Source organism: Pleurodeles waltl, chromosome 8 (genome assembly GCF_031143425.1).
Source record: "Pleurodeles waltl isolate 20211129_DDA chromosome 8, aPleWal1.hap1.20221129, whole genome shotgun sequence".
NCBI lineage: Eukaryota > Metazoa > Chordata > Amphibia > Caudata > Salamandridae > Pleurodeles > Pleurodeles waltl.
The window spans coordinates 718,702,362-718,990,719 of NC_090447.1; the positions used below are offsets into that span (position 1 = coordinate 718,702,362).

General features: G+C 44.6%; 1 long non-coding RNA gene across 1 annotated transcript; it reads right to left on the bottom strand.

Annotated features, from left to right (window-relative positions):
- Positions 1-42,764: 42,764 nt before the first annotated feature.
- Positions 42,765-149,589, bottom strand: LOC138249149 (uncharacterized). Its single transcript, XR_011194751.1, has 4 exons — positions 149,526-149,589; positions 144,187-144,249; positions 107,037-107,207; positions 42,765-43,027 (listed from the first exon to the last, which is right to left on the bottom strand). It is a non-coding gene; the product is annotated as an uncharacterized lncRNA (long non-coding RNA).
- Between the last annotated feature and the right edge of the window lie 138,769 nt (positions 149,590-288,358).

Below are 288,358 nucleotides of genomic sequence, written 5' to 3' on the forward strand. Positions count from 1 at the left end.
AGTGGATGCCTACAAGCTAGGTAGGAGGAATATCAAATCAGAACCCTGCCCAACATAGGACCTACTCTGCAGTGTCAGGCCTGGCCTAGGGGCACCCACAGACACACATCCCCCACCCAGATACCACCCCACCAGGCATAAGTAGTAATGATGGGCACTGTACTCACCACGTTGTGGCTGCTGTGATGCCCTCAAGCGCCCATCCAGCTCCGGATGGCCCACCGTCAGTATGTGGACCATCAGGGGGTCAGAGTTTCGAAGGGCACCCCTTCCTTGTTGGGAGGCCATCCCCAACTGGGCCTCCACGGTCTTCTGTGCCCAGCGTCTCAGGTTTTCCCACCGTTTCCGACAGTGGGTGCTCCGCCTGCTGTAGTCCCCCAGGATCCGCACGTCCTTGGTGATGGCATGCCATATACCCTTCTTTTGATGGGCGCTGACCTACAGAGGAAATACACACAGGGAAAGGAATTAGTCAGACCATCCTCCCTGTTACACTCATGGCCCACCATACCCCTTCCCATTTGCACAGACATGGACCAGCACACAAGCTGCACGCCTCCCAGGGGACATCCACCAACCCCCCCTACACAAGCCCTTCACACACACCACTCCATGCATTCATGCCTCATGCATCATGCCCAATGTGTACTCACCTGTTGGTCTGGAGGCCCATACAGCAGTCCGTACTGGGGTCGGACCCCATCCACCAGTCGCTCCAACTCTGCTGAGGTGAAGGCAGGGGCCATTTCCCCAGTCACACGGGCCATGGTAGGTTCCAGACACAGGTCACAGCAGCACATGCAGTGTAGGTCCTCACCTGTTGAAGGTCAGGTAGCAAGTGAGTGAACAGATAGAAAATATTATCCAATGAGAAGTTGCACAGTGGTTCCCGACCGCCTCCAGCAATGGCGCACAATGTCACCAGAATTACCTCACTTCCACCTGTCCCTCCACACAGGACAGGCGGATGCCATTTCGGGGTCGGGGCAGGCCCTGGATTATAGCTGCGTCACAGTTCACAATTGTACATACAGGACAAATGGCACTTATACATGTCAAATTAACAACATGCATTATAGTGTTGTGGCTACTATGTACAGTTTATGACCGGTTCCTCACTCTTTTGCCCCATAGATTGCTACTGCTGCGGATGAATAGGAGATGGAGACATACCCCATGTACAGACCCCTGGTAGACTTGGCAACAATGGAGGAAAGGCACATTCCCTCACCTACAGACTTGACAGGGCCACAATCACGGAGCTGTGTGCCCAACTGGAGCCTGACCTAATATCTGGTATCCGTCACCCCACTGGGATCCCCCCGCTTGTGCAGGTCCTATCAGTGCTCCATTTCTTGGCAACTGGTTCTTTCCAAGTGACAGTGGGCTTGGCAGCAGGAATGTCACAGCCAATGTTTTCAATAGTGCTAACAAGAGTGTTGTCTGCCCTAATTAAACACATGTGCAGCTACATTGTTTTCCCCAGGTGGAGGATTTGGCCACAGTGAACGCTGACTTCTATGCAATGGGACATATCCCCAACATCATTGGGGCAATTGATGGCACACGTATTGCATTTGTCCCCCCCCCGGGCAAAATGAACAGGTGTTCAGAAATCTAAAGAGTTTTCACTCAATGAATGTCCAGTTGGTGTGCCTGACGGACCAGTACATCTCCCATGTCAATGCGAAGTATCCTGGGTCTGTGCATGATGCCTTTATCCTGAGGAATAGCAGCATCCCAAATGTGATGGGCCAACTACAGAGACACAGGGTGTGGCTAATAGGTGAGCCCTGGTTCCTAACCAGTGGATGTTGGTGTATAGGTATTGTAGGAAGTTGGCTCTGTATGTGCTATTTCAAAGTAAGAAATAGCATGCACAGAGTCCAAGGATTCCCCTTAGAAGTAAGATAGTGGCAAAAAGAGATAATTTGAATGCTCTATTTTGTGGTAGTGGTGTCGAGCAGTAGGCTTATCAGAGGGTAGTGTTAAGCATTTGTTGTACACACACAGGCAATAAATGGGGAACACACACTCAAAGACAATTCCAGGCCAATAGGTTTTTATATTGAAAAATATATTTTCTTAGTTTATTTTAAGAACCACAGGTTCAAGATTTACAAACAATACTTTAAATGAAAGGTATTTCACTTAGGAACTTTGAATTAGCAAAATAGCATATACAGTTTTCACACAATTGGCAATAAGCTCTTTTAAAACTAGACACTGCAATTTTCAACAGTTCCTGGGGGAGGTAAGTGTTTGTTAGTTTTGCAGGTAAGTAAACCACCTACAGGGTTCAAAGTTGGGTCCAAGGTAGCCCACCGTTGGGGTTTCAGGGCAACCCCAAAGTTACCACACCAGCAGCTCAGGGCCGGTCAGGTGCAGAGGTCAAAGTGCTGCCCAAAACCTACAGGCTTCAATGGAGAAGGGGGTGTCCTGGTTCTAGTCTGCCAGCAGGTAAGTACCCGTGTCTTCGGAGGGCAGACCAGGGGGGTTTTGTAGGGCACCGGGGGGGACACAAGTCAGCAAAAAAAGTACACCCTCAGCGGCACGGGGGCAGCCGGGTTCAGAGTGCAAACAGGCGTCGGGTTTGCAATGGAGTTCAATGGGGACCCAGGGGTCTCTTCAGCGAATCAGGCAGGCAAGGGGGGGGCTCCTCAGGGTAGCCACCACCTGGGCAAGGGAGAGGGCCACCTGGGGGTCGCTTCTGCACTGGAGGTCGGATCTTTCAGGTCCTGGGGGCTGCGGGTGCAGTGTCTTTACCAGGCGTCGGGTTCTTTGAAGCAGGCAGTCGCGGTCAGGGGGAGCCTCTGGATTCCCTCTGCAGGCGTCGCTGTGGGGGCTCAGGGGGGTCAACTCTGGCTACTCACGGGCTCGCAGTCGCCTGGGAGTCCTCCCTGTAGTGTTGTTTCTCCGCAGGTCGAGCCGGGGGCGTCGTGTGCAGAGTGCAAAGTCTCACGCTTCCAGCGGGAAACGTGTTGTTTTTAAAAGTTGCTTCTTTGTTGCAAAGTTGCAGTCTTTGTGGAATAGGGCCGCTGTCCTCGGGAGTTCTTGGTCCTTTTAGATGCAGGGTAGTCCTCTGAGGCTTCAGAGGTCGCTGGACCCTGTGGAACGCGTCGCTGTTGCAGTTTTTCTTGAAGTGGGGAGACAGGCCGGTAGAGCTGGGGCCAAAGCAGTTGGTGTCTCCGTCTTCTCTGCAGGGCTTTCAGGTCAGTAGTCCTTCTTCGTCTTAGGTTGATGGAATCTATCTTGCTAGGTTCTGGGAGCCCCTAAATACTCAATTTAGGGGTGTGTTTAGGTCTGGGGGGTTAGTAGCCAATGGCTACTAGCCCTGAGGGTGGCTACACCCTCTTTGTGCCTCCTCCCTGAGGGGAGGGGGCACATCCCTATTCCTATTGGGGGAATCCTCCATCTGCAAGATGGAGGATTTCTAAAAGTCAGAGTCACCTCAGCTCAGGACACCTTAGGGGCTGTCCTGACAGGCCAGTGACTCCTCCTTGTTTTTCTCATTATCTCCTCCGGCCTTCCCGCCAAAAGTGGGGCCGTGGCCGAAGGGGGCGGGCAACTCCACTAGCTGGAGTGCCCTGGGGTGCTGTAACAAAGGGGGTGAGCCTTTGAGGCTCACCGCCAGGTGTTACAGTTCCTGCAGGGGGAGGTGAGAAGCACCTCCACCCAGTACAGGCTTTGTTACTAGCCACAGAGTGACAAAGGAACTCTCCCCATGTGGCCAGCAACATGTCTGGTGTGTGGCAGGCTGCTAAAACTAGTCAGCCCACACTGGTAGTCGGGTATAGTTTCAGGGGGAATCTCTAACATGCCCTCTGGGGTGTATTTCACAATAAAATGTACACTGGCATCAGTGTGCATTTATTGTGCTGAGAAGTTTGATACCAAACTTCCCAGTTTTCAGTGTAGCCATTATGGTGCTGTGGAGTTCGTGTTTGACAGACTCTCAGACCATATACTGTTATGGCTACCCTGCACTTACAATGTCTAAGGTTTTGCTTAGACACTGTAGGGGCATAGTGCTCATGCACTTATGCCCTCACCTATGGTATAGTGCACCCTGCCTTAGGGCTGTAAGGCCTGCTAGAGGGGTGACTTATCTATGCCATAGGCAGTGTGAGGTTGGCATGGCACCCTGAGGGGAGTGCCATGTCGACTTAGTCATTTTCTCCCCACCAGCACACACAAGCTGGCAAGCAGTGTGTCTGTGCTGAGTGAGGGGTCTCCAGGGTGGCATAAGACATGCTGCAGCCCTTAGAGACCTTCCCTGGCATCAGGGCCCTTGGTACCAGGGGTACCAGTTACAAGGGACTTACCTGGATGCCAGGGTGTGCCAATTGTGGAAACAAAGGTACAGGTTAGGGAAAGAACACTGGTGCTGGGGCCTGGTTAGCAGGCCTCAGCACACTTTCAAATCATAACTTGGCATCAGCAAAGGCAAAAGGTCAGGGGGTAACCATGCCAAGGAGGCATTTCCTTACAGGTATGGTGTGGGCCATAAAGGATAGTGTGTGGCTAAATGTTGTCCCTCGATATTTGCAGGTGACTCTGGTTACCCAACCTATCATGGCTACTGGCCCCTGTGAGGAATCCCAGGACAAGGGCAGAGGAAAGTTACAATGAGGCACATGGGCGAACAAGAAGGATCATTGAACGTACCTTTTTTCTCCTGAAGGCCAGGTTTTGGTGCCTCCATCTAACAGTGGATCCCTGTGCTACTCACCCAAGAAGGTCTGCCATATAATCGTGGCATGCTGCATGTTGCATACCATTGCCTTGAAACACCATGTGCCGTTTCTGCAGGAGGAAGAGGCTGGAGATTGCTGTGTGGCATCAGTGGACCCTGAGGACAGTGAAGATGAGGAGGCAGAGGATGAGGACAACAGAACTGCAGTGATTAGACAATACTTCCACTGACAAACCGGTACAACAGTGTAACATCACATTTCATTGTCATTTTTTGATTAACATTGTCACTGGCAGGCAGTGAATTCCCACTTCTCTGCCACTCGCTGTACCCTTTGGCTACTCTTTTTGCAGATTTTGGTGCCCCACTTTCACTCCTGGTGTGTTCACTGCAGCCAACTACAGGTCTATCCTATGTGCACATTACTGTACAATTAATTTGCAATGTTTGAACCTTGTTAAACAAATACATACTTAAATCATTTGACATACTCTATTCTTGTATTTTTTCAAAGTGTGTTTATTGCAGTGCTAAGAAGAAAAGGGGCAAGTGCAATGGGCTGGGGTGATGATGGAGGAAAGTCCAGGGTATTGTTCCAGTCTATTTGTAGCACATGTGCATTGTTCAAGGTGACATAGGAAGGGGAGCAATGGCAATTCAAGGTGGGCAGGGTGACTGAGTGGGACACTAGGGTGACAATCAGGAGAGTCTTATTTCCTGGTGGGGGTCTTGGCAATAGTCTCTGGCTTCTGGCTGGATCGCAGGGAACTTTTGTAGGGTGGTTCTCCTTCTGCAGGGAGAGGGGTGCTGGTGGTCCTGTGGCTGGGCCTCCTGCCCACTAGCGGCAGCGGAGGTGGAAGGCAGTTCAGATGTCTGGCTAGTGGCAGGGGCCCACTGTTGTGAGGCCGCCTCCCTCATAATGTTGGCCATGTCTGCCAGCACCCCTGCAATGGAGACCCGGGTGGTGTTAATGGCGTTCAAGTCCTCCCTGATCCCCTGGTACTGTCCCTCCTGCAACCGCCTGTTCTCCTGCACGTTGTCCAGGATCTGTCCCAACGTATCCTGGGAATGTTGGTATGCTCCCAGGATCTCAGTGAGGGCCTCCTGTAGAGTCGGTTCCCTGGGTCTGTCCTCTCCCTGACGCAAAGCTGCCCTTCCAGTTTCCCAGTTGTCCTGTGCCTCTATCCCCTGAACCGTGTGCCCACTGCCACTGACCCCAGGTCCCTGATTGTCTTTGGAGCGAGGTGTGACCTGGGGTCCCTGTAGAGGTGGACACACTGCTGATTGACGTGTCCTGGGGACAGAGGTATGGGTACGCTGGGTGGGTGCTGTGGTGATGTTTCCTGAGGGGGTAGGCTCTGTGGTGGTGTGTGACTGTGCACGGGTAACCGACTGTCTTGAGGTCCCTGATGGGCCAGGTTGGTCATCCTGATCCAGGCGACCAGAGTCACTGTCATCACTGTGGGCCTCTTCTGTGGGGGGACTGGATAGTGCTGGCACCTCTTCTCCGGTGGCAGTGGCTGGGATGTGGGGATGTAAATGCAGTGTTATTGTTTCTGTGTGTGACATATTGGGCATGGGTGGGTTGACCTCTTTGTTTTTATTTGCCCCGGCAGCTTTAACTTGTGTGAGTTGGTATGTGGTGGGCTAGCTGATTCTCTCTAGTGTGCATGCTTTAGTGATAGGTGCCCATGCAGGTCTGTGAGTGGTGTCCATGCATTGGTATGGCATGCAGGGCTTGGCATTGGGATGAGTGAGTTGTGATGGTGTGGTGTGTGGGAAGTGGTGGAGTGATGGGAGCAAGGGTGAGGGTGGGGGTATGTGATGGCAGAGGGGGGTGATAGTAGTATAGAATTGACTTACTAGAGTCCAGTCCTCCTCCTACTCCTGCCAGGCCCTCAGGATGCATGATTGCCAAGACTTGCTCCTCCCATATTGTTAGTCGTGGGGGGAGGAGATAGGGGTTCACCGTCAGTCCTCTGTACAGCGAGCTGGTATCTTGCTGCAATGGAACGTACCTTCCCCTGTTGGTCGTTCCACCTCTTCCTGATTTCATCCCTTGTTCTGGGGTGCTGTCATATGGCATAGACCCTGTCCACGATCCTCCGCCATAGCTCCATCTTCCTGGCAATGGATATCTGCCGTACCTTTGCTCCAAATAGCTGTGGCTCTACCCGGATGATTTCCTCCACAATGACCCTTAGCTCCTCCTCAGAGAATCTGGGGTGTCTTTGTGGTGCTGTGGGTGTTGTGTGAGTTGTGTAGGTGAGGGTGTGTAGGGTGATGTGTTGGGGTGCATGGTGTAAGGTACGTGGGTGGTGTATAGGTGATGGTGGTGTGTGTCTCTGGTCTTGTCTGTGGTCGTGGTGTTTATCTTGTGGCAATTGTTTGTTGTGCTAAAGGGTTGTGGGTAGTGTTGGTATGTGTTTTATAGTGGTGTGGATGTGGTGTGTGTATGTGTGTCAGGTGTGTGCAGTTTGAATTGTCCAATGTGGTGCTGTTTTGTTTGAGTAGGTGTATTTTGAGCATGGCGGTATGTACCGCCAGTGGTTTACTGCCATTGAATGTCCGCCGTGATAATTCGTGGGTCATAATTTGATGGACGTAGTTCTGTTGGCGTAACGGTGTGGGTTTTGTTTCCACCAGTTTATCACTGCCCTTTGGTGTGGCGGACTTGTGTATGTGGCTGAATAATGACGGATTGGTGTGTGTGTGTCATGATATGGTGAACGGATATCCGCAGAGGTATGTTGGCGGCAGTCAGCATGGCGGTAAGTGGGATTTAACGCCAATGTCATAATGAGGGCCTAAATGATTTGCCAACAATCACAAGATGGTGAGCTGATGCCAAGACTAGAATCTGGTTTCCCAGCTCTAAGGGTGGCAGCTCTGACTGTTACTCCACATCCTCTCCAATAATGGAGTAATAGACAATAGCATAATGTCTAGTCAGCAGGAGCTACATCATCATCTTCAATTAAGGTGTCAGCTAATTTGTCCATGCCACATTCCTTTTTGGTAAAATTCTTGTTAACCCTTCCAATCAGGCCAGCCAAAGGCCATAAAAGATCCTCCCTCTCCAGTGAAAACACTCACATATCTCAGTGGAACTATTGATAGAAGAAATTGGAGCTTCATGACCTTATATGGAAGAAACAATCACTAGATATGAAAGTCGTGAAGACAGATGGTCACAAATGGATGAGAAAATGCTAGAAAAATCCATAAGTTTCTAATATACAGGACCCCACACTTAAAGTATATCGTCTTTGGTCAGAAATGTCCTCTCTTCAAAAGCAAGTCGAGGACCTTGAAAATCGAAAAACGAGGAATAACCTAAGAAATTATGGCTTATCGGAAGGAACAGAGGGCAATGATCAAATCTCATTTTTTGTTAATTTTTACCTAAAATGTTGGATTGTCACAATCTTCACTTCTCAATATTCAAGAGGACATAGGTTAGGTCATAGACTTATCCTTGCTTCTTCATCCAATAAACCTACCAGAGTCATCCTATACTTTTTAGAGTACACAGACTTGCTTAAAGACGTCTGAGCAGCTAAAACTAAGAAACACATTTCCTTATCAAGAAATATCCTATACATTTCATAAGACTTTGCTTAAAAGTACTGTGGACAAGCACAATGAATTTCTCAGTATGAGATTGGCTCTTCTCCCACTCGATGCAAGGTTTTGTCTTTTCCATACTTTATCTCTTTGGGGCAAGCTATAAAAGCAAAACAACAATGTTGAACCTAGTCCTTTCTGCATAGACACCCACAAACCTTTTGCTTTCACCCTTCCTGTTTTCTGAATTATTTTTCATTGGAATTAGGACCCGCTGCACTTTACCACTGCAAACCAGTGCTACAGTGTGTGTGCTCTCTCCCTAAAACATGATGAAATTGGGCTACTCCTGATTGACACAATTAATTTATATTGTGTTAGACTTGTTAGCCCTAGGGTGGTCTTCCCCCAACTTTTTGCCTTCCTCCTCCGCTTTGTTTGACCTTGTTTTTGCTGGAATTAGGACTCTGCACACTTTACCACTGTTAACCAGTACTAAAGTGCTTTTACTCTCTCCTCTAAAAATGGTAATATTGGTCTATCCCCACTTTGCACATTTAATTTACATATTAATCCCCAGTAAGGTGGCACTAACTGTGCCCAGGGCCTGTAAATTAAATGCTGCTAGTGGAACTGCAGCTTTTAACTACCATTTTGACTGGCAAATTAAACCTTTTGGCAAAATAATCATTTTTAATAGCTATGTCACCCCTAGGGTAGGCAGAAATTAGGTCTAAGGCATGGGAAGACCTATTGGCTGCTACTTTCCTAAAGGACACCTCAAAATTTTGGAAGGTGGTAAACCACTCATATTTCTCGGATAGTAACAGTAAGGACGATGATTGTCTTATTGCAGAGGATGTATGGTTAAGCCACTTTAGGAAGGTTTTCTGCCCAGATAATGATATTATGACTAAGGAGGATAATTCTATTAAACAGGAAAACATAGGCCCTAATTCAAATGTCTTAGATATTTCATTTAATCTTTACGAGATTCTTGGAGTCATTAAACGCTCTAAGCAAGGGAAGGCTCCAGGCCCTGATGGAGTTCCGAATGACATTTTTAAATCTATGCCCAATTTTTGGGGCCCCCTAGTCACAAATGTGCTAAGAAGTGTTGTTAAAAGTAATATACCCTCCTCATGGAAATTGGCAACCATTATCCCTATATTTAAAAAGGGCAATAGACAAGATCCTTCTTGTTATAGACCAATATCTCTTATTGATTCTACGGCCAAGATTTTGGGCAGTGTGATTTTATCACGCCTGGAGGGCTGGGAGACAGAGGCACAGATTTTATCCCCAATCCAATTTGGTTTTAGACCCGGCCTAGGCACAGATGAGCAAGTTTTAAACGTGCATCTCATACTTAGTAAATATGTAATTGCCAAAAAGGAGTCCATTCATATGGCCTTTATTGATTTAACTAGCGCTTTTGATTTGGTTAATAGGGAGAAGCTATGGCAAATTATGGGAACTTTGGGGTGTGATGCGACCCTACTAGAGCTTATAAAGCGCCTATACACGGATTTAAAGGTGTCAGTTCAGTTTGGTCCATCGGGTCAGTGGACCTCCCCCATTCCTTCAACTACGGAAGTAAGATAGGGCTGTATTTTAGCCCCTTTTCTTTTTTTGATATATATAAATGGGCTTTATGGTTTTTTCAATAAAATACGGGAAGGATGTACCTAAGATGGGCCTGAGATTGCTCCCAGTTTTATTATATGCAGACGATGCCGTATTAATCGCTCGCACTGCTAATGGCTTACAACGCCTGTTGGGCCTGTTTTCATCTTTTATGCTGGATCTTGATCTGAAAGTTAATTATTCTAAGACATTTGTTATGACATGTGGCCCTCGAAATACCAAGTCTAAACAATTTACTATGGGGGGTAATATTATTAATAAGGTTAAGAACTTTTGCTATTTTGGTATGCATGCGAGCTCTTCTATGTTATGGAATACCCATTTTAATTTTAAGACCCAGCAACTGGCAAGGAATATCGAAGCGATTTTCTGTTTTACTCGCAAATTGGGCCACAGACCACTGTCACAGATTATAACGCTCTACAAAACCAAGTGTGTTTCAGCAGCCCTTTATGGGGCAGGTGTTTGGGGCTATATTAAAGTACCCACTCTCCACCGTGTTGAGAATAAATTCATGCGTAGGCTTTTGATGGTACCTAAATGCATAGCAAACATCATCAGTCACGAGGAGGTGGGCCAATGCTTTTTAGAGGACTTGGTTTCCATCGCCCCTCTCTTGCTGTGGATTAGATGTTGGATGAATCCAGCGGCAAGTCTTGTGCAGGAATGTATTACCGAATGTTTACAGTTAGCCAATTCAAACAGGATCCCTTGGCTTTCGTATTTGCAAACATCTTTTGAAAAGTTGGGGCTTAGGTATATGTTTGAAGAACCACAATTGTTAACCATAAATGCTAAGACTTTATTGAAACTACGTCACTCTGAGCACATATTAGATTTAAGACTTCATAGTTCTTTGAAACTGAAAACTTTTGATTCTTATGTCCAGATTGTTACGGTTTCTCATATGGAACCTTCTCTGACTTGGTTTTCATGTCCAAAAATATATTCTCTTTTAACTTTATTTAGATTAAATCTGATTAATTTTAAGGTGGCCTTTCCTAAACAGTGCACTTGGCAAAAAAATCTACCTCCTTGCCCTTGTGATGCTAGATCAAAGCAGAGAACTTCTCATTTTTTTCTTTTTTGTTCTCTTTATGCTTCCCCTAGAAATGTTTGTATCTTACCTCTTTTACGTAAGCTAAGACCTATTAACTGTAAGGAAGCTCTGACATATTTTCAGAAATTGTCAGAAATTCAAATTTGTTATTATGTACTAAATTTTATTAGATCTTCTATTGCTATTACGAATTGGTACTAATATCTTATAAGCTATTTAGGTGAACCTTTAAATTTAATATCTTTTGTTGTTTAAATTTTATGAATTTTATAGTTTTTGCGAGCTTATATGGAGTGAGGTTTTTAAAAATATTTTAGGTTATTTAAAATTGTGGTACTGCATTCTATTGTTTTATGATATTTGGTAACTGTTTTGATGAGAACTACTAGAAAATTGTAAATTTTTAAGTGGTTTTAAATTATACCTAGTAAATCTTTTCCCTATTTGTGAAATGGGGAAATTGGCGCAGATGAATTTGGGTTGTTAAGGTAACTTATTTATGTTATGGCACTTGGATTGTTTTACATTGTCTTTGTTGCTTGTTTTTAACATATGTGATCCTGTTTGTACTTTTATGGCAACTGCCAAATAAAGATCTTGTGACTGACTGACTGACTGACTGACTGACTGGCACATTAAACCTTTTGGCAAAAAAATCATTTTTAATAGATATGTCACCCCTAGGGTAGGCCCTGAACAGCTCAGAGGGCAGGGTGCAATACATTCAAAGAATTCAAGAAGTAGGGCATAAATGTTTAAGTTTTACATGTCCTAGTTATGAAAAACTCTTTAATTTGTTTTTTCACTACTGCAAGGCCTATCTCTGCCATTGGATAACATTATAGTTGCTTTATTGCCCAGCAGAAACAACACATCTCCTCTGCTGCATTGCACAAACCCGAGCAGAACTGATGCATGGCTACTGCTGCATGGATTGAATCAGTCACCAAGACTCTCATCACCGCTGCAGCCGCATCACCTTTGGAAACACTAGGGCACGACTCATGTTTGATGCGGGCCCTCGTATCTCCCATGGGTGGAAGCCTCAACAATGATGCAAGACTTTGCATCGCAGCCTCGCAGATCTTCAGAAACTGACATATTGCCCTGACTGTGCTTCGCATCTCCAACATATGACTTCGCATCGCAAGCCCCATTGATGGGATCTTTGACATTCACGCAACAGGACCTCACACCACAGCCTGACCACATCTCGGAACTGACGTATTGCCTCAACTGCATGAAGCATTTTCGATGAGGATCCACTCAGAACCCCGCAAACCAGATTTAAAGGTACTTTTGTTCAGCGGGCGTAACTGGATCCCTGTATTTGCCATGCACTTCATCACGGTTTCCCTGAACTTGTGATTTTGTTCCGGTCTTGCCTGAACAGATATCCGCAGTGGGTGCTTTACGCCTTTTGGGGCTATTTTCTTTGAAAATTTTAAAATTGAGTATCTCTGGTTCTACAGTTTGGATTTGTGTAGTTTTTGCTTTGTTTTATTTATTAAAAACGACTCTATGTTTCTAACATGTTTGTGGGCCTTTTGTGGTGTGTTTTCACAGTGTTACTGTTTGAAGTGTTGCACAAATACTTTACATATTGCCTTTAAGTTAGGCCTGACTGCTTGGTGCCATGCTACCAGAGAGATGAGCACAGGTTAGTTTGGGGTTTGCTTGTGCCTTAGCCTGATAAGGACTGTGGTTTCTGCTAGACCAGGGTTCACATCCCAGTCAACCAACAACCCAATTCCTTACAACTTGTAAGTTTCTAGCATATGGTACTACATGATTTGAGGGATTAAGTGCTACTATTGGGTCTGCAACAATCATTGCGCCACCCACTAAAGCAACAGTTTAAAATGTGTGTCAGGCCTGCCATTGTAGCCTGTGGCGCAGTTTTAAACTTACATTATGACATGGCAAACTAAACCTTTTGCCAGGCCTATTGCCCTTCAGCATAGACAAAGGAATCAGCCTATTGTCACCACAGACAGTTGTTAGCCCTGGCAGTGGAAGGGATAGAACCTTCCAGAACAAGACGAGGGAGTAGGAAAGAAATCCCTGCACACAAAGGCTGGCATCAGTATATAGGATGGACCTCCAGGGCCATTCTTCAGAACACTCTTAGAACTGTGGAAGTTACAGAAAAAGGACTGTCCTATTGGGAGAGGACTGCTTTGCTGTCTGAGAAGGAAGACTGCACCCACTTACCTTCATCCCAGGCTTACCCAGAGTGACTCCAACTGTCATTTGGCTGGCCTTCTGTGAAAGCTACAGGAACATAACAAGCTCCAGAGGTCTCTCTGCAACTACCCAGCTGACCTGCTGGAACTGGACCTGCCTGGACCTAAAACTGGACCTGCCCGAGCCCTGGAGCTGGCCTCTGCGTAGAGTGACTCCTGATACCCCAGAAATGATTCCCCCCACGTCCTGGACCCTTGAGTTCCATTAGAGTATACTCCTCCCTCCCTTACTGTAGGCTCAATCAAATCTGATGCAGTTTGATGCAGGACCTTGCATTGCAGCCCTGGTAGCTCCTGAATGGCGGGCTCTTAGGACATGACACAGAGTCACCTAGCTTGATGCAGGCCTCATCTTAAACAATGCAGCATACACAACTGGACGCAAGACCTCACATCACAGCCCTTGCAACACCTGATTAGAACCTATGCAGTGTGATGCAACCCAATGCAAGATTTTGCCTGACAGCACCACGCATCTCCTGATCGGAACCGATGCTGAATGGCACGAAGCCTCACTGCAAGAACATAAGGTACAACTCTCAGCTGGACTCATCTGGTCCCTGTATCAAGCCTGTGTTCCACCCCAGTCTGCCTGAACTTGTGACTGTGTCCTGGTCTGGCACAACCAGATAACCATAGTTGACGCTTTGTGCTTTAAGGTGCTATTTTCACTCAAAACTCTAAAATGCAATATTTATGGCTCTATTGACAGGATTTTTGTCAGTCTGATATCAGTTTATTTATGGAAAGAATATTCTATTTTTCTAAATTGGTTTGGGATTTGTCTTGTGTTGTGCTGTCACTTTATTACTGTTTGTGTGCTGCATAAATTCTTTACATAGTACCTCTAAGTTAAGCCTACCGTCTTGTGTTAAACTACCATAGGGTTAAGCACAGGATAATTTCATTACTTTTGTGGTTCTCCTTGACAAGGATCGTGGTTGTTGCCTGAACGGGGCTTACACCACATTCCCCTCTCCCCCAACCAGTAACCCCGTTTCTTACAAATTACCTAAAAAAGACCCAGCAATATTGAAGCACTTTCAATAAAATGCAAAGTTGAAAAAGTGGAGAAATCTAAATCTGCCGAATGTTAAATTGGTTTGAAAATTTGGTGTTTTGTTTGCTACTTGTTATTATCTTTCTCTGCTCCATTTTGTACTTTGTATTGTATTTGTTGCCATGTGGGGCATAAAATGGTTTAGTACATTTTCCTTGCAAATTATTGTTCTACTTAAACCTTTTTACATTGTTTTCCAAAGGTTTCCCCTGTTTTTTATGTCTTTACCTATGCATGGTCCACCTTTTGTTGCCTACATTATCTCCTGAATACCCTCTGAGCCAAGATGTGCTGTCTTCAGTATGTGACTTCAACCTCCCTCCTTTATTTATGTATTTTCTGTTTCTCTCCTTTGTATCTTTATTAGTTGTTTTGTTCTCTCCCTTTTTACCTGTCCTATAGCCTTCCTTATATTGCTCCTCTTTGTGTTCTCTTAGGCAACTTCTTGTCTTTCTTTTTGATACCTTTGTAGAATTACCTGCTTATTTAAGTACTCCTTCACTTTGCATTTATCTTGTCACACTTGTTATATATACAGTTTGATATGAAGACATCCACTTCTCTGATATGTCTTGAAAATAATATCCTGGAATGTCAAGGGATTAGGCTCTCCATTAAGAGAGAGAGAGTACTAACACACCTATCTAAACTTAATCCTGATGTGGCTCTTAAACAGGAATCACATCTCACAGAATCTGAGTCTTTAAAGCTCAAAAAGGATGGGTTGGTTAAGTTGTTTTTCTCCAGGAAATGGTAAACATGGTGTTGTAACTCTCTGTAATAAATCCCTTAAAATTCAGTTAACATCTGAAGAGACAGACACTGAAGAGAGATTGATAATTACTATATTAATTGTTAATGATGCTCTTTTTTCCATCTTTAACTTTTATGGTCAACCTCAAACAGACTGTCCTTTTTTGTCTAATGACACTTATAAACGTAAGGATTAACCTGAGAACAATTTTACATTTGAAGGTGATTGTAAACAAATTGTTGATTCTTTTACTGACAGATGTCCCAATTCAGTGATATCACCATTAAATCGCAATAGCTTTTCTTCAACGCAATCAGTCAAAGAGTGTTCAACGCAATCAGTCAAAGAGTGTTGGTTGGTGCTTGGATGACTTGTAATCCTACATTATGAGAATTCATATATTTCTCTGCAGTATGTCAGATTCAATTAAGAATAGTTTACATTTTTGTTTCTCACAATTTATCTCAGAATTTAAATTATGTAGAAATTGGGTATATTTTAATTTCAGATCATGTACCTGGTATTGTATATCAATATTTATTAGCTATTCTCCAAGGAAACAGACAGTGGCATTTTAATAACCTTTTATTATGAGATGCCCATTTTACTTCTTCTTTCAAATCTTTTTTCAGTGATTTGTTTCAAGACAATCTTATATAAGAACTTGTTTCCACACGGTGTAGGATTCCCTTAAGACAGCCTATAGAGATTTTAGTATTCATTATGAGTCTAAAAAGACAAGAATAATGAGAAACCTAATTACGTTTCCAAAAACCGAAATAGAGCATAAATATTTACTTCTAAATCCAAAGCTTGTTTACAAGAAATACTCAATGGAAAATTTCAAATTATTACATTACCCACGCAAATGCAATAGCTTTCCTTCTCAAATCTAGCGCTAAATACCATGTGGACAAATAAGTCTAGCAAACATTTGGCAAATGATATCTAAATTTAAAAACAACTTGTTAAAATTGATTAGATCTTAAATTCTGAAAACGGTATTCAACATAATGGGTCGGACATTTTACATTAATTTGATCCCTAATATGAAACTATACACGCCTGAAATTGCTCCTACTTAAAACCACTGTGCACAGTATCCTTCTACTATAGATAAGTCTTTGGATATACATTCACACTTTTCACCCCAAGAGTTAGAAGTTTCAGTGAATTACCTGATTACAGCTGTAAAATATTTCTCATAATCAGACATATCTAATTGCTGTTTCCTTTATGCCTTAATATGTCTTAATATGATTTATTCAAAAGAAGGTGAATATTTGCAACTTTGTAAAACCTATAGACCTATCTCTTTCGTCAACATAGATTACAAAATGTTTTCAAAAGTCTTAGCTATATGATTTGAATCTTTTCACCAAAATTATTAGAGAAAGAATAATCTGGCTTTGTGAAGAGATGCTATATTTCAGTCACAGCTGCGGTTCCTGGCTTGTCGCTTATGACACCTAACACTGCATTTGCAGCCACTAGCCTCAGAGGTGACAAAAGCAGTGTCAAGAGCTGAAAGTAAACAGTGCTGTGATGAGCACTGTTTACTTTCGGTGGCTCCCAGCGGGTCATTAAAATGAACGCAATCAACAGTGCAGTCCGCATTAGAATATATAATAAAAGAAATACATTAAACAAATATTTTTTAGACTTGTTGCCATCCTTAATTTTTGTAAATATATCAACTAGAAGTATTGGCAAAGTAAATGCGTCTGGAATGTGCAAGCCGTGGCATGTTTGTTTCGATTTATTTCAAGAATGTGACTTAAAAAGCAAAAATCAAAGACACATGCTGCTATATGCTTGCAGTAACAGTTTTAAATAAAATCAATTTGACAATCACATGCAATTTTAATAGAACTGTAGGGGTCCTGTTTAACAAACAGTAGCGCTTGAATAATTATAGAAACCATTTCAGATTTAGTTCATGTCAGGAAAATATGAACTTTGGTGATGCAAAGAAAATGTGCAATACGCTTAATTGTATTCTGAAGGCGTAGTTTAAACAGAAAGGAAGGACTAACACAAACAAGAAGAAAGAATGGACAGAAAAAGCATTAGAAAAGTACAGTATTGGCCCACCATCCCTAGCACTAATGTGCACTTCTTTTTACGAAAATATGCTTTTGTGATCAGGCAAAATGTATCCACTCACAGTGCAAGTAAGCCAGCGGATGAAATGTGCTGACCCATTCCTCCATGTTGCATGCTGCAGTGGGCAAAAGCAAAATGTGAATACATGTTGACTACACCAATGGATGAAGAAAGCTGACCCAAAGTCCTTCAATGTATATATTTGTGTTTTTATGATTTGCTTCGTTTCATAAGGATGGCAGAACAGCTATAGATATCTCTAGGCCACATCTGTGTTGTGGTTGTACAAAACAGTTATCTCTATACTTTGCAAACGTGATGATGCTTTATAAGTGATCATAAATTTAAATGTATTAACAATGATAAAGGGTAAATCAATGATAAGGGGTGAATCAAGCCAGTAGCATAGTTCATATTCATTATACGTTTCATTCTGGTTAATATATAGTAGGCATACCCACTATTAGTTTTTAAATCACGTTTTTGTGAATCTGCCATTTATCAGTAAATGTACTATTTGAGCTATATACCAGACTTCAGTGACATCATTTATTGTGATTTTATCAGAATCACAGGCATATTGCATGGCTTCCTAGGATTCAGGGTCAAGGTAATATGTAATGTCAATGAGATCAAAGGGTGTCTGGTGTCACTTTGAACCAATGTCTATGGAAACACTTAAAGAGAGAACAGAAACTATAAACAAACGAGTAAGGGACATGGTGTGCCAGAAGAGGAGCGGCAGAATTATCAGTCTATCCACGGAAGTGGCAGATTCAGCACACAGATGTGATGTTCAGACATGCTTCCCAGTGGCCACACATGCAAGTCATACGTAGCCCTAGCGTGCTGTCTTACTTGGGGTTATACAAGGAAAGAAACTGTAACAAATAGCCCGCAAACATATTTTACTGTAGAAACTGCACTGCAGAAGGTATTAACAGTTACAAAGAATGAAACTTGACATACAACTCATTCTAGGTTGGTAAAGAATGCCATTGCCCCTAGAGCATGCAATCTTCCTTACATTCACTAGGGGCAATGGCTTGCTTGCCATGTTAGTGGGCGGAACAGGATCTCGGGCAGGGGTAGACTACAGACGTTTTTGTCGGGTGGAGCAGCACAGATTCCGAGAGCACAGAAGTACAATTCCCAGGGATGAAGTTGCACAGGGTTTGGGGTGGAGCAACAAGAATCGAAGGGTAGTGATGCAGAAGCTCAGAGGGTGTGGAAAAGTGCTAGGTCTAAAATGGTGGAGCAGTTCAAGTTCCAGGATGAATGACACAAGGTGAGGGGGTACAGGGTAGTGTCAAAGCACCAGTAGTGCAGTGTAGAGTTGAGTGGAAGTGTGGTGAAACTGTGTTGCGCCCAGGATGCATGGCGCAGTTGTGAAGGATATAGGGATGCAGTAGGACAGTGCTGGGTCTGAGGGTACAGCAGCATGGGATCTGGGACGTGGAACAGAACAGCAGTCAGTGAGTGGAGCAGCATAGGGCCTATGAGCTGATGCAGTGCAGACTGAAGATATTCCAGGAGGTAGCACAGCGCAGAATCTCAGGAGGGCATAACTCAAGATCTGCGGTGGAGCACAGCAGGGTACAAGGAGCAGCCACAGTTTATGGCCAAGGGACGGTATAGCACAGAGTCTGGCAGTGGGTGTGAAACAGTGGAGGGGAGCTGTGCCTTTTCAAGGGAATAAAGCAGTAATGTCCAGGGAGACTGGAGCAGTGCAGAGTCCACGGAATAGAGAAACAGGATGATCATGGATGGGCAGGTGCAGGTCTGGCTGAAGTGCAGCAACACAGGTTTCAGAAGAGCAGAGCAGCACATGGTTTGGGGTGGAGCTTCACAGTGCTGCTGGGGAAGCAGAGAAGGATCCAGGTTGAGATATTAAACGTATAGGGCCGGCTTTTCATCATGGACTCTTCTATTTCACTCAAAACTATTTTGCATTTACGTATTTATGTTTCCTACTTTTAACGATGTTCCCTCAAATGAACAATTCCTGTAAAAGCTCTGCCTTTCGAAGTCGAAATGTACAACACAATATGCACATTGGGCACACATTTAAGGGATTATGGTGGCAAATGCCATTTTAACCGTTTTTGTTCCATTTTTGCTATTTATCTTTTCCAATTGTTTGGTTTGTGTAGGAGGCTGGCCTGGCTTATAGTGGGTACCTAGTGGTACTTACACCTTGTGCCAGGTCCAGTTATCCCTTATTAGTAGAATAGAGGTTTCCTAGCAGCTTAGGCTGTTAGAGGTAGCTATAGCTGAGCAGCTTAAGCTGAACTAGGAGACATGGAAAGCTCCTACTATACCACTTATATCATATAGCACTATATCACATGACAATACAATACTCAGAGTTACTAAAAATAAAGGTCCTTTATTTTGGTGACAATATGCCAAAAATATCTCAGAGGATACCCTCACTTAGGGGGTATGTATTATACACAAATTATGTGTACACAAACCAAAATCATGTAAGTAACAGTAAGAAAAGTAGTGCAAATAATGTAGAATCACAATAGGATGCAATAGGTAACCAGAGGTCTAGGGGCAACACAAACCATATACTCCAAAAGTGGAATGCGACCCACGAATGGACCCCAGGCCTAGTGTATGTTGTAGAGGGTCACTGGGACTGTGATAAAACACTAAGGGTGTCCAAGATACCCCACCCCAAGACCCTGAAAAGTAGGAGTAGATTTACCCTACTATCCCAGAAAGACAGTATAGTCGAGATAGGGGATTCTGCAAGAACAACAACTGCCAGCAAAACACTGAAGACGGATTCATGGACCTGAGGACCTGTAAAGGAAGGGGACCAAGTCCAAGAGTCACGCAAGTGTCCAAGGGGGGCAGGAGCCCACTAAACCCCAGATGAAGGTGCAAAAGGGCTGCCTCCAGGTGGAAGAAGCCAAAGATTCTGCAACAGCGAAAGGTGCCAGGAACTTCTTCTTTGGTCAGATGTCCCATGGTGTGCTGGAGGATGCAGAGTTGTTTCCACGCAGAAAGAACGCAAACAAGCCTTGCTAGCTGCAAGAGTTGTGGTTGAGGATTTTGGGTGCTGTTGGGGCCCAGGAAGGACCAGGAGGTCGCCCCTTGGAGGAGGAGACAGAGGGGGCGCTCAGCAACTCAGAGAGTCCCCACAGAAGCAGGCTGCACCCGCAGAAATACCAAAAATATAATAATAGAAAATCTGAGGACAGCGGTCAACTAAGAGTCACAAAGGAGGGTCCCATGACGTCGGAGTCCAACTCAACAAGTTGGGCAATGCAGGACGGAGTGCTGGGGACCCAGGCTAGGCTGTGCACAAAGGAAGTCTTGGAAAAGTGCACAGAAGCCCGAGCAGCTGCAGATCACGCAGTCCACAGGATTACTGTCTGGTGTGGGGAGGCAAGAACTTACCTCCACCAAATTTGGACAGAAGGGCCACGGGACTGTTGGAGACACTTGGACCCAGCTCCTGTGTTCCAGGGACCATGCTCGTCAGGATGGAAGGGGACCCAGAGGACTGTGATGCAGAAGTTTGGTGCCTGCATTAGCAGGGGGAAGTTTTCGTCGACCCACAGGAGATTTCTTCTTGGCTTCCAGTGCAGGGTGAAGGCAGACAGCCCTCAGAGCATGCACCACCAGGGAACAGTCGAGAAAAACGGCAGGATGCAGCACTACAATGTTGCTGGTAGTCGTCTTGCTACTTTGTTGCGGTTTTGCAGGCATCCTGGAGCAGTCAGCAGTCGATCCTTGGCAGAAGTCGAAGAGGGAAGTGCAGAGGAACTCTGGTGAGCTCTTGCATTTGTTATCTGAGGAATAGCCCAGAGGAGAGACCCTAAATATCCCTCAGAGGAGGATTGGCTACTGAGAAAGGTAAGCACCTATCAGGAGGGGCTCTGATGTCACCTGCTGGCACTGGCCACTCAGAGCTGTCCATTCTGCTCCAACACCTCTGTATCCAAGATGGCAGAGGTCTGGGACACACTGGAGGAGCTCTGGGCACCTCCCCTGGTAGAGACCCAGGGATGCATGGAATTGTCCCCCCAATACCAGAATGGTATTGGGGTGACAATTCCATGATCCTAGGCATGTTACATGGCCATGTTCGGAGTTACCATGGTGACGCTACATATAGGTAGTGCACACGTGTAATGGTGTCCCCGCACCCACAAAGTCCGAGGAATTTGCCCTGAACAATGTGGGGGCACCTTGGCTAGTGCCAGGGTACCCACACACTAAGTAACTTTGCACCTAACCTTCACCAAGTGAGGGTTAGACATATAGGTGACTTATAAGTTACTTAAGTGCAGTGTAAAATGGCTGTGAAATAACGTGGACATTATTTCACTCAGGCTGCAGTGGCAGTCCTGTGTAAGAATTGTCTGAGCTCCCTATGGGTGGTAAAAGAAATGCTGCAGCCCATAGGGATCTGCTGGAACCCCAATACCCTGGGTACCTAGGTACCATATACAAGGGAATTATAAGGGTGTTCCAGTGTGCCAATGAGAATTGGTAAAATTAGTCACTAGCCTGCAGTGACAATTTTAAAAACAGAGAGAGCATAAACACTGAGGTTCTGGTTAGCAGAGCCTCAGTGATACAGTTAGGCACCATACAGGGAACACATATAGGCCACAAACTTATGAGCACTGGGGTCCTGGCTAGCAGGATCCCAGTGAAACATATCAAACATACTGACAACATAGGGTTTTCACTATGAGCATTGGCCCTGGCTAGCAGGATCCCAGTGAGACAGTAAAAACACCTTGATATATACTCACAAACAGGCCAAAAGTGGGGGTAACAAGTCTAGAAAGAGGCTACCTTCCTACAGTTTGTTTACGTATTTATCGGTCACTTTTAGTTCAGTGGATAAATGCAACTGCTGGAGAAAAATTAATGCGAGTCACTGATGAAAGGCTCAAATTTCGAGTCAGTCTGTCATTCTTGTGGAGTGAATGTACTGATTCGAGCAATACTATAAGATCTTGGAGTGTCACTTTACCATTCTTCGTCCCATTCTTACCAAGGCCCTGTTACCTACTTCTGGTTTGATCTTGGTGCGTCACTTTACTGCTCTCAAATCCTTTCCCACTTTGTCATTGATACTGACTATTGTGGTCTAGTCAAGCCATGCTGCTTCTTTTCAGGTCAATATAACTCTAGTGCTACTACTCACTCTTTGTATGATCTTGGTATGACCTTCGTAAAGGACTTTGCTTCGTCTGCTCCCATTCCTTCTGTGCCCTTACTAGGGACTCCTGGCTTTGCCTTGGTGAGCCACTTTACTCTCCTGAATTTGGTGAGCCATGCTGTTTCTCTTCAATTCTAAACTTAGGTCCACCGCCACCACTTGTGTGTCCTTGGTGAGACACTTTATTTCCCTCACTCCCATACATTAGAAGCCGTGTTAATCTGTCTTATTGTTTCTTTTCAGTACTACTAAGCACCGTTAGAATGATCTTGCTGAGTCATTTCACTCCTCTTAATCTCATTGGAATCCTGGAGCATAAACAAAGCTAGTTTTGTGTGATCGATGGTCTTCAAATTCATTTTTAGTTATTGTCTTGGACAGTGGTCGCTGTCCATTGGAAGACATTTTGTTTACTTACAGAGTGATTAGAACCCACCTTTTGCTTACCACCATTGGTTTGCTTCACCTTCACCCTCATTTCCTTGAATCTCTTTGGTCATCGCTTACCTGTTTCACTTCATCTTTGTGTGTGGCCCCTCTCCTGGAGCATGGCCCAATTAATACTTACTTGCCCAGTGTCTGTCCTTCCACTGCTCGTCAGACTTCGGAGATAGTTTTTTACTTTTAGTTGCAGAAGTGAATGTGTTTGATGGCCATCTGTGTTGTTGCTTACACAGTCACTGCTTTGCCCTGTCCGTCCCTCCTCACCTACATTGCTGCATGCCCCATTGTTGTTTTGCCGTATCCCTTCTGGGGTGATGCTTTGCTCAGTTGTTACTTTGCTCTGTTCCTCCATCTCCATTATAGCTTCGCCCCACGCCCTCATGTTCTTTCTGTGCCCTATCCCTCCACCCCTAATTGCATTGTTTATTTGCCCCGTCCCCCACACAATCTCCCCTGTTGTTGCTTAACCCTGTTCCCACCCCCTCCTGGTCTGCCAGTGAACGAGCGCTAGGGTGCCGCAAATCATGCCTAAAAGACACTGACTGGTGAGATCTATTGGCTTTGCCAATGCTAGTTTCTTTTATTGTTCTCCAGGTTAATTACAGCAACAAAAAGGAATCTGTACTCCATAGCATACGTTTCTAAGTGATTTATCTGTACTTGCTCAGCGAGAGTTGCCCCTGTTGAATAAGTACCACACTTTAACGTTCACTGTTAGCATAATTAAATATTCGTTGGTATTTGTAAAGGGTACATATTCTGCCTGACTTGGGACTGCACAAAAATGTTGGTTTCCGGAAACGATAAGGGAATCTAGATATTCCTGGGATGAAATATTCTTATACTGCTTATGAAGACAAATTTATAAAAATGGTCTCAAATAAGATTCGAAGGCCATTTTGTTGTTTTATAACTTTTTTGAGTTTCTGACAAACAATAAAGGAACCAGACCACTTAAGTTTGTTATTGCGAACATATATTGCACTGACATACTTGAATCCATACTGTATACACCCTTATTTAATCAGTTGTTCTTGGTTGTATCCTGAACATTAGTTGCCTAACACACAAATGTGCTTCCCCAGTGTTACATTGTTTTAGATATACATTACATCAGTGTTTCATGTACATTTGGAACGAGACTCTCTTAGTGCACCAGATTTCAATCATGCTATGTTACTGTTTATAGGTCTAAATGTGACTTCAACATTATTCACCAGGTCACTATTCGGCGTGATCACTTTATGAGCAAAATACTGTCTAAGTGGACCCGATATATGATGATTTGAGAGAAAAAGAATCTGCTGCATGGTTACTGATCACAGGACAAATATTTAAATCAAAGCAAAGGTTCCACAGGCAAAGGGTCCCAAATAAAACAAAGGCTGTCTCGGTTAAGAAAAGTCGTTTCACCCAAAGCAAATGTTAACTCCACATACAGATTCTCGTCAAAGGCAAATCCTTCCATAACCAACAAATGTTCCCAGCACAAGATCGTCATGCAGCTGTGCACCATACATAAAAAGGTATTAGCAAACGGTTTTGTCTTCTCAACAGACAGAAAGATGGCCAGGTGCAGATGTCCACAAGTGACATTTGTGGTGATGTGTAAACTGTCACCCGGATGACTGTGAGTGAGTAATCAAGCCGGGCTTCTCGACCACCCGCAACCCACAGAGTACATTAAAACATAGGAACTCATTTAGCAGTTTCATTAGTGTCTCTTCAGGATCTCTGGATTTTTTTGGGCGAAATATGTGAAATTGTGCTGTAAAATTCACAATTTGGTACGATTTTTCAAAACGTTTCTTGAGAGACACATAAGCCCTCGTAAAAAGTGTCACTAATGTGTATGACTTTTCGAGGTAGCTCTTGATGCCCCACAATTCTATGGTCTTATCTGCCTTCACCATGTGCTGACAGGTCTAATGCTAGCGCCGAAGACAGTGAGCACTGCCCATGTTGAACTGGTTGGGATCACTGGTGTATGTGGACCTCGTAGTGGATGGCAACTTCTTAAAAAACAAAACAAAGTTGCCACCAGCATTTATTTATTCATTACACAATGTACTACTGTCTGCTCAGTCATCCATACCCATTTAAAATGTATAATTTATGTATATATTGTCCATGATTGATATAGCATAGTTAGCTACAAGAATCTTTTACCATTTTTCCTTTTTCTGTATTTCTAAAAAAAAATGAACACAAGTAATATGAATCATACACTATACCAGTTACTAGCAGATTTCCTCGAAAAGGTTTCTTATCCTTAGTAAATGTCACTATAAAACATCTCAAGGGGTACAAAAAGAAAATGAGTATCAATAACAGTGAAGCAGAAGACTGAACATGTAAAGTCTAGTGGAAGCTAGGTACACAAACACCCCATTTCATTCTTTGTTATTTTTTCTTTTTTGAGAATTGAGTTAAAATGCATGCACAGTGCTATGGGTTTATATTTAGAATGTGTGCAAGGCGGAAATCAAAATATACAGCATCTGTGTGAAGAATGTGTGTCGGTTCCTGGATGGCATGTCTCGACACAGGCTCTGTCAGTGTAATACCAGACAAGCCAACAACCTGTGGTTTGTTTGGTCTTGAATTGTGTACTTTTCCTGAGTGGGTCTATTCTCCCGTCTATTTTTGTTTAAAATAAAGCATGAACTTTTTATATTAAGGCTTCTATATCTTATGCTAAATTTGTGGAATGAGACAGAATAAGTTGTCTCCATTTAAATGTAACATTTATTCATATAATGTGTACTTGTGAATCTGAGGATTTTAGAGCACGAGTACAGTGCTATGCAGCACTTAGAAGTATGGGTGACGCTGCCTGTTCTGGCCATGGGAAACAAACAATGAGAGAACATCTAGGTAGATGGCAATCAACGACTATACATATAAAACAGCAGGTTAGAACAACACTTATAACTTCTCAGATGAGATTGTCACCATACAGTGCAATGTAGAGTGGCGAGCTATAGTTAGTGTTGCTTGGTTAGCGAGCTGAATAGAGTGTGTAACTAGGTCTGCTACTAATAATAATTTGAAGATGATGGATACATTTTAAATGAAAGTTATAACTATAAGTTTAGAATGTGTGATTTAAACATGGTTTGTAGAGGAAAAATATGTTTTCCCAACTATTACTAAGCTCTAAACTTAGTTTTTTAAATTGAATTTCATGTTTCCGTTTTTAATATTAACGCATTTGAAATCATAGAGTCCAGTGTCACAGGTGGAGAGCTGCTATGAGAAGTGTACTACAGTACAATGGAGGGGTGTTGTAAAGCTATTGTCATAGAGAGCAGCATTGTAGTTTGTAATAAAGTGGAGTGGGGTAAATTGTAGTAGCATATCGTACAGTGCAGTAAAGCGTTATATATTGTAGTGGCATGGTGTCTCATATAGTGGAGTCAAGTATCATAGATTGGAGAAGCATGTTGTACAGTGAAATGGCATGTCGAACAGTAGAGTAGGGTGCTTAGTCTGTCATAGAGTGGAGTAGAGTGTCATGGAGTGGGGTATCATCAAGTAGAGTGTTGCAGAGTACAGTGGAGGAGAGTGCCATAGAGTGGAGTGCTGTGTCATATAGTGGAGTGGCATCTCATAGAGAGAAGTTGAGTGGTTTGTTGTCAACTGTCATACAGTGTAGTACAGCTGAGTAGAGTGGGTGGACATGGAGTGGAGTAGAATGTCATTGAGTGGCATAGAGTGTAATACAGTGTTGTAGGGTGGAGTTGCATACAGTGGAGTGGAGTGTTGGACAGTGAAGCAGCAGAGTGGAGTATAGTACCGTCGCATAGAGTGGGAAAAAAGTGTAGTAGAGTGTAGTGTAGTGGAGTAGAGTACACTAGAGTGGGGTAGTGTGGAGTGGAGTAAAGTGTCATAAAGTGGAGTGGAGTGGCGTGTTATAGACTATAGTGGCATGGATTGGAGTAGAGTGGAGTGGAATGCAGTAGATTGAAGTGTCTGAAATTGGAGTACCATGTTGTACAGTAGAATGTAGTTTGGTGTTGTACAGTACTGGAAAGTGATGTAGACTATAATAGAGTAGAATGGCACACAATCTAGTTGATTTTTGTAGAGTGGAGTGGTGTACAGTACAGTTCTGTAGAGTGCGGTAGAGTGGAGTGGAGTGACTTTATACTGTTATAGAGTACAATGGCATAGAGTGGTGTAGAATGGAGTGTACAGTGAAATAGTGGGGTAGAGTGGAGTAATGTGTCAGAGTACGGTACAATAAAGTGGGGTGCAGTGGCATACAAAGAGTTTGCGTAGAGTGTGGTATAGTGAACTAGAGTATCGTAGAGTAGAATGGAGTAGAGTGTTATACTGTGGCATACCGTATAATACAGTGTTGTACAGTGGAGTGAAGGAGTATAGACAGGAGTAAAGTGTCAGAGAGTAGCATACAGTGAAGTAGAGTGTTGTAGAGAGGAGTTGCATAGAGAAGAGTAGTGTGTGAAACAGTGGAGCTGTGTAGAGTGGATTGTTGTATAGTAGTGTAGAATAAGGCAAACTCTTTCACAGTGGAGCATAGTCAAGCAGATTGGTGTAACCTAGTGTGGAGTAAAGTACAATAGAGTGTATTGGTGTGTCATAGATTAGATTAGAGTGGAGTGACATTGAGTGGAGTGGATTGTCATAGTGTAGGTAGTAAACAGGAGTGGGGTCTCGTACAGTAGAGTGAGTGCTGTGTCGTGTAGTAAAGTGTCGGATAATGGACTAGAGTGTTGTACATTGGAGTATATGGCCATAGAGTAGAGTATAGAGTTGGACTGTGGAGTGTATGGGCATAGAGTGGAGTAGAATGTTGTAGAGTGCCTTAAAGTGTGGTAGACTTCTGTCGAGTGGAGTTATATAGATTGGAAGAGAGTGTCATACAATGGAGTGGCGTGGAGTGGATTGGCATACACTGTAGAGGTGTAGAGTGGATTACGGTAGGTTGAGTAGCATACAGTGGAATAGTGTACAGTGGAATACTGTACAGTGGAGTGTATAATAGTGGAATGGCATATAGTGTAATTGTAATTTTACTTATATAGCGCTTACTACCCCTGATGGGGCGTTGAAGCGCTTTTTGGCGAGTATCACGCTACTCCGGAACCCAAGAGGAATTCGTGGTGGATTAGTATAGAGAAATATGAATACAGTATTAGTATTATTATGAGTTAATTTGGGCAGAGGATATGTGAGTTTGTTAGTTGGAGTGACTAGAGTAATGGAGGGATAGAAGAGGGATGAATCTAGAAGTGTTAATTGGGAGTTTATAGTAATAGGTTGAGGCTTGGGATGAGTGAAGGAGAGACTGAGGAGAGAAGAGTCTGTGGAAAGGGGTTAGGGAGATCAAAGTAGCAGGAGGGGTTTTGGATGAGTTAAAGGTGAGAACAATGAGGAATAATTTAGTAGGGTTGTTTGGGAGATCATGGTAGCAAACTGAGGTTTGGGCTGAGCTAGATACAGTAGCGGAGGGAAGAGCTTGGGCAGGGTTATTTTAGAGATGAAAGTAGTAGAATGGGTTTGGGATTAGTCAGAATGGGAATGGAGGATAGATTGATAGAGACATAGGGTGATGCGGAGACAGAGTAAAACTTACAAGAGAGTAACATTTGTATTTTTTTATTTATTTATTATTTTATTTATATATATTTTATTTTTTATTTAATCTAATTGTTTGTATTTGTAATTTTATTTATAGATTTAATTTTATTTATTTTTTCTCTTGTAGAGTAGGACTAGAGTAACTAATAAATAGATATGTAAATACATAGTAAGGGAATGTATTTGCAAGGATATAATAATGGGTATAATAATAGGAGAAGAAAAGTAGTATTGTATAAACACAGACCTTCAAGATTTGTAATATCTGAAGTTAATGAATAAGTGTACTTTTCTAACATTCATTTACCTATCCTCAATGCTTGCTGTTAAATAGTTAAGATAACATTTGCACATTGTGATATAAAAAGAAAGAAGGGATTCATAAGTATCTAATATAACAACTTATCTAGGAGCTATGCAATGACCTATGAACATGTTAAGCAAAGATTAATATACACATATATATGTATCTACACACACACACACATATATATGTATCTACACACACACACACATATATATATATATATTTAACCATGAGTAAATATACATTTGTTAAACAGTCTTAAAGATAATGTGAATATTTTTTTTATTATGAAATAGTAACAATACATATTTGTTAAAGAACTATATATACCTAAAAGATACACAGAATCAGATTATAAATATTCATCAACACAGGCATATGCAGTCCATTGCTGTTTGAATATGGTGAAAGAGCCAACTCTTGAGTAGTCTTCTGAAGGCAAGATAGTTATCCGTGGATCTTACATTTGGGGGTAATGAATTCCATAGTTTGGCTGCTTGAATAGAGAAGGATGTACCACCTATTGTCTTTTTCTTGTATGGTAGTGTTTTAAGGCAGGGTGCCAATCTTGAGTGGAGGTTTCTTTGTTGTATGTATTTGGTTATTTTGTTTCAGATGAAAAGCGGTCCTGCTCCATGTATAGCTTTGTAGGTGATACAAAGCAGCTTGAAGGTGGATCCTCTGGCAATGGGTAACAATTATAGTGCTCTCAAGGCAGGAGAGAGGTGGGCTTGTGGCTTTATATGTAATAGTAGCCTGAGTTCTGAATACGTTGTAGTTTTTTCATAATAGATAGAGATAATCCATGGTAGAGGCCATAGACTTAATCCAGTTTGGATAGTACAAGAGAGATTGTAGCCTGTACCTTGTCTGGAAATCTGAGGTGGGGGAAAATGCGTTGCAGAGTCTTCAAGGCGATTAAGCTTGATCGTGCTAATTTGTCCTCTTGTGCATTCATTGTTATCTTGGAATGCATGGTAATTACAAGGTTTTTAACTTCCTTCGATACTTGAGGAGGTGGTCCCAGATCTTCAGGCCAGGCACATAGTGGTTCATAATTTTTCCAGTTGTCACAAGTGAATATTTCCGTTTTGGAAACATTCAGTTTGAGCTAGATCCAAGTCATTCACTGATCAACAGCTCTAAGGAAACTGAAGATTTGTGAGTTTCCACTGTCTTTGAGGCTTTCCAATTTAAGTAGTATTTGTGTGTCATCTGCTTAGTTGTAGAATGTGAGTTTAAAATCATTGATCAATTATGGTAATGACATCATGTAGATGTTGAAAAGCATAGGTGAGATGATTGATCCTTGGGGGACCCCTGCTTTTGTGAGGTAAGGTTTGGACGAGAATGGGGGAGAATAGATATTAGTTCTGTTTTGAAGGTAGGATGTAATCCAGTTGAGAGCAGTCCCTTCTATGCCAGCTTTGTGGAATCTTTGAATTAGGGTGTCATGGTCAACAGTATCAAAGGCAACTGAGAGGTCCAAGAGGAGTAGTGCAGCAACTCCATTGCAGTCAACTGTGTTTTTAAGATCATCCCAGATTGCTATGAGTGCTGGTTCAGTACTTCTTCCTGGGCAGAATCTAGTTTGGTAGTCTGAAAATATGGAATTAGCTTCAATGAATTGTGACATTTGGGTGAATGCTGCTCTTTCTATCAGTTTGCCCAGGAAAGGTCAATTCGTGATTGGTCTGTAGTTGTTGGGGTCCTGTGGGTCTAGGTTTGTTTTCTTTAATAATGGACGTATAAGTGTTTTTTTTAGGTCTTCAGGAAACGTTCCTGTAGTTAAAGAGTTATTGATGATTCTTCTTACAGGTGTGGCAGCAGACGTAGGTAAAAGAATGTTCTTGAAGATGTGTGGTGGACAAGAGTCAGAAGGCTGGGTTGGTTTACTCTTGGAGGGGAGTTTAGGAAATGGATTGGTGCTGATGGTTTTCTTCTGTTTTACATAGGAGTCCAATGTGTCTGCCTAGGTTGTGTAATGAGTTGTCAGTTTGTTTGTAAAATCTTGAGTAGTGGGATGACACCCTTCCATGCATTTAGGTTTTCAAAATTCAATGAGAATTTTGTAAAATCCTTTCGTTGCAGATTTAGCATTTAGAATTCCGTCTGAGTAATACCTTTTATTCAGCTTTTTTGATTGATGATTTGTATGTTCTGTTAAGTTTTTGTAGCTGAAGTTTGTCTTGAATGTTGTTTGTTTGAGGCAGGTTCATTGCAACCTTCTGATTTGTTGCTTTATCTTTCTAAGTTCTGTGTTTCTCCACGGTATTGGTTTTCTTTTGTCCTGTTTAGTTTTTCTGAGTGGTTTTAGGAGATCAAAAGCTTGCTTTAGCCACTCATAAAGTTTTGGAACAGAAATAATTGTGTCTAGATCTGTGGTGGCTGTTAGTTGTGTTTCTAAGTCTTAAAAATTGAGTTTGATCCATGGTCGATCGATGCATGTTTGTAAGTTGCTATAGGGTGTGTTGATTTGTGGTGTTTTTGTTGTGGTTCCCAAGGAAAGGAGAAGGCATCACATCAAGGTAGGAAATAGCTCTAGCTTTATTTTTATAAGTTAGTTACAAACTGCGTGTCCCACTGCGACCAGCTTGAGCTCTCGGCTAAACCACTGGATCACAACGCTCAAGAATCCTCCCCTCAAACCAAACATAAACATTCTACTTGGAGTCCTCGTGCAGCACCTTAGCAACATGGCTCGTGGGTGCTCACGAGAACACCAAGGGTAGGAATATAACAGTTTTAAGTTGAACAGCTATCAAATGGTGGTCTGACCATGTGAGTGATGTGATTTTTTGAAAGGTAACTAGTTCAGGCTTCACACAAATGACATCTAAGATGTGTCAAGTGATGTGTGTGGGATTGTGTTCAATCTGATGTAGGTTCAATGTGACTAGACCAGTGGTGATAGCTTTAGGATGGGGCATATTGGGTTTGTCAAACCAAGGGCCTGATTTTTGAAAAGTTAACACCACCTTTACGTCCTTTTTTGATGCAATAGCTTCGCAAATTTACAAAATATAATTATATTTTGTACGCTTGCAATGCTTTTACGACAAAAAAGGACGTAAAGGCGGTGCTAACTTTTCATAAATCAGGCCCCAAATGTTTAGGTCACCAAGAATGCATAGGTTTGAGTATAATGTTATAAGGTTTGAGACTGTACCTAGAAAAGTGTCTGGGAATGTTGAGTTGTTAGGTTGAGGTCTGTAAACTATGAGAAAGTTACAGGAGGAAGCTGGTGTAGTGTTGCATCTGGTGAGGAGGGCATCACAACGTTGTATGGAAATAATGTCAGCTTTATGGAGACTTATTGCTTGTTTAAATATAATATCTAGTACACCTCCTCTCTTGCCTATACAGTTTTGTGTGATGGTTTGATGGCCTGGAGGAATGGCTTCATGCAACACTGGGGGCATGTCATCTCCCAACCATGATTCTGTTACGAATAGTAGGTCAGGTTGTGTGTCCGTGAACAGGTCGTAGATGTGGTGCTTGTTTTTTTAGAGTGATTGAGCATCTATGAGCAGGCAGTTTAGAAAATTTGTGTTTGTGGTGGTGTTATTTTGTTTTGGACAAGGGTGAGCAGTATATTTTGAACTTGTAGCAGGTGTGTTGTTAGTTGTGATAACCATGTGAGAGTCACAACAGTCCTGTTTTTCAATATAGTGTTCCTCTTCCAGGAGGCTTAGGAGGCATTTGTTGGGTCTGTGTGTGTTGGTGGTGGACTTGGTGGCTGAGAGTGATATGATGAGTGTAGTTTTGTTTGTAGGATAGCCTTATTGTGTCATAGACAAGTGGATGCAAAGTTGTTAAGAGTGGCATGTTGTTTATTTTATTTGCCTCAGTTTAGTGTGGTAGGAGTATGGGTTAAGGGTGGTGGATGAGCATGTGGATCAGAATGTAAAGCTCTAAATTGTGCAATTGATGAGAGGCGGGTGATTGAATGTTGCTATGTTGAGGTGCTTGTGATAGATGTTTATGAAGAGCAAGAATTTAGGACTAAAGATTGGGTGGGATTTGTATTATTTGTGTAGTCATGAGGGTGGGTGTGACAGAAAGTATTATGAAAGTCGGTGTTATTTTGATGTGCTGATGTGTGTTTTCTGTTTTGTTTTTGTGGAATAGTGAGGAGATATTGATGTAGTGGTTTTCTGTGAAGGATGTGTATGTGTGTTAGTACTGGTGAGTGGTATTAGAATATTACAGGGGGTATTGATGTGTTTTGGAGAAGTGTATGAAGTATGTGAGAAGGGATGGATGTGGGTTAGGGGTGTTTGTGTTAGTTTTGATCACTGGAAGAGGTAATATGTGGAGTGGAGTGTAACACTTGTATAGTTGTGTGTAATTGATGACGAGAGAGGAAGGGTGTTTGTAGATGGTGTGTTGGAAGGTTAGGTCTAGGTATTGTCATGATAAAAGGGGGTATGGCAGGAGCAAATACAGGATAGTTCTGTTGGTTTGTATGAACAGGGATTGTGTATCTGGATGGCTGAAAGTAATGTATAATGTGTTTTTTTGTTGTATGAACGAGGGCAGATTGTGTTATTGGAAATTGACAGAGTAGTGTTTGGTGTGAGAATGAAGGTGCGTTACTGTTGTAGTTGTGGTGGATATGTGTAGAGGTGTGGCATGTGGGGTTTTGTGTTGGTTGGTGCAACATTACAATCTGTATAAGGTCAGTTTGTAGTGCAAGAGTTGGATGTCCTTGCTGATAATGTGTTTGCATGTTGAATGAGATGTAGGGAGCAAGGTCCTTTCTGATAAATGGTGAGTTGGACAGCATTTCTGGCCCTAGGCCTGATCAGTCCAGAACAGGCAACTGACCTTGTCCTCTCGGCCCTTAGCCTCAACACCAGGGCAGATACCCCCAGAGCCCTAGGCTTAAATAGCCATATTGGCAAATAGAAACATAGGCCTAAACCTAACCAATCAGATTTGTAACCCTAAACCCCACAACCAATGGGAGACCCAGCCCTATTAACAAATCAGACCACTAGTCCTGACAACCAATCACAACACTAACCCTAAAACCACAAACCAATAGGAATCCCAACCCTAGTACCAATCACAACACCAACCCTAAAATCATGAACCAATAGCAATCTCAACCCTAGTACCAATCACCACGCCAACCCTAAAATAATGAACCAATAGGAACCTCAGCCCTAGTACTAATCACAAGACCAACCTTATAATCATGAACAATTAGGAATCTCAACCTGACTACCAATCACAACACCAACCCTAATTCTTAAACCAATAGAAATGATAATCCAGGCAACCAATCACAATAACATATGCAACAACCAATAGAAAGTTATATAAGGGCCAAGTTAACTGAAGCCCAAGCCTCTGTCAAAGGGAGGAGGGAGCTGCTCCTGTATTCAGAATCTCCTTGGATACACACAGGCTGAATTCCCACATCCAAGTTAACATAGTCTACATTCCAGGTATGGGAGTGATTGAAAAACACTGAAATACTGCTTGTCGCGCTCTCAGATAACTGGCTTTTTCAAGGCAAAAACAAGTGATGTAGACACTTTCTAAACACAATTTAAATAACAGAAACAGTTTAAGCAGCCTCCTAAACACACTCTTGTTAGCCACTGAGGTGTATGTAGCCTTTTTTGTTTAAAAAAGAGGGTGTTGAGTTGGCAGTTGGCCTTATGCAGTCTTTTGCCCCCAACTAGGACGACAATTTCAAACAGTAATGGCCAAAAAACAGCAGTTTAAAAAGGCCAAGCTGCCTGGAACACAGGGAGCCTACAGTGAACAGGCATAGGTAGGAATACAAACACTTTTTCACAAATAACAAGATTTCCCAGAAAGTTTCAGGCTCTTACCAGACTCCTAAGATTTCTTGATCACTGGGCTGTATCAGGGCACAGGGAAAACGCTGGGCTCACAAAATGGATGTGGCTATCTTGTGGTTCCATCCACAAACTTAAACACCCAGAGGAGGGCTCGGGTTGCCTGGTAGTTAGAGATTCAATCAGCAATCACAAGCCCCTGTGGAAGGGAGGAGGGAGCTGATGCTATATTCAGAATCTCCTCTGATACAGACAGGCTGAACCACACTTCCAAAGCTAGCAGAGCTGACTTTCCAGGTAAGGGAGAGATTGAAAAACACTGAAATACTGCTTGTCGCGCACTCAGATATTTGGCTTTTTCAAGGCAAAAGCAAGTGATGCAAACACTTTCTAAACACAATTTACATCAAAGAAACAGATTAAGGAGTCTCCTAAACACACTCTGGTTAGCCACTGAGGTGTATGTAGCCGTTTTTGTTAAAAAAAGAGGGGTGTGTGGTTGGCGGATGGCCTTATGCAGTCTTTTGCCCCAAACTTGGAGGGAAATTTCAAACAGTCAGAGCTAAAAAACAGCAGTTTAAAAAGGCCAAGTTGGTTGAAACACACAAAGCCTACAGTAAACACGTACGGGTAGCAATATAAAGACTTTTAAACAAATAACAAGATTTCCCAGAAAGTCTGGGGCTCTTACCAGTCTCCTAGGATTTCTTGATCACTGGGGTTTATTAGGGTGCAGGGAAAAAGCTGGGCTCATAAATAAAGGTGGCTGTCTTTGGGTTCCCTCCACAAACCTAGAGGCGTGGTGCAGGTGCTGGAGGAGGGCTCATGCTGCCTGGGAGTTAGAGAGCTAATCAGCACTGCAAGCCCCTGTGGAAGGAAAGAGGGAACTTCTGCTCTATTCAGAATCTCCTTGGATAGAGATAGGCTGAATCCACACTTCCAAGCTAGCAGAGTCTACTTTCCAGGTAAGGGAGAGATTGAAAAACACTGAAATGCTGCTTGTCGCGCATTCAGTTATTTGGCTTTTTCAAGGCAAAAACATGTCATGCAGGCACTTTCTAAACATAATTGAAATCACAGAAACAGATAAAGAAGTCTCCTAAAGACACTCGGGTTAGCCAATAAGGTGTATGTAGCCATTTTTCTTAAAAAAGAAGTGGGGGTTGGTGGTTGGCCTTATGCAATCTTTTGCCACAAACTAGGAGGGAAATTTCAACAGTCTAAAAAACTGGATTTTTCAATGCAAACACAAGGGATGCAGACACTTTCTAAACACAACTTAAATCACAGAAACAGATTCAGCAGTCTCCTAATCACACTCTGTTTAGCCACTGAGGTTTATGTAGCCTTTTGTCTGAAAAAAGAGGGGGGTTGAGGTTGGCGCTTGGCCTCATCCAGTCTTTTGCCTCAACTAGGAGGGAAATTTAAAACAGTCACAGCTAAAAAACAGCAGTTTAAAAAGGCTCAGCCGGCTGAAACACAGGGAGCCTACAGTAAACAGGCGCGGGAAGCAGTACGAGCACATTTTAACAAAAAACAAGATTTCCCAGAACGTCTGGAGCTCTTACCAGTCTCCTAGGATTTCTTGATCATTAGGGTGTATTAGGGCACAGGGAAAAAGCTGGGCTCATAAATAAAGGTGGCTGTCTTTGGGTTCCCTCCACAAACCTAGAGGCGTGGTGCAGGTGCTAGAGGAGGGCTCATGTTGCCTGGGAGTTAGAGAGCCAATCAGCACTCCAAGCCCCTGTGGAAGGGAAGAGGGACCTTCTGCTCTTTCTGATCACTGGGGTGTATTAGGGCACTGGTAAAAGTCTGGGCTCACAAAATGGATGTAGTGGATGTAGAGTGGAGTGGTGTACAGTGGACTGGCATAGAGTGGAGTAGGATACAATGGATTAGTGTAGCGAGGGGTAGCACACATTGAAGTGGCAAAGATTGAGTAGAGTAGAACCTAGTACAGTGTCATAGAGTGAAGTAGAGTTTTGTAGAGTAGAGTTATATAGAGTGGAGCAGAGTAGACTGTTGAGACGTAGTATGGCATAATGTACAGTGGAGTGGGATATAGTGGAATAGCATAGAGTGAAGTAGTGTAGGCCAGAGTGGCATACAGTGGAGTGGCGTAGAGTTTAATATGATATAGTGTAATAGCATAAAGTGGAGTACCGTAAAGTGTAATAGCGTATAGTGTACTAATGTACCGTGGAGTGGCATACAGTGACGTGGTGTAGACTTGCAGGGTGTAATGTGGGGTAGGGTAGAGTGTAATAACATACAGTGGAGTGGGTTAGAATGGAATACCATACAGTAGAGGGGCAAAGACTGAAGTTGCTAACAGTGAAATAGAGTAGAGTGGAGTGGTTTACAGAGGAATAGCCTAGAATGGAGTACAGTGGAGTGGCATAGAGTAGAATAAATAGTGTTGAGTGGAGTAGCATAGAGTAGAATAGCTTAGAGTGGAGTAGCATACAGTGGGGAGGTGAAGACTGAAGGGGTGTAGAGGGCAATAAGATATAGTGGGAGTGGAATGGCGTCCAGTGGATTATTGAAGGATGGAGTTGCATATATTTGAGTGGTGTACATTGGAGTGGCGGAGGGTGGAGTAGTGTATAGTGGAGTGGCATACATTGGAAAAGCGTGGAGTGTAGTGGTGTACAGTAATGTGGCATAGATTGGAATACCGTGTAATGGAGTAGCTTACTGTATGGTGGCATTCAGTGAAGTGGTGCAGACTCGAGTGGTGTACACTGGAATGGTAGAATGTAATAGCATACAGTGGAGTGGTATAAATTGGAGTGGTGTCCAATCGAATAATGTAGAATGGAGAGTGTGGAGATGAGTGCCGTACACTAAAGTGGCGTAGTGGAATAGCATACAGTGGAGTGTTGTAGAGTGGAGAGACATACAATGGAATAGAGTAGAATGTAGTGGCATACAGTAGTCTAATAGTGTAGCATTCAGTGGAGTGGGATACTGTGGAGTGACACAGACTGGAGTGGTGTAGAGTGGAGGTGTGTACAGTGAAAGAGCATAGAGTGTGGTGACATACAGTGCCATTAGATCTTGTGTAATAGCGTACAGTGGAGTAGGGTAGAATGGAATCTCATGCAGTTGAGAGGCATAGATTGGGGTGGCATACAGCAGAATAGCATATAGTGGATAGCTACAGTGGTGTGATATAGGCTTGTATGTGAAATGTATCAGAAATGTAATTATGGTGTGCAGAGTAATGCAAAACAAGGAATTGGGCTGACTTGCGTTTCTCCAGATTTACCAATCAACGCAAGTCCATGCATGGTGACCTTACATTGCTTTGTAAGTCTGGCTTAAGTATTGATTGCCCTTGTAGCAGCATGCATGATGCAAGGGCACCGCAACCTAATAATACAGCTAGGCCCTAATTGCATTTGGGGCCATGGTATACTATGATACCTTTGCAGTATATAGTGGTACATGACAATGACAAGCCAATATGTAATTGGTTAGTGGCTGTTTTTAGAGAAGGAAAAGGCAGCCATATTAATTTTACTACACTTTGGCTGTGTTGTTAGGGCCTTAGATATAGGTAAGTAGTAGGCTCCTAGCTGTCATCACTTTACTAAAGCGGCAATAGGCAGGGAAACGTATTAATTTATTTAATACATTTTTAATAAGTTTATGGCCATGTACCGTGATAGTTTCACAACATTTTGTGAAATTTCATGAAAGTACTGCTATGGCAGATGTCACTAAGTTTAAATGCATCACATCAAGTACAATAGTCTATTGAAAATGTATTAGTGGAGAAACGCATTCTGGGGCCCCCTTTCATCTTTGTACTTACCCCCTCAACAATTCACCACAAAAAAATTACATCATCTCAAAATGCAGAAAATGCTATTGATCTAGGAAGTGTTGTGGTGATTCATCAAATGGGTGGACAGCTGTCTTGGAGTTAATATCCAAGGAATTCCTACCTTTGCGAATACTAACTATAACTACAGAGTGGCAATCAGATTTAATGTGATTTCTTTCTTTTTATCTGGTGTATTTGTTATGTCTTGGTTTACAAATCATGTGACCATAAATGTGCCTTTTGGTTGTTCATGCAGACATTCTGAAACTTTACGTATGTTGTCTAATTTATTTTTTGAGAATCCTTGCCACTTTCAGTAGGAGTGTGCTATATTTGAAGCCCAAAGTGAATGAACTCCACTCATTGTTGTAAAAATTAAGATTTTTTTTTTTTCCTAATGGCCAATAATCTTGTCCTTCATATAGTAGTTTGTGTAGCTCACTGCGAGGGCACCGTTCTATTTTTTCACACAGGTGTACATAAGAGAGATGCCTTTTGTTTGGCTTGTTGATCCAGTTTTATTTTGTGAGCCAGAGAGCAAGCAAAGAAACTTATGTAGATTAAAAAGAAAATCTGGTGAGGAAGGTCGGCAGGAGTTAACATTGAAGGCACAGACCTGGGGAAGGCACTTTACCTATCTAGCCTTTCAGCTTAGCCCACATAAAAGAACTTAGGAGGCTGAGAAGTGGACTAACCCCTTTAAAAGCTTACAAATTTAGGCACCTGAAGGGATCAGTTTCTCACAAGAGCAGACTGTGTGACTGCAAACAAGAATTTTATTGTATATTGTGTGTCTTTGCACTAGCCTAAAAGGCTTAAGGTGTTTCTGACTAAAACCAGTATTTATCACCTAGGTTTAAAGCAATGCAAAATAGCATTAACAACGTGCTTGAGTGGGATTAATCTAAAGCGCTCAGATCGGTTTTTGAAGTTTCTCAGGCAAGCCTATAAGATGATGAATATAAGCTCTGTTTCTGGATAAAGTTGGAACATTCCTTGGTTTTAATATTCAAGAATAGTCCTTGCTGCTTATTCTATAGTGCACTTCACTCATTTCTTTTAGTCTTGTTGTTCCAATCCTAGGTCAAGAGTAATCCCTGCTGCTTACTGAATAGCACACATTACTAAACTAACCTATTTTAAGGCTTATTGTTCGCTAGCTAAGTTTTATCTATTGTTAATTTTTTTAGAAGTGTTGAATTTCAATGGATGCAGGATGACTGAAGCACTATTTATTAGATTACCATTGCTTTGTTGATACTGTAATTGAAGAAATCTGCAAATATTTAAAGTACAATGTATTTTGTCTAGCTGCCAATTGCAATGGCTGAGTTATTAGACCAACACACTATTCTTCAAATGTTTTGCCTAAATTGTGATTTTAGAAGTGATTAAATATGCTCAAAACACAGTGCATTTTACTTGTGTATGTTATTAAGCATGCAATGTTAATATTTTTAGAAATACTTTCTTGATGACCAGAGACTGAGCCAGTTAAATATCACGCCATGCCAAAACTGTATTGCTCATGAGGGTTGTAGTAGATGTCAGTAAGAATAGTTCAATTGTAGGAACTGGGCAAATGTGATTTTTATGGTTGTTTTTCTTGCTCATGGTGATATTTTACATTGGATTACTTACTATGTAGATTAAGATGTATTGTATTTGTTAAGTATTCTTTTATAGTTTTTCCTTAGCATGTGATCTTAAATGGGTCTTTCAGTTGTTTGCGTAGTAAATGTGAAACTTTACATATGCAGTCTAGTTTATTTTTTGGACTTCTTTGCTACTTTTAGTACTATTGTGCTACAACATATCAATTAGTACTATTGTCCTATAACTTCATAACACCGCGTGCAATGGCAAAAAAATAATCTACATAGTCTAATGTACCGTTCTGTGAAATTTCATTATAATCCGTTCAGCAGTTTTACCGCTGCGTGAAATACAAAAGTCTATGGAAAATGCATTGGATTTCATGCATATTTTGGGACCCCCTTTTTTCTTTGCACCACATTGACCAAATGCTATGAAACGTTCAAACCTCATGAGGGCCAGGAAACAGCCTTCTTCAAGACTGTCATATGCTGCATGGCACCCTTGCTACCTATCTTTATCTAAACCTATATATTGGAGTAAAGGAGTAAAGGGACTGAATGATATTTTTCAGTGACCTGGGGATGTTCCATTTATTCAATATGCAGTTTCTGAGGGACTTTATTGAATGCAGCTCTGTAATCAAGAAAGAGTACAATAGTGTCTTTGTTGATACTGCCTTAGACTAAGGTTGGTTTGTGTTAAAATGTTGAGCTCAGTGCCAGTGCCTGGGCGAAAGCCTGTTTGTACAAATGGTATTCACTGTGTTCTTCAGCTAGTTTTTCACAGTCCTGTAAAATACATTTGGAAAAATAATTTGCCTTGAATATCTAACAATGCTACTAAGTGATAATTGGCAGGATTTTCACTGTCCCTTTTTTGATAAATTGGTGGAATTATGGATCCTTGCCATGATTTTGAAATAGTTTTGGAGGATAAGCAAAGCAGATGTGAAAGAATGGCGTGAGCACCTTGGTAGAGAATTTGTGGTCTAGCACCCAGTCTTCACTTTCTCTTACATGTACTTCCTGGCATTTCCTTCACTTAACTATTTCCATCTGCTATAGAGTTTCCCTCAAATGTGTTTGTGCCTTTGTAGTAGACTTCATGGACTTTATGCTCTGAGTAAATTGTTTTGTATCTTCCCTTCCAGTGCAGTCTGATATTCTGCGAATCACACAACAATTTGACAGGACACTAGGCTGACACAGGTATTTATCAAACATTAATATCTAGCTAGAGTACTCCATGTCCAGTTGCCCCAAGTTTCTGGCTGTGGTGTAGGTTTTATCCCCAATAAACAGACAAGTCTTTTGTGGTGTTTTGTGCATCACAAAGGCCACACACAAACCTGTCTGCGGCTGCAATTTTTCCTAATTTATATTTTTGGATTAAATTAACACTCAGATATCTAATATGATAATTGAAATGATCTCCCTGATACTTGACAACAATGTCTTTGTCCATAATGGTTTGTGGTTCCTGCAATGTCAAGGCGTGGCAATTGGCTCCAGATTTTCATCATCTTTTTAAAATTTTACATTGGTTGGCCCAAGAAGTTTTATATTTGGTCTGAATGCCCACCTAGGCTTATAGACCATGTGGTTTATTGGGGTAGATACATTGACAATGTACTGATGATCTAGACAGGCAGCACATAACAGTTGTCAGAATTTGTTGTTTTTCTTAAAAGTAACTCATACAACATTTAATTTACACACCATTTAAGTCAGAAAATGATAGCCTATTTGGACCTTACTCTTTACAGCAAAGACTCCAAGATTCTTTCCATGCTGTACAGAAAGCCTACTGCATGCAATTCGCTTCTTCTCCCTTCCAGTTCACATCCCAGATCTCAGGTTCATGCTTTCCCCTACAGGGAAATTATCATGCTCAAACGCAACTGTAGTTAGAAATCCACTTTACTTTACGAACATTCAAACTTGGAATGGAGGTTGTTATCTAGAGGGTACCCAACGTCAGTCATTTCCAAAGCTAGGAACAGAAGTATCTAGGATTTCACGTCACAGTCTTTTTAAGAATAAGCCAAAACATTTTAAAAAACAACAGTCAGCTTGCATTAATTATGCCTTTCCATACTTCTGATCATCTGCTATACAGAATCCTTCGCAGACATTGGCATATTCTACATCTAAATACATCACTGAGTAAACTTGTCCCCAATAAACCCAGTATTACTTACAGCAGGGTCAAACCTTTATGCAACATTTTATGTCCAAGTTTTTTTACTCAACCCCAGGCCCCAACCACATCAGGTTGGCTGCCTTTCGAACTGCGGGAACACTGGGCCAGGGGAAGATTTTTTCCCCAGTTCTAGGTTCAATAACCACTATCGCTCAGGCGAGGCACACTCTCCAGTTCCATCTATAGAGGTTGTCTGAATATTTGGACTTGGCTAAGAGTGGAGTAGTCAGAATCTTTCAATCACAAATCAATGACATTATACCATAAACAATACTAGACATCATGATCAATTTAACACTAAATCAAACTCCAAACTGAATAAAGTTTATAAAGTTTCAAAGCATTCTTACAATCCCAGGATCAATGTTACATATATGGTGCGCAAAACTAAATTATAAACATACATGAAAAGCATAGTCTGGCTAAAACATCTGAAAATATTTAACTTACTAAACATCCATACTGATAGACACTCCAAAAGGATAATATAGATTAACAACAACACAATATGGACATTATTGTTAGAAATCAAAGCAGATGATGGTGACATCACTAAATCATCAAAATACAGGTTTTCACAATCAATTTCAGATTTCAAAGCTGAGCCATTCCTACCACTAACACAAATTTGGACTTGCATGTGTGGGAAGGGGCTACCACATGTGGGCAAAAGCAAAATTAAAATAGAGGCAACAAAATTTGGTAAACGTGTAACTAGCACATCTCACTATAAAAATACGCTGGCATAAGCGCCTAACTGAAAATAAAATAAAAAAACACATTTAGTCATACCTCTTCTCATGGAGCAGCATACAATAGTTTGCCAGGCAGGACGATCACCTTCTTAAAGCATCAGTTGTCAACATCATCACAACAGTGCAGAACATGTGCTGCACATAAAACAAATCAGCATTTCAGGATTAGTTGGCCATATTAGTACTGAATCACATAACAGAATAGGGCAATTACGACTAAGATAAGAAACCTCATCTGGATACTTAGAGAATAGGAGAGTAACAGCAGACGCACACAGTTCTGAACAACTTTAAGACAGGAAAAAACGAACTCAAGACTTTCTCAGGACAGATTGACTTCAGTTTCAAACTTCCAATTAAAAGTATGCACAATCCATTCATTGGTCTTTCAGGAGTGCGCACTATGGACGTCTCATTCAGCATCCAATGGCTGGAGATGGCACCATTGAATTTGCAGCTTTTATGAATCTTCTCGCCAAAAGTTCATGTAATTGGATGATTTCACATGTTTCCAACAAAATATTACATTCTTTGGGTATTTGTTACTTGAGATCCTTTCTCACAACACACAATAAATTAAACTGAAACATTTCAAATGAGAACTACAAGTTTCCTGTCCCGTTTGATGGCCAGAACAAATAATGTAACATTGTTATTCTTAAAACATGTTTCTCGCCTTCAATACAATAGGACATTCAACATTACAAAAACAGCCTAGGGATATGATTCAGATTAGTGGGGACAGAATAAACAAGTGATTTTCCATTATTACTGCAAAATGAATCTTTCAAGCCTAATCAAGCTAATAAAGTCTTAATACCCATTAATACATTAAACAACCTATTGCACACCTTTCAATTTATATACGCAAAGCAAATTATTTAATTGCAAACATTATTCATGACGTTAGAACTAATTTTAAACATGCATTTATTTTTCTGCACACATGTAATTCACATTAATGAAAACATTTATTCAAATATAAGTATGATTAATTCATTTTCACTTAATACTTTTGAATTCTTAATTTACATTTTAAGAAAACATTCTTAAAAAAATAGAATTCACATTAGTACTCCATTTAATTTAAATGCATAACTTTCATGTTAAAACGTGGTGTTTAATACGAATGGTGGCCACAACGTTCATTATATTTCAAACATGCACATTTTACAACTCATGTTATTTTCTATGCAAGGCCTTTAAATGCAGGTTAATTCATCACTGTGTGCTAACATCTATGCCACTAATATATTAATAAAATTTGATCTCTTTCAGTCCTTGCTCTGACAATGATCTATGGCATAACAAAATAACTATTCTCATTTACAATGAGACAAGTTGAAACCTTGTAGTTTGAAAACACATAGTTCTAGGCTTGCAATAATTGCCAATTCTCTTCATCGTCTGATAATATCTGTTTCTTAAATTCTCCATTTCCATTTCTTCCCTCCTCTGTTTATTCTTTGCTATTTGTTTTCTCCAGAAATTGTAAGCTTTGTGAAATCTAAGCGCATAAATTTAAGTAGACTGTCACAATCAATAAAGGTTTCTGGATCATTTTCACAAAACCATTTCCCAAGTTTCCAAACCAAGATCCTACCTTAGAGAATTCTTCACCTATTTTCTCCCAAACATTTGTCTCTTAAATCTTTTAAGTAATTTTTCAGCCTTGTCAGATTACATGAGTATCTCCTTATCTCCTTACCGTAAGTACAGAGGTACTGTGATTTTAAAACTCGGCAGACTCTGCCTTCTTTTGCTAAAAGGATGCCTAAAGCAAGAAGATTCTGAAGAGTCATAGACCTTGTGGCAACCATTTCTATATCCATTAGGAGCATTGCACCTGAAAAATCAGTTGGCATCTTATGTACAATAGTAGATGATTTTTTTCATTTTTCTATCATTCAAGATCACACCCTCTGATGGAATAAAGGCTTCATAAGTATCTCCAGTAATTTCTGCAGTACCTGCTCTTCATTTAAATCCCATTTTAGGTCTCTCAGTCCCTTCTGGATTGTCAATGTTGTTCACTTGATTGATTTTCAGGAAAATCACTCCCAAATAGCATGTACCATACCTGCCTTTTGGCAACTTGTAATAAGTGTCCTTACCACAGATGTAATAAACACAAGGTGCGGCAGTGTCTTGTCTATTTAGCATAAAATCCCACACACTCTTGAACAGGTACACATGTCTGCATTCACTTATTCCTGCACACTTATTGTCAGCTTTCGATTGTGGCCTATATATGCAAACCTTTCCTACATGTTGCCAATCTAAAGCTAAGCATCCTTGCGTATCAGTTGTGTTGTGAACTGTTTTCTTCTTGCTAACTATACCCTTATCCATCTTTTGTTTCACTGCCTTCCTTCTATTATGTTCTTGATTAATTAGCTTCTTTTCTACCTGTGTAGGAAGACATGTTAAGTTATTCCGGTGTGCATATGCTGTGACAAAAGTCAGTGTAGGCTCAAAGATCCTCCAACTATGTCTATGTTCCTAGGTTTTGCAATGCAGCTCAAATGAGTATTAATGGGAACAAAAGAGAAAACGAAATCATAGTTAGAACAAAAATATTCAATGTACTCTTTATTGTACAAACATGTTAATAGTAGACTGTAACTAATACTGTAAGTTAGTGGTAAACTATGAAAAGTGATTTCCCTTTGCACTGACCAAGGAATATGTGTACACACATAACAATCATGCACATTCATTGGGTCCACGTACTCATACAGCAAACTGTAATATACATTTGCGTCATCTAAATAAAGCAATCCCTCATCTTTGTAAAACGTATGCTGCCTGGATGTTGTCATTCTCAGCACGAGAGTTGCTGTACTTTGCATCTCTCCTTTCATTGAAACACTTATTCCAGCAATTAATAAAATGCAGGCAATCATACATACTATTATGAAACCAATGCACACATTTTTACATCTACTGTGTTTGTCCTGTCCAGGATTCATGAGGAGAGAGAGAAAAAGTAAAAAAAATAAAGCAAAAGCGACCAAAAATCAAAAATAAAACAGCTTTCAAAGTCTTTGTACTATTTACAGCAGTTTTCGGTCTTCAAGAAAGTAAGTCAAGATTCATCTAAAAGTTCTCAAAAATAGTTCAATGCTCATTTTCAAAAGAATACAGTCTGATTATCGCTTATTATGACTTCCAGAGTGTAATGCCTTTGTTGATCAATCGGCAAGGTTATTTCAAAGCTCAGTTCAAATGCAATTTCAAGTTCCAGAATGTTCAACTGAATTCTCATGGTCAAAACGGAAGGCCATAAACTTGCTCTCCCATTCATTTGTGACAAGGTAAATCCATTTGCATGAAGTGTAACTACGACTTGACAATCTTTTCCTTTTCATTCTCCTTACAGCACCATCTTCATCTTCACTCTGATTTGACTTTTCAACTGCTTCTTTTATTAATGGGAGTAAATCAGCAACCAATTCACGTGCAACTGCAGGCTATTTATCTCTTTTCACAGTTCTCTTTTTGGGTGCAACTGCTTTCACAATGTTTGCTGTGCTGGCAGGGATCATTTGACTTAGCTCTCCTGCACTTTTGTTTGTAACTTTATCTGCACTTTTATCTGCATGCAGACTACTTGCACCTTCACCACTTTGCACATCTTCTGCTTCAGCCACTGGCTCCATCCTCACAGCTTGGGCAAGTAGAATCCCTTCTTCATCAGCATTCGCTCTTGCAGGATCAGACTCTGTGTTTTCAAATGGACACATAACTGCGTGTATGGCTTGCATGAATCCAGTTCGGAAGAGCAGCACACTTCACAGCTGTTGTCGTCACCAAGATAACCTGAAACATTTCTTTCCACCTTGGCTCTAAGCACGTCTTCTATATTACAACCCAATCTCCAGCTTTGAAGCTGTGACACTGTTCTTGGGCTGTTTGAACAGTTCCTGCTTCACCCTGATGAGAAAAAGAGCAAACCACATCAGCTAAACTTTTGCAATAATCCACCACTAAGGCCCTCATTATGAACACGTATGGTCCAGACGGCCATGCTGGCGGTGGCAGAAATTACCGCCACCCGCATGGCAGTCCGGACCGCCATATAATATACACGGGGAGACTGCAACAGGCAGAACTCCGCCACCGCCGTGCTTCCGCCGCCAGGCAGCCTGACGATGGCGGAGTTCCTTAGCCGACAGGGCAGCGCTGCAAGCAGTGCTGCCTGCCGGATAATGAACCTGTTTTCCCCCAGCCTTTCCCTGGTGGTTTACCCCGCTAGGGAAAGGATGGCAGAGTGGGTGTCCCGGGGCCACCTGGGGGCCCCTGCACTGCCCATGCACTTGGCATGGGCAGTGCAGGGGCCCCATGCACAGTCCAGTTGCGCATGTCACTGCCCAATTTACGGGCAGTGATATGCGTGACAGGTGCTGCTGCACCCACGCACTGCTACATTGCTGACGGCTCATTGTGGAGCCGTGTGCAATGTACAGGCCCAGCATTCCGCTGGGCCGGCTGGCAGAAACACTGTTTCCGCCTGCCGGCCCAGAGGAATTCTGTTTATTGGGCCGGCGGGATCTTCAACGTGCTGGCGGTCGTTGTGGCGCCAGCAAACAATTCGGTGGGATTTCCTGCCGAGCTCGTAATGAGGGCCTAGGTAATCAGTTATGGTCACAAGTGCATTTGCAGGTACTGCTGGTAGTCTTATTGCACGACCCATCAGAATCTCATGGGGAGACAGTCCTGTCTTCCTGTCAGGGGTGCTATGCATGTTCATCAGGACAAGTGGAAATGCTTCAGGCCATTTCAACGCAGTAGAGGCACAAACCTTTGCCAACAGAGCTTTCGGTGTTCCATTAATTTGCTTCACCAATCCAGATGCCTCTGGTCTGTATTTGCAGTGCAATTTGTGTTCAATATTCAGTGCTACACACAACTTTGTGATCTCATTATTACAATGAGTTCCTCGATCTGATTCAAAGCAGTCGGGAATCCATACCTTGGTATACGTTTCCTGAGCAGCAGCTTAGCTACAGTGAGACTATCATTCCCATGTGTTTGATAAGCATCAACCCAATGGGAGAATACACACACAATGACCAATACATACTTTAATCCATTACAGGAAGGCATGTAAATGAAATCAGGTTGCATTCTGTTAAATTGACCTCATGATCTGCCTATCTGGCTCAAATTAACCACAGTGTTTTTCTCTACATTCATTTGCTGGCATGGAACGCATCTGTGACAAACCGCTTCTGTAACCAATCTAAATCTAGGGTTGTACCATGTCTGTTTAAATGTGTGAATAATTGTATCTCTGCCGAGATGAACCTGACCATGATAATATCTAGCCATCGATTTCAACAAACAATCTGGCAGCACAACCTTATTTGAAATTCAGACATCATCTCCCTCTCTTTGAGCACAACCTGATTTTATCCAACCTCTGTGTTCTTCCTCTGTAGCTTCTTCCTGCAACCTCTTGGTCTCATCCCAGGTATCAACCACTGACATCAAGAAATTTTGATTTGTCTCAATGGTGTTACTTTCATTACTCCACTCTTCATAGAAGGTGACACAATGGAATCCATAATATCTGGAAATTTGGTCAGCATAGTCATGAGACTTCTGGTGGACTATGCATTTTACAAGATCAATCTTCTCAGATAACTGTAAAGCATTCAACAAATTATGAATTTTCTCACCATTTCGAATGGGTGATCCAGACAAGGTCATGAAACCTTGCTGGTGCCATAACTGCCAAAGTCGTGGACAACACCAATTCTAGATTGACTATATGTGAATATTGTCACTTTGAGCTGCTCTGATATGCAGCATGCTCTTGAAAAAGCAACCAATTTGGCTACTTGGGCAGTAACAACTCTTTGAAGCAATAAGGCTTCAACAACTCCTGAGAGAGTGTAAACTCCTCTGAAGGAGTATCCTGAAAATCAGGTCCGGGTGTCATGCACAGATCAGTGACATTGAGGCAGTCAAGTTACATTTCAATAACATAATTTGAATCATCAACATTTACAGGCATTAATGTGTGGGGTTTAAGACAGCACACTTCTTGGCTAGAACATTTGGGAATCCAAGAATCAATACCTCATAACGGGTAAGATGGCCATTGGTCAAATATTGGGTCTTGGACCGGGTTAAAAGTACTTCAAATGAATGTGGACATAAACAGTTAAAGGGTATCCAATCACAATACCTTTGCATTGACTGATTCTCACACCAGCACTGGCCACTGCCTTTAAACTGCTTGGCAAAGCAACAGCAACAGGATCCAATGTGGTAGAAATATATGCCACTGGCCTGTTTGTTCCTCCATGTGACTGTGTCAAAACAGAAAGAGCACAACCACCACATTCTTGACAAAGCAGTGCAAAACCTTTTGAATAATCTGGCATTCCCAAATCTGGAGCTCTACACAAACTCTCTCTCACCTCATTGAAAGCTATCATTCATTCTTTCTTGAAGGGGACTGGATCAGTGACTTCCTTGTTTGTCATTTTCTGCAGCGGTTTGGAAATTACTAAAAAAATAATAATAGCTCACCATGCCCAAAAACATTCTGACATCTTTCTGTGTGACTGGGGGATTCATTTGCATAACTGCTTCAACTCTTTCACAGACACTTTCCTTGCACCTTTTTCAGGTTGGTAACCCAAATACTTTACTACTTTCTGGCAATACTGTAACTTAATAGCAACTTAGCAGGAGAAACCTTGTGTCCGTTTTCACCCAAATGATTCAAAACGCTATGGTATCTTGTCTACAAGCTTCACGTATATTGGACGCAATCATTAGGTCAGCAATGTACTGCACTAATGCAGACTGAAATGCCATGTTTAAAGACTCCAAGTTCTTCTTCAGGATCTGATTAAAAATGGACGAAGATTCAGAAAACCACTGTGGAGCACAGCACCATGAACACACACGGTTGCCAAATTGGAAAGAAAAGGGGAATTGACTATCCTTGTGTAAGGGCCCTGAGAAACATGCCTGTGTCAAATCCATAACTGAAAACCATTCTGCTTCACATGAAGTCTTGTATAAAATCACTGCTAGATTTGGCTCTATGGGACAACATGATACCACAATTTAGTTCACTTTTCTCAAATCCTGTATTATGCGATTTTTCCCAGTTGACTTTCGCAAACCCACAATTGGTGAATCACATGGGCTGCCCATCATTTCTTTTAACACTCCCTGCTCAACAAAGTCATGCAATTACTGGGGTGAGATCTTTAATCAACTTCATGGTCATGTTATACTATGGAGTTCTGGGGAAAACTGCATTGAGCTTAACTGTCACTTTTTCAACACCTCGAATAAGTCCAATATCTTTTCCAGAGAGATCCCAAACTCTTAGCATTACTGTTTCTTGTAATTCAACAGTCAAGTTTTTAACTGTCATGGGAGGGAACAAAGTAATGAGAGGACACATCTTATCAGTTTGACTGGAAGCTCCATCATTACTATTGGTCTGAATTGCTATCCTTTCATGTGTACAAGTGATGGAATATTTTAATTTGCATAGCAGGTCTCTACTAACAGACTAACAAGACTTGAATCGCAAACTACACATTGGTGTAGACCTCAAAGGTTCCTGTCTTAACTGGCATGGGCACTGTAATCAGATTTCTTGTTTGCTATTCCTACAACCTGAACTGTTCTTCCTGAAAGGGGCACATTAGGGACTTATGCAGAACAAGTTCCTCCAGTGTGAACCAGAAATGAAACATCATGACTCATAACACTTGCAATTACATAAGGACCACTGTGATCTACTTCCAATGAGGCGACCAACATACATCCCTCCTCTTCTGAACTCTTGTTCATGTATTCTTCAATCATTTCGTCATTGCTGAAAATAATCAATGGGTATTGTGTGATTAACTGATTTGCATTTGCATTTCTACTTTGATTCACGTTCTGCTGAGGAACCATTACCTGTTGCTGTGCCATCGGAGCTTGTGGTATCTGCATTAGCTGCGGGACATGAATTTGCTGTTGGGGAAATTGTACTTGTTGCTGGGGAACCTGCATTTGGACTGCTCCAATAGGAACATTCATGTTTGGATGTCGGGCCTTTGAACTCTCTGATTTAGAAATTTACTATTGTCAACCATCTGCGTAACACCATCACCTTGCACCAAATTATTTACATTACTAAAGGGAGACTCCCATATCCAATGTCCGACGTTACCGCACGCTTGCACGGAAGCATTTTCTTCATGCTCTGAACATCAGCCACATTCGCATTTGGATCTACTCGAATTCCGCGACCTCTAACTCTGAACTGAGGCACCATATTGCCTTGCTGTTACTTTCCCTGCGTACCTCCTATGTTCACTATTCCATGCATACCTGCTGCTTGGCACTCTTGATTTGCATCACCATTGCCTTTTCCTTCAAACTTTTCTGCTTCAAATCAATCTCATCACTACAGTATTTTGAGCATTGCAACACTTCATCAATCAACAAATCAAATGATTCCAAATATTATTGCTAATTTCAGGAATTAATCCTTGCATGAATCTAAACACAAAATGAATCATGTCTTTCGGCTCAATAATTTCTGTGCCACTGTATTCTCTTATAAGCATGAACATGCTCCTGTTTCTTGTGATCTCCTGTCATGTCTTTGCCAATCAATATATTTAGGTGAAACACTAGTTTTCAAAAACTCAATCAGCTTGTATTAATTCTTCATCAACTCTTCAGATGGAGCACCTGTTACTGCATCCCTTAGCAGCTCACTTGTTAGCCAATTAACACTCTGCTTGTACTCGAACCACAAATCTGCTGGAACCACAATCTCAAATAAAGTGTTCAAATCTTCCCACAGACACTTTGCAAGCTTAACAAACCTCTCTGTTTGCTGGTACCATTCCACCGGTTTCTCCCTCAACTTTGGGCAATCATTTGTAAATGACAGTATGTCACTTCTGCTCCAAGAAACATGAACAAAATTCCCTTCAGGAATTTCTCTCATTGACATCATTTTTACAGCTCCCTCAGCCTGTTGTACACAAATTGAAGATGAGGTTGGCTTTTTCTTCTAATCTCTATTCTTTGCCCATCTGCCTTCCTGTTTATCTAATGCTCCCCATGTTTGAATGTTTTGAATCAACTCCTTAACATGCTTTTTCATTCCAGGTGATCTCTTGTTCGCAATCTCTTGCCTCAAGTTCAAATCTGTAACTCTGCTTCAACTGTTTGGATTTATTAATCTCATTTTCATTTTTCTCAGTCAAACTAGCTAATTTCTCATAAACTTGTCCTGCTCAGAGGGTAACATCTTTGCACATGAAGCGCAATTCATTTTCATTGTAAGACCATAATCTGTTTAATTCAAGGGTCCTCTTGATTATTTCATTTCATTCCAATTTTAATCTAGCCATGTTCAATGTCTTTTCTCCCTTTGGTGTGTTTCCTGGAACTGATGCTTCGCTGAAATGGTCTAACCATTCAGTCAATTGTTGTGCTGATAACCCTTGCAAACTAATGCTATTGCCTCTGTCTCAGGGCATAAGCTGTGGTGAATTGCACGGAGCTCTCATAGCCAGTTCGTGAGTTATCACGGATGATCTGATTGAACACTGGGGACATGTCACATCAATCCGTGGACCAACTCCATTATGTGTCTGGTTCGAACCAAAGTAATTTATAGGGGTCATGACTGGCACAGTAGTGCTCAGTCTTTCCATGTCTGCTTTAGTTCTAAAAGGTAAATTCATTGTTGTAACTGGATTTGAAATCTGGGGACCACTCTTGTTCTTACTCTGGGCATACAACGGGACAAGTGGATCTATGGTTACGGGAACTGTTAATGCTTCTGGTCCTGTCAAATTCAACTTTGGGAACATTAATCCTTTACTCTGTCCTGTCAATACTGTACCAAACGTTTGATTTGACTGAATCAGGGCAACATTATGTGGTGTCATTACTGGAGAATACATTGGCATTGTCTGTCTCTGGTTCACAATCTGTGCAGGTGTCTGTACATTTGGTGTGGACTCAAACTGAGTAATTCCTGAATTCTGAATTGGCTGTGACATAACTGGAACATTCTGAACTGTATTAACATTTGGAACTGTCGGACAAACAACATTAGCAGTAGGTACATTTGAAATGATCTGAAATTGGCTTTAAACAGCTCGGGCTGTGGCAACACTTGGGAATACATTATATGGTGGGGGACGATTCTGCAACAACTGAGTTACACTTATGTTTATGGGACGCCACATGCCAATTTTAAAGAAGTGACCAGTCTTTACAATCTATCTTTTTTGCAGGATCTTTTAACTTCTTTTGCAAATTCCCTAATCTCTTTCTCAAAGGTACCATATTCAGTAAAGGGCCTCTTCCTACCCTATTTAGTTAGTCCCATCCACTGTTTCAGACACTTACATGTAACTTTATCGTATTTGTGGTTAATAGTGTGGACAGAAGTCCATTTTGGTGGAAAATGCTATGCTGAGATTTCTCTGCCCCATTATTGTTTATTTGCTCAAACACATGGAAGACAGGAAAAGGGGTTTGCAAGGGCTTGTGTTTGCAGCTCATAGCATGGAAAAGGGCACAGAGGAAGCAGAAAACAGGTTAGAAGTTCCTTCAGTAATTCCTCTAGCTGCTTTTTTTAGTGAGGGAAGGGTGTCATACACTTTCATCAAAAGATGTTCGGCCAGCCTTCTGGCTGTGCATGCAGAGGGGCTGGTGAAGGAGCTGGGGCAGTCGGATTCGAGGGTCCCTTCATCTCACATATGCATCCTTAAAGGGCCTGTGCTTTGGGTAGTGGCACTCCTGCTTATCTTCCCTTTTTACACACTATTTCCACAGTCTTTGTCTCTAGATTCCTACCATTTACAGCTATCCAATCAGTCTATTATCTTGTTATCTCGCACCCGGACAACAAATTTCTGTGCACTTTTAACACTTTACATTGCAAGACAATACAAACAATGCAAGCAAGTGAAAAAATGGTAGGCACAGTTATACGTCACCTAAATATGGTTCAACATGCTTTTTCTGTTTGGCCGAATCATCGGAAGCAGCACTGGGCCATGCTCCATTCTAGTCACCCTTGAAAAATCTCTCCCTTACTTATGGTGTCTTGGGTTGTCATTGGAGACTGGTCCAGCACTCCCCTGTTTGCCTACCAAAAATGATTCCCAGCATACAATGCACCGGAATCAGTAAAAGAAAACACAAACACTTAGGATAGTGGTTCCCCTAACGTGTTTAATGCAAAGACAACCAACAAGCATAGGAAGAAAATTGCTGTTTCAACAGATCAGAGCTTCACCTTCGATCAGTTGATGCGTGTAATGGTAAAAGTCATACATTTTGGTGCTAAATTTGTTCACTTTTTATTAAAGCATATGAATGGATGCAAGAACACATAATAAAATGAAACTAACGGATGGGCACTAACATGAAGGTTTACATGAAAGTGAACAGTGGTCTCCATCTGATGGATCTTGCAGTAGACTGGAAGGCAAAAGAGGTAGCAAAAAGTTCAAAATTTTAAGGATTGTGAAGCCAATTTAGCACACAATGAGGACCAAGAATCAAACTAGAAAGTTTAGTACGTTTATTACAAATGAGTTATAACTCCAATATAAGTGCACATTAAAATCAAATTATAAAGTTACAGAATCATATCCGGCAAGGTGAAACACCAGAATAAATTCTATCTCAATAGCATAGGACATATAGAAATTACAGTCACAGCATTACAGATACTAAGAAACAAGAATTGACATTCCTTGAAGGAATTTGAATTGCTACTTATAAACATGAACGGATTAAAGGTCATCTAGCTTAGGCTCTAACTAAATGAGGTAATGCTGACAAAAGGGATCTCAAGGGATTCTGGAATGAAGCAAGGTAGGTGTCAGCATCAGAAGAACCCCAGTAAATGTCTCCAAAAATAAAGAAACCAGTGTTAGCGTGAAGCTATGCACTGTAAGGGCAAAGGGGTGCTGAGAGGTCTCAAGTCTAAAGGAATCTGCTGAAACTCTAACAATATGAACACCAACTTAAGGTCGAAAGTTCCAGAACCATCTGTATCTTCCAACATGTCACCAAAAACCCAATTATTTATCTTTCTCACGGAGCATACTTGCAAGGTTGGATGAATCTCCCATCCCACAGAGCTCCAACAACTAGGTTAACCTCGAATCTCTTAATTCCCGATATGCAATGAATAGCTGCCTTGTTCTGCTCATTAAATCATCCAATCCATGCCAAAATTTCTCTTCTCAGGCATCTCTATCTCTAATACACAATATTCCTTTCTTTAACTAAGAAATCATGAATGCTCACCTGCAGAAGAAAAACATACAGAGCACGAAAAAATACTTCTTACATTAAAATGAGGGCCTAGTTAAGCTAACTTAATGAATCATTGTAAACTGCACTTCTAATACAGTTATTATTAGAAGTATAATGTCAAAATAAATGCAAATGTAACTAAATGAATTCATGATTACACATCCAATGTGCTATCAGTGAATGCAATGTTTCAAAATGCAATTGTAAATATGAATGAGATCTACAAATCTTCATGTTAAAGTCAAACATTAGAATCACACGCATATATGAAACTTTAAACTTTACAGTGAATGCAATAATACTTCTTGATGCTTCACTTTACATTAATAATGTTAAGGCACACAGAATATATGTCAGTTACAATTTTATGCTACTTCTGTAAGATGTAGGGGTGAAGCCACAATCATGCTGCTCTAATCACGAGCAGCTCTTCTAATGGCAAAAATACCAAAAACCATGATGAAAGTGATACACATTAATTCAGCTAGGAATGAGTCTACAGCTTTCTAAACTATACTCATTTTGATGTGCCAACTTCAGATCGCTGTGCTTTACTAGAATGGTTCAGCAGAAGTATGTCCACCACACAGGATAACACAATGAAGAATCATTTAAAATGTGAGTACGTGTGCAATAATACTAAGGCTTTAATGGTTTTCAAACAGACACAACAACAAAATAGCAACTGAATAATAAAATGTAACCACATATTAGTGCACACTTGAGCAGTTGCATTTTTATAGAATACAGGTAAACATGAAAACACACGAATGAAAATTAAGTCACCTTTGGTGAAACCCTTTAATAAGAGGCACCAGAGAAAGGGAGTGATTGGGTCTTCAGCACCACCATTAGGAGCTCTGTCTCTACCTTCTTTGAGACACTTTACAGGTTTTTTGAAGGACATTGGAGGGTGGAGATTTGACAAGACATCCTCTCAGTTCTAGATAACTAGGAGGAGAAGTGCTAGGTCTACTTTTGCCATGATAGCTTTGTGTTTGGCCTCTAATCATCTCCCCATCTAAACTGTTTTACATAGTGGATGGGTATTGGCACTGGTGCCTGCTGTGCTTTATTCGAAAGAAGTGCAGCAGCTCAATGTTTTTCTTAAAAAACTGCCTCCAATTGCAGGGCTGCAGAATGCTCGAGCTGCCAAATACCAAGCCTGTCTAGGTTTCAGTTCACCACATGCCTCTTCATCCCATCTCACACTTTCTGTCACTTTATCTTACATTTGAAGGCTTTTTTTCATCCCTATTTCTCCTATTCAAGCACCTTGGGCCTGATTACAACTTTGGAGGAGGTGTTAATCCGTCCCAAAAGGGACGGTAAAGTGACGGATATACCACCAGCCGTATTACGACTCCATTATATCCTATGGAACTCGTAATACGGCTGGTGGTATATCCGTCACTTTACCGTCACTTTTGGGACGGATTAACACCTCCTCCAAAGTTGTAATCAGACCCTTTGTCTGTTACTCAATCATTCTCCTTTTTATGACTTTCTCTTTCTTGTTGTGGGTTTAAGTTTAATGATGAAAAATAAGTTCCTGTCCCCACTAATCACCTGCAACCACCTGCAGCATTTAAGCCCTGATGCCTGCCCCCTCTCTGCTTAGGTGTCGAAGGGTGGTGTATTGTTGGCACTATACATATGAAAATTGTATAATATGTTATCCTTTCATGGCATCTGGTATTTGTGAATGTGACATTTACACTCTCCCCGCATCTCCCCTCATGTCCATTGTAGCTGGCTAACCCAATTCCATTTCGCCACACAAGAAGTGCAAAAACAAATTAACATGGAGAAAACACCACAACCTAGTCGAATGATTACCTTTAATTAATGGCATCTTTATATTCCATGTCTACATATAAGAAGTGATTCAACCAATTGTATTTGTTCACTGAAAAATGAGGTGCAGAGCCAAGACAGGAAATCTTTCCAGTTCCTGCAGCAGAGTAAAATATAAGCTTCAAGTTTTTTATTGCTTTGACCTCTGGGTCACTACCACAAACTACAATTTGCTTCTCCATGTAATACATAACACATTTTGAAGTCACTGGTGAGGAGTTAAAATCCTTAGATGAATTCCAAAAATAACAATAACTGGAAACCAAAGTTGTTACTACCTCCCAGATCATTGCTTCTTACTTTGTACTTCTCCTTCTGCCAAAATAGCTAAGTCAGTTATTATTAAGGTTAGGTATCTTTAAGGGCAGATTTTAAGAAACAATTTTTGTAAGCGCATTATATTTAAATATTGTGTAATTTAGATTTTGTAGGACAGAACAACATTCCTGTAGCTAAACCTTGTGGAAGGCATTGCAATTGCTGTGTGCTGGAGGTAATGGCAGAATTTGTTCTGTTACAATCTCCAGTTCAAAGCTACTGTGCTGCAAAAATATTGAATACTGACTACCATAATGTTGTGAAAGTAAGTAAAGTTTGTGTCCGTAATTCCACATGTATGTTTCTTTCACACTGTGAAAATACATTTTTCTCATCCATGGGCAATCAACCTCAAAGAAGGCCGATCCCAGGGCAATCGTGAAAACAGAACCTAATACTTTCATGCTCTGTTGCAATGTGAGTTTTGTGCTGTGAAAACTATTTTTTTTCCTATATAGCACACTACAAACCAGATTATTTAAACGCTTTGCAGTTAACAGATGAATTACATAAAACAAACAAAACGAGAGATAAAAAGGTCAGAGCTAACTAACGGTAGAACAGCATATCAAGCAGGAGAACTGAGCTGTGGTCCATAGAGGAAATGGACACGTAAGATGGCCACTGCTCTCTAGAGCCCTGCGCAACTGCGGTGCCTCACCAATAGAACAAGATGTTTAACTTTCTCATTAACACGCCTCTCCTACATATTTGGGCACCGGCCTTTCGCTGCTGCAACAGCACGCCTGAATTTACTACTTATGAGGGGTTTTGACACCACTATGAAGCTTTGGCGTCACACGTGTTTTTGAAAGCATTGCGCACCTGAGGTAATTTCATATCTGGGTTTTCTGTGGTCATCTTCAAATGCTTCCACATAACCTCACAATTCATGGTGCCACTTCATTCAAGGTTTTTGCACTCTCGATGCTCGTCTGTTAGACTAATATTTTTCGCCAATTAAGTGTTTATTAATTTGAGACAGCTGTCTTCACTCTAGACCACTCTCTCCACGTATAGTTATCTGAGATCCTCCACATTACATGCTTACCTGCAGCTCTGGTTGTCATGGAGTTTCACAACACTTTTCCATATCATAGCAAGTGCTTTGGAGGATATTTTTCTAAAAGCCAGGCGCACTTGAGGTAAATTATTTTTTCATTCAATGACAAGCAGCTTCTTTTTCACTTGCCTGACCCACAACATCCTGTAACTTACAAAACAATGACATTTTACCTAGCACATCTTTCTATATATTAGAGCTAATATTTACTTTGTAAGTGTTGCTTACATTGCTATAGGGTGACCTCGGAAAGGGCAAGCTTCCAATAAATCACTTACTCTTTCAAAGGCAGCTACTCTTCATGTACAGTGCATCCAATCCACCAAACTCAATTCATATGTCAATATGGAAACTGCATCAGATTGTTTGAAGGAATGTACACCCTGCACCCAACACATTGGTACCACACCAAAAAAATCTATAAACAACTCTTCTGTTAAAAGACGAAAAAAGGACCTTACTTGACCTGCCAAATCACCCACACATCTAATGATATCATGGAGGAATTAGCGGCCCTAAAACCATTTATGATTGACATGAGTACCTCACTTCAGCATATTGAGGAGAGATGGTCATTGCATGAACAGCGTATCTCAATATTGGAGCAGAGTGTTCAACCTCAAAGATCTTTCACCTAATACATCCCATATTACTAAAGACATAGCTCAACTTCAACATCTCACAAATAATTTAGAGAATAGGAACAGAAGAAACAATCTTCATCTTTTTGGTATTCAAGAGGGTTCAGAAGGTTCCAATATGATGACATTTTTCCATTGGTGATGCCGTCAATCCTACATCTCACATCCTCTACTCCTCTGTCTATTCAACAGGTTTATCGTCTAGGTCCTCATCCTCCATCTGGTACCAACGCATGTCCTATAGGAATAATCATTCTATTTCTGCAATTTACTGAATCAGGACATCTACTCTCTATTGCAAAAAAGCAGGATTATTTCAGTGGTTGGCCATAAAGTGATTTTCACTCAAGATGTTTCCCCTGCTACAGCAGTCCACCAAAAACAGCTTCTAGATCTCCCCCCTCAACTAAGATCTTTGAATATATGCTGTACTACATCCATGCCGCCTTAAAATAATTTTTAAGGACAAATATTACTCCTCTGAAGAACGGCGGATTTACGATCCTTTATAAACCAACACAAAGCAGAAGCCATGGATACAGGAGCATCCTCTATTACTTCACAGTTCCAGTTCCTCAGTGATCTGATGTCTACTTTCTTTGCTCTTAGTTTGTCTATCACATTAATTAAACATAGGATTATAGTTATTCTTTATGTTTTATATTTTATTTTTATATTAATTATTGTTTTTCTTGTTCATGTGTACTGTTGGTGTAATTTAATGTCAATTATTGTTTCTCTTTTTGTTCCACTTATGTGCTTCCAACCAGGACCCATTAGTGCATATTCTGTACCGTTTCCCTCTTCATGTTTTTGCTCACTGCATCCCAAATACTGTTCTTCATCTGTTCAGTGGTAAGTGTGGTTTTCGTCTTTTAGTCTTTGTGTCTCAAGAACAGTTGTAAGAATGGTGCTTGTTAGCTTCGTTGCATTTTTGTCCCCAGATGTCTTTTAATCTTGTTGCAAAGTATTTCATCACGTTAAATCATTACCTATGTGCCGAAGGTGCTCTGCCTGTCTTTCTTAGGTGCCCTGTTGTCCCTCTTCCCTATGGGTAATTCTTTTGTCTTCTTTCTCCCCTTCAGCATATGTGGACCTTGTCCCTGTGATGCCATATCTACGTATATACTGTTTTCGGGGGTTACATGCTCCCACCTTTCTCTTTACACTTTATCTCTAATTGCTTTATCTTGCCTTCTCTTGTTTTGAGACTTCTCTTAAGCCTTGTATTTTCACTTATTCGGAAACTGTATTATTTATCTAGTTAATGCAATTTAGAACAGCTACATGGAATGTTAAGGGGCTTCCAAACCCCAAAAAACAAAAGCATGTATCATGTCCTTTAGCTCGTTAGAAATGTCAAATAGCTTTGCTACAAGAAACTATTTCAATGAAATGGAAGCTGCCAACCTTAAGAAACAGTGGGTAGGTGAAATGTTCTCATCCCCTTCTCATACTAACAAGAATGGCATAATAATACAGTGCCAAAAAATCCCTTCACTTTACCATACACTTACAACAGCATGATACAGAGGGTTGTTGGATACTAGTTAACCTCACAATTAATGACACTACTCTTACTGAACTCAATCTACATGGTTCGACTCATCCAGATCCCAAATCTTTCTAAAACACTTTCACATGTTATCACTGACCATGCTTCAGACAATTTATTATTTGAAGAGGACTTTAATCAAGCCTTTGATCCCTTTCTTGACATATGCTCTAATTCACGCTTTGTTATGGCTCACATAAGGCTTTCAAAACTCTCATGTCTCATCATTCACTTTCTGACTCATGGTGGTTATATAACCCTGAAGAATTAAAATACTCATCTTACTCCCCCACTCACCATTCTCAATCTAGATTGGATTATATCTTCCTCAGTAAAAGTCTAGTCCAACCTATAGTTAACTTGGAGACTGGGTCTAATCTAATTTCAGATCATGCCACAGTACTGACAGATCTTGACATACTTACTAGCAGGACTAAAATGTCTACTTGGCAATGTAATCATTTGTTACTTTCAGATGTCTCTTTTCTTAAATCCTATACTGATTTCATCAACAATTTCTTTCAGTTCAATGACAATGACCAAACATCATTCCAGGTTCTCTGGGATGCCTCCAAAACAGTTTCAAGAGGATTCATGATTAGCTTCACTCATTTCAAGAACAAAATAATTCAACAGAAATCTGCTTCTATCCTGTTCCATATTAAATCTCTTGAACATAATTCTAACACGAGCAAAAATAACAAACATGATCTTGATGCCGTTGTCAATGCTAAGATCCAGTTCAACAAATTCACAACTGAGCAAGCTTGTGGCACTCTTCCTAAAATTAATGCGAGGTACTATGGCGGTAATAATAAAGCTGTTTCACTTCTGGCTCGTCATCTAAAATGCAGAAAGGTAAAAAAGTTCAAATCTGTCACCAATCAACATGGTGAAAAACTGTTCACAGATCATGCTATCGCAGTATGCTTCGCTTCATTCAATTAGGATTTATATATTCCAGACAACACACCATCTGAAGACTCACTTAACACTTATTTTTCCAATTTAAAACCAAAAACTACACCACCTAAAGACCTATCAGTATTAAAACAACCACTTCAATTTGAATAAATACATTCTGCAATCCAATCCCTTCCAAAAGGTAAAGCGCCTGACCATGAAGGCTTCACTGTAGAATTTTACCTTAATTTTGCTCAGCTTCTCCTTCCCAAAATTTGTAAATTTTCACCTATTTCATTAATTCAAATCATGCTTTTGCCTCTTTTGCAAAAGCCACTATTTGCTTAATTCCCAAAAAGGATCGCAACCTGACCCAAGAACTATAGACCAATCTCTTTGAATAATACAGATTGTGAATTTTTTGCCAAAGCATTAGCCCTTCACGTACTTCCTCTAATGCTCAACCACATTGATGTTCATCAATCTGGCTTCATTCCTAACAGTAATGTTGCAGATAACTCTCAAACTTTATAAATTTCATTAGTAAAGCCCACAAGTTACAGGGTTCACTACCAGCATTGTCTCTGGATGCAGAAAAAGCGATTGATAGGGTACATTAGGATTTCTTAATGAAGGGCTTACAATGGCATGATATTGGCCCAACATTTCTCCAACTTATCTCATTGCTTTATTCCTCTTCTCACTCTTCGATCCTGGTAAATGACATAAAATCCCCTTATTTCCTCCCTGTAGAGGAACGCATCAAGGATGCCCCTTATCTCCCTTACTATTCATTTTTGTGTTGGAACCTTTTCTTTATCAATTGAGAACTTATGATGACTTTACAGGATTTAACATTAATAACACCCATATTAACTTAACGCTTATGCAGACGATAATCTTTTGTTTATGTCATACCCTGATAACTCTCTTCCTGCTTTTCTACAGGAACTCTGTCTATACTCTGCGGTATCGGGATATAAACTAAATATAGACAAAACAGAGGTATTACGGCTAAATAAATATTATTCTAAAACTGTTTGTGAAGAAGCAGGTCTTTCATTGAATTCTAATAAAATCAAATGCCTAGTTATTTGGTATGGGACATTATAGGAAACAGATTTTGGTCTCACATGGTCAACCCTTATCTGGGATAAAATATGGAGTAAACTTCACTCCACTGCATGCACTGCTAACCTCAAACAAACACTGTATTTCTTCTACATTAAACCTTTCTACACTACTCCCGATATCTTCAAACTTAAACTTATAGAACATGACAATTGCTGGTGTTGTCACAAACATCCGGGTACAAATTTTCATATGTTTCTTTCCTGTCCACACATATCCACTTTCTGGGCTTCAATATGAAATCCCATTACAGACATCACCCAGATTCATGTACCTCTTTCATTTGACCTGATTTTTATAGGCAGTGCACATGTACGTTGTAGTTCGCATAAATCACTTAGAAAATTAATTGATCTCCTCATTTCTATACCCATTTCAGTCATCCCCTCCAATTGGAAGTCTATAGACAATATCAACCTTTTATGCTGGTGGAATTCAGTATTCCATCATCACAGGCTACACAGCTATAAAACTGACTTGTTGAAGCTATCTATTAAGAATACTCAGCTATGGATGCTGCTCACTAATTACTTAAGATGCTATACTTAAAAATATGCTTTTTCTCTTTCTTGATTGTTTTCTTATAACCCTTACATATAATTCAGCAATTTGTTTATACTTGGTATTCAGTAACATTAGTAGTTGTCATATATACTTTTACAAGGCCATAAATAAATATTTGTACTTTCCTTGTTCCCTTTTTTTATATCCTTTCTTTTTTCCTCTTCTTATTCAAAATGTTTTCATTCAACTTTACATTGCCTCTTTAGTTTAACTCTCTATCTTACTTACTTAATCCTCTCTACTATTTTTCTTGTAATGTTATAACTCAACTTCAGATTATCGCAATGCTCCTATATATATATATCTTATACCAGATTTTATTTGCTAAATAAAGTCTTTCAATAAAGAGAGAGACTTCCAGACTAAGGTTGTAGCCAAGGTTGCAAGTTGAAGGAGTTATTTTAGAAAAGGCAATTCTGCACCTGGACTTCCCAAATCACCTAATATATGCATCTCTCAGAAGGGGTACCTTGCCAGTCTGAGGATTAGCTTTCTTCGACCAACCTCTTTCAGCTGTTTTTTGTTCAGACCTTGTCAATCTCATCTTAGCTCATCCCAGTGAAGTATTTCTCTCTAACCTAGCAATATTGGCTTTCGGGTATATCCTCCCACGTCCACTCCAGGGATTTTACTGAACTTCATGCAGGACTACAGTGCAACTATAGCTCTTTCTGTCCACTTCTGCGAGGTCTCTCCCATGTGTTACACTCTCATGTGTTCACACTGCATGCTTTAACACATTAAACCCAAACCTTTAGGCTTTGTCAATGCTTGTTACAGTGCTCTGTATGCTGTTGTCAGGATTATATTATTTCAGTTTGGGAAATTAACTACTGCTATAGTTATTTGTTCGCTGTGATATGTAATTTTTTAAGTGTTTGCACATTTGTTTCTATATTGCATTATTGTGGTTATAATTACCTTTCAATAGTAAAAATAAATTGAAAAGGCAAGTACATGAAAATTTACTAATCTGAGGAATTCTGGAACACACTTTGTCTGAGGTGCTCTGATTCTAAGACAGTTCTAGCCTCACCAGGTCAGAATGGGATACTCTCTTGTTGGGACTAAAAGTGTTTTGTAGTTTGTGGTGTCATAGCTTCACATAGTGCTGGAGTGAGGTGACTGTACTCTAACCCCCTCCAGTCTTAGCCCACCCACCCTCACTCAAGGAAGGCCCTAGTTGAAGTGGCACCCACTCTCAGGTGGCCCCAGGGTGAGGGCCCTGTTTCTGAAGCACTCCTAGCTTGAGATGTGAGATTCTCACACTGCCATTCTGAGGGGCTCTGTCTTTAAAACAACCCAATTGGACCATGAGACCTTCATCCATGGAAAGATTCAAAGTTTTCCACCCACCTGATATTGGTTGAAAAGATAATATTGACTATTATACTGCCTTTTGATGATCACAGTATAATGTGATTTTGTTCTAACTCTTTCAAGCCAAGGAGTAAACATTCCACATTAGAAACAAGGGTATGTTGACTTATGCTTTGGCTTGACTTTTGAGTGAGATCCCTTGACCAAGCTTTGCAAACGGCTCTTGTGATATATAGATTTACAAGTCAAATCCCTATTTTTCTGATGCACATATTTTCCCTCTAACTAACATTACTCAACTGTCTTGCTCCCCTAGTGAGCATGATGCTAGAGATTGGCAACTGTTACTCGGTCTCTTCTTTGTCACAGTTTATTAACCCCTTCAATGCGGGCGTCGGCCACTTTCTTACGAGGTCTTCTGAAAGTGTTTCCTGCCCCCCGATCGCAGCACAGCTGCGATCGGGGGCCAGGAAACACCACTAGACGCCAGGGATTTCACTTGGGGGGGTCGGCCCCCTCGGAAAACAGGCAGCCACCATCCCCCCCCCCCCTTCCCCCCCCCCGGGCATTTTTTTTTTTTTAAAGGTAGGTGCCCCCGGGGGGGGGGGGGGGGGGGTTAGGCGCGGGGCAACATAGGTGGTCATTCTGACCTCGGCGGTAAAAGGCGCCTACCGCCGGTCAGAAATTCTCCATAATTCCACCGCGGTCGCGGTAATCCGCCACGGTCATTCTGACCCACAGCAGCCAAACCTCCGAAAATCCGACAGCATCAACAGACCGCCAGACCAGCGGTCGGCGGAAAAGTGGAGGTGACCAAACCTCCACCGTCACGCCAACAGAAATACGCCCATGCCATTACGACCCACGAATCCACGCGGCGGTCTTTCAAACGCGGTTTTCCATTGGCGGTACACACCGCCGCGGTCAGAATACACACAAACGAACAAAACTCAGCCACATTGGACGATTTGAATTCCACACACCTGATACACATACACACACCACTCCCACACACACAATACAATATAAAACACACACCCACATCACCCACAAACCCTTACGACCAAAATCCAAAAAGAAGCACTGAGAGACACAGCAGCGATCACAGAACACCATCACACAGAGGCACACTACACCATCACCCACACAATATCCACACACAAAACAACACACACCACCACACTCAACACACTTAACTACACATACTCCACCCCACACATCATACACACCACTCCATGGCACCCCAAAGACACCCCCGCTTCTCAGACGAAGAACTCAGGGTCATGGTGGAGGAAATCGTTCGGGTAGAGCCCCAGCTCTTCGGCACACAGGTCCAATACACCAGCATTGCCCGGAGGACGGAGCTATGGCAGAGGATTGTCGACAGGGTCAACGCTGTGGGACAGCACCCCAGAAATCGGGAAGACATCAGGAAGCGATGGAACGATCTACGGGGGAAGGTGCGTTCCATGGTATCCAGGCACAACATCGCCGTGCAGAAGACTGGCAGAGGACCCCCACCCCAACCCCCACAATTTACAACATGGGAGGAGGAAGTCTTGAACATCCTGCATCCTGACGGCCTCGCAGGAGTCGGCGGAGGAATGGATTCTGGTAAGTTGAAGCTTCAATACTGCTTCCCCCCCACCTGCATGCCAAATCATACCCCAACCCTCACCCCCATCCTCGAACCCCACCCTCACCCCCACCCCCATCCTCACCCCCACCCTCACCCCACCACCATCCTCACCCCCACCACCATCCTCACCCCCACCCCCAGCACACCTATTCCCTGCCAATGTCTCACCATCACAACCCACACATCCCAAAACCTAGGCCCGCATGCGTCCACTAAGCATGGACACCCATCACCAAAGCATGCCCAATGCATATACACATCCCCCCCACAAGCCACCCTCACCAAAGCCCCCACACACAAATGCCAGCACTTGGGGACATGGGAACCCACAGATACACCCATATGGCACACATTGAAACTATAACCATACCTCTATACCCCTGCAGGACCCGACCGCCAACACACCGCCACGGAGGGCCCAGAATTCTCCACACCCCCCACCCAAGAGGCCGTCAGCGATGACAGCAGCTCTGTCGACCTGGACACTGATGACCAGCCCGGACCATCGGGGACCTCTGGACAGTCGGTTCCCCTCAGACAGCCACAGGCCACTACAGACCCAAACCCCTCTGGGAACACCAGCACAGCTCCCACCCAGCGGGCCCATGCCTCTGTCTCCAGGGCGCGTCAATCTGCGGTGTGTCTACCACTACAGGGCACCCAGGATAACCCACCACCCCAACAACAACAGGGACCTGGGGGCAGTGGTAGTGGGCACACCGGCCAAGGGGCAGAGGCCCAGGGCAACAGGGCAACTCGGAGGGCAGCTGTGTGACAGGGGGGGGACGGGCCCAGGGAACCCACTCTCCACGAGGCCCTCACCACCATCATGGGAGCATACAACCGCTCCCAGGAGACGATGGCGACGGTACTGGCCAGGTTCCAGGAGATCCAGGTACGGCAGGAGGAACACTATCGGGGGTACAGGGAGGACATCAGAGCCCTCACCTCCACCCTGGTTACCATGGTAGGGCTGCTGCAGGAACTCATCAACACCAGGACGGACACTCAACAACAACAAAGTGCCCCTGCCACTAGCCTGGACCAAGAACAGCCAACCACCTCCGCCGGCGCTAGTGGACAGGAGGCCCCCGCACAACAGCAGCCCACCAGACCCCCACCTCCTGCAGGAGAAGAACCACCCCGCAAGAGGGCCCTGAGATCTCGCAAGAAGACAGAGTAGGATGTCAAGACCCCCGCCAGCAAAGGATACCACCTGATGTCATCCCACTGTCCCACATTGTCACCCTGTCCATCCTTGAACTGCCCATGCTCCATCTCTCCACAGGCCTATGGACAATGCACCTGTGTGACTGTTACTCTGGACTCTGCCATGGACATTCCTTCACCATAGCCCCCACCCACTTGAAACCACCCATCCCATTTTGAGCACTGAAATAAACACCTATTTTGCACAAAACTATCTGGAGTCTGGCTGTGATTTCAAAATATTGTAATTGACATGACAGTGCAAATATGTCCTTGTACATAGTGAAGTCAACAAACAGCTGCCACAAAGCTGTAGTCCATGGGGAAACGAAGCACAGGACTCGTAGTGGGGACCCCAGATCTGAAATAGGGAGGGAAAAGCCACAACTCAGTCATCATACACTGGGGCAAATAGACAGGCAGCAGAGATGCAGGAGAGTATTTTACATTTACTAAATTATGTTTGAATTGTTACCGTGTCCTATTGGAAGTACTGTGCAATGATTCTGTCCCTGTTGTCTGTTTCATCCCCGTCGTCTTCCTCCTCTTCACTCTCCACAGGTTCCACAGCTGCCACAACACCACCATCTGGACCATCCTCCTGCAGGAAAGGCACCTGGCGGCGCAAAGCCAGGTTGTGAAGCATGCAGCAGGCCACGATGATGTGACACACCTTCTTAGGTGAGTACATTAGGGATCCACCTGTCATATGCAGGCACCGAAACCTGGCCTTTAGGAGGCCGAAGGTGCGTTCGATCACCCTCCTAGTACGCCAATGGGCCTCATTGTACCGTTCCTCTGCCCTGGTCCGGGGATTCCTTACTGGGGTCAGTAGCCACGACAGGTTGGGGTACCCAGAGTCCCCCAATAGCCATACACGGTGTCTCTCTAGCTGTTCCATCACGTAAGGGATGCTGCTATTCCTTAGGATGTAGGCGTCATGCACTGACCCAGGGAATTTGGCATTTACATGCGAGATGTACTGGTCAGCCAAACACACCACCTGGATGTTCATGGAATGGTAACTTTTTCTGTTCCTGTACACCTGCTCCCTGTCTCTTGGGGGAACCAAAGCCACATGGGTCCCATCAATGGCACCAATGACGTTGGGAATATGTCCAAGGGCATAGAAATCACCCTTCACTGTAGCCAATTCGCCCACCTCAGGGAAAAGGATGTAGCTCCTCATGTATTTCATCAGGGCAGACAACACTCTGGATAACACCTTCGAAAACATGGGCTGAGACATCCCAGAAGCAATTCCCACTGTTGTCTGAAATGACCCACTTGCCAAGAAATGGAGTACTGAAAGGCCCTGCACCAGAGGGGGAATCCCTGTGGGTTGGCGGATGGGGGACATCAGGTCGGGCTCCAGCTGGGCACACAGTTCATGTATAGTGGCACGGTCAAGCCGGTAGGTCAGGATAATGTGGCGTGCTTCCATTGTCGACAGGTCCACCAGCGGCCTGTACACGGGAGGATTCATCCATCTCCTCGCCAAACCCAGCGGACGGTGCCTAGGAAGGACAACATGGAGCACACAGTCAAGCAACCCACAGGTACGTACTCACAGCTTGCACAGTAAACGATTCTCTATGCAGTGAATGGCGTGTATGAGTGGCTATGCAAGGCCTAGGCCTGTGTGACGCAGTTGAAATTGAGCCATGTGGACCCTCGAAATGGCGGCTGCCTGACCTGTGAAGTGTGACAATGGGATGTGAGGTCAATGCGCTGGCATGGCACACCGCGGCGGTCGGCGGTCGAAGACCGCGGCGCGAAGCCGCATTGGTTAACATTGAAGCCTATGGGTTTCAGGAGCCAATGGCGAAGGGCGCCGGCGGTACGCACCGCCGCGGTACGCACCGCCGCGGGCGTGACCGCCATTTTCTATCTACTTATTCACTCGCGACTTGAACTTTCACAGGAGAGGACCTATACTGCAAGTGTTGCTGTGACCTCGGTCTGGAAGGGACAATGGCTGCTGCGCCTGGGGAAAGGGCCCCTGCCTTCACTGGAGAAGAGTTGGAGAAACTTGTGGATGGGGTCCTCCCCCAGTATGCGCTACTCTACGGTCCTCCAGACCAACAAGTGAGTTTAATTCAATATGGATTTGGGGCCACTGGCTGGCTTGGGGGCCTGGCGGGGATGGGGGGCATGTTGGGCCTGGCGGGGGGCCTGGTGGGGGGCCTGGTGGGGATGGGGGGCATGTTGGGCCTGGCGGGGGGCATGGCGGGGGGCCTGGCGGGGATGGGGGGCATGTTGGGCCTGGCGGGGGGGCCTGGCGGGGGGCCTGGCGGGGATGGGGGGCATGTTGGGCCTGGCGGGGGGCCTGGCGGGGATGGGGGGCATGTTGGGCCTGGCGGGGGGCATGGCGGGGGGCCTGGCGGGGATGGGGGGCATGTTGGGCCTGGCGGGGGGGCCTGGCGGGGATGGGGGGCATGTTGGGCCTGGCGGGGATGGGGGGCATGTTGGGCCTGGCGGGGGGCCTGGCGGGGGGCCTGGCGGGGATGGGGGGCATGTTGGGCCTGGCGGGGGGCATGGCGGGGGGCCTGGCGGGGATGGGGGGCATGTTGGGCCTGGTGGGGGGCCTGGCGGGGATGGGGGGCATGTTGGGCCTGGCGGGGGCCTGGCGGGGGGCCTGGCGGGGATGGGGGGCATGTTGGGACTGGCGGGGGAATGGCGGGGGGCCTGGCGGGGATGGGGGGCGTTGGGCCACTGGCAACGAAAATGCAGACAAACTTGAACGTGGTATTTCTCCCTCCCTGTACGTGTCACATAGGTCCGCGCCCATGAGAAGATCGGGATTTGGCGTGCCATCGCCAAGGAAGTCCGGACCCTGGGGGTCCACCATCGACGGGGCACCCACTGCCGCAAGAGGTGGGAGGACATCCGCCGCGGGACCAAGAAGACCGCCGAGTCTCTGCTGGGGATGGCCTCCCAACGTAGGCGGGGTGCCTGCCGTCAACTGACCCCCCTGATGTTCCGGATCCTGGCGGTGGCCTACCCTGATTTGGATGGGCGCGTGAGGGCAGCACAGCAGACACAAGGGGGTGAGTACAAGCATAATCTACTCTGTTGTCGCGCAGTGGAGGTGTCTGGGTGGGGGAGGAGGGCTGTGGGTCCCCCTAGGCCAGGGCGATATCTGTAGGCTGGGCACCCCCGTAAGCCCCTGTGTCCCCAGCCACCACCCTCAGTAGCCAGTACAGCCATCCCTGGGCAGTGTCATCCATGGGTGCAGTTGTCAACTCTAGGCGTGTAGGGCATGTTCCACGGAATGCGTAGCGGACCCCAAGTGCGCAACTTAGTGCAGGGGGCATCTGTGTCTGTCATGTCCGCTAACTGTACCGGTGATCCATGTACTCAAAATCTCTTTATTTCTCTCTCCCCCCCCCTTTTTGTTTGTCTTTCTGTGCTTGTGTGCATCAGCATCATCAGGCGGAGGAGAAGTGGCATCGGGGCAGGAGGGAGCTGCATCTCACATGGCCCAGGAGGGCCATGCCCCAGAGTCTGACTGGACCAGTGAGACGGAGGGCGAGGGGAGCTCCACAACGGGGACGACTGGACCCTGCAGCGACACGGACACGTCCTCGGAAGGGAGCTCCCTTGCGGGGGTGGCACCATCCGTGCCCCCCGCCATTACAGGTACAGCCGCCACCCAGCGCACCATCTCCGCCCTCCCAGCAGCCCCTCAGCGTTCGCCCCGTGCCCGCTCTGCCAGGAAGCCGGGCATCTCCTTCGCCCCAGGCACCTCAGGCCCTGCCCCTGTTACCCCGCTGCCCTCAGTGAGGAGGTCATTGACCTCCTCCGAACGCTCATTGTTGGCAGACTACCCTTTTGAATGCCATCCAGGGGGTGGAGAGGGAGGTTCATCGCAGCAATGCGTACCTGGAGGGCATTCATTCGGGTCAGGCTGCCCATCAGCGATCGTTCCAGGCTCTGGCCTCAGCACTGACGGCAGCCATTGTCCCTGTCTCCTGCCTCCCTCTACTAACTCCCTCCTCCCAGTCTCCTGTACCTCTGCCTGTCCCACCCACACCATCAGACCAGCCTGCACACACCTCAACACCCAAGAGCAGCTCATCCAAACATAAGCACCACAGATCACGCAGACATTCACACAAGCAACATTCCGATGCAGACATGCCAACAGTCACTACCACCTCTGTGACCCCCACCTCCTCGTCTCCCTCCTCCCTCCCTGTGACGTCTACACTCACACCTTCATTCACCTCACCATGAGCCAGTGTTTCCATCACCAGCACACCCTCCAGTACAGTCCGCACACGTGCAGTCACCACCCCCACTGCCATTTACACGTCCCCTGTGTCCTCTCCCACTGTGTCTGTCACCCCCTCTTCCACACCACACAAACGCAGCCACCCACCCACCCAACAGCCATCCACCTCACGACAGCCTCCCGCTCCTGCACCTGCACCCAAAGACAGCAAACTTGTCTCGCCTACAACCACATCCTCTCCCTCCACTCCCATACCCACTGTACCTACCACTATCCATTGTCCAAAGAAAATCTATCTTTCTACTACTACCTTCTTTCCTGACCCTGAGCCCCCCCCCCTCCTTCTCGTCGGGGTAAGAAGAGCACCTCAGCCACCACCAGCCCTGCAGCCCCCTTGACAAGGGTGCAGGGGTATTGGAGCCCACCAGCCCGCAGGTCTGGATCTTCGCCCAGCAGCAAGGGGACAGCCAGCCCACCCCCTGGGAAGAGGAGCAGAAGGCGGAAGGGCCGCCGCAGGAGCCCGGGTTCTATATCCCCCCAGGACACTAGCCAGCCACCGTCAACAGCCACAGCTCCAAAGGGAGGAAAGGGCCACAGACTCCCGACTAAGGAGGGCAAGGGCAGCAAGGCGGAGAAGTCAGGCAGCAGGCCTGCTGCCCATGGAGGACCCGTCACAGCTGCCCAGGAGGAGCCCGCAACCCCCATAGCCGCTGCCCATGGAGGACCCGTCACAGCTGCCCAGGAGGAGCCCACCACCCCCATAGCCGCTGCCCAGGGAGGACCCAGCCCAGCTGGCCAGGAGGGCCCCACCACCCACAGCCCAGGTGGGCATTGAAGGAGCACCATCCCCGCTGCCCAGGAGGGCACCACCAGGCAATGAGCAGTTGGCCATAGAATGGCCGCCGTCTCCAGCACCGCTCCGCTGGGGACCGCCGTCTCAAGAACCGCTGAACTGGGCCCTTCAAGGCAAGAACCGCTGAACTGGGCCACGCCGTCTCCAGCACCGCTCCGCTGGGGACCGCCGTCTCAAGAACCGCTGAACTGGGCCCTTCCAGGCAAGAACCGCTGGCCCTTTGGCAGACGTGGCAGGGCAGGATCTGTCTCGGGCAGGGCTGCAGGATGTCCTCTGGCCAACATGCCTCCTCCAGTGGCAGTGGAGTCTGTTATGGACTGTTTGGACTGTGGCTTTGCACTCCCCAGGATGGGCCAGTGGGCAGGCCACCCACTGTATGGACTGTGGCTTTGCACTCCCCAGGATGGGCCAGTGGGCAGGCCACCCATTGTATGGACTGTATGGACTGTGGCTTTGCACTCCCCAGGATGGGCCAGTGGGCAGGCCACCCACTGTATGGACTGTATGGACTGTGGCTTTGCACTCCCCAGGATGGCCCAGTGGGCAGGCCACCCACTGTATGGACTGTATGGACTGTGGCTTTGCACTCCCCAGGATGGGCCAGTGGGCAGGCCACCCACTGTATGGACTGTATGGACTGTGGCTTTGCACTCCCCAGGATGGGCCAGTGGGCAGGCCACCCACTGTATGGACTGTATGGACTGTGGCTTTGCACTCCCCAGGATGGCCCAGTGGGCAGGCCACCCACTGTATGGACTGTGGCTTTGCACTCCCCAGGATGGGCTAGTGGTCATGGAGTCCCCTCGTGGATCTGGCGTCGTGTACTCAAGTGGCTGAGGTGCCCCCCCTTCCCTTCCCCCTGAGGTGCCTGTCCTTTTTTCTTTCTGATGCCCCTGCAGTGTTCTCTCCGTTGAGTTCTTGTCGTGGGACTGGGCCTTACCCCTTTGCTCAGGACCCCTGTGGTCCACGGACAGTGGTTGGACTACATATAGTAGATGTATATATTTTGTACATAGTTTATTTATTTATTTGGATTACTGCTGTCCATTTTTCAATATATCTGCACGTTTAAGATCTCTTCTTTTGGTCTTTGCATTATTTCGGAGGGGGGGGTTTGTGGGTTGTGACAGTGATCTGTGGGAATGCATTGATGTGTGTGTTGTAGTGGGTGTGGGTGGGTGGGTGTGTGCCGGTAATCTTTTCCCTCCCCTGTGTCGTAGGTGCAGTACTCACCGATGTCTTCCGCGCCGCCGGGCGTGCTCCTGGTACAGGAGCAGGTATAGGAGTGCGGGGATGACCTGTAACTCGGGTTCCATACTGCCGGAATCTCGCGTGGAGTATGTGGAGGTGAGCGTTTTCCCGTTCGTAGTCTGTTTCCGCCGTGTTTTTATCGGCGGGGCTCCCGCCCCGGAAAAGGTGGCGGATTGGTGGGTCGTGATAGGGTGGGCGGTACATTGTCTGCCGCCTGGCTGTTGGCGGTGACCGCCGCGCTGTTTGTTTGTTCCGCCGTGGCGGGCGGAGTGTTAATGCGGAGGGCTGTGTTGGCGGTTCCCGCCAGGGTCAGAATTGCATATTTTGGACCGCCGGCCTGTTGGCGGGTTGGCCGCCGCTTTATCACCGACCGCCAGGGTCAGAATGAGGGCCATAATTTTTTTTTTTCAAAGCAAAAAATATATATATTTTTTAAATGGACAGGGGGTCGCCCATGGGTAGGGCGACCCCCGGTGGGGGCACTATTTTTTTTAGTTGTTGTAGGGTTTCCCTGGGGGCCATTTTGGCCCCCAAGGAAACCATAAAACAACTAAAAAAAATAGATCTATATATATATATATATATATATATATATATATATATATATATATAGAGATCTCTATATATAGATATATCTATGTACATGGATATATCTATAGATAGATCTATAGATATATGTATATATATATATATATATGTACATATATATATATATATATATATATATATATATATATATATACATCTATCTATAGATATATCTATGTAGATAGAGATATATGTATATATCACTTTTGTCAATATGTGTGTCGTTTCCCTAGGGGCTGCGATCGGCCCCCAGGAAAACCAGACCCACATATAAAAGTGATATATATATATATTTGCCACCAGTTGTCTTACAGTTGCAGCTTGCGTCTTCAAAGCAATGCACATACTTCAACTGACGCTTTTCACCTGTAGCTTTTAGGCAGCAATGAAAAAGTAAAGTAAGTATTGTGATTATGTTTCTGCTACAAAAGGATCAGACTTTTGTCTAGTGGCAATTTTAGTGCCATAAAGAAGCGCAGAAGGTTTATATGCCTACTGCAAGGAGTAAATCTGTATTTTATGTAAATAGCTGAGTACATTAGCAAAGTCAGCCATTACCTGCGCTATAATACAATGAAATGTATGTGCGGGGTGGGGGTGGCGATGGAGAGATAAAGGGCACTTTTGCTGGGTGGTAATGAGGGAATCCGAGGAGGAGCGAGTGGGAGCACCAATAATGATTGTTGGACTGGGCGCAGGAGGTGCTAAAGACTGTGACGAATGGTATGTGACAAGGTGTTTTTTGAGTGTCTTGAAAGAACGTGCTGATTGAGGGAAGAAGCGCAGGTAAGGTGGCCTCTACTGTTGCACGTATCTAACACACACCATCGATTTTGTGACTGTCTACGTAGGCTAGTGTTTTAGAGCAACAGTTTAGCCAATAGCAGAGATGGCATCTTGATGGATGACTGCTGCCGGCACTCGGGTTATAGAGGACAGCTCTGTCATAGGATCAGAGACTGAGACATCAGATACTGAGACAGCATTTGAGGCATAGGCCAATGGCGCAGACTCTGGGAGTGATTTTTCAGTCGGAGGAGTCCCATTCGATAACTCCTCTTCCAGTACATTATGAGGGAGGTGATGAGGACAGTCCTGCTGTCCCTTCGCAAGCAGTCTGTGCAACTGGGTAATATTGGGTTAGCCCAACCCAGAGAGCAGGTGAATGCGGCAGCAAGCAGAGAGAGAGAGAGAGAGTGCTCTCTTGGGAGCTCCCCAATTTAGTTCAGCCCCAAATTCCACCGCCCAAATCGTATTGTGGAGACATCAAAATTATCTATCGCAAAACAAACTGGTTTTGTAAGGCAGGCACCTGTGTTTTTGGTCCTGGGTTCGGCGGCCATATAGAGAAACACACTAAACCCAAACATTTCTGGAAACTAGACATTCGGGGGAGTCCACAGAGATGTGACTTGTGTGGATTCCCCAAAGTTTTCTTACCCAGAATACCCTGCAAAGCTGAAATGTTGAATACAAACTCTATTTTTCTCGCATTTCTGTCACACAAACTACAGGAATATGCTGGGATCCACAAAATTCCTACCACCCAGTGATTCCTCACCTGTCCTGATAAAAACACTACCCCACTTGAGTGCCCACACCTAGTGCCTGCGTCAGGAATGGATCACCCCAGGGTCAACAGCTGCCTCATGTAAGTACCAACATTGACTGTTGTGTGATCTATTCCTGTTGCGGGCACCAGGCCTACCCACACAAGTGAGGTACCATTTTTATCGGGAGACTTGGGGGGATGCTGGGTGGAAGGAAATTTGTGGCTCCTCTCAGATTCCAGAACTTTCTGTCACCGAAATGAGAGGAAAAAGTGTTTTTTGGGCCACATTTTGATGTTTGCCAAGGATTCTGGGTAACAGAACCTGGTCAGAGCCCCACATGTCACCCCATCTTGGATTCCCCTGGGTTTCTAGTTTTCAAAAATGTGCTGGTTTGCTAGGTTTCCCCCTGGTGCCGGCTCAGCTAGAGGCCAAAATCCACAGGTAGGCACTGTTTTCTATGAAAAAATGTGATGTGTCCATGTTGTGTTTTGGGGCATTTCCTGCCACGGGCGCTAGGCCTACCCACACAAGTGAGGTATAATTTTTATCGTGAGACTTGGGGGAACGATGGGTGGGAGGAAATTTGTGGCTCCTCTCAGATTCCAGAACTTTCTGTCACCGAAATGTGAGGAAAACGTGTTGTTTTAGCCACATTTTGAGGTTTGCAAAGGATTCTGGGTAACAGAACCTGGTCAGAGCCCCTCAAGTCACCCCATCTTGGATTCCCCTAGGTCTTTAGTTTTCAAAAATGCACAGGTTTGGTAGGTTTCCCTAGGTGCCGGCTGAGCTAGAGGCCAAAATCTACAGGTAGGCACTTTGCAAAAAACAGCTCTGTTTCCTGTCAAAAAATGGGATGTGTCCACGTTGTGTTTTGGGGCATTTCCTGTCGCGGGCGCTAGGCCTACCCACACAAGTGACGTATCATTTTTATCGGGAGACTTGGGGGAACGCTGGGTGGAAGGAAATTTGTGGCTCCTGTCAGATTCCAGAACTTTCAGTCACTGAAATGTGAGGAAAACGTGTTTTTTTAGCCACATTTTGAGGTTTGCAAAGGAATCTGGGTAACAGAACATGGTCAGAGCACCACAAGTCACCCCATCTTGGATTCCCCTAGGTCTCTAGTTTTCAAAAATGCACAGGTTTGGTAGGTTTCCCTAGGTGCCGGCTGAGCTAGAGGCCAAAATCTACAGGTAGGCACTTTGCAAAAAACAGCTCTGTTTTCTGTCAAAAAAATGGGATGTGTCCACGTTGTGTTTTGGGGCATTTCCTGTCGCGGGCGCTAGGCCTACCCACACAAGTGAGGTATCATTTTTATCGGGAGACTTGGGGGAACATAGAATAGCAAAACAAGAGTTATTGCCCCTTATCTTTCTCTACATTTTTTCCTTCCAAATATAAGAGAGTGTGTAAAAAAGACGTCTATTTGAGAAATGCCCTGCAATTCACATGCTAGTATGGGCACCCCGGAATTCAGAGATGTGCAAATAACCACTGCTCCTCAAAACCTTATCTTGAGCCCATTTTGGAAATGCAAATGTTTTCTTGATACCTATTTTTCACTCTTCATATTTCAGCAAATGAATTGCTGTATACCCAGTATATAATGAAAAGCAACTGCAGGGTGCAGCTCATTTATTGGCTCTGGGTACCTAGGGTTCTCGATGAACCTACAAGCCCTTTATATCCCCGCAACCAAAAGAGTCCAGCAGACATAATGGTATATTGCTTTAAAAATTCTGACATCGCAGGAAAAAGTTACAGAGTAAAACATAAAGAAAAATGGCTGTTGTTTTCAGCTCAATTTAAATATTTTTTTTAATTCAGCTGTTATTTTCTGTAGGAAAACCTTGTAGGATCTACACAAATGACCCCTTGCTGAATTCATAATTTTGTCTAGTTTTCAGAAATGTTTACCTTTCCGGGATCAAGCACTGGTTTCACACCCATTCCTGTCACTAACTGGAAGGAGGCTGAAAGCACCAAAAATAGTAAAAATGGGATATGTCCCAGTAAAATGCCAAATTTGTGTTGAAAAATTTGATTTTCTGATTCAAGTCTGCCCGAAGCGCGAACCACCCCAAATAGCCAAAAAAGGGCTCAGCACTGGGGGGGAAAGGCCCAGCAGCTAAGAGGTTAAAGAATATCTAATATGGTCCTTCCTCCATCTTATCTTTCTCTCTGTCTTCTCACACACATGCACACACAAACAAAAATATATTTGATCAACCTCAGGTACCAAGGCACTGAGCAGGAGGTGGGGTTGAATCACGTATAGATGTATGTGGTAGCCACTGTTAGAAATAGGGTCTCCAGTTGGCAGTCAGTTTACACCCTGTCCAAGTAGGGACCCTCACTCTAGTCAGGGGAAGGAAGATACACAGTTCAGATAACCCCTGCTCACCCCTTGGTAGCTTGGCACAAGCAGTCAGGCTTATCTCAGAGACAATGTGTAAAGTATTTGTACCAACTTACACAGTAACACAGTGAAAACACCACAAAAGGACTTCACGCCAGTTTAGAAAAATAGTCACTATTGTATTGTGAGAGGACAGGCACAGCTGCTCCCTCCCACTCCGGCCCAGGAAGATCAATCACCAATACAATTTAGACAGAGGGCATATGCACTTTAGCACTGGTTAGGAATGGTAACATGCCCAGAGGCCTAAAGCCAACAAAAACATGTCAGAACAAAATAGAAGGAATGAGGCAAAAAGTTTGGGGATGACCCAGCAGAAAGGGCCAGGTCCGACAGCCACTAAATGCATGAATGCATAGCCCTGAATAGTCAGTCACATTCTTCATCTACTTCACAGTCCAATATTTCAAGCTCTGTTGGAGTAAACATTATATTGCTTTGTTTTCCCTGCCATGTTCACATACATGCAGTCCACGTTTATATTTTTTCCATACATCTAGGCATGGTCATTTGCTTATTGGTGCCTTATATGGCAATGGGGGAGACAGGAGCAGAATCCATGGCCTGCCGTTTGGGAGCATCTCCTCCGCAATGGCGGAGGAGAGTCACCCCACTGGATGAGAACCAGCAGCAGAAAAATATAACAATATTTGAATATCATTTTATTTTTCTGCTGCTGACTCAGCCAGCAGGTGCAGGTGGGGGCGGGGCTGGGTCTCGCGAGGTGGGAGGGTAGATGAGGAATTGTGTGCACTAAGTGCGCATGTGTGTTTGGACAGCCCAAAACAGCCGTCCAAACACACATGCTCGCTAAGGTTTCTCCAGCCTGGCCGTGTATACAGCCGGGCTGCAGAAACTGCACATGCCAATCAAACCGCCATTGATATTTCAATTTTAAAACACAATAAGAGGTGCTCAGAATTTGAAGGACTGTGTTGTTTGAGTTTGTTAGACCACTCTAAATCTATCCAGTCTCATATTGGAGCCTTGCATGAATTAGTACAGGGGGTGAAACAAGATGTAGACAAAGGGTGGTGGGACTGGTTCTTCTGTTGGCTCCCTGAGTTTGGTCAGCTGCTTCTATTTTAGGTGGGATAATCCTAGTAATTTGTATCATGATAATGTTATGTTGCTGTGTACAATGCATAGCTAACCTAATCACTGTGCTACGACCACAAAAAGTTTAATTTAAACCAATATGCTATGAGAGTTAACGGTCAAAGGGTGGAGTGTAATGCTATGTGTATTTAACCTCCGACTCCTTGTTTGACCATCAACTCCATGCTGTGTGAGTGATTTCATTTTGTGCCCTACTATGGCTGCAGTGCAACGCAGATGTTGTTTAACACAAAACTTGTTTTCCACACAGAGCTTGTTGTTCTCTTCTCATACCGTGCTGGAACATATTATTGGTGATGCGGGCTAGATACAAGTGCACCAGGCTGAGAATGTTTTTAACAGAGCAATGTACAACTTTGCCTCAGAAATACACATGGGAGCCTGGCCAGTTCTCTTGTGTGTTTTCAACGCAGATGAAGTACAGCCAGCGTTTAATTTCATACCAGAGGAGAGGGGTTTTCTATAAATCTCTCCTTGAGCTTGTTTTAAGGTATAACAGACAGAATGGCTTGGTGCCAAGACAGGAACTCACCTGTGAAGTGGATGGGCTGCTCAGGATCTCTTTGATCCCAACTTGGGGGTCTTATGCCTTGGCTGGTCCAGGATTCCCCAAATCCGATTCCCTAAAGGCCTAAACAATTGTCTGGCGGCCCTTAAATGTTATGCTGGCCAGCTTATTAGCAGATCAATACCTCAAGATCTCAAGGACTTTGTTTTTTGGAGAAAACATGCAAAAAGGTAGTCTCTTCATGGTTTTTGGACTCTCAGAAGCTAGAGCAAGTTAAATGTTATTGCTCTCTGGGAAAAATTATGTCCAGTTCCCTCAGTCATTCTGAGCACATATCTAATAAGGGTAAGGTTCTATCCCAAGCTAGTGGGTTAAAAGCATTCTTCAAGGCTGTAGATAGATGAAATTTCTCTCATCTGCTTGCAGTCTACCAAGTCAGGATCCCTGCTACATTGTTATATGCGGTGGAACTAATAGATGTAATTGATAGGGGCTTTTTGTATAGACCCAAAAGGGCAAATTCTAAGTCATTTGATTTCTTGTAACACCCTAGCATCTACTGCTGCTCTATGGTTAGACTTTGAGATTAAGAGCTCGTTTGTGCAAGGCTTAGTAGGGATGATTTGGTGGGCTCGCTGCTTATTTCAAAGCAATGCTTCTTCACTAAGGCACCTTATATACAAAGAGGTTTTTGTTACTTTGAGAGAGAAATCTCTATTTTGTTAGAAATTTTAAGTATGCTTCAGAACATCTGGATTTAGAGTTAAATGCAATTCTTATTTTACCACCTACAAAGATGAAACAGTTTCTAAAGCATGCTTCTTTACACAAAAGTCACCAATGTGACTTAAGCTTTTGTAGCCAAAAGAGGAGATTTGATGCCCTGATTAATTCTTCTACTATAAAAAAACTGCAACCCTATTTAGTGTGGAACTTGCTTCATGGGGTGAGGCGTTTTTGTACTTTTTTAAGATTGGAAATACTTCTGCTAAAAGGTCTAGCTTCTAAATGGTATGACACCTCGAATGTTTGTGAGTTTTGTCAAATTGATATTCAAGATCTAAAACATGTTCTATTTGTTTAGCCATCCTTGCTGCCATTACTTAAAAAGTAGTTGAAACATCTCTTCCTGAAATTTAAGGCATGGACATCTGGAAAGGCTCTCTAATCACTATAACCACCCCCCCCCCCCCCAAAAAAAAAATAATAATTTTGCTCTCAGATTTGTAACTTCTTTAAAGCATTTTAAACCTATATTGACCATTTTATTGACCATCTGAAGTTTTTATAGTGATGCACTTTATTTGTAATAATTTTTAAATCTCATTGTTTTTTATTTTTTATGTATTTGACCTTGTTTATTGTTTTGTCTTGTTTTCTTTTTCAATGTGGACCTCCTAGGAGTCCCAAATCATGAAATAAAAAAAACATTCTCCAAGCATTTCTCCTGTTTTTTCTTAAGTGCCAGATCTAGTTGATAGCTGCTCCATCCACAGCTATTATGTTTCTAGAAATGTGATGGGGATTTATAGCCATGAATTTATACTTTCGTGCATTAATCTCCAGTCCACTGGCCTTGCTAAAAACCACAAAATGATTCAGCAATTCTTGAAAGCCCATTGGAGTTTGTGATAATAGAACAGCACCATTGGATGACAGTCAGACGGGGGTGCTAGTACCAGCTAATGTAGGTGCATCATGCTGGAACTTATTCAATAATTCCTCAACACCAATCATGTACAATGAGAGCAGCGTGGGGGCCAAAACACAGCCGTCTCACCCCTCATTTGATGGGAATCCTAGCTGTCATCTCGCCTTCATCATTTCATCTAACCTGGGCATTGGAATCTGAATGCAGTCCAATTAGCAGATAAAGCAAGTCATGTGGCATTCCTATAGGCCCAGTACATCCCAGAGAGTTTCTCTTGGTACTAGGTCAAATGCAGCACTCATGTCCATTAAGAATACATGCAAGTGATCTTTAACAACAGTCAAATACTTCCAGTACATGGTCATAAAATGTAACACTTGATCAATTGATGTGGTTTTCTCCTCAAAACCTCCTTGGTATGTCAACAAGATCTCATGATCAGCCATCCACTCTTGGAGATGAAAGAGGACTTGCATGCAAAAGATCTTCTGTGTAATAGCAATACAGCTGATTGGTCTATAATTCAGCTGGTTGTCCTTAGACCCCTTCTTGTTAATGGGCACGATGACTGTGCCAGGCTATGTCTCTGAAATGTCCTCCTTGCCAGCTACAGCATTGTTTAGCATATTCAGGTAAGGAACCCAGCAATCCGACTCTGAGTAAAACAAATCCCCCAGTATAATATTGGGGGCAGGAACCTTTTCTTTCTTTGTGTGTAATAAGGCAACCTCTATTTCCTTTAAGGAAAATACTAATGGAGGACTAGCCTCATACGATGGCACGGCTAGCGGCTGCACCAACCTCTTTTCTGCATATTAGAAGGTAGCAGTATTCCTAATGTTATAAAGAGTGTCAAAATGTTAAACCCATTGGCCTCCTTGGACAAAGACGTCAATGGTGGCATGTCCATAGTTACTGCTATTAGTAATGGTTCTCCAGAAGGCTCTAGAGTCTTCTTTCCTCAGTGCATCTAGAATGTCAGCCCACTGGTCCTCCTTCCATTTCTTTTTAGAATTAGGTTACATTTTCCTATAGAGCTCCAAGGTGCTTGACATACCTGGTTTAGTGCCTGCTTTAGTGGCCTTGATCAGGGACCCCTTCGTAAGCCTGCACTCATTAGTGTACCGTGGCGACAGGGAAGTTTTAACAGTTGTCTTACTCAATTGTTTCCTAAACACAGATTTTAAAGTTTCAAAAAATTATAAATGTTTTGGGACAAACTGTAAAACACCAATCTTAGAGTGTTCATATGATTCAGAATGGACCACTAGAAAATGATAAATCTCAGCCTTGACATGTTCATTGCCATTGCCATTTGCCCAATTTACATTTCTAAAGTTATTTATAAGGGCTAATGATATTGGGAAGCTGTTTATATCATGCACCTGAGGCTTGGTGAATAAATCAGGATTTAATTCTATAACAAGACCATTATGGTCGCTGTCCATTCATTCTATGATTTTCGTTTTGGCTATATAATGCCATATTCTTTGATCTAATAGTATTTAATCTATATGGTTGGTATACAGTCCCCTTTTAGAAGTGGGTTGTGGGCAGTTATCTGACTTGATGTAGATCGCAGACCATGTACTAACTAGGCAGAGATGAAAGAGCTGGCTGGCTAACTTTGTCCATTTATTTGCAGGTTTGCTTATGAGCTCAGGTAAGCCCCATTCTTCATCTTCTGCTTCATTAACCCAGTAAAGGGCTCTATTAGCTCACTTTTGCGTTAAAAACTCCAGCTATGATAACAGGCCAGGAATATTGCATTCTAGGGTCTAGGAGAGTCTGTACCGCATGTAGAATAAGATATTCATATGTATACTACACTGAACGTATATAAATGTTTATGAGTGCAATATATTTAAACTGGGCAATACTACAAGAGGTGACAATAATCCCCAGGTTTTCGTTTGGCCTGGAGATTAAGACTTTCCCTTTAAGCCCTTCTCTAGCAGGTTTTTCTGAGGTAGATTCATTTTTATACATATATTGGAGTATGGTGTAAATCTATATTACAGAGAAATTAGGCCTTCATTGATTCCTTTGTCGGTGAATCTTATGCTAAAATAATTCAAGGGTGGCATGAGCAACACTATATCGTCTGGCCGCTACAATATCGTCTTCAATTATTGATCTACAACCACGCACTTGACTCATCTAATGGGTGATTTTATTGATCAATGAGTTTATATTTTCTGAAGTCTCTGGCTTCAATTTAGGGACATTTATCAAAAAGATTTTGCTACCCATTGCTGCAGTGGTACTCCTCTCTCTCTGAGCATATATCCGCCTGGGTGCCACCATGTTCCTCTGGGGGAAGGGGGTGAGGTGCCGGACCAGAAGGTTTAGAAGGTATATCTGCTACTGATCTTGTGGTCATGGGGTACCTTGGGGGCTGTGTTGGTAAGCCACTCCAACCCCACCTTCTCTATCTGCTGCCTCATTAGAGTGCGTTTGCTCTATGAATTAGAATACTAGACCTTGGGGCATTGTCACTCCAGATAGAAAGGTGGGTAGCTGCTCCAAAATTAGATGGATGATTCCTGGTGCATACCTCACGAAGATTATGTTTATTCCTATTAGTGATCTTAGAAGGTTTATTCGGCCCCTCCAAATTGAGCTTTGTCTATAGTGTTGATAGTTTGTCTACTTTTGCAGACAAAGTCTGCACCCAGTTATTAATAGTCTTCCATAGCTCACCTATTTCACCCTTCAGGTGAGGTAGTTGAGCCACAGCAATGCTGGGAGCTAGATTTTGGCTAGACGTCACCTCAGGAGGAAATTGATCTACACCGGCCGCTCTAGAGCAGCCCTTACTAGGTCTCAAGACTGAGAATCCGTTCTTAAACGCTATGTTCAGCTCAATAGGATTTAATTGTTCTTCAACCACCTAGCTAGCAAAGCTGGCGAAGCTGTTACTAAGACTCCAGTATCTTTTTTTGAGAGGGGAAATTCTAGCTGAAACAGTCCTACCCGTATTGGTACAGATTTGACTTAGGTAGGACATTATATCCCCAATTTAGTTTCAGTCGCTTTCAGATTACCCCCTTTATCCTTCACACTCAACATGCCCTCGACCTTCTCAATTGGGATCTCACTTGCATCAATTGTGATGTGTGAAGCATGCTTAGCTTGATTTTTGGCTTCATCATTCTCCTTCACATTGTCCACAGCTTTTAATTTCCCCATTTCCCCCTATATTAACATGCCATCCTGTTAATTGCACAGGGCACAATTCACCCTTCCTTAGTCAGGGGAAACAAAAAGAAAACCAGCAAGGTCAAGTGGTAACTAGTTATACAACTTGGCACATAAACAACATTTTAAAGGGCTCTCATATGACAATTTGAGTCTTGACACTGATAGGGACTCCACGCAAAACCAAGAGTATAAAGCTGAAAGGGTCATTTGGGCACCAACAATGCAAAGTAGATGTGCTACCATCTCTATGCATAAGTGACCATCTGCTACAAATCCTCTCAGACCAAAGTCATTTGCTCAAAATATGAACAGGAAATGCTTCCAGCAAATTAAAACACCACTAGTGGAATGGGGAAATAACCGTACCTTCAGCAAAGAACCAAGGGGGTGGCCCAGGCAAGCCTCATCCAGGTGCTGACAGATGCAGATTGGCCCAATCTTGGCCAGGTCTTCCTCTGGGCATGTGCTTGGGCACGTGCCTGAGAGCGCCCTTCGCTCAGGGAATATGCACAAGGTTTTTGTGGCACCCTCCTGGGACTGATTGTATCTCTTGCAGCTCCTGCTGCTTTGGTAAGTGTTGAAGTCACCCGGTCCCACAGCTTCACTGACAAGTGTCCCACATGCAGGAGTAGACGTGGTGTTTTTGTAGCACCCGCCTGGTGCTGATTGAGTCTTTTGAGGCTCCTGATCCTTTGGTGAGTGTTGAAGTACCCCGGGGCCTGCGGCTTCACTGACAAGCATCCCGTGAACAGCACATGAAATCATAAAGTTGTGGTCCAGTTTTCCAAAGCAATAATAACATATGATTTGATGAGCACAAACATCATATCTGCTTTCAACAATCAAATAAATCTCATGTTTTCACCAGGGTGCTGTGAGAAAGATATATGACCATTTCATTTTGTGAGTCTCTAATTGCAATTCATTGTGATTAGAGACTAGAAATTAGAGACTTGAAAAATGATTGTATAAATTTGTCTGAGACACATAAAGTGATTCTAATGGGGTCGTAAAAGACCTACCTCATTAATGTTAATGAAGTAGGTCACAATTTGTGACCCCACATGGATGGTGGCCTGCTGGGGCTGGTTGCTTTTTAAATAAAGCTGTTTTTTTGTAAAGCAGCCCATTTTCCTTAAAGGAAAACAGGATGGACTTCAAAAATAAAAATAAAAAATTTCGGTTTCATTTTTTCAGAGTAAGAAGTGGTCCGTGGGACTACTGCCTGCTGTGAAAAAATGTTGGGGCCCCCATTCACAAAGGGGAAGGAGACTCATGGGGACCCCTTCCCATTTGCAAATAGGTTACCACCAACTTGAAGTTGGTGGTAATTATGATTGTTTTGCAACAGCATTCACAGGTGCAAAACAATCATACATGCCATTGCGCACAGACCTATTTTGCGATTCGGTAAATAGATTCCCAAATCACAAAATAGCAGTGGTATATACCAAATGCTATTTTCTGGCCGCAAACGGCCCAATTCTATGAATCAGTCCATTTGAGAGCTGAAAATAGCTATGTACATCTCTGGCTCTTTGTCTTCTTTTTCTGTTTTGTTTGTAGTAAATCAGTATACTTAGCTTATTTGGCATATTGTGTCCATCCACAGCAAATACATCCTTTATTTGGAATTTCAAAAATGTTTTCCCGACATTGCAAACTATCCAATTCATAATTGTGAAGTCCATGATGGGGTTGTTTGTAGTATTTTGAGAGTATACAATATTTGAACACACCGAAATTTCTGATTCCCCACCCAAGTATTTTGATTGTATGTAGATTGTAATTGAAATAACCTTTTGTGGATTACAGTATAGTAGAGCATAATTAATTTTCTCTGATTGTATTGCTGTTCCTTTAACAAAAAAATAAGGCTTGCACAAGTTGTCTTATACTTGAATGATGAGCCAAAAGCATTTTAATGACATGGAAAGTTGAAGAATGCACGTCGAACGCAGCCTAAAGAATGGCCTTGGAGTTGGGTAATATTTCTAAAAGGGCAATTGTCCATTTTATGCAAGATCTTAATTTTGCCTTGCAGATGTGTTTTCGTAAAACTGTTGAAAATTGTTGTAATTTTCCATGGATTTAATTTGAATATTGCACATAGAAGTACAATTCCATTGGTAAACAGGATGTTTAGCAGCTTTCGCTTCAAAATGCTGTTTTGTTTGGTCTGATATATTTTTGACTTTTTTCTCCAACCCTACCACAGACCTGAACATAACTTCAGACACATCCTTCATTATTTACAAATAAGACCCGATTTGTGTATATATGGTAGCCTCTTCATGAAAGTGTGGCTCAGTACTTAAAGTGTGTCTCCAACAGCCTTCAAATATATTGGAAAAGCTTAACACATTCATTTTTGTTCCCTAACATATAATTTAAATGTAAAAATTAAATGTGTCAGTGTTTTCATGTAATTCATAGTTAAAATGAATAATTTTCAATTTACAGCAAACGCTTTCTCTACCATATGCTGAACATATTGTTTGTGTTTCAGTCTGGCAATATTGTTTCTGGCACAGGGATAATTTTGGAGTAAATTGGCAAGTAATCTATTTTTAAACTGTTTACATCTAATATTTCTAATGCTGTCCCTTCTTGTACGACTGGTAAACCCAAAATAATTCTCCTGTTTTTGTTTGTAAGTGTGTTTTCCACACATCTTAGCTTTGGTAGGGGCTTTACCGCCGGGGTCAGAATTGCCCCGGAAGCACCGCCAGCCTGTTGGTGGTGCTTCCTCCGTCCCAAGGCCTGGCGGTCCATGACCGCCAGGGGCGGAATGACCCCCATAGTGACTTTTAGATAAATGTCCCTCCCTATTACCACTATACTAAACTGTTAATAATTAAAACAAAAAAACAAAGCCTATTTATCAAGTTATTCTTAAGGTGTAACACAAAGCACAGGTAGACTATAGTAAAAAAACGAAATTGTTGCCTTAATGTTTTTAAAAACAATATATTAGCAAATCAGATAATCCCTTGTCATTGCTATGTATCACATTAGTACCCAGGTACTACCATGGTAACAGATATCACTAAAATAAAATACTTTATAACTGAAAAATGACTCATTCTACTTATCTGCACAACCACACAGAATCATCTGTGCACCCTAGGGACCCCACATTTCAGCAAAATCCAACTGATAGTTTTTATGCCATGTGAAATACAACAGTTTATGCAAAATGCTTTGGATTTCAAGCCCATTTGGGCCCCCCCTTTTTACTTTGCACCCGCTTCACCAAATGTTAGGAAAATGTCAGTCCATCGACTTTTACCAAATGGGATGGGTACAAAATTATTAAGGGACAAAAATAAAAAACAATCCCTATTTCTGGTGACCCTAACTATAGCCTCCCCAGAGGTAGCTGTACTGTTTGCTTCCTTGTACTTTGGGAGTTGCCTGGCTCCACCTAGTGCCCTAGGCGCGCCATCTTAAGAGGGACGGTGAGCCCGTACATAGTGGACTGTTTTTGGTTATTTTATGATTTTTACCTGCTTTTAACCCCAGTTTTGTTAGTTTGCTTTGTTTTACTAGTAGCTGACTGTTGGTAAGGAAGCTTACGGCAGATCACGTGGGGTTGCTGGAACCTGGTTCTAACTTTCATTTCTTACCTACACTGATTTTTAGACAAGCACCGCTGACCAGTCTGTCACCACACTCCCTGACACGCCCCCTCTAGATGCAGACCTTAACATTTTACCTGCTTTTACCCCCAGTTTTGTCAGTTTGCTTTGTTTTACCAGTAGTCGACTGTAGGTAAGGAAGCTTACAGCAGATCACACAGGGTTGCTGGATCATGATTTTAACTTTTATTTCTTACCTGCACAGTTTTTTTTAGAAAAGAACCGCCGAGCGCTGTGTCACCACATCCCCTGACATGCCCTCACTGGATGCAGACCTTGAAATTGACCGCAATAGCGCGTCCACGCAGCCTCGCCGGAGGCAGCTACTCTGTTTGTTTCCTTTTACTTTGGGAGTTGCCTGGCTCCATCTTTCAACCTAGGAGCACCGTCTTAAGAAAGCCAGTGAGCCCATACGTAGTGGACTTTTTTATGATTATTTTATGATTTTACTTGCTTTTACCCCCAGTTTTGTTACATTGCTTTGTTTCACCATTAGTTGACTGTCAGTAATGAAGCTTAAGGCAGATCACACAAGGTTGCTGGACCCTGGTTCTAACTTTCATTTCTTACCTGCAATGTGTTTTAGAAACGCGCCGCTGAGCGCCATCTCACCACACTTCCTGACATGCCCCCACTGGATGCAGACCTTGAAATTGACCGCAATAGCGCGTCCGCACCAATAGTGCGCTGAAGGCATGCCAAAGACAAGCCCATCTGCACCTGTTGGTGATTGGACTGTGCGCAGCGCTAGCCACTATGCTGGTTTATCTGCAGAAACCAGTTCTGTGGCAAGCTATTGCAGGGATGAGCTGCTTAGCCTGAACAGACCAGGTAGGTTCTGCAATGGCTCAGCTCTTTGCTCACACACTTCACCAGGTATTTTTAAATGCCTTAACTGTGGGATTTTTCTATCAAATGGAAAAGTAAGGAGCTTGACCGCTAGGGAGGGTCCTACCTCCAAACACCCTCAACAATCAGAAACTTTTCGCTATACTCTCATCAGTGCATGGCCACTCATTAAACATGCCCTTGAGTTTGCCAAGCTTCTCTAGTGACAGCATTTAGACATCTGGCCCAGAATTATGCACTGAAATCCCAGATGGCTTGTCTTCTTTTTCTGTTTTGTTTGTAGTAAATCAGTATACTTAGCTTATTTGGCATATTGTGTCCATCCACAGCAAATACATCCTTTATTTGGAATTTCAGAAATGTTTTCCCGACATTGCAAACTATCCAATTCATAATTGTGAAGTCCATGATTGGGTTGTTTGTAGTATTTTGTGAGTATACAATATTTGAACACACCGAAATTTCTGATTCCCCACCCAAGTATTTTGATTGTATGTAGATTGTAATTGAAATAACCTTTTGTGGATTACAGTATAGTAGAGCATAATTAATTTTCTCTGATTGTATTGCTGTTCCTTTAACAAAAAAATAAGGCTTGCACAAGTTGTCTTATACTTGAATGATGAGCCAAAAGCATTTTAATGACATGGAAAGTTGAAGAATGCACGTCGAACGCAGCCTAAAGAATGGCCTTGGAGTTGGGTAATATTTCTAAAAGGGCAAATGTCCATTTTATGCAAGATCTTAATTTTGCCTTGCAGATGTGTTTTCGTAAAACTGTTGAAAATAGTTGTAATTTTCCATGGATTTAATTTGAATATTGCACATAGAAGTACAATTCCATTGGTAAACAGGATGTTTAGCAGCTTTCGCTTCAAAAAGCTGTTTTGTTTGGTCTGATATATTTTTGTCTTTTTTTTTCCAACCCTACCACAGACCTGAACATAACTTCAGACACATCCTTCATTATTTACAAATAAGACCCGATTTGTGTATATATGGTAGCCTCTTCATGAAAGTGTGGCTCAGTACTTAAAGTGTGTCTCCAACAGCCTTCAAATATATTGGAAAAGCTTAACACATTCATTTTTGTTCCCTAACATATAATTTAAATGTAAAAATTAAATGTGTCAGTGTTTTCATGTAATTCATAGTTAAAATGAATAATTTTCATTTTACAGCAAACGCTTTCTCTACCATATGCTGAACATATTGTTTGTGTTTCAGTCTGGCAATATTGTTTCTGGCACAGGGATAATTTTGGAGTAAATTGGCAAGTAATCTATTTTTAAACTGTTTACATCTAATATTTCTAATGCTGTCCATTCTTGTACGACTGGTAAACCCAAAATAATTCTCCTGTTTTTGTTTGTAAGTGTGTTTTCCACACATCTTAGCTTTGGTAGGGAGTTCTTTCACATGGCTAGCCATATTCTCAGTGTGCAAACATGTACAATTAACCTTACCAATTTTTTTTTGTAACATCCACATTCTCCTTTTGTAAGTGTGGATAACCTTTCTCTGATCTCTTTGGAGTACATTTTCATTTATTTCTGTTAATATTTTGAAGGCATCATGCTTAATGTAATACCTGTATATAGACATATAAAATAAAGCAACAGTACCATTAATGCTGGTTAAAGTGAACTATACAATCAAAATTTAGTGTAGATATGAAAACTTTGTGATTCTATTACACAGCAACTTTAGTTGTATTTACCTTAAATAGTAGTACATGTTCAGATTGTGTGGGTAATATCAATTTATTCAATAAGTAGCTCTTTTTCCAAGCTTTAGTTCATCTTGAGTTGCACAACTGCAGTTTATCTACTCTCAGTGATCGTTACATAAGTCTAGTAGTATGTGGCAAGGTTTTTAGCCTAATGCAGAATATAATATAATAACAATCTCTGTTACAGCTGAATTATATTTGTTTTGTGGCATACCATCAGTTTTCATTATCATGCAAGTAAAGTGGGTCTCATTTTCACATGTCTTTTCAGCAAATCACCAAATCAAGCAGATGTAAAGGGTGGCTTACCCTTCAAATATTTTACTGTATTGATTGTATTGTCATTTGACTTAAAATCTCTCTCATTTAGCTGTAAGTATAGTATTAGATTATGAAGGTATGCAGTGTAGTTTACTTGCTATTCAAAGTGATTCTTTAGTGCTATTTGGGCTCTGTCAGTAGCCCAGTATTACATGTAACCAATCACAGTGTTGTTTCAAAACTGCCATCTATTGAATATGATGTAATTGGACAATGTTCTTCCCCACTGCATACCTGCAGTACTTTTATTGATTCAGTTAGTGATTCATCAACCTTTTTGTAGTAGTCCTGAAAGAAGATGCAGCGTGGTATTCATAAATAAATCCAACACTTCTAACTAAAGGCTTTTAAGAGCCAACTTCATCCTCACATTAGTAAATCAAAAAGTATCTGAATTATTTTTTTTAATTCGTTTTATGGTAAAGAGGTACTCTCAAAACACTTGCAGTATTATTTTTTTAAAGCATATAGTGACTTTTAGATAAATGTCCCTCCCTATTACCACTATACTAAACTGTTAATAATTAAAACAAAAAAACAAAGCCTATTTATCAAGTTATTCCTAAGGTGTAACACAAAGCACAGGTAGACTATTGTAAAAAAACGAAATTGTTGCCTTAATGTTTTTAAAAACAATATATTAGCAAATCAGATAATCCCTTGTCATTGCTATGTATCACATTAGTACCCAGGTACTACCATAGTAACAGATATCACTAAAATAAAATACTTTATAACTGAAAAATGACTCATTCTACTTATCTGCACAACCACACAGAATCATCTGTGCACCCTAGGGACCCCACATTTCAGCAAAATCCAACTGATAGTTTTCATGCCATGTGAAATACAACAGTTTATTCAAAATGCTTTGGATTTCAAGCCCATTTGGGCCCCCCCTTTTTTCTTTGCACCCGCTTCACCAAATGTTAGGAAAATGTCAGTCCATCGACTTTTACCAAATGGGATGGGTACAAAATTATTAAGGGACAAAAATAAAAAACAATCCCTATTTCTGGTGACCCTAACTATAGCCTCCCCAGAGGTAGCTGTACTGTTCGCTTCCTTGTACTTTGGGAGTTGCCTGGCTCCACCTAGTGCCCTAGGCGCGCCATCTTAAGAGGGACGGTGAGCCCGTACATAGTGGACTGTTTTTGGTTATTTTATGATTTTTACCTGCTTTTAACCCCAGTTTTGTTAGTTTGCTTTGTTTTACTAGTAGCTGACTGTTGGTAAGGAAGCTTACGGCAGATCACGTGGGGTTGCTGGAACCTGGTTCTAACTTTCATTTCTTACCTACACTGATTTTTAGACAAGCGCCGCTGACCAGTCTGTCACCACACTCCCTGACACGCCCCCTCTAGATGCAGACCTTAACATTTGACCTGCTTTTACCCCCAGTTTTGTCAGTTTGCTTTGTTTTACCAGTAGTCGACTGTAGGTGAGGAAGCTTACAGCAGATCACACAGGGTTGCTGGATCATGATTTTAACTTTTATTTCTTACCTGCACTGTTTTTTTTAGAAAAGAACCGCCGAGCGCTGTGTCACCACATCCCCTGACATGCCCTCACTGGATGCAGACCTTGAAATTGACCGCAATAGCGCGTCCACGCAGCCTCGCCGGAGGCAGCTACTCTGTTTGTTTCCTTTTACTTTGGGAGTTGCCTGGCTCCATCTTTCAACCTAGGAGCACCGTCTTAAGAAAGCCAGTGAGCCCATACGTAGTAGACTTTTTTATGATTATTTTATGATTTTACTTGCTTTTACCCCCAGTTTTGTTACATTGCTTTGTTTCACCATTAGTTGACTGTCAGTAATGAAGCTTAAGGCAGATCACACAAGGTTGCTGGACCCTGGTTTTAACTTTCATTTCTTACCTGCAATGTGTTTTAGAAATGCGCCGCTGAGCGCCATCTCACCACACTTCCTGACATGCCCCTACTGGATGCAGACCTTGAAATTGACCGCAATAGCGCGTCCGCACCAATAGTGCGCTGAAGGCATGCCAAAGACAAGCCCATCTGCACCTGTTGGTGCTTGGACTGTGCGCAGCGCTAGCCACTATGCTGGTTTATCTGCAGAAACCGGTTCTGTGGCAAGCTATTGCAGGGATGAGCTGCTTAGCCTGAACAGACCAGGTAGGTTCTGCAATGGCTCAGCTCTTTGCCCACACACTTCACCAGGTATTTTTAAATGCCTTAACTGTGGTATTTTTCTATCAAATGGAAAAGTAAGGAGCTTGACCGCTAGGGAGGCTCCTACCTCCAAACACCCTCAACAATCAGAAACTTTCCGCTATACTCTCATCAGTGCTTGGCCTCTCATTAAACATGCCCTTGAGTTTGCCAAGCTTCTCTAGTGACAGCATTTAGACATCTGGCCCAGAATTATGCACTGAAATCCCAGATGGCTTGTCAATGTTCAGACTTGACCGCACGAATAAACGAGGCAGTGAACTGGCAGTCTTTTATCGCAGCCGGTTCAAAGGCACCTTTTCAGGCATAACCAGCTCTCAAGAGTTAGAAGCACTCTCTTTCAAACACCGACTCACAGACAATTTCTCTGTTAATGGCCTATTGATCTACTAGCCACCAGGGCCCTGGGCCGTCTCCTCCCTAAGAATTAGCCGACTATTACACATTAAAGTCGGCTCCTCAGACTTTACTATCCTCAGTGACTTTAATGTACACCTAGAAAATGTTAATACTAAAGATGCTGCTCACTGTTATGACCTTATGACTAGCATTGGACTGACACAGCAGGTTAAAGGACCTATTAAATCCGCTGGGCATCAGCTAGATGGTGTCTTTTCAGATAATGCCTATCTTTTGAGTCTTCCTTCCCTACCGTTAGTATGGTCTGAGCACTCAGCAGTCATGTTTACCCTTCAAATAAAAATTACGTTTCTGCCCCCCTCAGCAAAACCTTCTAGACCTTCTTTCCAATGGCACACTATCAAACCAGACCTAATTAATCAATCTCTGTTTCAAACCCCCCTTAAGCCCCAGTCAGACCCTGATGAGGCGGTGGAAGTCTATCACTAATGGATTGATTCCTCACTTAATCGTCTAGCCCCTAAAAAATATCATAAAGGCACTAGAACATCCCCTTTCGAGTCATGGTTCTTTGAATTTAAGACTCCAAAAACAGACCTGTTGCAGGATGAAAAAGAAATGGAGGCTTAGTTATGGTCTTACGTAAAGAGAAGGTTATTAGCAATCCTTAGCAGTTTACAAATAACTGATTGGCAGGGAAGAATTCAACGTCTATATGCAAAAAATCTAAGCTGCAAAAAACTCATCTAAAGAACTATTCACAACTGTACAAAAACTCATCAAAACACTGAAAACCAAGAATACTAATGCCAGTCCTTAGCATCCTTCTTTCAGGATAACGTAAAGTCGGTTAACAGTCACTTCTCAGCGCAGGCTAATCCTGGACAATCTTGCACAGATGTCACTCCATTGAATAACTCCAATCAGAGTTTTAGCAAATCATCCCATAGGGACATCACCGCCCAAAAGTACATTCTTGTTGAAAAATCCAATAGTCTCTCAATTCGCGCCCATATCCTCTGAGTAGGTCATGTCCTTTCTCAGCCAAACCAAATCAGGGCCCCCTCAGGACCCCTGCCTCCCCAAAATCATTCACCTTGCCCCTGAACTTATTTCCAAACATCTAACGATTATTTTCAACCAGATGTTTGACACTGGCCATTTCCCCTCCAAGTGGAAAATTGCCTCAGTTCTTCCTCTATTCAAAAAATCGAACCTTTAATGCTATGGATCCAAACAGTTATCACCCGATCTCAAGGATTCCTTTCCCAGTTAAATTACTAGAAAGAGCTATAAATACTGAACTAACAGGAGTCATTGAAAGCCCCTACTCAGTATGGCTACAGAAGCCACCACAGCACTGAATTGTCTCTTATCTCTGCAACTGAGTAAATAAGGCAGACAGTTGATGCTAGCGGAAATGCGTCTTTGGTCTTTTTTGATCTATCGGTGGCAATCGATACTGTCAACCATATTTTTCTCCTTGACCGTCTGTCTGACATTGGGATCAAGGATCAAGTACTCACCCTACTTGAATCCAATCTTACCAATCGTGAACAATTTATAGAACAGGAAGATTTTAACTTTTGAGTTTTCACTCTACCATGCTACGTTCCGCAGGACTGTTCGTTAAGCTCTACCCTGTTTAATATCTATGTGACCCCCTTGGCCAAGCTGATAAAGGAATATGGGTTCTCGGTTGTATCTTACACCGACGACACTCAAATCATAATATCAGTGGCCAGTAACCCAGCAGACACAGCCAAAAGCTTCCACGATTGTCTCTTCCAGGATGACTGGAAGAACTGCCTAAAACTGAATTCTAACAAAATCGAGGTTTTACTTTTTGGGAATAGCACCTCTTTCTGGTCACCTGTTTAGTGGCCTCAAGAGCTCAGCCCACTTCCATCACCGGTTGATAAGGTGAAAAACTTAAGGGTTGTTTTTGACAGAAATCTTTCCTTTGAGGGACACATAAATACTATCACTTCATCTGCCTTCTACATCCTGAAACTCCTCCGTAAAGTATTCCTGTTAATTCCGACTAACCTGAGGAAAACATTGACTTCAGCTCTGGTATTATCCAAAGCTCACTACTGTAACATGCTATTTGTCAACATTCAAAAGAAATCCCTAAACAAAATCGAGATCTCACAAAATGCAGCAGCATGTCTCCTTCTGGTAATCCCCAAGTATGAATCCGCTCCTTCTACACTTAACTCTCTCCACTGGTCCCTGATTAAGAAAGGTATCAATTTCAAAACTTTGGTGGTCATTACAACCCTGGCGGACGGTGTTAAAGCTGCGGTAATACTGCAAACAGGCCGGCGGACAAAAAAAGGGAATTATGACCGCAGCGGAAACCACCAACATAGACAGCCACTTTAACACTCCGACCGCCACGGCGGTACAGACAAGCAGCGCGGCAGTCACCGCCAACAGACAGGCAGAAGACAATGTACCACCCACACTTTCACAACCCGCCAATCCACCACCTTTTCTGGGGCGGATTCACCGTGGATAAAAACACGGCGGAAACAGCTTTTGCAATGGGAAAACGCTCACCTCAACATACTCCACGAGGAAGGAGGCCACCATGGAGCCCAAACTACAAATACTCCCAGCGCTTGTCTTCCTGCTCCTCTACGAACACCAGCAACGTAGGCGCCAAAGACAACGGTGAGTACTGCACCTACGACATAGGGGAGGGGGGAGGCAAAAGTCACGGACACACACACGCAACACCCCCACCCCCACCCCCACCCCGATCCTCACCCACTACAACACACACACCAATGCATCTCCAAACAACACAGTAACAACCCCCAACCCCCCCGGAAGAATGTAAAGACAAAAGGAAATGAGTTCAACCATTGTAATGTATCAAAATACAGTAACCAAATATATACAGATAAATAAAAACAATCGAAAATCATACATCACGATTAGTACTGCAGGTATGCACATATCAATGTCCGTGGACCACTGGGCCCACAATGCATGGGCGAGGCCCACACTAGATACCTGTCCATAAATGGAGAGAACACTGCAGGGGAATCAGATAGAAATACAACAGGCACCTCAGGGGGAAGGGAACGGGGGGGCACCTCAGCCGGATTACAGCACCACGCCAGATCCATGACGGGGCTCCATGCCCATTGATGTATCCTGGGGAGTGCAAAGCCACAGTCTCCCAAGTCTCTACAGTGGGTGGGTTGCCCACTGTACCATCCTGGTGAGTGAAAAGCCACAGTCTCTCAAGTCTCTACAGTGGGTGGGTTGCCCACTGTACCATCCTGGGGAGTGCAAAGCCACAGTCTCTCAAGTCTCTACAGTGGGTGGTTTGCCTACTGTACCATCCTGGGGAGTGCAAAGCCACAGTCTCTCAAGTCTCTACAGTGGGTGATTTTCCCACTGTACTATCCTGGGGAGTGCAAAGCCACAGTCTCTCAAGTCTCCACAGTGGGTGGTTTGCCCACTGTACCATCCTGGGGAGTGCGAAGCCACAGTCCCTCAAGTCTCTACAGTGGGTGGTTTGCCCACTCTACCATCCTGGGGAGTGCAAAGCCACAGTCTCTCAAGTGGATAACAGTCTCCACTGGTTCTGGAGGGGGACTGGTGCCCAGAGTGCTTCATCCTGTGAAGGACAGACAGAGTGGATGCAGGTCTCCACTGGTTCTGGAGAGGGAATGGTGCCCAGAGTGCATCACGCTCCCTGTGACGGTCCCAGTTCCGTCACTGTCCCAGCTGCACATGGGCTACCGATGCTTGATTTGGCGGTCTTTGCCCTGTTCAGCGGTGCTTGCCTTTGCTGTGTCTGACCTGTTCAGCGGTGCCTTGCCATGGCGGTCTTTGCCCTGTTCAGCGGTGCTTGCCTTTTGCTGTGTCTGACCTGTTCAGCGGTGCCTTGCCATGGTGGTCTTTGCCCTGTTCAGCGGTGCTTGCCTTTGCTGTGTCTGACCTGTTCAGCGGTGCCTTGCCATGGCGGTCTTTGCCCTGTTCAACGGTGCTTGCCTTTGCTGTGTCTGACCTGTTCAGCGGTGCCTTGCCATGGCGGTCTTTGCCCTGTTCAGCGGTGCTTGCCTTTGCTGTGTCTGACCCGTGCAGCGGTGTGTGGCATGACGGTCCCTCAGTGCTCAGCGGGGCTGTGGCTGCCGGGGCCCTCCAGGTCACTGACTCTGGCGGTGGTCTCTGGACCAGTGACGATACTGCTGCCCTCCAGGGCACTGACTATGACGGTGGTCTCCAGACCAGTGACGATACTGCTGCCCTCCAGGGCACTGACTTTGGCGGTGGTCTCTGGACCAGTGGCGATACTGCTGCCCTCCAGGGCACTGACTCTGGCGGTAGTCTCCGGACCAGTGATGATACTGCTGCCCTCCAGGGCACTGACTCTGGCGGCGGTCTCCGGACCAGTGAAGTCAGTGCTGGCGGTGGTGTCCCGGCCGTCGGGGAGGATGGCGGCCTTCTCCGCCGTGCTGCTCTTACCAGACTTTGGAGACTTCTTCTGCCCCTTCACCACCTTGGGAGGAGTCACACCTGACTTGGCACACCCCCGGACCCTTGTGAGCTGTTTTGCCAGCAGGCGTCTTCACCCTCTCCCGTTGGCCACTTTCCAACTTAAGGTGCTTTACAGGGGGTGGACTGGCAGTGCTTTGGCTCCGTGTCCCTGGTGGCCGGTGCACTCCACACACCTTTAACACGCACCACTGGTACCTGACTTTTTTTGGCTGATGTGCTACTACGGGACCTATGAATTGGAGGGGTGGGGGTGGCGGGAAAGAGGTCAACGTTGCTGAGGAAGAGTTTCTGACGAACACTGGGACGGGTAGCTGGAGGGGGTCTAGGAGTGGAGGAAGAGGAGGTGGTTGTAGGATGTGATTGTAGGAGGTGGTTGTAGGAGGTGTCACTTTAGGTGATTTGGGTGCAGGTGCAGGTACTGGAGGCTGTCGTGAGGTGGATGGATGTTGGGTGAAAGGGTGCCCGCGTTTGTGTACTTTGGGAGGGGGCGTCACAGACACACTGGGAGTGGACACAGGGGACGTGTAAATGGTAGTGGGGGTGGTGAGTGCAGGTGAGCGGGGTGTGGTGGTTGGGTGTTCTGGTGCGAGTCCTAGTGCCTGTAGATGTAGTGCATGCAGGTGAGAGTGTAGATGACACTGGGAGGGAGGAGGGAGACGACGAGGAGGGGGACACAGTGGAGGCAGTGGATGTTGCTGTGTCTGTATGTGGGTGATGCTTGTGTGAGTGCCTGTGGGATGTGTGGTGCCTATGTTTGCCTGAGCTACTTTTGTGTGTTGAGGTGTGTGCATGCTTGTCTGATGGTGTGGTTGGGATAGGCTGGGGTACAGGGGATTGGGTCTGGGTGGAGGAAGTTGGAGGGGGGAGGCTAGACACAGGGACAATGGCTGCCATCAGTGCTGAGGCCAGAGATTGCAGGGTTCGATGATGGGCAGCCTGACCAGAATGAATGTCCTCCAGGAATGCATTAGTGTGTTGCAACTCCCTTTCTACACCCTGGATAGCATTCACAATGGTAGAATGCCCAACAGTGAGTGGCCTGAGGAGGTCAATGGCCTCCTCACTGAGGGCAGCAGAGGTGACAGGGGCAGGGGCTGAGGTGCCTGGGGCGAAGGTGATGCCCACCCTCCTGGGTGAACGGGCACGGAGCGAAGGCTGAGGGGCTGCTGGGAGGGTGGTGCTGGTAGGGGGGGTGGCGGCTGTACCTGTAGAATTGGGGGGCACAGATGGTGCCGCCACCACAAGGGAGCTCCCATCGGCGGACGAGTCCGTGTCGCTGTTTGCTAATCCGGTGACCGACGTGAAGCTCCCCTCGCCCTCCGTCCCACTTGTGTATTCGGAGTCTGTGGTGTGGCCCTCCATGGCCATGTGGGATGCAGCTCCCTCATGCTCCGGTGCCACTGTACCTCCGCCTGATGATGCTGATGCACAAATGAACAGGGAGAGCACAAAAAGGGTGGGGGACGACAGAAGAAAGACAGGTTGAGTGCATGGCTTACCGCTTCCGTTGGCGGACAATACAAACACAGCAGCCCCCTGCACTACGCTGTGCTCTTGGCCTCTACAGATGCAATTACTGGGATATGGCCTACATGGCTAAGAGTGTTATCTGTCCACATAGATGACACAGGGGTATGTATACCTGTACTTGGCACTCTACAGAGGTGGTGTGGAGGGCCACAGGGCCATGCCTTACGAAGGGGCCTAGCTTACGTAACTCGCCCTGGCCTAGGGAAACCCACAGCCCTCCTCCCCCACCCAGACCCCTCCACTGCGCGCAAAGTCATGAGAATGAGAGTGTACTCACCCCCTTGTGTCTGCTGTGATGCCCTCAAGCGCCCATCCAACTCAGGGTAGGCCACCGCCAGGATCCGGAACATCAGGGGGGTCATGGTGCGACGGGCACCCCTCCCACGTTGGGAGGCCATCCCCAGCTGAGCCTATGCTGTCTTCCTGCTCCAGCGGCGAATGTCCTCCCATCTTTTATGGCAGTGGGTGCCCTGTCTCTGGTAGTCCCCCAGGGTCCGGACGTCCTTGGCGATGGCACGCCAAATGTCCTTCTTCTGGTGGGCGCTGACCTACATGACATGTACAGGGGAAGAAGACAAGTCATTAGCAACTGCACCGTCGAAGTGAGTGGCCCCCATCCCTACCCCTGCCATGTGGCACATGCATTCACAGTCCTTCATGGTCGCAGAACTCTGCCCCCTTCCTACTGACATCCAGCCCTCTCCACCCAGCATAGCCCATACAACCTGCTCGCTTTGTACTTACCTGTTGGTCTGGAGGACCGTAGAGTAGCGTGTACTGGGGAAGGACCCCGTCCTCGAGCTTCTCCAACTCCTGAGCAGTGAAGGCAGGGGCCCTTTCCCCAGACACAGCAGCCATTGTCTCTTCCAGACCGAGGTCACAGCAGCACTTGCAGTGTAGGTCCTCTCCTGTCGAAGATCAGGTATCGAGTGATTAAACAGATAGAAAATGGCGGTCACTTCCGCGGCGGTCACGTCCGCGGTGGTGCGTATCATCACCGCCGGCGCACTCCATCATTGGCTCCTGGGACCCATAGGGTCCAATGTTAACCAATGCAGCATTGCGCCGCGGTCTACGACCGCCTACCGCAACGGTGTACAACGCCAGCGCAGATACCTCACATCCCATTTTCCCAGTTTAGAGGTCAGGCAGCCACCATTTCAGGGGCCCATATGGCTTCATTTACTACTGTGTCACACATACCTAGGCCAACACTCAACACACATACAGGAAGAGTTTTGTATTTGGTGTCGTGTTCTGTGTAGCTGTGGGTACATACCTGAGAATGTGTTGACTCTGTGCTCGCTGTTGTCCTTCTTAGGCACCGTCAGCTGGGACATTTGAGGAGATGGCGGAATCCTCCGGTGTACCGACCGCTGGTGGACCTGTTAACAATGGAGGAGTGACATTTGATCATCACCTACAGGTTTGACCGTGCCACAATCCAGGAACTGTGTACCCAGTTGGAGCCAGACCTGATCTCACCAATCCGCCATCCCACAGGAATCCCCCCTGAAGTGCAGGTGCTATCAGTGCTCCATTTCCTTGCAAGTGGATCATTTCAAACAACAGTGGCCATGGCATCAGGGATGTGCCAGCCTACGTTTTCCAACGTGTTGTCCAGAGTGTTGTCTGTCCTGCTGAAACACGTTAGGAGCTACATCGTTTTCCCTCAGGTGGAGGATTTGGCTACAGTTAAAGGTGACTTCTATGCCCTGGGACATATCCCTAACATCATAGGTGCCATTGATGGGACCCATGTAGCTCTGGTCCCCCCACGCAGGAGTGAACAGGTGTACAGGAACCAGAAGAGTTATCATTTGATGAATGTACAGATGGTATGTTTGGCAGACCAGTACATCTCCCAGGTAAATGCTATGTTCCCTGGCTCTGTGCATGACGCCTACATCCTGCGGAATAGCAGCATCCCTTATGTGATGGATCAACTCCAGAGGCACCGTGTGTGGCTATTAGGGGACTCTGCTACCCCAACCTGTCATGGCTATTGACCCCAGTGAGGAATCCCAGGACTAGGGCAGAGGAACGCTACAATGAGGCCCATGGGCGGACTAGGAGGGTGATCGAACACACCTTCGGCCTCCTGAAGGCCAGGTTCAGGTGTCTCCATATGACCGGTGGTTCCCTATTCTACTCACCAAGGAAGGTGTGCCAGATCATCATCGCCTGCTCGATGCTTCACAATCTTGCTTTGCGACGCCAGGTGCCTTTTCTGCAGGAGGATGGTCCAGATGACGGTGTTGTGGCAGCTGTGGAGCCTGTGGACAGTGATGAGGAGGAAGCTGAGGAAGAAGACATAGACAACAGGGAGTCAGTCATACAGCAATATTTCCAGTGAGACACAGGTGAGAACAATTTTTTTTACTATTACATTCACTTTCACACTTCTACCTCTATCCTGTCTGTCAATTAGAAGCAGTATTTGGTAACTGAGTTGTACATTTCCATTACGGTTTCATAGGTGTGGTTACCAACGTGTGTCATCTGCTTGCATCCTTCATGGACTTGTGATGTGTGACATAGGTATGTTGGCATTACATTTGAAAATGCATTTTGTCACTGTAATTGGTAATACACATTTTAAAAATCACAGACTGACTCCAGATTGTTTTGTGGTTCAAGGGTGTTTATTGAAGTTCTAATTATTGGAGGGGGTGGTAAAATGGTGATGGGTGATGGAGGAGGAATGTCCATGGCAGAGTCCAGTCTATTAGTCTCACAGGTGCACTGCCCATATGGGCATAGGAAGTGGAGCTGGGGCAGTTCCAATCTGGACAGGGTAACAAAGTGAGACAGTGGGATGACAATCAGGGTGGTCTCATTTCCTGGCGGGGGTCTTGCCATCGTGCTCTGTCCTGTTCCTGGATCTCAGGGACCGCTTGCGGGGTGGTTGTCCGTCTGCAGGGGGTGGGGTGCTGGTCTGGTGGGCAGTCCTGTCCACTAGCGCCGGCGGAGGTGGTGGGCAGTTCATCGTCTAGGCTAGTGTCAGGGGCCCCCTGGAGTGCCACAGTGTCCCTCATGGTCTTTTGTATGTCCTTCAGCACCCCTACGATGGTGCATAGGGCGGAGCTGATGGTTCTGAGCTCCTCCCTGAAGCCCAAATACTGTTCGTCCTGCAGGCGCTGGGTCTCCTGAAACTTGGCCAGGACCGTAGCCATCGTCTCCTGGGAGTGGTGGTAGGCTCTCATGATGGAGGAGAGGGCATTGTGGAGAGTGGGTTCCCTTGGCCTGTCTGCCCCCTGTCGCACAGCAGCCCTCCCAGTTCCCCTGTGTTCCTGTGCCTCCGTCCCCTGGACCGTGTGCCCACTACCACTGCCCCCAGGTCCCTGTTGTTGTTGGGGTGGTGGGTTATCCTGGGTTCCCTGTAGTGGTGGACACACAGCTGATTGACGTGTCCTGGGTACGGAGGTATGGGCCCGCTGGGTGGGTGCTGTGCTGGTGTTACCAGAGGGTGGAAGGTCAGTGTTGGGCTGTGCCTGTGCGAGGGGAACCGACAGTCCCGAGGCCCACGATGGTCCGGGCTGGTCATCTGGATCCTTTTGGACAGAGCTGCTTTCATCACTGTGGCCCTCTTCTGTGCTTTGAGTGGAGATGTCTGGACCCTCCTGTGTGGTGACGTTACGTAGTGGTCCTGCAGGGGTATAAGAACATGATAATTGCATGTGTGTGTGTCATGGTGTGCAATGGGTGGGTGTGCGTGTACCCCAGTGCAAGCATTCCTGTGTGGGGGCTTGTGTGATGATGGTTGTGGGGTTGTTCTGGGTATGTGCAGTGGGTATGCTTTAGTGATGGGTGTCCATGCTTAGTTGTGTCATGCAGGGATTGTTGTTGGGATGTGTGGTTTGTGTAATTAGTACATTAGTGAGGAGTTGTAGTGATAGGGGAGGGGGTGAGGGTGGGGGTGTGTTATTGTATGCAGGTAGGGTGGGGGATATGATAGTTAAGATTTGACTTACCAGTGTCCATTCCTCCACCGACTCCTCCGAGGTCCTCTGGATGCATGATGGTCAAGACCTGCTCCTCCCATATTGTTAGTTGTGGAGGAGGAGGTGGGGGTCCGCCGCCAGTCCGCTGAACTGCCATGTTGTGCCTGGAGACCACGGAACGCACCTTCCCCCGTAGGTCGTTCCACCTCTTCCTGATGTCCTCCCGATTTCTTGGATGCTGTCCCACAGCGTTGACCCTGTCGATGATTCTTCGCCATAGCTCCATCTTCCTGGCTATGGAGGTGTGCTGCACCTGTGCTCCAAACAGCTGTGGCTTTACCTGTAAGATTTCCTCCACCATGACCCTGAGCTCCTCCTCGGAAAACCTGGGGTGTCTTTGGCGTGACATGGGGTGGTGTAGGAGATGTGTGGGGTGGTGTATGTGTTGATGAGTGTGGTGATGTGTGGTGGTGTGGGGTGTTTTGAGCGTGGATGTTGTATGGGTGATGGTGTTGTGTGCCTCTGTGTGGTGGGGTTGTCTATTGCTGTAGTCTCTGTCTGTCGCCTTCGTCTTCAGTTTCTTGTCGTAGGGGTTTGTGGGTGATGTGGGTGTGTGTTTTATATTGTGTTGGGTGTGTGGGAGTGTTCGTTTGTATGTGTATCAGGTGTGTGTATTTGGAATTGTCCAATGTAGCGGTGTTTTGGAGATGTGTGTGTATTTTGAGCGTGGTGGTGTGTACCTCCAATGGAATACCGCGGTTGAAAGACCGCCGCGTGGATTTGTGGGTCGTGATAGCATGGGCGTGTTTCTGTTGGCGTGACGGTGGAGGTTTTGTTTTCGCCAGTTTATCACTGACCTTTGGTGTGGCGGACTTGTGTGGGTGTCTGAATTTCGGCGGATTCCGAGATGTGGGTCATAATAGCTGTGGCGGAATTCCGCGGCCACGGCGGTGTATTGGCGGTCTTCTGCATGGCGGTAAGCGGCTTTTACCGCCAATGTTGTAATGACCCCCTTTATGTATTGCTTTCAAGGCAGTTCATGACATGGGCCCTGTTTTCTAAAGGCAAATTTCCAATGGTATATTACCAAAAGGACACGCAACTCTACCACTGCTCTGAATTTGGTGGTTCCCAAGTTCAGGAAATCTACCCGAGGTGGCCAAAGTTTTATCGTTGGCACAACCAAACCCTAGAGCTCCCTTCCATTAGACCTGAAAATCAAAACAGACCTGCTAGCTTTTCAGAAAGCCCTTAAAACCTGGCTTTTCTCCGAAAAATATCAGAATTTTACTCCTCTCTAACTAAAGTCAGCAATTTCCTTGAGACCGCTCGCGCCTAGACACCTCCTCCGGGTATTACTGTGCGCTATAAATCATATCAATTTAACATAACATAACTATGAATACAGAATGTCTACCGCCACTCTGTAATATATATTTTTTTAAAGTCGGAGTGTAACTTACCTTGTATATTCTTTCCATGTGTTGTAAAGGCATGTGTGGTAAAGGTGTATGTGTGGTAAAGGCTTCTGTGGTAAAGGCAATGTGTGGTAAAGCATTGCGTGGTAAATGTATGTGTTGGAAGAGCATGCGTTGTAATGTCTTGCAACCATAAAATTGTATAAGGTGAGTATTTTACATGAGTATGTAGTGTGAGATATTCAGTCAGATAGGTAGTGTTAGAATTGATTTATTGTAGCTATAGTAAAGTTTAGTGCCACTTATAGTTAACATAGAGCATTAAGAAAAGTTTAAAAAGTTAGTCCGACAGTTGTTTTTGTTCATTGTGTTGTTGCTTCCCCATCACTGCTAGATAGAGACTTAGGCCTCAGAGTACCGGGACATGTTCATAGAATAGGATTTATGGTTGTAGTGGCCAGTGTTGGGCTATTTGTGCTCTTTTTCCTCTAACACAGGTGTGGAGGATGAACTGCCATGTTTCCATCAATGGAAATTATACTTGATGGATGAAGTAGTGGCTTTCTGTCACTCTCTCTGTTGTGTTTTTTTTCTATACCACTGTTTGGGAAGGAAATGCTGTGAAGTCAGTGGAAGATTCACGGATTTTCGCCCTTCAAACTGCCATACCCTAAATCTGAGAGGCGGACCTTCCTGGCGGCCGAGGGATAAACATGCAGTTTCTGACAGCCGGTCTGCATCCACCAAATTGTAAATCAGGCCCTTATTTTTGCATTTTATGAGGGACATCAAAAAAGTTATTTTTTTCTGTTTTTCCTGCGTAGCACAGATTCAGAGTTTCGATTCACTCTAAACTGCAGGTTTATTTGGAAAATCATTCTTCACATTCTGGTGTCCTACAGTAGACGTTCCATGTCTACAGTCTTATTTTTCAACATATGCTATGATGGTATCATTTCCATATAAAAGCAAGCATTGAAAAATCCAGTAATTCTGGCATTAAGGTGCTAACGTATGAAAACAGCGTTTGGTATGCTTGTGTCTGCATAGATTATTTAGTAATTTAAAACTAGATTTATTAACTTTGTCGATGTTTGCTTCCTATTGCCTTTGCTTTCTTCTTTTCCATTTAACCTTTTTTCCCATCTTCTTCTAATTTTTTATTTTCACTTTCTTTTCCCTCTTGTCCCTTATAAAGGGTAACCTTTCTACCCTCATTTTTTCCTCTTCCATCCCTTCAGATTTGTTTCCTTTCTTCCATTTTCCTTTTCCACTCCTTCTCTAGGTATCGTATTTTTCAAATTCTTTGTTAGAAGTGTTGAGTATTTCACTATTTTCTATAAAACCCGTCACTTTCGACGTGTTGAATTTTGAGATCACAGTTTTGAGGTAATACCCCTCAGTTAGTGCTGTAAACAACTAAAACCCATTGATCTTCAGGCTAGGGAGACATATCTTCACTGGAGATCCTCCCGATGATATATTAAATGGGACCGTGGGGTGTAGAGTCTGATAACCAAGTATTAATATCATTCAAATAAATCATATTTAGTATCACAGCAAAGTACTGAAGCAGGTAGTCAGCTTGGGTTTGCAAGGTGGACAAACAATTTTGAGGTCTATTACCTTTCAGTCAATCATTAAGATGTTTTTGTCACACACGCCTCCATGCTTGCCAACTATTCTTTCAACCTTCAAGGGAAGATAAATTAGTATTTTCACCTTTTGACTACATGCTCTTCAGCTCCATTCTGTAGTCCTCTTCAGGAAGTATTGGCTTGTGTCCAGTACAGACGAGCTCATGCTATCAGAATTACATAATACTGAAGTGCTTTGTGGCAAGAGACCAGACAGCTTTATTGCGGCCGACGGCCGTTGGCAAATGTCCTACAGCTGCAAAAGAAACAAGCCGGTAATATTTGGAAGCCGTGCTGCTAACAAAGATTCCTAAGTAAATATTCAAACCTCAAGAAAATTAATATCAAACACGGTGCTCATTCGGACTCAAGTCACATCTTTTGTGAACGTGTGAGATACATATGAAAACTGGATTGACCAAGCCATGGGTTTACAATAAAGAAAACAAAATAAAATCTAAATGAAGTAACTCAGTAGTCATTCAAGATATAAAATGTAAGCACTCTTCTGCACAACTGCACAAGTAAGTGTCTTTTGGGTAACGTGTTATTTGCGTAAATGAGCAATTGCACATGTAACACTTTCTTTCCTGTCTGAATTAAAAAAAAAACTTTTATCTTTCAGTGTGGTGAACTACCCACAAAATGTCTGTGAATACCTGCAATGTTTTAATTTGTTAAAGTTCACTGCATAATTTGTCATACAGACATTTTGTTTAGCATTGTCAACGCAATTTACAAATAAAAATTCCATCAATCCTTATTCTGTGAATCAAGATTGGTGGAATTCGTTACAAAAAATTGCTTTTTTTATTCACTTAAGCAGTAGCTCTTGGGCTCGAATGGTTTTGCACAATTTTGCTGAACTGCTACCTCATGTGAATCTGATTCCCAACGGTACCACTACCTTTCGTCCACAGTAGAGTACTACTTGGATCAATTGGAGAAACAGGAGCCCTAATAATATCCTTGTCAACCCGGACCAAAGAAGCCCCTATAGCTGATCAATGGCGTTTCCAGCATCTACTAGATTTATTCTGCTTTAGTGAATGCTTTTCTCTGCCCAGTTGAGAATAGACTATTAGCATGATTAGTATTAGCTCACCCAAAATGAATAATTCTGCCAATATGAGACAAGTGGGAAAGAATCAAGAAAGCTTTTTAGCCCATGTATTTACAAAGAGCTTCACATCAGCATTTAGTATTGAGATTGGAGGACATTCTTTCAGCTAGTTTGGGATTTTTAGTCCTCTTTAAGGTAGTAATAAGTTGAAAGAAAGTGAGGGTAAAGAGGTCAGCTAGATATTTCTACAGGTCACCAGTAATTTTGTTCAACCCTTCAACTTTACCAGTAAGAATAGTCTATGTTTGCGATGGAACTTTTTGCAAATTAAGGTGATCATGGAAAAACGATGTACACTTCTCTTCCTCTGGTTGATTGAGGAGACAGTAATGAGACAGAAATGCTATATGTAGTACATAAGGGAAGGGGAGGGTTTTCTTTTAAAGGGCTCTCAAATGTCCTCCCAAATAATCCAGAACCAAAAAAATAAAAAAGGCACTCCAGGAAGTGGATACTTGACCCGATTCTTGCCAGTAATCTTCATTAACCCAACTCTAGGTCTTCCTCACCACTGTCCATACCTGGTGGAGTTTTCTGGGAGACTGTCTCCCGAATCAGCAAGAAGAAGGGAAGTGTTCATCAGTTTCATGGCTGACTCCACATCTGTGAGTGGTGGGAAAAGGAAGAGACAGAGCAGAACTTTTCAATCCCTTTCAAAGCTAGAAATAAACCCTACAAACATGGCCACCAGCTATTTCCTGTTATGTCATATAGTAGGCAGTTGGGCCTATGACATTGATAACCAGGCTAACAAAGAAAGAAAATATTTGTTGTTTGAAAACACCCCTCCAGGAGGGAGGGAGGGTAAACTAGGACTGTGGTGAGGAAGACCTTGAGTCAGAATAATGAAGATTACTGGTAAGTAACTGAGTCATTACATCTACCCTTCATATTCCTTGACCCAGTCCTTACTTTGTACACCCAAACAAACTTCAAACAGCTAACAGCACCAAAATACAATAAATCTGCTGCACCCTGTGATTTACAGTGAATCTACTCACTCCAGTACTTTTACCCCAGAATCTGAAGAGGAATTCCCTCCCTCTTGAAGCCTATATTGAGACAAATATGTATGAGTGATAGAACATGTAGCTGCAGCACAAATATCCTTCATTGATGCCCCTTTGAAGAAAGCTCATGAGGTAGTCACCCCAAATGGATCTTGCCTAAACAGTTTCTAAAAACGATTGTCCTTTTGCTTAGTAAGCACAAACAATTGTACATTGTAACCATCTACTTAGCAAGGAAGTTAACGGCTTTAGACCTTGCTTAGGCTGTCCAAAGGTGACAAATAGGAAGTCCACTTTCTTGAAAGAAATTGTTCTTCTCACATACATGGAAAGTGTCCAATGGACATCTAGAGTAAGCAATTGGACTTCTTCTGGGGAAGCTGGATTGGAATGAAAAGATGGGAATGTAAGGCCTAAGAGACATGGAAAGCATACAGAACCTTTGGCAGGAAGGATGGGTCAGACCTTAGAATCACCTTGTCTGCAAGAAAATGCAAAACTGATTCAGACTGATAAAGCACCTAATTCTCCAATTCTGTGGACTGAACATACAGCACCAAAAATATTGTCTTAAATGATAACCATTTAAGATCCACTATATCTAGAGGTTCAAAGGGCGGGTACCAAAGGCCCTTTAAAGCCAATGGTAAAACCCAAGAGTGGATAGGCGAATGTAAGGAAGGTCTCTTTAGTGAGAAACCCCTCAGCAACCTACCCATCAGAGTACTTATCTCTGAACAGACTGTCCCTCTAAATGCTTTAATTGCAGCCCATTGGCTTCTAAGGGTGGAAATTGCTTACTCCAGAATGTAACTTCTCTTAGGAAGTGTAGGAAGCTGGCCTGGTGTGTACTGGGTACCTAATGTACTTACACCTTATACCAGGTCCAGGTATTCCCTATTAGTGTAGTGTAGGCAGTGTTGAAAATCCAGGCTCTCTAGAGGTAGCTGTTGATGAGCAGCCAAGGCTTATCTAGGAAACATGCAAAGCTAATGCAATACCACTGTAGTCACACAGCACTTACACACGTTAAGGAAAACACTCAGTGTTACGAAAATAAAGGGTCTTTATTAGATTAACACAGTACCAAAAAACTAGATAGGAAACCCTCCAATAGGAGGGAAGTAAACACACTAAGGGCCTGATTCTAACTTTGGAGGACGGTGTTAAACCGTCCCAAAAGTGACGGATATACCACCTATCGTATTACGAGTTCCATAGGATATAATGGACTCGTAATACGGTAGGTGGTATATCCGCCACTTTTGGGACGGTTTAACACCGTCCTCCAAAGTTAGAATCAGGCCCTAAATATGTACACTAGTTGTCAGCAATAGGCATAGAAACTGATAGAAAACAGTGCAAATGCAATTAGACAATAGTGACTCTAGGAGAGCCCAAACCATATACTAAAGAAATGGAATGTGAATGTAGGACTCCCACCTAGGTAAGTGGAATGTGTAGAGGGGAGCTGGGGGTACTAGGAAACCCCAAAGGTAAGTACCGCAGTGCCCCCCACAACCAGGAATAAAGGAGTAAATTACTGGATTTTACACAAACCACCCAGCTGTAGATGCAGGAGTTGGTCGAAGGTTGGACGAAGACGGTCAGGAATGCAGCCCTGGAGCAGGTGAAGATTTCATGGAGGATGCAGTCAACGCCCCACGCTGAATTGTTGATTGCAGTCGGTGAGTGGCATGGAAGAGCCACCAACAAACCTTGGCAAAGGCAGAAGATGTGGTGGAGCATAAGTGGAGCTGTCGGGGAACAGCAAGGTCTAGGAGGACTGAACCCATGGGCGAAGTCCTAGGGTGACCCTCAGCAAGACAGAGAGTCCACAGAAGAACAGACAGCCCCCACAGGAGACCCACTGGATGAGAAACCTGGAGTCACAGAGGACCCCATAGAGCACAATTGGAGAAGGGTCCCATGCCGCAGGAAAAGCAGGCAGGAGGCTGTGCATCACAAGAAGGAGTGCTGGGAGCTGGGACAACAGGGAGCCTGAAGATCCTTTGGAAGAGATGCCAACAAGCCCTGGTAGATGCAAGAGACGGGGTGCATGGGAGTACTGTCCTGCATGGGAAGGCAGGGGCTTACCTACACCAATGTTGGACAGCTGGCGGAGAGGACCAAGAGGACAACTACAGAACACTACCCATGATGCAGGATCCATGCAGCTCAGGATGAGAGGAGATCCACACAGCCAGTCATCATTGCAGTTGGTGCCTGCAGATGCAGGGGAGTGACTTCACCCCAAGGGAGATTCCTTCTTCCTTCTCGTGCAGACTGAAGACTCACCACCCTCAGAGGATGCATAGCCAGGGAAATGTTGCAGAAGCAGGAAGGAGCCGTGGAAACAATGCTGCAAGCAGATTCTTCGTCGTGGATGCAGATTGTCAGTTCCTCGAGGGTCCAGTCACAGTTCCAATGGCCAGAAGTCGAAGTAGAGGCTGTAGAGGAGTCCTGCTGGAATCTTGCAAGCAGAATCTGAGTACCCACCCAAGAGAGAGACTTAAATAGCCCTGAAAGGGCGATTGGACACCTAGCCAGGTGACCACCTATCAGGAGGGGGCTCTGACGTCACCTGCCGGACCTGACCTCTCAGATGCTCCTAGAGGTCCCTGCCAACCTTAGATTCAAGTGTACAGAACCCAGGGACCCACTGGACGAGTTCTGGGCACCACCCCTGTGGTGGTCATGGAGAGGGGAGTGGTCACTCCCCCTTCCATTGTCCAGGTTCACGCCAGCGCAGGGACTGGAGGTCCCTGAACACGTGTAGACTAGTTTATGCATGGAGGACACCAAATGTGCCCTTCACAGCTACCCCTCCCAAGCCATGTAACACCTATTTCCAAAGGGAGAGGGTGTTACCCCCCTCTCCCAAAGGAAATCCTTTGTTCTGCCTTCCTGGTCTTGAGCTGTTCGAACAGTAGGAGGGCAGAAACCTTGGCTGAGTGGTGGCAGCAGTCTGCGCTACCCAGAAACCCCCAGAAGGCTGGTAGGAGCAATGCTGGGGGACCTCTAGGGAGCCCCCAGAGTGCATGGAATCATAATTCTAATACTGGCAACAGTATTGGGGTATGATTCCGACATGTTTAATACCAAACATGCCTAGGTTCGGAATTACTATTATGTAGCTGAACCTATGTCCAGTACACGCATAAAATGGCGTCCCCGCACTCACGAGGTCCAGGAAAATGGACCTTAAGTTCATGAGGGCACTCTGCTTATGCAGGGATGCCCTCACACACAGGTACTTACACCCAGCCCTCTGAGCTAGGAGGGCTTGCCATAGGGGTGACTTATGGCAGACCCTGCAGTTACCTGCAGTGAGAAGGGTGCATGCACCCTTTCACGCAGGCTGCAATGGCAGGCCTGCAGATACATTTTACATGGACTCCCCATGGGTAGCATAATACATGCTGCAGCCAATGGGATCCCCTGGTAACCGAATGCCCTAGGTACTGGGATACCATATACCAGGGACTTACATGGGGCACCAGCATGCCAAACGTGGGGTCAAAATGGTACAAGTAACCATGTTGGAAGGGAGAGAGCATAGTCACTGGGGTCGCGGTTAACAAGATCCCAGTGAATACAGTCAAACACACTGACAGCAGGCCGAAAACGGGGGTAACCATGCCAAGAAAGAGGGTGCCTTGTTACAGGAAGTTTAGCATTTTCATGGAGTCAGAAGAGGTGGGGCAGAACTCTTTTTGCCTGTACCACTTAACAAAGGAATCCTAATGACAGTTATAAACCTTCAAAGTTGCTGGCCATCTCGATTCCTGAATATTCAGTACCACCTTCGCCAATCAGACCTGACACCTAAGATTTAGCCTTTCAGATTCCAAACCCCTAAGTGTAATCCCTCCAAGGTTGCCTGGTATAGGTTAGGAATCCTCAAAGGAGATGGTGAAGAGGAAATATCCCAGGAGGATTACATTTAGAGGCTGAGGAGATAGGGGAACCAATTCCTGCAAGACTAATAGGGGATAATTACAATACCAGTGCATGATCCTCCTAGATTTTCTGACAAACCCTCAGGAGAAAGGGAATTGGAGCAAAGGCATTTAGCAATCCCTGTGGCCATGCGATCAACAGAGCATCCAGAGCCCATACTTGGTTGGAATGTTCCAGAGAGCAAAATTGCAGAAGAGCATTTTCCTCTTGAGCAAAAAGATCCAACAAAAGTACTCCAAACTTCTGTCAAAATCTCAAACACATTTGTATGAAGACACCATGAGGCTGAAGTTGGAAATGAGTGATTCAGAATGTCTGCCTTAGAGTTCTTTTTCTCTGGGAGATGTACTGCTCTGAGGTGTATGAGATTCTTCTTTGCCCATATCCCTATCTCCTATAGTAGCAAAAATAATGCTCGGGATCCTGTTGCCCCCACTGGATCATAAAAGACTTGGGTCCTCCTTACAATCCTGGCGGTCGGTAATACCGCCAGGACGGAAACAACAGCCACCACGGCGGTAGCCGCCTACAGCTAGGCGGAAGTCAATGTTCCACCCACCATATTAACAGACACAAATCCGCCACCTTTTCCGGGGTGGTACCAACGACATCAAAAGCCTAGCAGAAACAGAACATAGAAGGGAAAGGACTCACTTTGGGAGACACAGAGAACAACCACGCTGCCATGGAGCCTGAACTTCAGATCTTCCCAATGATTTTCTACGTCCTGCTCCACCACGAACACCAACTGCGGTGAAGGCGACCATGGTGAGTACAGCCGCCTAGCACACAAGGGAGGGAGGGAGGAAAAAGAGAGTGACACACAAACGTACAACACACACCCCCACCCCCAACACCATACACACAGTCAGATACAGTAATAAAACATAATTACCCTGTGCCCCTCAGGAATAATGCAAAGACCACAGGAATTGATGAAAGTGAGTGTAATAATATAAATAAAGTAGAAATACGAAAAATCAATCTAATGGTATATACATATGTACAGTTCAAGGACACTGCCCAGTCCTCAATCTGCGTAGGCCACAGGCCAAAGTCCAAGGTTCACTTGTCACCTGCACCAACATGGAGAGAACACTGCAGGGGCATCAGTTGGAAAATAGGCAGGCACCTCAGGGGAACAGGGGGCACCTCAGCCGGCAGATGGAACAATATTACTGGTCCTGGAGGGGACAACATGCCGTGTGCATGGTCCTAGGGAGTGCAAGGCCACAGTCTCTCAAGTGGGTGACTTGCCCACATGCTCTGGAGGGACAACATGCCCTGTGCTTGGTCCTGGGGAGTGCAAGGCCACAGTCTCTCAAGTGGGTGGCTTGCCCACATTCTCTGGAAGGGACAACATGCCCTGTGCTTCTGATCCTGGGGAGGATGGGGTGAGTGGGTGTCATACCCCCTGGTTCTGGAGGGGGCATTGTGCCCTGTGCTTCTGAACCTGGGGAGGATGGGGTGAGTGGGTGGCTTACCCACTGGTTCTGGAGTGGGCATCGTGCCCTGTGCTTCTGATCCTGGGGAGGATGGGGTGAGTGGGTGTCTTACCCACTGGTTCTGGAGGGGGCATCATGCCCTGTGCTTCTGATCCTGGGGAGGATGGGGTGAGTGGGTGGCTTACCCACTGGTTCTGGAGTGGGCATTGTGCCCTGCGCTTCTGATCCTGGGGAGTGCACAGTCACAGTCTCTCAGCTGGGTGTCATTCCCACAGGATTTTCAAGGGGCAGGCCGCACAGCAGCCCACGGAGGCAGGACTACAGACCATCCGAAGGCGGTGATGGCTGCTCAGTTGTGGTAGAGGTACTGCTGCAGCCGCTGGTGCGGGGAGGCTCCAGCCCATCCCCTGCAGCCTCTGATGGCTGCTCACTTGTGGTGGTGGTGCTGCTGCTGGTGGGCGGAAGGTCCAGCCCATCCCTGCAGCCTCGGACGGCTGCCCACTGCTGGTGGTGGCAGCACTGCTGCTGCTGGTGGTGGTGGGGGGAAGCTACAGCCTATCCCCTGCAGCTTCCGACAGCTGCCCACTGGTGGTGGCGGTGCTGCTGGTGCTGCTGCTGCTGGTGGTGGTGAGGGGAGACTCCAGCCCATCCACTGCAGCCTCAGACAGTGCTGCTGCTGGTGGTTGGGGGAGGCTCCAGCCCATCCCCTGCAGCCTCGGATGGCTGCCCAACCATGGTTGGTAGTGGGGGCTGCGACTGAGTCCCTGTACCAGGCCCCAAGCTAGCCTGGCTGATGAAGGGTGATACCCTGAAACCGTTCCCAGGATGCTTGTTTCCGGTCCAGGGAGGACCTGGCTTGGCAGTTCGGGTTGGACTGTTCCCATGAGGAACAGGGTCAAGACTGATTTGCATGTCGTTGGGTCCAAACTGGGGTGGCTTGGTGAGCAAAAGAACGATGGATTAAACCCAGATCTGTGACTGGGGGTGAGTGCTTGCATTGTTCAGCACTCCGTCCATCATCCTTTTGTGTAGCTAAAGTTGCCCTAAGTAGTAAGGGTATGCCCAGACGTGGGTCCCTTGCTCACTGTGCCACTGGATTCAAGCTAGCCTGGCTGATGAAGGGTGATACCCTGAAACCGGTCCCAGGATGCTTGTTTCCGGTCCAGCGAGCACCTGACTTGGCAGTTCGGGTTGGACTGTTCCCATGAGGAACAGGGTCAAGACTGATTTGCATAGGGTTGGGTCCAAACTGGGGTGGCATGGTGAGCAAAAGAACAATGAATTGAACCCAGATCTGTGACTGGGGGTGAGTGCCTGCATTGTTCAGCACTCCATCCATCATCCTGTCGTGTTGCTAAAGTTGCCCTAAGTGGGAAGGGTATGCCCAGACGTGGGTCCTTTGCTCACTGTGCCACTGGATTCAAGCTAACCTGGCTGATGAAGGGTGATACCCTGAAACCGCTCCCGGGATGCTTGTTTCCAGCCCAGGGAGGATATGGCTTGGCTGTTCGGGTTGGACTGTTCCCATGAGGTACAGGGTCAAGACTGATTTGCATATGGTTGGGTCCAAACTGGGGTGGCATGGTGAGCAAAAGAACGATGAATTAAACCCAGTTCTGTGACTGGGGGTGAGTGCTTGCATTGTTCAGCACTCCGTCCATCATCCTTTTGTGTTGCTAACGTTGCCCTAAGTGGTAAGGGTATGCCCAGACGTGGGTCCCTTGCTCACTGTGCCACTGGATTCAAGCTAGCCTGGCTGATGAAGGGTGATACCCTGAAACCGTTCCCAGGATGCTTGTTTCGGTCCAGGGAGGACCTGGCTTGGCAGTTCGGGTTGGACTGTTCCCATGAGGAACAGGGTCAAGACTGATTTGCATATGGTTGGGTCAAAACTGGGGTGGCATGGTGAGCAAAATAACGATGGATTAAACCCAGATCTGTGACTGGGGTGAGTGCTTGCATTGTTCAGCACTCCGTCCATCATCCTTTTGTGTTGCTAAAGTTGCCCTAAGTGGGAAGGGGATGCCCAGACGTGGGTCCCTTGCTCACTGTGCCACTGGATTCAAGCTAGCCTGGCTGATGAAGGGTGATACCCTGAAACCGGTCCCAGGATGCTTGTTTCCGGTCCAGGGAGGACCTGGCTTGGAAGTTCGGGTTGGACTGTTCCCATGAGGAACAGGGTCAAGACTGATTTGCATATGGTTGGGTCCAAACTGGGATGGCAAGGTGAGCAAAAGAACGATGGATTAAACCCAGATCTGTGACTGGGGGTGAGTGCTTGCATTGTTCAGCACTCCGTCCATCATCCTTTTGTGTTGCTAAAGTTGCCCTAAGTGGGAAGGGTATGCCCAGACGTGGGTCCCTTGCTCACTGTGCCACTGGATTCAAGCTAGCCTGGCTGATGAAGGGTGATACCATGAAACCGGTCCCAGGATGCTTGTTTCTGGTCCAGGGAGGACCTGGCTTGGAAGTTCGGGCTGGACAGTTCCCATGAGGAACAGGGTCAAGACTGATTTGCATATGGTTGGGTCCAAACTGGGATGGCAAGGTGAGCAAAAGAACGATGGATTAAACCCAGATCTGTGACTGGGGGTGAGTGCTTGCATTGTTCAGCACTCCGTCCATCATCCTTTTGTGTTGTTAAAGTTGCCCTAAGTGGTAAGGGTATGCCCAGACGTGGGTCCCTTGCTCACTGTGCCACTGGATTCAAGCTAGCCTGGCTGATGAAGGGTGATACACTGAAACCGGTCCCAGGATGCTTGTTTCCGGTCCAGGGAGGACCTGGCTTGGCAGTTCGGGTTGGACTGTTCCCATGAGGAACAGGGTCAAGACTGATTTGCATATGGTTGGGTCCAAACTGGGGTGGCAAGGTGAGCAAAAGAACGATGAATTAAACCCAGATCTGTGACTGGGGGTGAGTGCTTGCATTGTTCAGCACTCCGTCCATCATCCTTTTGTGTTGCTAAAGTTGCCCTAAGTGGGAAGGGTATGCCCAGACGTGGGTCCCTTGCTCACTGTGCCACTGGATTCAAGCTAGCCTGGCTGATGAAGGGGGATACCCTGAAACCGGTCCTAGGATGCTTGTTTCCAGTCCAGAGAGGACCTGGCTTTGAAGTTCGGGTTGGACTGTTCCTTTGAGAAACAGGGTCAAGACTGATTTGCATATGGTTGGGTCGAAACTCGGGTGGTATGGTGAGCAAAAGTACGATTAATTAAACCCAGATCTGTGACTGGGGGTGAGTGCCTGCCTTGTTCAGCACTCCGTCCATCATGCTTTTGTGTTGCTAAAGTTGCCCTAAGTGGGAAGGGTATGCCCAGACATGGGTCCCTTGCTCACTGTGCCACTGGATTCAAGCTAGCCTGGCTGATGAACGGTGATACCCTGAAACAGGTCCCAGGATGCTTGTTTCCGGTCCAGGGAGGACCTGGCTTGGCAGTTCAGGTTGGACTGTTCCCATGAGGAACAGTGTCAAGACTGATTTGCATATGGTTGGGTCCAAACTGGGGTGGCATGGTGAGCAAAAGAACGATGGATTAAACCCAGATCTTTGTCCATCATCCTTTTGTGTTGCTAGCCTTGCCCTTCCTTCCTGCTGGTGCAGGCCCCTTGCCTTTCCTGGCAGCACTTGGGCAGGCTCCTTGCCCTTCCTGGCAGCACTTGGAGCTGGCTACTTGCCCATCCAGGCAGCAGCTGGGGCAGGCTCCTTGCCCTTCCCGGCCGCAGCTTGGGCAGACACACTTTCTCTGAGACTGGCTGGCGCCCTGGATCCTTTCCCACCACAAGCGGGTGTGGAGACTACTGGTCCCATGGACTGGGTGGCTGAGGTGCTTGCCTGGGTTTTTGGTACCCTGGCCAGACGTGAAGAACGGGGGGAGGGGTAGGCAAGAGGTTAATGGTGGAGAGGAAAAGCTTCTTAGGGACACTGGGGCAGGAAGAGGGAGAAGGTTTGGGAGGGAAGGAAGAGGGAGTGGTTGAAGGAGGTGTCTGCTGTGTTTGGGTGCAGGTTCATGGGCTGGATGCTGTCATGAGGTGGATGGCTGTTGGATGTCTGAGTGCTTGCGTTTGTGTAGCTTGGGTGGGAGGGGACAGACACAGTGGGAGAGGACACAGGGGATGTGTGCATGGCTGTTGTAGTGGTGTCTGCAAGTGAGGTGGGTGTTCTGCTAGGTGTGGTGGTGATGCTGGTAGTGGGTGATGGTGTAGTGCATGCAGGTGTGAGTGTAGATGGAACTGGGAGTGAGGTGGAGGAGGAGGGGGACACAATGGAGGCAGTGGATGTTGGTATATCTGGATGGTGTTTGTGTGAGTGCCTGTGGGATGATGTGTGGTGCTTGTGTTTGCCTGTGCCACTCTTGTGTGTTGTCTTGTGTGCATGCTCGTCTGCCTGTGTGCTTGGGATAGGTTGGGGTTGAGGGGAATGGGATTGGGAAGAGGAAGTTGGAGGGTGGAAACAGGGACAATGGTTGCCATCAGAGAGGAGGCCAGAGCCTGAATTGATCTCTTTTGTGCCACCAGTGTGAATGCGCCCCAGGAATGCTTTAGTATGTTGCATTTGGGCTGCCAGCCCCTGGATGGCATTCACAATGGTTGACTGCCCTGCTCCTCTGCCAGATGATGTTAATGCACAGAAGGACAGGGTGACAAAACAAAAAGGGGGGAAGAGACAAAGGATACACTTGGTCAATGGCTGCACCAACACCACCCTTGGCGTACACACCGTGTCACACACAGGGAACAGCCCTACGCACAAAGCAATGCACTACCAGTAATAATGCTAGCCACCAGGGCATGGGGAGGGGCACAAACCGCCAACTGCAGCACACCTGGGACTCACACATCCCTGACCAGTAGTGTATGCCTACAAGCTAGGTAGCAGGATTAGCACTTCAGAACCCTGCCCAACATGGGACCTACTCTGCAAAGTCAGTCCTGGCCTAGGAGCACCCACTGACACACATCCCCCACCTGGGTACCCCCCTACCATGCGTATAAGTTGTAATGATGGGTACTGCACTCACCTCCTTGTGGCTGCTGTGATGCCCTCAAGCGCCCATCCAGCTCCGGATAGGCCACCGGGGAAGTCAAGGTTCGACAGGCACCCCTTCCTCATTGAGAGGCCATCCCCAGCTGCATCTCAGTGGTCTTCCATGCCCAGCATCTGAGGTCCTCCCACTGTTTCCAACAGTGGGTGCTCCGCCTGCCGTAGACCCCCAAGGTCTGCATGTCCTTGGCGATGGCATGCCATATACCCTTCTTTTGATGGGCGCTGACCTGCAGAGAAATACACACAGGAAAAGGTATCAGTCACCATTTGCACACACAGGGCCCAGCACAGAAGCTGCACCCCACACAGGGGACATCCACCAACCCCCACTACACGAGGCCTTCACACACATCACTCCATGCATTCACCTGTAGATCTGGAGGCCCATACAGCAGTCCGTACTGGTGTAGGACCCCATCCACCAGTCTCTCCAACTTCACCGAGGTGAAGGCAGGGGCCATTTCCCCAGTCACATGAGCCATGGTAGGTTCCAGACACAGGTCACAGCAGCACATGCAGTGTAGGTCCTCTCCTGTTGAAGGTCAGGTAAAAAGTGAGTGATCAGATACAAAATGACAGTCAAGTCCACGGCGGTGCATACCGTCACCGCCGGTGTACATCACCATTGGCCACTGTACCCCATAAGGCCCAATAATAACCAATGAGGAGTTGCACGGCGGTTCCTAACCGCCTCCCGCAACAGTGCACAACGTCAGCAGAATTACCTTACTTCCACCTGTCCCTCCATACAGGAAAGGCAGACGGCATTTCGATGGGGGGGGGCAGGCCCTGGATAATAAATGTGTCACAGTTCAAAATTGGACATACATGACAATTGCCACTTATACATTAAAATTTAACATCATGCATTGTACTGTTGTGGCTACGATGTACAGTTTGTGACCAGCTCCTCACTCTTTTGCCCCATAGATTGCCACCACTGTGGATGAATAGAAGATGGAAACATACCCCAGTGAACAGACCTGGTGGACTTGGCAGCAATGGAGGACAGGCACATCATCTATACCTATAGACTTGACAGAGCCACAATCACAGAGCAGTTTGCACAATTGGAGCCTGACCTAATATCTGCTATCCGTCACCCCAATGGGATCCCCCCTCTTGTGCAACTCCTATCTGTGCTCCATTTCTTGGCAACTGGTTCTTTCCAAGTTACAGCGGGCTTGGCAGCAAGAATGTCACAGCCAATGTTCTCAGTAGTGCTCACAAGAGTGTTGTCTGCTTTGATTAAACACATGTGCAGCTACATTGTTTTCCCCCAGGTTGAGAATTTGGCCACAGTGAAAGCTGACTTCTATGCAATGGGACATATCCCCAACATCATTGGGGCAATTGATGGTACACATATTGCATTTGTCCGTCCCCCCCTCCCCGGCCAAATTAACAGATGTTCAGAAATCAAAAGAGTTACACATTCTTTTCTGGCTATTTAGGGTCTCTGCTTTGGGGAATTCCTTAGATAACGAATGCAAGAGCTCATCAGAGTTCCTCTGCATCTCTCTCTTCACCTTCTGCCAAGGAATCGACTGCTGACCACGCTGGAAGCCTGCAAAACTGCAACAAAGTAGCAAAGACGACTACTGCAACCTTGTAACGCTGATCCTGCCGCCTTCTCAACTGTTTTCCTGGTGGTGCATGCTGTGGGGGTAGTCTGCCTCCTCTCTGCACTAGAAGCTCCGAAGAAATCTCCCGTGGGCCGACGGAATCGTCCCCCTGCAACCGCAGGCACCAAAGAACTGCATCACCGGTACCCTGGGTCTCCTCTCAGCACGACGAGCGAGGTCCCTTGAATCCAGCAACTCTGTCCAAGTGACTCCCACAGTCCAGTGACTCTTCAGTCCAAGTTTGGTGGAGGTAAGTCCTTGCCTCCCCACGCCAGACTGCTTTGCTGGGAACCGCGACTTTTGCAGCTACTCCGGCCTCCGTGCACTTCCGGCGGAAATCCTTTGTGCACAGTCCAGCCTGGGTCCACGGCACTCTAACCTGCATTGCACGACCTCCTAAGTTGTCCTCCGGCGGCGTGGGACTCCTTTGTGCAACTTCAGGTGAGCACCGTTTCACTCTACTTCGTAGTGCCTGTTCCGGCACTTCTGCGGGTGCTGCCTGCTTCTGAGAGGGCTCCTTGTCTTGCTCGACGCCCTCTCTGTCCCCAGACACAATTGGCAACATCCTGGTCCCTCCTGGGCCACAGCAGCATCCAAAAACCCTAACCGCACGATTTGCAGCTAGCAAGGCTTGTTGGCGGTTTTTCTTCAGGAAAACACTTCTGCACGACTCTCCACGGCGTGGGGGATCCATCCTCCAAAGGGGAAGTCTCTAGCCCTTGTCGTTCCTGCAGAATCTTCAGCTTCTACTGTCCAGTAGTAGCCTATTTGCATCCAAAGCTGGCATTTCCTGGGCATCTGCCCCTCTCCGACTTACTTGTGACTTTTGGACTTGGTCCCCTTGTTCCACAGGTACCCTCGACTGGAAATCCATTGTTGTTGCTTTGTTGGTTTGTGTCTTTCCTGCAGAATTCCCCTATCACGACTTCTTTGTCCTTTGGGGAACTTTAGTGCACTTTGCACTCACTTTTCAGGGTCTTGGGGTGGGCTATTTTTCTAACCCTTGCTATTTTCTAATAGTCCCAGCGACCCTCTACAAGGTCACATAGGTTTGGGGTCTATTCGTGGTTCGCATTCCACTTTTGGAGTATATGGTTTGTGTTGCCCCTATCCCTATGTGTCCCCATTGCATCCTATTGTAACTATACATTGTTTGCACTGTTTTCTAATACTATTACAGCATATTTTGGTATTGTGTACATATATCTTGTGTATATTTGCTATCCTCATACTGAGGGTACTCACTGAGATACTTTGGCATATTGTCATAAAAATAAAGTACCTTTATTTTTAGTATATCTGTGTATTGTGTTTTCTTATGATATTGTGCATATGACACTTGTGGTACTGTAGGAGCTTCACTCGTCTCCTAGTTCAGCCTAAGCTAAGCTGCTCTGCTAAGCTACCATTATCTATCAGCCTATGCTGCTAGATACCCTATACACTAATAAGGGGTAACTGGGCCTGGTGCAAGGTGTAAGTACCCCTTGGTACTCACTACAAGCCAGTCCAGCCTCCTACAAGCAGCACCTCTGTTTCCAAGATGGCAGAGGTCTGGAGCACACTGGAGGAGCTCTGGGCACCTCCCAGGGGAGGTGCAGGTCAGGGGAGTGGTCACTCCCCTTTCCTTTGTCCAGTTTCGTGCCAGAGCAGGGCTGAGGGGTCCCTGAACAGGTGTAGAGTGGCTTATGCAGAAATGGGCACCATCTGTGCCCATGAAAGCATTTCCAGAGGCTGGGGGAGGCTACTCCTCCCCTGCCTTAACACCTTTTTCCAAAGGGAGAGGGTGTAACACCCTCTCTCTGAGGAAGTCCTTTGTTCTGCCTACCTGGGCCAAGCCTGGCTGGACCCCAGGAGGGCAGAAACCTGTCTGAGGGGTTGGCAGCAGCAGCAGCTGCAGTGAAACCCCTGAAAAGGCAGTTTGGCAGTACCCGGGTCTGTGCTACAGACCCGTGGGATCATGGGATTGTACCAACAATGCCAGGATGGCACAGAGGGGGCAATTCCATGATCTTAGACATGTTACATGGCCATATTCGGAGTTACCATTGTGAAGCTACACATAGGTAGTGACCTATATGTAGTGCACGCGTGTAATGGTGTCCCCACACTCACAAAGTCCGGGGAATGGGCCCTGAACCATGTGGGGGCACCTTGGCTAGTGCCAGGGTGCCCACACACTAAGTAACTTAGCACCCAACCTTTACTAGGTAAAGGTTAGACATATAGGTGACTTATAAGTTACTTAAGTGCAGTGGTAAATGGCTGTGAAATAACGTGGACGTTATTTCACTCAGGCTGCAGTGGCAGGCCTGTGTAAGAATTGTCAGAGCTCCCTATGGGTGGCAAAAGAAATGCTGTAGCCCATAGGGATCTCCTGGAACCCCAATACCCTGGGTACCTCAGTGCCATATACTAGGGAATTATAAGGGTGTTCCAGTATGCCAATGTAAATTGGTAAAATTGGTCACTAGCCTGTTAGTGACAATTTGTAAAGAGAGAGCATAACCACTGAGGTTCTGGTTAGCAGAGCCTCAGTGAGACAGTTAGGCATCACACAGGGAACACATACCTACAGGTCACAAACGTATGAGCACTGGGGTCCTGACTAGCAGGGTCCCAGTGACACATAACAAACATACTGAAAACATAGGGTTTTCACTATGAGCACTGGGCCCTGGTTAGCAGGATCCCAGTGAGACAGTGAAAACACCCTGACATACACTCACAAATAGGCCAAAAGTGGGGGTAACAAGGATAGAAAGAGGCTACTTTCTCACAAAAGTGGGCAAAGTGACTGAGTGGGTCACAAGGGGGACAATCAGGAGAGTCTAATTTCCTGGCGGGGTCTTGGCAACTGTCTCGGGCTTCTGTCTGGGTCGCAGGGATTGTTTGCTGGGTGGTTCACCTTCTGCAGGGGGAGGATGCTGGTGGCCTGTGGGTCCTGCGGCGGGGCCTCCTGCCCACTAGAGGAAGCAGAAGTGGAGGGCTGGTCAATGGACTAGGTAGTGGTTGGGGCCCGCTGGTTTGCTGTTGCCTCCCTCATGATGTTGGCCATGTCTGCCAGCACCCCTGCTATGGAGATCGGAGTGGTGTTAATGGTCTGCAAGTCCTCCCTGATCCCCTGATACTGTTCCTCCTTCAGCCACCTGTTTTCCTGCACATTGTCCAGGATCTGGCCCATCGTGTCCTGGGAATGTTGGTAGGTTCCCAGGATTTCAGTGAGTGCTTCCTGAAGAGTCGGGTCCCTGGGCCTGTCCTCCCCCGGCACACAGCAGTCCTCCCAGTTTCCCTGTTGTCCTGTGCCTCTGTCCCCTGAACCGTATGCCCACTGCCACTGACCCCAGGTCCCTGATTGTCTTGGGTGTGAGGTGTGGCCTGGGATCCCTGTAGAGGTGGACACACTGCTGATTGACGTGTCCTGGGGACAGAGGTATGGGTATGCTGGCTGGGTGGTGTGGTGGTGTTTCCAGATGGGGAAGGCTGTGTGGTTGTCTGTGACTGGGCCTGGGTAACCGACTGTCCAGAGGTCCCTGATGGGCCAGGTTGGTCATCCAGATCCAGGCAACCAGAGTTGCTGTCATCACTGTAGGCCTCTTCAGTTGGGGACTGGATAGTGCTGGCACCTCCTCTCCGGTGATATTGGCTGGGATACCTTTGGGGATGTAAATGCTGTGTTATTGTTTCTGAGTGTGATATATTGTGCATCAGTGGGTTGCCCTATTTGGTTGTATTTGCCCTGTCAGCTTTCACATGTGTAAGTTGGTATGTGGTGGGCTAGCTCATTCTCTCTAGTGTGCATGCTTTGGTGACAGGTTTCCATGCAGGGCTGTGAGTGATGTCCATGCATTGGTGGTGCATGCAGGGCTTGGCATTGGAATGAGTGGGATGTGCTGGTGTGGTGTGTGGAAGGTGGTGGAGTGATGGGAGTGAGGATGAGGGTGAGGTTGTGTGATGGCATGCAGGTAGGGGGTAGTAGTAGTAGTAGTATTATGGAGTTGACTTACCAGAATCCAGTCCTCTTCCTTCACCGGCCAGGCCCTCAGGATGCATGATTGCCAAGACTTGCTCCTCCCATGTTGTTAGTTGTGTCCGCCGCCAGTCCTCTGTACAGCGAGTTGGTGTCTTGCTGCAATGGAATGTATCTTCCACTGTAGGTCGTTCCACCTCTTCCTGATGTCATCCCTTGTTCTTGGGTGATGTCCCACGGCATTGACCCTGTCCACGATTCTCCACCATAGCTCCATCTTCCTAGCTATCGATATCTGCTGCACCTGTGCTCGAAATAGCTGAGGCTCTACCCTGATGATTTCCTCCACCATGACCCTTAGCTCCTCCTCTGAGAATCTGGGGTGTCTTTGTGGTGCCATGGGTGTTGTGTGAGTTTTGTAGGTGAGGTTGTGTAGGGTGATGTGTTTGGGTATGTGATGTGGAGTGTGTGGTGTATAGGTGTAAGTGGTGTGTGGCTCTGGTTTTGTCTGTGATCTTGGTGTCTGTCTCTTGGCTTTTTTCCGTGTCTGTAAACGGTTGTGGGTAATGTTTGTGTGTGTTTTATAGTGGTGTGGGTGTTTGGGTGTGGTGTGTGTATGGGTGTCAGGTGTGTGTTGTTTAAATTGTCCAATGTGGTGTTGTTTTGTTTGTGTGTATATTTTGAGCGCGGCGGTATGTACCGCCAATGGTTTACCACGTTGAATGTCTGCCGTGGTGATTCTTGGGTCATAATGTGGTGGGCATAGTTCCGTTGGCGTAACGGTGTGGGTTTTGATACCGCCAGTTTATCAGTGACCTTTGGTGTGGCGGACTTGTGTCTATGGCTGAATACTGACAGATTGGTATATGTGTGTCATAATATGGTTAGTGGATATCCGCTGTGACAACGGTATGTTGGCGGCAGTCAGCATGGCAGTAAGTGGGATTTACCGCCAATGTCATAATAAGGGCCTTAAAGTCTCATCAGGTGTGATATCCATATCTTTGTCTGAATTACTTGTCACTCTCATGGCTCTTGGATTGAAAAGGTCCAACAACATCAGCGTCAATGGCAGATATGACAGTGATTCTGCAAGGATTGAGGACCATGGTGACTCCCATTGCCTAAAATTGAGAAGATGAAGGCTTCCAATAACTAGGATGGAGTTGAGGCCTACTTAAAATGGAGTCAGATCCTGGGGGCTTTACGGCCCCAAAAGTTATAAGAATGGCTGGGGCTGCAGGTATAAGTATTTTTTAAAGTATATTGAATTAATAAACAACTGATGCTGTGCTCAGCAGTAAATTAGACAAACGTCACCACCATATGCAAGGCTGTCAGTGCCGGTGTTGACAATTAAGTGCCAGTGCCAAGCAGTAGAAACCACTGGCTCAAATTAAGTCTGCATATTTGAACACTCTAGCAGAACTGTAGAAAAATGTATATTGTCTCCATTATTAGAAACTACAATGCTGAATGGCATAATAGAGCAGGTGCACCTTAGGATGGTGTACTCAATGTAGCTGTATTAGCCTGGGGCTGTCACTGTGGCCTATGTTGTGAAATGTGTTGGCTTTATGTTGCATCTGCGCACCCATTCACACCACGTTGCAAGATGTCTAGGGCTAATTTAGACCCATATCAAATTGCAATTTGGTATGGGTTGTTAAACTCATTTTGAGGATCAAAGATACTTTTTCAGCTTGCAAAATGTGTTTAATAAATACCAAAACAAAACATTTTGCAGTCACAGGTCATTTGATTTGCAAATTGCACGGTTTACAATCACATCACAAAATAGCTTGTACATCTACTACAGTGTTCTGAAAATACCACACCAAACACAGCATATTACACTTTTGTTTCTACACTTGAGCACTGACCATTACTATACTATTACACCTCTCACTCTCAGGCATTAAATGAATGAATGAATGATATAGGGTTTGTTTACAGTTTGGTGAAGTGGAGGACCCGCCATAAATTGTTAGGTGCCCTGCTGTTCTATTTAAAAGTGGGAGAACTACATGTTTTCCATCACAAGGCTGACAGTTAACCCACCGCCAATCTTTAAATGAATACCTTGATCATTTATTAAAAACAGATTTGAATATGTGATTGTTTAAAGTCCTGTGTACCCCAAAGTAAAAGAGTTTATGTGGAGTACCTTTCAACTGTCCTAAATGGACCCAAAATTGACTCTACAGAAAACACATTGTTATGGATATATGTTGATGTCCATATGTGCACACCTATCCACACTGCAGTGTAAAATATCTATTCTTTATTTGTGAATTTTCAGGCATAAAAACCATATAGCATACAGTGCCAGTAGTGTCAATCATAATACCACATTGAGTTGTTAATTGAAGATCATATTTGGTAAAGTAATCAATTAAGTACATGGTCACATAGTTGTAACAACAGATACAGGCCTTTAAGAGTCAGCTGGGAGTGTGAGAAGATAGGCAGTGAAGGCACTCCATGTGTCTTTTGGTCAGGATGCTGAGGGGAGTTCATCTGCATAATGTTCAAGCTGATTACAGCAATATACCATATCCGGAAACCAGTCCTGGTGTTTAGGGGCTTTTTTTCCACCCCAGTACATTGAGATTCTCCTCTGACAAAAGTAGCACCACTGCCACTAGTTGACGATTAGGCAGCTGCAGAGATTTAACAAGTCTGAGGGGTTTCACTACTCTCTCTAGTATTATATCCATGAGCATATGTTTCAATTGTTCCCAATATTGATGGATTGAAGTGCCGCTCATGCTGAGTTTTCTCATGAAGACCAAACTGATACAACTGCCTTGGGGTATAATATATTTGATGTAGGTATTTAAAATAAATAATTCTGAGATTACAATTGGATAGAAGCATTCCTGTTAAGAAGCAGCAGAAGTGCCAGTCATCTAAACTGACTTGTGTCTCTAGTATAGTATTCCAATTTTCTAGTGATCATGTCAATATCAAGTGCTGATCCACCTGTGAGGCACTGTACACATGTGTAATTAAGTTCTTGCGGGTATCACTTGTTAGTAAGGTTTGTAATGCTCCTAAAGTCTGTGGCTCTATCGGGAACTGCAGGATTAGGGTGTGTAGAGCCACAAAGACTTTTATATGTAAACATAAGCATTGGGGATGGGGAAATATTCTGTTGTATTTCTGTAAGGAAAATAAACTTTCCTCCAGAATAAACATCACCTAATTGTTTGAGGCCTATTTTCTCCTTTACAGCCAGTGCCCCAGGTTCTTGTGTCACTGAGATCTCTGGGAGGTAGAGTAGGGGCAATGCTGGTGCATAAAATGGCTCCACCGCTGTGGTCCTGCCCAGTTTTGGTCATGCCTATGTTTTGCAGTGTATTGTGTTAATTTTGTTTTGTGGGATATCCATACGTGTATGAGGTCTCATTGCTTTAAAAGGGATGGGATATGCATCATTACTTTCTATTGCCACATGTGGAGTATATTTGGTGAATAAAGCCAATAGTGTGCAAATTGAGCTTGAACGCAAAGATAATATAATTATGGATTTGGAGCACCAAACCTTCCTTGGTTGTATGGGAGAATGAGTATTTCTCAACTTATTTTAGGTTGTTTGCCAGTCCAGGCCAACCAAATTAATACTGAGCATAAGGGTCCGGAAAAAGACCTGAGTCAAAACTATAGGGATATTTGTAAATAGATACAGGAACGTTGGCACTATTATCATTTTCATACGTGCTACCCTATGAGCAAATAATGGGGGGAGTCTGGACCACCGTGTCACCTGATCTTCGAGCTGGGAGACAGCCCTGCCATAATTATATCTTATAACTACCTCTGGTTCTCTGTGCACCCACACACCCAAGTATGTAACAGGTTTGTCACACTATTAAAGAGGGTATTCCAGCGTACATCTGGGGTGCATTGTGCTAAAGGGAGAATCATTGACTTAGACCAAATAATGCCTAGTCCAGAGTATCATTCATAGCATATATATTTGTGTATAAGGGGTGCCAGATTTGTAGTGGGGTTTCTGTCATAAAGAACCATGTCATCTGCATATGGTGAAATGACCAGAGGCCTCTGACGAAATCGCAGTGCCGCATATGCATTCCTCTGCCGTATCATGCATGGCAGGAGCTCCAGTGCCACTGCAAAGAGAAGCGGCGATAGTGGACACCCCTGACTTGTCCCCTTGCAGATAAAACAGCATCAGATATATCCACATTAATTCTTACTCTAGCTGTAGGTGTAGTGTGTAACAGCCGTATCCAGCGTGGAAATGTCTGCGGGATACACATGCGCAGTAACACCACGAACATATATTTCCAGTGTATGGAATCCAATGCCTTGGTGGCATCTAACAGAACTCCCACTGCCGGAAGCGTGGGCTCTAGATAATGGAATATCGCAAAGAGAGTGTGTAAATTTTGAGCAGTGGAACGTACTGGTATAAATCCTGACTGACCTAGCAGTACTATTCTTGGGAGTAGGGGCCAAAACCTGGTAGCCAAGATTATACCCAGTATTTTAGCATAAATTTTTATGGGGGTTTATCAGGCTTCAATAATGGTCTTATAGAGCCTCTCTTAATGTTGGGGGGAGAATTTGCTTTTGATACGCCTCCTGATACAATACATGCAGATGTGGCTCTAATAAGGTTGCATATTCTTTATAAATTCTCCTAGTAATCCATCACTGCCAGAGACTTTACCATTAGGCAATGTACAAATAGCTTCTTTAACTTCCTCAATCGTGATGAGCTGAGCCAGGAATTCTCTTTGCCCAAGAGAAAGCCATGCTACATTTATGTAATTGATAACTTTTGCTGTTGTGTTGCCTGTGCTGAGGCCCTTTCGACATATAATCATTCATAGTAGTTCACAAAGGATTCCAGTATGTACGTGTTGTGTTTGGAACCTGGTGTGTGGAATGCGGGGCTCGTGGGAGAATGACGGGAGGTTGGAATGTTGGGGGAATGACGAGGCGGACGGAGTGAAGAGTTGAGAAGACGGCCGTTGGGGCGGATGTCAGCACTCTTTTGAGGTGGCTCTGTATCGTGAAGAAATAAACGCATAGTGAACACATTCATTGTGTGGAAAATTCTTCGTTTGATCATAACATATTTTGGCGACGAGTGGTACTTGAAGAGCCACCTCGGAACTCACGTTCGGATTTTCTGCCATTTTCGGGCTGGACACTTCACCATCTGTTAGCGTTTCTTCTCCCATTAAGGTGAGATATGTGCTGACGCAGCGATCGTCCTGGTGTCTATATTTTCAGAAATTGGTATGTGCGGCCCCCAACTGAACGCAGCCTGCGCACGAGTTGAGACCTCAGAAATTGGTTGTGCGGCCCCCAACTGAATACAGCCTGCGCGCGAGTCGAGATCTCAGTCTGTTCAGCGCTGGAATTGTCTCACGTCTGTGAATCAATTGATGAATTTGTCAGCGCTCTCTGTAAATTGTGTGCACAATGTCAATTTGGTACATTTCGTGATCAGTTGATAAGAGACCAGCTCATAGGGAATTGTTTTGATAAACACATCCAACAAAGACTTCTTACCATGGGTGATCCGTTGCTTGATGATGTAATTAAGCAAGCAAAGAGTATTGAACTGGCTCAAGCCTCTCTTAAGGAACTTTCGGCTCAACGCAAGGAAGAAGAGAAACCTTGTATCAATGTTGTTTCTTCTCGAAAGGATCTTAGGACCAGCAATAATCAATTTTTCAAACGTAGCAATATATGTTTTAGATGTGGGAATTTTCCACATCCAAAAGACTCTAAAGGTTGTCCTGCCAAGAATGTGGTGTGTCACAAATGTGGCAGGATAGGACATTTCGCTAGGGTGTGTCAGAATCCTGGAAATAAGAATGCTAAAATCAGCAGTGTGTGTGATGACAAAGAAATGTCTGTTCAATGTTTGGAGAATGAATTTCGTGACATGATTGTGGTAGTCACAGATGAACAAGTGCTTTCGGGAGATTCGGAGGAGTGTGTGGATCCGTATGTGGATATTCGTGTGGGGGGTAAAACACTCCATCTTCTGGTGGATTCTGGGGCACGCATCACAATGATAACCTCAGACCTGTTTAAGAAAACGTGGGGTACTAGGAAGTTGTTTCCTCCTGACAGAGCACCAGTTTCCTATGAGGGAAGGAAGATTGAGTTGGAGGGTTTCATCGATGATGTGTTGGAGTTTAAGGGGCGCAAAATTTGTGGAAAGGTATATGTGGCGGTCAAGGGTCTTAATATTTTAGGTTGGTTCCACCAAGGTCTTTTTGGTATGGTACTGAGACCAGGTACGTCGGAACAGGTGATGGTAGTTAAAGATCATAGTGATTTTGATTTATCGACTCTTCATAAGATGTTCCCTTGTGTTTTTGAGAAAAGATTAGGGTGTATCAAAGGTTTTAAACATAGTATCAAAATCAAATGTGACGCCATACCCATTAAGCACAAATTAAGAGCAGTACCTTTCCGTTTGAGGGATGACCTGAAGTCATAAATAGAGAAATTAAAAGTGTCAGGTGTAATTGAGCCGATTGAGTCTAGCTTATGGTTATCTCCCATTGTCGTCGCACGCAAACGCAATGGCGAGATGCGTTTGTGTGTTGATTTGAGGAGTCTCAACAAAGAGATTTGGGTCGACTCCTTTCCGCTACCCAGAATCAATGATTTGCTTGAGAAATTGAATGGGGCAGTATGGTTTTCTAAAATTGATTTAGCGTCGGCTTATCACCAAGTTGTCCTTGATGAAGATTCCAGACATCTCACGGCCTTTAACACACCTTTTGGTACTTTTCAATTTCGTAGGATGCCGTTTGGTCTGGCCTCGGCGGCTGCAGTTTTCCAGCGTATCATGTCACATCTCCTTAGAGATATTGACGGGGTCCTGGTATTTCAGGACGATGTGTTGATTTTTGCCAAACAGCTATTTGAACATGACACTGTGCTTAAGTCTGTTTTACGGATTTTTGAGGAGAATGGGGTGGTGGTTAAAGAGGACAAGTGTGAATTTTGGAAAAAAGAGATTGAATTTTTGGGACATGTGGTTTCTGCGGAAGGGGTGAAGCCGAGACCTGGGTTGGTGGATGTTATTCGAGAGTGTCCTCAGCCAAAGAACAAGGACGAGCTTCGCTCTATTGTTGGGTTGTGCGAATTTTATTCTAGGTTTATTCCTAATTACGCTTCCAAAATGAAATCTTTATCCAATATGTTGAAGGAAAGGGTTGAATTTATGTGGGATTCGGGGTGTCAGGACACGTTTGATTTGGTAAAATCTGAAATGATTAAGGCTAAGGCATTACGTCCATATGATCCAGCATTGAGGTGTAAAATAATGGTTGACGCTAGTAAGTACGGTTTGGGTGCTGTCCTTGTGCAGGACACTGAATGTGGTGAAGCTATCATCAGTTATGCCTCTAGAGTATTGAGAGAAGCTGAGTTGAACTACTCGGTAATAGAGAAAGAGTTATTGGCTTGTGTCTGGGCGAGTGAAAAGTTTAGGAGTTATATATGGGGCAGAAGGTTTGTCATTGTGACAGATCATAAACCTCTAATTTATATTATTAGTGGAGATAAAACCATCTATACTACACCACGCATCGCCCGCCTAACTACTAAATTGTTACAATATGATGTGGAGGTCAAATTTTTGCCCGGGAAATTCAATGTGAGAGCGGATTTTCTATCTAGGTTTCCTGTAACGACTTTTGATGATTTTGACTCTGAAGATGATAGAGAGGATTGTTTTGTTGCCACTGTGGATCTTCCAGCGTCCAAAGCATTTAGCAAAGCTGATTGGGAAGAGGCTTTTCGGAAGGATCCAGTGTTGGTCCAAGTTAGAGAATTTGTCGTCAATGGTTGGCCGAGAGAAAAGAATGTTGCTTTACCACTACAACCATTTTGTAAAGTTGCGAGTGAAATCTCAATAGAAGATCAGATTCTTTTGAGGGGTGAGAGGTGTATTCCTCCCTATGACATACGTTCGGGTCTGATAGAGTTGGCACATGAAGGACACTTTGGAGCAACTATGACCAAGAGGAGATTGAGGGAAAGTTATTGGTGGCCTTCCATGGATAAAGAGGTGGATGCTGTGGTCAAAAGGTGTGTGGTATGCAATTCTGCGGAAAAGGGTCTGAAAGTACGTACGCCACCTTTGCATCCCATTGAAGTGCCAGAAAGACCGTGGTCTAAGGTGGGAATAGACATGGTTGGGCCGTTTAATTTTCTTCCCCACAACTTACGATATGCTTTTGTTCTTATGGATTATCACAGTAGATGGCCTGAAGTTCGCTTTTGTGCTGTACCTTCAACGTCCAATGCTGTTTTCTTTCTTAAAGAAGTGTTTATGCGTGAGGGATTTCCAGAAACTATTATCTCAGACAATGGGGTACAGTTCGTGAGTTCTGAGATGGAAGATTTCTTAAGACAATCTGGTATTATACATTTGAAGAGTTCTTTATATCACCCCCAAACTAATGGTTTGGTTGAGAGGATGAATAGAGTGGTTGGTGACTGTATAAAATGGGCGAGATGCAATAATTATGACGTTGCTAAGGCTGTGAGCACTATGTTGTGGGTATATCGTTCAACACCTCATTCATTGACTAATGTCTCACCGTTTGAGGTCGAAAACCTAATACTGTCCTGTTCCCGTCGTGGTTAGCGAGTAATTTGAAAAACAAAACATCCAGTGGAGGTATGAGTGTGGTTGAGTGGGAAAATGTGAGGTCAGGACAAGAGCGCATGAAAAGAAGATTTGATACTATTAAAGCCACCAAATTGTGTATGGTTAATCCTGGAGACTGGGTACGTATAAAGAAAAGTGTAACTGTTAAAAAAGGTGATGTTTGTTTCAGTAATCCAGTCAGAGTGAGAAAAGTTTATGGGAATGCAGTTATGGTTGGTGATGGTCGTTGGTGGAATCTATCCAAAGTTGTAAAACTTTCTGAAGATTCAGATTCGGGGGCTTGTAGTGAGCGTGATGACAGTGTGGATGGAGAAAGGAGCTATGGTGGGAATTTTAATTTATATGCCCAAGATTCACATAAAGTGGATTCTCATAAGGCTGCTTCAGATGGATTGGTAGACTTTCCACGCCGATCTTCCCGTGAAAGATTTTTACCATGGAAATTAAGACCTGAGCACTAGTTCTTTCGATTTTGTTGTACCTTTCGTGTTTGTGTGTTTTAGGGAGTATTTTGTTTTTTATTCTCTGTATTTTTTGTTTAAAAAAAAAAAAAAGGGGAAGATGGTATGTTGTGTTTGGAACCTGGTGTGTGGAATGCGGGGCTCGTGGGAGAATGACGGGAGGTTGGAATGTTGGGGGAATGACGAGGCGGACGGAGTGAAGAGTTGAGAAGACGGCGGTTGGGGCGGATGTCAGCACTCTTTTGAGGTGGCTCTGTATCGTGAAGAAATAAACGCATAGTGAACACATTCATTGTGTGGAAAATTCTTCGTTTGATCATAACAGTACGGCATGTCAGGGCACACCTCACCATCTTCAGCTAATATCTCTACCACTAGCCAAGGCTCTCTTTTTTTTGATAGCTAGGCTTCTGCCTGGTCTGCCTCCTGCTGGATATGTCCTGGCCTTCCACCTCCGAGACAGGTGTTGTATCTCCAGCTCTTCTGTTTCGTTATAATTAGCAATCTGTTCTAATATCTCCGTTAGGATGGATGGAGTCAGCGTAGTCCCATATTCCCTTTCTAACTTTGTGAGGGATGTTTCTGTGGACTTCAGTTGATTGTGTATCGAATTCAAAACCCCTGCTTGAAGACCAATACTTACACCTCTGATGGTCACCTTGAATGCCTCCCATAGTGTGTCAGCATTCTTCACAGAGCCCATATTGTTGGCAAAGTATTCTATAATCGCTACTGTCACACCCTCCCTGAAGACCTGATTTAATAGGAAAGTGGCCTGTAGTCTTCACTGAAACTGCGGTGGGATATATGTAGTAATAGTAGCATCGAACAAGACGGGGCACGTTTGGAGAGTGTTCTGGGCATATGTTTCATAGTAAATGTCCATGCATTTACATATTTTGTCACTAGCCAGTTCTCTGTTAAACACCATGAGTTATGTACTGTTGAGTGGAAGGTGCCTTCTCTGCCCTCCGGATATCTCAGCCTCCACAGATCCAGACGACCCCACTTCTGTATGCCCTCCCACAGCACTTTTGCTATTTTCTTGTTTCTCCCCATCCCAGTAGTCGACGTGTCTTAGTTGGGGTTGAGGTACGTGTTGAAGTCCCCACCCCAGATGATTGTAGATGAAGGCATGAGTGGTATGCATGGATGTGTTGCCAGATTTGCATGTAAAACTCAGGAGTGTCTGTTTAGGGACCATATACATTGACAATTGTGACCTGCATGCCACAAAGTTGGCCTTGCATTATGATGCACCTACCCTAGTCATTGGTCTCAGAATGGGTCAAGATAAAGGGCATGCCCTTTTTGATCAGTGCCATTACCCCCGCATGAGTATGAAGAGCACGACAAGGCCTAACCCTGGCCCATCTAATCCCAATATTGCGTTCTGTATGTCATGTAAGATGGGTTTCCTGTATCAGCGCAATCTGTACCTTGTGCCTGTCTAAATATGCCAACACTTCTTGTGTTTTCTTCGGGTTGATGAGCCCTCTAACGTTCTATGTAATAAAGGCAATGTGACCCATTTCCATAGCTAAGATAGTGTGATTATGTTTCTCAGATATGATCATTTAGTAAAGTGTGATGGGCTGTCATAGCCATGTAACATTTCTGATAAAACTGCATTATACTGGCATAGCTGTTAAACAAGACAAACTTACCATCTATCCACTTCTGCATCCCAATCATGCTAAAGCCATCCAGATATATAACCAACAACATAGCAGTCACGCACTTGACATGTGATATGCAGAAAAGTAGACTATAACTCAGAAGCAGTTGGGGTGCACCCTCTGAGGGCCACTAGAGGCCTAGCATCCCTCCCGAAGCATGGAGGGGGCCTGTGTCGTAATACGTAGACCTGGTGGTTCTCACAGTAGTAGACCTGGGAGTACTGTGAATGTGTAGTATGTTAACTCTTGACATGTAACCATGGCTGATGATTCATGAAGGGCATCTAAACAAAAAGCATCTGCACCATCAGAAGTACAGGAAGTACACACTGAAATTCAACCTGCGTTGAGCAGCAAGGGACAAGCCAATTAGAGGGAGTACCAGTGGGCCTTAAGTGTCATTGGTTCAGTTTCTAGGCCTTGCCAGGCAGTGTGTTCCCATCCTTCTTCAATACCTGCATGGCCGACATCCATGAACCTTATGACTTATTGTCATCCGAGTCAGACTCAAGATGTTCTTTATTTGGCTGAGTCAGAGTTTTGATGTAAGCCTTTGCTTCTTGAAGTGTACTGAAGATTTTTAGCTTGCCCTTTCAGTGAATCCGCAAAGGTGCTGAGTATAACATCTCATATCATTTGCGGTTTTCAGTTTCTTTTCTACATGGAGGAACTCACGTCTCACTGCTTGTCAGCTGCTGTAAAATCTGGGTAGAACGCCCGCTCATTGCTCTGGTAGCATAGAGATTGTTTTCCATGTGCCAGATTAAGCACTGTGTTGTCATCCCAATAATTCAGTAGTTTGGTTATAAATGGACATGGCGGTGCCACAGTAACCAGTCTGGGAACAAGTGATCAGTGCAATCTTTTAACAATTAAGATGGTTGAGAAGTGTTCCTCTCCAAATAGGTTTTTCAGCATAGTTTCCACAAAGTGATCCAGCAGTCTGCTGTTCTTAGATTCAGGTATACCTGTGATCTGGAAATTATTTCAACGCGACTGGGCTTCTAGGTCCTCCTTTTTGGCTTGAATGATAACCAGGACCTTCTCCATTGTTAGATCTGACATCCTTGGCGTGGTTTCCCTTGTCCTTTTTGCTTCTGCTTCCTATGTTTTGACTGTGCGCCGGGCTTTATTTTTGCTGGTTTTGGTACTCTGTGCACTTTACCACTGCTGACCAGTGCTAAAGTGGAAGTGCTCTTTGTGTAAACTGTATGTGTGATTGGCTATTCCATGATTGGCATATTTGATTTACTAGTAAGTCCCTAGTAAAGTGCACTATAAGTGCCCAGGGCCTGTAAATCAAATGCTACTAGTGGGACTGCAGCACTGATTGTGCCACCTACATGAGCAGCCCTGTAAATATAGCTCAGACCTGCCACTGCTATGTCTGGGTGTGCAGTTTTAAACTGCCATTTCGACCTAGCAAGTGTACCCACTTGCCAGACCTGAACCTTCCCTTTTTGTACATGTAAGCACCCGAAAGGTTGGCCATAGGTAGCCCCATGCACAGGGTGCAGTGTATGTTAAAGGTAGGACATGTACTGATGTGTTTTACATGTCCTGACATTGAAACACTGCCAAATTCAGTTTTTACTCTTGCAAGGCCTATCTTTCTCATAGGTTAACATTGGGACTGCCTTTAAATATCTTTTAAGCGTAGTTTACCATTGGGAGCAGATTGAGATGTGGAGTTTGGGGTCTCTGAACTCACAATTTAAAAATACATCTTTTGGTAAAGTTGATTTTAGAATGTCTGTTTGAAAATGCCACTTTTAGAAAGTGAGCATTTTCTTGTTTAACTATTCTGTGCCTCTACCTGCTTGTGTATTCCACATCTGGGTCAGACTGACAGTTGGGCTGTTGTGAATTCCCTCTAGACAGTGACACAAAGGGAGCTGGGGGGTAGCCTGCATATCCTGATGAGTCTCCTGGGCTAGAGTGAGGAGGGAGGATCTGACACCTACACCTGAAAGGGCTGTGCCTGCCCTCACACAATGCAGTCTCCAACCCCCAGGTGTGTGTCTAGGACCAGGCCTGGGCAAGGCAGGATCTTGTGAACAACAGACTTTCCTTTGAAATTTGCCTACTTCAAAGGCAGAAGGGGTATAAGTAGTGGACCCAAACCCCCAGATTTTTATATTACTTCTGGACTCAAGAGGAGCCTCTGCAAAGGAGAAGAGCTGGAGGAGGAGTACTGCCCCTTTGCCTTTGACTATGCTTTGCCGGGTAGGCCTTCAGTTGCTTCTTCTGCCTGAAAGAGAACAAAGACTGGACTTTATGGTACATTCCTACTTGTGAAGTTTCTCCAAGGGCTTGGCCTGAGCTTGCCTCCTGTTTTGAAATCTCAGGGCCATCAAAAACTTCCTCTGCCAGCACCTGGACTCTCTGCCGAGACTCCCACCCTGCTAAGTGATGCCCACTCCAGTCCCTGGGCCCTTGAAAGGTGAAACTTGTGGAACCAAGGCGGAAATCCATGCACAGGAGCCGTACGGGGAAAAATTCCATGCATCACCTCCAACCCAGCTGTAAAAAATGTTGCACCACCTGCATCACGTCTGAGAAATCAACGCACCACCTGCATCGAGGCTGGGAAATCGACGCATCACCTACATGGCGGCTGGAGACATGAATCAACACCTGCTTGCAGCTGCTAAAATCAACGCAACCCCCACGCAGCGCAGTTCCTCATCACCGTGCACAATGTCTCTGGGTGTCAAAATCAACATGAACCTATCCGGATCTGAGGTGCCTGTCCAGAGATCGACGCATGGCTCTCTTGCAGGACTGAAAAAATGACACATCGCCTACCCGACCGGAGAAGAAATGATGCACGGCCTCACTTGCGAGTAAGAAATCGACGCATCACTGACTTTTCCGATGCACCCTTGCCTGCGTGGCTTTTTTTGTACGCAAACCAGGTACTTTGTGTTAAATCAACTCATCCATTGTTTTTTATGGAGTGCGACTCCTTTTAATTTAAAAAATCTTAACTTTACTTGTGTATGTTGGATTTTTGTCATTTTGGTCTTGTTTGATTTAGATAAGTATTGGCTATTTTTCTAAACTGGTGTGGTGTAGTGTTTTAACTGTATTACTGTGTCTTTTGGTACAAATACTTTACACATTGCCTTTCAGATAAGCCTGACTGCTTGTGCCAATCTACCAAGGGGGTGAGCAGGGGTTATCTTAAGTGTGTGTCTGTCTGCATTGCCCTGACTAGAGTGAGGGTCCCTTCTTGGACAGAGTGCACATTAACTACCAACCAGAGACCCTCTTTCTAACATCCATATTTAGACACTCGGTGGTGACAGACAGAGTTGAGCCCATCCTCTGCCGTGGAGATTCATTGTTCCGCTTCAGTAATGCATGTGCCTTGAATATCCAATTTGGTTGTTATGTGGTCTATGCTTACATTTAGTGCATCAATTTTCCCATCGATTGACTGTAGGCTTTGCTGCATGGCAAGTAGTACTGTTTCTAAGGCAGAGGTGCCCCGTGCTGATACGTCCTGCTCTGAGTCCGACATTGTATGCCTCTGAGCTTTCAGGGGACGTCTCGACTCAAAGGTGAACCTTGCTTGCTGCTTATCTACTTGCCCCATTATGAGATGTCACACCGTAAGATGTCGGGCCCCTCAGTGTAAGAAACATTGGCGCACGGGAGGGTGATATGGCCACCAGAGTCCAGCTCTCTGGGATCCGCCGAGTCACGGTGTTTTTTATTTCGTTGTTGGGGGCACTGGGTAGTGCAGTTGCTCATTTTCAACATATGTGGGGAGTGGACAATGTATTGGCGCCATCGCTATGGGATTGTAGGTATGGTGGTTTGGCACACAAAGCGGGACAGGTAGCAGTGCTGTTTTCGAACTAAGCGTTCAGACAAGTTTGCATCACCCCACAGGTCGCGTCGCATGAGCACGATCTATGCGAGTGATTTGAGAGATATATTATGTCTTTCGCTAGTTCTCGATTGCAACTGGGGCTCGAACAGAGAAAAACATGTGCGTTATTTCTCTTATCTCATGATATATATTACCCGCAATGTTCTAGTGGATGACTAGCTGCCAACATGCATAAATATCTACATAACCGAGTATCATTAATCTCACCTGTGTTCACTACATGTGACTAACCTTATATGCATAGGTTGTCTTTTTAAGTCATACAATTCATACAAAATAAGGGAAAACATGATGTCTTCTGTGAGAGCATCACAACATGTCCCAGTTGAAGATATGTAAATAGTGTCAGAAAAACAGGAAAACACAATAGCAAAAGCTAACTACTTACTTGGGCAATTACGTACATTTTCTGTGCTGTATTTCCAAATTAACGTATGTATTAATAAGAATAATAATGATAAGAACAATAACTTTGTGCACTTAACTATATATTTTGATATGGTGTTTGCTTTGATGCCTTCGTTTTTACATTGCACACATTCGATTACATTAAAGAGTTTATGTTTACAGATATTTATATTGAGTGCATGCGTGTCCTCATGAAATATAAACAAACCAACATTTTTATGTGAGTATGCAAGGCTATTGCTACATACCGGAAATAATGGAGGGTGATTATCTTAAGTGTTCCTAAATAAATCTTATCAAATAATCAAAAGATCTTTAATCTTTAAGCATTTGATTCAAAGTGTACTTTTATGATGCCACTTCTTTCAGACTCATGTGGGTCCAATGTGTAACTTTCTCTTGGTTCACCACTTTGCTGAGGAGGCTGATAATGTTTCATATTCTCAGGGCTCACAGTGCACTTTTCAGTTTCCAGACATTGGGGGTTATTCTAACTTTGGAGGAGTGTTAATCCATCCCAAAAGTGACGGTAAAGTGACGGATATACCACCAGCCGTATTACGAGTTCCATAGGATATAATGGACTCGTAATACGGCTGGTGGTAAATCCGTCACTTTTCCGTCACTTTTGGGACGGATTAACACCTCCTCCAAAGTTAGAATAACCCCCATTGTCTGTTTTTCTAGTTCTGAACATTTGCTCAGTAGAATTCCTAGACCCCACAATCCTTTTGGAAATAGGAGAAAGTACTTCCGCCTGTGGCTACACCTCGAGGAAAGACCCCCAATTGCAAAGGCACGGATTAATATGTAATTACCAATTTTACAGGGTAGGGTATGAAGTTAACTGGGGCTTGAACTGCCACTAAAACACTCGTGGTCTTCTTTCTCCTGTGGGTCGTATTTAGATACCAGCAGAACAATAGTACAAGAACAAAGGTTCACTAAAAATGCTTCACCATCTAGCCCTCAGCAAAGTGAAACCGTGGCTGTTGCCCTTAATGTGCTCACCACGTGAGGAGGATCCTTGGGCTCTATTGACCTATGCTTGTTGGATCTGTTTAGCCTACTCCTCAAGAGGTTGTGCTGCTGCTCTGGGTGAAGGCTATTACTCAGGAATGCCTTCCTGAGTGTACGCCGAGATAAGTCAATGACTTTGGACCTCACATCACAGAACTGCATGATGGTTAAGCCCTCCTCCCGACCAAAGACATTATGGACTACTCATCAACATCGTCCCAAGGGGGAGGAACCCTGAGTCGACTTCAAGCTACACTGCAAAAAACATTCTAGGCAATCTGACAGAATCCTGCAGGTGATCTTGAAAACCAAACCCTCACTTAAAACTAAGATAGACACAGTATCCTTCGAAGTGAACCTACTCCATACAGATCATGGAAAATTGCTATAACAGTTTTATGGCACAGAGTCTGCTATCACCGAAGAGGTCCAGGCCCAGTTGAAGACAGCGAAAGCATATATGTCCCTGCAAAGGAGAGCACATGATGCGGAAGGGTGCTCGAGGTGCAGCAATGTTCATTTCATGGGCGTAACAGAACACGCTGAAGGCCCAAACATGGAACTCTTTCTTGAGCAATGGCCGATGACCACCATTGTGGCAGAAAAGGTACCAAAATTATTTTCAATTGAAAGAGCCCTCCGAATCCTAGGGCAGCCTCCAACACCAGGAACCCCACCTGATGGTCGCCTGGTTGCTTGATTGCTAGGATAGAGACCTAATCCTGCATTTGTTCAGAACAAAAGGCCCATGGCAATATGAGAACAGTGTCATTACAGCTTATCCAGACTACACTGCGGAGATACAACTATGATCAAACAACAACTGCAGCTGATGGGCCTGAAATCTGCTCTCCTCTTCCTCGCTAAACAGAGTAGTGGAGGGTGAGAAGCTGCATTTCTTCCAGTTGCCTAAGGAGGTGTGGTCCTGGCTGGTGTGGAGACCCCAATGCCCAAGAACCTGCTGAAGAACAGATGGGAGACCCCAAGACTAAAACAGCGGTGACATTGACAATCAAGCGCCCGCCGTATGAATAAACAGGTGGCCAAAAAGAGAGCACAAATGGTGGCTGAGCTACCTCAACATAGCAAAAATCAGTTTGTGGTTTTATCTGCGGACTATGGCACAGTCTCACAGGTGGACACAAACGGGTCCAGCGCTTCTAATGAGGTGGAATGTCAGGGTTCAGCACTGAGACATGGACTAGCAGATGACCTGGTGTGATGAGCAGGCCTCACTGCCCACAGTTGACGGCCTGAATCTAAAGTTGCTGTTTAAGGCCCCTGATGTCAGATGGGTGGAGCATGGGAGGTAGCAGGAAAAGCAGAGGACTGCTACTAAGATCAGGGGTCAACTAGGCAGAGCACACATTGGATCCTGCCACACACATTCGACTTCCAAACTGGATATGAGTACTAGATAATGGCTAAAAAGCATTCATCTATATGCTGTACTTACATAGCTGGACAAACAACGTGCGTTCAATCAAGGGTGGGAAATTGGATATGATAACATGAATGTTTTTGTACTGTTCGCAGAGCTGTCAGTTACTACGTGGATTTTTTATTCCACTGTTATGCACCAAAAGGCACACTAGGGAAACACAGGGGAACTCAAATGTTGAAACACCAGGGATCGCAGGCCCTGGAACAGGGACTAACGAAATCCACAGGCAAACCAGTGGGGACTTATAACAACTTCTTAATGCCTATTTTCAATGTACTGACCTGGAACACATGGGGCATGGCTACCCCAAAATAAAAATAAAAATCAGGTATATGCATGCTTCCGTCCATACCATATACATATGGCTTATTGACAGGAGACTCAACTAATACAAACAGCTACAGAAAGTGCATAAGAGTTGGAGTGGAGAGATCTATGGTACTACCTGATCTGCATAGTCAAAGGGAATGCTGCTCTGGATCTCTCCAGGGATGTTATTTGTACATGATACACATAGAATCAACACAGAGGTCAGATTCATGGCTGTTAAAGGCTGGATGGATGGAGCCCCATTGATGCTGATAGCGATATACACATCAAATGCACATTACTTCACTTTTCTAGATAGGCTAACTCCAGCCCTTGTGCGTAACCTGCAATTACCATGCCTTTGTGGGGGGAGATTTTAATTGTGTCCCAGACATGAACAGAGACAGATCAATCCCGCTACTGGAAGGTGCATCTTTCCTCACAGCGACAGAAGATTTTCAACAATGGATGAAGAGCAGGAGAGTACATGACTGTAACAGGGTCACAACATTCACACCATCTGAAGGTCCCACGGAGCCTTTATGTACATACCCCGGGGGGGGGGTACCTTGGAATGGACCCGTGGGTGGAGGGTTAATCCGGATATCCGCTTTGAAAGAACACAAAACGAGACCGGAACTGAAACGACAGCACGTTTGGAAGGAATCGGAGCAGAGAGACGGAGTGAAGAGGAAAAGGATGAGAGGGCGAGAGGAGCGGGTCCCGAACGTACGGAACCAGCCGCTGAGAAGAGCGACGACAAGAACACCCCAAGGTCTACCTGCCAAGACGCGGAGGGTATTGAAGATTCAGCACCTTTGACGGACAACGCGGAAACTCCCAGCCACGTCCCCGAAGGAACGTGGCTTCTTTAGGTGTGTACCCGTATTCTGGGCACACAGGGTTATTGGTGGACTTGGCGAAGTGGGAGGAGGGATGAGGGGTACTAACGGAGTGAAGAAAGGGAGAAAGGGAGAACCGGGCACTTGAAGGCATTACGAGGTGTCGCACACCTTTGCCTGCATGTTTTCACGGACACCGTGCCTAATTTGGTTCCTCACCTTTTCCCTCTCCCACACAGCCCTTGGACCCTCACCCTTCTTTTCCCTTTATTTTTTTGGTGATAATAATGGCAGTAAGCAAAACACTAACCTGATTTTCCCCGATCCTTCTCTTCCCACGGGACGCCACCATGCCGCGACTGGAGCGAGTGACCTAGAAGAAAGGAAAACAGTACATCAGCGAAAAGAGTCAAGGAGCCTGTGATATGAATAAAAAGAAACAATAAAGAAAGGAACTAAAAGGGAAAAAGATTCTGATAAAAGAAACGGAAACAAGAGACCTAAAAACATAAGAAGAATAGGGAAGAATTAAAAAAGAAGAAAAAGGAAAAGAAACACTTATTTTTGTTTTTGGTTGGCTGTTTTTTCACCTGGAAAGCTCCAGAAGAGAGTAATAAAGAAAGCCTAAAAGTCTAGAGCAAAAATCTAGTTCTTGTCTTCCCATTTTTCTCGAATAGAAATCCCTTTCTTCCCAAGGAACCCACAACAATAGTGTCAGAAGTAGGATTTCCACACATATAGGAAAGAAAGGAGGAATAACCATATCAGACAAATAAAATGGAAGACAAACCTTCATTGGAAGATATGATCCACCAGTTGGCAGAAGGCAACTGGTATGGGAGGAACAGAGGAATGAAGCACGGACTGACCGTGAAACACTCCAAAGGAAAGAAAGGAGGAATAATCATATCAGACAAATAAAATGGAAGACAAACCTTCATTGGAAGATATGATCCACCAGTTGGCAGAAGGCAACTGGTATGGGAGGAACAGAGGAATGAAGCACGGACTGACCGTGAAACACTCCAAAACGTGCTGAAAAGACAAGCCACAATCCTTGCCAACAACCAGTTGGTACATGAAACAACCTTACGTAAGCCTACTGATACCATAGCCTCAAGTTGCGTCCTTCCTAACGTTCTGAGATCTGTCCCACAGAAGTTCCAAGGGGGAGAAGATCCAGACACGTTCTTTACTAACTTTGAATGGGCGGCCACCTCAGCAACATGGCTGGAAGACAGGTAGGGACAGTATATTGCCCCGCTTTTAACGGGAACACTTCAAGCTGCATACCAGACTATCAATCCAGGAGGCACTACTTCCAAATACCCTGACATAAAAAAGGGCATATAAGAACGCAGGGGACATGACACAGAGTTCTATCGTCTCAAGTTTCGGAAAACAAGGTGAACTCCGATGGAAAACCCCAAACACTTTTCTATAGAGTTCAAAATTTGGGTATTAAATGGCTCGCTCCCATTAGCAGCGACAGGGACGACTTAATTAGGGTCATTGTATTGGAACAGCTTCTTGAGGCATTACCCCCACAAACCAGAAACTGGATAAAACAGCACCCCAAGGTTGATACCAACATGGCCATAGAACTGGCTTGTGCATTTCACAGAGCTCCGGAATTTCAGTCAGGAAAAGGATCGGCAATAAGTAGTCATCCATCCAATATCACACACAGGGAAAAGCCGGAAAAGGAACCAGAAGAAACCATCCTGTTAAAAGTTACCAACAAACCTTTAAATCAATCACCACAGTGTTACCCCTGTGCAGAATGGGGGCACATAGCCCGGAACTGCCCTCACAAGATGGATAAGTCCGAACCTATGGAAATAGGGGTTACTAGAAAGAGAGTCTTCTTTATGGGTAAAACCGTACCTCAATACACCCAAGAACTTCTTATAAATGAAAGGGCAACCAACACTCTCATTGACTCTGGCTGTAGTCAGTCAGTCATTTGTGCGAGTTTAGTATCAACCGCTTTATCTACCAGTCAGGAGATAAAAATGGGAGCTCTTCTGCATCTAGTAGAAGAAGCAATTATAGGTACTGACTATGGTCCTTTTTGCTTCCTATTGGACAGTATACAAGAAAACAACCGAGTAGAAGAATGGTGGGCCAAGACCCCTTTTTTCGCAGACTTCCATTCCTCCAGGAAACGAACGGGTCAAACAGAGTAAAAGACAGAAAAGAGAAGGGGAGAGAAGCTTTCAGAAGGGACTCTCACATAACAAAGAACTCACAGAATATAAATCAATATTAGCATCCCTACCACCGTTTAAACAAAGTCAAAGGGAAGACTGTTATTAAGACATGCCTGGGAAGCAGCCAGGACAGATGATAATAGACAGGTGGGTCCCCACCTTTTGGTTCATAATGGGCTTTTATATAGGGTTATACGGAGGGAAGAATAGGAGAGACAACAACTATTAGTTCCTCAACCATATCGTACTCAGGCATTACATTTGGCTCATAGTCTTGTAGGGGGAGGCCATTTCGGTCGGGAGAAAACAGAGGAATACTTGTTATGCCGATTTTACTGGCCCGGTGTCTTTTCCGATATACGACGCTTTTGTCAACAGTATCCCAAGTGTCAGTTGATTAATCCCAGAACGAATAGGAGAGCACCTCTTTTCCCTCTACCTATTATTGACATCCCGTTTTCTCGGGTAGGGATGGCTCTAGTCGGTTCCCTAATGCCATCCTCAAAAGGTAACATGTATATTCTGGTCCTCGTTGACTATGCTATCAGATATCCTGAAGCCATTCCTTTGAGGAACATGACCACTAAGAACATAGCACAGGCTATGATCGGTTTCTTTTCAAGGGTGGGATTTCCTAAAGAGCTACTTACGTATCAGGGTACTCCATTTACGTCCAGACTACTGTTGGAAATCTGTTGTATACTCCAAGTAACCCACATCCGAACCTCGGTCTATCATCCCCAAACAGATGGCCTAGTTGAGAGGTATAATCACACCCTAAAAACGCTTTTACAAAAGGTTATAGCTGACTCGGGTAAAGATTGGGATAGGAAACTATCTCTGGTACTGTATGCCATAAGAACGCATGTTCAGTCCTCAACTGGTCACAGCCCTTTTGAGTTAGTTTTCGGGTGCCAACCCCGAATCCTATTGGACATGGCAGCCAAAAAGTAGGAGGAATCGGGGGAAGAAGGAAAAGACATCTTCGACTATACCCAATGTCTAAAAGACATTCACAGTGTATGGGAAAATGTTAGTAAACACCTGGAGGATGCCCAAACAAGACAGAAAAAAGGTATTACTATACGAATACCTCCCTTAGAACATTACAACCCGGAGACCGTGTGCTGATATTACTTCCCAGCTCAGAGGATAAATTACTGGTGAAATGGCAGGGTCCTTATATAGTAAGGAAGGTAGTAAGTCCTGTCACTTACGAGATAGAACTATTTGATAGACCCAATCATACTCAAATTTACCACATAAATCCCCTAAAAAAATGGGAAGAAGTAGATGAGACAACTTGGCCGATAGAAACAGGTCTCTTGATCAACAAAACTAAGCCTCTAGAAATCATACTTTCCCCACAGTCTGAAAGAAGTAAAGGAAAGCTTCCTACCCTCCCCTCAACTCTCTCTCCAGAACAACAAAAACAAATAGAAAACATTGTTCTTAGTAATCAAAGCCTTTTTTCCCTGGTCCCAGGGAAAACCTCTCTCATATATAATTCAATCAAAACTTAGACAGGGAAAATTGTTCAACTCCGACCATATCATATACCAGAGGCCAGGTGAGAGATAGTAGAACAAGAAGTCCCAAAAAATGTTACAGTCCGGCATAATTGAACCATCTATAAGTCCCTGGTGTTCACCAGTGGTACTAGTTCTGAAACTCAATGGGTCTATTTGCTTCTGTCTCGACTTCAGACAACTTAATAGTATCTCACAATTTCACATTTATCCTATACCCCGGGTTGATGAGCTATTGGAACAGTTAGGTAAAGCACATTATTTGTCTACCCTTGACCTGACAAAAGGGTATTGGCAAATTCCCCTGCATTCTCCTGATAAGGAAAAAAACAGCTTTCTCTACTCCTTTAGGACTATATCAAGTTATTGTTCTCCCTTTTGGGTTGCATGGGGCCCCCACCACATCCCAATGGTTAATGAACAGACTATTAAAAAGGCACAAAGGATATGCTGCATCTAATCTCGATGATATTATTTATAGTGAGAACTGGAGAGATCATTTACAACATCTAGAAGCGGTATTCCAAACATTGCTCGAGGCAGGACTAACAGTGAACCCTGAGAAATGTAATCTGGCGAGGGATAAGATTGCCTATTTAGGGTATAACATGGGAAATGGACAGATACGATCCCAGGTTGACAAAGTACAAGCCATCCTAGACTTACCACACCCGACCTCAAAACGAGACATACTTTCTTTTTTAGGGATGGCAGGGTACTACCAACGATTCACACCCAGATATTCTACCATTGCTGCACCCCTGACAGATCTGTTAAAAAGGGTAACACGAACAAAATAACAACCCTAACGACCCCTCAGCTTCGTAGTTTTGAAACCCTGAAGAAGAGTCTAACCACAGAACCTGTACTACAATGTCCTGACTTTACAGAACCTTTCTTTCTACAAACCGACGCCTCGGACGTTGGAATCGGGGCAGTCTTGCATCAGAAACTCGACAGAGAGAGCCTTCGCCCCATTGTTTACATTAGTCAGAAATTAGTGCCCAGAGAACAGAACTATCCGATTATAGAAAGAGAGTGTCTAGCCATTAAATGGGCCATTGAAATACTTCAATACTATTTGCTAGGACATCCGTTCACACTCTATACCAATCATGCTCCTCTCACTTGGCTGGCCAGACGCAAAGACAATAATCCACGGATTTTGCAGTGGTTTATGGAGCTTCAACCATTTGTCTTCCAGGTACAGCATCTTCCGGGTTCCCAGATGACAACAGCGGACTTCCTCTCTCGACATCCTATGGATGAAGGTCTCCAACAGCCCTTCTCGTGGGGTGGAGGAAGTGTTACAGGGTCACAACATCCACACAATCTGAAGGTCGTGGCTGGAGGGTTAATCCGGATATCTGCTTTGAAAGAACACAAAACGAAACCGAAACTGAAACGCCAGCGCGTTCGGTGGAATCGGAGCAGAGAGACGGAGTGAAGAGGAAAAGGACGAGAGGGCGAGAGGAGCAGGTCCCGAATGTAGGGAACCAGCCGCTGAGAAAAGTGACAACGAGAACACCCCAAGGTCTACCTGCCAAGACGCAGAGGGTATTGAAGATTCAGCACCTTTGACTGACAACACAGAAACTTTCAGCCACGTCCCCGGAGGGAAGTGGCTTCTTCAGGTGCGTACCTGTATTCCGGGCACACAGGGTTAATGGTGTACATGGGGAGGAGGGACAAGGGATACTAACGGAGTGAAGAAAGGGAGAAAGGGAGAACCAGGCACTTGAAGGCATTACAAGGTATCGCACACCGCTCCCTGCACGTTTTTCATGGACACCGTGCTTAATTTGGTTGCTCAGGTTTTCCCACTCCCACACGGCCCTTGGACCCTCACCCTTCTTTCCCCTTTATTTTTTATTGGTGATAATAATGGCAGTAAACAAAACCCTTACCTGATTTTGCCCGATCCTTCTCTTCCCACGGGATGCCACCATGCCACGACTGGAGCGAGTGACCTAGAAGAAAGGAAAACAGTACATCAGCGAAAAGAGTCAAGGAGCCTGTGATACGAATAAAAAGAAACAATATAGAAAGGAACTAAAAGGGAAAAAGATTCCAATCAAAGAAATAAAATAAGAGACCTAAAAGCATAAGAAGAATAGGGAAGAATTATAAAAGAAGAAAAAGGAAAAGAAACACTTATTTTTGTTTTGGTTGGCTGTTTTTTCACCTGGAAAGCTCCAGAAGAGAGTAATAAAGAATGCCTAAAAGTCTAGAGCACAAAACTAGTTCTTGTCTTCTTATTTTTCTCAAATAGAAATCCCTTTCTTCCCAAGGAACCCACAGCAATGACATATGGTGCCTGCTACACCCAGACCACACAGAATACTCATTATATTCTTCTGTACATAATATACACACAAGACTGGACCTATTCCTTTGCAGTGAAACACTGGGCTCGCGGTTAGGGTGAGCAGAGTACTTAGCACACGCTCTTTCGGATCACTGTCCATTAAAACTGGTGCTAAAGGAGGAACTGGATGCTCCCCTCTAGACTGAGTAACTAAGCTAAGCTGTAACTCAAATAGCCTGAAACAAAACCCCGGGCACCAATGGCTTCCCCATGTAATACTATGCCACTTACGATGCACTTCTCACCCTAAAGCTGCTAGAATTTAAAAATTAGACGAGGGACATGTTCAAGCTTTTGGAATCCCTGAGAGAGGCCTAGATAGTGGTGCTCCATAAACCAGTGTGTCACCTACAGATGTGAAGTCTTATTGACCGCTATTGCTTCTAAACCTGCACCATAAAATACTGGGGAAATTATTGGCCAATAGATTGCTTCCCATTATCGAAACACTAGTCCTTATGAATTAAAATGGTTTTGTACTGGAATATAGCTAAATTCTCAATATCTAGCACTTGCTGGGAGTAATGAGGTGAAGTTCATGGACCATGGAGACCACCTAGTGGTGTCATTGGAAATAGAAAAGGCACTCGACAACCTTGGATGGGAATACCTAATGGTGACACGGTCCAGGTTGAATATAGGACCAAGCTTCCTTAGCTGGGTGAGAACACTTTATAGCCAACTAACCTCCAGAGCCAAGACGGGGCACGTGATCTCTGATTGCTTCAAAATATATCAGGACATTAGACAAGGGTGTCCGCTTTCACCATTGATATTCACCCTCCCCATAGAATCACTGGCTTTGGCTGCTACGCACAAAGGCTAAAAAATGACCAGCATTCGTGGGTGGCATTTAGGGCATCATTACGGGGATGATGGGCCAACCATCGGCCTGCAAGCCCCGTGCTGAGAAGACTGCTACAGACACAAAGATCTTCTCACCGGGCCTATTATGACTTTCCTATTGGGCTGACGGGCTGGAACCTTGTGGCAGCATGGTTCCTGGCTCATAATATAGCTGGCTGCATGTGAGAAAGTAGCCTCTTTGCAGCATGATTATCCAGATTTTTGGCCTGTTTGTGAGTGTTTGTCAGTGTGTTTTTAGTGTCCCACTGGGATCCTGCTAGCCAGGATACCAGTGCTCATAGTTAAAACCCTATTTGTCAGTTTGTTTGCCTGTCTCACTGGGATCCTGCTAGCCAGGACCCTAGTGATCATAGTTTGTGGCCTATGTGTGTTGCCAGTATGCTTGACTGTGTCACTGAAGTTCTGCTAACCAGAACTCCAGTGCTTATGCTCTCTCTACTTACCAAATTTGTCACTACACTTTAGTGACTCCATATTCAAATTCTGATTGGCACACTGGACCCCTCTTATAAGTCCTTAGTTTATGGCACCTAGGTACCCAGGGCATTGGGGTTCTAGGAGATCCTTATGGGCTGCAGCATTTCTTTTGCCACCGATAAGGAGCTCATACAAACCTTTCATGCCACTGCAGCCTGAGTGAAATAGTGCACACACTATTTCACAGCCATTTTCACTGAACTAAGGTAACTTATAATTCACCTATAGGTCAAACCTTCATTTACTGAAGGCTAGGTGGAAGGTTACTGTAGGGCACCCTTGTACTAGCAAAAGTGCCCTCATGTTGTCCAGGGCCAATTCCCCAGACTTCGTGAGTGCGGGGATACCATTATTAGTGTGCCCTACATACATGTCAATACATATATGTAGCTTCACAATGGTAACTCCGAATATGGCCAGGTAAGGTGTCTAAGATCATGGAAGTGTCCCCCCATTCCAAATCTGGTATTGGGGGGCCAATCCCATAGACCCCAAGTCCTGCCAAACCAGCTCGCTGAGATTTTCACTGCAGCCTCAGCTGCTGCCACCTCACAGACAGGTTTTTGCCCTCCTGGGGGCTGAGCAGCTCAATCCCAAGAAAGCAGAACAATGCATTTCCTTTGGGAGGATGGTGTTACACCCTCTCCCTTTGGAAATAGGTGTTACAGGCTTGGGAGGGGTAGTCTCCCAGAGCCTCTGGAAATGCCTTGAAGGGCACAGATGGTGCCCTCCTTGCATACGCCAGTCTACACCGGTTAGGGACCCCCAGTACCTTCTCTGACAATAAACAGGACAAAGGAAAGGGGAGTGACCACTCTCCTGTCCATCACCTCCCCAGGGGTTGTGACCAGAGCTCCTCCAGAGAGTCCCTGGCATTAGCCATCTTCGATTCCAAGGTGTGGGGACCTGCTGGAGACCTCTGAGTAGCCAGTGCCAGCAGGTGACGTCAGAGACCCACCTGATAGGTGCATACCTGGGTAGGTAGCCAATCCCCCTCTCAGGGCTATTTAGGGTCTCTCCTATGGGTGTTTCCTCAGATTCGGTTTGCAAGATTCCTCCAGGACTCCTCTGCATCCTCTATCTCAGCTATTGACCGTTGGATCAACCACAGACTGCTCCAGGAACTGCTGTAACTACAACAAAGTATCCAGGATGATTACTGTGACCTGCAACTTCAGCTCCAGACAGCTTTTGCAACAGTTTCCAAGCTGTGCACACTCTGAGGACTGCCAATCTTCACCCTTCACCAGAAGAACCAAAGGAATCTCTTGTGGAGTGACGGAGTCACTTCCCTGCTCCAGCAGGCACCCTTCATGATGACAACTGATACTCTAGGACTCCTCTCCTGATGATGAGCGTGCTCCCTGGAGCACAGGTGGTGGGGACTGAAGTGACCTAGACAGTCCAGAGGTCCATCTGCCAAATTTGGTAGAGGTAAGAGCTTGCCTCCCTGTGCTGTGCTCTGTCTCCTCAGTCTGAGTTGAGACCCCCAGGTCCCTCCTGGGTCCAGGCAGCTCCTCTTTGACGCAAACCGCGTACTTGCTTGAACCAAGGCTTGTTGGCGGAATCCAGTGATGCAAACAGCCTGCATCCAACAACTCGACGTGGGACATGTCCTGCACCATTCAGGTACCCACAGCCATCTTCTTTGGTGCTCTTCTGTACTTTTCTTCTGACCACAGAATCCACTTTTGCACAATTTTCTAGGTTGGTAGGGGCTACTGTCTTCCCTGGACTCTTCTTAGACTTCTGAACTTGGTCTCCCCTCTTCATAGGCCTTCAGGTCCAAGAATCCATCAAATGCTTTATCACAACTGGTAGTGTGTCCTGAGGAAACTTGCTGTACTTTACTCTGGCTTTCCTGGGCTCTGGGGTGAGGTACTTTACTTACTTTGGTGTTTTCCGACACTCCCAGCGCCCCTCTACACACTACACTTGCCTAGGGGGGGATTCGACATTCGCATTCCATTATTTTAGTATATTGTTTGTGTTGCCCCTAGACACATTGCAATCTATTGTATTTTCTACTGTTTGCACTATTCTATGATTGTTTACTTACCTGATTTTGGTTACTAGTGTATATATTGTGTACAATACTCATCTCCAGAAGGAGTATTGTCTCTAAGATTTTTTTGGCCATGTGTCACTAAAATAAAGTACCTTTACTTTTGGTAACATTGACTATTGTCTTTTATTGTGTATAGGTACTGTGTAACTATAGTGGTTTTGCAGGAGCTTTGCATGTCTCCTAGTTCAGCCTAAGCTGCTCTGCTACAGCTACCTCTAGACAGCCTAAGCTGCTAGAACACTGCCTACATTTCACTAATAAGGGATAACTGGACCTGGTACCTAAGGTGTAAGTACCTTAGGTACCCACTACAAACCAGGCCAGCCTCCTACACTGCAATGCTGCCACACGCAGGGTGCACCTGCGCCCTTGAAATTCACACTGTCTGCACAGCACTCAGAGGCACATGTACGTACCATTTTTCCTGTCGCAAACGGCCCGATTCGCAGAATCAGACTGTTTGCGACTGGAAAAAAACACTTTGGTATGTACAGAGCCTATTTTGCAATTCCGTAATTTATTTACCAAATCGCAAAATAAGTTTGCGAGTCGCAATTAGGAAGGGAGGTTCCCTTCCTAATTGCGAGTCGCAGCGCAATGTAGCATTGTTTTGTGACCGTGAAGGCGGTCACAAAACAATCGCAGTTAGCACCAGTTTCAAACTGGTGCTAATCCATTCGCAAATGGGAAGGGGTCCCCATAAGACTCCTTCCCCTTTGTGAATGGCAGCGAAAACATTTTTTCAGAGCAGGCAGTGGTACCACGGACCACTGCCTGCTCTGAAAAAATGAAAAGAAAACTTTTCATTTTTGTTTTTGAAATGCATATTGTTTTCCTCTGAGGAAAACGGTCTGCATTTAAAAAAAACTGCTTTATTTAAAAGCAGTCACAGACATGGTGGTCTGCTGTCTCCAGCAGGCCACCATCCCTATGAGGGCGGCCGTTACCAATGGGGTCGCAAATTGCGACCTACCTCATGAATACTCATGAGGTAGGTAATTTGCGACCCCATTGGGAATCGCAAACACTGTTGTACATCCGGTTTTGCGACTCGCAAATTGCGAGTCGCTAAGACTCGCAGTTTGGGAGTCGCAAAACCGGATCTTTGTACATGTTGCCCTCAGTGCACATTTCAAGGGTGCTGGGCAGGGGGACTCCTGCACTGCCCATGCCATTAGCAGTACAGGGGCCCCTCTGTGGCTCCCTGCACTAGTTCTCCGCAGCCTTTTTTCATGGTGGAGAAACCCCCATGAAAAGGTAGGCAGAGAACAAGGTTGTAATCAGCATGGCAGCACTGTACAACCAAGACCGCCGTCAGCCCATTGGGATCTTTGATCCTGGTGGGGGTGACAGCCTGTAGGCAGGACCACCTGCCTATCTTGTGGCGGTCGGACCTTCACAGCTACAGTGGTCTGACCACCAGCCTAGTAATGAGGCAGTTAGTGCCCCTTTATGCAGACAGTGCTCTAATTTATGAAGGCAATGCAACCTACTCCTACCCAGCACTGATGGAGACTTTAAACAGATTTTGAGAAATATCGGGCCTCAGCGTTAACTGGATTAAATGTAGCAAATTCCCTCTAGCGCAGATCCCAGAGCACCATAGAAAGACCATGGTATGCTCTAGACTTAAGGGCACTTTGATCTGATTAAATATCTGGGAGTACAACTGTACTACACTAGAAAGCCTTGCGATACAGGGTTGAATGAAACCCACCAATTGTGCGTAGACCTTCAGTCCTGGCATAAATACATTCACAAAGAAGAGCCATCACCTGTGTACTCCCCATTGCTCCCCATATGGACACTACCAAACTTAAAAATTGTTGCACAATGGAATGACGTGACAACATAGAAGGAAGCAGGCTGCGCTCCTGTCAAGAGATAAGAAATACCCACAGGAAATCAGCAGGTCATTTAATAGCATACAATGCGATGCAGCATGCTGTCTCTACTCAATGGGGGACAATCTGAGCCACCCACCTCAGCCCAACTACAAGCAAAACTGTCCCAGAGGGTACCCAAAAAAAGCATCACAGTGTTATTCCCCACCCTCCTTACACAAGACTAGAAGGTGACTGTGGGGACCAGGGAATGCTGGGTAGCAGACCTAGAAACAAAAATTACTGATAAACAATGGACATGTGCCATGCAACAGGTGAAGGAGATCTCACAGAGCCCCAGGCTCTGATACACTCAATTCCATTTTCTCCATCAGGCATATCGCACAAATTAAACGCATGTTCCCAGGAGCGCACGCCTTCATATTGCCCCAGGTGCAGGACGACTGACGCAGGATGTTACCACATGGTGTATGACTTCTTGGTGATACACCAGGAATAGAAGGAAGTAACGGAAACTATTTTGGCCCTTGTAGAGCACATAATACCACCCACATCAGAGTGTTGCCTGCTAGGCATCAGACCTAAATCCAAAGAGGGCACATACCTACACAAGTTTATCGACTTACCATTTGTACCATATAAAAGACAAACAGCAATGTCATGGAGATTTTGCTCAACACCTGACAAGATGTGCTGGCTATGAGTTCTACTGAAATGGGCGAAGGTGGTCCTGAATGTCATTACAGTGACTAGGGCTTGGGGTTGTATGGATCAGAATGGAACCTCCTGGGATGCGTAAATCAGAAACTTGGAGGCCAAGAGCGATACACGTCCTTCGTGATCCCTAATGGGATATTCCCAAGGCAAGAATGCACCTCTTCAACACAGGTGGACTGGTAACCATATTTCCCCAGGCTCCTGCAGTCAGGCTCAATAATAATGTATACTCATGCTAAGAGACATCATGGCCGAGAGCATACAGAGTAGAATAGCAGGGTGACCTGTGCAGCACTATTATTGATGGTTTTGCTCATCTGGAGTCCCACGGGGAGTTGCACACAAATCCCTGCCTCTCTTCTGTTGCACAATGTATACTGTAAAATTGTGGTGAGAACCTCAGTGTTACTGTATTACATGTAAACGAAATCTAAGAGCACATTACCTGCAAAATGTCTCTATGATTGTTTCTATAAGCTGATGACATGGTACTCACCGCTTTGCTGATAAAGTGTCTGGACAACACTCAGTCTTCACCACGCATGTTTTTTAATTGGCGATATCCCACATATTTTTTTCTTACTTAATGTAAAACAAATAAAGAAATTGAAAAATCGTTCAATTTAAGATTTTATTAAAATTATTGTCCTAATCAAGTGTAAATAATATGCATAGATGTAACTGTAAATAAAAACAAAACAGTGGCAATGGACACCATTAATAATCAAAATATTAAAACAAATTGCTACATTGTGATGTTTATTCAGAATTTCATTACACTGAATGACGGAACCTATGTTTGCTCACCAAATCCTCCCTGCTAGCCCTTACCTAAGCTGTATTAGCACCTGATGGGCTTGTTTGAGTTTCTTGAGGTGGTACATAAGCCTCATACCTTAGTCAAATAACAAGCCATACTTCCATAAAGACAGTGTCTGTCTATGCGCATCTCAGTTGCATTCCCAAGCAAGCTGATAAGACCAGGCTGACTCTCAGATGATGATGACCTTTACTGTGGATTTTCGCAGCTCAGCTTGCATGAATTTAGGGCCAGATGTATCAAGCTCCCGCTTTGCATTTCTTAAATAGCGAATTTTAAGAAATCCCTATTTGATAAATGCAAAATGGGATGTATGAAAATTGCGATTTGGTAATAGCGATTTCTTAAAAATTGCAACCGCTATTACCGAATCTCAATTAGGGAATGGGACTCCATTTATCCCTACTATAGGTGCGAATAGTATTGCATTTTCAAATTTGCGAATTCCTGTTAGGAATTTGCAAATTAGGTAATGCAAATCCAAGGGTGCCTGGGGCCTAAGGCCCCCTTTGAGGCACCCCAAAAAATTATCTGTGGACATGTCATTTTTTAAATTGCAGTTTTGAAAATTGCACATGCCTACCACCAAACTTCAATTTGTGGTAATGGCATTTTTTAAATGCCCAATTCGCATTTAGGAAATGCATGACACATGTGTACTGGTAATCAAAAATAGGTATTCCCTATTTGCGATTACCTATTTAGGGATTCGCAATTTGCGATTCTCTAAATGGAGTTGCAATTTCAAGGAATCGCTATTTTAGCGATTCCTTGAAATCGCACTGCGAATGCCTTTCATACATTCTGAAAAGCATTTTTGCATTCGCAAACTGTGGAATTTTGCCATTCGCACTGTTTGCAAATGCAAAAAGCTTTGATACATCTGGCCCTAAATCTCCTGGGAAACTGAAGAGGTCTCTTTGCCGAATACTTTTCTGTTCTAGGTTTAATCAAATTTCTGACTATTTTGAATGGGTAGGCACTGTAATGAATGATGTGAAATGCAAGGATTAAAATATTAATCTTGTTGCACCTTCACTTAATCTATCAAGCATTATTCATCTTATAAATACATATACATGACGGATGTGCTATTAAGATATAATTGAGCAAATGTTGCATGGTGCTGTACATGTACAATCAATACTAAATATAGCATGGATTTACAAATAAAAATGTACATTCAGATGCATGGACATATGGGTATATATAATTGCAATGTGGTACTTAAACAGAAAAATGCAAAAATTGCTTCATTCCACTGCATTTGATATGTTTTTTCATGTTTTGTTGCTTTCACATTTCTTGGAAGTAGGGATCCATGGCAATTCCATGTCTTGGCTTAAATCCTATCTATACAGTCGCTCACAAGTAGTCCACTTGACCCCTTTCTGCTTAGGCCGCAGACCACTCAGAGTAGGGGTACTGCAGGGCCCATCTCTCAGCCCCACGGTTTTCAACCTCTCTGTACTTTTGGCCATCTTGATCAGCTCTTTTTGGCTTAGGATAATGACACCCAAATGCTTGTCTCCTTTGATGAGAATCCCCAACAGTCTGTCCCACATCCCTGGACTGTATGATCCTAGTTGTAGGCTGGATGGGCAAGAATTTGGCCCACTGAATTAGACTCCGTCACTCCTGGCTTCCCCAGATATACACAATCTCAGTTTTATGCATGATCACGATCTTTCTCTTGCATCTCAAGTTACGAACATCGTGACCCAGTACCTTTTTTTCTGTGGTGATTAAAATTCTCCCTTGCCTGCCCTTTCATGCTAGACAGCTGATGATACAGGCAGCTATCCTTAACTGCCTGGATTACTGCAACACAACTTTTTGTAGGCTCCCAGTCTAAAGTTTCCAGAATCTCTGATGGATTTAGTATGTGGCTGCACATCTCACACTTGCTTTACCTTTCAAAGCCTCTGCTTCAAAAGTGCTTGAGATACTGCTTTGGTCCCCAATCACTCAAAGGGTGACTTTCAAATCTTTATGCCCCGTTTTCAGTGCTTACCATTCGGAGACCCAACTATTTGCAGCAGATGACTTTACACTATTAAGCATGCTTAACCCTCAGAATCCCATCATCCCATCTGTTGATCATCCATAGGACGAGTCTTATGGGCATTCTTTTTAGGTGCTTGTTCCAAAAGTAAGGAATGCTCTGTCTGACAACTTAGGTGCTCACAATCAGCGTATTCATTTACATAATATTTTAAATTCATGGCTCTTCCCTCAGGTCTAACTTTTGGTACTATTGCTGGCATGTCTTTTGCGTCTTGTTCTCAGCACCAGAACACCATTAAGGTAATAGCGAACTATTCAAAATTCCTACATGCATAATACAATAAACTGTTTACTTGCCACATTCCTACTATTACACTTTAATTTAAAAACAATCCTAGACTTAATCCTATAAGTCCTCAGAGCACAGTAGAGTGTGTGTGTCATTTTAGGCTTTTAACTTTTTACCATATTTGCTGTAGTTAGAAAACCGTTCTATACTTACTTGTAACTCATTAAACTATCATTTGATAGACCATATTCTCAAAAGTAAAACTGTGTACGAACACACACATTGTTAACATTGAGGCCCAGATTTAAGAAAAGTTAGCACTGCGTTTGCACAATTTTTTGTACGCATATTTGGATTTTGAAGCAAGAACAGTCTAGCGTCAATTTTCTTTACTTAGCATCATTTTTTGGGAGCGCCACCTCACCTTGTGTTGTTTAACGACAATGATATGCAAGGAAGGAGTTCCCTCGTAAAACATGACTCCAGCCCGCTAGCTCTAAATTTACAACCCAACGGAAAAACGAGGCACCCAAAAGACCAGCTCCCAAAAAATGATGCTAAGTCCGATTAGCGTAAAATTTTTAACTCCTGCTCAGATCAGGTGTTAAAATGAGACCCACACACTACTACATAGAGGAAACACACAGAAGGAACATTGGAAAGCAACATGACACCATGGAAGTGTTAATCCTACAGCTTGGCACCAGTAGAAGATGACAGCAATGATGCCAAGTACTACCAGCACCACTGCACCAACCGCAAACACCACCACAGCAGCCACAAACGCAGCGTAGAAGACGGGAGAGGATCTTTCACAAACGTGCAAGCATCCTGGCCCTCAGGGAAGAAGAGGTGATCAGAGTCTACCGTCTGAGGCGGGAGTCCATTGTACGCCTGCTCCACCACATAGCGCCAGAAATCACAGCAAGAGTGCAGAGTCACAGGGCAATTCCACCCATGACCAAACTCCTGGCTGTCCTTGACTTGCTGTCTTCAGGTTCATTCCAGACAACTGCCACACACGTCGGTGGGATCTCATAACCATCCCTCTCTGCCTTCCTTACAAAGGTTATGGAGGCCATCATCAGACTCACACCCCACAACATCTGCTTCCCCAACACCCAGGAACTGCAGTAGGAGACCAAGCAAGGCTTCTATCACATTGCTGGCTTCCCACATGTGCTGGGTGCTATGAACTGCACCCATGTCCAACTTGTCCCTCCTGCACCAACTTAACACCTCTACCTGAACCCCAAACATACCCACACCATCAATGTGCAGGCTATCGTGGACCACCATGGAATTATCACAAACATCCTTGCCAAATATCCCAGAAGTGTCCTTGATGCTTACATCTTCAGGCACTCCACTATAAACCAACAATTCCAAGATGGACAATATGACAATGGCCTACTTGTAGGAAAGATACCATACGAATCATAACACACACAACACAACAAACTTGTAGTACAAACAATACAAACATAACATCAAACATACATGGACAGGGAAACACAGATGTATAGACCACAACACATAAGCCACATGTCACACTACACTGCATGCAATGCACATCACCCTCACATATGCCCATATCTACAGGTCCCTGGCACCACATGACTTACACATCACTGGACGGACAGGTGGAACAATGTCCCCTAAGAATACAAAAGCTGGACTCAAACAAATATGTGACCACAGGTTCACAACAAAACACAGTTCTTACACACATAAAACACTTACCAAGGAATCACTCTGCTATGTGATTTGCATTGGGCATTCAAACGTCAAACAACACACATATTGGCACTGGCCCACATTTACTATGCTGTAGAAGTCTCAAGCAGCACTGATATCTATTGCCACAGAGTGGTCCCATCACCATCTACATATCACCTAAATATGATAGGTATACTCATTGTGTACAACTTTCCCTTGTGTCGTGTAAAGTACAGCACACATTGAAATACATCACAATCAATGAAAGATCATTTGCAGGAATGGATACCTCACAGCACACCAACAAACAGACCTGTAAATCCCACATCTCCATACTATGATACAAGGGTACCAACAATGGACTGTGCCAGATGTACTACTGACAATGTACAGGGAGAGGCCAGAAATGCACATGAATGAGAATACATGGAACTTTGCGGCCTGGATTCCTGATGCAGGACACTGCTGAAAAGCACAGCATACCCTGTCCTGTCTCACAGCTGTCTGATAAATCATGCATACATCACCATACATCCCATATAACTGTCCCACACTGGGCAAATGAACCACATGCACATACATGTGTCAGCCAGCAATTGCCAACAACACTTTGTGCAAGGGAGGTATTCTTAGGACAAAGGGGTAAGGTTCACATGCAACACACAGGGCCCTGAGCTGTTACATGGAACACAACACACATAATAGGCACACATGTCTACTACATCACTCTTCTGCTGGTCTAAAACGAAGGCACTAAGAGCCACATGTCAGAAAAGTTTGACAGCGTCTACGCAATGCTACCTCACTTAAGCACCTTAGCACCCCCCTACACCCAACATGTGTGTGCCATAGTAAATATATGGCGCACCATGACACATAATAGGAGCATTACTGTCAACATGATTGATGCCATAGATGAACTGTGCAGGATAAATGTCAAATATATGGTGCAAATCCTGCACAGTACATAGGCCCACATGTAAAACAATGGTGTCCCCCATTTTTATGCTTGCTCTGTGCAGGCGTCAAAAGTACCAGATAAAATACATTCATTGACCCACTTCTTTACCTTTGCACCCTTTTGGCTTTAGCCCAATGGGGTAACACACCCTTGGCATACATGATGCTTTGCACAGGCATAATGTGTTGCTAAGATACACTAAGGGGGTCATTCTGACCCTGGCGGTCCATGACCGCCATGGCGGAGGGCGGCGGAAGCACCGCCAACAGCCTGGCGGTGCTTCCTGGGCGATTCTGACCGCGGCGGTAAAGCCGCGGTCAGAAAAGGGGAGCCGGCGGTTTCCCGCCGGTTTCCAGCTGGCCCAGGGTATCCGCCATGGCGGCGCTGCTTGCAGCACCGCCATGGGGATTCCGACCGCCTTCCCGCCAGCCTGTTTCTGGCGGTGTCCACCGCCAGAACCAGGATGGCGGGAACGGGTGCCGTGGGGCCCCTGGGGGCCCCTGCACTGCCTATGCCACTGGCATGGGTAGTGCAGGGGCCCCCTAACAGGGCCCCACAAAGATTTTCACTGTCTGCTTTGCAGACAGTGAAAATCGCGACGGGTGCAACTGCACCCGTCGCACCCCTGCAACTCCGCCAGCTCCATTCCGAGCCGGCTTCATTGTTGAAGGGGCTTTCCCGCTGGGCCGGCCGGCGGTCTTCTGGCGGTCGCCCGCCGGCCCCGCGGGAAAGCCAGAATGGCCGCCGTGGTCTTTTGACCGCGGAGCGGTCTTTCGGCGGGAACCGCTTGGCGGGCGGCGACCGCCGACCGCCGCAGTCAGAATGACCGCCTAAGTGTTGCACAGCATGAGTGGTGGCACTTTCTAAACATGGGACTGTGATTATTTGCCTAGTTGGCCCACAATAGTGTCTACAAAAATGAGCCTAGTGTTGCGCAAGGAGCTTCAAGGGCCTTATAACTTTGGTCCCATGGCTCAAATGTAGAGAACACCACACGGGTGAACTGTCAGACAAAAATTCCAATTACAATCACCATGTACCTAAGCCACAACCCATGATCTGAAAGTGCACCACCACAGACCAATGCAACCATACAGGAACACAAACAATACCAGATGTTAGTCTGATACACCACTCCACTCAAAACAAATATGGGCCATGGCACCTAGCAATTGACTAATGTGCATGATTGATACATGTTCTCACATTCCTTTGCAGCTCACCAAGGTTACGGCATCCAGGCATGGGTCATGACACCTACTGGAAATCCCACAACAGATGCACAGTGGGCCTACAATGAAGCTCACATAAAGATGAGATATGTCGTGGAGTGGACATTTGGCCTCCTCAAATCAAGGTTCAGATGCCTACATCTTACAGGAGGACAGTTATATGCACCAACCCTGTCTGGAAAATCACCCTTTGGTGTGCCATTTTGCACAACATTTGTGTGTGCACACATGTCCCCTGGGATTACCAAGTAGATGTCCTGAATGAGGAGGATGACAACAATGGTTTACAAGTGGAGAAGGGGGAACAACAAAATACTGCTGTTGGAGTTCGCAGAAGAGAACTAATAGTGCAAAAAGTTTTCACATAAAACTGTACTTCAAGAATCACCATGGAAATAATCAAATAAAATCACGGAAACTCAGTATATACATGGCGTACTCTTTACACCATCACATCCAATTGTAACTTGCACATATCTCAGAGAGCATGACTACACCACAACAGTTATAAACAACTTTAGTGCATAGGCCCTGATTTAAGTGGGCCTAGTGCATCCTTGTGAACATTAGTGTCAAACATCTTACGCTAATGTGGCCCAACCATGCAAATATCTAAGAAGCAGAAACTCAGAGTGGCGCAAGTCAGGCATTGTGCCACTTAGTAACACATTGTGCCACAAAATGCCTACGAAAGGCATTAAGTACACAAAGGGAGTGTACAGCTGGTAGGGGGGAACCAAAATGGTGCTGTGGAATCTAACAAAAACAAAGGCACCATATATTGCTGCTACTTTTGACACCTGCTTCAAGCAACTGTTTAAAGGGGGCACACCATTGGTACCAATGGGATCCTGAGTACTGTCCATGGTAAGGGCCTAAGTCTTAGCTTAAAGGCTGAACAGTACATCAATTGTATCAAATACCTAATATGCTATTGCTCCCTACCCTGTGCCATGCTGTGAAGTCTGTAAAATACAGTGCACACATGGTTGTGGTAGGGGAATGCTAAGGGTGGAAAGAAAAGTGGCCCTGCACTGGCTTCTGCACCACTTTACTTTAATCTGCTCCATAGTCAGGAACAATAGAATCTCCTAAATAATTCACTACTACATGAATGTGTTGGTGGAATGTTGGCATTGTCTCTAGCTAATACAATTTACATTTTCACACACATCACACAAATGTGTTGGCTTGACGTATGCCTGTAGCAATCTAGGAAATATATGTAAAAACTGCTGTACAGATGTATGGGCTAGGTAGGAAAAGGCTAGCAAGTACCTGCAATGGCAGGTTTGTGTCTAGCTTGGTCTGAATTACATCACACGAGTACTGAGAACAAACTTCTCAGTGCCACTCATATTTATTAGCAAGAGAGTGACATACAGGGACCAGTACACACAAATGTCTAGTTGTATATCGCCCAATCAATATAGAATATGCATGTAAGTCAAGCAATGGAGTACCAATTCACAGACCCTTGCCAAATAGTATGTGTGAAGAATGACATAGAAAGTTTGATTTTGTCATTCCCTCTACTCATAGCAGACATAAGTAATCACAGTACCAAAATACACTCATTGGGAATGTTACATAGGTTGTGGAAAGCAAATTTGAGCATACGGCCATGTATGAAAAATGATGTGAAGCCACAGTTATGAGAGAAGTGGAAGGCGTGGAGGGCTGGTGCTGCTGAAATGATCCAAGGATACTAGTGGTTCCTCAAAATACCAAAGGGTTTAACTAAGGACCTGTTTGTGGCCAATCTCATCCTGAAACAGATGCAAACACATGGACTCCCAAAACTCTTTTAGGTGGAGGTAGCCCACTACATCCAAGGTGCATCATAAAAGCCTGGAACACCCACATGGCCCATCATAGCAAGACTCATAAACGTCTGATACCGGGACATGAGTCACCAAACAGCTCACTGTGCCCCTCCATTGCATTTACATAAAGCTTGGGTTACCTTTGATCACAATTTCTGGCTTTGGGTCCAGAGGCTGCGTTGCAGTGTCTGCTAGGGGAAGAGGGCTCTGATAGAACAGGATCACAAGTGTACAATGACTTTTCCAGCACAGCTTTCATTAGCCGCAGCATGCAAAACTCACTTTTTAGCAAGCCCAGAAGCTGGTCGTGATTGGCTGGATTGAATGTTGGCTGGCAAGAGGGTAAAGACACTGCAACGCCATAAGAGGTGTCGGGGTGGCAGCATGGCAAAGGAGTATAGTGAAACACTTGAAGTGGAGGTGCGGGTGAAAACATATAATGCCTAGCCTGGGGCATCGTCCAGATCACCCAAATGGATCTTGGGGCCCATAGGGAGACAAGAGGGACTTGTGGGATCGTAAATGTGGCACTGGATTTGCACCCAAGCGTCTTGTGGCAGGGCTGGGAGCAGGCTGGCATGGTCCTAAATTGGAAGTTGGCAGTAAGATTGAGACAGAGGATATGAGACACCAACTTAGGGAAGACAAACCAGTAAAGGGCTGGGTGGGGGCCAGAAGGCGGTAAGGATGCCTAATAGTTAGCAGTATGTTTGTTTGGGACAACAGGTGCTATGCGCAGTTGGGGAGGTAGGCAGTTAGGAATCTGCAACGCAGTGTAATAGGGAAGGGGGAATGATGATTGCAGAGGAGTAATTGGATAGTTGTTGTAGTTGATGTTCAAGCAAGATACATACGGCCAGTCAACACAGCTGAGGCACACAGGATAGTCATTCACACAGTCTGAACCCCAAACAGCTTGGGACAGCACCCCCCAGGTGTGGTCCTTTAACCATACAGTGGGATGTCCAAAGTTAGTATGTTAACCCTAAGGATATTATCTTGGAATGTCAGTAGCCTACCCGACAAAGTCAAACGGGGAGTGGTGCCCCAGTACATCATTCCAGATTCCCCTGAGATGGTTCTCCTACAAGAGACTCACCTCTTAGGCCATAGGTGTAATGCCCTTCCCCATTGGGGAAATAATAAGGCTGCCAATGTGGGCCATACCACCTCCTCTAGAGGAGTAGTAATGTTTGTGGGGAGAATATTGCCCTGGTCATTTGACAAATATGGCCCAATCCACTAGGTCCCTATGTGGTGCTCTCTGGGACCTGGGAGGGGGGGCATCTCAACGTACCTTCAGTAGATATCACAACATGACTTTACGACTCCGTCCTACCAGCCCTGACCACTCTGCTACACAGTCTTCCAGATGGGGACGTGATCATGTGAGGGGACCTCAACACAACGCCGAGTGATAGCATACACCGTCATCCCCTAGGGCCCTGGACTCAGTCAGATGACCAGTAACAGACCTCCTCACTGTCCAGGGACTGGCATATGTAGCATGTACCCTTAACCCATTAAGCCAGCACTTCATCCTTTTACTTGGGGGTGCATGATAGTCTTTTCTGAATTGATCACTTTCTCATGCCGACTCACCAGCTGTTAAAAGTCAGTGAGGCGACTAACTTAACCAGGGGTATTTCTGACTATTATCCCCTGTGACTGGTGTAAGGTGGGGCTGAGAGAAAAAACACTACCTGCATCATTTTGAGACCTTAGTACCTCAAAGAGCCAAAAAGTTGAGAATAGATGTTAGACGCAAAAGAGCATCATTTTCAGGGAAACAGCATATCAGTTGAGTCTCCACTCATGTTATGGTTGGCCAATGAGACAGTAGTCAAGGGGGTGGGTTTCACCATGAAGGCGCAAGGGAACCAACTAAAAAGTGACAAATTGAAGGCTCTTGAATGTGAGTTTTTGTACCTTGAGGTCAGCATACCTGATGAGGAGGGATCAGAGGGAGCCCACATCCTAGCCCTAAAGCAAAATCAATACTGAGACGCGGCCCAGGAAGCTGTAAATATGGACCATTCGGCAACACAGCACATCAATGTAATGGAGGACACAATAGGAAAAATATTGGCCTGGCTGGACAGGTATGAGGCAGCGGATAGATGGTTACCTGGGATCCAGAAGAAGTCAGGGGAACTTGCTAGTAGTGGACAAACCATAGGCAAAATGTCTGGCCACTATTGTGGGAAAATCAACTATGCAAGGTATTTCGCCACAAAAAACAAAGCAGGCGAGCTCTTGGGTGACATGCCCCACCCAAGCCTCACTACAGAGGAAATGGAAGCCTTAGAAGACACAGTTTCTATGGAGGAAATTGTAAGAGGCATCTGGAATGTGAAGCCCGTCAAAGAATCAGCGCCCAATGGGGTAACAATGGAACCATATAAGTTGACAGCCACTTAGTTTGCCTCACATCTGAAGCAGGTGTATGACAAGAGCCAGAGGGGGTTAGTACTCATGGTAGACCAGTGCCAGGCTTCCCTAGTGGTCATCCATAAAGAAGGGAAGCCCAGGGAGGACAGTATCCGTACCCTGGGTCTACAGAGAAGACACAGTTAAAAAAATATCAATGACCTAACCAAGCATTCAAGGGGTAACCACACCGTTTCTTGGCAAATCATTTGAAACAATGGGAACTGATGAGACATGTCCTACACAAACTAATTGTTATTCCCAAGTATATGATAGGGCAAGCCTGACATCAAGTCCCTCAAAGGCAACTACACATACTTGGCCATGGGATCACAACTGATCAGGTGGCTGTCTGCAGGGGACTGTGCATCGCAGTGCAGATTATCAATTATGAGGATGTGAGATCACCAACCAATGCCCCCTAAAATCCTGAGTAGGCTACATTGATCTTTGACACAGTCAGGGGCCTGCTAATTGCGCACAGTGAAGTGAGCTGAGGTGACCACAGTCAATCGGTGTTTATACATGCAACAATGGCGCTGTATGCCCATTCAAGTTGCAAATTGATGACTAAGTGTAGGAAAGTACCATTTTGCCTGGCATGTTATCCCCATATTTCACTGTATATATGTTGTTTTAGTCTATGTGTCACTGGGACCCTGCCAGGCAGGGCCCCACTGCTCATAAGTATGTGCCCTGTATGTGTTCCCTGTGTGATGCCTAACTGTCTCACTGAGGCTCTGCTAACCAGAACCTCAGTGGGTATGCTCTCTCTGCTTTCCAAATTTGTCACTAACAGGCTAGTGACTACATTTACCAATTCACATTGGCACGCTGGTACACCCATATAATTCCCTTGTATATGGTACTGAGGTACCCAGGGTATTGGGGTTCCAGGAGATCCATACGGGCTGCAGCATTTCTTGTGCCACCCATAGGGAGCTCTGACAATTCTTACACAGGCCTGCCACTGCAGCCTGCGTGAAATAACGTCTACGTTATTTCACAGCCATTTACCACTGCACATAAGTAACTTATAAGTCACCTATATGTCTAACCTTCACCTGGTGAAGGTTGGGTGCAAAGTTACTTAGTGAGTGGGCACCCTGGCACTAGCCAAGGTGCCCCCACATCGTTCAGGGCAAATTCCCTGGACTTTGTGAGTGCAGGGACACCATTGCACGCGTGCACTATACATAGGTCACTACCTATGTATAGCGTCACAATGGTAACTCCGAACATGGCCATGTAACATGTCTAAGACTATAGCACAGAACCCGGGTACTGCCAAACTGCCTTTCTGGGGTCTCCACTGCAGGTGCTGCTGCTGCCAACCCCTCAGACAGGTTTCTGTCCTCCTGGGGTCCAGGCAGCCCTGGTCCAGGAAGGCAGAACAAAGGATTTCCTCTGAAAATAGGTGTGAAGGGCTGGGGAGGAGTAGCCTCCCCCAGCCTTTGGAAATGCTTTGATGGGCACAGATGGTGCCCATCTCTGCATAAGTCAGTCTACACCGGTTCAGGGATCCCCCAGCCCTGCTCTCGCGCAAAGCTGGACAAAGGAAAGGGGAGTGACCACTCCCTCTGACCAGTACCTCCCAGGGGAGGTGCCCAGAGCTCCTCTAGTGTGTCCGAGACCTCTGCCATCTTGGAAACAGAGGTGTTGGGGGCGCACTGGACTGCTCTGAGTGGCCAGTGCCAGCTTCCCAGCACTCCGTCCTGCAGTGCACAACCTTCTGAGTTGTCCTCCAACGTCGTGGGACCCCCTTTTGTAACTTTGCATGGACTCCAGTTCACTCTTCTTCTAAGTGCCTGTTGGGGTACTTCTGTGGATGCTGCCTGCTTCTGTGAGGGCTCTGAGTTGCTCAGTGCCCCCTCTATCTCTTCCTCCAAAATGCGACATCCTGGTCCTTCCTGGTCCTCAGCAGCACCCAAAAACCTCTAATGCGACCCTTGCAGCTAGCAAGGCTTGTTTGCAGTCTTTCTGCATGGGAACACCTCTGCAAACTTCATCGTGACGTGGGACATCCGTTTTCCAAAGGAGAAGTCCCTAGTCCTCTGCTTTCTTGCAGAACTCCAAGCTTCTTCCAACCAGAGGCAGCTTCCTTGCACCTTCATCTGGGGTTTCCTGGGCTCCTGCCCCCCCGGACACTGTCATGACTATTGGACTTGGTCCCCTTGTCTTACAGGTACTCAGGTCCAGAAATCCGTTGTCAGCGCACTGCTGGTGTTTGTTATTCCTGCAGAATCCCCCTATCATGACTATTGTGCTCTCTGGGGGTAGTAGGTGCACTTTACCCCTACTTTTCAGGGTCTTGGGGTGGGGTATTTTTCTAACCCTCACTGTTTTCTTACAGTCCCAGCGACCCTCTACTAGCTCACATAGGTCTGGGGTCTCTTCGTGGTTTGCATTCCACTTTTGGAGTATATGGTTTGTGTTGCCCCTATACCTATGTGCTCCTATTGCAACCTATTGTAATTCAACACTGTTTGCATTACTTTTCTTGCTCTTACTTACCTAATTTTGGTTTGTGTACATATAACTTGTGTATAGTACTTACCTTCTTACTGAGGGTACTCACTGAGATACTTTTGGCATATTGTCATAAAAAGAAAGTACCTTTATTTTAAGTAACTCTGTGTGTTGTGTTTTCTTATGATATTGTGCATATGATATAAGTGGTATAGTAGGAGCTTTGCATGTCTCCTAGTTCAGCCTAAGCTGCTTTGCCATAGCTACCTTCTATCAGTCTAAGCTGCTCGAAACACCTCTTCTACTCTAATAAGGGATAACTGGACCCGGCACAAGGTGTAAGTACTCCTGGTACCCACTACAAGCCAGGCCAGCCTCCTACACTAAGGTGCCATCACTGCACGAGAGCACCCCTGCTGTACAGATCATTTTCTGTTTCATCAATCTGCAAATAACATATATGTTTGAGTAATTGAACTTAGAAAATGTATGGTGTTAACACAACATACCTATCCACACATGTCCCAGCTAGGTGTAATTTGCAGATGGACAAACATGTACAATGAATATCATTAAACGTGTACGTGTCACAAGATTAATTGCAACTGATCATGACCAGTACAAATGTTCCCCCATTGTGAAACTGGTTACACAGATATGAGTATACAGCTTTGGATCAATGGCCTACATATAAGATAGCTGTATTTGAGATGTGGTATGTGTCTAATCCCTAAACACACCACTGTATCATACAGCACTTATCAGACTTGATACATACATTATCACACAAAATACATGTCACATATATAGCTACAATACACATGTCAGCACACCATCTCCAACATTTTGCATGCATGGGGAACCATATGTTACATGTGTTGCTGTGCATCATTAACTCTGCTCCTCACAACACAACTGAGTGTACACATATGTGCACTCACATTGAAATGGCCGACAGGATCTTATGCTGGCCTTAGCCAACAGCATCCTTTGTGAAAGATATATTAAGGTTATGATATGCCAGAACATGTATTGCACATGGGCCTTCCCATCTTATATTGAATATAGTAACGTACAGTCGGAATTCTAACATGACAATGTAGTAGACCCACAACATGAGTAGCATCCTATATATACACTCAGTACACATGTGTAAACATGTATGTGGGTAAGAGGCTTCATACACAGGCACATTTGCAAACTGCATCAGTCCTCATATGCATCACACACACATTCATACATATGGTCACACATTCCAATGTTATTGGTACACAATAAAATGCACATGCACACACATATAACACATATACCATATAAAATACATAGATGCATAGCCCCTGTAACAAGGAATGTGAATGTGGGATCACGGTCAGCCTTTCCACCTAAATCCACGCATGGACATTATGCTTCAAAAAGTTTGACGCATATGGTACATCTCCATAGAGTGCAAATAACTAAAAGGATGCCTGCAACCATGCTCATCTGAACTGTCTTCCTGCCTCAGCCTTCCCTCAAAAATCCACACATGACTGAAATGCCTAAAACAATTTGACGCATACTATTGTCCTACAAACATCACTAATTAAAAAAATTACCCCTTGCCTCTGTGCGTCAATTGCAAGTCGACAGGCCTTGTCAGCCTTCATGATAAGAATCCACGCATGGCCGTCATGCGTCAATAAAAGGACACATATCAAGAAACGTGATGCATATGCCCAGGAAGTGATGTAATAGGACTTCCTTACTGCACACATGGTAAAGTGAATTTACTTTCACTTATACTTTGCAGTCTAGTCTGTCTGTGGTTACGGTTGAGGAGTGGGGGTTGGTGAGAGTTTTGTACTGTGTCCTGTTGCTGCTCAGTCTTTTTTGTTGTATTTGTGAGTTTTGTGTAGTGTAATTGTCCTGTCATTATACTAGTATTATTATAATTGTCCGGTGTTCGTCTTGGCGTAGTGCAGTTTGTTCGAGTATTTGGGGTTAGGTGGGCTTCTATTATGTTTTTTGGGTCATTGGTTACTGTGGAGCGAGACAGCAGGATGTCTGGCAAGTGAAGGGCCCAGCATGTAAGTCAGATGAACTGGAGGGGTTCATTTGGTTAGTGTGCCACCACCTCCCCTACATGTTGAGAATGAGTGGCCTTGTGATCATAGGCTACCGAGGCCAGGAAGCTGTGCTGGAGAAAGGTCCTGTTCCATCTGCATAGGATCTTCAGGGTGGACCGCACAGACCACCAGATCAAACATCGGTGGGCAGACCTTATTGCCAGGGAAGGTGATCTCCTGGATCACCTGGAGGTCTGGATTGGTGGACCTGTTTGTAAGTAAACCTGTAACATGGCTACATCCTCCTTTGCATGTGCATGACAGTAGGGCATAGGGAAAATGATAGCATTTCATGAGAAAGGTGAGAACATCAAGGGGCAGATGTAAGGAAAGTGGCACCCAGTGCAGCGCCACTTTCCTTGTACCCCTTAGCACCCCCTTACCACCACCATGTGTGCGCACACATGCTGGCAGTAGGGGATGCTCAGGGGTGCAAGGAAAGTGGCGCTGCACTGGGTGGAGCAACACTTCCCTATTATCTGCCCCTAAGCTTTGCACAATTAACAGCCCCCCAGTAAGTGTGACATATTAATCAGAGACATGTATGTATGCGTGAGTCACATTGCTATATATGTTTTTGGGTGCTTCCTATGTCTGTGTGACTGACATGTTGTAGATGGCAGTGGGTCATTCCGAACGCTAAGTTGACTAGGTCACTCAGCTAAACAAGTGCAATGTGTAACTGTTGACCATGCTAATATTTGTTCACAAATCATAAAGCTATGTTTTCCTGTCATATTTTGCAGCCGGACCTTCAAACTACACCAGAAGAGATATTTCCACTTTTGAAGACCCGATGCATCTAGTAAGTGTCACCTCGTATATCACATATGTACATACAGTCTTGTGTCTGAGAGGGTTCAATGTGCATTAAGCCATGTACAAATGGCATGTATGTCAATTTTTACACTTTCATCTATCCTTGGGCATCGACATCATCTCTGATTGTATGCTGAGGATGTGAAATTTATAGAATGTTGCACAGGTGCCAACATGTGCTGCCGTGGATTAGTGGGTCTCAGGAAATGTTTTGTATGGCCACAAACACATTGATGTCAGTTACGATATGTGTCAGAGGTGCCGGCTCTCTAGAATGCATGGATATAGCAAACATATGTTTTCACAGCAACCGTCCCAGCACTGTGTGCCCCACGTTGCACAAATTTAGTCACGACATGGTACAATATATGTACCTGGGTGTAGCTCTCCAAGGGCCTTTCGCAAAGAGACACTTGCACCTCCGGTGCTTCACTGCTCTTCAAAAATGAAGTGAGGCACCCGACGTACAAGGAGCCCTGTTGAGAAAGAGAACAGTCAGATGAGTACACATTGAGATTTGTGCTCTTTTCCAGATGGATGTGGGACAAGTCCCTGGATTGTGGCGAATAAGATATGTGCAGATGAAACGACAGGTTTTAGCCATCATGATAGTTGTGAGCAAGCATGATCACATTATGTGTGTATGAAATGTGCCTGGTGATTGTGTACCTGGTAGTTAGGAGGTGTATCAAGTGTGTGCACAGATAGGGGCAGATAGAGGTAAACAGGTGCTTCACCCAGTGCTGCACTACTTCTCTTGCGGTCCTTAGCTCCCTCCTAGGCACCATCATGTGTGTGCTGTATATGATATACGGTGCACCACAGTGCTGGGTATGTGCCAAATGTCATTAACATCCTAATAGATGTAGCATTCATGGTTACTGCAAGAGAATCTAATGCTAACCCAGGACTGTACATAGGGGCCTATTGTGACCAATGGTGTACTCCCTATCAGTTCCAGCTCTGAGCTGGCATTAAAACTAAGAAAAAAATAGGGCTGCTGAATCTCTTAGAATGCAGTGTGCAATTTTGGTAGTCACCCTACTGGGCTAATGCAAACCTTGCATACATCATGCCTGCCACAGGCCTAATTTGGGGCAAGGGGTGACAAAGTGGCTCAATACAGGTGTTACACCACTTTGTTGAGATTCTGCTGACCATTTGGCCTTGCTGTGCCTTATTTGCGTCATGTTGATTATGATGCTATTGTGGTGGAAGGAGGGCCTAGACCCTCTCTCACCTTCTCCATAGTGTGCAACTTTGGAGAGCTATTATCCCTGTGACATGTACCAAATACCGTAGATGCTTGCTAGGCAGATTTGTATGGACTTGGGTCTTGCCCTTGTTGTTGACTTACTGCTTAACAACATGTGCCATCACAAAAGGCTGTTTACTACACATGCTTGTTCTTCCTCTACCCAATGCAGTTACTGATGACATGAACTCCTCATGTTTTAGCTGCCACAAAGACTTCAGTGCAAAAACAGCAGTACACTAAAAGTGTGGAAAGGTTCCAGCATGTTTGCAAGGTCCAGGCCGGTTAAAGGAAGATGGCAAGGAGATACTGCACGGAAAAGTCATCTGGGGCGTGGGAGACCTTCCCTAATGGTGGAACAGCCAAAAATCCTAAAAGCACTTCAACTCAGGAGTGTCTTCAGCACCCAGAGTCCGCGGTGCTCCTTCAAGTCCGGCACTCTCAACATCTGCAGCAAATCAGACAGCACCATGACAGCCACCACCATCTGCCACTGGGACCAGCTTTGAGGCATGGCCGAGCTGAAGGCTAGGTTATCCAGACTTGAGGCAGACAATGTACGAAATTATAAATTGCTGAAATTCATAAAAAGAAAGCTCAAGAAGCTGTAGGTATGCCCACTCACTACTTCCATGGACCTTCCCTTCCCCAGTCTGCATCGTTCAAAGTTTTAGTGGGTTTTAGGGGGTAGACATAGGTAAGGTAGGATAGTGTAGATTAGTTGTAGGATATAGTTAGTGTAGATGGGGGTGGGATTTCGGCATTGTTTTTGTTTTGGGGTAGTTGGGTGGGGGGTTATGTTTAGGGGTATATGTACAAAAACAATTAATAAAAAAAAAAAAATACAAATATATATATCTATATATCTATATATATATAGATATATCTATCTATCTATCTATCTATATGTATGTATATATATATATATATATATATATATATATTTGTTTAGAACATAGGATTAGTTAGTATGTGTGTGGTTTAGTTCATGTTGTCCTACAAATCTATTGTCACATAAGGGGGGGGTCCGGGAACAATGTTTATTGAGTGGCGTTATGTGTATAAGTTAAGTTTAGAATAGGATAGATAGCTGTAGGGTTAAGTTAAGATAAGTTAGCATAGGTTAGCTTAGTGTAGGTTAGTGAGTAGGTTAGGTTTTTAATAGCTTGTGCTTTAGGCACCAATAAGTCCTGTTATATTTCGGACAATTAGATGTCCATGATGATTGACTGTCTGGGTGTTCTCCTGTCGGCACTGGCCAAGTTGGGGAAATGTCTTAGGGTCTGAATTCAGTATTGATTTACATGTATGACTATGTGTATCCCCAACGTCCAAGGACCTGTCTGATTGCCAGCACTATGAGATCAGCTACTCAAGACAGTTTTCAGCACAATTTCTGACACTCTGATTGTTTGTGGATACAATATATTTGACATGTAATGATGCTACATCAATTGTGATTGCGAAGATCTTTCACAATCTTTTTAGAAATGTTTTGCACATTATACTCCACCTTATTTGGGGTATGGATGCTTGCAAACTGTCAGCTGCCTGTCGCAGTTTTTAATTTGTTCTTTAGTTTTTCACATATTTGTTGTCTTGGTACATTCGCCAGAGAAATGTCCTGACACTTGCAATCTGATCCATTCATGCCATATGCCAACTTGCATGGAAATATGTTCAATACATGCCTGTGAGGCTCAGTCAGGTGTTTATAGTCCACAATACTATTGATCACCTTTATCATGTTTAAGTCCTGTTGTGTGCCTTTGTGTCTGACAGTAAGCCACACATGAAGTTGTTTCACACAATGCAGACATTTATGTGAGCTGATTAAACACTGAAAAAAGTGCATGACACGTGTGATTATGGTGATTTATTTACATGGGCACGCTTATTTTCCAATGCAGTACAATGTCCAGTTCACTGACCCCATGAGAAGTCCTGACACATTTGATGTACATTCAAAGTCTAAGAGTGAGGGACATGTCATGAGACATGGGTAGGAGAAGTGTGCATTAGTGAGGAGGTGTCCAAATTGACAATAGGTAGGTATCGAGACAATGACAGTCCATAGCAGATAAGTCAACAGTGGCTGAGGAAAGAGGGCACATTGCCAGCTGTCAAAGCACTGGCATGATCTTAAGAACAGAACTAAGGAGATACCATCCATGTGGCACAGACTGGTGCTACCGGGTGGTTTTACGTGTGAATGTTGTTCCTTCAACATTTTCATCCTCTGAAATGTGTGGTGCCTCCTTTGCCATGGGTGGTGCTGTTGAAGTTAAGGAGGCCACACACACATCAGGGCATAGAGATGTGGAATCAGAAGTCCCAGCAGCTGCCATTTGTGGGAACTCATGAGGCATCACTGCAGCAAGGAGGAACTCCTGATTTTTCAACACCACAGCTACATCACAATGGTAGGCAGACATGTTTTCCCTGAGGGAGGCCACTTTGGGCTGTATGGACTCCAGGGCGTTTTGTATCACTCCCAGACTGTTATCTATCATGCTGCTGCCACTTTGCGAGGGCAATTGTTGAAGCCTCTGCCTCATGACAACAGCTATGTCAGCCAGGGACAACTGGAGTCCATGTAGCAGGGAATGGGGGCTCTGATAGCAGCTGAGGTGTATTTTTCTGGACTTAGGCACCTTTGCACTCCCTCTAGGCTGCCTGCCAGGGTCTCCATCCCGACCCGCACCTGATTGACCAGCTCCCGCTGGACTCCTACCTCTGTCCTCTGAAAGGTGATGTCTGGGGCCTCAGAGTCCAGGGCAGGGGCAGGACTGGTTGGTGCTGTCTGTTGGTAGTTGGGTGGCTCATGTAGAGACCATGCAACGCTGTGTGTCCTCCCTGTGACTGGAGGTGGTATCTGGAAGGAACCTAGGACATCCTGGAGGGTCTCTTCATTGATGGTCGGCAGCTGGTCATCCATGTCATCTGTAAAATCCAGGACAGACAGGTCGGCAGAAGGTAAGGCATCATCCTCTGCAATAGGATAGTGAAATGTCAATCTTTGTAGTAGCTGTTGACATGGCTCATCATTTCTTTGCTACTGGTGGCTCAGAGACATATTACAGACCCCAGGTTGTAGTTGTTTATTATATGTTGCACTGTGCATCACACATGGCGCAACCTTTCAAGGTATTTTGTGCATTGATCCCACACCACCATATTCCTTGCAGGCCCCTTGCCCCAGCCACAAACATCATGGTAGCATATCATTTACATTCCTATACACCATGGTGGTCATTCCCACAGCAGCGTAATGAGGGTTGTCAATATTTTGGTACTTTACTGCATTTGCATCATGAATGATGGCGTTAGTGCAGCAAAGCACAGGGAGTTCTATTGCTTACAATGTTTGTTTAACTTTGTCATCTGCCTTTAGCAGGCCCCACATGTGTGCTAATTGGATGGCATATTTAAACCTTTATGGATTGTCAGCGCCATTACATTAGGGACATTTCCTTGCATACAGCATATCTAACACACTAATATGTTGGTGTAAGGATGTACAATGTGGATCAATGCATGCATTTTAAAATGTTGTTAATGTGGCATGAGAGGAATGGGCAGCTTGGATCCACATTGGCAACTATTTGCATGATGGTACTGTTGCATTACGGGCTAGTGACATTGGGCCCATAGTGCAACATTGATGCTGCTTGTGCCTGTTCTTACGCATGAAGGTGTCTCTTTATGCACAACGCCAACCATTCCCACAACAAAGGCAACCTTGTTACATGGTGAAATTGAAGCTATTTGTACAGCAGCCGGATGATGATCACTGATATGCCCACATGTTCTATATGTTCACTTTTGTGCCCTTCCCGAATGGTGCATGGAGGTGTGTGAGTTGCTGTTGGGCCACCCTGAGCGAGTAGCATAGGACATGTTGCACACTGAGGCCTGATTTTTTCTAAAGTGACGCAGTTCTGTGCAGTGGCAAAAATACCTGCACCATGCTGCGCCACTTTTGAAACGCAGGGATGTGCCGTATGTACAGGAATATGGCGCACCCTTGCGTTTCCCCCTTCGCCTGCACAGATTTAAGCCCCCTGCATTAACGTAGGCATCCTTGCACCATAGTGTAAGGGTGCTTGCGTTGACGGGATAGATTGTTTCTATGCAGGAAAGTATCCCTTCCTGCACATAAACAATCTATTATGGCTATTTGGCATTTCTATATCTGATGCAGGACGCAGCACACATAAGAAGGGCAATGATACGTGGAGGAAGGAAAGCATTTCGCCTTGTTGCGCCATCCTAACACCACCCTGGGTGGTGTTGAATTTAGTCACAGTCTCAGGTTAACATGTAGTCTTGGATGTGGGGCAACAACAATATGCAATGGGTGTTGTTGTGGCACAGCCACAGCCACACTGATTGCACGTCCCTTCCACACAAAGTGCTGCATGTGTAGGGGCTATATTTACAAGGTGGTGTTAAGCCACAGTAAGTGGATTGACACCGTGTTGTGTTTATGTCAGAGTGTATAGTGCTACCAGAGCGTCACTAAAAGTGAGGCTCCGGGGGCGATGGGGCTTTTTGATTCTGGCTCTATGTGTCCCAATGTGACCCTTTTGCATGCATTCAGTGTGTCCTATGTGCCTACCCTTCTGCTATTTGTAATGTTCCAAATAGTACCCCCCTGCAACTTACAATGCATTTGTGGTAGTTCCTGGTAGTCTGCATTGTCCTTTCCTGTGATTCCAGTGACCAACTCCTCCGAGATAGCCACTGCCACCATCTCCTCCAACTCATCCAGGTCATCCTGGGGTGCAGGACTTCCACTTTCAGTCTGCAGTGCTGTCTTTTGGTTCCTGGCCAGTTTCTTTTTAGTTACGCTTGCAATCCTGTCAGTGACAGTCCTCTTCACCTCTGCCAAGCTGTTGACTTTATTTACTATTGTCTGCCATATAGCCTCTCTCCTACCTATCGGCAATTTGGCGGTGACGAAGAGCTGTTGTTGGTGCTCCGTCACCTCTCTGACCAAGATGTAATTCTCCTCCTCACTAAAGCTACATTTCTGCTTCCTCTTCTCCTTCTCCTGGGACTTTGCAGGTCCCTCCTGGCTGGTATTGGGCTGACTGGGAGTCTCTGGGGTCTCTCCTGGCCTGCATTCTCCATCTTGTCTCTCTATATTTTTTTTTTGCTCACGAGTTTTTATTTTACACTAATGATGTTAAATTTGGGGCTATCTCATTTAGGGCCAGATGTAGGAAGCACTTTGCGAGTCGCAAACGGCAAAATTTGCTGTTTGCGACTCGCAAATGCGTGTTTCCTATGCAGAAATGCATTTTGCGAGTCGTTACCGACTCGCAAAATGCATTTCCGAATCGCAAATAGGAAGGGGTGTTCCCTTCCTATTTGCGATTCGCAATGGTATGCAATTCCATTTGTGACTGCTTATGCGGTCGCAAATGGAGTCGCAGTTACCATCCACTTGAAGTGGATGGTAACCCATTCGCAAACGGGAAGGGGTCCCCATGGGACCCCTTCCCCTTTGTGAATGGACCCCAAAATATTTTTTCAGGGCAGGGAGTGGTCCAAGGGACCACTCCCTGCCCTGAAAAAACCGAAACAAAAGGTTTCGGATTTTTTGAAATGCAGCTTGTTTTCCCTTAGGGAAAACGGGCTACATTTAAAAATAAAATAAAACTGCTTTATTGAAAAGCAGGTCGCTAACATGGAGGCCTGCTGACTACAGCAGGCCTCCATGTTAGCGAGTGCCTATACTCGCTATGGGGCCGCAATTTGCGACCCACCTCATGAATATTCATGAGGTGGGTCATTGCGACCCCATAGCGAGTTGCAGTCGGTGTCTGAGACACCGTACTGCATAGCAATTTGCGAGTTGCAAATTGCGAGTCGGAAGGACTCGCAATTTGCAACTCGCAAATTGCTTCCTTCCTACATCTGGCCCCAAGTGTCAAAAAACGTGTCGCAAAACGTTCCAACACAACTTTTACAGCATTAACGTCATTTTTCATTCCGGCATGTTGCGACAGTTAGCATCATTATTTTCACACTTACCTTTCTTGAGCTCCATTGTGCGTCTTTTTTAAATATGGCGCATGGATGGAAGAAATGGTGTTAGCCCTCTGTAATTCTTTTGCGCGTCATTTTTCTTAAATCAGGGCCATAAAATGCTATGAAATACATCATATAACTTTTTTTGCAAACTTTCCTTTGGACCAACCTCCCCTACATTGCTTGTCACTTGCTCACTTTGCTATATCATTTACTGCCTTTCAGACTGTGATTCACAGTAGGGAATATTTCATTTTTCTGGCTATCCTCATGAGCCTAAGACCTAAAACCTACCAAGCAGAACACAAATAAAACCTGAAACCAGTCAGGCTTTGTGCTGAAATATGAGAATGCTGTGATACCAAACCGCTAAAAATCATAGAAAACCATGGTATCAAGTTCTAAATTCGACTTGTGTTTTAAGCAGGAGCTGCTTGCAGTGCTTTGAAGGGGCAGAGTGGCGCATGCAGGGGGCGGGTGAATTAATTAAAAAAACAAAAAACAAAAAAACACATACCTTTCTCGCCACCGCTGCCACCACCATCGCAGTGCTCCTCTGCTGCAGACGCAGGCAGAGGCTCCCAGCCTGACCAGCAGCCAATCCGAACGCTGCTGTCATGCTGCTGGCAGCATGACAGCTTGTTCAGATTGGCCGGAGTGCCCAGCCAGGGCGCTCAGAGGCAGAGTGAAAGTCTCTGCCTGCTCTCTCCAACCCGGCAACACAGTGCAGGGTTGGAGAAAGCCCAGTGCGCTTGTGTGTGCGGCTGGCCTGAGACGGCCGGCCAAACACACATGCGCACTGAGGGTTGTGTTGTGCACTCCCCGTACGTAATAGCCCGTGGCCCCACCCTTTTACTATAAAACGATAATAAACATAGTTTATTATCGTTTTATAGTAAAACGTTTGCAGCTGCTGCTGCTGGCGGGGGTGACACTCCTCTGCCATAGTGGAGGAACCGCCACCGATTTTAAGCGACAAATTTGTAATGAGAACATGCACCTGTAACATCCTCAACATGGCCCCTTGGTGAGCTGGGGAAACAGAGACAATGCAAATCCCTCATAAGAGATTGCTTTTCATTTTTTATTTTTTGGTCTTGATAAAGGGATTATCCATCGATTTTTGGAACTAAAGGAAAAGTTAAGTGGTACCCAGAAGAAGGAAGGAACATTCTTCATCATAACTCAAAGCAAATGTTTTAGTGCCTTCCTCAAGGCTTGTTGTGTCCACATATTAATGAATGTTGATGTCTGAGGGGCAAACAAAGAGTTTACCACTGAACTATCAGGTTTATAGAAAGGCCATCAAACCAAATAGAGGGAATAGAGTGCCAATTGCTAATCAATGTGGTACGATACTTCAATATCATTGTCAGAATATCACATTGCATAAACGTCGTTTACAAAAAGAAATCTCATTACATTCAATAACAGTAAGCCTGCAGCTTGTGGGATGATATATTTCTAAACACTTTAGGGCAGCGCGACTGGTGCGGCCGCACTGGGCGCTGACCTACTGAGGAGGGCGCTTATCTCAGTTTGAGTGGCGGGCGATGTGGTTAGCAGTTACTTGCAATTTAAAAAGACCCGCTGCAGAGTTCCTTGTGCGTCCAACTTTCAGGCAAAAATAAAAATGTAAAGATTACTTTTGCAATTAATGTTTCTGCTATAGAGAGATCGAGTTTTGTCTAGTGGTAGTTTTGACTCATCATAAACTATGGCACAGGGTTATTATACCTGCTGCAATGATGAGGGGTACTTTTGCCCGGTGGTAGCGAGGGAATCCGAAGAGACCGGGGAATGGGAGGAGGGTGCAAACATTATTGTCGCACCAGGGGCCACCAGCGACAATGCGGGCCTCGGCGCTCTTCATAAATTATATTTCTGGCATGATATTTTTGGCAGACAATATTTCTGATAACGCGTCTGAACCTTGATAATTTAACTTACAAGGGGACTCATTTTAGGCCAATTAATCTTTTGACCACGTTTGGGGACTTACCAGAACGAGATATCTGTTTAGCATTTCAATCAATAGATCAATAACCTCATCAATTTTCACAATAACTAATCAATCAAACTAATCAATAACATTTAATAAGAATCAAAAACACCATGACCTTTCAGCCATGAATAACCACACAAATCTAGTAAGGTTTAGGATACTTATTCCCTATCAGTTACACTCTAGTATCATATTCATTAGTCGCAATATCAATAAGCACATCAATACCACTATAACTTGGCAACTCGAGTAAGACTTTATCAAAGCATAGGTCATGAACATTAGAACAAAGCACAACGTTAACATGAGCCAACTTTAGCAGAGTATCATTAGTACATTATTCAACAAAGCAAGAAGTCGGTCATTTGTCTGTTTGCATCCGATATTAGTGAACTCCTTAACTAACCTCGAATTAGCATCAGCATGTTGGGCTTCATGCAAAAAATTTAGCAACATAAATTTGGAAAACATCTAACTATGTTCTCTATCAAAAGAGCAGTTGGTACCTAGAAAGAAAGTGCAAACAGACAATTACAATTTATTATCAGATAGTTACCCATCCGAATGAGTCAGCAAGCAGGGTCAGTCTTCGTCCTCAGGACATCAGTTGTTTCGCCATCAGCCAGGATAGACAGGTAAGTCTCAGTAGGGCTTAGTAAGAAAAGGCTCTTCCCTCATAAGGAGGAGAAGTGCATATCAGGCAAGGAATAAGGTGAGGAGGGTTTAAGGTGTAAGACAAAGTCTCTCAGAATGGCAAAAGGATGATGAAGAATGGCAAGGAATGGCTCGATAATGGCTTCAGGAAGAATGGCTGATTTCTCCTTGGGTCACGTCATTATATCAAAGTCGTCGAACAAGTCTCTAATTTCCCATTGCGCACTATTTGGTGCATTGTTATCTCTGTCCAATAATCCGTCACACACCTTACTAGAATTTTCACCTAACACAGTTCTCATACAGTTGATTAGCTCCTGTGATTGACGTCTTCAACGGGTGGAATGTCAGGTAAGAAAAGTTACACTTGTCGCTCCAGTCAGTAGTTCCATTGTCTTCTCCTAGTCCAGGCGACCTTGCACCTGTTGTGAATTACACTGTTGCATTCGGCAAGAATGTCTCCTTGAGCAAGTCGGGTCCCATGAGAAAGAGTTTACTACGGCTACACACATATCTCTAGCTTCTGCAAAAGTACAGCTTTGTGTCCTTCAGGAAAGCAGCACATTGCACGTTAGAAAACACAGTTAATATGAGACCAGGCAGCTAGGCCCAGACCCTTTCTAACTAAGGCCTAGTAATTAATTTAGCACAACCTAATACATAACTCTTAATGCTAATACAACGTCATACATTGGTACACTGTTAATTCATTATTAATCAGTTTCACTAGTCATCGTATAGATTGGTGGCCACTCCCCGTGGGCACATTTCAAACGCGTACATTATTTTCTTCCAGGTTAACATATCTTCTATGCAGCTTCATTACACATTATATTGCAAGCTTTTCATGTTAATATTAATTCTAACAGTCACACTCCAACATTTCTTACAACAATGCTTCGGAATACAGCCACAGGTGTTGTTCTTTTTGAGCATTCGAAACATGATCGTTTTTCTTATGGTTGAAAAGTAAGTGTACCCACCCGTTTTGGGCACGCTGGAGTGTAGTCAATGTTTACTCATGAAGACCCCATGTAGTGGCCATTACAATAACTAATACGGAAAGCACACGCACTGCCCCGACAGGGGCGAGTTATTACAAACGTGAGCATGGTGCTCCTTGCCACACTGTGTGACGTCCATCTTGAATACAGAGCACACACTTAGAGGACACTGAATGGATTACATAAGTATTGACTTGTCGGATAATCGACTTTCACATTTGTGGGGGAAAAAAATTGCTAAAATGTAGTTTATAAAGCTGTGTTTCCTTTCATTTTGAAGAACAAATAGGACCAAAATCTATCGGTCAACATCATGAAATATCTGTACGCCAAAATCCTTTTCACGTTAGTGAAAAAAGTAGGCGCTATTATTTTAGACCCATTGTTTAATTTTAATACATTGCTGTTAGGGTTAAATATTTCTCTTAAAGGTCAATTTTGATTCAACCATCTCCAAACCAGTAAATATATGTATGTTTTAGCGTTAATATTATGCCTATTTTCTCACCATATGTGATCGAGGCTTTTATGACTGCAGGATTATGTGCAAGTGTTTTGCGGAGAAGCTGGTTAGCCTCGGGTCCCATGGGGATCTCAGCTTCAGTTGTGCGTATTCTAAGTAGTGGTTTTTAGGGCTAGTGGGCGTATTTTTATTCCTCCTCATTGAGAGATTACCGGGGATATTTATTAAAAATTTCTGTCTGCAGCACTTAAATTGCCGCTTTTTGAGAGATTAATTAAACTAAAGAGAGAAATAATGTTACTATAAAATCAGCGACCTTGGATCCTAGCTAAAATGCGGAAACGCCTTGTTTATATACCACCTGGTCAAACAACTCGCCTTTGGCTTAATTAAAAGTAAAGGAGCCCTCATGATAGAGGGTTGAACACAGCATGTTTATTTTGAGTCCGGTCTATTTGTGTCCATTATCTTACAAGTGTGATAACCTAACACTGGTTGTAAATAGAGCTGCTGTGTGATACCAATTAATGAAAGGTCTGGGTGAGGCGTCTTTCTCACAGCTCATGCCGAGAAGCACTGTGGAAAAATACGACTTTTGTACAATAGTGTCTGCTTCTGAAGTGTGATATATTTTTCACTGGGTTTTCAAAACGGGAGTGGGTGTATGTATACATAAACACCTCCTGACTGGACAGTTTCGATGCAAATTTTAACCACGAAATACCACGACTTCTTTTCACTAATACCAAACTCACAGTCGAAGTTTAGCACTCAAAATCACGCAATGCACCATTCTGTAACTTAAAGATCAATCAAAGAGCAGTGCTATGATAATATGAGACGTAGTGAAAATAATATGCAAGTTTAGGGAGTCTCGAGGAGTAGTGACGCTGTCACTCCAGTAAGTAGTGCTCTCAGGAAATTCGTGAGTCTTTCATAGACATTGGGGAGGGGCATTGTCCTCGCATTCTGATTTTCTCTTCGAGGCCCTGATTACGGGTTGGGAGTCAAATTCCACTCTTTGCGTAAAATAACTTGCACAGGAATCGACATTTTGAGATTTGCGACTATTATCACACCCACTGCTTTCTCTTGCAGGGTCCAGTCTGCTGCAATCAGGGAAAGGTCCAAAAAGAAAGGTAAACATGTGAAATTTGGTGGCTTAATCACCGATTAAGGGTGTTATGCCTCATTTCAAAGCGAACACTTGGAATAGCAAGCATTTACTTTACATGGTACATACTTCACGACAGGGATTTACTATAATATTCCTAAAACAGTGATGCGTACTTCTTTGCCCCACTAACAGCTCCCAATAGAGCCCAATACACACCTAAAGGATGGTTCTGGCAAGAAGTTACCAATGCTGAAACATGCCACTGGATGTGGATGATGGTAACCATGTTTTTAAGGAATATTAATTGGCGAGTAGAAGAAATTCCTCAAGAGGTATTCAGTCACTGATCACTGTTCTTAATAGAGGAATGCTTATTGCCTCCTCATTCATCTTCACCTTCCTTTGCAAGCTTAAAATATAGACTACAAACATGGTCACCCGCTATTTCCTGTTATGTCATATAATAGCGTGCTGAGCTATGTCAGTTCCTGGTTTTCTTCCGCTGTTATCCTGGTCAAACAAGTAGGTAAGTTATCCCCTTCGCTGCTAAAACTTTTTCCCTTCCTGTGCTAAGCCTTTTTTGGCTATTTGGGGTAATTCACACTTAGGCCCCCATAACATTTTGTCCACAAAAGCTATCCACACCAAATTTGCGTCCTATTTTTCTAACATCCTGGGGATTCTAAAGGTACCCAGGGTTTGTGATTTCCCCTAGTAGAGATGGAGATATTAGCCGAAATACAGCTACATTTTTTTTTTTAAATGGGGACAAAAATGTTACCACAAGTTTGGCTGTTTACTGGGGCATACTCCATTTTATCCTTTTTTTGTGCTTCAACCTCTTTCCAGTTAGTGACAGAAATGGGTGTGAAACCAATGGTGGATCCTGGAATGCTATATATTTGTGGAAAGTAGACAATATTCTGAATTCTCCAAGGGTTCATTTCTGTAGAACTTTCAAAGCATTCCTATAGAAAGTAACAGTTGAAATAAAAAAACATTGAAATTTAGTTAAAAAAACAGCCATCCATGTCTATATTTTCCTCTGTAACTTTTTCCATCCATGGCAGATTTTCAAAAGCAATATACTGTTATGTCTGCTGGCCCCTTCTGGTTAGAAGGATATATGGGGCTAGTAGCTTCACCAAGACCCCAAGGTACCCAGAGTCAATAAATTATCTGCAGTTTGCAATGGTTTTACATTGCGTACAGGGTATGCAGCAATTAATTTGGTAAAATATAAAGAGTGAAAAATATGGATCAAGGAAACCTATGTATTTCCAAAATGGGCACAAGATATGGAGTTTAGAAGCAGTGGTTATGTTCACATCTCTGAATTTGGGAGTGGCCATACTAGCATGTGAATTACAGGGCATTTCTCAAAATGATTTCTTTTTTACACACTAGCTTACATTTGGAAGGCACAAATGTAGAGAAAGACAATTGGCAATAACACTTGTTCTGATATTCTGTGTTCTTCCAAGTCTCCCGATGAAAATGGTACCTCACTTGTTGGGGTAGGTCTAGTGCCCGTGACAGGAAACGACCCAAAATGCAACATGGACACATCGCATTTTTCCACTGAAAACAGACATGTTTTTTACAAAGTGCCTAGCTGTGAATTTTGGACTCTAGCTCAGCCAGCACCTAGAAAAACCTAGAAAACCTGAAAATTTTTAAAAACTAGAGACCTAGGGTAATCCAGCATGGGCTGACTTGTGGAGCTTTCAGCAGGTTCGTCACACAGAATCCTTTGCAAACCTCAACATTTGTCTAAAAACACATTTTGCTCACATTGCCATGATGCGAAGTTCTGGGATCTGAGGGGAGCCACGAATGTCCTTCCACCCAGAATTACCCCAAGTCTCCCGATAAAGTGGTATCTCATTTGTGTGGAGAGGCCTAGTGCCCGTCACAGGAAACAAACCAAAATGCAATGTGGACACATCACATTTTTCCATTGAAAACAGACCCATTTTTTGCAAAGTGTCTAGCTGTGTATTTTGGGCCCTAGCTCAGCCGGCACCTAGGGAAGGTTAGCAAACCTGTACATTTCTGAAAACTAGACAGTTTTGGAAATCCAGGACGAACTGACTTGTGTGGCTCTTGCCACATTTTTCTGCCCAGATTCCTTTGCAAATCTCAAAAGTTGTCTAAAAAACACATGTCCTCAAATTTCAGTGATGGAAAGTTCTGGAATCTGAGGGGAGTCACAAATGTCTTCCCACCCAGCATTCTCCCAAGTCTTCTGATAAAAATGGTATATCGCTTGTGTGGGTAGGCCTAGTGCCCGCAACAGGAAACACCCCAAAATGCATCACAGACACATCAAAATTATCTATTACAAAATTACCTGTTTTTGCAAGGGGTGGACCTGCGTTTTCGTTCCTGGGCTCGGCGGTCATCTAGGGAAACCTACCAGACCCAGACATTTCTGAAAACTAGATACACAGGGGAGTCCAGGGAGATGAGGCTTGCATGGATCCCCCAATGCTTTCTTATACATAATACCCTAGAAACCTCAAATTTGGCTAAAAACAAATAACATTTTCCAAACAAAAACAATGCGCCGAAAATAATCTCTAGTGTCCAGTGGTTTCTGTCCCCTTTGGGGCCAGATGGGCCTAAATAGAGAGGCCCACCCTGCCCCCAAGTGGGGCAGGAACGGGCAAAATACATTTCCCCCCAAAGGGGAGAGACCCTTGCTTAAGGGGCTGCTCCTCAAACAAACAATTACTGGCAATGAAATAATCCCTGGTCTCTAGTGGTTTCCACCCCCCCCCCCCCCCCCCCTTGGGGGCAGATCAGTGTAAAAAAATGGCTAACGGGTTAGAAATGGCCGACATGGATCGTTCCCAGAGGGGAGCGACCCTTACCCAGGGGGCCGCTACCCAACAATGCACACACAAAAGAAAAATTCCCTGATGTCTAGTGGTCATTCCTGCACCGCGATCGGGCAAAAGGAATGCTGAAAGGCATACGGGGGGAAAGGAAAGCCCTTTCCTCTACTCCAATGCCTCTTTTGGGAAAAAAATCCTCCTGAGAGAAACTTACCTGTTTCTCTCTCACTGTGCTGTAAACAAATGACTTTCAGTGCTGCAGGAACGACCTCGAATGATGTCAGTGTGCAGTGTGCGCTAACGTCTTCAGATGCCACGTAGGGGGGCTTAGAGGTGGCAACGGAAGTGCGTATGCTGCCATTCCTGCCAAGGAGGGCGTGGGGGGGTGGCCCACAGTGGGAGTGCCAGCACTTTCCTCACTGGTGGGTGCTAGGACGACTAGGGGCTGTCCGATGTGCACCACAGTGTCAGATGGCCCCTGGCCATCCAATGCATGCAAGGGGTTAATCCTCTTGTTAAATTATATGTAATGGTCCAGTTTTCATGGACCTTTTTATATTCACAATGTTCACCTCTCCCTGACGTCATGTGTTTGGTAAGCAATCACATGTGTAGAGCGGGTGGTGGAAAAGGGCATGTTGCAGCTGCCCAATCATAATTGAACATATTGGTCTGCAAAAGCAGCTATCTTACATGCAGGGCACACAAGCAGAGTGTGTTGGTGGTGCTCACCCTCCTTTTATTTCTGCAGATTCTTGTGACAAATGAGATATAAACGTGGCAGGAAAGGGGACTATGAAAAGGAAGTATATTGAACGTTACTCCAAGGGAAAGAAAGAAGTAGTCCCAGCTCCTGTGCAGCAAGGTGCTATTTTATTAGATGATATTAAAAAAATGATCAAGGACACAGTATAGACTATATACACAGCCAGAGGGTGTGACCCTGTGTAGGAAACTGGCCCCTTGTTTGCAGTACCCCCCCACACTTATTGCCTGATATCTGATGCTAACTTGACTGGGTGTGTGCTGGGATCCTGCTAACCAGGCCCTGGCACCTGTGCTTTTTCCCTAAAACTGTAGCATTGTTTCCACAATTGGCACGCAGATAAATCCTTTTTAAAAGGTACCAGTGGTACAGAGAACCCTGTGGACAGAGAGGGTCCCTCAGAGCTGCAGCATAGACTGTGCCACTCATAGGGATCCCTCACCAAACACATGTACACTGTCATTGCAGATTGTGTGTGTTGGTGTTGAGAAAAATGTAAAGTCAACATAGCATCCCTCTCAGGGTACCATGCTCGCAAACCACTGCCTGTGGCATAGGTAAGTCACCCCTCTAGCAAGACTTACAGCCCTAAGGCAGGGTGCACTATACCCCAGGTGAGGGCATAGCTGCATGAGCAATATGCCCCATACAGTGTCTAAGTCCATTCTTAGACATTAGAAGTGCAGTGAGCTATACTGAGTACATGGGCTGGGAGTTTATCATTACGAACTCCACAGTTCCATGATGGCTTCACTGAAGACTGGTAAGGTTGGTAACAAACTTCTCAGCACAATAAACCCACATTGATGCCAGTGTTTAATGCACAAAGAGGGAATCTTAGAGATGCCCCCTGTATTTTACACAACTCTTTAGTGCAGGGCTGACCAGTCTGTGCCAGCCTGCCACTAACAGACAAGTGTATGACTCCCTGGGGTGTGAGCCTTTGTGCTGTCTGGGGTCAGGAACAAAGCCTGCTCTGGGTGGAGGTGCTTCACACCTCCCACCTGCTGGAACCGCAAAACATGGCGGTGAGCCTCAAAGGCTCAGGCCTCCTCCTGGCTAGTGGAGATACTGGCTCCCTGGACCAAGACCCTACTTTTGGTGGCAGGTCTAGCAGGAAAATTAGGTAAAACAACTAGCAGCTAGGATCTCCCCATAGATGTCCAGAGCTGAAGTGACCCCCGCCTTGCAGAATCCTCAATTTTGTTTTGGAGGAGAGAGTCCAATAGGGATAGGAATGTTCCCCCACAATGGGGTGGGCACAGGAAGAGTGTAGCCACCCTCGGGGACAGTAGCCATTGGCTACTGACCCCTGTAACGCCCTTAAATCTAGTATTTATGGGCACCCCTGAACTTTGCTCACCAGATTCCTGGTGCCCTCAAGAAAGAAGAAAGAAAGAAGAAGGACACCTAAGCCGACTCCATAAGTGAAGCCTCAGATGACAACTGCTTTGGCCCCAGCCCTTCTGGCATGTCTGCAGCTTCAAGACTCCTACCCCAAAAAGGTGATGCATCCCGAAGGACCAGCAACCTCTACAAACCCCAAGAAGACTGCTTGCCCAGCAGAGAACCAAGGACTGCCGAGGATAGAAGCCCTGTCCAAAAGAAACCTTCCATAGGGACTCCTGGACCACCCTGGATTCGCGAGCCTTGTCCGCTCTGCACCCGATGCCCATGGCTCGAGTACAGGTGGCCCACCAGTCCAGAGAAGGTGCCCAGGCGATTTTGACATCAAGTCCATTCTGAGTTGACCCCTCCTCACCAATACAACAACGCCTGAATCCAGAGCCCCCGACTATGACCAGTTCCAACAAAGATTCCAGAGGCCAAAAGTTATCCCTGCATCCGCAGTCCTACTGGCTACGGGGAATCAGATCAATGGTCCAGAAACGTCCAGCGGGCACCTCTCCTTTCTGTCCAGCCTTTGGTTTTCCGTAACTGACCCCCTGGACCCAGCCTGCAGCATCTTTGTGACCCCCGCGGTTCCCTCATTGAAAAGTATTAGGCACCTAATGCTTTGTTTGCACCCTGCACCCGGCCGCCCCTATGCCAATGAGGATGTATGTTTGGTGCAAACCTGTGGCCCCCCCCTACTGACGTAAACCCGCTGGCCTGTGTCCTGAAACCATAGGTATCTACCTGCAATATGTTTTCTTCGGAAAACCCCCAGTTCTCATAGGATTCCATTGAAAATCTGACACCAACTTTGACCTCTGCACCCGGTCGGCCCTGTGTTGCTGGTGGTGCTGGTGGTGCACTTTTGGGGTCAACTTAGACTTTCACCTGTGGACAGCCTAACTTCTCTGAAGACTGGGATCGTAAGTTGAGTACTTAACTGTTAACTGTGCTAACACTTTTCCTCCCCTAGGAATGCATTGGTTCATATGAGAAATTGCATTGTCAACTTTTAAATTTGAAAAGTGTTACTTACTTGTAAACTGCTTTATCTGCTAAACCTAAACAAAGTACATTTGATACATATGCTTGATACAACTGTACATACCTGCAACAAAGATCTTTAAGTTCTAGTAACAAAGTAACAAAATATATTTTTTGCTATATAAAAACATTGTCCTGGAGTTAGACATTGAGTGTGTGCCTCATTACTTGACGGCGTGCACAACAGATGCTTTGTACTACCCTCTGAAAGCCTAACTTCTCAACCGGATTACCACAAAAGAGAGCATTAGTATTATCTACTTTAGCCTCTGTTAAGCCTCGGGGGAATCCCTGGACTCTGTACACACCATACCTCATTTTGGTATAGTATATACAGAGCCAGCTTCCTACACTCTCTTCCTAAAATTCCTAAGGTATCTGTGGACACTGTTGATGATACCTAGGTTGTTTAGAAGGATATCAAAGGGTGTTATATAGAAGTCCATGAACTGTCAGAACTATTACAGTATTTAAAACAGATCCTGACATTGCCAAAAGTTTCTGAGCCATCTAAGGAGGAATATTTTGACTCATCGCTACCAATGTAAGAAAACCAATGCACCCCTCAATAAAGACAGTACTGACAAATGAATAGAAGGATATGGACCCTCAACGTTTTCCAAGATTTTTGGTCCGCTGGCACCCCTTATAAACTTCTCAGGAGAATTCCCAACAACCGCAAAAGTGGATTTTCTTACAGCGGGTTTCTCTTCTCAAGGGGTCATAATCTCAGAAGAAGCAGTCCTCTAGGAGGCAATAGACAAAAAGGTGGAAAAAACAATTAAGAGAATCTATGCAGTATTACTAAAACAGGGGACTTCATGACATCAATAGATTTGCTAGATGCCTACCTTAATGTGCCAATTCACGTGTCATCCCAGAGGTTCTTAAGATTTTCTTTTCAAGTACACCATTGCCAGCTTTAGGTCCTCTCTTTTGGATTGGCGAGGGTGTTCCCAAAAGTCTGATTGCGAGTGGTAGATAGATTACATTTTTTAGGTATTGCTATATTTCCCTGTCTCGATGTCTGGTTGATTGTATCTCCTTTTTCATAAGCTTTAGAGGATGTGACGAAAGTGATCAAGATTCTGAAAGAACACCAGTTTCTCATAAACTGCTCCAAATCACAGACCAGTCAAACTCAGTCAATCAAGTTTATTGGAGCTTTTTTCAATTTAGACATGGGAAGAGTGTTTTATCTCATTACGGGATGTTAAAATGAATGTCTGCTGTGCAGATCCTCTTATCCAAGACAAGGACTACAGAATGGCTAACTATACAAGGGGGTATGGCTTCCAGAGTATATTTGGTCTTGTGGGCTTTTCTTCATAAGCACCCATTAGTAAGACATCTTCTAGATCATTGGAGTTCAGTATCCCAACTGTACAACCATCTGATCTTAATATCCTTCTTGATAGCAGAATCTCTCCAGTGGTGGCTCAATGCAGAGAACCTATCCAAAGGATTTATTTTTCTGATTACATTTTCCAAACTGATAACTACAGATGCAAGTGGGAAAGACTGGGAGCAACTCTAGAGTCTCCTGGAGGTTCAAGGGGAATATGGGCCCCAAGAACTTCTTATGTCCTGAAACTGGACAGAACTAAAAGTGGTGCTGTTGCCACTGACCCATTTCTAGCAATTTATTGAGGGTTAGGGAGTCAATCAGAGCAAACAACATAGAGACCAAGGCCATCATTATGACGTTGGCGGTAAATCTCACTTACCGCCACGCTGACTGCCGCCAACATACCGCCGCCAACATACCGCCGCGGTGGCGGATATCAGTTCACCATATTATGACACACACCCCAATCCGTCACTATTCAGCCACACCAAAGGTCAGTGATAAGCTGGTGGTATCAAAACACACACTGTTACGCCAACAGAACAACGCCAACCACATTATGACCCATGAATCACCACAGCAGGCATTCAATGGCAGCAGACCATTGGCGGTACATACCGCTGCATTCAAAATACACACACACATACAAAACACCACCACATTGGACAATTCAAACAACACACACCAGACACCCATGCACACACCACACCCACACCACTATAAAACACACACCCACATTACTCACCCCAGATTCTCAGAGGAGGAGCTAAGCGTCATGGTGGAGAAAATCATCAGGGTAGAGCCACAGCTATTTGGAGCACAGGAACAGCAGATATACATTGCAAGGAAGATGGAGCTATGGCGGAGGATGGTGGACAGGGTCAACGCCGTGGGACAGAACCTAAGAACCAGGGATGACATCAGGAAGAGGTGGAACGACCTACAGGGGCGGGTACGTTCCATTGCAGCAAGACACCAACTCACTGTACAGAGGACTGGCGGTGGACTCCACCTTCTCCACCACAACTAACAACATGGGAGGAGCAAGTCTTGGCAATCATGTATCCTGAGGGCCTGGCCAGAGTAGCAGGTGGACTGGGCTCTGGTAAGTTAACTCTTTACTACTATCACCCCCCTACCTGCTTGCCATCACAAACCCCCACCCTCACCCACACTCCCATCACTCCACCACCACCCACACACCCCACCATCACATATCACTCATCCCAATGCCAAGCCCTGTATGCCATACCAATGCATGGACACCACTCACAGACCTACATGGACAATTATCACTAAAACATGCACTAGAGAGGATCAGCTAGCCCACCACATACCAACTTACACAAGTGAAAGCTGCCAGGGCAAATACAACCAAACAGGGCAACCCACTGATGCACAAAATGTCACACACAGAAACAATAACACTGCATTTACATCCCCACAGGTACCCCAGCCAATGTCAGTGGCGAAGAGGTGCTAGCACTATCCAGTCCCCTAACAGAAGAGGCCTACAGTGATGACAGCAACTCTGGACGACTGGATCTGGATGACCAACATTGCCCATCAAGAACCTCTGGATAGTCGGTTACTCAGGCCCAGTCACACACCACCACAGAGCCTCCCCATCAGGAAACACCACCACAGCACCCACCCAGCGTACCCATACCTCTGTCCCGAGAACACGTCAATCAGCAGTGTGTCCACCACAGCAGGGACCCCAGGCTACACCTCGCACCCAAGCCAATCAAGGACCTGGGGTCAGTGGCAGTGGGCACACGGTTCAGGGGACAGAGACACAGGACAACAGGGACACTGGGAGGACTGCTGTGTGCCAGGGGGAGGACAGGCCCAGGGAACCGACACTCCAGGAGGCGCTCACTGAGATCCTGGGAGCATACCAACATTCCCAGGAAATGCTGGGCCAGATCTTGGCCAATGTGCAGGAGAACAGGTGGCTGCAGGAGGGACAGTACCAGGGAATCAGGGAGGACTTGCAGGCCATTAACACCACCCTGGTATCCATTGCAGGGGTGCTGGCAGACATGGCCAACATCATGAGGGAGGCAGTCTTACAACAGCGGGCCCCTGCCACTAGCCAGACATCTGAGCTGCCTTTCACCTCCGCTGCCGCTAGTGGACCGGAGGCCCCGCAAAAGGACCAACAGGCCACCAGCACCCCTTCCCCTGCAGATGGAAAACCACCCCGTAAACGTTCCCTGCGATCCAGGCAGGAGACAGACTACTGCCAAGACCCCCACCAGGAAATGAGACTCTCCTGATTGTCACCCTTGTGTCCCATTCTGTCACCCTGTCCGCCTTGAACTGGCATTGTTCTCCTTCTTAAGTCCCCTTGGACAATGCACCTGTGCTACCAATAGACTGGAACAATACCCTGGACTTTCCTCCATCATCACCCCAGCCCAATGCACTTGCCCCTCTACTTCTTAGCACTTAAATAAACACCCTTTGAAAAAATACAAGTATGGAGTATGTCAAACTTATTTTAGTATGTATTCTTTTAACCAGGTTCAAACATTGCAATTCAACTGTATAATAATGTTGAAATAGGAAAGACCTGTAGTTGGCTGCAGTGACCACACCAGGAGCGATAGTGGGGCACCAACATATGCAAAATGAGTTTCCAAAGGGTACAGTGAGTGGGCATAGACGTTGGAAATAACAGCATGCCAGTGACAAAGATAAACCATAAAATGACAATGAAATATGAAGTAACACTGTCTTACCTGTGTGTCATTGGAAGTATTGTTGAATCACTGCAGTTCCGTTGTCTTTATCCTTATCCTCTGCCTCCTCATCCTCACTGTCCACAGGGTCCACTGCGGCCACACGGCCATCTCCAGCCTGCTCCTCCTGCAAAAAAGGCACATGGCGTCTGAGGGCCAGGTTGTGCAATATGCAGCATGCCACGATTATCTGGCAGACCTTCTTGGGTGTGTAGCACAGGGATCCACCTGTTAGATGGAGGCACCGAAACCTGGCCTTCAGGAGGCCAAAGGTACGTTCGATAATCCTTCTTGTTTGCCCATGTGCCTCAGTATAACGGTCTTCTGCCCTTGTCCTGGGATTCCTCACACGGGTCAGTAGCCATGATAGGTTTGGGTAACCAGAGTCACCTGCAAATATCGAGGGACAACATTTAGCCACACACTATCCCATTTGGCCCACACCATAGCCATACCCCGACATATACTGGGTGGAAACCTGGGCTCGCCTATTAGCCACACCCTGTGCCTCTGTAGTTGGGCCATCACATTTGGGATGCTGCTATTCCTCAGGATAAAGCCATCATGCACTGACCCTGGATACTTAGCATTGACATGGGAGATGTAATGGTCCACCAAGCACACCATCTGGACATTCATTGAGTGAAAACTCTTTTGATTTCTGAACATCTGTTAATTTGGCCGGGGAGGGGGGGACAAATGCAATATGTGTACCATCAATTGCCCCAATGATGTTGGGGATATGTCCCATTGCATAGAAGTCAGCTTTCACTGTGGCCAAATCCACCTGGGGGAAAACAATGTAGCTGCACATGTGTTTAATCAAAGCAGACAACACTCTTGTGAGCACTATTGAGAACATTGGCTGTGACATTCTTGCTGCCAAGCCCACTGTCACTTGGAAAGAACCAGTTGCCAAGAAATGGAGCACAGATAGGAGTTGCACAAGAGGGGGGATCCCATTGGGGTGACGGATAACAGATATTAGGTCAGGCTCCAATGGTGCACACTGCTCTGTGATTGTGGCCCTGCCAAGTCTATAGGTATAGATGATGTGCCTGTCCTCCATTGCTGCCAAGTCCACCAGGGGTCTGTTCACGGGGATATGTCTCCATCTTCTATTCATCTGCAGCGGTGGCAATCTATAGGGCAAAAGAGTGAGGAGCTGGTCACAAACTGTACATCGTAGCCACAACAGTACAATGCATAATGTTAAATTTTAATGTATAAGTGGCAATTGTCATGTATGTCCAATTTTGAACTGTGACACATTTATTATCCAGGGCCTGCCCCCCCCCTCGAAATGGCATCTGCCTTTCCTGTGTGGAGGGACAGGTGGAAGTAAGGTAATTCTGCTGACGTTGTGCACTGTTGCGGGAGGCGGTCAGGAACCGCCGTGCAACTCCTCATTGGTTATTATTGGGCCTTATGGGGTACAGTGGCCAATGGTGATGTACGCCGGTGGTGACGGTATGCACCGCCGTGGACGTGACTGTCATTTTGTATCTGATTACTCACTTTTTACCTGACCTTCAGCAGGAGAGGACCTACACTGCATGTGCTGCTGTGACCTGTGTCTGGAACCTACCATGACCCGTGTGATTGTGGAAAGGGCCCCTGCCTTCACCTCGGCGGAGTTGGAGAGACTAGTGGATGGGGTCCTATCCCAGTACGGACTGCTCTATCGGCCTCCAGACCAACAAGTGAGTACACTGTGAGCACTATGCATGGGGCATGAATGCATGGAGTGCTGTGTGTGAATGCCTCGTGTCGGGGGGGGGTTGGTCGATGGGTCCTGGGCAGCGTGCAGCATGTATGCTGGGCCATGTCTGTACGAAAGGGAATGGGAAGGGCTATGGTGGGCCATGAGTGTTACAGGCAGGACGGTCTAACTAATACCTTTCCCTGTGCATGTCTTCTCTGCAGGTCAGCGCTCATCGAAAGAAGGGTATATGGCGTGCCATCGCCAAGGACATGCGGACCCTGGGGGTCTACGGCAGGTGGAGCAACCACTGTCGGAAAAGGTGGGAGGACCTGAGATGCTGGGCACGGAAGATGGCGGAGGCCCACCTGGGGATGGCCTCCCAATGAGAAAGGGGTGCCTGTCGAACCCTGACCCCCCCGATGGCCGCAATTCTGGCAGCGGCTGATCTGAGCTGGATGGGTGCTTGAGGGCATCATAGCAGCCACAAGGGGGTGAGTACAGTGCCCATCATTAAAACTTACGCATGCTGGGGTGGTATCCGGGTGGGGGATGCATGTCTGTGAGTGCCCCTAGACCAGGCCTGACATAGCAGAGTAGGTCCCATGTTGATTAGGGTTCTGATGGGAAATTCCTCCAACCTAGCTAGTAGGCATCTACTACTGGGCAGGGTTGTGTGGGTCCCAGGTATGCTGCAACAGACCCATGCATTTCTGGAGGGCATTCACACTGGCTTGGCAGCCCAACAGAGATCAATCCAGGCTCTGGCCTCCTCTCTGATGGCAGCCATTGTCCCTGTTTCCACCCTCCCCAACCTCCTCTGTCCAATCCCATTCCCCTCAACCCCAACCTATCCCAAGCACACAGACAGACAAGCATGTACACAGGACAACACACAAGAGTGACATGGCAAACACAAGCACCACACATCATCCCACAGGTACTCACACAAACACAATACAGATGCAGACATACCAACATCCACTGCCTCCACTGTGGCCCCCTCCTCCCCTCCTCCTCCTCCGCCTCCCTCCCAGTTGCATCTACACTCACACCTGCATGCACATCCTCATCTAATACCTCCATCAACACACCTCACTGGCAGTCACCACCCCAATATCCATGCAGACGTCCCCTGTGTCCTCTCCCACCGTGTCTGTGCCGCCCCAAAGGTACACAAGTACAAGCACTCAGACACTCAACAGCCATCCACCTCATAACAGCATCCAGCCCATGCACCTGCACCCAAACACAGCAGACAGCCACCTCATACAACCACTCCCTCTTCCTCCACTCTGAAACCTTCTCCCTCTTCCCGCCCCAATGTTCCTAAGAAGTTTTTCCTCTCCACCATTGACCTCTTCCCTACCCCTCCTCCCCATCCTCCACGTCTGGCCAGGGTGTGTAAAACCCAGGCAAGCACCTCAGCCACCCAGTCCACGGGCCCAGTAGTGTCCACAACAGCTTGTGGTGGTAAAGGATCCAGGCCACCAGCCAGCCACACGGAAAGGGTGCCTGCCCCAAGTGCTGCCAGGAAGGTCAAGGTCCCACCCCCAGCTGCTGACAGGAAGGGCAAGGTGCCACCACCAGTTGCTGCCAGGAAGGGGAAGGAGGAATCCCAAGCTGCTGCCAGGAAGGGGAAGGAGGAATCCCAAGCTGCTGCCAGGAAGGGGAAGGAAGAATCCCCAGCAGTTGCCAGGAAAAGCAAGGGGCCTGCACCAGCAGACAGAAAGGACAAGAGGCCTAGTGCTGGGACTCAGTCGGAGTCCCCACCACCAACCATGGCGCTGCAGCCATCCGAGGCTGCAGGGGATGGGCTGGAGCCTTCCCCCACCACCACCACCAGCACCACCAGCAGCAGCAGCACCAGTGGGCAGCCGTCCGAGGCTGCAGGGATGGGCTGGAGCCTCCCCCCACCAGTGGCAGCAGCACCACCACTGAGCAACCGTTACTGCCGGCGGACGGTATGTAGTCCTGCCTCCATGGGCTACTGTGCGGCCTGCTCCCTGGAAATCCTGTGGGTATGAAACCCAGCTGAGAGACAGCCACCTCCTACAACCACTCCCTCTTCCTCCACTCTGAAACCTTCTCCCTCTTCCCGCCCTAATGTTCCTAAGAAGTTTTTCCTCTCCTCCATTGACCTCTTCCCTACCCCTCCTCCCCATCCTCCACGTCTGGCCAGGGTGTGTAAAACCCAGGCAAGTACCTCAGCCACCCAGTCCACGGGCCCAGTAGTGTCCACAGCAGCTTGTGGTGGTAAAGGATCCAGGCACCAGCCAGCCAGACGGAAAGGGTGCCTGCCCCAAGTGCTGCCAGGAAGGTCAAGGTCCCAACCCCAGCTTCTGCCTGGAAGGGCAAGGTGCCACCACCAGCTGCTGCCAGGAAGGAGAAGGAGGAATCCCAAGCTGCTGCCAGGAAGGGGAAGGAGGAATCCCAAGCTGCTGCCAGGAAGAGGAAGGAATAATCCACAGCTGCTGCCAGGAAGGGCAAGGGGCCTGCACCAGCAGGCAGAAAGGACAAGAGGCCTAGTGCTGGGACTCAGTCGGAGTCCCCACCACCAACCATGGCGCTGCAGCCATCCGAGGCTGCAGGGGATGGGCTGGAGCCACCCCCCACCACCACCAGCATCAACAGCACCACCACCAGCAGTGGGCAGCCGTCCGAGGCTTCAGGGGATGGGCTGGAGCCTCCCCCCACCAGTGGCAGCAGCACCACCACTGAGCAGCCGTTACAGCCGGCGGACGGTATGTAGTCCTGCCTGCATGGGCTGCTGTGCGGCCTGCCCCCTGCAAATCCTGTGGGTATGAAACCCAGCTGAGAGACAGCCACCTCCTACAACCACTCCCTCTTCCTCCACTCTGAAACCTTCTCCCTCTTCCCGCCCTAATGTTCCTAAGAAGTTTTTCCTCTCCACCATTGACCTCTTCCCTACCCCTCCTCCCCATCCTCCACGTCTGGCCAGGGTGTGTAAAGGATCCAGGCCACCAGCCAGCCACACGGAAAGGGTGCCTGCCCCAAGTGCTGCCAGGAAGGTCAAAGTCCCACCCCCAGCTGCTGCCAGGAAGGGCAAAGTGCCACCACCAGCTGCTGCCAGGAAGGGGAAGGAGGAATCCCAAGCTGCTGCCAGGAAAAGGAAGGAAGAATCCCCAGCTGCTGCCAGGAAGGGCAAGGGGCTTACACCAGCAGGCAGAAAGGACAAGAGGCCTAGTGCTGGGACTCAGGCGGAGTCCCCAACACCAACCATGGCGCTGCAGCCATCCGAGGCTGCGGGGGATGGGCTGGAGCCTTCCCCCACCACCACCACCAGCATCAGCAGCACCACCACCAGCAGTGGGCAGCAGTCCGAGGCTGCAGGGGATGGGCTGGAGCCACCCCCCACCACCACTACCACCAGCAGCAGCAGCACCAGTGGGCAGCCGTCCGAGGCTGCAGGGATGGGCTGGAGCCTCCCCCCACCAGTGGCAGCAGCACCACCACTGAGCAGCCGTTACAGCCGGCGGACGGTATGTAGTCCTGCCTCCATGGGCTGCTGTGCGGCCTGCCCCCTGCAAATCCTGTGGGTATGAAACCCAGCTGAGAGACTGTGACCTTGCACTCCCCAGTACCCCTCCAGAACGAGTGGGTATGGCACCCACTCACCCGATCCTTTCCAGGATGAAGATCACAAGGCACAATGCCCCCTTCAGAACCAGTGGGTATGGCAACCACTCACCCCATCCTCTCCAGGCTGAAGATCACAGGGCACGATGCCCCCTCCAGAACCAGTGGGTATGGCACCCACTCGAGAGACTGTGGCGTTGCACTCCCCATGACAAAGAGAAATGGGCATGTTGCCCCCTCCTGGGCATGTGGGCAAGTCACCCACTTGAGAGACGGTGGCCTTGCACACTCCACAAAAAAGCAGTGGGCAAGTCACCCACTTTAGAGACTGTGGCCTTGCACTCCCAGGACAAAGCAGTGGGCAAGTAACACACTTGAGAGACTGTGGCCTTGCACTCCCCAGGACAAAGCAGTGAGTAAGTCACCCACTTGAGAGACTGTGGCCTTGCACTCACCCGGACAGCGCACAGGACATGTTGCCCCCTCCAGGACCAGTGGTGTTGTACCATCTGCTGGCTGAAGTGCCCCCCGTTCCCTGTCCCCCGGAGGTGCCTGCCTATTTTAGAACTGATGCCCCTGCAGTGTTCTCTCCGTGTTGTTGCAGGAGTCAAGTGGGGCCTTGGACTTTGTCATGTGGCCCTGTGGCCCATGCAGATTGATGACTCGGCAGTGTCCCTTGTTTGTACATATGTACATACTTTTAGATAGAATGTTCTTATTTCTACTATATTAATAATATTACACTCACTTTCATGTATTCCTGTGGTCCTTGCATTATTCCTGAGTGGCACGGTGTCAATATGATGTCTTACTGCTGCTGTATGTATGTATGGTGTTGGGGGTGGGGTGTGTGTTGTGCGTGTGTGTGTGTCACTCTCTTTTTCCTCCCCCCTCCCCTGTGTGCTAGGTGGCTGTACTCACCGTGGTCGTCTTCTCCGTCATTTGTGTTCGTGGTGGAGCAGGACGTAGAATAGTATTGGGACGATCTGCAGTTTGGACTCCATGGTGGCGTGGTTCTTCCCTGAGTCTCCAGTGGTGAGTCGTTTCCCTTCTGTGCAGTATTTCCCCCAAGCTTTTGATGTCGTTGGTACCTCCCCGGAAAAGGTGGCTGATTGGCCTTTCATAATACACTGGGCGGAACATTGTCTTCCTCCTGGCTGTTGGCGGCTACTGCTGTGGTGCCTGTCGATTCCGCCCTGGAGGTCGGTATGGTAAAGTGGCTGTCTGTCTGAGCTCTTTCCGCTTTGGTCATAATTTGGCAGTATTTACCGCTGGCCTGTTGGCGGTATTACCACTGCTTTATCACTGACCGCCAGGGTTGTAATAAGGGCCATAGTGCCTGAAAGTGAGTATCTAACTGCCTTTAATCTTGACGGGGCAGAGTTCTCATTTCAAACTTTGCCTATGGGGTATAAGAACAGTCTTGGCTTATTTTCAGCCCAAATTATGGAGATTTTACAATCAAATCCAGAGGTTTTGTCATACTGTAATATGTATCTTACAGATGATGGTCTAGACTTGCACATAATTACGAGGGACAGAGTTGTGACTTTATTAACATCAGTCACATGGTTACAAAATTAATTTTAAAATAATTACGTTTGTCTACCTGTTGGTGACATTCATACAATATAATTTATCCAGCAAGGGCTGAGCTCCTGATTTCCTTCAAAAATGTGCTACTTTGCAGCCTCCTGACACACTGGAGAAGTTGCAATACCTTCTGAGATTTCTTATATTTGGACATACCTACTTGCCACACTACGTTGAGTGAGTGAAGCCCGTGTGTGACTTGGTTTCTACCTTGTTTTAATCAAAACAGTGGATAAATAAACCCACTGATATCTTGCATGCTCTGCAAGCAGACCTGCTAGAGACTACATATTTACAAAGCAAGGGCAATAAGACCAACCTGGTTATGAGAGTCACACCAAGTCATTCAGGTTATTCCTTTGTAACTTACAATGAGGGACAGACTGTTCCTATTGCATACAAATTTCACTTGTATTCTCATGCTGAGCAATATTTTGCTTCTACTGAAAAGATTCTTGCTTCTTGCAGGCAGCTATTTAGAAGGAGCACCCTTTGATGCAGGGAAAACTAATGATTATTGTTTCTCCAATACCACACTAGAGACAGCCAGCAAGGCAAATATTCCTAATGCTTGCACCCTCCACCCAAGGTGGGTTCAGTGGACATCTTCTTTGAGTGCTGTAGATGTAAAGTTTTTCAGTATGATCCCACTGTTCATGCACAAGCTTTTCTCCAATATGAACAACATATTGCCCCAATTCAGACATTGAGTCTTACCAGAGCAGATTCTACATGAATGGCTCTGCACAACAAGCAGTAGGAACAAAATGTAAGTACACTGCAACTACACATTGGTCAAGGTGTAGTAAAAGATGGTGAATTCCATCTACAAACCCTCAATACTAAAATCTTAGGTGACAGCACTGTGGAACATGCAGAACGTCATGCCCTGTTGCATGCTTTGCAAAAGGCTGGCCTGTCAGTTCCCACACTCATTGTTTCCGGATCATCTTTCTGTGTGCAAGGTTGCAATGTTGATTTGCAACAATGGCGCGTGAATGGATTTAAGGATTCAAAGGGACAATCTATAAAGAAGAAACATCTTTGGGGAGAGGTGGCTATCTCACAAGATAAGGGGCATTCTTTGGGCCAGCAGTGTGATGGTGTTCATGCCAAAGGGAACTGTGCGACTGACTTAGCAGCAAATGCTGCAATTCAGACTGTTAGAGTAGTAGTCCTAACCAGATCTCAAATGAAGATCTACATAAATATCCTAATGGACATCTACACAACCAAGCAAGGTAGAGAGCCTTCCACAGCCTTTTCTCCGAGTACTCTTACACCCTTAATTCAGGCTATACTCCTGTAGTGCACACTATCAGGAGTGGAAGCCTGAATAATACCTAATAAGCTGTTGAGATTAGACTTAATCAAAGAAGCTCATGAGGGACTGGCATTTGCCCATGCAGGGGTCAATGCAAAATTAGCAATGCTATAGCAACACTACTAGTGGCCTTGTTTAAATATACAGACTAGAGATTGTGTTAGATGGCATGGTATTTGTCAACAAACCAGGCCTTCTACTGTTAGGAAACTTTCCCCAACTCTTCTCAAAGTCTCCAACATCCCTTTCAGGGTGACATATCAGGACCACATAGGTCCAATAAATTCTGTTAACCAATATATATTGAAGCCAATCGATTCATGTTCTTGTTTTCTATGGGTGTGCCCAGGGAGAAATGCAAGTGCTTCAGTAGTCTAAAAAGATTTGCAGTGTCTGGCAGTGATAGGAGAATTACATTCACTTAATTCAGATAATAGTCCTGCATTTGTCTTTAAGACTTACATGGCTTCAATGTCTGCTCTAGGAGTTTGTCTGCAATTCAGCAACCTGTTTAGGGGAGAATCTGACGGTGTAGTTGAACATGTCAACAGCATGATTAAACAAGCTTTGACTGCTAGTGTGCTAAGTTGAGATCTTAGATGGTACAATAACCTTTATGGAGTCCGGAGAGCATTAAATAACTTGGATAGACGGGTATTAGGTGGCCGGACTCCATTCAAGGTTCTGTTTGGAATTCCTACATATGTGCCTGGCTTAGATAATTTTGGGAAGGTGGCAGATGAAGATAAATTTGACTTGGAGAAACATTTAAATGTTCTACAGAGTATCCAAGGTGTCAGAGACAAGCTGTCTCATGTCAACACTCTCACACCGCCACCTGTGAAGAGGTCATAACTGGTGGTAACAGGTGGGTTCCCAAAGTTGGGGACCTAGTTCATGAAAATATCCACAATAAAGAAGCTTTTGAACCATCACACAGACCACCTGTTCCAATTCTGAGGATAAAAGGCAACAGAACTGTCACGTTGCCTCCTTTGTCTGGTTCGAGGAGAAACAGACAGGTGTCAATCAACCATGTGAAAAATAACTATGTGGCTTATCCTCTAAAGCAGACTATCACAGACACCAAGAAGGATTCAGAGTAGAGCCTCTCAGCCTCTCCCTACTCTGAGTGAATTACTCCCTAAATAAAACAGTAGCTCGAGTTCCCAGCTAGGGATGCTAGAGCACACTTCATCTCCAATTTTACAGAACACTAAATTCCACAGATGAATCTGATGCTGTCATCACTGCAGTTGCTACTGTTCAACACAACTCCATGGTTTACTATGAACTACCACCTGACACAACATTATTCGGATGTTGTCTTTTCAAAAGCCAACTAATTATGAGAATGACTCTGAATATTGCACAGAGGACATTTCAGTACATTATACAGTCACTTCACAACAGAGATGTCTTCATGCATATCATTGGCTTCATGACAGGGGTTCATTCCCCCTCGATCCAATGCCAGAAGTGCTTTTTTCTTTTCCTCAAGTGGCTATCAACAATGATCGTCGTTCTACTGCTACTGAATGGACAAGTCATCTCTGCAAAAAGAATTGCATCACCTGTGGTTTGTGAACTATAGTCACAGTCCTCATCCAACAGAGCCTGAAGAAATCTCTATGCTGCAAACATCACAGCTCTACCCAAGGGCATAGCATGGGAAAAGGTCAGATACTGGATAATGGGTCCAACTGACACATTGCAATTACCTCATAATAAAGATTTCAATGAATGCCATTATTTTTCCAGATTGCATTTTAGATGACTGGGACACAGAGACTGTTAAATAATGATGTCAGATTTACAGGCATATGTTACTTTGAATAATGAAGATCCTTATTTGAACTGCACAAAATATAAAGAAATTTATTTTGTCATAATATGCACACTATTACATACATACAACTACCTAAGCAAGGGAGATATATAATTACACACAATGGGGACATTGTGAGGCTCCACCTCCTAATTTCTTATAGAAAGTCCCTTATTTTCAGAATAATGACAGATCAAATCCTTCAGCTTTCTATTTTTCACAGAAGTCACAGCTTCTTCAGACAGAAAAGTCTAATCAATAAAAAAATGTGTCACTATGTTTACTCAAAATCTGGCTATCCAGCAATATGAGTATTGGAAAGCAAATATTGATGAGAAAATTAATTGAAGAACCACATTTTGGCCACTTCAAGTAAAAGAAGCCTTAGTTTGAGAAGGCATAATACCTGGCATAATACCTAAAGATTTTTTTTCTGAACAAACTATTCAGCAGACTACCAGTCTCGGATTTGGTATTACGAAGGACCTAAAAACCCTTCTATACCAAGAGTCAATTTGACTCTGTTCAGTTACTAGCACTTTCAAATAAATATGTCAGAATTAGTTAGAAATTATATAATCTAAAGTTGAATGTATAATTCTACACTGTTCCCTATTGATAGTTTAGCCTTATTGCCGTATGATTTCAACACCTGCATGTGTTGCTTTCTTTCCAATACTCCTGGACGTATACCTAATCAGACAGATAGACGTCATAGCACACAAACATCTTTTAAAGTCACTATGTATAGTGTAGGAAAAACTATGCCAATGATGGCTACAACATTCAAGTCTTTCAGCTGTAAAAGGACTTTTCTCTTTAATGGAGGAAAATATGTATGTTTCTGATTTTCTTCTAGGACACACTCCTACTAGAAATAAAAGATAATGAATTAAACAAATACTCAGAAAAAGAAGCTGCAGAAAGAATTAGTCAAATAGATCAAGAAAATGTGCAAGTAATCTTTAAAGTTATTGACAATGGAAGTGACACACTTTCTAAAAGAGTGTACTCATTAAACTACAGTTTGCCCTTGGCCGTAGATCTGATCAAAGGGGATTTGGGGTTATTACAATATGGATAAGCTCAGTTGAGAGCTATCATAACATTATATTGGGCATTACAAACACTTTGGTCCTCATTACAACCCTGGCGGTCGGTGTTAAAGCGGCGGTAATACCGCAAACAGGCCGGCAGAAAAAAATGGAATCATGACCATGGCGGAAACCGCCAACATAGACAGCCACTTTAACTATCCGACCACCACATCAGTAGAAACAAACACCACGGCGGTAACCGCCAACAGATAGGCGGAAGACAATGTACCACCCACCCTATCACACGATGCCTATCCACCACCTTTTCCAGGGTGGAACCAACACGGCAGAAACAGTACACAGAAGGGAAAACACTCACCTCTCCACACCCCACGAGGTACCAGGACACCATGGAGCCCGAATTGCAGAATCTGCTGATGCTAGTCTTCCTTCTCTTCTATCAGGAGCACCACAGACGGCGGAAACGACCACCGTGAGTACTGCACCTACAACACAGGGGGGAGGGAAAAGAGAGTGACACACACATGCAACACGCAACACCCCCGCCCCCACCCTCACCCACAACACCATACACACAAATACATCCAGCAACAGTACACATACACCCCCCCAACCCTTGGAAGAACGTACGGACAAAAGGAAATGATTTGAACAAATGTAATCATGTGAAATCTCATTATTTCCTCCTGGCCTACAGCTGTGTTACATCGGTATGTGCACAAGTAAATTGACATTGCTATATTCCATGGTGGAGGAATGTCCATGTCAGAGTCCAGTCTATTTGTTTCACAAGTGCATTGTCCAAAGGGGCATAGGAAGTGGAGCAATGGCAGTTGAAGGATGGACAGGGTGACAAGTGGGATAGAAGGGTGACATTCAGGGGGGTCTCTTTTCCTGGCAGGGGTCTTGGCAATGTTCTCTGTCTTGTTCCTGGATCTCAGGGACCGTTTGCGGGATGGTTCTCCATCTGCAGGGGGTGGGGTGCTGGTGTCATGTTCCTGTGTTGGTGCCTCCTGTCCACTAGCGCAGGCGGAGGTGGAGGGCTGTTCATCGTCCAGGCTAGTGTCAGGGGCCCCTTGTTGTGCCACTGGGTCCCTCCTGGTGTTGACAAGGTCTTGCAGCACCCCTGCAATGGTGACCAGGGTGTTGTTAATGGACTTCAAGACCTCCCTGATCCCAAGGTAGTGTTCCTCCTGCAGCCGCTGGGTCTCCTGAAACTTGGCCAGTACCGTTGCCATCGTCTTCTGGGAATGATGGTAAGCTCCCATGATGTTGGAGAGGGCCTCGTGGAGAGTGGGTCCCCTGGGCCTGTCCTCCCCCTGTCACCCAGCAGTCCTTCCAGCTTCCCTGTTGTCCTGTCCCTCTGTCCCCTGAACCTTGTGCCCACTGCCCCCAGGTCCCTGATCGTCCTGTGTTAGTGGGGTTGCCAGGGTTCCCTGTAGTGGTGGACACACTGCTGATTGACGTGTCCTGGAGACAGAGGGATGGGCCTGCTGGGTGGGTGCTGTGCTGGTGTTTCCTGAGCGGGGAGGCTCTGTGGTGGCTTGTGACTGTGTCAGGGGAACAGACTGTCCCAAGGTCCCTGGTTGGCCGGGCTGGTCATCTTGATCCAGTTGTGCAGAGCTGCTGTCATCACTGTGGGTCTCTTCTGTGGGGGGAGTGGATATGTCTGGCACCTCCTGTCCGGTGATGTTGGGTAGGAGTCCTGTAGGGGTGTAAAAGTATGATTATTGCATCTGTGTGTGCCATCGCTTGCAATGGGTGAGTGACCATCTACTCCAGTGCTTGCATTCTTGGCTTGGTCCTTGTGTGATAGTTGGTTTGGGGTCTGTGTGGGTATCTGTACTGGAAATGCTTTGGTGATGGGTGTCCCTGCATTGGTGTTACATGCAGGGCTTGTTTTTGGGATGTGAGGGTTGTGTTGGTGGGGCATCTGTGGGTTGTTGGGGTGATGGGTGTGAGGCTAAGGGTGGGGTATGTGATGGCATGCAGGTAGGGTGGGGGATAAAGTAGTAAAGATTTGCCTTACCAGAGTCCAGTCCTCCTGCTACTCCTGCGTGGCCCTCAAGATGCAGTAGTGCCAAGACTTGCTCCTCCCATGTTGTTAGTTGTGTGGGAGGATGTGGGGTCCACCGCTCGTCCTCTGTACAGCAATCTGGTGTCTGGAGACCACGGAACGCACCTTCCCCCGTAGGTCGTTCCACCTCTTCCTGATGTCATCCCTAGTTCTTGGATGCTGTCCCACTGCGTTGACCCTGTCGACAATTCTGTGCCATAGCTCCATCTTCCTTGCAATGGATGTCTGCTGCATCTGTGATCTGAATAGCTGTGGCTCTACCCGGACGATTTCCTCTTCCATGACCCTGAGCTCCTCCTCAGAGAACCTGGGGTGTCATTGAGGTGCCATGATGTGGTGTGGGTGATGTGTGAGATGGTGTGTGAGGGGATGTGTTGTTGTGTGTTGTTTGAGGTGCGTGGATGTTGTGTAAGTGATGGTGTTGTGTGTCTGTGGATGCTGGTGTTGTTTAAGGTAGTGTCTCTCTCTGGCCTGCTTTCAAATTTCTGGTAGTAAGGGTTTGTGGGTAATGTGGGTGTCTGTTCTATATTGGTGTGTGGGTGTGGTGTGTGTATGTGTATCAGGTGTGTGTATTTTGAATTGTCTAATGTGGTGGTGTTTTGTATATGTGTGTGTATTTTGAGCGCGGCTGTGTGTACCGCCAATGGTTTACCGCGGTTGAAAGTCCGCTGCGTTGATTCGTGGGTCGTGATAATGTGAGTGTATTCTTGTTGGCGTGACGGTGTCGGTTTTGTTATCGCCAGTTTGTCACTGACCTTTGATGTGGCGGACTTGTGTGGGTGTCTGTATTGTGGCGGATTCCGAGTTGTGGGTGGTAATACCTGTAATGGAATTCCACAGCCGCAGCGGGATGTTGGCGGTCTTCTGCACGGCGGTAAGCAAGATTTACCGCCAGGGTTGCAATGAGGGCCTTAGTTCTGGTTTTGTGGCTTGGAAACTTCCAAATGAAAGAGCCATTTTTGAACCCTACATTCTACTATTAATATCAGTAGAGCAAATTGTAGTGATTGCCTGCTTCACTCCTTTCTGTGATGTTGTTGCATGGAATGTGTATCACCTTGGTGCCAGGGTTATATTGTGTTTTATCAGTAACTCCCACTCCATCCATCACCACACACCATGAACTGTGAACTGTGAAATAATGGTTCTCATCTATTTCCAACAAATATTACTTTCTGTGGGCCGGAAACTACCCCACCATATGTGATTACAGCTTAAAAAAATACAGTGTTCTGAAAGGACCTTGTACCCGCCACCTCAAAACATTTAGAAATATTTATTTGCCTATACTTGACATGAAGGACATGCGTTTTGATGACTCAAACAATTTTTTTCAGTTTTACTTCAAAAAGAACACTTTTGACTTCTGTGGCTGAGCTATATAATCTGTAGACAGCAAGAGCAGCCAGAGCAGCATCAGAAATTCAGAGGCTATTACGAGTGCAGTATCCAGCACATTTTGCAAATATGGTGCAAACAATATTTTATTCATCTTTGACAACCGGTTTTGTGCATCTTTTTAGGAATAGTAATCCTGCTGACCATATTTAAAGCAGTATTTGGACTGAATTGTTTGCACTCTTTGTTCTCCAGATTATTTGGAGGTTTTCCAGTCACCTTATTGATAGTTGGCTGTGGCATTGTCACCTTTCTCCTGTTCCGACAAGGAAACCAGCAACGTGGGGTAGATGTATCCATCTGAACAAGGATGCAATGAGACTCTAGCATACTATTTGGGACATACTTGGCTATCTGAACTCAGTGAAAGTTGGATGCTATCCTTTTGCAAAATAGAAACCACAAGAGAGAATCTTGTGTTCTCGTGCAGAAACTGTCCAATAGAAATCATTTTGGACCTACATCTGGAACGGCCCCAAGTGCCTTACCTTGGTATGAACGTTATGCTGCAACCACTAAAAGAGCACCAGAGACAAGGCTGAGCCGTGCATCTGTCCCTTCTATAGGACGCTATCTATGATAGATCAGTCTCACCAGTGGTACGTTTTGATGCAACACTCGATGAGTGGCTTGATTCATTGTTAATGTTCGAGCCTCCAAAGAAGAATTTCCAAAATTGGCAAGCATTTCAGACGAGCAACCAATTCCTGGTCCATCGAATGTGCAAACTGATGAGAACACATTTGCACTATTGTTTCTCTAATGACCACACATAAGATACATGTGCACCCACTGACATTGACATGTCCTCCAATGAGGATTGAAATCATCATCTGAATCACCCAGTGACCCCCATCCAATGTATACACCACCAAGACTGTTCTATGAATGATTTTCAGAGAACACTCTTGCTAATTTTTGCTTTGTCTTTTTTATGTAGCATATTTTTAATCTGGTCTGTTTTTGTCATCACCAGTATGTTTAATCATCAACATGCATCTCACTTTATGATACACATTAGACAGATGGCGTTTTACATATAATCATGAATTGTTTGAAACAAATGCACAGCTATATATATTTGATTTGATAATAACTTGGCCCCATTTGATGAATATTCATGAAATGTTCAGCACTAGTGTGCCAGTCACTTCAGCTGATTTCTGGAATGTTTTGGGGTGATTCATCAAGTGGGGGCTGAGAAAAACAGGGCGGCGGGGGCAAAAGTGTTTTGCCTATGCAATTTCCCTTATGGATTTAAGACACAGCTACAGCACTAGCAGCTGGATGGAACAATACCAAATTTGGCATAAAGCTTAGTCAAGAAGGAGTGCTTTTTGTAACTAGCTGTAAACCTGTTCAGTAGTTTTGGGGTCATTAAAGAAAAATGATTTACGTATATCTAGAGACACAAATCCACATCGGCACATCCACATGCCAATAGCAATACCATGATTGGTTGGCCACAACCTGAGAGATAAGTTGCGGCCACCATTTTGAGAATTAAGAAACTGTTCCTGGGGTTGGGGAGATAAAGTGTAAATAGGATGTAAGGGGTCAGGATAGAGGTATACTGACCCCATGGGGCTGATGAAGGGATGTGCGAGAGATACCTCATGGGCAAGAAATTGCCCAAAAACCTTTGTTTGTAAAGAAGCCCAATTTGATAGTTCTTTTTTGGGCAGATCTACAGATCCACTGCGGTGCTCAGCACAGACTCTATGTGAATCCATAACGAATTCACAAATCCAGACCCCAGTTAAAAAAACTTGCACCCACTCACAGAGCCACTCACATACGAAGCACAGCCACTCACAAACTCACTCACACATCCAGCCCATCACACACCCATACAGTCACTGACATATCCTCTTAGAGACCCACTCACAGACCCACTAACACAGCCACTTACACACCTACTCACAGACTCACACAATGATTCACACACCCACTCAGAGATCCAGAAAACCACTCACGCTCCCGCTCACACACCCATGAAGTCACTGACACAACCAGTCACACACCTATACAGTCACTCCCACTCCCACTCACGCACCGTAGAGTCCCTGATACATCCACTTAGAGACCAAGAGAACTACTCACACACCCACTCACAGACCCACACAGGCACTCACTCACCCACTTGCACACCCACTTACACACCAACACAACCACTCAGACATCCAGTCACACATCCATACAGCCATTCACACACCCACTCAGAGACCCAGAAAATCACTTACACATCCACTCAGACACTATACAGCACTCACACACCCAGTGAGAGAGCTAGAATAACACTCACATACCCAAATACACACTCATACAGCAACTCACACACTCACTTAGAGCCCCAGAGAACCATTCATATATCCACTTACAGGCCCACACATATACACACACCCACACAACCACTCTCACAGTCACTCACATATTGATACAACCAGTCACACACCCATTCAGACACTCAGAAAACCACTTGAACATCCAATTCACACAACCGAACAGCCACTCACACACCCACTTACAGACCCAGAAAACCACTCACACACACATTCACGTGCCCACATACACACTAACACACCTACTCACACACCCACCACACACCCAGTTACACACAAGCACAGCCACTCAGGAAGTCACTGACACACCTTTACAGCCACTTATACACCCTATTGGAAATGGCCCTCTCTATAGGGCCAACCCCCAAACGTTTTGCCTTCCTCCTCTTGATTTTTACTGGATTTTTGCTTGTTGGCATCAGTGCTAAAGTGCTTGTGCTCACTCCCTAGAACACAATACGATTGGCATATTCCAGATTACCATAGTTAAACTACATGTTGAGTGGTACACTATATACTCAGGTCCTGTAAATTAAATGCGGGCAGTGGGCCTGCAGAGCTTATTGGGACACCCACTTAAAACTTGTCCCAGACCTGCCATCGCAGCCTGAAAGCACTGTCCTGCTGCCATGTTGACTTGGCATTTAAAACCACTTGCCAAGCCTTAAACTCCCCTTTTATTACATATAAGTCAGCCCTAAAGTATGCCCTTGGTAGCCCGAAGGGTAAGGTGATGTGTAATTAAAAGGTAGGACATGTACTTTTACATTTTACATGTCCTAGTAGTGATTAACTCCAAAATTCATTTTTTCACTTCTGTGAGGCCTACCTCGCTCATAGATAACATTGGAGATTCTTTATTGTATTTACTAAGTTGTAATTCTTAAACCAGAGGAGGTAGCTTTGTCATGTTTGGTAACTATTAACTTGTAATGATAAACGCTCTTTAATGGTAAAGTTGAATTTATCATTACAACTTTAAAAATGACACTTTTAGAAAGTTGCCATTTTCCTGCCCTTTGCCCTATATACCTGCAGCAGGCCTTAGGTCACATGACTGGGTGTAACGGACAGTTAGGACTTAGTGGATTCACCACAGACAGTCACACCATAGTAGGATTATCGGGTCCTGAATAGCCATTAACTGTCTTGATGGGGGGGCGGAGCTAAGCAAAGCCCCACTTGCACCTGGACAGGCTGGGCTCTGCCACCACACAATAGGCTTAACAACTCTGTATTGTCAGTGCAGCCTTCTAGGAGCCTGGGGCCAGGAGGCTGGAAACTCATGGATCTTCAATGTGCACTTCTGGAAACTTCCCCCAACATCTAGGAGCAGGTCACCAGGGTATAAAAATAGGGCTCTCAGACCCACTGTTCAGTTAATTACTGGACCTGCGGAAGGAATATCAGAGGGCTTCCTTCTGCTGTGACCTTCTGCGCATTTTGCCAGGCTACTGCTTACCTGGAAGGACTGCTTTGCTGCCTGGAGTCTGCCTTGAGCCTTCAGAGGCCAGTCCTGTTGTGGAGCTATATCTGCACCCAGGACTTCAGAAGTGACTCCAAGGGCTAGTTTAACTGGCCTCCTCTTCAGAGCTACAGGTACATGACAGGCTTCCATCATCTTGAACCCACACCTGTACCCAGCCTGAGTGTGTCTTTAACCCCCAAGAGGTCTCTATCCACTCCTGGACCCTTGTTGTGGTGCTAAAGGTGCTCAGGTGGTCATTTTCCAAAACTAAGGACTTGCTATTTTTAACCTTAAACTTTAAAAGTTCATCAATCTGGTTCAACTAATTGTCTTTTGATGTTTTTGGTGTCAAATACATTATTAAAAAGTCCTCTATTTTTCTTAATTTGTTTGGGGTTTTTATTGTGTTATATTTTTACATTACTACTGTTTGTCTGCTGCATACATACTTTATACCTTGCCTCTAAGTTAAGCCTGACTGCTTTTTGCACCAAGCTACCCAGGATTAAGCCCAGGTTAAATTTGTGACTTTTTGTGGTTTATCCTGCAAAGGATTGTGGCTGGTGCTTGAACAGTGCTCACACCCCAGTCAACCGGCAACCCAATTTCTCACACACCCACTTACAGACCCACACAGCTAGTGACATACCAACTCACACACCCACTCACAGACCACTTACACATCCACCCACACACCTACTCACACTTCTATAGGTCACTTACACACGCACTCACAGATCCAGAAAATCAGTCCCACACCCATACAGGCACTAGACAGCTACTCACACACCCACGCTCACGCTGTCACTTACACAGGTACTCACACACCAAAACACACACACAGGCAATGATACAGTTATATAAATTACATTAGGATATGTTGGTATCAAGGTTCCATTTTTCATTACCGAAATAGTGAATTTAAAGAAATCGCTATTTAGGTAATGCAAAATGGAACGTCACAAAATAAGCGATTCCTTAATACCAATTTCTAAAAATTCGCAATTGCTATTAGGGAATCGCTATTAGGGAATGAGACTCCATTCGTTCTTATGGTCCTAAAGGCCCATAGATGCGAATGGTTGTGCATTTCCTAATTTGTGGATTCCTATTAGGAATTTGCAAATTAGATAATGCAAAAACAAGGGTGCTGAGGGCCAAAGGCCCCCTTTGATGCCCCCCCTAAAATAAACTGTGCACATGTAAAGCAAACACATTTCCTAGGGGTTTGAGTGAACTGCATGGCACTTTTAAAAAAAAGCATTAAAAATATATTTTTCAAAGTCAAGTGGAGGTGGTGGTAATTGCATTCCCTAAATGACTAGTTTGCATTTAGGAAATGCCTGATACATGTGCATAGGAAATCACAAATAGGAGTTCCCTATTTGTGATTTCCTATTTAGGGAATCGCAACTTGCGATTCCCTATTCAGAGTTGCTTTTATAGGGAATCACAAAAATTGTGATTCCCTAAAATTGGACTGTGATGCTTGTCATGCACAAACTGTGGAATCTTGTGGTGCACACCGTTTACGAATGCAAAATGTTTTGATACATCTGGCTCTAAATGTGTTATCATTTTATATTGAATGTGTGCTTTTGATTGGGGACAGATCTGCATGCCCCTTTTCAAATTTGCATCGGATCCATAAAATGAATTTGAAAAAAAAGACAAAAACTTGGTGTAGTGCATTTATAGAAAAACTACATATTACTTTACCTTGATCTGTTAATTGTTACTTTTAGAATGCATAATAAAAGTATATGTTTCATTAATATGTATTTATAAACTTGTGAAAATGTATATTACTAAATTATATTACTAAATTGAACTTATGGGTGAAACTGTAGTGCAATTTATATTTAAAAACAGTGACAAAGGAGAGAGATGTACAGTGCAGAGCTCACTGTAACCTTATCAACGTCTATATTCACTTATCACCTAAGAGACAAAGCTCAGCAAATAGTCCTGAATCTTCTGTATCACTACTTTAAACACTAATGCCCAAAGTAAAATGTCTAACCATATAGGCTAGTCTATTGGAAACCACAACAATACAATTCATGAACCTGTAAAGAAGTTTTATTGTAAATGTCAGATTTGCACAAACCACTGAAACATACAACCAGTAGGGAGGACGTAGCAAACAGGTCACAGGGTCACAAACCACTAGTAAAATTATGTTTTATAGTGCAGAAAGGTGTGAGCATACAAGTTATTCTGTTGTAACTGTCTACTACAGTGAGCCATCACCCTAGAGAAACTTCTTAGTGAATGGATTCATTTATTGCGATCTACTAGAACAGCCATTCATCACAAAAGAGAGAGGTCTAAGGAAACTGGTCAGTATGTCATAAAACTGAACAATACTCAGCTATCACTGTGAAGCAAAGTCTCAATGAACAGCTTAGACTGTTGCAAAGCACTACCATACATATACATGAGCAGGGGACATGTCAGTGTAGAGGCTAGTTCATTGATCAATAGTACACCTGCTTTAAAAACGGGATTATAGATCACATGACATATGCTACAAATAGTATCAGTCATTAGTAGTACAGAAAGAATTGTGATTTAACTCATGCAGTAGCATAGTAAATATCTTTAAGTCTCAGAAACGTTTAAAAAACCTTTACAGTCACTGGGTGATGTCATCAGTGATGTAATTTGAGGTGTCATCTGTGATGTCATCAGTGATGTCACTGACCGAGTCATAAGTGATGTAATATGTGAGAATATATGCAGTGCATTGTGGCGATGTGAGTTATAGTTAGGCCCTGGTAAATATAACTGCTGAATTTCTATGCTTTTGTGAGTCTAACTATAACGTCCCTGTAACACTTGTTTTTTTCAGTGAATTTCTAAGTTTTAAAAAAATTCTATTTCCTAACTATAACATCCCTGTAATGTTTGTTTTTTAAGTCAAGTCCCTGTAATGTTAGAAATGTTCATTTTATTCTTGTTATTCAGTAAGGGCATATTTGCTGTTCTATGATATTCTGTGTGGTTATTTTAGATATACTAAGTAAAAGGTTCCCCCAGTTGCAATAAATGAGTTTAGTTAAAAGTGTTTATTCTTCTTAGTACCATTTGTGTGTTTGATATTGCAACACGCAAAATAGTTCTGTTTCAGATACCACGGTGCCCCTGTTCCCGGTTGAGGGATTGTTAGTAACTCACAAGCAATTATTCCACTTCAATAATGTATTGGGTGGGGTTCTGCGGGACTACAATAACCTGTCTTTCACATTCAGCACTGGTGCATTACACCAAATTGACTTTTATCACCTGTGGATAGGAAAGCAAATATTGTAGAATTGCACCATAGTCATAGTTTAGGCAACATTGGGACCTGGAATAATGTGAATTGTCACACTTTTAGGAGACTGATGGTTAGTAGTTGTGTTGGTACTGTCATTGCAGCGCTGGCAGGGGCGATGGGTGGTTCAAGTTACAGTAGCCTTATTACGAGGGCCCTGGCACCTATTGTTTAAAACAAATTAGGCACTGCAAATATGACATTACATCAAGCTTCAGGTCAAGATTGCTCCACCATGACTGAGACACTCCTTTAATAACTGTCTTCCATTGAGTTGCTTTTAAACAAATCACACTGGCAAAATAAGCAAGTTCAAGTGGATAAGGCCTTTAATGCAAATAAAGGAAAGCACAGAACACATATGGCTTAGACAAAATATGTGAAAATAAAAGAATGAAAATACTTGCAACTGTGTTGTTTGGTTGGAAATGAAAACTACAGTTTCAGATTTATTGGGAAAAGATCACTGGACACCTGTTTCATTTCTTCAAAAGAACTGGGAGAAAGGAAAACAAGGTGTCAATTTCTGGTGGTCCTGTTACATGCACTCCTTTCAGAGCACGCGTAAATTACTATAGCATTGTTTTAGCTGAAAGTAAACCTCTTACTCACTCCCACAGATTTTACACATTGTACATGCAAAGCAATTGTTTGAATTTAATTTCTTTGTCTAAAGCAACACATTGGAATTGAGGAGCCTGACAGACATTGATATATTTCTCCTCAGTTTATTCCTGGTCAAAGGTTTCTCTTTCAAGTCAGATCAGAGTGACCAAGAATAAAACAACCGGGCAGTCATGGCAGACTACGAGTATTTATTAAAGACATATCTAAATCTGAGAACGAATCCTTCTGAATGTATGTTCACAACGTATAATATTCAAAGCAACTGGAAATATTGGAGTCTGCTGCTGTGGTATTGTCAGCTTAATAATAGATTTGCCACACTTGCCACATAACCCATCATTGTTTGCACAAATTGCAGCTTTTAACAAAAAACGTATCTAGCTGGAAAGACCAAAAATAACTAAAAAGACTACCACTTTCCAATGGTAGCCCTCTTCCTGTAGGGCAGCAAGTCACCTTTCACCTGCTGATTGCATTGCTGTATATAAGTGTTAAACTTTTACTACTGAGGTATAGCCTTTACCCACAATGTGTTCACATTTAAAAATGACAAAATAGTAATGTAATGCTGCCACAAAATCGGCCACATTATACCTCATAATTTGCCTTTTCTTGGTGACTAATTTAGTCAATACTGTCACATTATTTGGCACCATCTTCTTGCAACCTTATAGCCCCAAAAGATGATTCATTAGGCTGTGTGGAATTGATTTCCCAGTTCTTCAAGCTAAAACTCCTGCCAAGAGTCACATCTGGGAACACTGCAGTGTGCACCCAAGGGTTGCCACCTTTTGCTGAAAAAAAACATACTGGCCATTTGTTTGTCTTTTGGAATACTGGAAGGGCCAAGTGCTACTCGGTAAATAGGAACTTGTGTAAATTCTCAATATTCTTCGGTAACATGGCAGCTTTACCTCTGTTTGTAAGCATATGTAGACACTTCTCAACACTTTTATAGTGATTTTTTTTAGGGTCGAGCCTTCGAGTGCCGATGCTAGCACATGCGTCTCACTTGTGAGACTCTGTTGTGATCTGTAAAGGGTTTGGAGCACGCCTGTCGCTTACCATTTGTTGGTTTGCATGGCACTCTACTTTATAGCCCCGTACTTCATCAAGGTATGCCAGGCATCATTTATGTTTCTCTAGGTGGAGTAGGGATCAAGTACTAATTCATGCAACTTAATTAGTGCCCGTTTGCTGCTCCCGACGTGATAGGGGTACTATGTACCATTTTTTCTTTTTAACTTTGAGTGCCCCGCAAACAGAAGGCTTGTGACTGGCAAAAAGGTGCCCAGCAGGCACAAAATTGCTAAGTTTTATTTTTTAAAGCTAACTTTCAATTATTTTGACAAGTCGTTTTTCCTCAGTTTCTTCTCATGTTTTCTTTTACTTTAGCTCGTGGGTGCTGTTGTCAAAAGATGACAATTAACTTGTTCGAAATATGCGAGACCTATTGCATTGCAAATGCTTGTTTTCTTTTGTTTACTGTTTCAGGTTTAGATCTCAAAGTGTTGAAAATACTGAATTTTACTGACTTCCTAATTTTTAACTGGCAGAGCCGTAAATAATACAAACAGGTCAGTGAAAAAAACAGCCAGGTTGAACCATATGTACACACAATCTCCACTTTCTCCCCCAGACGTTCAGGCTGAATCAGACAGACAAAAATATGTAGATAAATGGCTAACATTTCCCCTGTCCTCAGTCAGAAGAACAGTGCTGGAATGAGCCCTCTTTTCAGGGTCACCGCCAAATGTTTTGCCTCCTGTTTTCTGAAATGTGTTCCTTTTTTGGCATTCAGACTCTGGGTACTTTACCACTGCTAACCAGTGCAAAAGTGCTCTCATCCTAAACATGGTAAAATTGGCCTAGAACTGATTGGCACATTTAATTTATTTATAATTTCCTAATATATGGTACTACAAGTACAGAGGGCTTGTAAATTAAATGTTACTAGTTGCCCTGCACACTCGTGCCACCCAGTAAAGTAGCCCTTTAAAACGTGTCCCATTGCAGTCTGTAGTGAAGTTTTAAAATGCCATTTCGACTTGGCAAAAAAAACCTTTTTGTCAGGCCTAAACCCTACTTTTTAACATATAAAAATCACCCCCTAGGATAGCCCATACAGAAGGATGTATTGTATTTCAAATGTAGGGCACGTGTTTTTAAGTCTTACATTCCCTGGTAGTGAAACTCCTTATTCATTTTTCACTATTATCTGGTTTCTCCCATTGAATAACTTTGGGTTACCTTATTATATTTAATGAGTGCTATTGATAGTAAAGTTGGATTTTACATTACAATTTTGAAAATGTGACTTGTAGAAAGTTGGCATTTTCTTGCCCAAAATCATCTAAGGCCTTCCAGGAGTTTCGAGCTGCCTGGGATGGTTAATGGCTCCCCCAGTAAGAAAGCACATTGGTCCCAGACAGTGAACTATAGGGAACTAGGTGTGGAAAGGATGAGCCATCCTACCAGAATGGTTGGGGGTGGAGCTGTTCCCTGCGCAACTTACATTTCAAAGGGCTTACCTCCAGCACACAAAAAGAAACCTAACACTAGTCTTTTGTGACCATAGTGTTTTTGAGGCTTCACAGGTGAAGGGAAGAACTTTCCAGAACCAGAAATGGGGGTAGCCTAGACTATTACCCCACTTCATATGATGGTACCAGGTACAAATACTGGACCTCCTGGGCCAATCTTCAGTACTCTCCTGCACCTGCAGATATTAGAGAAGGACTATTGTGTTCCTCAGAGGACTGTCTTTCTGTTTGAGGCCTGCCTTGTCCCCATGAAGACTGTTATTCTGCTTGAGGCCTACCTTGTTCCTCAGAGGACTGCTTTGTTGTAACTAAAGGACTTCCCTGCTGCTTGATGCTTTCCTTGTTCTACAGAGGACCACCTTTGCTGCTTTAGGCCTGCCTTGTTCTCTATAGCACTGTCCTGCTGCTTGAGGCCTGCCCTGCTCTCTACAAAGGAAGACTGGACCTGCTGTCCTCATTCCAGGCTTCCTGAGTGACTCCAAGAGTCAGTTGTCTGACCTCCTGTTCTGAGCTACAGAGACACAACAAGCTCCATATGCATCCCTGCAACTGCCCAGCTGATCTGCCTCAACTGGACCTGCCTGGGCCTGCAAATGCACCTGCCAGAGCCCTGCTGGTCTCTCGTAGATTGGGTCCTTGATCCCCAAGAGGTACCTCTGCAGGTCCAGCATCAAAGTGGACTCCTTTACAAGAATAGGAGAAATCCTGAAGTTCTGGACTCTTTGGGCGGGGCTTTGAGCAGGTAATTTTTTCGGCCTGACTAACCTGGTCCCTGCATCCAGCCGTGTTCCATCGCAATTGGACTGAACTTTCGACTTTTTCCCAGTCCAGCATGACCAGATGACAGTGAGTGGTACTTTGTGCTTTTAGGTGCTATACCTACCTGAAACTTTAAAATTGCATATTTCCAGTTCTACTGATTGGAGTTTGGACATTATGGTCTAATTCTCATGCTCTGTATGCAGCACACAGGGCCTCCAATTTAAGACTGGCTGCTTTTGTGCCAAGGTACTAGAGGGTTAGGCACAGGTTAATTTAGTGATTTTCTGGTTCACCCTAACTAGGATAGTGGTTGTTGCTTGAGAAAAGTTTTACCCCCCTCAAACAATAACTCAATTTCTTACAAGTAGCTTTAGTGAACATGCTAGTGCTCCCTCTTTGCTTAAACCTGTTTCAATGTAATATGGACCCAATTCCAGGAAATGTTTTCAAAGCATTGAAATCAGCTTTGATAAGCACCATACGGGAGAAAAAGAGATGTAGAGTGAATGGAGACTAACAATTGCAATTTGCGGCAAGATGGCATGACATAGAATGTAGCACATATTGGACTGCTAGTAGGCGCAACAATAAAATACACTAACAAGCAGGCTTGCTGACAAAAGACATATGAGGATGGATGAACCGTGGATACTACAAATCACATAGGATGTATGACAAATGTACTGAACTAGATGGGGCAACACTTCCCTACTTTTATGATCAACCAATGTGGGAAATACCAGAATTCCAACAACTTGACAATTACATGAGTACAAGTAGATGGAAAAGGTGTGGCTGCAATGTAGCATGAGCATTGTTTGACAAGGAGTCATTACTCACTCTGCAGCAGGTGACAGTGGCCTTTCAGTTAGGGGCTGGGCTATACCTCAAATAGTTCAACATACGCAGAATAGCAAAACAGTTGTGGGGCAGAATTGATGAAATACCATGCAGGTCTTACACACTTGACCTTGTGTTCCAGATGTACCACAATCATGGGATTATAGTGTGTACATACAATATACTTAGAGAATATAGTACAAAGCCTCCTCTGAAAGCAAGGACAAAATAGGAAATGGACTGCAGCATAAATTTTACAGACAAGCAATGTAAGGAGGCACTCATGCTATTACGAACAGCCACTAGTAATGCCAGATTTCAAATTAATACAGTTTAATTAAACCTACCACACAGCGGCAATGTTACATAACATAGACCCAACGAAAGGGAGCAATTGAACTACATCTCAGCAGGCAGATGCCACCTATCTCCATATGACAAGTAAACATATGAAACTAACAGATTATTGGATACAGGTAATACATTAGTATAAAATAGGCACATGGTTAGAATTACAAATGAGTCCACACCTCCCAAGACATACTTAAAGGAGGCCACAGCACAGCTGTGCAGCAGACACATAAAATGGGCATGCCACTGTCACGCCAAAGGTGTGCCAAAGGCAAGCCCATCTGCACCTGTCCACACCTGGATCATGCCCAGTGCCAGGAACGCTGATTCTAAAATACCACGCAGCCACCCCACCACCGTACTCTAAGCCCTGAACCACAGACGCTATGACAACTGCTGCTGCCCTACCTCCCTTCAATCAATAGTAGGACCTTACTCTTGCATCCACTGCTCCTTCTCCTGAATCATCAGATTGCCCACCAACAAGCCATCCAACACCATGCAAAACCAACCAACACAACATGCTTACTTCACAACAACTTGCCTGCCTCTTCCTCAACACACGCTTGCTTTGTAAACACACCACCCAGATCTGGGACCTCATCAACGCCCTCACTCCTGATGTCATCTTCCTCACTGGGACCTGGCTCACACCCACCTCTGCTTCCGACATCGCCACAGCAACACCTTATGGATACTAGATCATAGACCAAGACCACACCAACAAACCCAGAGGAGGGATTGTCAACATCCACAAAGAAAATATCCACTGCACTACTGAGATAGAAGACATCATCCACAACATGGAACACCTGTACTCCAAATAGATGGAAAAACCACCATCAGAGGCACCGTCGCCTACAGACCACCTGGACCATGCCCTAGCTTCTGCATCATCATTCTGGACTTCGTTGCCCCTCTCGGCATTAACTCCAAAGTCTACTTCTTCCTCAGAGATTTGAATTTCCACCTCAATGACCTCAACTACACCAACACCAACAGCTTACTTGACAGCATGAATACCATCAGACTCACCCTAGCCAACCGCATTGAGTGCAGTTCCAAACACAGTAAATAACTCTTAAACATCATCAGAGAGTTTGCCAACCCAGAAGCCACAGAAAACAGCATCACCCCCTCCCAAGATCTATGTGACAGACTCACTGACTTTTTCCACAAAAAATCAACACCATCTATAAGAACTTCAAACTCCAGCCCAAGCCCTCAAACTTCTTTCATCTTCATGCACACACAGTAATCAACACAAACCACCGACTTATCTCATGGGACCACCTCACCCCCAGGACACTACCACCATCATGAACTCCATTCACCCAGGAGCATCCACATACCCCTGCCTTCACCACATTTTCAACCTTGAAAGCCATAGGATCAGCAGTGAGCTTACCATCCTCTTCAACTCCTCACTTGGCACAGCCACCTTTTCCGAAGACTGGAAACATGCAGAAGTAAAACTACTCAAAAAACCATCTGCCAACCCAAGCAAACTAAAAAACTAATGCCCCATCTCCCTTCTCCCTTTACCCACTGAGTGTAGGAAAGTACCATCTTGCCTGGCATTTACCCCCATTTTTACTTGTATGTCAGTTTGTTTTTGCCTGTCTCACTGAGCTCCTGCTAGCCAGGACCCCAGTGCTCATAGTTTGTGGCCTGAATGTGTGTCCCTGCGTAGTGACTAACTGTGTCACTGAGGCTCTGCTAATCAGAACCTCAGTGCCTATGCTCTCTCTGCCTTTAAAATTGTCACTATAGGCTAGTGACCATTTTCACCAACTCTAATTGGCACACTGGAACACCCTTATAATTATCTAGAATATGGTACCTAGGTACCCAGGGTTTTGGGGTTCCAGGAGATCCCTATGGGCTGCAGCATTTCTTTTGCCACCCCTAGGGAGCTCAGACAATTCTTACACAGGACTGCCACTACAGCCTGAGTGAAATAACGTCCACGTTATTTCATAGGCATTTTAAACTGCACTTAAGTAACTTATAAGTCACCTATACGTCTAACCCTCACTTGGTGAAGGTTAGGTGCAAAGTTACTAAGTGTGAAGGCACCCTGGCACTAGCCAAGGTGCCCCCACATAGTTCAGGGCAATTTCCCCGGATTTTGTGAGTGCAGGGACACCATTACACGCGTGCACTACATATAGGTCAATACCTATATGTAGCTTCACAGTGGTAACTCCGAATATCGCCATGTAGCATGTCAAAGATCATGGAATTGTCCCCCATGCCAAATCTGGTATTCGGGTGCCAATTCCATCCATCCCCGGGACTCCAGCATGGATCCGGGTACTGCCGAATCAGCTCTCTGGGGTTTTCACTGCCGCTACCACTGCTGCCAGCCAACAGACAGGCTTCTGCCCTCCTGGGGCCTGGGCAGCCCAGTCTCAGGAAGGCAGAACAAAGGATTTCCTCTGAGAGAGGGTGTTTCACCCTCTCCTTTGGAAATAGGTGTTAAGGGCTGGGGAGTAGTAGCCTCTGGAAATGCTTTGAAGGGCACAAGTGGTGCCCTCCTTGCATAAGCCAGTCTACACTGGTTCAGGGATCCCCCAGCCCCTGATCTGGTGCGAAACTGGACAAAGGAAAGGGGAGTGGCCACTCCCCTGTCCATCACTACCCCAGGGGTGGTGCACAGAGCTCCTCCAGTGTGTCCCAGACCTCTGCCATCTTGAATCCAGTGGTGTGAGGGCACAATGGATGCCTCTGAGTGGCCAGTGCCAGCAGGTGATGTCAGAGACCCCTCCTGATAGGTGCTTACCTGACTAGGTGGCCAAACCTCCTCTGAGGGCTATTTAGGGTCTCTCCTGTGGGATTTCCTCAGATAACCAATGCAAGAGCTCACCAGAGTTCCTCTGCATCTCCCTCTTCGACTTCTGCCAAGGATCGACCGCTGACTGCTCCAGGACACCTGCAAAACGGCAACAAAGTAGCAAGAAGACTATCAGCGACATTGTAGCGCTTAATCCTGCCGGCTTTCTCAACTGTTTCCTGGTGGTGCATGCTCCAGGGGCTGTCTGCCTTCACCCTGCACTGGAAGGCAAGAAGAAATCTCCAGTGGGTCGACTGAATCTTCCCCCTGCTAACGCAGGCAACAAACCTCTGCTTCTCCAGTCCTCTCATCATGATGAGCATGGTCCCTTGAACACTGGTGCTGGATCCAAGTGACCCCGACAGTCCAGTGGTCCATCTGTCCAAATTTGGTGGAGGTAAGTCCTTGACTCCCCTTGCCAGACAGAAATCCTGTGTACTGCATGAACTGCAGCTGCTAGGGCTTCTGTGCACTTATACAAGGAATCCTTCATGCACAGCACAGCCCAGGTCCCCAGCACTCCGTCCTGCATTGCTCAACTCGCTGAGTTGACCACTGGCTTCGTGGGACCCTCCTTTGTAGTGTTGAGACGACTGCCATGCTCAGTTTTCTTGAACCCATGTTCAAGTACTTCTGTGGGTGCTGCCTTCTTTTGCGTGGGCTCTCTGTGTTGCTGAGGGCCCTTTCTGTCTCCTCTTCCAAGTGGTGACCTCCTGATCCTTCCTGGGCCCTGGCAGCACCCATTTTTTTCAACTGTGACCTTTGCAGTTGGCAAGGTTTGTTTGCAGTTTTTCTACAAAGAAACAAATTGACATCCTCCAGCACACCGTGGGACATCTTCTTTGCAAAGGAGAAGTTCCTGGCATCTTCCGTTGTTGCAGAATCTTCAGCTTCTTCCACCCGGAGGCAGCCATTTTGCACCTTCATCTGGGGTTTAGTGGGCTCCTGCCCCCTGGACACTTTTGGGAGTCTTGGACTTGGTCCCCTTCCTTTACAGGTTCTCAGGTCCAGGAATCCATCTTCAGTGCTTTGCAGTCAGTTGTGGTCTTTGCAGAATCTCCTATCACAACTTTAGTGTGTTTCTGGGGAAGTAGGGTCACTTCACTCCTACTTTTCAGGGTCTTGGGGTTGGGTATCTTGGACACCCTTAGTGTTTTCTTACACTCCCAGTGACCCTCTACACACTACACTAGGCCAGGGGTCCCTAAGTGGTTCTCATTCCACTTTCTTAGTATATGGTTTGTGTTGCCCCTAGGCCTATTGCATCCTATTGTATTATACAGTGTCTGCACTACTTTTCTAACTGTTTACTTACCTGATTTTGGTTTGTGTGTATATTTTGTGTATTTTACTTATCTCCCGAGGGAGCATATCCTCTGAGATATTTTTGGCACATTGTCACTAAAATAAAGTACCTTTATTTTTAGTAACTCTGAGAATTGTGATTCTTATGATATAGTGCTATATGATTTAATTGGTATAGCAGGAGCTTTGCATGTCTCCTAGTTCAGCCTGAGCTGCTCTGCTATAGCTACCTCTATCAGCCTAAGCTGCTAGAACACTACTAATCTACTAATAAGGGATAACTGGACCTGGCACAAGGTGTAAGTACCATCAGGTACCCACTATAAGCCAGGCCAGCCTCCTACACCAAGGTCTTGGAAAAAGCCATCGACCGACAAATCATGAAATATCTGGAGCAGAACCTTCTCCTAGACAACTCCTAATCTGGATTCTGTACCAACCACAGCACCAAGACTGCCTTGATCACAGATGACATCAGAGCCCTCCTCAACCGGGGAAAAACAGCAGTCGGATCCTCCTCGAGCTCTCAGCAGCCTTTGACAACTTATCTACTCGCACCTTGATCAAAAGACTGCATCACATCGATATCCAAGGAACCGCCCTCAAGTTGATCTCTTCCTTCCTCATCGGAAGAATGCAGAAAGTCCACCTATCTTGAACCACGTCCAAATCCAAGGAAGTATCTGCGGTGTCCCTCAACCAAACCCTCTTCAACATCTACCTGACGCTTTTGGCCAAGATCATCAGATCCCATGGATTAAACATCATATCTTATGGAGACGACACCCAGCTGATCCTCTCGCTCACAGAAGATCCCACCAACACAAGAACCAACTTCCATAGGTGCATTATGAGTGTCACCAACTTAATGAAGGACAATTGCCTGAATCTCAACATGGTACATGCTGAGTGCTGATTTTCTGTAACAGCACCACCCCTTGGAACGACTCCTGGTGGTCCTTGGAAGTAAGACCATCATCCTAACTGACCTCTGCATAATCCTTGACAGAAAACTGACCATGAAGTCCCAGATCAACTTAGTCACCTCTGCCTGCTTTCACACGGACTTCCACCTCTCTATTGGAATCCTGGAGAGCACTCAAGACCTGGATGGTCGACTGAGTCACCTGAACCATAGTGACTCTCAAGCGCCTGGCTACACTCTTGGGTGATTAGTTGCGCTATATAATCCACCTGATTGATTGATTGCTTATTGGGCATCCGCATCAAAGGTATAAAACATCAAATTAACAAAAGTTTATAAATTTTACATTGGTGCTAACGAAAAGAAGGCTGGCAATGCACTGGATGAGCCATAAAGCCCAAACACTAATCAGCCAGCTAGAGGTTGTAGGGGAATGGTGTACCATAGAAGAGATTTGGATGACATTATCTAGGAGAGATAAAAACTCCCAGAAGACATAGATTTGTGTAAACTGTAAACTTCGTACTTGTATAGCGCACTACTCACCCGTTAGGGTCTCAAGGCGCTGTACGCATACCACTGTGGAACCCCTCCTGGCTTTTCCCTGTGAGGTGCCCACTCCTGGGCAACCTCCAAGGTGAAGCAAGGCATCCCAGCGCTGTTGGGGCCATTGTGGAGATTAAGCAAGCTATTGCCCAGAGTTACAGAGTGGGACCCATGAATTAGATTAGGCACCGATGTGAGAATTATCAGGTCCGAGGAAATTGAGCCCAAGACCCGCCAAGGCAGGAATTGAACCCTGGTCCCAGGCCAGATTTCTGCATCAGGGTCTGCAGCTTTAACCATTGAGCCACACTTCTCCACGTGTCAAATATTAACAAGAAATGTTCAGTCTCCACCCGGTGAACGCCCACCATGAATAGTTGTAAGACACATTATCCATGCAGAGAACCTTGTTGTATGTGTATAGATACTGACGCTGATAAAAGTGCTGTCACCTCCCCGTCAATTGTAATTGCCATAGGTTGATTGAGGAATTATGTTGTAATTAGTGATACAATCAACTGTAATACTGACATTTACCAATGGTATGTATTGTTGAATGCTTGTTATGATGTGTATGAAAACTTTCAATAAAAAGAATCTAAGAAAATAAGTTTGTCCTAAGGAACAGAACTTTTGGAAAAGAGCCAACTATGCATGACCGGGAATGGAAAAATCAATGCTTCTTACTATTGCACAAGGTTCTTTATGAAGAAGGGAAGTTTAAACAAAAAAAATCTATGCAATTTCAAAGCCTTTGGTTTTTATGCTTTGCATACTCCTATCTAACATTTATCCAAGTACTAAAGATTAAATTGGCTTTCTCCCCATAGCAAAAGGATGCATCTCCTTGTATCTGCCTTTAAGTGTGACGGAAGAGAGGGTCTAACCATGATCAAAGAAATTAACAAGCATGGCAATACCAATAGGTCTGCCTTATAAATGAAAGTGCTTCTTCATTTATTGATGGGTTTAGATTCTCAATAAATCTCCTTACATGCACTTTGTCACTCATTCTAGTACTCATGCATTCATCCATCATCCCACTGATTTATTCTTCTGATCACACACTTACCCATCTGCAACAAAGCACACACACAAACTCAACAACATATGTTTGGTGGGCAAGTGCATATGATACCATATGAAATTAAACAAAACAGTAGATGTCCACTTTTCAATTCTGTTCTACTTAGTGTTTTGTTGTTTTACATTTTCAGCATGACTGCCATTTTAGAATCTACATGTTGGCCATCTGAGAATGGTTACTCAGTAGTACACTATGAACAATACTGTTCATGATGGTTGCCTGGTTTAGAGGCAATGATCACAAGGGATGAGGTGTGCTGTAAATGATATGAGTGGCAAACAAACCTCCTATCGGCACAGTCTTGGGCTGTGGTCTTCACTAAATAAATGCAAAATAAAAGAGTAGAAGAGAAGAGTGAGAGACAACCTACAAAAAGAGAAAATGAAAAACTAAAGGACTGGCCCAATAGCCCTGACACTGAAGTTCATAGATTTTCAGGCAGCTGTGCACATGTGATTAGATAAATGCTGTCATAGAGAAAGAGTGTCAATGGCTGAAGTGGGCTAATTTATAGCTGAAACTTATACTGCCATGGATGGAAGAAGAGGGTAAATGACACTCATGCAGACCAGTGGCAGAGAGGAATGACCCATAGCCCCTCTATATATATATATATATATATATATATATATATATATATATATATATATATATATATTTCTAAGTTCCCTCATCCAGTCAAATAAGAGATCAAGACACCAAACGAACAATTCCAAAATATATTGAGAAAAAGAAAGAAATGGTGTTCCTCCCAACGCGTTTCAGCCGTAGCCTTATTCACGTGAATAAGGCTACGGCTGAAACGCGTTGGGAGGAACACCATTTCTTTCTTTTTCTCAATATATTTTGGAATTGTTCGTTTGGTGTCTTGATCTCTTATTTGACTGGATGAGGGAACTTAGACATATTTTATGGGATACCCGATCCCATGTCAAGACCGCCATAACAGAGCCTTGGCAAGTCGGGTGCTCTTTTTCTTTGATATATATATATATATATATATATACATATTGTATATTTATTTATTTTTTTATTATAAGATTCTGGCAGACAACTAAGCCTGTCATGCCTTGCAATGAGATTCTATTTAGAATTATTATGGTGCAAATCTTCCACCCATAGGGTTTGCAGTAGGGGTTTTGTTTCATGTAACAAAAGACATGTTTGCAATCTTTAACATGGTGCAATAACAATCTTCTCATAAAGGCCTTTTGACGTTAACATGTGTTTCATAATAAATAAATAAAGCCTGCCTTTGCTGTAAATGTTCATAATAAGTACATAACGTTTAAAATATAGTTTCACAATGAACCAACAAGTACTATTGCCTTTATTTGTGGTGTTTCTTTATTAGTGGTGTGTCACTATGGGAAGCCATTTATGTCAAAATTACAGCTCCCCATAGAGGACTCCTCCTGAAATGCATAGCATGCTGCAAAATGAATATGGCACACACCAGAATTAATGTAATGTGTGTCAAAATAAATATGATACCTGGCAAAGTGAATCTGACTCGAACCAAAATAAATATGAAACCTGTCAGAGCGAAAATGCTAAGTAGTGATTAATATGAATATCAGACACTCCAAATTGAATAAGAGATATACTGAAATATATATCAATCATACTGTAATAAATATGGCCCTCACTGTAAACAATATAGCAATCACTGAAACTAATACAATATCCATCAACAAGAATGAGACATTTCTTTAAATGATTGGCACATGCCAAAAGAAATATGACATGTTTTGAAATGAATATGACAGATGGAAATGAATATAACGTACTGAAACGAATATATTATAATCTGAAAAGAATATAATGCACATTGAAAATAATATAACATACTCTGAAATTAACATTACACATGTTGCAATGAATATGAATTGTGTTGAAATGATTGTTACCCATATTGCAATGAATATGAGATACACAGAAACAGGTGTTAATATGAATATGACATTGAATGAAATAAATAGAACATTGATTTCAAGGAATATAACCCATGTGATGCTGGCCAGAGCTGTCATATAAGTGTTGAAGAGGGTTGGGGTGGGCGAGGATCCTTTGGTTACTTCATAGACGATTTCCTTAGGTTCAGAGGTGAAAAGGGGAAGGCAGAGTCTTCGCATTCTTGCTGTGAGGAAAAATGTGAGTCATCTAAGAGCAGCTCCTTGGAGGCCTACATTGTGCAGCCTTGTGATAAATGTGCGGTGGGAGACCATATTGAAGGCTGCTGAGAGGTCTAGGAGAATTAGAGCCCCAGTCCATCCTTGGTCTTCTTCCCTCATTCCACACTTTTCACCACTGATTTCTTACTCAATATCCCTCATCTATCACTGCTTGCTCCCCCTCAGTTCAGCAGTGACAAGGAAGCTGTATGAATGATATTTCCTAAAATGTCCACCACTCAGACCATATTAGGATATCCTCTCCCTCCCTCCTACTGACACAGATCTCAATCTTCACCTTATATTTCTTCCTCATTACCCCCCACATTTCCCTCATTCTATATTCTTCACTATATGTAGGAGGCTGGCCTGGCTTGTAGTGGGTACCAGAGGTACTTACACCATGTGCCAGGTCCAGTTATCCCTTATTAGTGTAGAAGAGGTGTTTCTAGCAGTTTAGGCTGATAGAAAGTAGCTATGGCAAAGCAGCTTAGGCTGAACTAGGAGACATGTGACGCTCCTACTATACCACTTTTATCATATAGCACTATATCATAAGAAACACAATACTCAGAGTTACTAAAAATAAAGGTACTTTATTTTTATGACAATATGCCATAAGTATCTCAGTGAGTACCCTCAGTATGAGGATAAGTTATATACACAAGATATATGTACACAAACCAAAATTGTGCAGATAATAGCAAGAAAAGTAATTAAAGCAGTGTAAAATTACAGTAGATTGCAATAGGAGCACATAGGTATAGGGGCAACACAAACCATATACTCCAAAAGTGGAATGCGAACCACAAATGGACCCCAAACCTATGTGAGATTGTAGAGGGTCACTGGGACTGTAAGAAAACAGTGAGGGTTAGAGAAATAGCCCACCCCAAGACCCTGAAAGGTAGGTGTAAAGTGCACCTACTACCCCCAGAGAGCACAGAAGTCGTGATAGGGGGTTTCTGCAGGAGGAACAAACACCAGCAATACAACGACAGTGGATTTCCGGACCTGAGTACCTGTAAGACAAGGGGACCAAGTCCAATAGTCGCGATAGTGTCGAGAGTGGGCAGGAGCCCAGGAAATGCCAGCTGAGGGTGCAAGGAAGCTGCCACCTGTTGGAAGAGGCTTGGAGTTCTGCAAGAAAGAAGAGAGCAAGGAACTCTCTTTTGGAGGATGGATGTCCCACTTCGCGATGAAGCTTGCAGAGTTGTTCCCACGCAGAAAGACTGCAAACAAGCCTTGCTAGCTGCAAGAGTTGCGGTAGAGGTTTTTGGGTGCTGCTGTGGCCCAGGAGGGAACAGGATGTCGCCACTTGGAGGAGGAGACAGAGGGGGTGCCCAATTCTCCATCCTTCAAATGTGCAGTATCGAACCCCCTTTTAAAACATCCTCATTGCTCACTCATCATTCCTCAGTCCTCACTCTTCATCTCTCATTCCTCCTCTTTCACGCCACCTTCTTTTCATTTTCACATCTCTATTGTTTATCCCCCACTTCAGATTTCTCATCCCTCAATCTTAATCTACCATTCCTCAATTCTCTCCTCATTTTTCCTCATTGTTCTTCATTCCTTGATTCCTGTCCATAACCCCTCATGTCTCATTTTTCACTTCTCACTCTTCATCCTGCATCCTTCTCTTCTCTCTTTTCTTCCTCATACCTCATTGCTCACGCCTCAGTCCTTACTTCTCCTGCTATATTCCTTGTCCCTCACTCTTCACATTTTTCACTGCTCAGGCAACCCTTGTTCATCATTCTCACACCTCATTCTTTGCCCATCTTTGCTCACTGCTTGCCCTACACTTTTCCTCCCTTACTCTTCCTCCTTTACTCCTCACTCATTACTCCTTGTCCCTAAACCACCTTTTACACCTCTGTCTGAATCTCTCACACTGGAATAAACACATAATGGAACACCATGAAAGTGACAAACTATATCTGATATAAGTAAGATAATCTCATTTAAATAAGATACTACATATGTCTCAAGTCAACAATTGTCATTCCAAAATGTATTTTATTATTCCTCTAAATTCATGAAAAATGCAATCCTAATATAGTGCTTACACATACAGATTAGATATAATAGCTAAATAACAAAACCAGCCTAAAAAAAAGACCAAAATCAATCCCCCAAGCACAATAGAATAAAAATCTCAGAGTCAATCAAAACAAGCCACACATACCCATGCGAAACCACTCACTCACTAAAAAGACAACTACATGGTGCAAGAATACATAAGATATATCACAGTAGTGAACTGCGACTATATGAAATTTTAAATGAACTTTAGTCTATACATAGTTTACCATAATTGAATTCATACTGCGTTAACTTGCAAAGACATATTCAATAAATTACAATCACATTTAATACCTAACACAACATGATCATGATAAAGAATCTTTATAAATGGAACACACCAAAGTTGTACAAAGTAAAATGAAAATGGATTGGATACGCCAAAGTGCATTTCGGTGTCTGTTCTTCACATTGAACCACCTTCTTCACGGCTGTCCAATTCCCAAAGTTTCCTTGGGGGATGGTTTTTGAAGTAATATAATACTGTAGGCTTCTCCTCTCTAATATTGTAGAGTATAATCTCTTACATATACACCTAAATGACAACAACAATAAAAACATATACATCTACATACAACTTGAGAGATAAACTTGAAGAAATGAAAAAGGCAGCCGAACAACGAAAAAAGCAAAAGAACAAAAAAAGAAAAGAAGAAGAAAAAAAGAGACAGAGGAACAAGAAAAAGAAAAAAAGAGAAAGAAAAGAAGAAAGGAAGAAGAGAGATAACTCTTCACCATGGTATCCCGTGAAAGGCATGCTCGCCTAAGGGATAAAGATGTACTCATTCTAGCTTCCTTAGAAAGATAATACAATCATGGAAACCCCAACGAGTGCGATAGTCCAAGATTCCTTGTGTTTGCATGCTATTAAAACTCAATCTAACACACTCACTGATTCTCCTAATGTAGATCTCTCAGAGTGTCACATATCCCAAAGTACTCACAATTGCCAGCTAGATATAGCATGATAAATAGTTACCGGATCACTCTCTGTGGGAAACATATAGAGGACAGATGAAATACTGAGTCCCCAAACACTGAAACATCGACCCGATATAAATCTAGTATTGGACACACCACACCTTTCAGAAATACCTTCAGTAATCTCATTTCGGAATATTCCCAAAGTCTATAAATGTTCTTTTTATAGGGTCCCTCATGTAGCGGCTCAGAGAAGAGAGATCTGTAGGCAATGACATTTGGAATTATCCCTACTCCAAATAGAAGTATATACACATGGGCATGTTTTAAAGAGTAAATAAAATACTTTAACTTGCCATTTTAAAGAATTTCATGTCATTGTATTAAAGAACAGCAAGCTACTTAATATATACCTAAACAGGTCCATGATTGTACTATTTTCCTTTAGTTTTCAGATACATTCCTTAGCGGGAGATTACTTAACAAAAGAACACAACCGTGGATATGCTAAAAACAGTTACGCCGTAACTGTGACTTGCCGACTGAAAGAAAATGTATTTCATATTATTTGAAAACGGCAAGCTACTAAATATATGCCTAAACAAATCCATGGTTATGCGTCTTTCCTTTTGCTGTAAAATATATTCCTTAATCGAAGATTACTAAATAAAAGAAACCGACAGGGGATATGTTGAAAACAATTATGCCGGGACTACGAAAACCACCAACGTAAAAAGCCACGGAATCATATTTAAGCTGATACACACACCTGTCGGAAACTAAATAGATCCCGATCAATGTAAAACTTACCTATATGGTATATCGAGGAACCTCCTGTCTTCCCGATTATAAGGACACGCCTCTAGGGAAATTGATTGTCCCAGATCACGTCTATTTATATTTTCCATATCGTGGGATTCAATGGCTGCAAAGAAGCCATATCACATGATAGGAACCGGAAATCTAGAGCTACCCACACAGTTCTCAAGAATACCTTGGGATAAGGATTCCCCCATCTTGGAGTGCTCACAGTATAGGGCAGACTAATGACATTTTCAGTGATATACAACGAAGAAAGATCAAAATGAAAAAAATAAACATCTTTTGTTATATGAAGCTAAAAACTTCTAAGCTCACAGAGCTAGAATGCCCTAGAGCCCATAACCATATAACAGTAGGGCTGAAACAGAATGAAAAATATACCTTAAAAGTTGTAACACTAAGGGGTCATATCCCTACCAATACTACAGAGAGAGCTGGAACGGGCACAGTTGGCTCCAAGATACAAAGAGAAAAAGAAAAAGGAAGAATAAATATCTATATCATTAAGTGCACTCAAGAGCCACCAAGGGGTCGATCAATGATAATCTGGGAATAACAGTAAGATAACAACGCTGTTCTTAAAGAAAAAGGTATTCAACTAGTTTCCAAGAAGAAGAAGCCTAATGGGAGTGATGAAGCAGAAAATGAAGGTTTTGATTTATTAACGCTTAAACGTAGTGCTGAAATAATCATGTGTGACTTTAACCGAACTAATAAAGATTGTACGGGGACAAAATGTGCCCTCAGAGTAGTTTGCCATCATTTATACGCGAGCTTTATATAACGTGGTGTATTAGAATTGCACTAATCCGACATAATCATAAACGTGTGCTACGATTTGCTTGTTTGAATTGCTTTAGCTTAGCATGACTTTAGCGGAGGCTTTGGCCTAGTTGCCCGGTCTCACGGTTTAGGTGCTCGTATTTTTCCACTGTGCTAATAAACGTGTATTTTTGCTTGAAGCTGTACTTTTCCACAGAAGCTGTTCACATGCTTATCTTAAGGTTTCGTGCCAGCCTGGCATATTTCCTCCTTACTTCAAGGTCGACTTGCAGGTGCGGACAATGGAGGCTCTGAAAGTGAGCTAATTGGTAGACAATGTTGCAACTTGCGTACCCATCTCCAAGGATAATGTATGCTTAAGTGAAAGCTTGAGAACTGTCGTTTGTGATTGGACAATTTGAAGCTAACCTATGAACCCTCCAATGGAGACCCTACTGGATTTGAACTGTTGTCTATAAAAACCAGGTGCACGAGAGGAAACTATCTCTCCATTATCGGACATCCCGCCATTTTGACTTCGTAGCTATTATGGCCCACTTTGCTGCGACGCCATTTTGAGAGACTTTGATTCTTTCTCTGATCGAGAGAAAGAAGCTTTAATGATTCTTGCCCTAGAGACTGTAACTTTGATTTGATCCCTTTGCATGAAGTAATAGTTTTACCTTGCCGCCGTGAGGCAATTGCCCCGTTCACCCCTGCCCCTTTGCCCCGTCCTATGCTGATCGAAACGGTACCCATGCTGACCGAAGAACGGTACCTGTGAGACGAAGACTTCCTTGATTGCTGATCGTAATTGGTAAATATGAAAGGAAAATTGTAAAATTGCATTGTGTTTCTTTAGGTAACCAACTGCTGATTTTGATAAGGTCCCTAGTTAGGAGTTTTTCCTAAATTAATGTTGCTAAATTGTTTTCGCATGAAGCCCCACATGCCGATGCTAATTTGAGGTTAGACGAGGGTTCCATATGTCGCACGATGCAATTTGAGATCTTGTTATGCTGACTAAATGTATGCAATTAGTTCATTACAGATTATCGTATTAGTGATTTGCATTGCTATTATTGAATGCCTTGTGATTCAAATGCTACATAGATTGCACCTGTTTCGCCGCTATGGACAGCTATTAATGTTCATATATGTTTATCATTTGGTGTTGAGACACATTTATATTGTGCTAGCTTTGTTAATATAGGGAAATAAAATTCACTAACTTTGCAATAAACTGGTGTGGTTATTCCTGGCTGAAAGGTCAGGGTTCGCCGAAATGTATTCTGGATTAATTGTTAAGTGTTATGTCGAACAAGGTATTGCTTATGTTCGTTATTGATTATTGATTTTAATGAAATTGATTGATTAAGAGTACAGAGAGTTCCCACTTAGTCAAAAGATTCATCGGCCTAAAGAGCGTCCGAACACAGGTGAATTATTACTACGGACCGCTCTATCAGTAGATGGTAGCAGAGGATGGTTTCGTCTTTTGGGACCCTGTACTCTTAGAGTACATGGTGTTGAATTAACGGTTACGCATTTTGAGACCCCATTCGAGAAGTTGAATTTGATTTTTCTTGGGTAAAATAGATTGACAGAATGATGATGGGCTAGGTCCACCGCGACTTTCCCTGGATCTCGGAGCTTGCGAATGGAGAGAACGGAGGTGTGGAAACAGCGTTGGCGGTACTAGTGATGGTATGAGTGGAGTTAGGGTTTTGCGCTTGCACAGCTTATTGCCGCAGGGTGTGTGAAAAGGTTGAGAGGATTTTTTTCTTTTAAAGGATAGCGGAGGTGCGACTCCGAGTGTAGAAGTAGAGAAGTCGTCGAACTTCATAGAAATAGCGGAGGTGCGGCTCCGAGTGTGAGAGTAGGGAAGTCGTCGAACTTCATGTGCGTGTGGCGCTTTGTGCATAAAAAGGTCCACGTGGTTGTTGTTGTTGAGACGGGCCCTGCGAGGTCAAGAGACTCCGGAGTATGTTGATCCATGTTGTGGTCTGGGCGGTTTAGTAGGTTGATCGGGCGTGGTCAACGAGTCGGTACGTGTGTTAGGGAGTGAAAGAAACTTCGACTTCGTGCTTTGACAAGATTCTAAGTGCACTAGAATAGATCATTGACAAGTTGAGAGTAGGTCTGCGGGTCAGATTTGCTTGCGAACGTGGGGACTGAGAAAGACAGGATAGCGGCCGAGGCTAGTGAAAGGTCCCTAAGGTCCTGAAGCGATTGTGTTACCCTTCCTGTAGTAAACCGACAGATCTGTTTTATTTTTGATAGTTCGCAATATATGCAAGAAGTTGTTACGAGAGGAGGTGAATGAAGGAGGACTAGCCGCGAGGCTTTGTCAGCCGCAGTGTGTGTGAGTGTGACGTCACTAGGAACCGCGCTGGGATAGGTTGGTTGGAGAGAAGGGTCGCGCACGGATTGGACGCAGTCCGTGGGACTCGATTGGAAGGGGAAAGGCAAGCGAAGAGTATTCCGGGAATTAAAGTCACCTATTGATTACAAACTTTGTGAAATAAAAGACGAAAAAAAAGAAAAAAAATGAAATTCTTTAAAGCATTCAGGAGTGCGATGAAGGGGGAGTCTTACATTAAAGTGAGTGTAGGAGAGGAGACGCCGCCCGAGGGTACACCAGCTTACATTGTAATGGAAGAGAAGGGGGTAGCTCCGTGTCTTTGGCTAAAGCAATGGCACAAACTGACAGAGAAACATGGGAGCGTAGCGTTCCCGATACATGGGACATTCAATATAAGGATTCTAGAGAATTTGAGATTCACGATGTACGACATGAAGGTGCCTCCAAGGCCAGCCCAGTTTGAGGCTCTAGCGATTTGGGAACTAATGGCCAGACAGCAACAGCAGAAGAAGTTTGAGACCAGGATGAGAAAGGTAGAAAAGACACTAGCGGATGCTAGGTGGGATAATGCACAGAAGGTGTGGAGGTCAGATGTATTGCAGGGGATAAAATTGTTTCCAGCAATTACTAAGGAGGAAGAGGAGACAGGTAAGAAAGCTACCTGTAAGACGGACAGGAAGTGTTCCAAGGATAGAGAGGACGAGGAAAAGTTGAGAAGAGAAGAGGAGTTAGAGGATGAGGAGTTGATAATGCAATTGCTGAACGACCGTCCACCGCCTTATGCGGAGGATGGACAAGGTCCAAGTACCAGCTCTGCCCCTCCGGCATCGGTACAGAACAGTGAAACCCAGAGTTCAGGAGCGTCATCGGGATATAAGGACCCGAGTTTATTGTTCACCCCGCAGATACCGCAGGTTAGGAGAATATATCCAGATGTGCCCATGTTGAAACCAGCAGAAAATTATCAGCCGCAGATGCCAGGGTATTACAGCAGCGACAATAGTACAGGAATGATTCTAGACCCAACCGCAATGGGAGGACAGAATGGTTGCAACCAAACAATGGGACAAGCTGAATCAACACAGTTTATGCTGCCCCAGAAGCAGATACAGGGAGGAAACGCACATGCTCAGATGACAGGGAGTCAGATGGGCATGCCGGCAATGATGACCCATGGTGTGGGCATGAACATGCCACAGAACATGGGAAATGGACAAAACCCAGACGCGATATCACTACCCATTACTGTAGGTCCACCGGTACCTTTGTATAGTCAGCCTAACTTGGGTCTGAGCGGTCAGGGATCAATGCTGCAGAATGGGACCGAAAGGAGGTGCATAGAAAACACTCCAGGGATAACTCCGATAGCGGCTCAACCCAATGGATCTGGATCCTTGATGGAGTTTAGTCCCATATGTGCTCAGTCTACACTGGTGAGGTCGAGTCCCCCACTAATAATACCTTTAACTTCGAATACTGAAAAGTTGCCGCAACCATCAATGGCAGTCGATGTGAATGCCACGCTGATGGGGTTGAATGCACAACAGCTGACACAATGGTTCAACAGTCTAAACTCCACACAAAATTCAGCCAGTGGGAAAGGAGAAGACTATATGAATAGGGTCAGGTTGAACATGGAAGCACAAGAATTGGTGGAAGGAACCATGGGTGTGAATAGGTTAGAGTCCTACACGGAAGAAGAGCTGAGGTATCTATGTCCCAGGATTACGAAGGAAGTGAACAAGGTACATAAGAGCTTGCAGGAAGCAGCTGACAGAAACGGGGTTGACATAGGCAAGATGAAACACTTGAGCAGAAGCTATAGGTTAGATTTTGGGCCCACAGATTTTGAACACATGAGGTCAGCAGGCATGAAGACACACCTTAGAGAATTGCTGCAGAGTGCACAGGTGTGGAGGTGCTTAGACAAATGGGAAAGCAGGTGGGTAAAGAGAAAGGAAAAGAGGAGGGACAGTGCTACAGAGCACAATGAGAAAAGACCGCAGAGTAGTGATACAGTAACAATGTTACCAATGAGGGAGACTGCAGGGGGAAAATTAGTACATGTACCATGGCACAGGAGTGACATTCAGTCTTTTACGGATGATTTTCCCAAACTGAGAGAGAAGCCGATCGAATGGTATCAGCAGACTGATAGGTTTGTGAAGCTTGCAAAATGTCTCTGGGAGGACCTGAACACTCTCTTTGAGATTGTGGTTCCAGCCGATTTGTGGGAGGATTGCAAAAGAGCGGTAGGTTGGCCGACAAGTGAACCAGAAAGGGACAGGGAGACGGGTGCACCATCACCTACAGTGATGAGCTTGTACTATAAGGTGATTGAGCATTTGAAGATGAAGGTACCCGCGAAAAATGTGGATTGGCAGAAGATTGATCGAACGGCCCAAGAGGCTAAGGAATCGATTCATAGTTACTATGAGAGGTTGTTGAAGGCGTTTAAGAACTACAGTGGGACGGAAACAATAGAGGCGAAGGACATGCTCCATTTTGTCTTCAGATTTGTGGAAGGGCTGAGGCCAGAGATAAGTCAGATGATAAAGTCGCATTTGATTTGTTGGCAGTCGAAACCGATTGATGAGGTGTTGAATTATGCGAAATACTGTAGTGACGAAATTGAAGTGAAACAGAAAAAGCTGAAAGAGAAGGTGATGATGATGCAGCTTAAGGCAGCTCAAACAGGTTTACAAGGTTTGCAGGGTTTGCAAGGGATGCAAGGGTTCCCACAGCAGGTACCGCAACCACAGCCGCAGTTGCAGGGAAATATGGCGTTTCAGCCAAAGGCGAGAGGCAGAGGTAGAGGAGGTTTTGTGAATAATGGTCCGGATTTGAACACTGTTGTGACGGGTGTGCAGGCAATGAAGAAGGTGATGCCGTGTCACGTGTGCGGAATTGTAGGTCATTGGAAACGCGAGTGCCCGATGGTGGTGGAGGAAGGTGTAGGTGCAGGTGCAGGTGCAGGTGTTGGTCAGCAAAACAATGATGTCAATGCATTTCAGACCATGAGGGGACCGAAACTGAGAGGTCCAAGCCCAAATTTTCAGACCGTAAATCAATTGCAGGGATTACAACCTATGCAGCCGCAGCAGATGCAGATGCCTCGTATGCAGATGACGCAAATGCAGCCAATACAACAGCAGTTACCTATGGTACCTAATCAGCAAATGCAAATACCATTGGCACCAATGAGTCAGCAGCAAGTGATGGTTCCTCCACAGGTCTCGGGTCAGGTAATGAGCACAAATGGCACCGTACAACAGTTCCCATTACACAGTGAGAGTGGAATAAACAACGTATGGGAGAGTGAAAGTTCAGGAGAAGAAGGAGATTGTGTGCTTGCGGCATCCTTGGAAGTTGATCAAAGGGGTCCGTACATAGAAGGAAGAGTAATGGGTCATCGTGTCTCGTTCTTGGTTGACACGGGAGCCACCCGTTCAACAGTTAAGACCAGTGAAGTCCCAAATTTGCCACTCTCAGGGAGGACAGTTCAAGTGGTGGGAGTAGCAAACAGACATCTGACGAACCCAATAACAGATCCGGTACCAGTCAGCATCGGTAACTATCAAGGGGTACATCAGTTTGTGGTATGTGACTCAAGCCCAATAGCACTGTTAGGGAGAGACCTATTGTGCAAATTGGGTTGTTCAATCATGTGTTCGAACGAAGGAATAACAATCCAGACGAGCAGTGATGGGGAAGAAGAGGACAGTGTAGAGGGGGATGAGGTGGAAACTGTAGATGAAGAGTATCCTCTGATTTGTCTTTTCCCGATGATAACTGAAGAAGATATTCCAGCTGAATTACGAGAGACAGTCGGAAAGGAAGTGTGGGACATGACTGGGAAAGAGGTGGGATTGATGAAAGGAGTGGAACCAGTGAAAGTGGCTGTAAAGCCCAATGCAATCTTTCCCCAGACCCCAGAATACCACATGCCACAAGATACCCTCATGAAAGTTGCTCAACTTATTGACGAATTTGTAAAGCAGGGGGTACTGAAAGAAGTGTTAAGCAGTCCATGTAATTCACCAATAATGGGACTAATAAAGCCGAGTGGAAAGGTCCGACTCATGCAGGATTTGAGGAAAATAAATGACATCATAGTCAAGTGCTGCCCTGTCGTACCGAATCCAGCTGTGATAATGTTTCAAATTCCGTGCGATGCCGAATGGTTCTCAGACATCGATTTGTCACAAGCATTCTTTTCTGTGCCTCTTCATGAGGACAGCCAATTTCTCTTTTGTTTCAAATTCCTAGACAGAGTGTACAGTTGGTGTCGAATTCCTCAAGGGTTTTCTGAGTCACCGTCAATATTCAATAAAATTCTGAAGAAATATTTGGAAGAATTAGAATTGCCATTCAAGTCAACCCTAGTACAGTACATCGATGACTTACTGGTTGCATCAAAGACAGAAAGTGGCTGCACAGCCGATACCATTGCGCTGTTGAATCATTTGGGAAGGAATGGACATAAGGTGTCTCCTTCCAAATTGCAGTTCTGCCAGAAGAAAGTGAAATACTTGGGTCACCAGATAGAGAAAGGGTCACGGAGAATAATGAAGGAAAGAATAAGAAGCGTACTTCAAATGAGTCCACCAAAGACAAGGAGGGAGGTGAGGAAGTTTTTGGGAATGGTGGGTTACTGTCGCCAGTGGATTCCCAACTTCTCGACTCTAGCAAAGCCTCTACTGAAACTGACCCAGAAGGATGCTTTGGATCAAATTGAGTTGAAAGGAGATGAGATGGATGCTTTTGTTGAATTGAAAGAATGCATGTGCAGGGCTCCAGCTTTAGGTATGCCTGATTACACGAAGCCTTTCACATTGTTTTGTCATGAACGTGATGCATGTTCTCTGTCTGTCCTGACCCAAGCCCATGGTGGCGTAAACAGACCAGTAGCGTATTTTTCAGCTACTTTGGATCCGGTCGCAGCAGCACTCACAGGGTGTTTGCGCGCCGTAGCAGCAGTTGGTATCAGCCTCACTCAGAGTGAAGGAATAGTGATGGGACATCCAGTAACAGTCATGGTCCCTCACTCAGTTGAGATACTTTTGACCTGCTCCCGAACGCAGCACATGACTGGAGCAAGACTCACAAGGTATGAAATGATAATTCTGGGCTCACCGAATGTGCAGCTGAAAAGGTGCACTACGTTGAATCCAGCAACCTTGCTTCCTGGAGAAAATGCTGAAATTGAGAACGCTGAAGACGTCGAGCATGACTGCCTTCAGGTGACTGAATTTTGCACCAAACCCCGACCGGACATCAAGGATACTAAGCTTGATGAAAACGACCAAATTCTTTTTGTTGATGGTTCATGTCTAAGAGACGGGATGGGGATTTTGAAAGCAGGATATGCTGTATGTACTGTAACAGGGGTCTTGGAAGCGGGATGGCTTCAAGGAGTCTATTCTGCACAAGTAGCAGAACTCGTAGCCCTCACAAGAGCATGTCAACTGTCTGCATTGATGAAAGTCACCATTTACACGGATAGTCAATACGGGTTTGGGATTGTGCACGACTTTGGCCAACTATGGTCACAGAGAGGTTTCCTGACTTCTTCAGGATCCCCAGTGAAGAACGGGGAGAGGATAAGAGAATTGTTACACGGCATTCAAGTGCCAGCCGAAGTTGCAGTGGTAAAGTGTAGTGCTCATACGAAAGGACAGGACTATGTTTCTCTGGGGAATGCATATGCGGATCAAGTCGCAAGATTTTGTGCCTTGAACTGTATATTACTCAGGGATGATTGGAATACGATAAATGAGCCAGAACTCGAACCAGCTGAAGCATTTGCCTTGAAGGTCGTAGATACAATAGATGAATTAAAAGCATTACAAAATAATGTCAGGGAGGATGAAAGAGATTCCTGGATTAAATCACAATGTATAAAGAGACAAGACGAGTTATGGGTTTCACATGAGGGAAAATTTGTTTTGCCGGATAGTCTCTTGTCACAGCTTGCGCGGTTCTATCATGGACAGGCTCACCTAGGGAGAGATGCCATGATAAGATTGTTCAAAACTGATTGGTTTAACCCCAGATTTCGTCAAGCTGCAGAAGCAGTTTGCCATCGATGTGTCACTTGCCAGCAGATGAACCCAGGAAAGGGAACAGTTGTGAACGCAAGCCACATTGGTAGGGCAAGCGGGCCTTTTAGTCGAATGCAGATGGACTTCATTGAGATGCCTGTGCATGGAGGTCTGAAGTATGTGTTGGTGATTGTGTGCATTTTTAATCACTGGATTGAGGCATACCCCACACGTAGAAATGACAGCCTTACGGTTGCAAAGCTATTGCTGAGAGAGTTGATACCACGTTTCGGATTCCCGATCTCTTTAGAATCAGATAGGGGAAGTCACTTCAATAACGAGGTGATAAAGTTACTTTGCGAAGCGCTGAACATTGAGCAAAAGCTGCATTGTAGCTATCGCCCTGAAGCATCAGGACTGGTGGAGCAGATGAATGGTACACTGAAATCAAGAATGGCGAAAATATGTGCATCGACAAATTTGAAATGGCCTGACGCATTGCCCTTAGTGCTAATGTCAATGAGAAACACCCCTGATAGAAAGACTGGATTGTCTCCGCATGAAATTCTCATGGGCAGGGCTATGAGACTTCCTGCAGTTCCCGCAAACGTGCTTTTGAATATTACAGATGATATGGTGTTAGACTACTGCAAGGGTCTGGCTGACGTGGTTCACTCTTTCTCTCACCAGGTGGAAGCGACCACCTTGCCACCGATCCAAGGTCCAGGACACGCACTAAAAGCAGGTGACTGGGTCGTGTTAAAGAAGCACGTGAGAAAGTCGTGTCTGGAGCCCCGTTGGAAAGGTCCTTTCCAAGTGATCCTGACGACAACTACCGCTATGAAGTGTGCGGGGGTTCCCAACTGGATTCACGCCAGTCACACAAAGAAGGTGTTGTGTCCCACAGATGAGGAAGTTGAAGCGCTGAAACTGCCAGTGCCTGATAAAACAGTGCTGGGTGCTGAGACAGAACAAAACCGAACTGAAGGCGAACAGGCAGAAACAGGAGAGAGAGAGATATTATTGGAGGGCGAAGAGTCCGACTCACTTGGGGAAGACCAAGGAGAAAGTTCAGATAGCAACGCAGAAGCTGAAGGTGACAAACAACCTGAAGCAGCTGAGGGTAGCAAAAAGCCTGAAGCAGCTGAAGGTGATAAGGAACCTGAAGCAGCCGAAAGTGATAAAGAGCCTGACGAAAGTAACGGTGACGAAGGGCTCGAAAAAGGTGAAAAGGCAGGAGAGCCTGATCAGAGGAGGGCTTTCCCAGAAGCAGACGATACAGAAAAGGAAAAAGAGAACGTGATTGATTCCCCAGAAGGAGGGAACGAGGCAGAACAAAAGGAAAAGGTTCAAGCTTCCACAGAAAAGACTGCAGGTCCATCGAATGGACATGGTGCAAAGAGAAGACTAAGTATCTCACCAATAAAGGAAAGGGGTAAAGAAAGTTTGAACGAAGGAGGAAGGCCGAAAGTGAAAGAGAAAAGAAAGGAAGTGACTGTTGTGGAACAATCGTCAAGTGAAGAAAAAGACTTGACAAAAGAGGAAAGTACCAGCGAAGCAGAGTCGAAAAGAGAAGCAAAATTGAAAAGGAAAAGGATACCAAACAGGAGATATTCTGGTCCTGAATGGGCATATGCAGTCAATGATGATTGGACTGACGAGTTTGTATCTCTAAGCATCGAGAACGAAGAAGAAGAAGAGATACCAATAGAAAAGAAAAGTTTCATAGACTCTGTTGATTGAAAGAATAGTAAATGATATTGCTTGCTACAATCTAACGTGAAACAAACAACCAGCTGAGACATTGCTAAACCGGATGAGACTTGGTAAACAGATAAAGACTGAGTTATTGCCGAATTGAGACAAATGCTGCTAACCGATAAGTGACTGGCCTTTTGAAGAAGACGGTATGAACATTGCGCTCGTTCAGCTTTGTAACTAAATTGCTAAATAGTTTCTTTTACAAGTGCTTCTAGCTCTCTGATTCTATACAGATCATGACTAGGTACGCTATGCAGAATAATAGAAAGAAATATTGTAAATATGTGTGTATAGGCTTGGTAATTGCATGTGTACTAATAATAATGGCAATTGTGCTTGGAATGCATGGAAAGGGTGAGAATGAGAATATTGAGGCTTCTACTTTTGCTCCTGTTACTGTCACTGAATTAACTCCATTGAAAAGACTGGCATTGGATGAGAGACTCTTGCATGATAAGAAAGAGCTTTCGTATAACGTTTTCTATCGCTTGCTAATAGAGTATGTTGAGACTATGGATGCGAAAGATTGTTATGTGTGTACACAGATACCGACATCAGTAAAGGAAGGGGTGACTTATCACCACATGCCTCTCACATATGGGATTACATGTAGTATAGTAATGTCTAGGTTTTATGGTCAAACTAACATACAGTATTTTTATTCGAATTATGATGTTACCTTTGCTTATGTTCCTATAATAGCGCAGCTAAGCCAGATTGCTAAAGATTGGGATGCTAAAATAATGAGGGAATTTTTCGAGCCAATGCAACCTTTTGAAACGGCTCATGCTCATAGGGAGAACCTTACTTGCTCAGTCTCTGCTGTAGAAATAAGCTTTTTAGATCGCACAGATGATAGAAGGCACAAATGAAGGCGAAATTAGAAAAGGAGTTACATAAGAGGACTTCAGTAGATAATTATGATTTTGCTGCAATAAAGACACAAGGGAAAATTGCTTTAGATGCTTGGCATGTAGGGAAGTTTTGTATATATCGAGGTGAATCTTATTACGACAATATTTTTGTAGGAGCGAGTGAGTGTAAACATACGTTTATTTTTAAGGCCAAATGGACATTCATGATGAACGGACTTGACCCTGTCATTCCAGGTGTATATTACATTTGTGGGTATAATGCCTATTATCGTCTTCCAAAGGGATGGTGGGGGAGATGTTATTTGGGTATAGTATTCCCAAAGGTTTATCAGCTGGATGACGTATCGATGATTCAAAAGACATCTGGATCCCATCGTATCCAGAAAAGAGAGACCGCAGCTGCTGTGGTAGGAGATATATTTGGAGCCATGATTCCTTCATTGGGAGTTGTGCTGAATTCCATCAAGATAAGAAAGTTGTCTACTATAGTGGATAACATGTTGACAAAGTTTTCAGGTGCTATAATCCAGATAGATGCTGAACTTGCAGCGGAAAGAGCTATGACTCTTCAAAATAGGCTTGCTTTAGACATTCTTTTAGCAAAGGATGGAGGCGTTTGCAAAATGCTTGGTGCACGACACTGTTGTACCTATATACCCGACAATAGTGTGAAGATTAAAACTATGCTTGCTAATCTAACAAAAGAAAGTGCAGATTTGAAAGAATTGAAAGAACCAGGAGTGTGGGAGAAGGTTGGAAAGGGACTTGCTTCAGTGGGACATTGGATTGGGGAAATTTGGAATGGAATACTATTGAAAATAATAGAAGGAATATTAATAGTAATAATTTGTGTATTTGGAATTTGGGGAATAAAAAGGGGAATAATAATGATTATGGAAAGAATTAAAAGAAGAAAAGAAGAGAAAATTATGAAAAGAATGGCAGAAGAATGCAAAGCGCAAACTAGGGGAACTAAAAGAAAATGGGAACAGACAGAATTTTAATGAAATAAAATTTGTGGGCATGATTTGGTGTGATGACAAGTAGTCATCAGAGGAGGGATTGATGAAGCAGAAAATGAAGGTTTTGATTTATTAACGCTTAAACGTAGTGCTGAAATAATCATGTGTGACTTTAACCGAACTAATAAAGATTGTACGGGGACAAAATGTGCCCTCAGAGTAGTTTGCCATCATTTATACGCGAGCTTTATATAACGTGGTGTATTAGAATTGCACTAATCCGACATAATCATAAACGTGTGCTACGATTTGCTTGTTTGAATTGCTTTAGCTTAGCATGACTTTAGCGGAGGCTTTGGCCTAGTTGCCCGGTCTCACGGTTTAGGTGCTCGTATTTTTCCACTGTGCTAATAAACGTGTATTTTTGCTTGAAGCTGTACTTTTCCACAGAAGCTGTTCACATGCTTATCTTAAGGTTTCGTGCCAGCCTGGCATATTTCCTCCTTACTTCAAGGTCGACTTGCAGGTGCGGACAATGGAGGCTCTGAAAGTGAGCTAATTGGTAGACAATGTTGCAACTTGCGTACCCATCTCCAAGGATAATGTATGCTTAAGTGAAAGCTTGAGAACTGTCGTTTGTGATTGGACAATTTGAAGCTAACCTATGAACCCTCCAATGGAGACCCTACTGGATTTGAACTGTTGTCTATAAAAACCAGGTGCACGAGAGGAAACTATCTCTCCATTATCGGACATCCCGCCTTTTTGACTTCGTAGCTATTATGGCCCACTTTGCTGCGACGCCATTTTGAGAGACTTTGATTCTTTCTCTGATCGAGAGAAAGAAGCTTTAATGATTCTTGCCCTAGAGACTGTAACTTTGATTTGATCCCTTTGCATGAAGTAATAGTTTTACCTTGCCGCCGTGAGGCAATTGCCCCGTTCACCCCTGCCCCTTTGCCCCGTCCTATGCTGATCGAAACGGTACCCATGCTGACCGAAGAACGGTACCTGTGAGACGAAGACTTCCTTGATTGCTGATCGTAATTGGTAAATATGAAAGGAAAATTGTAAAATTGCATTGTGTTTCTTTAGGTAACCAACTGCTGATTTTGATAAGGTCCCTAGTTAGGAGTTTTTCCTAAATTAATGTTGCTAAATTGTTTTCGCATGAAGCCCCACATGCCGATGCTAATTTGAGGTTAGACGAGGGTTCCATATGTCGCACGATGCAATTTGAGATCTTGTTATGCTGACTAAATGTATGCAATTAGTTCATTACAGATTATCGTATTAGTGATTTGCATTGCTATTATTGAATGCCTTGTGATTCAAATGCTACATAGATTGCACCTGTTTCGCCGCTATGGACAGCTATTAATGTTCATATATGTTTATCATTTGGTGTTGAGACACATTTATATTGTGCTAGCTTTGTTAATATAGGGAAATAAAATTCACTAACTTTGCAATAAACTGGTGTGGTTATTCCTGGCTGAAAGGTCAGGGTTCGCCGAAATGTATTCTGGATTAATTGTTAAGTGTTATGTCGAACAAGGTATTGCTTATGTTCGTTATTGATTATTGATTTTAATGAAATTGATTGATTAAGAGTACAGAGAGTTCCCACTTAGTCAAAAGATTCATCGGCCTAAAGAGCGTCCGAACACAGGTAAATTATTACTACGGACCGCTCTATCAGGAGTAACTCTTGCACTCTCCTACTGGTTTAGTATGCTGGAATATATCGCTAGGATAAATTCATAGACCTAGTCTCGTACAGATCCCAAAATTATAGCATTTTCCCATGGGATGGATTCATTCAATCCCTGTTCACATGTATTTAGAGTAAAGATCCAATACACTTCTCTTTTCTTTCTAACCTTATTGATATCAATTCCTTGTGTCGCTCTAACCTTCTCCAATATTGTCCAGGTAAGATCTGACTCCGTATGTTTCATGAGCTCCCAATGTGAAACAAGGGAGGCTCCTTCTCTTTTATTTCGTATATTAGATTTATGTTCATATATTCGTACCCTCAACTCTCGTCCTGCATCTCCAACACATCCTTGACCACATGGGCAACAAATGAGATATACAATGTTGGAGGATCTACAATTAGTCATATCCCTCAGTTCAAATTCTCTGATACCCCAGACCAAAACATCTGAGACTATGGCGCCTGCACATATCTGACAAGTACCACATCTGTGTTTGCCCTTGATCGGGTGCCCTCCTGTTATAGATTTTTGACAATAATCTTTTTAGGCAAAATGGCTGAATGCACTAGCCTATTCCTAATATTACGATTGAGCTTAAATGCCACTATCGGTGTTTGAAAATGAGGTGCATCTTTATTCAGATTGAGAATAGAATATGCCACTGTGAAAGAATAATCTTTCTGATTTTGTCATTCAAATTAGAGTGTTGAACTACACATATTAACCTCTCTTCCTTTTCCTTATGTCGAGTTTCAAACAAACTATCTCTGTTGTAGTATTTAGCTCTCTTGTAAGAGTCTCGGATAAGACGTATTTGTTCTGGAGCACATCCGCATGTGTGTTGAAATCATCTAAATTCGTACAGTTTCTACAGAGGCGTAGAAATTGACTAAATGGAATGCCTTGTTTCTGGCACCTTGGATGAAAACTGTTGAAATGAAGGATGGTATTTCTAGCTGTAGGTTTGGTGTAGAGGGACACCTCAATCAATTGATTACAATGTTGTATCCCTATATCCAGAAACTCAACCTTATTCTTGCTTTTATTTGCAGTAAATTTAAGATTGGAATCGCAGGAGTTAATCCACATGCAGAACTCATCTAATTGATCTTCCTGTCCTGTCCAGATGAAAAAAATGTCATCAATATATCTTGACCACTGATGTATATTTTCATAAAAAGGAGCCATTTCATTATATGTTTATTTTCAAAGACACCCATAAAAAGATTTGCTACACTTGGGGCACAGGCTGCTCCCATGCTAACTTCCTTCTTTTGTTGATAGATGTTGCCTTCAAAATCAAACAAATTATCTTCTAAAACAATCTCTAAACATCTCTCACACACCACTTCTCACTCTTTAATTCTCATCCCTTTCTTCTCATCCTTCACTCCTCTTCCCTCACCATTCATGTTTGGTTTTGTGTTTTTACTCTTCAGTCTTCATTTCTCAACCTTTACTCCTAATCGCTCATCCCTTACTTCCCATCTTTCACTACACATCTCTTCCTCCTCATATCTCATGCAGCACTCCTCAACTCTCACTACTTACTCTTCATTCCGCCTTACTCACAGTCCTCATACCTCTCTTGAGAGCTCTAATAATGGCAAAACATGTGTCAAGAGTTGCTTTTATTCCTTCCAGGTTGGCTTGAATGATATTTTTCCAAGTTCAAAGCTATGATACAGTGCCTGGAGTGGTACAAGGCTTTTGTTATTTTTAGCTTAACATGGATGGCACTAGCTAAGACTAGGCTTAAAGACTGTGCTGTGAAATGGCAAAAGTCTTTGTCACTCTCTAGCTTGGCGTGGATGGAACTGTACAAATCTATGCTTAAAAACTTTGGTAGAAAAATTGACATTTGAGATGAGCAAATTCAGAGTGTTGGTGGTGTTGTAGGGTGCACCATAGTAAGTAGCTGCTTTCCACCTAAGCTTGGGAACTAAGCAGAGTTCCCTGATTCTTTTTTGCAAACATTATGTGGCACTCTTATCCTGAAACAATAAAGATATATACATATCTGTGTTTATGTATGAATATATATATGTGTGTGTGTGAGTCATTTTTTTAAGGGGAACCCCCTTTTTTATTCCTTACCTCCCTTTAGCTCTACCCACATTCTAAACCCTAAAATCACTCTTACATCCCTTTCTCTGTACCCACCCCTAAACTCATAAATTATCCTTACTTCCCTTTATCTCTGCCCACCTTTAGACCCTAAAATCATCCTAACTTCCCTTTACCTGTAAGCCCACATAACAAATTATGTTATTTACAAAAATACTTAGCTGTGTGATAAAGTACTGTGTGACAAATGTAGAAATACTTACCTGCGTGCATGTAATGGATGCATGGTAAAGGCTGGTTCCTTGTTCTATATTCTGTTAAATGTGTGGTATAATATTTTTAATTAACTCATTGTAGTCCATATCATATCATTTCAGAATGCGTAATATTAATTTTGATATGTAATATTGAGTTTAAAGCAAATCAACATAAGTTAAATGGAAGCCACATTCATTTACACAGGAGTTATATTCACTTATACATGGCTTGTGTTCATTTCAATATGTGTTTTATTCATTTCAAAGCATGCTTCATTTATCTCACATAGTTTCATATTCTTTTCAAAAAGTGTCATATTCATGATAATGCATGTCATATTAATCTTGATGTGGAACATATTAATTTCACCAGGTGTCTTATTGATTTCAAAGTGGTTCATATTCATCTTAACTTGTATTGTATTTCTTACAGTGAATGTCATATTCATTTCAATGGATGTCATATTCAATTCACCTTAACACCTGTCTTAATAATTTTAACATGGGTCATATTCATTTAAACATTTGTCATATTCATTTCAATATATACAATATTAATTTTGATGTGTATCATATTAATTTCAGAGCAAACATACTCATTTGATAGATTTCATTTTAATTTCAGCATTGGTCATATTTATTTTAAAGCAAGTTGAATTAATGTCACTGGTGTGCATATCAATTTCAGTGCATGTCATATTCATCCTAGCATGTGTCATATTCCTTTCAATGAATGTCTCATTCATATTAACATATCTTATTAATTTTAAAGTGAATTATATCAATTGCAACATGTATCATAATCATGCCAATGTGTATCATATTACTTCAATGCAAGCCATATTCATTTTGATGAATGTCTTGTTAGTTCAAATGTTACTCTTATTCATTTTAAAATATGACAAATTAATTTCAGTGAAGCTCATGTTCATTTCAGCTAATCTCATATTCATTTTAACATGGGTTATATTCCTTGAAATCAATGTTGTATTTATTTCATTCAATGCCATATTCATATTAACACCTGTTTCTGTGTATCTCATATTCATTGCAATTTGGGTAATAATTATTTCAGCACAATTCATTGCAACATGTGTAATGTTCATTTCAGTGTATGTTATATTATTTTCAATGTGCATTTTATTCTTTTCAGATTATTATATATTCATTTCAATACCTTATATTCATTTCCATCTGTCATATTCATTTCAAAACATGTCAAATTCCTCTTGGCATGTGCCAATCATTTCAAGAAATGTCTCATTCTTGTTGATGAATATTGTATTAGTTTCAGTGATTGCTATATCATTTACAATGAGGGCCATATGTATTACAGTATGATTAATATATATTTCAGTATATCTCTTATTCAATTTGGGGTGTCTGATATTCATATTAATCACTATTTAGCATATTCACTCTGCCAGGTTTCATATTGTTTTGGTTCAAGTCAGATTCACTGTGCCAGGTATAATATTTATTTTGACACAATGACATTCATTCTGGTGTGTGCCATATTCATTTAGCAGCATGCAATGCATTTTAGGAGGAGTCCTATATGGGGATCTGTAATTTTGACATAAACGGCTTCCCAGACAAAACAATAAACAACTTCTTTCAAAACAACATGACATAAAACATTGCAGTGAAAATCTTCTACATGAGGGTTTGTCAGTGTATGTTAACAGCCAATGACAGAGTGTGATAAAAAAACATTGTTAAAGGCATGTTGGATTTAACAAATACTTTTCACAATAAATAAGCTCGGTCTAGTGTCTTTTTTTCATCCTATGACATTGAACTTAACTTTCCCACTTTACCATTAGCTTGTCATAATGGCCACCTCAGGCTTACTGTAAAGAGCATAGGCATTTCCTTCAAGGCAACCATTAGGCACACAGCCATGAAACTATAAAAGTATACAAAATTACAGTTGGCAAAGCAAAGTACTATCTCTCTCAAGCGGCTCTAACAAAAATTATTACAGTGCAAATATTCAATTCTCATGATTTATCAGAGGGGAATATCAACCCCAAAATATTGCTTACTAAAGTAATCTGTAAAATATCTATTTGCAGGCTGTTGGCAGACTTTAAATCAGATTAATACCAATCTGCCTCCAAATGCCTACAGACTTTAACACATGATTTTCACTATAAATATGTTTACAAAATGTTTATTGCAAGTTTTCATTAAAATAAACAATTCAGGCATACAGCTTTGATCACATCACTGGTGTGCCACCATAGCCAACTCTTCTGCCATAGTGAGAACAAGCTCTCCATCAAGACAAAAACTGCACTACAAGCACTCTTTTTCAGTGGAAGCACAACTTATGCCAGTCAAATACTGTACTCAAGTCAACCAACATGTGAGGGAAACCTACGTCCCTTTCATTAGTACCCCTGAAAGCTATTTTTTCTGTTCATCACATAGAGTCTGCCAATGGCGTCGCTGTCAAGCCGGACCTAAAAAGCACAGAGGTCACAGAACAGCATTATTAATCAGAAAGCACATATCTGTTGCAAAAGAGGCAGCACCACTGCTCTAACAGAGAACTAAGAGAAAAAGAGAAAAGGAATTAAAAATAGGAAATGGAGTGACAGACATCAGCAGATGCTTTTTACACAGACTCAAACATCTTGCTGTACTTTTAATGACTGTTTTTTTATTTCTGGTCATCAGTACCAGATTGGTATTTTCTCAGTATAGAATGAAGTAGACGAGAAAAAGGCCCAAGGATGTAATGAGAAGACTACTTACCAATAATTAAGCACTGTAGCCCACTGCTGAGGGCAATAATAGTTGTAAAGGCAATGGGCCACAGATCTATGCCTGAATAGCAGGGGATGGCATCTAACAAGGTTGAGGGCCTTTAGCAACTATTGTAGCCCAAAGCAAAAGGGTATATAAAGCTATTAGAACATTCAATCCACGGTGGGCATAATGTTCTGCATTAAAAAGGGAGAATAACAAATATTGGAATACTCTAAGAGCCATTATTGTCAATGAGTCTCCTCAATTTCCTCATCAGAGCTCTTGGCATTCAAATGTCCTAATCTCCATTACTCCAGGAGCGATCCTTCTTCTTCCACTCCTTTAATTCCCTCTCCCGACAGACTGGTGCAGAATTGTTTGTCTTGATTAGTACAGGATGTGGAATTAATTGGTGTAGGAAATCCAATTTAATGCTTTTAGAAAGTTACATTTTCCTTTGCATATGTTCCTGGAGGCTAAATTTGCATTTGTTCTCCGCTTCTGCCAACCAGCCAGCTTCTACCAGCCAGTAATTAGCATTTGAATGGGTATCAAAAAGTGTGAAGTGCTTCCCAGGAGCAAACAACATGCTGACCTGAATGTGCAGAGATGACACCTCTCAGCCTGACAGAATATACATTGTGGGGCTGTGGGCATCCTTTTTGGCATTACAATGCCAAATATTGATTGAATGTCAAATCCTACTTTACAGATATGATGGATTTTACATCGAACATTGGGGGTGCACCCGAATGGAAGGATAACAGAATGCCAAAACAATGCTTGAGCATTTACTGTTAAGTTGCTGGAAAACCCTACATTTGATCTACCAGACTTCTCTCTATGGTTTTTGCAGATAAAACTGGGAGTGCAATTGAAAGGAACGGAGACAGAATGCCATAATAATTCTTATGTATCCAGTTTGGTTGTTGAAAAACTCTACTTTGTTCTATTAGATTTCTGTCTTTGGGTTTATTGTGGTACAGTGACTGCCATAAACTGGATCATAGTGTTAGATGTGGGAGGACACTGGGATGAGCATAGTATAGTCCCCACACAGTTTCACCAGTGCTCAGATCCAATTTTAGTTTGGTTAAAGACTTTTGGCATCTTGAAAATGCACAAAGTGGGTAGGGTTAACTCTGGGAACATTTACCTTGTTGCTTAGGGCATGTCCAAGAGTCATTACCACCCACTAGCTTGTGCCAGGCATAAATGCAACACCTTTAGGCACCCACTTCAGAGCACTCCTGGAACTGAGGAAGATCACAAGAGGACTGAACCTGCTATCTACAACCTGAAAAGACCCCTGTGTTGGCTCTCCCTCGTACCCAGGACAAAGAAGTGGTTTCTAAGTGTCATAAGGCTGACTTCTTGTTAAGGCTACACTGATACATCATGCTACAAAAGGCCTCTGCCCACAACTGCCCACCTAACCAGTGGCAAATGGACCTAGACTGGACCCTGCTGTTTGCTCTCTGCCTTACACCCCGTGAGTCTCAGTATGCCTCCCATGAAGTCCTGGGGAGATTTAAAAGTGTGCTCCTGTTGTGCATTGGGATTTAAAAGAATACATTTCAAAAATAAAATCTATGACCAGGATGAATCAGGTTGGTGTATCCGACCTGTGCGCCAATGAAGTCAGCGTCAAATTGCACCATGCTCCTGGTCCACCTCAGCTATTGACTATCATTGCCACTTTATGCTTCTTGGCACTATTTTTGTTTAAAACATTGAAAAATAAAATCCTATCACCGGTTCCCCTTATTGGATTTTTGTAATTTTGGTGACATTTTCTTTATAAAATTGTTTTTATTTTTCTAATTTGGTTTGGCATTTTTATTATTTTGCATTTAGTGACTTTGAGGGCTCACCAGGGCCTGGCGGGTGCCTAAAGCACACACGTTTTGGAGCTAAATAAAAAAATCCGTGCCTGCTTGCGCTTATTCCTGACCTCGAGCCCAGAGGTTGTGTGGGAGCTCTCATGGCGCTCCGCACACCAGGAGAAAGATTATGACAGCAATAGGTTGTTCTTTAAAAAAATGCGTGGCTTGCTTGTCTGCCTCTTCGTGCACACCAGGATAGGTAAATCCAGTGCGAAAGAGGGGTAGATGTGTCTTAGGCCTGTCATGGGAACAGGAGGCTCCTGGGACGGCACAATTACCACGGGGGGATTTTTTTGCCCACAGAGAATAGCCGAGGAGAGCTACAGCTGTTAAAAAATAACTTGGAAACTAGTCTATACTGGGTCATTGGGGCCTCGGACGGGGGAAGACGAGGAACGAGGAGTTCCCCCCCCCCGGGGTTTTTGGGACGGGTGGCACGACCCGGGGACATGGTTGGTCTCCCGGGGTGTCATTTCTAGGTGGGTGGGTCAGTTATTTGATCGGCCATTTTGTGAATCCAGGCACCATTTTGGAAAGGTGGCCTGGTGGCCGGGCGGTAGTCAGGAGGGCTCTGTGCTTTTTGCTTTTCCCTCCCACCCTCCCTCACATTAGGCGGTTTGTTGGGTGTTTTCTTGGAGCAGGTGTCCGAGGTCGTTAGGTAGGAGTCGCTTGGACAGGTGCGTGCCAGGGCGGGGACAGCTGCAGGGCAGCTATTGAAAGCTCGGGGGGAGGACGGAGCTGGCAGGGAAAGTCAGGTATTAGGACGGGGGGAACATTAATTAGACAAGGACAGGCAGGAGACTGCTCAGTAGTGGACAGGTTCAAACAAGGGGAGAAGTAAAGGAGACGAGAGGAAGGAAAAGACAGGTCGAGAAAAGGGGGGGGAGGGATCGGGGTAGGGGTGGGGGAGGGGCAGGGGCAGGTGATTCGATGTCTAGTGAGGTTTTAGTTTTGTAAGGCAAAGGCCAAGGGGGTAGGCCTAGGGGCACCTGTTCCAATAAAGCGGCCTTTTACACACACAAACAGGTCTCGGTGTGTCACTCTGTCCCAAATGTTCACATCTTTAATTTTGGTCTCTAAATCACCGACGTTTCTATTAATATTGTATTAACTCTTGAGGCTGTACATGTCAGTGGTGCAGTATCTGCTTAGGATTTAGTTATCCTACAGGTGGCACGCTGTCAAAAGAACAGGATTCTTCTTCGAATATTTTAAGTCACGCAATTAAAGAAAAAGGCCTCACCTTCTGGCACGGATTCCCAGTTAGGATTATTTGGCCAGGATCCTTTTGGAGACCCCCTACGACCACTTAACGTCCCATTTAAAGCACTGAAAGTGGAAAGGGAAAGGGGAAACCTAGATTCATAAAAAAGCATCTTTAAAAGAAGCATTTACTTTTACATTTCTGACTGCTCTGTGCAGGGGGCGGGCCCTGCTAGGTCAGCACTGACAGTAGATAGAGCTTGCCATTGAAATGTGATTCTGTGCTGTCTTGTATTAAAGTCCTTACCCTTTCAAATGAAAAACTCTGCTCTGGTTGAAGGCGAAGACTGCAAGAACCGTTCATTTACTTCATAGCAACCATGCAGCCCCTATTTACATTTCACTCATTTTAGTTCATGTTGCATTGTGTGCTCCCATAGCCCATAAGGCTATTTCCTTTTCCCTGGTGAGTTTCTGTAGTTTTGGTTTTCATGTAACCTGAGTCTTGTATAGTGCCTTCTGTTAATGAGTGACCTCAAGGTGTCAGAGTGAATTTAACGTGTAAATGGTTTTTGAGGATGGGACATAACTGAGATCTCTGGAGTTGAGATTGAATCCAGTATAAATCGTTCTCAGTGCCTGTCACTGTGTCAGACAAGTATCTAAATCACATGCTTATCTATTCCTTCACCTCTCTGCACGTAGAGAGGGAGATGGAATTGGTTCCTGCATGTTCTCTCCTCATCCAGCACTCCACTATCCATCCCATTTCCATTGCAGATGGAACACGTGCCAATTGCACAGCTGAGAGCTCTTGAGACAGAATTATGGTCACATATGGGCCAATTAAAACTATGATCTATGGAAAATGATGCAAGTACACAGCTGTAAAAAGTACAGATGTGATATGTGGGGAAAGGGGGCACCAACAGAGATTGTCACACATGGTGCCACCATCGCTAAAGCCGGCCATGGGGTTTGCCCTAACATCGGTTGTGATTATTCCTTGTGGTGGGTGGTCACCCACCTCACATAATAATTTGGTTTCTTACAATGGGGGTGTAATGTATATCTCCTACCAAGGAATGGAGTGAGAGGCAAAGATAAAAGACAAAACAGTGAAGTCTGTGTGGGCGTTGGATTGCCTCACTAAATACGGATGGAACAAGAAAAAGACCATAGAAGGGTAAGGCACAACATACTTTACAAATATTGAAAGTTGGGTCTTGAGAGGAGCACAATACACAAGCACTAGCCCTCTTTACTTAAAAAGGTCCGTAGAATCTGTCCCATATTTCCTTTTGTTTTTAAGGGTAGAATGAAGCAAAACCCACAACATGTTCTTATCGATTTTTAAATAACCAAACCAATTAACTAGTTCTGCAGGTCAAACCCAGCAATATTTGTCCTTTTGTTGAGTAATCTCCTAGAATATTATGGTGTGAATCTCTACAAGCCTCTTAATAGTCAAATCATTCCAGATTTCACTTTGAGCAAACCAATATCTTCCTTATAAATTCTTGAAAAAAAACTGCTTCCATTGTTGCAGATGTTAAAATAGCTTTAAGCCAGGTACTCAACTTCATTGGATTATTGGATTTTCTTTGCCTCTCAGTTTGGACTATCACCACAAGAGGGCCCGCAGGATTAAATCCAAAGGCAATCCTTTCTCAATGGTAAACTCACTCAGTATACTACTAGCAGCCGAAACTATGCTTTAATGAGGACCTGTGTTCTCGTCTGAATTCTATCCGCCTCAAGATATCCAAAAGAGACTTTCCCATCACTTGATCACAGCTCCATCAAATGTAACAAAACACTTCTGGTGGTAATGCCCAAACATCAGCAAAATCAGATCCTGTCTTACTGTCCAGAGATGTGCCTTACCAGAGACATTTAGGACCTTTGGCTATCCATCACATATATGGCTCTAGCAAATAATGAATCTTTCTATGTAAGTTCACCAAGGTATGTAGTGCCAAACTGCTAAACAACTAAACAAAATTGGGAAGAGTGGTCATATTGATTTATGTACCTTACATTTACTTTGACACCCATGCTCCTGATGACTGACTAACATGCCCCCTCGTAGTCTAACCGTAGCGTGTGAATTTTCTCATGGCAGAGAAAAAATAGCCAGAATTGGAACTGGTCCAGTGGTGAAAATATATTAATATGGTACTGCTTGCTTCAGCTAATTTGTTGAATAGTTTGATTAGTGACTTACGATCAATCATTTATTATTGTACTTTTCTGTGTTTTTTTTAGAAATGCTGTAATCTTCTTTGCTTGATTAGTATTCTATTTACTAAATTGCATACTACATAAACCTGGCCCTTTCAAGAAGGAACTGATCTGATATATCTTCATCAGTGATGTTGCTGATTGATTGCCGGGGCGGGGCTTAAATCTTGATGTTCCATTCAGTGGGGACCAAAAAATGGCAATCCTGCTGTTTGTGGATGATGTTGTTCTCTCTCGCACAGAATTAGCCATGCACAAGCTCTTGTACGCATCCAAAAACTATTGCAACAATAAGGACCTGCAGATCAATACTGTGAAGACCAAATACAGGATTATTAAAGAAAGTACTAAACTGAGGAACTCCTTCAAAATCTATGGAACATCTTTGGATCGCGTTGACCACTATTACTATCTAGGAGTGAGGTTTGACTCTAAGATGGCCTGGTCCGCTCAACTAATTAAGGGCATGGTGTCATTGAGTCAATATGCTGGAGGAGAGCCTGCTTTTGCCAAATGTCAGGGGAGCAGACTGATTCCCCACCCCACAAAGCCTATAGAGCACACGCACATGCCGCAGGCCTGTAGGGGGCAGAGCTCTGGGGCATAAAAATCTAAAAAGGTTAGCCAAGGTCGAGAACCATTTCCTGTGTCGCTTTCTTTTGCTTGATCCTGGGACTCCTATTGATGCACTAAGACGTGGGTTTTGGATCTATTGAACTGGAGGTGGCACTTTGTCGTATCCTATATCGGGTAAAAATATGGACTACAACCTGAGTTGGAACCTTACTTGGATACTGTTCAAAAGGTCTGAACCAAGCCAAACAAGTTAAATTACCCTAGTATAGCCACATGGCTAACATCCTGCAAACTATAGGATGTGCTGACTGCTGGTCTAAACCGGACAGAATGATGGTAGGCACTGGACAATATGTGAAGGAAAGATTCCGGCAATATATGTCCATAAATCTATTAGGACGGAAGTAAGAGCACCTTCGGACACTTAAGCCGTTTCCTATCTTTGAACCATATTTGGATAATATAGCCCCCCTTTGAAAAATCGCTGCATGTCAATTTTAGGCAAGGTACTTTGCCAGTGAAGCAGTACACTAGGTCATGACATAAAGGCAGGAGCAGTTCACCTAATTGTGGATGTGACTTTGGGGTGGCAGAGTCCATAATCCTGCTTTGTACTTTTATGATGAATCCAGAAGAGAATATCTCCGCCCACTTTTATAGTCATTACCATAAGAAACTGCAAGGATGTCCTGACAATGTGTATGTGTACTGATCTTGATCAAATTATTTGTGAAGTATCTTCATATATATATATATATGTGGCCTGCCCTGCAGCTGCATTAGCTGGGCTACAGGGGAGTTTGTGTTATAATTTTCACATACCTAAATTTAAATGTATACATTAACGACAGATCCTCTGCCGCCGCTATTTGTCCACAGTAAAAAGGCAGGGACATTTGATTGATTTGAAGAAATTCTGATCTGGCCATCGGTAGCAAACCTGTAGTGCTAAGATCACCTGAAATCTTTTCATCTAATGAGGTCTGGTTGGTGAAGGAAATGTGAACCTGTAATCAATGCACTTTCTGCCAGTCATAATAATATGTTCCCATAAGATGAATGCTTAACATCTGCCCAAGGTCCAACACTGGCACATTCATATTGGGATGCCACGAGCAATACATATTTTTAGAAGATTTAGTGATTTGAGGATGGACTAAAATTTATGCACTAGTATTTTTTGCTTAAATGGTAGGGCCACTGTGTGAAGCACTTTAACATTGTATGAATTTCTATATTTATTTTTGTGACATTGTAGATAAATGGTTTGGATTAGTTGCAATCAGGTTTCATAGTGGCCGTAAAACGCTCCTTATGAGGGAACTTTGGCAGACGAAGAATTGTTATTGCAACCCAGCAACAGATATACTTCGAGCCAGCTGCAATCATTTGGTCGCATATGAGCTAACGCCTCCAAGACTCAGACTCGGCACTAGCACTTTTTTGGTACTAGGGTCCTACGGCATGCATCCTAATGATTGCTTCATCTTAACATGGCAACTCTTTTAGTATTTCGTACGGTGCTCTAATTTTTATCCTCTGATCAGTTTTATTGAATGTACTTTTTATGTATTTATATTCTAAAGCTGTTCATTTAATCCCTCGGGTGCCGGGTACGAGCTGGTGTCATCCTCGGCCACCGTGTGCAGAGGATGAGACCAGCTCGTCCTGCACCCGGCTTATGGGGGGAGCGCTAGCACTCCCCGCAAATCGCATGCTGACCTCATCAGAGGTCACCTCCCATTGCTCAGCTCAGCTTCCAGCGCAATCGGAAGAGAAATGCTTTGAACTTCTCTTCTGACCGGGAGGTGGGGGAAGGCAGAGGCATGAAAGGAAAGGAAAGATCCTTGCTTTCCTTTTAGGTCTCTGTAAGCATTTCTGCAGCCCGATCGTGAAGCGATCAGACTGCAGAAATACCCACTAGACACCAAGGAGTTTACTTTTTTATGTTTATGAATAAGGGTAGCGGCTCCTTGAAGAAGGGTTGCTCCCTAGGGGGGCAAACCTTTTTAAGGCCTTTTTTGCCCCCCCCTCGGGGGCAGATCGGCCTACTGTAATTAGGCCAATCTTCCCCCAGGGGGGTAGAAACCATTAGACGCCAGGGATTGTTTACTTTTCTTTTTTTTACAGGATGGGAGCGACCCCTTAGGCAAGGGGCCCATTTTTATTAGGACAATTGGACCCCAAGGGAGGCAGAAACCACTAGACACCAGGGATTTTTTTGGGACAATTTCTCTAAAGGGGAGCCACCCCTTAGGCAAAGGTCGCTCCCCTGGGGGCAAATGTATTTTAGGCTATTTTTGCCCCAATTGGGGGCAGATCGGCATATTTTAATTAGGCCGATCTGCCCCCGAGGGGGGCAGAAACCACTAGGCATCAGGGATTTAAAAAAAAATGTTTTTTACAGATGGGGAGCGACCCCTTAGGCAGGGTCCCGTGGGGGGCAATTTTATTTTAGGCCATTTCTGCCCCACTTGGGGGCCGAACCACTAGGCACCAGGGATTTTTTGTAAAAAAAAGTTTTTACAAATGAGGAGCGACCACTTAGGCAAGGGTTGCTCCCCTGGGGGTTAATTTTATTTTAGCCCATTTGTGTCCCCATTGGGGGCAGTTTTGCCTATTTTTCTTAGGCCAGTCTGCCCCCAAGGGGGGCAAAAACCACTAGACACCAGGGATTTTTTTTTTGTGCCAATTTCACACAAGGGGTGCGATCTCTTAGGCAAGGGACGCTCCCCTGGTGGGCAAATTTATTTTAGGCAATTTCTGTCCCCCCCCTCCCCCCCCCCCCCTTGGGGGCAGAATTGCTTTTTTGAATTAGGCCGATCAGCCCCCAAGGGGGGCAGAAACCACTAGGCACCAGGGATTTTTTTTTTTTTTTACAGATATGGAGAGACCCCTTAGGCAAGGGTCGCTCCCCTGGCGTGGATATTTATTTTAGATTGGCCTATTTCTATTAGGCTGATCTGCCTCCAAGTGGGGCAGAAACCACTTAGGCACCAGGAATTGGTGTGTTTGTGTTGTTTGGGGGGGGCAGCCGCTTGGGTAAGGGTTGCTTCCCATGGGGGAACATTTTTGTTGGCCATTTCTGCCCCCCCTTGGGGGCAGATCGGATTATTTTGGGAAGGCCCACCTGCCCCCAAGGGGGGCAGAAAGCCCAGCAGAGACCAGGGAACATTTTCTTTTTTTTTTAAAAAGAGGGTGACGGTATGGCCATACACCTACCCCAAGTAAATGGGGACACAGTTGTTCTGCCCACCAGTGGGGAGATGGGGCAATCACCCCAGATTCACTCCCCTGTGGCAGAAAACCTACAAGATGCCAGGGAATTAAAAAAATATATATATAATGGGGTGTTGTCTAACAACCAATATGGGCATGATTATGCCCCCACCCTAAATGAAGGGGGTTACAGTCTTTCAGCTCTCCCATCACACACTAAAATATCTTATCCCAATGGCAAGCAAGAGGACAATTGATTGTTTTGGGTTTTAGTTTTACATTTGGGCCAAGACAGCTTGTCTAACTCTCAAAATCGTTCCACTTGGAATGGTGAGGGCTACACTTTTTGGACTTTGAGATGCTGCCATGTAGAAAAATACTACAAGATCTAGACACATCTGAAAACTAAACATCTGGGTCAGTCCAAGGTGGTGTGCTTCACATGCATCCCACACCATTTTCTTACCCACAATGCCCTGAAAACCTCCAACTTTGCTGGAAATCACACATTTTCCCACATTTTTGTGATGGAACCTTCCGTAATCTGCAGGAATCCACAAAACTCCTACCACCCAGCATTGTCGCATCTACACCAATAAAAATTCTGCCTCACTATCAGCCTAGAAAAGTTTTTTTTCAAACTGCCCTTTTGGACCCGCTTTGGTTCCCCCTCATTTTTGACATATTTTTATCTCTTCCTTATCACAGGCGCTTGGCCCACCTACACAAGTGAGGTAACATTTTTACCAGGAGACTGAGGGGAACGTTGGGTGGTAGGAAATGTGCTTCGGTGCAGTGATCCCACACAGAAATGTGGGGAAAATAGAGGTTTGCTGAGGATTCTGGGTAAGAAAACACTGGGGGATCCACGCAAGTCACACCTCCCTGGACTCCCTCGGGTGCCTAGTTTTCAGAAATGTTTGGGTTTGGCAGTTTTCCCTGTATGGCTGCTGAGCCAAGGACCAAAAACACAGGTGCCCCCCCAAGAAAAACAGGTAGTTTTGTCTTAAATTATTTTGATGTGTCCACATAGTGTTTTGGCGCATTTCCTTTTGCGGGCACTAGACCTACCCACCCAAGTGAGGTACCATTTTTATCAGGAGACTTTGGAGAATGCTTGGTGGAAGGAAATTTGTGGCTCCTTTCAGAATCCAGAACTTTCTGTCACCAAAATGTGTGGAAAAAGTGTTTTTGAGGTTTGCAAAGGATTACAGGTAACAGAACCCGATGAGAGACCCACATATCACTCCATCTTGGATTCCCCTAGGTGTCTAGTTTTCAAAAATGCACAGATTTGGTAGGTTTTCCTAGGTGCCAGCTGAGCTAGAGGCCAAAATCCACAGCCAGTTGCTCTGCAAAAAACAGATCTGTTTTCTTTGGGAAAATGTGATGTGCCATGTTGTGTTTTGGGGCATTTCCTGTCACGGGTAGTAGGCCAACCCACACAAGTGAGGTACCAGTCTTATCAGGAGACTTGTGGGAATGCTAGGTGGAAGGCAATTTGTGGCTCCTCCTAGATTCCAGAACCTTCTGTCACCAAAGTTTGTGGAAAAAGTGTTTTGTTTGCCAAATTTTGAGGTTCGCAAAGCATTCTGGGTAAGAGAACCTGATGAGAGCTCCACATGGCACCCCGTCTTGGATTCCCCTAGGTGTATAGTTTTTCAAAAATGCATAGGTTTGATAGGTTTTCCTAGGTGCCGGCTGAGCTCGAGGCCAAAATCCACAGCAAGGCACTTTGCAAAAAACAGGTCTGTTTCTTTTGGGAAAATGTGAAGTGTCCATGCTGTGTTTTGGGGCATTTCCTGTCGCGGGCACTAGGCCTACCCACACAAGTGAGGTACCATTTTTACCAGGAGACTTAGGGAAACGTTGGGTGGAAGGAAATTTGTGGCTCCTCTCAGATTCCAGAACTTCCTGTCACCAAAATGTGTGGAAAAAGTTTTTTGGGGGGGAAATTGTGAGGTTTGCAAAGGATTCTGGGTAACAGAACCTAGTGAGAACGCCACATATCACCCCATCTTGGATTCCCTAGGTTTCTGCTGAGCTAGAGATCAAAATCCACAGCAAGGCATTTTCTAAAAAACACGTCAGTTTTCAAGGTAAAAATGCGATGTGTCCATGTTGCGTTTCCTGTCGCGGGCATTAAGCTTACCCATGCAAGTGGGATATCATTTTTATCAGGAGATTTGGGGAAACACAGAATAGCAGAACAGGGGTTATTGCCCCTTGTCTTTCGCTACATTTTTTCCTTTCAAATGTAAGATAGTGTGTAAAAAAGACATTTATTTGAGAAATGCCATGTAATTCACATGCTAGTATGGGCACCCCGGAATTCAGAGATGTGCAACTAACCACTTCTTCTCAACACCTTATCTTGTGCCCATTTTGGAAATACAAAGGTTTCCTTGATACCTATTTTTCGCTCTTTATATTTCACCATATGAATTGCTGGATATCAGGTATACAATGAAAATCCATTGCATGGTGCAGCTCCTTTATTGTCTCTGGGTACCTAGGGTTCTTGATAAATCTACAAGCCCATATATCCCCCCCAACAAGAAGAGTCCAGCAGATGTAACGGTATATTACTTTTAAAAATATGACATCGCAGGAAAAAGCTATAGAGTAAAACGTGGTGAAAAATGGCTTCTGTAGGAAAACCTTATAGGATCTACACAAATAACCCCTTGGTGAATTTAGAATTGTGTCTACTTTACTGAAATGTTTAGCTTTCCAGGATCCAGCATTGGTTTTACACCCATTTCTGACACTAACTGGAAGGAGGCTAAAAGCACAAAAGTAAAATGGGTTATGTCTCAGTAAACTGCCAAAAATGTATTGAAAAATGTGGTTTTCCTATTCAAGTCTGCCTGTTCCTAAAAGCTGGTAAGATTGTGATTTTAGCACGCTTTGTTGATGCCATTTTCAGGGGAAAAAACACGTCTTCTTCTGCAGCCCTTTTTCCCATTTTTGTTTAAAAACACATTTTGCTGTATTTTGGCTAATTTCTTGGTCTCCTCCAGAGGAACCCAGAAACTCTGGGTACCTCTAGAATCCCTAGGATGTTGGGAAAAAAGTACGCAAATTTGACATGGGTAGCTTATGTGATCAAAAAGTTATGAGGGCCTAAGCACGGACTGCCCCAAATAGCCAAAAAAAAGGCCCGGCACCTGAGGGGGAAAGGCCTGGTAGCAAAGGGGTTAAAAAGCACCATTGTGGCTCACTGTTATGGTCTGTTTTTTAATGTTGATGTATGCTATTCATTTTAAGATTATGTAGTTGTAATGTATATGTATGGCCTGTCTATGTCAAGCTGACAAAATAAATAAAACTTGAAACTTTAACTTTTGTCTTTACAGGGCTCACCATTGTCATGCCTCAGTTAATCCCTAGTCTGTCCTGGAAATACCTCTGGCTAAATCATGATCACCGATATTTGCAACAAAATGATTGTGAATCTCAGCCTTCTTGTGATAGGCCCCCACTGTTACCAACTTTATCAATGACCAACTCTCTAATGGCAGGGTCTGTCCAAACTCGTGTGCAATCTTCGTGGCCCCATCTAACGTAGACCAAAAGCAGATCTTCAAATCTACCTCCTAATATCTTGTCCAATTATAGGCAAATTTAAGAAACTAATTAGGGACTACAGGTCAACTATAGGAGTTGATGCATTTTACCACTGATATTCTAGTGTGAGACCTACTATGGTACTGCAAACACTATGTATATCCTATCAGCTCTTGACTTAGGGTTGAGAAGCGAGCAGTCAGACTTCTCAGGAAGGTAGTATGGGGGGCTACAGACTCATAGTTCCACAGTTATCTAATAGCAAGCAATATTGATTGTCTAACCAAGTGGTTATCTTTTATAAAAGAGGAGCATTTAGCTATATGAAAATGGAATACCACACAAACGAATATACCAGTGGGCACAAGTTGTACAAAAGAACTACAGGTAAGATTGGTAAAACATATCATGCTTAGAATAATGTCAAAGGTGCAGACTCACTGTGATTACGGTAAGCAGACTTCTGTGTCAGTGATGAGGAGGCCAGCTGTTCAATGTCCCAGCCACTGACAACTCCACCCATAGTTTTTCTAAAGGCAAAGGAGTCTCAATGATTAGTGAGCACAAGTTAAAACGTGTGGGAGTTACCTAAGCATAGCAGTGGTGCGGGTCACAGCACAAGGCCCTCACTGTGGAATGTGTACGCTGACTTCCCGCCCCTTTCTCTGATGTTGTTTTGGAGCCCACTGCAGATCGTAACTGGTTAGTGGGTGTGTTTTGAGTTTGTAGTGGAGAAACAGGCAAAAAGCAAAAACCCCCTTCCCTAAAAAGCGGCCACCTTCCCATTGGAGTTATTCTTTGGCCTTTGGCAATCTTCTGCTTGCTGGCAGTCAGCACAGTATGCAGATGCAGTCAAGATCTTTCGCTGTCTCCTATTCCTGAATTGGCGCAGTGCATTGGTTTTGTTATGAGCAGTGATCAGAAGTCAGGTAGTTCATTACATCAATCGGGTTTGCACCTTCATCACTCCCATGCTAGTCCGCATTCTAGGCTATCCCCTCCACTTGAGCACAAAGACTGAACTCATCTGTGCATTCTGATCTGGCAGAGGTATCTTCTACTCCCTTCTCTCAGTAGGCCAGGCAGTCCCACATCTTCTTTCCTGGTGATGTTCTCTCTCCCCTGTAAGATTGTATGTCAATTACAACAGCTCTAGAATGCAGTAATTCGTCTGTTACTTTGCAGAGAACCTCCTCTTTGGTCAGTGAAAAAGCTGAAACCATGTGGGAAGTTTCAGTCACATTTTTGTAGTCTTGTTGCAGAATAGGATTTTTGGGTCTGCTGCCATGGAGGAAACCTTCCAAGTTGGCTCCCTCTTTTTGTGTCTTTATTTCCGGTGATGGTTTCAACAGCAGATAGTAACTAAGGGTGTTTCAAACCTAAAACATAAGCACAATCACATGTGACAACTTTACGCCTGGCAGCCATCAGGCCTTGAGAGTAACACTCTTGGAAGAGCCGGACGAGAAATACCTGCTTGATGACTCTACTTAAGCAACATAGGAGAGCACGGTTTCCACCTCCCCACACCTTCAATCAAGCCAAATAGTGAGGCTCAGGAAGAGAAAATCAGCAAGCTTCTGCTAAAAAGGACAATGCTGCATAACTACAGCTGCCCTATTTTCACCCTGCCACTCCCTACAGTCTGATACAAAACCCAAAGCAAAGGAATGCCAGCATTACATTTTATCAATCTGTGGATCTCAAAGGCTGTCCCTCACCCTTTATTGTGTGTCGTTCATGTGTTCCCAGCAACTATCCAAAATAGATCATCCCTTTGCCCTCACAGTCATTCATAGAGTCATACTACCCATCACCTCACCCATCACCATATATAAACACTATGGACACAGAGCTCACTGAAGGATGTCAGCAGAGTGCCAGGGCACATCCTGGTAGTAGAAATTTACATGAGGAGTATAGGTACGACAATCAGTATAACACTGAAAATGTCAGTTAAGTTACTCAGGGCAGTTGTGCATGCAGAGGCCATTCCAATAACAGAGTTCAGTAATTGAAGAGTGCCTTTCAGTCAGACCTCTTCTCCATATTCAAGCAAGAAAATACAACATTTAATATCAGAAAATAACTACTTTTCCCCCTTGGCAAATGCCAGTTATACGCTCTGGTATCACAGGACCTCTTTGTAGTATTCAACACCTTTGATATTTGTTAAAAAACTAAAAGAACACAACTCACTTCTTTTCCCTCAGTCTAAACCGTTTTTCCAGGAACTGGAGGAGGTTAACTTTCGTATGTGACTATTCATGATTGTTAAACCTGACAGCCTTGGGGTGACCATCCCCCAACTTTTTGCCACCCTCCCTCTACTTTTCTGACATTATGGGGGTCATTTCGACCTCGGCGGTCTTTTCACAAGACCGCCGAGGGACCGCCGTGCTGAAGACCGCCAGTGGTGGCGGTTTTCCGCTCGGCGTATTATGACTGCTGGCAGCCCTCCGTCCTTTTCCGGACGGAGAGCCGCCAGCAGCCATACTGGCGGGCGGCCGGGAAATGGAGGTTTCTCCACCTCCACCGCCACATCAACAGAACACCACCCACCGAATCACGTTCTGTGATTCGGCGTGGCGGTGTTCTGTTGATGGTGTGCTGGCGGCGGAGCAGCCCCCATGGATCCCGTACCCTCCCGGAAGATCAACGGACAAGGTAAGTTGATCGTCCGTTAGGGGAGGGGGGTGTTGTGTGATGTGTGGGTGCATGGGGGTGTGCGTGTGAGTATGTAGAGGGGGTGTGTGAATGCGTGTATGCATGCGGGGGTGTAGGGTGAATGGAAATCTGTGCATGTCTGTCTGTATGTATGTCTGTATGGATGGATGTGAGCGTGTATGTCTGAATGAGGGTGTGCGTGTATGACTGTGTGTCTGTTGGCATGTTTGTTCGTGTGTTTGCGGGAATGTGTGCTGGTGGTGTCTGCATGCGTGTCGGTGTGTGTCTGTGTTGTGATGTCGGGGTAGGGGTGGGGAGGGGGGATCCTGCCACCTCTGGGGTTGGCAGGGGGGTGGGGGTGTTGGGCACGGACTCGGGGGAGGGGGTGGAGGGTGGCGGAGACCCTTATCAGTGCCAGGGAAGGAATTTCCTGGCACTGATAGTGTTTACTGCCATGGATTACATGGCAGTTCCAAACCACATGAAATCCATAGCGGTAAGCCGGGTCATGATACCGCCGGCGGTCTTGTGACGGCCGCCGGGCGGGAGACCCAAGTCTCCAGCCCAGCAGTCGTCTCATTCATGGTGGTCTGATGGGAGAAGTGGCGGATGACCATGGCGGTAACCGCCATGGTCATAATTCCAAATTTTTTACCGCCAGCCTGTTGGCGGTAAAACCGCCACTTCTCCGTCAACCACCAGGGTCGTAATGACCCCCTATGTTTGTTGGTTTTAGGACTCTGCACACTTTACCACTGCTAAAGTGCATATGCTCTCTCCCTTAAACATGGTAACATTGGTTCATACCCTATTGGCATATTTGATCTACTTGTTAGTCCCTAGTAAAGTGCACAACATGTATCCAGGGCTTGTAGAATTAAGGCTACTAGTGTGTCTGCAGCACTAGTTGTGCCACCCACATAGGTAGCCCCTAACCATGTCTCAGGCTTGCCATTGCAAGGCCTGTGTGTGCAGTTTCACTGTGACTTCAATTTGGCATTTAAAAGTACTTGCCAAGGCTTAACCTCCCCTTTTTCTACAGATACGTCACTCCTGAGGTAAGCCATAGGTAACCCACAGGGCAGGGTGCTATATAGGTAAAAGGCAGGACATGTACATGTGTGTTTTATGTTTCCCGGTAGTGGTAAACTCATAAAATCTTTCCCCACTACTGTTAGGCCTGCTCCTTTAATAGGAAAACATTAGGGCTACCCTCATATACTGTTCGAGTGGTAGATTCCGATCAGAAAGGGGTAACCAGGTCATATTTAGTATGGCCAGAATGGTAATACAAAATCCTGACTATTGAGATTGGATTTTATACTACTATTTTAGAATTGCCACTTTTAGAAAGTGAGCATTTCTCTGCACTTAAAAGCCATATGTGACTTACAGCCTGTCTCCAATCCACGTCTGGGCTGGGCTGGTTGACAGCTCCCTTGTGCATTTCACCCAGACAACCACAAACACAGGATACTCAGTCACACCTTCACTCATCTGCATACTGAATGGGTCTTCCTGGACTGGAAGGGTGGAGGGCCTGAAACTTACGTTTTAAAGGCTGGTGGCCTGCCCTCACATGGATTGCCTAACCCCCTACTGGGACCCTGGCAGACAGACCTGTACTGAAAGGGGACCTTGTGCACTTCAAAACCACTCTTTGAAGTCTCCCCCACTTCAAAGGCATTTTTGGGTATATAAACCGGGTCCCTGACCCCACCAAACACTTCTGGACCTGAACCTGCAATCTATGAAGAGGAACTGCTTGGCTGCCAAAGGACTCATCTGGACTGCTTTGATGTGAAGGACTGCTGCCCTGCTACCCTCTGACTTTGCTCAGAAGTGCTCTCCAGGGCTTGGATTGAGATTGTCTCCTGTTTTCGGAAGTCTCAGGGTCAAAAAGACTTCATCTCTTCAAGGAAACTCCTTGTGTGCTGAAAATCTATGCAGAGCCTGCCGGAAACAATGCAAGGAGAAAATTGCCGCACAGCCAAACCGGAACAACGAAGCCCGACTTACCAAGCGAAGATCGACGCAGTGCCTGCGTTGTGACCGGAAATTCAACGTACAGCCCTACCGGATCGACGCACAGCCCAACTGGAACGACACAGCCCGACCGCCTGAGTGTAGAATTGACGCAGCATCTGCCGTTCGACAGAATATTGACTGCATCACCTACCGGATCAACCCAACCCCTGTGAATTCTTCCCACACACCCCAGGATTTTCCCTGTATCATCCCTGAGTGTCCAAAGATCCCCGCATTGCAGTGAGGAACCAAAACTGTGCGCCAGAAATCAACGCAAAGCCCCTTGCAGCACGGAAAGAAATGGTGCATCGTCTGTGCTGTGTCAGAAAATCCGACGCACACCTTATTTTTCCACACATCTCTTAATCCGCGGTCACCACACGTGGAAATTTTGACACAAACCCAGATACTTCATGCAAACAAGAGACAACTGTTGACTTCTAAGATTTAAGACTCTTCGTAATCCTGCAAAAGTGACATTTGAAATTGTGCTTATTGAATCTTTATCGTTTTGACCTTAATTTAACCAGATAAATATCTTATATTGTTATAAACCTTTGTGGTGAATTTTTGTGGTGTTTTCACTGTGTTTCTGTATGATTTGTTGCACAAATACTTTACACATTGCCTTCTAAATTAAGCCTGACTGCTCAGTGCCAAATCTACCAGAGGGTGGCCACAGGACAATTTGGATTGTCTGACTTTTCCTGACTAGGATTGTGGTTCCTATTTAGACAAAGATGAATACCTCTGCCAACTAGAGACCCCATTTCTAACAATGATATTGAAACATTAGGGCCCATATTTATACTTGTTGATGCAAAACTGCGCCAATGCAGTTTGGTGTAAAAAAATTTAACGGCAGCTAATGCCATTTCATTGCGTCACTCGGGCATCAAATTTATACTTTGACGCACGGCAGCGCAAACCACTGGTTAGAGTCATTTTTTTACTCAAACCAATGCGCCACGTCGTAAAGAAAAATTACACTAACGCAGCGAAAATGACTTTAATCCAGTTTACGATGTCGCGAACCGGATACAACCCATCAAAAAGTGGCGCAAGCACTGCAAAATGTGTAAAGGAGCCCCAAAATGGATTCCAGAAGCTATGAGAGACCCCAGGAAGATGACAACCGACCAGGAACCACCTAGTAGGACCCACACAAGACCCAGGAGAGGGAGAAGAAGAAAAGGAAGTGTTGGTTCAGTGCAGAGGAACATGAAATACTGGTGAAAGAGGTGACGGAACACCAGCACCAACTTTTTGTCACCTCTAAATTGCCATTTGGTAGGAGAGAGGCAATTTGGCGAGTGCAAGAAACGCTGGCATGACTGCAAGCGCAGGACCAAGGAAAAGATGGTCAGGAACAGGAAGGCAGCACTGCAGACTGGAGGTGGGAGTCCAGCATCGCAGGAGGCCCTGGACCACATGGAGGAGATGGTGGCAGCCGTCATCCCTGAGGAGATAATCACAGGCATTCAAGGACAGGACAGCGCAGTCTACCAGGAGACAACACAGATGCAGGGTAAGTCACATGGGGAACAAAAATGCATAATTGTTAACTGCAACCGGGGGGATGCATACCTACTACACAATGCATGTCAGCCATGATAATCAGGTAGTGGGAAGGGCAAAGGGGCACGGCACGGGGACATGAGCTGTGCAAGGGAAACCTGGGGCACAGCACAATACTACACCAACAACCTTTGCATGGCGGTACTCTGCCATGCCAAGGCTGTTTGAAAATCAAAGCCAGTTCAGGAAGGTAGGGTACAACTTAAAACTGGCCTGCTGTCATACGAAAGCTGGAATTGTTGCTACATGAACTAGGCCTACATTTCGAGTCTCAGGCCATATCTGCAAGTGGTATTTACCACTGACAACAGTTGCCACTACCACCTCTGCTGTGTGTGCAGGTCAAGTAACCAATGGCAGTTAGGTCCCCATGGATCAAACACACCCAAAATAGAGGGTTCAGGATGACGACGTTATCAGTCCCCTGTAATTACTAACCATGTGCAAACCCTGTCAAATGCTCATGTCTAGGTGCTATAAACATCAGGTAGTGTTATTAACATTATGAGGTACACAGCAGTAATCTCATACCCATGCTGCACATGTCAGGGTCTAGCCTGTGCCTGGGTCACAATATCTGCAATGCCACCATGCAACATCTCAATTGTCATAGGGCAAAGACAACTGCATTGAGGGGGAGGACATATGTGTGTAGGAAGGTGAACACACCCGCACAGTCATAAGAGAAAATGGAACACTGCTAGGACCATCAGTGCAATCCAATGTAGCACACATTTTCCAACATGAGCAGTATACACTACTAATGCTGACACCCGTATCGTGCCATGCCAATGCAATACATAGTATATGCTAGGTCTCAGCAACATATAGGTGGATGTGAAATAATAGAGACTAGGTCAGTTCCAGATTGTTAAGTGTGGTGCAAGTGCCATCAGAACACCCACAGCCAGTGCAAGGCCACACCATGATAATGGAAGTAGACAGAGAGTTGAGTAGGACAATAAGGTGGCAACATACAATTTGGGCAGACCTTACACCTAGAGGATGTGACGCTGACATTTCCCCAAACTGCCCACACTACATGTGACATGCAGGTGGGGCATAGGCCTGGGAGAATGCTAATATTAATGACAGGAACAATGAACAGGAACCAAGATCACAATGTGCAACTAATAGGAAGTCAGGCATGTCACATTACAAATGGCACAACACAGACACACTAACTGTACAATATCTCGTTGCAGAGGACGATGGATCTCCTGGGGATATGCCTGTCCTGGACTTCCCTGATGACATGGATGACGAGCTGACAAACATCAGCCAGTAGACCCTCCAAGATGTCCTTGGAACCCTCTAGACCCCACCTTCGGTCACAAGGAGGAGAATAGAAGTAGCAGCCATCACAGGGGACCCACCCACCACCCCAATTGTACGACCTGCCAGCTCCAACCCAGCTGAGGACTCTGAGGACACTGGCACCAGTTTTGAGAGGACTGTAGTTGGAGTACAGCGGGAGCTGGCCAAGGAGGTGCGGGTGGAGATGCAAAATATGCCAGCCAGCCTAGAGGGGGTGCGTTCGTGCATGATGTCATCTGCTGAACAGGCAGCAACCATGCAAGGGCGAACATCTATCTTGCAGCAGTAAGGGAGTTCCCACAACACCTCGTACACCAAACCTATCACTGCATGCACAAATGCTATATTGACCCCCTCAGGGCCGCCCTGGCTGCCTACCAACGTGATGTAGCTGCTATACTTAAGAACCAGCAGCTCCTCCTTGCTGCAGTACTGCCTTAATAGCCCCACAGTAGGCAGCTACCAGGATTTCTGACTCCACGTCTTCAAACACTGAAGTGTGTGTTGCCCCTTCAAGCCCACCACCACCAAGGGCAGAGGAGACGACACACACATCAGAAGATGAAGACGTGGAACAGATCACCTTCATCCGTAAGAGTACCTGGTAGCACAAGTCTATGCCAAATGGGCACTTATATCCAAGGTCCTGTGCTTCTTAACATGCCAGTCTTGCAACAGCTGCTCACATGCACTGTTCTCCAGCCCACTGTTTACCTTGACACTATGCTCTGTGATTGCCTCTCACTGCCTCATTGGCAATTTATGTTTCCTCTGCACTGTATGACACTTCACCCCAGCATGTTCAATGACATGTCCCTTAGCACTTTAAAATAAATAGCACTTACACAACCACTTTGTCTCTGTATAAAGTGACACATCAACCGTGTAGGAGATTAGTGATGTATGTCTCATGTCAATGGCCATAGAATGTCAATACAACTGCCTTGAAAGATTGTGGGCTCATAACTATGCACTGGGGTCTAGATTGTACCATAATCTGCCCTCCCTGAGGGTTATTTCTGAAGTAAATAGAAAAATAACAGTATAATGCTGTGTTGGACAGAATAAATCTGCTTCAAGGGATGTTTAAGCAGAAAATCAAAGTGTTCAAATTTTTCTTCTAGACAATCTTTAGGTATGAGACATCTGACTCTAAAATTTCATCACACACACACACACCAGACAGCAGGAATGGATGTGTACGAGTGTATGAACAAATATGTAACCTGGCAGTACAATGTAAGAAATGATAGGTGTGAGTTATGTATACTATACTATATAAGATTATACCATCACTCACCTTATCAGGGTTCACATGAACATCAGGCTGCAGGCAGAAGTACCACAGTGCCCAAGATTCCAAATTTGGTCTCAAAGTATGACAGATTGAAAACATACATCCAAACTTAAAAACACATTGGTAACCATAGTAACCTTGAGTGGTGAGTGCAATGGATAGCAGATGCATAGAGAAGTAGCTTTGGTGTAGCTGCCAATGTGACCGCTCAATTGGGATTTGGATGCAGGAGGGAACACAAATGCAAATACTAAATTGACACTGTTCACCCATGCCAAGGCCCTGATCCCCAAGCATATGACACATACTATAAAGGAGTACCTAAATATTTATTTAACAGTAAAAAAGGATACTAAAACTAGGGGAAACACTTTAACTAACCTAACCTATTCTAACTACACATTACCCACAACTGGCCCTAACTACCCTAAGCTAAACTTTCTTATCACATTTAACTAAACACTCTAAACATCAGCCTCCCACCCCCCATATATGACAGGACACATGGAGAACAACATATACTAACCTAAACACATACTATCTTATCCTAAACAATGACATATTTTTTTGAAAAAATGTTTGTATTTTCTTCTTTTTTTATACACAAAAATCCCAACATCATCACCCACCCACCCACAAAAAACACATGTAAAAATATCATACCCTCCACCCCCAACCCACTTATACTAACTACACTAACCACCTATTCTAACCTAACACTAAGCCCCCTAAACCCACTAAATATAACAACAAGGAAAGAGGATGGAGCGGAGAGAATAATGGCTGATGGTTCAACAGTTACAAGTTTGCCCTCCGCAGGATCTTTTTTATCCCACGCAGTCCCCTGCTAATGTGGGATACCTTCTGCTGCAGCCTGTCCATCCTGCGCAACATTCGTTGCATGTCACGTCGCATGTTCCTAAATTCCCCACTGTCAATGACTGTAGCAAGGGTGGTCTGTGAGCCACTTGTGGAGGGTTGTGCTGATGCCGGTGCCATGCTTGGAGGGGGAGGTGCAGGGGCTGCTGTCAGTGGTCCAGAAACAGATAATGTTGAGGGACCTGCAGTGGTGGCTGTCATCCTTGGTGCCACTTGGGTCAGAGTGGTGGTGCTGGTGGTGGCTGTTGTGGACACAAATGGGCCTCCTTGGGCAAATGCCCTCCAGACCCCTGTGGCACTCTCATGGCGATAACGCCCTGCCATGTGGGGGAACCCAGACTCCACATCCAGAATGTGGCGGTAACGCTTCGCCCTCCTCTGCAATTCTCGGATCTGATTGGCATCTACATTGGCAGCTGTAAAAAAAGATAAAGCCAAACATTAGTTACATCATTGTGTGATACAGCTACTGATGATATTCAAACACTTCCTCAAAATTAGCTTGAACAGGCCAAATCACAGTACAGATCACAGATTGTCCCTGAGGAAGTACATGCCTACGCAGCCTACACATCTCCTATCCAACAGCACAGCAATGCTCAAAAAGGTGTGTACCTACTTAAATGATCCATGCATCATTGTTCTGCCATTAGTCACATAACAAATGCTGCAAGTACTCCACATGTGACAGTCCAACTAATGACTATCTTCTGGATGACAATCAAGGGCCACAAGATCTGTGATTTGTAAATGGAATTGGCAGGATGGTCTGCAGTTGCTAATCTTGAGGGGGTATCCTAGGTTAGAACAAATTCATTTTTGAATTACATGTCTGTGTTCTACACTAGGATCCTCACACCTAGGTGCACATATTTCAGAATCGTAACCATGTGCCTCAGGGGGGATGGACATGCAACACATACTTTCAAACATCAAGGACAGCCAGGAAGCTGTGGACAGCTGTCCATGGTTTTAGTCAGTCCACCACAGGTAAGGAGGGTGTCCAACTAGGATAGACACAAACATTGAACAATCACATCCACATTTATGTTCCTAATTGCGGACAATTGTCCACATCATTTGATATCACTAATACTTTACCAAAAACAAGCCCATAGATGCAAGCACCCATCTGGGCTTGAGCTGCATGCACACCTATGACATTGTACTCAAGTGCCACATAAACGTAGCACAACATGTGGAGCTAGATGCTGCTAGGAAGTTAAACATACAGTCCTACATGTTCATTTGTTAACAGGGATGCTCAATTCTATGGGTAATACGTCGGCATCCCTCTGTGTGATTCAAGGTATGACTTACTGACTAAATCATGAAAATGGCTACCTCCAAAATTTTCATTACAATAAATGTAGCAACAAATGTCACCCTGTTCACCTGCCCATGTCTACAACGCTGCACTACAATCCCAAATTATGGCACTAAGCCACTGATTGTCCAACTCAAATATGGAAAACCAAGTCAAACTCCAGCCAAGTCACATATCAGATCATGAGCCAGCACATCATACCTTGCTATGTGTCCGACACACAGGACTCAATCACACAACAGCTGCAAACACAACACAGAACAAACGTATCAACACTTACTGAATATGTCTGGGTCTGCAAATCGAGACATTTCTCCAATTGTATAGGGGGCAGGTCCACCTTTAAAACATGGAAGGGTAAAATGTGCTCAATGTTGCACACTGTACATCACTTGGAACAACAAATTACTGTGTGTGACATTATATCTGATAGACCAGCCCCTCAGGCAAGTAGACACCCCAACAGACATACCACCTCAAACGTATTGACCCTGTCACTCCAGTGAGTGATACACACACATATGCACACATGCAGTGGCCCTAACAATCATATGGTGACAAACATGATTACTCAATTGGTTGCAGATTCATTTATAGAGGGTACTCCATTTATTCATTTGTTGTTATGAGAGACATGAAAAGCCACGTTCCTAGTGCACTGCAATACCAGTCACTCAGGTATTGCGGCTTGTGCATCAATGGACAATCAGTTACTGTGTGATGCTCATGTGGGTTGAGTTTGGCTCATGAATTATTATGCTTTCCATGGTCCATTAAATGTGTGCCTGTGTTGTCTGTAGGTTACATATGCTACATTGCCAGTGTACCCAGAGCCAGATATGCCCCCCCTGACACCTAAATGGCAGGGTTCCTCTGTGTTACTTGATGACAATCTTGCGCTAAACATGGATTGGCCATTTATCTAAATCAAAACAACATAGAAATATATGCTGACAGTTTCAGACTGCATGGGCATAGGTGTAGTCATTGCACCTGAAATGTGTCACTCATTGCCCTGTGTACCTATATCGGGTATTGGAATTCACAGTTAGCCACATTGATCATCTTACATTAGCCAAGTTGGGTGATCTGCGGGTATACAACAAACTGACACTGTCCCATAATTGAAACATGGTTTAGCAAATGTCCTACTGTGGCAATCTTGATGAGGTAGGTATCAATTTGTATGCACTTTGGGAATGGCAGCAGTCACAGGAATGCTTGTCTGCTGATCTTAGCATACACCCATGTTTGTGATAGCCTTCATACTGGGAAGTTAGCTATTGTACATATGCTGCACTAGATCAACAGGGGTGTACCAAACGTAAACTAGCAAACTATTTTGTCACTTTATACGTATGATGGAATCGGTCAGGGGTCCCTTGCCCAACATCATGCAAGTAATAAATTGAGAACCATGCATTCACCAAGTTCAGGTATCCCATGATGACCCAATAACTTATGAGAATTGCATGGCTATAAAGTGACACATATGGCAAATGCATCAGTTCTGTTACAGCAATTGTGCCCAAGGCAAATTAAAACATGCAGGAAAAATGAACAGAGGGCCATTTATATTTTTTACCTTCAATTTGTAGCATTTGCTTCATGTTTAACGCTACAGCTATGGAAAGTAGCACCAAACATTTAGATATTATCCCGTGTGCATTACTTTGGCATCCATTCCTAATTTAAATGCTGTCAGCCTAAAATATTACCAGAGGTTAGGAAGAACTTTGTATGTATGGTCAGGAATACAGTTTGGACATGTATTCCAAATAATTGGGGACTACATTAATTCCTTGCTTTAACTTGTGAAATACATCTCTTTCCTGGTACACTCAGAGACCATGAATGAAACATAAGTTTGAGCAGCATTACCATCATCTATTGAGGTCGAAGCAGCCAAAATTGAGAAGATCAAGTTGTGTTTTGTAAGTTTGTGCAGCTTTTGCGTCAACAAATGACGGTAATGTGTAGCAAATATTGTATAAATCATGGCCACTGTATATTTAACTTGCATTCCATATGTCCACAAACATTGCATGCAGCATGTCAACAAATCTGCTACTGTCACTACAGAGAATTTAAATGTGCACATTAGTATGAATTGTACTCACCAACAGGGCCACCAATCAGCACACCCTGGTGGTCCAGCAGGTCTTGCTCTCTGACAACAAGGTGAGCCTAGCGATGCTTGAGTTGGTGGTCGTTGCGCTGTGTGTTGAAAATTCTCCTCAGCTGGTACAGCATCTTGGACCACCTGAGCCTCCTCGCCTCCGTGTGATACCCCTGTATCACTCTGCCACCAGCCTCTAACATCAAGGGGAGGAAGTGGCACACCAGCTAAATGAATGCCCCTAGCTCCTTCTCACCCATTCTCCCCAGACGTGGCCTACCCAACATGACAGAAATCATAGGTATAGGAAAGGGTACAGAGGAAAATACAGGGAAAGGAGGGAGGGAAATTAAACTTAAGTAACCGACAAACAGCCCAACAATCCCACAACTAACAATACCCACTACACAGTCCCAGCAGTACAAAGACAAAATTAGACACCAAAAATGACAAAAACACACTTACACTGAATGACTGAGAAAATTACAAAAACAACAGATGACAAATAGGATGGCACACAGGAGACAAAAGCACAATTTGGACAGACAAAACTTTCAGCACAGCCACACAGTCTGGAAGAATCACAGACTGCAAAGTGAAAGTACACCCATTGTACCATTTCTGTAAACAGGATATTGTATTACATCACTTCCTGTCTCAAATGCGGTGCGTTTTTATTATGATGCGTGAAAAATTTATGACGCTTATGGGCTGTGCGTCAAAATCTTTTGACGCAAATGCTTCAAAATTCCCCCACATTCATAGTTCAATATATTTTTCATTGATAACCAATTTCATGGGGTGCAGTGTAGGAATTACCACTAGGGACCAATGGATGTATAATGGCTGTGAGCATCATTTTTCAACGCATATGCGGAAGAGTTTTTACGCATATGCGTATTTTTACGTGTTTGCGTCAAAATATCTGTATTTAACTGTCTTTCAGTAATTTCTCTCATTTTAACCTTCATGAAAACTGTACCTGTACAGTGATAGGCTGTTAGCGCCTGCATTGTGTGTTCCAGTGTTTGAGCACATGTGGCAGACTACACTTCTGCGGACGATAATACTCATGTTGTTGTGCCGGATGAGCACTCTTAACTGATGCAACAGCAACCCAAACATTTGGAATATAAATTGGTATTCCCAAATTTGAGCAGGTGGTGCGTCAAAAGAGGATAGCAAGGCTATGCAACTTAATACATTCACTCATTGTCTGTGTGTTTATGTCTGTGCATTGGCTATTTCAATTGTTGTGCCTCTGTGTGAACGTCACAAGACGTGTTTCCATTAATGTGCTTGTATGCATGTGTTATAAATGTGGATAACCATCAGATGCCATTCAGTGTGGTACATCAGTTAGGATATGTGTTTGTCATACCTGTAGCATCTAATGCTATGTGAACTTCCCTGACTTTTGGAACCAAACATCTCCCATGACAAACTTTGCATGGGATAGATAGAGGACGGTTGATAATGGCAATGTTACAAGGGTAAGCCCTCACATGTACTGGAATGTTGGATACCACTTCCTGGTCACTTGTTTTTATACTACCCATGAGTCAGGCATTTGAACATGCTAGGTAGGTACAGTGTTTGTGACACAGAGTCCCAAAACCAATCCAAAAATGTAAAGTTACACCACAAATTCAGTCATTTAAATGACCTATGTTTCTCCTGTGGTAGTGGAGGACCAGCCAACCATGCTGGATGTGTTCACATATTTCCAGTGGTTTATTGCACAAAGGTGTCCGGGTCCAGTGTGTGGCCATGTGTACCCTTTGTCAGTATTGGCCACCATGTTGTCACAGTTACGTCTACTCATGAGTCTGTGGAGCCATTCCCTAAATTAACAGAGTGTCCTTCAAAGCAGAATTGACCGAAAGCCAAAGAGAAATTGACCACACACATGGGGATAGTCCTGCTATGGCACTGCAGAACTTTTATGAGGCTGACAACAGAGCAACCTTGGTGTGCTCACAAACATTATGGACCAGTAATATGAAACAGACAGGTTTCATCCAAACATTTGTACACAGGGTGGCCTCTAAAATTCCCACTGCAACAGGGAACATCAGTGCCTCTGTGCTGATTAATCTCACAGCTAGTCACCACGCAAGCACCATCACTAGGTTGCGGCCAATGTGAATATGTGTGTGGACCGTCAGGGGACAAGCATGTTTTGTGCTTTCATACACATTAGCAATCCTTGTTTGTTGTGCAGGAGGCAGCCTACCACATCCATGCATACAGCCATAGTACACTGTCACTGTTTGCCACTCATGAATGCATGAAACCCAGACAAGGGATGGGGGCTGGATTAGGCTATTTGAATACATGTCCCAGACCATGATACAATAAGTAAACTGATTACACTATACAATCTATTTGAGGATTAATCGTAGACCTACCAGACACAATACCCCATGAGGAAAGAGAGGGCATGGAAAGCAACTATGAGACAAATGTAGCCACAGGGAACCTCAATGGTAACACAAAGACAGGAACCAGTGAGGCTAATAGGATGTAGGCTTTGTTGGGAACAAACATGAACAAGGCAAATACACAGTAAGCAGACTCTCACTGGGAAAAGCTGGGACAACACTGTGTGAACTAAAAACTGTATTTGTGCTGTGGGCTGCAATGTTACACAATACCCAAAGGGCTCTGTTACACAAGTGATTTATATGGAAATGCACAACAAGGATATTCATAAAATGGCAGCTTCTAAGCAGTTCCAGGCAGCACCAATGGCAGTGCATGTTCAAATGGCTGGTCTGCATGGTAGTGCTCACAGGTGTGGGCAGCTTCAGTCTCTCACAAGTCCTGTGGGTGCGAATCAAGTTCAAAGGGCCAACAGGAAGCAATGGACAGGTGATTACAGGTCCTACTGACTACCAGGCAGTGAATTTTCGGACCTGACGTACATGCAGACAGATTAACTATGACTATGGTATACCATACTAAAGAGGGAAGCACACAGGAGTCAGAATGGGAGTCCGGGTGTGTGTAGATGTAGGTTATCATGGTACAAATAGTCAGTTTACAGGGCCCACTAGAGAAGGGTGGGGAGAGACTGAAAACATGGCAGTGGCAGGACTTATTACCTGGGATGGCATGTGCAGGGCATGTCTTGTAAGCAATACTTGTCATACCTGGGGCACTTGTGCTATCTATTTTCAGCTTATATGGACTTCTTGTCACACATGCTCCTTGCAGAGATAGCTGATGTCACACTTAATGCTGTCAAGGGTGTGGTCATGCATTCCTGTTACCTATGCAATAGCGCATCCACTGCCTTCATCTATGAAACACTATTTAACCTTATGATTGATGGTGTCTTAGTTGTGTGTCATGTGCTGCAATGGCCCATGTTGGCAACATGGATGTGTCTCAGAGATGTAGACCTCCGATTTTGACCTTCACATGTGAAATAGACATGTCATTTCCACTGTGTGTGATGTTGGTTGTACATTCATACCCATCAAATGTGAAGTGGCTTTTTCAGTATCCTAATCTGTATTTCTGCAATGGTCCATGAGGCTAAACACTGATTATGATTCCTAGGGATCATGTGGTGCATAAATAATTACACAGACCATGATTGAGTGATGAAGTGAGGTGTTTAATGACATATGGTAAGAAAGTGGTGATGGTGACTATTGTTAAAAGAAGTTTTGTACAATGTGTTGTCTCCGACGCAACCTTGCTGCAGTGTTTGGATGGTCCCCCTCATGTTGCTGAACAGCATCCTACTCTTCCTCCTCTTCAGGCATTTGTGGGTCTGGTTCATAGAGGGGAATGTTCCTCCTTACACAAATGTTGTGCAGGATGGCACAGGTCAAAATGATCATGCACACCATTTCAGGGGAGTATAGGAGGATGCCTCCGGTGATGTCCAGGCACATGAATCTTGACTTTAGGATGCCAAAAGTCCTCTACTATGGTGCGTGTCCTCAGATGTGCCTCATTATAGGCACGATCTGCTGCAGTGCTTGGGTTTACAAATGGGGTCATGATCCATGGCTGAATCCCACAACCCTGATAAGCCGAAAGTGAAAATGAGTGTAAATATCTGGATGTTGCTGGCACCTTGATTATAACTTTGCATTGTTATCTTTTTTATCGTCTGTGACTCATCTGTGTTTGTGTTAGTGTGGAATCCTCGGCTTCTAGGATGTTCTGTCAGCACTGGGTTGTTTCTTTATCTAAACTGGTGGTTTGTCTGATTGACTGGATATCAGCGGTATATTTGTAAACTTGCAGTACATTGTGTATCTCCCATGCATTATGTCATGTGAAAGAAGTGTCCATGTGTCTTCACTGAAGGTGACATGATACTTCCACACAAAGAATCGATTCTACTGTGGTGGTAACACGGTTACACTATGTGGCCTGAACACCCCATCCAATTCAACATATGTAATAGCATGTGAAAAACAACAGTGAGGCCCTTTGATTTGGCTAGGTGACAATGTACAACACATCTCCATAAGTTTGCAGCACTGTAGTGTTGACAATTGACAATGCACAAATATCCCCTGTGTGACAAGTTCTATGCAACCCTATTTTTGTGCGCTCACCGAGTTGGCTCATGTGCAAACGTGTACCTACACTACGGAACCTGGTCCATGTGAGCTAGCTAATTTGGATGTGGGGGTGAAGGTTTAAGTGTCAGAAGGTCCATATGCCTGTACATCTTTTGTGTATATGAGTAATTGTCTCAATCAGTATCTGTCGCAATGTGCACTTTGCAATAATGTCACATCAATATGGGGGTCATTACAACATTGGCGGTAAAAGGCGTTTACCGCCGTGCAGAAGACCACCAAAACACTGCAGCGGCCGCAGAATTCCGCCACAGCTATTATGACCCACATCTCGGAAACCGCCGAAGCTCAGACACCCACACAAGACCGCCACACCAAAGGTCAGTGATAAACTGGCGAAAACAAAACCTCCACCGTCACGCCAACAGAAACACGCCCATGCTATCACGACACACGAATCCACACGGCGGTCTTTCAACTGCGGTATTCCATTGGCGGTACACAACGCCGCGCTCAAAATACACACACATCTCCAAAACACCGCCACATTGGACAAATCCAAATACACACACCTGATACACATACAAACACCACTCCCACACACCCAACACAATATAAAACACACACCCACAAACCCCTACGACAAAATACTAGAGACGAAGGCCAGATAGACAGAGAGCACAGCAACTGAGAACCCCACCACACAGAGGCACACAACACCATCATCTATACAACATTACACGCACAATATACCACACACCACTACACATCACCACACACATCAACACTTACACCACCCCACACATCACCCACACCACCTCATGTCACGCCAAAGACACCCCAGGTTTTCCGAGGAGGAGCTCAGGGTCATGGTGGAGGAAATTTTACGGGTAGAGCCACAGCTATTTGGCTCACAGGTGCAGCACACCTCCATAGCCAGGAAGATGGAGCTATGGCAAAGAATCGTCGACAGGGTCAACGCTGTGGGACAGCATCCAAGAAATCGGGAGGACATCAGGAAGAGGTGGAACGACCTACGGGGGAAGGTGCGTTATGTGGTATCCAGGCACAACATCGCGGTACAGCGGACTGGCGGCGGACCCCCACCTCCTCCCCCACAACTAACAACATGGGAGGAGAAAGTCTTGACCATCATGCATCCAGAGGGCCTCGGAGGAATGGACACTGATAAATTCAATCTCAACTATTATATCCCCACCCTACCTGCATGCCATCACACACCCCAACCCTCACCCCCTCCCCTATCACTCCAACTCCTCACTAATGTTCTCATAACACAAACCATCCATCCCAACACCAAGCCCTGCATGCAAAAACAAAGCATGGTCAGCCCTCACCAAAGCATGCTCACTGCACATACCCATAACAACCCCCTAACCATCATCACACAAACCCACACACAGGAATGCTTGCACTGGGGTACACAAACACCCACCCATTGCACACCATTACTCACACACATGCACTAATCATGCTCTTATATCCATGCAGGACCACTACGGAACGTCACCATACCGGAGGGTCCAGACATCTCCACTCCACCCACAGAAGAGGCCCACAGTGACGACAGCAGTTCTGCCCTACTGGATCCTGATGACCAGCCCGGACCATCGTGGGCCTCGGGACAGTCGGTTCCCCTTGCACAGGCACAGCCCAACACTGACCTTCCACCCTCTGGTAACACCAGCACAGCACCCACCCAGCGGGCCCATACCTCCGTACCCAGGACACGTCAATCAGCGGTGTGTCCACCACTACAGGGAACCCAGGAGAACCCACCACCCCAACAACAACAACAGGGACCTGGGGGCAGTGGTAGTGGGCACACGGTCCAGGGGACGGAGGCACAGGAACACAGGGGAACTGGGAGGGCTGCTGTGCGACAGGGGGCGGACAGGCCAAGGGAACCCACTCTCCACGAGGCCCTCTCCTCCATCATGGGAGCATACCACCACTCCCAGGAGACGATGTCCACGCTACTGGCCAAGTTCAGGAGACCCAGCGCCTGCAGGACGAACTGTATTTGGGGTTCAGGGAGGCGCTCAGAACCATGAGCTCCGCCCTGGGCACCATCGTAGGGGTGCTGAAGGACATACAAAAGACCATGAGGGACACCGTGGCACTCCAAGGGGCCCCTGACACTAGCATGGATGATGAACTGCCCACCACCTCCGCCGGCGCTAGTGGACAGGACGCCCTGCCACAGGACCACCACACAGCACCCCACCCCCTGCAGACGGACAACCACCCTGCAAGCGGTCCCTGAGATCCAGGAACAGGACAGAGCAAGATGGCAAGACCCCACCAGGAAATCAGACCACCCTGATTGTCCTCCCACTGTCCCACTTTGTTACCCTTTCCCGATTGGAAGTGCCCCATCTCCACTTCCTATGCCCATATGGGCAGTGCACCTGTGTGACTAATGGACTGGACTCTGCCATGGACATTCCTCCACCGTTTCCCATCACCATATCACTACCCCCCTCCATTTTTGAGCACTGAAATAAACACCCTTGAACCACAAAACAATCTGGAGTCAGTCTGTGATTTGGTAAATATGTATAATCAATGACAGTGTCAACATGCTTTCCGATTTTATAGCCAACATACCTATGTCACACATCACAAGTCCTTGAAGGATGCAAGCAGATGACACACGTTGCTAACCACACCTGTGAAACCGTAATGGAAAGGTACAACTCAGTGACCAAATACTGCTATGCACTGACAGACAGGATAGAGGTAGAAGTGTGAAAGTGAATGTAATGTAAAAAAGAAAACTGCTCTCACCTGTGTGTCACTGGAAATATTGCCGTATGACTGACTCCCTGTTGTCTATGTCTTCTTCCTCAGCGTCCTCCTCATCACTGTCCACAGCTGCCACAACACCGCCATCTGGACCATCCTCCTGCAGAAAAGGCACCTGGCGTCGCAAAGCAAGATTTTGAAGCATCGAGCAGGCAATGATGATCTGGCACACCTTCCATGGTGAGTAGAATAGGGAACCACCTGTCATATGCAGGCACCTGAACCTGGCCTTCAGGAGGCCGAAGGTGCGTTCGATCACCCTCCTAGTCCGCCCATGGGCCTCATTGTAGCGTTCCTCTGCCCTGGTCCTGGGATTCCTCACTGAGGTCAATAGCCATGACAGGTTGCGGTAACCAGAGTCCCCCAATAGCCACACCCGGTGCCTCTGGAGTTGACCCATCGTATAAGGGATGCTGCTATTACGCAGGATGTAGGCGTCATGCACTGATCCAGGGAACATAGCATTTACCTGGGAGATCTACTGGTCTGCCAAACATACCATCTGTACATTCATGGAATGATAACTCTTCCTGTTCCTGTACACCTGTTCACTCCTGTGGGGGGGGACCAGAGCTACATGGGTGCCATCAATAGCACCTATGATGTTGGGGATATGTCCCAGGGCATAGAAGTCACCTTTCACTGTAGG